Source organism: Halichoerus grypus, chromosome 2, assembly GCF_964656455.1.
Source record: "Halichoerus grypus chromosome 2, mHalGry1.hap1.1, whole genome shotgun sequence".
Classification (NCBI taxonomy): Eukaryota; Metazoa; Chordata; class Mammalia; order Carnivora; family Phocidae; genus Halichoerus; species Halichoerus grypus.
Window position 1 is genome coordinate 27,525,955 of NC_135713.1, and position 279,651 is coordinate 27,805,605.

General features: G+C 39.0%; 2 protein-coding genes and 2 long non-coding RNA genes across 7 annotated transcripts; 2 read left to right on the forward strand and 2 right to left on the reverse strand.

Moving 5' to 3' along the window:
- Window positions 1-25,694: 25,694 nt before the first annotated feature.
- LOC118545274 (uncharacterized) lies at window positions 25,695-75,251 on the reverse strand. The gene is made up of 3 exons (XR_004922022.2): window positions 75,165-75,251; window positions 30,732-30,804; window positions 25,695-25,798 (listed from the first exon to the last, which is right to left on the reverse strand). It is a non-coding gene; the product is annotated as an uncharacterized LOC118545274 (long non-coding RNA).
- On the forward strand, window positions 74,988-239,969 carry SPEF2 (sperm flagellar 2). Of its 2 annotated transcripts, XM_078066629.1 has the most exons (37): window positions 74,988-75,244; window positions 85,829-85,931; window positions 91,994-92,246; window positions 98,081-98,221; window positions 99,691-99,755; window positions 104,517-104,703; window positions 107,765-107,953; window positions 114,287-114,474; window positions 117,475-117,643; window positions 136,532-136,751; window positions 138,241-138,395; window positions 140,076-140,151; window positions 141,501-141,562; window positions 144,757-144,860; window positions 146,195-146,451; window positions 153,137-153,245; window positions 154,306-154,463; window positions 157,433-157,501; window positions 163,439-163,597; window positions 167,403-167,477; window positions 172,080-172,228; window positions 176,710-176,837; window positions 176,921-177,059; window positions 181,010-181,147; window positions 185,787-185,938; window positions 190,380-190,560; window positions 197,592-197,739; window positions 199,600-199,728; window positions 200,817-200,955; window positions 203,785-204,014; window positions 216,117-216,223; window positions 216,929-217,111; window positions 223,178-223,270; window positions 226,726-226,905; window positions 233,173-233,409; window positions 233,607-233,729; window positions 239,393-239,969. In XM_078066629.1, the coding sequence occupies exons 1-37, from the start codon at window positions 75,187-75,189 to the stop codon at window positions 239,480-239,482; spliced, it is 5,343 nt and encodes a 1,780-aa protein (XP_077922755.1). In that variant the 5' UTR covers window positions 74,988-75,186; the 3' UTR covers window positions 239,483-239,969. The 2 variants fall into 2 exon arrangements, with proteins under 2 accessions (XP_077922755.1, XP_077922756.1); XM_078066630.1 differs by lacking the exon at window positions 157,433-157,501 and having other exon boundaries at window positions 239,393-239,968.
- On the reverse strand, window positions 203,928-238,491 carry LOC118545273 (uncharacterized). Of its 2 annotated transcripts, XR_004922021.2 has the most exons (5): window positions 238,290-238,491; window positions 221,839-221,976; window positions 219,228-219,305; window positions 216,192-216,342; window positions 203,928-204,008 (listed from the first exon to the last, which is right to left on the reverse strand). It is a non-coding gene; the product is annotated as an uncharacterized LOC118545273 (long non-coding RNA). The 2 variants fall into 2 exon arrangements; XR_013445522.1 differs by lacking the exon at window positions 219,228-219,305.
- Window positions 209,010-214,107, forward strand: LOC118545271 (zinc finger protein 862-like). 2 transcript variants are annotated; one of them, XM_078066631.1, is made up of 4 exons: window positions 209,010-212,564; window positions 213,024-213,232; window positions 213,324-213,450; window positions 213,537-214,107. In XM_078066631.1, the coding sequence occupies exons 2-4, from the start codon at window positions 213,190-213,192 to the stop codon at window positions 213,886-213,888; spliced, it is 522 nt and encodes a 173-aa protein (XP_077922757.1). In that variant the 5' UTR covers window positions 209,010-212,564; window positions 213,024-213,189; the 3' UTR covers window positions 213,889-214,107. The 2 variants fall into 2 exon arrangements, with proteins under 2 accessions (XP_077922757.1, XP_035963315.1); XM_036107422.2 differs by lacking the exons at window positions 213,324-213,450; window positions 213,537-214,107 and having other exon boundaries at window positions 213,024-213,180.
- Window positions 239,970-279,651: the final 39,682 nt, after the last annotated feature.

Genomic DNA, 279,651 nt, shown 5'->3' on the forward strand with positions numbered 1-279,651 from the left:
TCAGAAAGTTTTCACATAGGAAGATAGACTTGCATTGTATGGTAGAATATAGATGGACAAAATTGAACAATGGTGAATGTTAAGACAAATAAAATGAAGTTGGAAAAGCTGGAAAATCATAAGCAGTAAACTTTAGGGGTTGGCCTCACAGGGCAGGGGCCAAGCAACCAAAAAAGAGGAAGTCAATTAAGTTTGGATGGAGGAAATCAGTAGAGCCCCAGCAGCAAATGGTTACTATTGCACCATCGCAAAGGAAATGAGGGCAAGCTGGAGAAAATTTCTGTAAATTGTATTTACAATATATACTTATTGCATATTCTGCAAAGCCATGTTAAAAATTAACTATAGCAAGGGAAAAAAGGTCTAGGAATACATAGCTAAGGGCAGAAATGGAACTTCTGGAAAATAACCATAAAAATAAGTATATTCAGTTGACTAGGTTTTAAATATGACTGCTATAGCTTTTATGGATTTTAGAATATTTTAATCAGTGTGTGTGTGTGTGTGTGTGTGTGTGTGTGTGATGTGTGTGATGTGTGAATATATTCTGTGGTCTGGGGTTAAAAAATAAACTTTGCAGTCAACTCTGAAATGAGGTGAAGCACATGCCAAAAGGTAAACTGGGGTTACAAAGAAGATATAAAAACATGACTGTGGAAATGGTGATATAGAAATGTTACATTTGAAGGAAAAAATTGTTAGTAAGTGAAAATAAATTCATTTTTGTGTACCTGAGACTGAAATAAATTTTCATTGAATCTTCAAATATTAATTCAGATAGTCACTTACATTTTTTTCAGTTAAACTTAAAAAAGAAGCAGAATGTAGGCAACATGATTCCAACCCCAAGAAGGAAAATAAAACTTCATGGACAGCCTGTGTTTGGAAAGTCTCAGGAGCTTCTGAGGCTCATAAACAAGAATAAAACCCTAATAATTAATGTGTGAATTTCATATGGAGCAAGAAATCTTCACAATTCTAAAAGGCTGTAAATTTAACATTCAAGGACCCTGAGCTGAGCACAGTGTTCAACCACATAATGAAATGTTAATGAACACCAACTGCACATTTGTTTAAAACAGATAATAAATTATTAATGAAAGCTAAATATCTCCAGAAAGAAAGGAAAGACTAACTGATGGGAACTAGTCTGCTACATAAATGGTAGTAACCATTTAGAATAGTTTATTATTCAAGTGATTTTTAAATAGTCCCAAATGCAAATGCATTTTAAATAGTCTGTTCTATGGATTTGAGCAAAATAGAAAAGCAGAATAAAGAGGAAGTAAGCTCAAACACTAGATGTTAAACATTAGGATTGATAAACAATGCCCTTTGCAGATGGGTTCAGAACATAGTACAAAGTTTTCCCAAGCCTACATGCTTCTCTCCTCCATATATATGAGGGAAAAATTCATAGTATTTATGTAGATCAAAGATGTTCAAATCAACATCAGAAATTCTCAGAATATGTCAGAAAGATATACAAGGAGCAAGTAACTGACTTTGCTGGAGAGAGGAACTATGGGGCTGGGACAGAGAGGCAGGGGGAAGATTGTTCTCAATATTTGAAATGCCCACACTTGTGCCACACTTTGTCCAAGCTGCTTATCCATGTGAGCTGAGGCCTCACCGGCCTCCCTCTTTTCCTGATTCTGAGAGCAGTTTCAGTCTGAAGAACACTGCATTAGATGTATATTGATGCATAAGAAATTACTTCCAAACTTAGAGGCTTAAACCCACAAACATGTGTTACCTCACTGTTTCTGAGGGCTGGCTGGTTCTGACTCACAGACTCAGGAGGTTACAGTCAAGATGCTGGCTAAGCTGCAGTCTTCGGAAGACTTGACTGGTCGTGGAATCATTTTACAAATTCACCCTCGTGGCTATTGGCTTTAGGCCTCAGAGCCTTGCCTCAGGTCCTTGTCAGTCTTACTTATGGGCTTCTCCATAGGGCAGCTCACAACATGACATCTGACTCCACTTCTAGGGAATTATCTAAGAGGTGGAGAGAGTGAGTGACTAAGATGGAAGCAACCTTACCTTTTATAACCTAATCTCAGAGGTGATGTATCATCACCCTGTCATATAGTGCTGGTAACACAGATTGACCCTGGTATGATGTGGAGGGGACAATACAAGGGTGTGAATACTAGGAGGAGCGATCGTTCGGGGCCATCTGGGAGGCTGCCTACTGCAAACATCATTTGACACTCTTCTGTATTAATCTTCTCTCCCATTTGCAGTCTTAGTTCCTTGACAGCAGGACTCAAGTTACATGATTTATTTTTTTCCCTAAATGATTTAGAAGTTATGGGAAACTTCATTCTCTCTTGATTTCTTTCACATCCATATAACCTTACTTTAGGGGGAAAGCAAAGTCTGATCCCATGTGTATTAGGCTGAAATAGGACACAATGAGGGGACATGGAAGGGTAATCCAAGGCATAATACAGATAAAAAAAATTATTTTAAATACTATCACAGTTTGACAAGATTAGATTTTTGCTTTTTATTTTTCAAGTTTTTTTCTCATATCTTGAGGAAATCTCCTTTCATGGCCTCCTATATCTGGATGATTTTCAAGAGCTATCTTTAGACATCTTGATATTAATTATTTACTAAAGATCAAAGCATAAGGCTTCTGGGGGCGCAGAATGCTGTCCTAGCAACTGAAAACTTTATCTTGCAAGAACAGCATAATCAGATCTTTTTGGTTATAACCAAACACCACTGTTGACAATGTTTGCAGCTATTTTAAGGCATAAAAGTGAGTTGACAATGAATAATTTGTAAAATGTGCAACTATCAAAATAGTGATAATTTTTTTTTCATCTAGTGAAGTCTCTTGGCCTTTTCAGTGTCCTGTGGCAATTATCTTCATTGACTTCTCCAACTCCTTCCTTGTACCATTATGGAAATTTATTTCAAGAATAAGTCCAACTTTTCCCATCTGTAGAATGACATGGGAGTAAGGAGCAACCACACTTTAGTTGCATTGGAAAGAATTTGTTTTCAATTCTCTAACAACAGCAAAAGTCAAAAATTCTGTTTAAAAGAAGAGAAGGAAGAATATTTAAGCAAAATAAGTTACTTTGGATGTTAAATTTATGACAGAGAATGACAGACTCTATATCTCATGCCTTAAATCAACTAAAACTAACAGGACGCTGATGGAATGAACACAACCCAAGGTCCTGTTTTCAGTTGTAAGTATCCATTATTGAAGGAGCTTATCCACTCATTATTAAATGTCCCCATATTTTTAAATCACTTTTACCTTTTTCAAAGCACTTTAAAATTAATTGTCATTTCACCCACTCAACAATCCAGGAAATTGGCACTTAGAGCTAATTGTTCTATCCTTTATGGTTCCCATGACCCAGAAGACTTTCAGGTTACCTTTTCTGTTTAGGTCATTGGTTTATGTCAATTAATGGGACTCAAGAGCTACTCTTCTCTGTTCCTCCTGTCTGCATTGACTTGAAACCTTTTCCACTTGATTCTTATTCATGCCTCTTCTCTGAATAATTTTAAGTCCTCACTACAGTTTTTTTCTGTAATTATTCCTTCTCAGATCATTTTTGCAACTTGAGATGAACTGAAGCCAATCCTTTTGTGTTATTGGTGAGAAATATATGACCCCCTCAGAGAAATTAAGTTAACTGCCACCATAGATACCAGGGTCCAAAACTTTGCACCTGTTATATAGCTTCCTACTATTAAATAATTATCCAACCTGACTTTATATTTATCCAATAAACCTTTATTCATTTTCTCAGAGCCACTAAGCTCTCTCATAGAAGATTATGGAAACACCAAAATTAATTACCTTGTCAAGAAATAATAATTTTATATATTATTGAGTGACCACTCTACACTGAAGAGTACATTACATGCATTATCTCATTTAACTCCTACAAAAAACATTGTGAGATGAGTAATTTTGTTATCTCATCTTTCAGATGAAGAAACTGAGGCACAGAACTAAATCTCTTGCCAAACTTGCACAGCTACTAAGAAGTATGTTTGGGATCTGAGCCTTCCACCCATGTATCCTCCACCACTATGCCGCATTGTAAGGACAAAGCATGAACTAGCCTTTACCTTCCACCAAAAGGATTAAATTAATCCAAAGTGGATTAATATACAGTCCCTAGGGTGGGATGTGGTGCAGGGATGTTTATAGTATGACACAGTCGTCTACATTATTTGGGTGATGGAGATTGTGGAGGAAAGAGTCTTTCATGGGTCAGAAGCAAAATCCTCTTCTCCCACAAAAAAAGAAGAGAGGGCTGTCAGGATGGAGAGAAGGTGGCTGTATCTGAGCTGGGAGAATGACCTTCCTGTAAAGTTGTTAATGAAGACACCTGCCTCAGGGAGTGAGCATTCCCCCCATCTCCACCCTGAATATCACCTTGGTTTTCTTATGAATGCCTGTGAGTTTTTAAGGTATGTACATACACAGTAAGAATGGGAGGGTTTTTTTGTGGGGGGACTTATTTATATGTATAATTTGCAACAAATGTATGCAACAAATTTGCAACATGCCATCACTTCTGCATTATGAATATAAATATTTCTGTACATATGTGTTTTTTATTTCATATAAACTATCCTTTTCCTATAATCTTATGCTGACTCCAAAGGGAAGATGTTTATATAAGCTCATGAGAGTAAAGACTTTACCTGTATCATTGACCACTGTATTGACAACTCAAAAAGTGTCAGGCACACAGCATGGGCTCTCTCTCTTTGTATATTAAGAATGACTTAATAATTGACTTCTACGGAGGTGGTCGGCTATGATTTTGCCTGTCGTGAACAGAAGCTATTTTGGGGCCAGCACACTTAAAACAGTGACCACGGAAGTTGGTCTGAGGGTTGTGGGTTATTGTTAAGCTGTTTAAAACAGTGACCACGGAGATCTGATTGGAAAGGTACCTCTAACAATAGTTTCTTAGATTGATAAAGTGTTTTGTGCATTCTAGAAGACAGTATCAGCCTTGTGTTTCAGTTGGTTTGAGAACAATCCTATAAAAATAGTATTATTATACTTGTTGGACAGATAAAGAAACTAAAGCACAGAGGGTTTGAATGATTTGCTTAAACCCATAGAGCTAATAAATTGCAGAAAATGGATTAAAAGTCAGGGCTTCTAACCTCTACTCTTTTAACAATATGCTATGGCATGTAATGAAATAATGGAATTTTGACCATCACGAAAACAAGAACAAGGAATTTGTGGGTCTTTTTTTTTTTTTTAAAGATTTTATTTATTTATTTGACAGAGAGAGAGAGACAGCGAGAGCAGGAACACAAGCAGGGGGAGTGGGAGAGGGAGAAGCAGGCTTCCCGCCGAGCAGGGAGCCCGATGTGGGACTCGATCCCAGGACCCTGGGATCATGACCTGAGTCGAAGGCAGACGCTTAACGACTGAGCCACCCAGGCGCCCAGGAATTTGTGGGTCTTTATAGTTATGTTGTCAGTGGGTTAGAACCAAAAGAATAAAGCACTATAATGCATTTGCGATTCAAAATTAAGACAGAGGAATAAGAGATATAAAGCAATACTAAACAAAAGAATATGTTTGCTAATTCAAATCCTGGTGATGAATGATGGCTGATAAGTTAACTAGCACAATATAGTGAGAACTCCCAGGATGTAACACATTAAAAAAACCCATAAAACTAACATACTAATGAAACTTCAGCATTAGGTTCTTCTGAAAATAATTAAAATGACTCAAGTGTGAAGATATCAGCCAAAATGTGCGGGGAAGTTATAGAAAAGGAAGAAACAAAACAAATGGACTCTTGAGCGGAGATAAATAGAAGATTTAAATATTGGCTTTTAAAAATGAGTACCCCAGAGAATTCCCCTGTTCTCCCCAAAGGAAGCTTCCCTGTCATTTTAAGTGAATTCTTATCAATAGCTACTTTTGAAAATGGGTTCTTCTGACTGTAACTTCCTGAGAAAGGGGAAGCCATGCATTGACTTGGACCATCAAACATCCACGGAGCCCCAGTGATGTGAAGGTGCTGGAGGCACAAATTTCACTCTTTGTTAGCTTTCCAACCTGGATGAGAAATGTTTTCAATTTAAACATGAAAGGGTTTTTCAGGGGAAACCATCCATAGCATTGTATTATCTTATCCTTTTGTATTTGCCCATCTTGTATTCATTCACTTGTTAATTCAACAAATATTTATTAAGTGCTTACCAGGTGGCAAGAATTAATGAACACAGCAGACATACCCATGTTTTCATTATGTGGGTGGAGACAGAGGTGCCTGGGTGGCTCAGTCGGTCAAGCAGCTGCCTTTGGTTGGGGTCATGATCTTGGGGTCCTGGGATCGAGTCCCACCTCGGGCTCTCTGTTCGGCGGGGAGTCTGCTTCTCCCTCTCCTTCTGTGCACTCTCTCTCTCTCTCACACTTTCTCTCAAATAAATAAATAAATAAATAAAATATTTTTAAAAAGTGGGGGGAGACAGACAAATCTATACAGTGTAATTTGGGAATATGTTCCATAGGCCACCTTTTCGTATATATTTCATTGTTACCATCTTTATCATAATCATTGCTGTCTGATTTCCTTTTGTGCCTCTCAAACATCAACCTTCTCTCCAGACTTCCCACCACTATCAGATCTGCAAGATCCTTTTTTCTCACTCTTGTATTTGGCTCAATCTTTAAAATATAGTAAGAAGTTTGTTGCGTATGTCACTCAACTTAGATTCCCAAGGCTAGTATTGGTCTGAAATTTAACTGGTGAGGAACCTAAACTGCAACTCTACAATGGCAATGGACTCCATTTCTCTTAAGGTGAATCTACACTCTTGATTTGGTGATGCATTCATTGTATGGAATTCTAAATTCTATATAAGATCCAGAACTGGGTATTTTATTTTTCTAAGTGGGGTAAAATTCTAGAAGAAAAAGCTGAGCTGAACAGGATCACTTCTAGGAAGTAAGATTCTGGGTGGGAATGGAAGTAGGTCATTGCTTTTAATAAGAGAATTATGAAACTTACACCTATTTTCTCTTGCTTTAAAAATAAAATAACTTTTAAATTTATTATAGAATAATACAGACAAGCAAAAGAAAGATTTACATGATACAATGGATAACTGCTTATCTCCCACTCCACTTCATTGCTTACATAATTCACATTCCCTTCCCTTCCTTTCCCGTAATTCAGTTATCCCACGTTGCCTGACTTCAAAAGTACTGACTAGCAAAATATATGAATATATAGTCAATCCTCATTATTCACAGATTTCATCATATTTGGGAATTTGCCCACCAGCTAAAATTTATTTGTGGTCCCCAAGTTAATATTACCAGTGCTTTTGTAGTCATTCATAGGTATGCAGAGAACAGGATAAATTTTGAGTCATTAGACCCCCTATGTTCCTATCTCAGGTTGAGCAGGGAAACTGTGTTTTTCATTTCAGCTCTTAAACTATAAAGAAGAATCCTTTTAGTGTTCTGTTTAGTGCTATGCTTTTTGCGTTTTTGTGCTTTTTCTTTGTGGTTTCGCTGTTTACAACAAATTCCAAACATAGGCCTGAAATGCTGTCTAGTGTTCATAAGTGCAAGAAGGCTGTGATGTGACTTACAGAGAAAACACCCATTAGATATGCTTCATTCGGGTGTGAGTTATAGTGCTGTTGGCCATGAGTTCAATGTTAATGAGTCAATAACATATAATAAATAAGGTGTCTTTAAATGGAAACATACATAAAACAAGGTTATGTATTGACCAGTTGACAAAAATGTGGCCAGAGCCTCACAAGAACCTAACCCTGAATTCTCCCTAGGAGCAATGGTTCAGAATTTGTTAATTTAGTGTTTGTGGTACCTTAGAGAACATAAGTATTGTAAATAATGAAAATTGACTGTATATACATACATGTATTACATGTATATACACACAGCTGTGTATATGTTTGTATATCCATACTTATATTTGTATATGCATGTATCTCTATATACATATTTGGGATATATGTATATATCTCAAAAGAGTATATGGTACCACTGTGCAAAAGCTTAACCTTTTTTTTTAAAAAAGTTTAACTTTTATAAAAATGGCACCATTTCTTTTGAAAGTTATTCTTTTCATTCAAAATTATATTTATGTAATTCATCCATATTCATCTGTGGAGCTCTGGTTCTTTCATTTTCACACTAACCATTTAATGGATATTTGTACTATATGCCAGGTATTGTTCTAGGTACTAGGGATATCACAGTGAACACATAGAGACAAAAATCCCTTCCCTTACAGGTAGAGACAGACATGATTATCATTTAGATTAGTAAATATTAATTTTTAGTATATAATTATTTCATAAAATTATAAAATATTGTTATAAGTATAGAATACTGTTCTAGGTGCTAGAAATGCAACATTAAATGGTGTGTGTGTGTATGGATGATTGCACAGCATTTATCTTTTTTTTATTGTTGGGTATTTAAGTCATTTCTGTTTTTTTGTTTTTTTTGCTATTACAAACAATGCTGCAGTGAAAATCTTAGTACATTTTTCCTGCACTGCTTGAGCCATTGAACTCCTGTTCCTGCACAGGCTTCAAACATGCTCACTTCTGTCCTATTAAAAAATACAACTTTCTTTCCATTCAGTAGCCCAGTCTAGTCATCGGCTCCCCTTGTCATACACAGGCAGCTTCTCGAGTAGACTACAACTGCTGTTTACATTTTCTCATCTTCCATCCACTCTTCAGTCCACTTGTTAGGTTTGCACAATGGACACTGTACTGCAACAGCTATTCTCAACGGCTTATTTGCCAATACAGAGACATCTCTTTTGACCTCATAATATTTGATCACTTTAAGCTGTTTCATATTATTAGCCTTCCTTTTTGCCTTTTTCCTTGACTTGACTCTATCCTAATTCTCTTCCTACCTAGTTATTCTATCCCAGCCTCCTTTGCTGGCTTATCTCCCCGCATGCAGCCTTTCATTGGAGATGACTACTGGGTGGCTCGAACAGGTGGTACAAGTGATCTCAGTTTCTCGCCCTTCCCTCTACCTGGCACACTTTCCTTCAGAGCCTGGATGCAGGATCAGAACTCCTCAGAGTGCAGTGATCTGGGGGCTATTACCAATTGGTATAAGGTGCCCCAAATAGTGTTCTTCCCCAGAACTTTGTCCTTTTTTTTTTTTTTTGAGGGGAGGAGGAGCAGAGGAACAGGGAGAGACAGACTCTTAAGCAAGCTCCATGTCCAGCACGGAACCCAATGTGGGGTTTGATCTCACAACCTTGAGATCATGACCTGAGCTGAAATCAATAGTTGGGCGCTTAACTGACTGAGCCACCCAGGTTCCCCTGTCCTTTTCCAATCTTCTTTCTCATATTATTCACTCACCTCATTCAAGTACTTTTCATCCGGCTTTTATGTTCGGGGATGAGATCTCTGCTAGATATACATTCAGGAATCATTGAGATATATATATATATATACATATATATATATATGTATATATATATATAAATGGTCATAGAAATAGATGAGATCATTGAGAGAAAGAAAGGGTAGAAAGGAGACAAAATGTTATTCTACTGGGGACTCCACTACAAATGCAGGTCCAGGTGAACGGTATTCATATTATCTTTGAAATTCAGATTATAAAGTTGGCACAGGAAAAGGTGAAGTCATTCGTAATTCACTCAACAAACACTTTCTCAATATTTGAAAGGTATTTGCATGAACCTATATTTACAAAGATAATAGATCAATGATAGGAAAATGCAATCATCTGGACATCTGAGAAAAACATCACATGTGCTATATTGGACACCTGTGGCTCTGCCTTTTTGGCAACGCAGAAAAAATACTCCCCCCCATCCTCGTTGTTAGGATTGAAGCCAAGTTCATACATTGTGATCCTCTCTTTCCTGATTACCACTGGGCGATGGGCACTTGACCTAAGCTGAGCCATTGGGTCATGAGTTCTTTACCCAAATTTGCCTAGTGAATAAATTCTTGGTCTGTGCCCACCTTTTGTCAGTGGAGTATGAGAAGAAAAACCTGAACTCATTGGTAAGAATCTACTGATGATGATATGTAAGAGTCTAGTAATACTCCATTTATTTCAGCACTGTGAAAAATATCAAAATATTTGACTTACCCAAATATACCTTAAAATCCATCTGTGTTTATTTGGTCATCTCTAATGTGTCTGGAACCTCCAATGACCATTCTATTGTTAGGTTCATGAAGTCACCTCCAGGTCCGGAACAACTCCTTTTGCATTTATTTCCTTTCCCAAAATCTTACCCTAGAAACACAGTCTGCTTTTCCCACCTTCTGTAATGCTGACCTGAGTCATTCTATTTCTTGGGATTCTGACTTCAACTCTATTCTGGAATATTGCGTACAGGCAGACATACTTTCTCTAGTTTCTAATTTTCTTTTTTGCCTTGGAAAAAGGTACAGCATAACCAGGCACAATTAAACCCATTAAGACAACATTTTGTAGGATTACTGTTTATGTTTTTTTACACAAGCATAAAAAGCAGGTCACATAATCTATAATGATACCTGGAGGGGTGCTTCAACTCAAGACATTTTAAAGGCAACAAAATAGAACTCTGTAGGTTTTCTATCTTTATGGTAAGCTTATGCTGAATAATTATGTTTAACATACATTCAAAATAGTAGTCATTTGATATTAATTTACAATCAGCTCATAGGCATTTGTATTTTTTGCAACTCAAGGCATTTGTATTATTTGCAACTCAAGAGCTCTCTTAACATGAAGAGAATTATATTTTTTAGATTGAGTTCTCTATAAATGTTCTCACAACTACCTTGTGCTCTAATCTAAGAGGACAACAAATTGGTGAAGACACTTAAGAAATTAGTGTCTGTGATTTTTCTGGTCTGAGTTTCACTGATCTTCTTTGGATTCTACACTATTCTCTGCTCCCACCAAACTGCAACGGCATGTTCTTCCTTACTCAGAGCCTTTGCAATGACCTAAAAAACGTTCCTAGGCTTTGCTTATGCACTTCTTTAAAATTATTCTCCTTTGCGTAAGAAGAGTACCTTTGGAGTCCATCCTGAGTGCTTTGGAAAGAAACCATAAAGGGGGCTATTTCCAATGAAAGCATCATTAGACATTCTCTTGGAGCAGAAGCTCAGGGCTGTAATGGTCAGAATTTTTGAAGCTATTGTAGTATAGACTAGACAAGTACACAGGTCTTTTGTCTTTTACGAATTTTCTTACTAGTCATTGTGGAGAAACAGCTAAAAGACATCAAAAGCAAATTCTCATACTATAGGAAGTTACAGAATTTCATGCATTTTACAAAATTTTTGTAGCTATGGTTTATTAGTTTTACTCCGTGCATGTTATAGCTAGAACTGCCCTTTAACTTCTGCTGCCTGTTTTATTCCCGAAGGCAGATCTCATAAAATATCAATCCTTCTTTCTGACTTTCATTATATGGAAGTACACATCTAATTAAAGAAGAACAATGGGTATAAACCAGTTCACATGCAGTTGTTTCAAGGAGTTTTTTGCACTTCTGAGTACTTCTGTAGGGTGTCTGGGTTTTAGTTGACAACACCGGGAATAGTTCAGGGCAGAGTTTCTCACAGGCTTTCACCCAAGTACCTTAAAAGATGTGAGAATTAACAAATACCCAGTAAATCTATAGAAATAGCCCAGAAGACCTCCCCACCATACACAGACATTTGTATATTCATTCACCAATTCAAGAGCTCTCTTTACATGAAGAGAATTATAGTTCTGGATTGAGTTGTCTATAAATGTTCTGCAAACTAGCTTGTGCTCTAACCTAAGAGGACAAGTTGCAATACATAAAGAACCTGGGCCTTATGTTAGATTGTCTTGGATTCAATTTGTGGCTCTTTAACTTGTTACATGTGTGGCCTTGGACAAGAAAAGTGAATCTCTGAGTTTCATGGAGTTTTAATAATATCTTATTCCATTGGGCTTCTGTGAGGATTACATCAGCAAAATGAAAGTTATTATACCTAATATAAAGCATGGTGTATTTTAAGAACTCAGTAATTATTAGGTTCTTTTCCTTTCATTTTTCTCAGAACTTGAGAAACCAGAGGTAAGAACAGCACAAAAGAACAGATGACTCTGCTAACTCAATAGGTGCCAAGAAGCAAAAGTGCCCAATGAATCATTTTATTTAGTAAACCCACTTACTGAAAAGATATTCAGAATTCAATTTATGGAGCAAGACTTTCTGAATACCCAATTTATGCTCTTCTCCATTCACTGTCAAGCGAGATTGGTATCACCCACCACTATTGAACAATCAGAGGGAATTTGGTTCAGAGCTTTTAGACAAGCCTCTACCTATTTCCCTGAAGCCATGTTTGGAATGGAAGTCCAAAAAATAAATTATTTTTACTTTCAAAAGTCAGAAATATATATAAGGTTCAGCATACTTCAGAGCCTCCCATGGAGATGCTGATGCAATAGGTCTAGAGTTAGGTCCTGAGATCTGTGTTCTTAATTCACCCAGGTGAGTCTCATTCAGATAATCCTTTGATCATATTTTAATAAACATCAATCTTACAGTATCTGCTGACCAGGTTAGGAGCAATATGACTGATGGCATCTTGATCATGACTTTCATTGAAAGATTATTACCTGGTATGCTGCCCATGAACCTTTGCCATGAATTAGGAAAGTTTTCCTTTTAGGGTTAAACACATTCCCCAAATTGTGGTCAGCTCCTTTATATGTCTTCTTGTCTAGACTTAGTAAAGCAGATTTTTATCCCTAATAGGAATGGGCCTCATTCAATCAACTGAAGATCTGGATAGAACAAAAAGGGTGAGTAAGAGGGAACCTCTCCTGCCTCAGTGCTTGAGGTGGGATATTGGTCTTTTCTGGCCTTCAGACTCAGGCTGAAGCATTGGCTCCTCTTGAATCTCAAGCTTGCTGATTTTCAGACTATAACATATCATCAGCTCTCCTGGTTCTCAGGCTTCAGACTCTGACTGGCACTACATATCAGCTCTCCTGGATCTCCAGCTTAACAATGGCAGATCATAGGACTTCTCAGCCTCCATGATTGTGTGAGCCAATTCCTTCTAATAATCTCTCTCTCTCTCTCTTCCCTCATATCTCTCTCTCTGTATGTATGTGTTGTGTATGTATGTGCGTGTCTGTCTCAGAAGTGGGATGACATACTCCAAATGCTAAAAGAAAAAACTGTAAACCAAAAATACTATATTCAGCAAATGATGGAGAAGTAAGGCCTTTCCAAATCTGCCTTACAAGAATTGCTAAAAGGAGTCCTTCAAGTTGAAAGAGAAATTAAAAAATAATAATAATAAAAATAAGTTTTTTGAAAAGATAAACAAAATCAACAAAAGTTTAGCTAAGTAAAAAAGAAAGATTCAAATAAATAAAATCAGAAATGAAAGAGGAAACATTACAAATGACACCACAGAAATACACAGGACCATAAGAGACTACTAGGAACAATTATATGCTAACAAACTGGATAAGCTAGAAGGAATGGATAAATTCCTAGAAACATACAATTTACCAAGATTGAATCGTGAAGAAATATGAAGGGACCTATAACAAGTAAGGAGATTGAATCAGTGACCAAAAATTTAGTGTATAGAGAGAAAAGAAAAGCCCAAGACCAAATGGCTTCACTGAAGAATTCTACCAAACATTTAAAGAAGAATTAACACAAATCCTTCTAAAACTCTTCCAAAAATTTAAGATGAGGGAATACTTCCAAACTCATTACCAGCATTACCCTGATACCAAAATCAGGCAAACAAAGATACTGTAAGAAAACTATAGAACAATATCCTTGATGAATATTAATACAAAAGTCCTCAACAAAATACTAGCAAACAGAATTCAACAACACATTGAAAACATTCTACATCAAGACCAAGTGGAATTTATTATTGGACTGCAAGTTTAATGTACCACACCGCATTAACAGAATGAATGCAAAAACAAAAACAAAACAAAACAAAACAAAAACCATATGACCCTCTTAATCGATGCAGAAAAAACGTTCAACCAAATTCAACACGTTTTCATGTGAAAAACACTCAATAAGCTAGGAATAGAAGGAAATTATGTCCACATAATAAAATCCATATGTGAAAACCCCACAGCTAACATCATACTCAAGTTGAAAAGCTAAAAACTTTCTTTGTAAGACAAGTCAAGTGCTCTTGCCACTTCTATTCAACATAGTCTGGAAGTACTAGCCAGAGCAATTAGGCAAGAAAAAACAACAAAAATCATTCAAATTGGAAGGAAAGAAGTAAAATTTTCTCTGTTCACAAATACTATGATCTTATATGTAGAAAGCCCTAAAGATTTCATACACAAAAAATCTGTTAAAACTAAGAACCAGATTCAGCCAAGTCGCAGAATACAAAATCAACACACCAAAATCAGCTTGGTTTCTGTACACTAATAATGAACAATCCAAAAAGGAAATTAAAACAATCCCATTTACAATAGCATCAAAAGGAACACAGTAATTAGGAATAAACTTAACCAAGAAGGAGAAAGACTTGTACACTGAAAACTACAAAACATCACTGAAAGAAGTTAAAGATGGGATGCCTGAGTGGCTCAGTCAATTAAGTATCTGCCTTCAGCTCAGGTCATGATCCTGGAATCCTGGGTCAAGCCCCACATCAGGCTCCTTGCTCGGCGGGGAGCCTGCTTCTCCCTCTGCCTCTGCCTGCTGCTCCCCCTGCTTGTGCTCTCTCTCTCTCTATTGGACTAATAAATAAACAAAATCTTATTAAAAAAAGTTAAAGACATAAATAAATTGAAAGATGTCCTGTGTTCATGGTTTGGAAGACTTAATATTGTTAAACTGATTATACTAGCCAAAGCAATCTATAAGTTCATGCAATTCCTACCAAAACATCAATGGTATTTTTTTTCAGAACTAGGAAAAACACCCTAAAATTAATACAGAATCTCCAAAGAACAAAAATAGTCAAAACAATGAAAAACAAAGCTGAAGAACTTAAACTTCTTGGTTTCAAAACATATTGAAAAGGTATAGTAATTAAAACAGTATGGTACTGGCATAGAGAGAGACATATAAACTGAACAGAATAGAGAGCCTAGAAACAAACCCTCATGTATATGGTAGAATGATCTTTGACAAGGATTCCAAGACTATACATTGGGGAAAGAATAGTCTCTTCAACAAATGGTGTTGAGAAACTGGATATCCACATGCAAACAAATGAAGCTCAGCCTTTACCTTACACCATATACAAAAAGCAACTCAAAAGAGATTAAAGATCTAAACATAAGACCTGAAACTATAAAACTCCTAGTAGAAAACACAGATGAAAATCTTCATGACATTGGATTTGGCAATGCTTTCTTGGATATGAAACCAAAGGCACAGGAAACAAAAGCAAAAATAGACAAATGGGACTACATCAAACTTAAAGGGTTCTACACAGCAAAGGAAACAACAGAAGGAAACGTAACCTATGGAATAGGAGAAGATATTTGTGAACCATATATCTGATAAAGGGCTAATATTCATAATATATTTAAAAAATTCACACAACTCAACAACAAAACTCTGAATAATCCGATTTAAAAATGGGCAGAGGAACTGATTAGACATATCTTCAAAGAAGATATACAAGTGTCCAAGCATATGAATAGATGTTCCACATCATTAGTTATCAGAAAAATACAAATCAAAAAATGAGACACATGCAACACTTGCTATGATAGCCATCATCAACAAAACGAAACAAACCCCAGAAAATGATAGGTATTGGTGAAGATGTGGAGACATTCTAACCCTTGTGTACTGTTGGTGGAAATCTGAAATGGTATAGCCACTATGAAAAACTGTGTGGAAATTCCTCAAACAACTAAATTACCATATGAAATAGTAATCCAACTTCTGTGTATTTATCCAAAATAATTGAAAACAAGATCTCAAAGAGATACTTGCACACTGATTTTTTAAAAGATTTATTTATTTTATTTTAGAGAGAGAGCGAGTGCATGAGTGTGGGGAGGGGCAGAGGCAGAGGGAGACAATCTTCAAGCAGACTCCTCGCTGAGCGTGGAGCCAGACAGGGGGCTCAATCCCATGACCCATGAGATCATGACCTGAGCCAAAACCAAGAGCCAGATGCTTAACTGACTGAGCCACCCAGGCGCCCCTGCACACTGATGTATACTGCAGCATTATTCATAATAAACAAGAGACTGAAGTAACCTAAATGTCCACCAATAGATGAATGGAATGAACAAAAATTCTTGTATGTATTTTGAATGTTTTTGGCACATACATGTATGTTCATATACTTTATACAGTCTCTCTCTCTCTCTCTCAATATCTAGATTTATATACTGATCTATTTAAGTGTATATCTTCTCTCCTGTTTCATTTATCTATCATCTATCTATCCATCATCTATCATCTATCTTAAAAAAATCTTAATGGAATAAATTTATAAAGTGGCTTTGTTGAAACCACTCCCACTCCCTAAATAATCTTCTATCAACAGACTGGACATTTGAATGCAGCAACTCTTTCTGCTTCTCTAGAGAAGCAAATGTTTGTTTTACAAGAATCTGTTAACAGACTAATATTATTGTTAGTAAGAGTGAATCACTTTGGCATCAATAATTTAGCCATTTATGCTTTCAGCATTGCTTGTAGAAATGGACTTGACCTTTGTCTGAGGGCTGCTGAATCAGACCTTTTAATGACTTCTCATTTATCCACTCCCAGTGCAGTTCCATATCATGCAGTAACTTCATTATCTTAAGAAATGGAATCAGCACTCTTACATACAGAGCATTTGAATAAAGGGAATGAAGAGAGCAGCTGAAGCCCTATCCTGGTGGAACATCTGGAAGGCATGGAGATCTTTAATATGCAAACATTTAACCTCCACCAGCCTCCCTGTGGGACCTGACCAGAGGCACCTTTGGATGATAGGTGATCTGTGTACTTGTGAAAACTACCTACCTGTCCTAATTTGTTTCTCATATATTTATTTATTTGAAAGTTTCTAATAAAATTGCTGTCTTAAAATGGAATAAAAATGGAAGTATCTTAGACTTACAAAGCCAACAAAGGAAACCGATAAATTGAGCTGTCTTGAGTGTGGAGAAGTGAGCTTAGATAATCCATTTGGATGTCATGAAAAAGAAGGCAAAATGAGAAAAATAAAAATCAGAACTTTGGTTGTATCCATGTGGCTCTCTTTAAAATATTTTTAAAAATCAGTAGTATTTAAATGTATTTAAATGTTGATTGTACACATTAAAGCACTCAATGTTGGGCTCTCCTGGTATCCCAGGGTACTCTCCTCAGCTTTGAGCTACAGAGGTGATTAGGAATGAAAATCTAAAGTCAATTTGCTTTAACCAGATAAGAATGTCAGTTTTTCACTTTGCTCACAATATATTAAGATCATAATTACTTTTAACATTTTCTTACTTGTATTTAAAGTAAGTATCATACTTACCCTTTTTGTACCTTTTCTCCCATAATTCTTTCACTCTTAATTTTGAAAAGAAAACTGAGAAAAGCCTTTTTTCCTAAATACTATTTATTTGTTAAAGAGCAGTGAATGAAGTTCTTCAATTACTATAAAGCAAGCAGTTTTAGGATGTGAAGGTGGACTGATGTCCAGATAAACGTTATTAAACTTCAGTCAAAGAAAGAATATAAAACAATGGATTCCAATGAACTTTAATCACTGTTTGAAGCCTAGCTTTGGGTAAGTCAATGTACTGATGGTGAGAAATGACAATGTCACTGATGGATGAAGTACCTAGAAATATGCAAAATCATTATCTATTTCCTTTACTTAGAAAGTAATGTAAGCAGAATTATTCCTGGGCAAGGGCAGATTAGGGGAACTAACCTTTACTGGACATCTGCTTTCTGCCAGATATACTACACCTGCCATGTCATTTGATTCTCAAAAGAAATCTTTAAGGTAGGTATATTACACCTTCCCTATACATATAAGGAAACAAACTCTAAAACTCGTGAAAAGCTTTTGTAGATGAGAAGAATTAAGTAAGGGGAGGAACAGAGTTTTATTACTACAGAATTAATTATCTTTATAGAATGCTGTCATTTAAAAATCAGAGAAGGGGCGCCTGTCTGGCTCAGTCAATAGAGCATGCGACTCTTGATCTCAGGGTTGTGAATTCAAGCCCCATGTTGGGTGTAGGAATTACTTAAGTAAACAAATCTTTAAAACAAATCAGAGAGGAGTGCCTGGGTGGCTCAGTTGATTAAGTGTCTGCCTTCGGCTCAGGTCATGATCCTGGGATTGAGCCCTGCATCAGGATCCTCGCTTAGCAGGGAGTTTGCTTCTCCCTCTGCCCCTCCCCCTGCTCATACTCTCAATCTCTCTCTTTCTCTCTCCCTCTCTCAAATAAATAAATAAAATCTTTTAAGAAATCAGAGAAAATATGGGAGTTAAAAAGTATTTGTGAGCACTGTGTATAAACATTTATAATGTATGCTTTGGTCAAGTTTTTTTTTTTTTTTTTAATTTAAATTCAAGTTAGTTAATGTGTAGTGTAGCATTGGTTTCAGAAGTAGATTTAGTGATTCATCACTTACATATAATCCCCAGTGCTCATCCCAACAAGTGCCCTCCTTGATGCCCATTACCCATTTAGCCCATCCCTCCACCCACCTCCCCTCCAGCAACCCTCATTTTGTTCTCTATATTTAAGAGTCTCTTATGGTTTGTCTCCATTTTTCCTTCCCTTCCCTTATGTTCATCTGTTTTGTTCCTTAAATCCACATGAGTGAAATCTTACTATATTTATCTTTCTCTAACTGACTTACTTTACTTAGCATAATACACTCTAGTTCCATCCACATTGTTGCAGATGGCAAGATTTCATTTTTTTTGATCACCTAGTAATATTCTGTTGTATATATATACCACATCTTCTTTACCCATTCATCAGCCAATGGACATTTGGGCTCTTTCCATAATTTGGCTACTGTTGATAGTATTGCTATAAACTCTGGGGTGCATGTGCCCCTTCGAATCACCATTTTTGTATCCTTTAGATAAATATCTGGTAGTATAATTACTGGGTCATAAGGTAGTTCTATTTTTTTTTAAAGATTTTATTTATTTATTTGACAGAGAAAGACAAAGCAAGAGAAGGAACACAAGCAGGGGGAGTGGGAGTGGGAGTGGGAGAGGGAGAAGCAGGCTTCCCACCAAGCAGGGAACCTGATATGGGGCTCAATCCCAGGACCCTGGGATCATGACCTGAGCCGAAGGCAGACGCTTAACAACTGAGCCACCCAGGTGCCCCTCTATTTTTAACTTTTTAAGGAACCTCTGTACTGTTTTCCAGAGTGGCTCAGTTTGCATTCCTACCAACAATGAAAAATTGTTCCTCTTTCTCCTCATCCTCACCAACATCTATTGTTTCATGAGTTGTTAATTTTAGCCATTCTGGCAGGTGTGAGGTGGTATCTCATTACGTTTTTGATTTGTAGTTCCCTAATGCCGAGTGATGTTGAGCATCTTTTCATGTGTCTGTTAGCCATCTGCATGTCTTCTTTGGAAAAGTGTCTATTCATGTCTTCTGCGCATTTCTCAACTGGATTATTTATTTTTTGGATGGTTTAGTCAAATTTTATTGAAATACTAGAATTCTTGACTATTAGATTTTCACTTTCAAACCTTCAAATTTGTGGCTTTTGAAATTGCAGCAAGAGGTTTTTAAAGAACTGCACAGAACTAAAATGAAGTCTTCTGACTGAACTTCAGGAGAAGCATTTGGTGTGAACTACAAACTGGACAGATTGGTTTTCAGGCGTAGCAGGATGAACTAAAGACTGAGGGTTTAATGACTTGGAAGGGGTTTGTTGTAACTGAGGGAGAAGGAAAGTTTGCCTGAAGTAAACATACGGAGTTGGGGAGGCAGAGATAAAAGTAACCTAGAGATCTAGACCCAGCCTCTCAGAAGTTGTCAACATCAACACTGGGGTAGAGATGGCGCAGCTGTCGTCAAGGGAGTATGAATACCCACCCACCTTCCCACCTGCCATACAGTGCTGTTGACCATCTTCTTAAGTTTCCTACCAATGCCCAGTGCCCTTCCCCACATGGGGAAATCTTGGGGTGGCCAGGTACAGATGCAGGAGCATGCTCAGTGGTAAAGCAGGAACCCATGCCTTCTCTGAGTTGGGCACACATTTTCTGGTCCATGACAGTCATCCAGAGAATTCCTGCAGCCACACATGAAAAGCAGGGAGATGAGAATCATAACACATCCCATAGCTCAATCTCCCAATACCCCAAAACATAGAATGGTAGAAGGGTGAGGACACAGAAGAGTTCTTGTTTTTCTCGACCACTCTACCTACATGCGTAGGGAAATACAATGTGTACCCTGGTAGGGTTGGACCAGAGCTTTTCATCCTTCTCCTCAGAAAGGAGGATGGCTTTGCTTACCCCTTCCTTTCTCAGGGAAAGGAAGAAGGCTGTCACACAGATTTTACATTTCAGATGTGTCACCTTTGTTAATGTGTTTATAAATCACAGGGGAGGATGTAGTCCTCCCACCACCTGGAATTTCAAGTAGAACAAAAGAAGCAGCTGAATGTGGAAAGTACAAAATCAATTTTCAAGGTAAAGTGAATAGATGTGTAGCTAATTTTTTAAATAGTTCTTTAGGGAGATTTTTTTTTCTCCCTACAAAATAATATATACTCATTGCAAAATATTCAGACAATACAAAATATAAAGGGTAAAAAGTAAGAATCCCTTTTGCTAGTGTTCCCAAATGCCACCCCTCTCACCAGAGGAAGCCACTATGAGTAATTGATTGTTTATTTCTAAATTTTCTTCTAAGAAATTATACCCACAGATATCTATATACATGCCTTTAGATACTATTCTTAAGTAAGCTTTTTAATGAAAGTATAATACACACTTATAAAGGTAGACATATCATAATTTTATAGCATAATGAATTGCTACAAACTGAACATCCCAATATAACCACCATCCAAATCAAGAAATAAAACATCAGCAGCACCTTAGAGGTCCCCCAAATGTCTCTTCTCAATAATTTTTGTACATAAGTGCAATCATTAGATACACATTTTTTGCTGTTTACTTTTTCCAATTAACAATAATTTTTATGCCAAGAACATACACACTTATTATACCACTGTATAATATTCCTTTGTATGGGCTTAACATAAGTTATTTAACATTACCCTATTAATAGACATTTAGTTTATTTAAATGACCTTGTATAAAATTTTAAGCTCAGAGTTTTTAATTATTTTATTGAAATAAAAACCATTCTTTCTGATCTTTATTTAAAAAAAAAAGCTAACTAACAATTTTTCAAACACAAGATTGCAAAAATCCAAGCATTGAAAAGGGCCTTCCAGGGGGCATCCAAATCTTCTTCTAAGTAATCTTTTCAAATATTATTTAATGACAGTGCAAGAAAATTATTTTAGTTCCTTGTCCCCTGATCTCTCCCAGGGACAGGTGTGACTGCAGGGCACGGGGAAGACGTTATAGTTTGAATCCTAGAGCCAGCACTTTCTGGGAAAAGACTGATTTGTAGCATTTGCCAATACTCTCACCATGACTAATTTCAAGTGACTAACTTGACCTCACTAAACGTAGTGTTGGGAAAAGAGGCAAACATTTAGCTCTTATGAGCTGCTGCAAGGGGGCTCCAACACACCACTACCTGTGGTCTGAGGTAAGATAGTACCTACATCACTGCATGAAAAGGAGTCAAAAGAACCATGAATGAATTGTAGTTAAAAAAAAAAAAAAAAAGTAGTATGAAAATCTGAAATAACAGCCAAAAGTAAAGAGAAGTAAAGAACTGTCTTGGGTATTGCTTTGAACAGTATTGGAGTGTTCAAGAAAGGCCTTTTTGCTTTAATCAGTCACATAATGCATGGCATATAAGTAGTTGAGCTGTCCACCCAACACATAAATATTAACATTCTATCATTTAACAATCGTTAGTTAACAATCATTAGTAAATATTAACATTCTATCAACATAACAATCATTAGTTAATGTCCACCCAACATGTAAATATTAACATTCTATCAACACAACAATCATTAGTTAATTAGTTAATATGTATATGGTGGAATTTTCCTTCTTGCCTGCAATAGTCAGTGGGGAGAAAAAACATCTCACAAAAGAACCAACAGAAATCGAGACAAGGCAACTAGATAAAGCATCGCTCAAAAGTAACTGCATTTAGTCAAGACAATTTATTTTGTGCCTATCACATACCATGGGCTTTTCTTGGTATTCAGGGAAACTGGTAAACAGAAAAGATAAAGTTAATAGAGGAGAGCTTTAAAAACAAAACAAGGTTGGGTAGGGGAGGAACACCCATTATGCATCCTAACACTGAAAAGCAAATTCTAGAGACAGTGAGGAATGGTGGGTGGAGAGATCCGATGGCCTTTCGAAGACATAAAATCCAGAGCCATAAAAGACTGATAAATTTGATCACCTAGATAAGATTTTGAAATTACAAAAATATATTGTCGACTAACTAAATAAACTGACAAACCCAGATATCTCACACTGTAAGGGTCAGTCCCCTCTGGGACCCTCTCGCTAACCACATTAGTTTTCTATTACTTGCCTGCAGGAACGCGCTAGGGCTGCCACAACGGAATACCACAACTGAATCGGGGGCTTAACAACAGAAATGTCTTTTCTCACAGTTCTTGAGGCTAGAAGTCCAAGATCAAGGTGTCTGTTGAGGCCTCTCTCCTTGGTTTGCAGATGGCTATTTTCTCTCTTGTCCTCACAAGACCTTTACTCAACGGCAGGGGTGGGATGAGGATCTGGTGTCTCTTCTTCTTCTTATAAAGATTAGGATCCCCCTCTTATGAACACAAATTAACCTTAGTTACTTCCTTAAAGACCCTATTTCCAAACACAGTCACCTTGGGGGTTAGGCCTTCAACATAGGACTTTTGGGGAATACAATTCAGTCCATAACATTGAAGGAGCAAATTAAACAAATTTAGCAGCTTCAAACAGCACAAATGTATTATCTCACAGTTCTGTAGGTCAGAGGTTTGGGTTGGTTTCTCCTCTATGGGTCTCATGAAGATGATATCATGGTGTTGTCCTGCTGGGTTCTTATGGAAAGGTCTAGGGAATGTCTGCTTCCCGGCTCATTGTCAGTAGAATCTAGTTCCTTGAAGTTGCAATTCCCTGTCTCCTTGCTGGCTGTTATTTGGGAGCCACTCTTAGCACCTAGAAATCTCTCTCAGGCCCTTGCATATGGGCCCCTCCATCTTAGAACCAGCAACAGTGTGTCAAATCCTGCTTGCACTTGAAATCTCTGACTTTTTGTTCCGTGTTTTTTAAGAGCTCGTGTGATTAGACTGAGCCCATCTATAATCCAGGATAATCATCCCATTTAAGTTCTGTTACCTTAATCACATCTGTATATTCCCTTTTGCCAATGTAACGTCTCCACAGCTTCAAAGAATATCTTTAGGGACCCATTATCCAATTTGCCACACTCACATCTATATTAGAGCTTTAAATCTCTCCAAGAGAGATTTATGGAAATGACATTAAACAATAAGGGTGATAGGAGATCTTGATTTGTTCCTGGTTTATGAGAATAGCTTTAGCATTTCATCATTCAGCATGGTGGTGACTTTCAACCTGAGATTTGTGTGTGTGTGTCTGACTGCCTGACTTTCCTGTTAATACAGGTATATCAAAAAGTATCTTTTATCTTTATTTTCTAATTTTTAAACATCAACAATGGATGTTCAACATTCTCCAGTGTCTGTTTGGCATCTACTATAATGCTTGTGTGTTTTTCCCCTTTGACCTATTAATATGGTACATGAATATTATTATTGAAATTAATAGTTTTTCTATTACTGAATGATCCTTACATTCTGAAATTGTTTTAATATGTGCCTATAATCATATCATGTGAGATTTTTTGTATACTTTTTAAAATATAATTTTCTATTTTGTCTTCTTTGTTTTTGCATCAGCGTTATTGTGATCTCATAATAAGGAATGGGGTGATTCCTTTCTCTCTATGCTCTGGAACTATTTAAATATTATGCCAATCATTGCTTCTTTACAAGTTTAAAAGAACTCGTCTGAAAACCACTTGGACCTAACACATTTAGAGACAAAGTCTCTTTAATAACTTTCTTATTTTTTTCCTCTTTTTGGATCAGTGCTTTATTTAAAAAAAAATTAGTCCTGCACCACAGTTTATTTCTCACATCAGATACCTATGCACATACTTTGAATGACCATATATACAAATATTTAAGGTTTTGAATGTGACCAACAGAATTTTTTTTTGCATATATGTTCTCTAGGTTGGGTTGACAATAACCCTACTCACAGAGGGACAAATATATCTAAACTGTTTTATTATTTTTGGCTTTATTTATTTATTTATTTAAGATTGGGTTTTTTTTTATTATGTTATGTTAGTCACCATACAGTACATCATTGGTTTTTGATGTAGTGTTCCATGATTCATTGTATCTAAACTGTTTTAATAACATTCATAGTAGAGAAACTCATCTCTCAGAAGTATGCTCAAGGGAGTGGCAATGAGAAGTTAAAGAAATGGCATCAAGTTCTCAATATTCATTTATTACTTTTTCTCAAAGTGAAGCTGTATTTTCAAAAACCATCTTCAATTTTCATCTGTATTCAGTTTCAACCGCTTATCCTTAAAGATTATAAATTTGCAGTATCTTCTGATAAAAAAAGTGGATTCAAAACTAGTAAATTTCCTAGAATGGATCTTTTGAAAGAAAATAAAATTCAAAGCATCTTATCAAATCTGGAAAGTTTTCAGTGGTTGCTTTTTGCAAGTGTGCAATATTGAGATGATCACTTACTTCATGGTTAATTATAGTTAAATGATGAAAAAGTTCAGAATGATCTGTAGAAACCAGTTTTTGAAGCTTTTTACTTTCTTTTTTGCTCTTTTAACTGTCATTGCAAAACATGTTGCATCCTTTTCCTGCATAAAAGTATTACAGTTATTAAAATACAGAAGATATTAGGGAAAAGTAAGTCTGGATGTCCATTTTGCATCACTAAAATGTGGGGACCAAAAGCAAAAAGAGATTTTTCTATAGCTCAAGTATTCTCAGTAGAATTTTTCCCCTTGAGAACCCACCCTTGTATGTCGCCATGCAATGACACTTATTTATGATCAACTCATATGGTAAATAGAATAAAGAGAATATTCTCAAAACTAATGCATTAGCCTTTATGTAATTCACAATTTTTACAGCATCAGTAAGCACACTATTTAAGTCAGCTGATATTTTTCATAGCAGACTTTGTCAGGGAAGGAGGCAATATGTTGATTTACAAGACAGCACAGCTTCTTAATCTGGGTAACTCCTTGAGAATGTTGTCCTCTGCATCATCAGAGCATATTCTTGCAGAAAACTTAATTCCAAACCACATTTGTTGACAAAAAAAATAGATTTGATTAAAAATTAAAATGATTGCAAAAGGTAACAAAGTATATACAAAATAAATACTTATATTTTCTCATTATTTATACACATTTGGTTTGCCGTTGACACCTTAAAATATCACAAGTTGTAATGGACATTACCTTTTTGTGTTTTAGTACACTTCCTTTTTCTGTTACACATTATAATCAATCAACAGTGTTCCAAATGGCTTCCTTGGTTTGACTGGAGCATCATCACATCTTCTGCAAAAAAAAAAAAAAAAGTGTCTTCTTTCCAATATTTATACTTCTTATTTCTTTTTCCTTTGTAATTATATTTTGTAGTACATCCAGAATTATATTAAACTAGTTTTTCAGTTTCAGCACTATTGGCATTTTGGGTTGGATAGTTTTTACTGTGGAGGGAGGAGTGGACTCTCATGTGCATTGCAAAATATTTAGCACATCTCCGGCCTCAAGCTCCTAGATGCCTGTGGAGACATGATGTGTCTCAAAAGGTGAGTTAGGAGTATGTAAGTAAGAGAGCAAAGAGAATAGCAGTAGCAATTAGGAACCTGGATATTGAAGGGTGGGATTGAAGGGTGGAGGAGTGTAATCGATTACTGAGGCCCTCTCAGATGCTTTCTAATTTGTAATTTGTGAATATTTATTTGCATAGAAATCAGTTATACAGTATAATTTCATCTATGAAAAATACAGAGATAGAACGTGTCTAGGAAAAATATTCAAAATTATCAGGGTTGCTATTTCTGAGTGGAGGATTCACTGGAATTTTTTTCAACTTTAAAAATGTATATTTTTATGGGGTGCCTTGGTGGCTCAGTCAGTTAAGCTTCTGACTCTTGGTTTCTGCTGAGGTCATAATCTCAGGGTGCAGAGTCTGCTTGAGATTCTCTCTCCCTCTCCCTCTGCCCCTCTCACTTGTGCTCTCTTTCTCTCAAATAAATAAATAAATCTTTAAATAAAATAAAATAAATTTTGCCATCTTCTGGATTCATTTTTTAAAAATCAATAATATGTATTTTTATAATAAAATAATACCATTTAAAATATTAATTTACAAAGCTTGATAGATGCTGACTAATCATAATTATGTTAAAATCCAGATCTTTAAAAAGTCTAGTAAAATATTAAAGCCATTTGTTTATGAATTGTAGAAATGTCTTATTCATACTTTCCAATTTTCTTGCAATAAATATGTGTTACTCTTTTGTTGGAAGCAATTTTGATTTTTTCAAAAGATTTTTTATTTATTTTTATTTATTTGCTAGAGAGAGCACGCATGAGAGAGAGAGAGAGAACATGCATGAGAGTGCAAGCAGGGGGAGCTGCAAACAGAGGGAGAAGCAGGCTCCCTGCTGAGCAAGAAGCCCGATGTGGGGCTCGATCCCAGCACCCCAGGATCATGACCTAAGCCAAAGGCAGATGCTTAGCTGACTGAGCCCCCCAGGCGTCCCACAATTTTGATTTTTTTAAAGGAAATATTTTGCAGATAGATTTTGACCAAAAGCTCTGAAGCATGATTATAGGAATAAGTTGCTAAACATAGTAAACATCTCCGCAAGTATTGTTAAGCAAAAAAACCCTGAAAATGTCCTAACTTGTTTTGTAATCCACTTTATCTCCTAGGAAATAAAGACAGCAAATGGGTAATTTTCTATTACGAAAGCAGGAAGAGCTACATAATTTTCAGAACTCCATGCAAAATGAAAATGTAGGCCTTTTGTTCAAAACTTATTAAGAATTTCAAGATGGTGACAGCAGAGCACTCGAAAAATGTGGGACCTTTCTGAGCACAGGACTCGGTGTAACGACACATAAAGCAGGGCCTGCCAGTAGGAATAATTTCTTCACTTACCAAAGGAGAAATGGCAGGCCTGGGAGAAAACATTCATTTCATAGTTCATGGTAGCCAATGAAAGGTATGCCCTCGATTTTAGAAAGATGGGCATAAAAAAAGAATCAGAGAAAAAGTAGGCATGACTTCATGACATGAATCTATGAAACCATAGAACCTCAATTTCAGAGAGTTGGGAAGTTCTTGACAATTTAATTCTGATGTCATAATTGCAGGTGAGAAAATGAGGAGCGGGTATATGAAAAAGAAAACATGCTGATTCTTCAAGATGGGGTCAAATTTCAAACACTTGTGTACAAGATAAAAACAGGGGCAAATAACCAAAGGAGAATGTCGAGGGTTCTATAGTCCTACAGAAAAACCTCAGGGTGGCCAAAATTCAGAATGATCTGAATCTTGGGTGGGAGAGTTTACATACACACAAAAAGTGGGTCCTTATACCTTATATTATGAGCAGAAGGAAAGGCTAGCAGTTGAAAGTTAGTGAATATAGGCTGAATGTGAAAACTTCTGGATAATAAAATAACAGGGATAATTTTGCAACTGATTAATTAGCCAAACTATGAGAGTCCTGAGTAGCAGCTGGGAGTTAACCTGAGGGAAATTTTTTGGTACATTTTCCAAGATTGTGCCCTGTTCTCAATGTATCAGTGACGTACATGGAGAGACTAATGAATTAGGTGAAACTTGCTAGAAGCTGAGAGATGGCTAATATTTTTGGTGACAGAAAAATTATCTTCAATAATCTTGATAAATAGAATCATAAGTCAAATTTACTAAGAGGAAGAAAAGTAAGTATAAAGTATTGAAGCTCTATTAAAAAATCAGCTGCAAAAATACGCAATGAGAGAGACATGACTTACCAATAAAAGACTTCAGGGTTTAGAAAAGTCCAAAATTGATGTGATTAGGTTAATCATAGAGGGATACTATTTAATAACAAGTGAGTTAACAGTGCTCTGGTTAGATCACACCTGAAGTATTGGGTACAATTCCAAGGGCCACGATTTAAGATGGGAACATTTGTAAAATGCAACCACAAAGAAGAGGTTGAAAATGTGAGCATAACTAAATCATAGTGAATATGTGGAGCAAGAGGAACTCTCACATCCTACCAGGGGTTGATGATGTAAACTGGGGTAACCTCTTTAGAAGGCATTTTGATCTTATCTAGTAAAACTAAGGACATGCATAGCCTACGACATAGCATTGCAGCTCCTTGGTATACACCCTAGAGAAACACATACTGTTCTGTACCAGGATACATGATCCGGAAGGTTCACAGCACCACTGTGCATAATACGACCCTACTGGGGAGATTTCCAATGTGCCTCAGCATTAGCATGACTTTAAGCCCGGTGATGGGTATTAAGGAGGGCACGTACTGAATGGAGCACTGGGTGTTATATGCAAACAATGAATCATGGATCACTACATCAAAAACTAATGATGTAATGTATGGTGATTAACATAACATAATAAAAAAAAAGAAGAAAAGTGCCCTATTCTTTCACTGGCACACAATATGAAAAAAAAAAAAAAACAAATTACAGTTACACACAACAGTAGCATCAATTTTGTAAATAGCATGTGGAGCAAAGGAATCAAGGCACAAATGGATCTGTATACTGTATAAATCCATTATACAAAGCTCAAAAAAAAAAAACCAGACAAAAGTAAGCTGTAATGTTTAATATATATAAAATTCACAAATTTAAAAAGATGAGGGCTTCAAAATCCTAAGAAGAAGTTTTTAAAAATCTCATGGTTTAGGGGCACCTGGGTGACTCATTCGGTTAAGGAGCCAACTCTTGATTTCGGCTCCGGTCACGATCTCAGGGTCCTGGGAGGGAGCTCCATGTCGGGCTCCACGCTCAGCAAGGAGTCTGCTTGAGGATTCTTTCTCTCCCTCTCCCTCTGCCCCTATCCCTGCACTCTCGCTCTCACTCTCTCTTCCTCTCTAAAATAAATAAATATGTAAATCTTTTAAAAAATCTCATGGTATAAAAATTAGGAAGGGGAAGACTCATAGGAAGGCTGATAAATATCTTCAGATATTTTAAAGGTATTATGCTATACTGGAAATTTTGGTTTTATTTATTTCATATTACTTTTGTTCTGGGTTCTGAGACTCTTTTTCCTAGAAATCAATCCTTTCAATTCAATTTCCTCTCCTCACTTCATTTATATGGTTGATGGTGCCCATTTTAAATGTGGTGTGACTGTCCCCCCTCTCCCCACACATAGCCACAGAGGATTAGCCAAAGAATACCTGATTCAAATTAGGTCATAGGAGTCCATTCCCTAGAAAGGTACAGTTACAACCCAATAAGGCAACAAGAGCTTACTGACTGAAGTTACAGGGTAAACTGATTCTATAGAAGCCATGTATTATTACAGAGTCACTTTCTCCTAAGGAACATACTGCCGTGTGCCTGCAGGGGTTTAAGGATGGCCTGAATGATTCAAGAAGCGATGTAAATAGCAGACAGAATATAAGAACAGACCAAACATTTCAATTAAAAAAAAAAACCTGCAAAGTTTCTTAAACACATAATATAGATGCATGATCTCTTTTCCCCATACCCTCTCTCTTAACAAGTTGAAATGCCCCTATTTAAGTAGCTTTTCCTTAAATTTAAAACATTTCATTCTTCTCTTCAAACCTCTAACCAACACAGCTAGTATAAAATTCATTTTACTCCCATTTAGGTTTAAGAATGGTTATAATCATTATGTTGTCTTTTATTCTCTTTAACCTCTCCATATTTCACACCTTGACTTTAACTGGGGTGAGCATGTTTATCATTTTGTGCCTTCTATCTTCAAACTTCCAACTCCTATTTTTTTTTGCTATTGTACCTTTTGTTCCCTTAATAATGAAAAAATAATATGTAAACAGAACATACATGCTGACTTTAAATGCCAGGATTATATTTTCTAAGATGAGGAACCAACACAGTAGAGCTAACATTGAATAAACAACACTAATTATTACTGACAGATTTGCTTCGGTGGATGGGCACAGAAATTCCTCAAGTCAAAACTCTCATTAATCCATTGAAAAAAATGTGTGCTGAAATTTAGATTGTTCCTGTAATGATAAAAATTATCCCTATGTTGAATAGCATTATTCAAAAAGAGAGAGAAATAATAAGAGATGGGATAAATGTACATTATGTATCATCCATTATTTGAAATAATCAAGTAGTTAATTCAACTGTAGGATGGAAATGCAGTGGTCTTTTATAACATAGGACTTTTTGGTATATGTTTAAGGTGAGAGAGATACTTTCCCCCAATTTGATTTTTATTTACCTGTTATCTGAACATATCCACTGGAGTATTTCAGTTTGGGGTAATAATTTTCATTCTTCTTTTTTTCTCCAGCCTTTATTGTCAATAGAAAAAAAACACTGTCAAAATAAAACTGATACCCATAATGATTACATTTTTTTCTATTCTTCACAAATGAATTAAATAATCACACATTTAAAAATTCCTCCATTTAAAATATTCCAAAATATTCTAGGACCCCTGGGTGGCTCAGTTGGTTAAGCATCTACCTTCGGCTCAGGTCATGATCCCGGAGTCCTGAGATTGAGCCCCATGTCGGGCTCCCTGCTCAGCAAGGAGTCTGCTTCTCCCTCTCCCTCTGCCCACCGCCCCCCTGCCACCAACTCATGCTCTCTCACTCTCTCTCCCAAATAAATTAATAAAATCTTAAAAAAAATATTTCAAAACGTTCTGGAATTACTATTTAATATTTGAATTAGGGAATGCTAAAGTGGAAATAGAGGAAGAGAAAGATTTGTATAATTTTGGCATTGAAAGTCCATGCAGTTCAATGTATTGGGGTGTTTGTGGTAGGCAGCCTCTAAGAAGCCACCTAATAATCCCTACCTTATAATATTCATGTGTTATCCACTCCTCTTGAGTATGGGGTAGATGTATCAACTCACTTCTAATGAACAGAATATGGCAAAGTCATGTGATACAATTTCTTTTCTTTTTTTTTTAAAGATTTTATTTATTTATTTGAGACAGAGAGAGTGAGAGAGAGAGCACAAGAGGGGGTAGAGTCAGAGGGAGAAACAGACTCCCTGCTGAGCAGGGACCCCGATGCGGGACTCGATCCTGGGACTCTGGGATCATGACCTGAGCTGAAGACAGTCACTTAACCAACTGAGACACCCAGGCACTCGATGTGATATCATTTCTAAGACAAGATTAGAAAAAGGCTGTGAGCTTCCATCTTGAGCATGTTCTCTCTTGCTCTCTCTTGGATTTTTCATCTGGTAAAACCCAGCTGCCATCTTGTGAGACAGCCCTGTGGAGAGGCCCTTAAAGCATAGGACTGAGCCTGCCAACAACACATGGGTAAGCTTAGAAGTGGATCCCATCTTAGTCAAGCCTTCAGAAGAGAGCATAGCCCTAGCTGATGGTTTGACTGCACCTCTGTGAAGGCACACTGCTAACCTACATGCCTAGATTTCTGATCCATAAAAACTGTGAGATGATAAATGTTATGAACTGCTTACTTTGGCAGTAATTTGTGATGTAACAACAGGTAGCTAATACAGTTTTACCAACAGTGAGATTTGGGGAAAGGGTATATTTGATAATATTCTATGCATAATTTTACCTAGAAAATTAAAGCAAAGGGGTTGAAGTAGATAGAAAAATGTCCCCACCAAGATGTCCATGTTCTAATTCATGGAACCTGTGAATAGGTTTTTTTACTTGGCCAAAGGGATTCTGCAAGTGTAATTAAATTAAGATTCTCAACATGGGGAGATATCCTGGATTATCCAAGTGGGCCCAATGTAATTGTGAGGGTCATTAGGAAGTGGAGGTAAGGGAATCAGAGTCAGAAAAGGAGATGTGACATTGGAAAGAAAGGTTGGAGTGACATGCTTTAAAGATGAAGAGTCAGGAATCAAGAAATGCAGGTGGCCTCTAGAAACTGGAAAAGGTGCCAGAATGGATTCTTCCCTAGAGCCTCCAAAAGGAAATGGTATGTACAGTTTTCCCTCTTGAAATATAGGTAACCCAGGATAAAAATGTTTTTAACATCTCTCACTGTGTGCCCTTAGATTCGGGTCACCAGACACTTTTAACCAGATGACTGGGATAGGGTTGTTTTCTCTTCCTTGAAGGTTTTGCTTTTTAAAAGATAGAGAGAATTGTGTTTTTCCTCCACCCTTTTCCTTTCTAGGTACATTTAAATGCAAATAAATGCAAATTTAAATATGGTCTCCAGGTATAAAACCTCCTGCATTAGGTTAAAGACAGGAAGAACATCCAGTAACTATGCATAGTGTTTCATCTATTTCAATTGTTCAGTGTATCAAATAATCATTTATGGAAAAAGAAAGAGAATAGGACAAAATTTTGGGGGAAAAAGTGGTTATCTGCCAAAACTTGGTAGTCGGACTGCAACTTGTCTTGGCATCTTGGCCTCCAGATACAAATCTGAGAATGGATTTTGATCAGCACAAAAGCTGAAAGAAACCACAGAAGAAAAGTCCATACCCTTGGTCTAATGGAGGAGAAAAAGAAAAACAAAAAGCTTTCTAAAGACTGAGAAGCAAAGCACATTTGTGGAAAATCACGAATTAATAATCTGAGAAGAACATTTTTAGAAGATGCTGGCACTTTAATCAAATAGAAGTTGAGATGACTTCTTTAAACCAGAAATAGACAGACATATGAAAAAAACCTACCAAAATAAAAAGGAACAGTTCAAGACGAAGAAAGAGAAGAATAGGGAGTGAAAATTTTTCAAAAAACTAGACACGTCATAAAGGAATTAAAACCCACATGATAGGGAATGAAAAACATGATGTGAAAAGCTGGAATCGACAGCTAGGATGTTCTCCTGAAATGCAAAGAAAGTAAGGAGGACAGATGTGGAATGGAGAGAAAGAAAATCTCAGAAAAAGAAAATGACTAATTCATAAGGAAGAACAAAAACTCTGAAACAATGATCAGAAACTTTCCCAGAGCTAAACATATCTACAGATGCATTTTTAATTTATCCATCCTACAGGCAGAATGCATGAAAAGAAATCTACATCAAAATACATCTAACAAGACTTTTATTTGCAAAGATTAGAAAAATAGTCTGCAGAACCTCTAGACGAAAACATGTAGTTATGATTATATCGAAAACTACACATATCTTGTCTATGTCTGTATCTGTATCTACATCTATATCCATAACCTGTAAGTAGCCAAAATTCAGGTTAAGTCAAGCTTTTTCTTCTGCAGAACCATATGCAAGAAAATTCTAAGGCAATTAGGGAAACGTGACCAAACATGTTGTCCCAGGCCCAACTGAATATCAATTATAAGGGCAATTAGAACCCACGCTCACATTTGGAAGGGCTCATAAAGTATGTCACCCATGTATTCACCATTCTTTAATGACTAGGAGACATTCATCCAATAATCAACAAATAAAATGAGGAGCACCTGGGTGGCTCAGTCCGTTAAGCGTCTGCTTTCGGCTCAGGTCATGATCCTGGAGTCCTGCGATCGAGACCCGCATCAGGCTCCCTGCTCAGCGGGGAGTCTGCTTCTCCCTCTCCCTCTGCCACTCCCTGTGCTTGTGCTCTCTGTCTCTCTCTCTCAAATAAATAAATAAAGTCTTAAAAAAAAAAGAAAAAGAAATAAAATTAAGTTCATGAAGAATGCCTTTAGAGGAAAGGCAAAGAACATGAAAACTAATGTTTAAAACATATTTGAATTATTTTAACGTGGATGCACAGCTCAATGGAAATTACAAAAGTTATTAATGAAGAAGACAGTAATTGCTCCATAAGTAATATGTTCCAAAGACATGAGTATGCACTTGTGCAGATCTATAGCTAAAAGAATGTTAAAGATCTATATATTACATTAAAAAATAAAACTACCTTTATAAATCCACCAACAGAAAAATAATTAAATCCAATGATCCATATGGCATTATGACGAAATATAGTAAAGATCTTAGGGCAGCATGCTAGAAGACTATCCAATAATATGGGGAAATGGACGTAATATATTATAGTGAAAAAATGCAAGATATAAAACAGTATGTATAAAAGAACCAGTTTTTGTGAAAATAATGCATATGTGTGCATGGAAGGATACTGGAAATTTTCATACTAAATCATTAGCAGTGATTTTCTCTGGGTAATTCTCCTCTTTTAAGATTTATGCATTTTCTAAACTTTCTGCCATGAAATATAGATCACTTTTGAACAAACATCATGCACATTCTCTGCTTCAGCAGTAAAACAGAAGATACAGACCTTTCTTTGTTTCATCAGTTGAAACTTCACCCCAGTCACTGTCAGAAAGAGCAGTACAATATCCAATATCTAAAACCCAAACCATTCTTTTGAGGCAGGCAGACATTCTCTAGCATTTAGGTGGACAGTGTTAAATAGCTAAGGTCACTAAGTCATTCAGCCATCCTGGATACATTCTCTGGTTAATGCAGACCATCGTGCATATTGTGTTAACAGACCATTTAGAATCCAACCTGCTCCAGGCGTCAAATTAAAATTCTTTTAAGATTCAATTTGGTCATTGTTAAGACCTAACCTCAAAATCCTCTGGGCTAGGCTGTTTTGTATTCTGTATAGACATGACTAATTGATCGGAGTTGGCATTCAAGGCATTACCTATTTGCCCTCCTAGGGTCATCACACAGAAGCAGCATTCATTTATTCATTCAATCACTTGGGTATCAGCTGGTTAGTCCGTCCATCAAAAGCTATTTATTAAGTGCCAGACATTGCTGTACCCATTATATCAAAGCACAGTAATAAATGAGACACCCAAGAGACCCACTCTCGTGGAGCTTACATCCTATTGTGGAAAGATGATCAGTAAATAAGTAAACAACTAAGTAAGCAATATCACTTTAGTTAGTGATGAGTGTTCTGAGAAAATTAAACAGAAAAATCTGATAAAGTGAGACCAGGTAATTTACTTTAGACAGGATGATTAGATAAGCTCTCTGAGGAAGTGACATTTCTACCAAGACTGGAATGGCATGTGAGAGTAAGCCATGAGACCAACTGAGAGAAGGGCTTTTTATAGAGGGAACAATAACACAAACCTCCTGGGACAGAAACTCACTGTGTCTAAGGAGAAGAAAGACATCCAGGTGGCTGGTACAGATGAATGAGGATGTACCAGTCACAGTCTAATGAGGAAAGTAATAAACACTTAATGCATTTAAAATAGAGGAAATTAATGTGTAGAACTGGTTGCATGGGTGGTAGGAGAGCTAAGAATCCAGATGGGATGGTGAGGCAACCTGAAGATTAGAAATGGCAAGAAGCCTTTAGCAGCTGCAAGCTGTGAGCACTAAGGGAGTCTGCAGGGGTACCAGGGCCCAGGAAGTACCATGCCGCAGAAGTTGGACTTCCTGACAAGGGCAGGAGCCATGGAGGAGACAGGTCAGAGAAATCAGGGGTGAATATTCCAACACCCCCTTTCCTTCTCTCCCCCCAGTGCCATCCACTGGCAAGATTCAGGTAGAAGCCAGCCAAGGCAAGAGCAGAGCAGGGAATGTGGAAAGAGGGGGTCTGCAGGCAAACAGAATGAACAGGTGCAGGGTGGGGATGAGTGGGGTTGAGGGGAAGTCAGATCAGGTTGAGGGAGGGTTGGGATCATGGTCTAAGTGTGAAGGGAAGCCTTGGAAGATTTCTAGTCCCAGGAGAGAGTGGTGTACAATTCTAAACGTGGGAAGTTTGCTCTTGCCTACAAGCCTTCTGGGTCACATCTCTCTGCGGGGGTTGGTGTACCAGTTGGTTTAATTCCCATCCCAAATGCTGTAGTAATTTATCATAGCAAGAGGCCAACTTCCCAACTACATACTCTTTATCTAAAGTACTCAGAGAAAATACTTGCAGTTCCAGGACTGGTTAGGGACTTCAGTGGCTGGCAGTGTATCATAGTTACAAGAAACAAAGAGAAAATCTGGCCTCAAATCCTAGTTCTGTCATCTACCGACTATTACCGTGGGCAAGTCACTTAACCTCTCTGTGCCTCTGCTCCCCAATCTGCAAAATGAGGCTAATAATACTACCCTACTTGATGGGATAGTTGTAAGGATTAAGCGCATAACCTAGGCCACTGCTTAACCCCGAGAAAATACTTATGTGTGTTTGCTTAACCCCAGCCTTTGTGAAGTGTCCGTTCAAAGTGAGGCCATCAGCATTTGTGACAAATCTTAAGGGATATGCTAAAAATTCAAGTTCTTAAGTCCCCCAAGTCAATGCTTCTTGAAGTGTGGTCCCAAACCAGCAGAAGCAACAGCATCTGGGAACTTGTTAGAAATGTGTATTAATGGGCCCCACCCCAGACCTACTGAATTTGGAGGTGGGGCCTGGCAAGCTGGTTTTACAAGCCTCCCAGGAGATTCTAATGCACAATTGCTGCCCTAGGTGGTAACTTCTCATTAAGCTGGGTAGCCCGAAAGAAACATATCTGAACTGCTCTGATTTAATTTATCATACAAAGGCCTCCAGTGAACTACAGTTCAAAATAGGGAATAAGAAACTATTTATTGAAATGTGTTTCTGCATCCTTTAAAAAATTTCTATTACGCTATTCATACCCCATGTGAAAGTGATTTTTTAAATGAAAAATGAAATATGAAAGGATATATTTCTTATGGCAATATTCAATGTCTTCTAAAAAAAAATCACTGTGTGTGTGTGTGTGTGTGTGTGTGTGTGTGTGTGTGTTGAAGCACTAAATTCCTCCTATGTCAGTGATAGTGTAGGATTGGTTTCCCTTTCATTTTTGTACTGGGGCTTTTTATCCCACACCATTCCCACCCCCTCGAAAGATCAAGGAGTCTGCCTCGAGTCCCAGGTTGTTGGCAAAGCTGTTGCTCTCATGGGACTAGTTTCCAGCAACACAGGCAGGGGACCTTCTGCTGCATGTACCATAGAAGACATGCAGGCAGCCCAAATCAGAAGGTGGACATGGTTCCTTTGTATAAGAGCAGAGGGAAGTCCCCAGGTTTCACGTGGCTGCATCAGGCAGGACCTTCTCTCTGAGACCCGTGACCTCCTCTGTGTTCGTGATGCCCATCCCCCAAAGGCCCTTGTGCAGCCGCCCAGAGATGCGACCCGATTCTCTTCTCTTTCTGATCATTTCCATGGCAAAATTTCAAAAAAAGAAGCATTTCCAAGATTAATATCTCAAGAAATCTTCTCACTACATTCAGAAAACAAAAAACAAAAAAAAAAAAGGAAAAAAGAAAGTTAATCTGCAAACTCATGTTGATCACTCTTGTGTCTCAGTGGTCAAGACTTAGTTTTGAATCACAGTGGTTTCATTTCAAGTAGGTCTTCTGGTGGGAACTATTCATTCTCCCTTCTGTTAAAGATTCTCATTCTTAGATTGTTTTCCTTTAGCATATATGTGTCTGTTCTTGTAAACCAGCCCAAATTCCTTTGGGAAGCAGACATAGTATAAATAATGTATGCCATAACAAAAATCTGGTCTCATGGCATTGTGTCCTGAGGCAAAACTTTGCCAAGTTGCAAATAAACCTGGGCTCTAAAATGCCATTTCTTTTTTTTTTATAAGATTTTTTTTTTTTATTTGAGAGAGAGAGCGAGCATGTGTTTGAGGGAGAGGGGGCAGAAGCAGAGGGAGAATGAGGGAGAGAATCCTCAAGCAGACTCCCCACTGAGCCTGGAACCTGATGAGGGGCTTGATCGCACAACCCTGAGATCAGGACCTGAGCCGAAATCAAGAGTCGGTTGCTCGACTGACTGAGCCACACAGATGCCCTTAAAAGGCCATTTCTTTAAATATAAATGATTTTATTCATTTAATAGAAGTGGTAAAAGTTGAAATCAGATTTCAAGGGATTGACCCAGACCAACCACTTTTCAGTTGCATGACTTGACTTTTTGGAAGCTCAGTACTCAGTTTCCTCTTCAGTAAAATGGGAAGAGTAATATATCCTTCTGATAAAGTAGTTGTGACTTTAGATATATTATATGTAAAGTGCTTGCCATAGTGTCTGGAACTTAACAGATGTTCAATTTAACAGATGATGTCAACTGTTGCTAGTATCGTTACTAATCTTATCATTGTTAGTTACTAGCAACTCTGCTCTAAAAAAGAATTGAGAGCTTCAAAAATATATGGAACCCATAAAATATCATGCATAGAAGGAAGTAAAAAAGATTAAGAACATGGGTGGTTATGATACTCTAGACGGATTCATCCTTTGTTATTTTTTCTGTGTCTCTAACAATCTATCTTTGTCACTGGAATCAATTCTCAAATAATTTTAAAGCTCTTGAGTTTTTAGGGAGCTTACTTTTTGCTTCCTTATTTCCACTAACAGTCTAAATCAAGATTTTTCCAACTATCTAGAAATAAATAGGCATTATTACACACACTCTAAAATACATAGATGTGCTCACACACACACACACACACACACACACACACACACAAGGTATAAATATTACCACATCCAGGCACTAGAAGTCACAAGGTGCAGAATCAAAGTGCCTTTCACTCTTCTAGGGAGAAGGTTCTTATACAACCTGCCCGTTGATTTACGTAAATGACCAGAAAACATCATATAAATCAAGTTACTAGAGAGATTTTAAGAAATCCAGATTCCTGAGCCTTATAGCAAAGCTGCTGAATCAAACTCTCCCAACATGGAAAATTTTTGTTACAAGGTTTTTTTCACAATCTGGCCTCCTCTGTTAGGACGAATAATAACGTTGACTCTAATAAAAAGACATGCTGATGGTTACAACAGGAGGTTTTTCAATAATTCAGTTACAGGGAAGCAACAAGAAGAATCCCATTAGAAGGTGGTGTCAGGGAAGTGATTGTGGTTGACAAGGAAATTAACAAGGAAATTGAGAAGAGCTGCTAAAGGTAAGACTGGAATGGGAGTGGGATTGCTGATTCTTACATCAGCACGGGGCAAATAAAGCTTCCCACAGAGATCCTGTTCTGCAAAACACTGCCATTCACACATAATTTCAGGGGAAAAAACCAGACTTCATGTTGAATGCAACCCCTTTGTATGTAAAGTTGATAAGGAGAGATATTTAGCTGATTTGGTCATTCTGAGTAACTGTTGTGTGCTTCTGGTGAATTCTTCCCCTAAAACTGACTTCCTATATATACACCAAACTTCACCCACACTCTTCTCCAAAAACAAATTTACAGTTGATTTGAAATAGATTTGAACCCCTGTCTTTCTCTCAAAATTTTCTTCAACTCTAAATGAAAAATAAAAGAATGGGTAAGAAATCGATTTCACCAGCATGAAATCACCATACCATACACTTCTGCCTGCTGATGAGAACATGCTCCATCCTGGGTAGCTTCACAAATTGATGCCTTAAAGAAGTGACAGAATTCTACAGGATCTTTCTCTACAGTGATAGTATTTCTTATTATCTTAAAAAATGTAATGACTGTGGGCACTAAAAGGGGCTGCTTAGACTAACAATCATATCATTTTTTTCCATTTTAATCTAAAATTATGGCTTCTCCTTTAGTCATCCTTTAAGCAATTAAAGTCTACTGGTTTAAAAGCATTTCTGCGATTTGCTTTTGTACTTTTTCTTGGAAATTGATTCTGTATTTGTGTTGCTGTGAGGCAAACGATTGAGGCTGAAGTCCCCATGTGTTCATATTCAGTATCTCTGTCCGTGGCACCTCTTACTTCTGGTTTATTGATCCTATTATTTTATAAAGGTTATTCTGATGTCTTTTCTTCAGACTAAAATTACTCAGCTGGTCTCTACCTTTTTTTTCTGTAATTCAAGAGGAAGTAATTTTAAATATAAAAGAACATAACTGGTGATAATATTGGAAATTTCACAGAGCTCTTCCACCGCTGTTCTTACTAATTTTATCAATAGGTGATATTGAAAGCTTGCTAATTGCAAATCACTTGCTAAATATTTTAAGTGCATTATTTCACTTATTCCTCCCTGAAACCCTTCCATGGAGGTGGTAATATTGGCCCCATCTTACTGATGAGGACAGTGAGGTACAGATCTATGAAATCACCTGCTCAAAGTCACATAGGTAATATCTAGAGAGCGGGGACTTGAACCCAAGTCTGATGATTCTAGACCTAACTTTATGTAATACCACGCAATACTACCTTGAGTATTTACCATCATTGTGTAATATTTTTAGTTTTGCAAACTGTAAATATGTAATAGCTGGAATTATGTCCCCCAAGCACCTACTCCCTGGGACCTGTAAATGTGACCTGATTTGGAGAAAGGGTCTTTGCAGATGTAGTTAAGTAAAGGATTTTGAGATCAGATCAGCCAAAGGGCCTTAAATGCAGTTACGTGTATTCTTGTAAGACGGAGGCAGCAGGGAAACAGACAGAAGAGGAGAAAGGATGGTGAACACAGAGGCAGATAATGGAGTGATGTGGCCACAAGCCAAGGAATGCCAGCAGTCATAGCAAACTAATAAATATTCAAGGAACCATGTGTTACTTCACTGATAATTACAGTCTACTGTGAACAGAAGAAAGGAGGTGTCTTGGTGATATCCTTATCTTTTCAATTGACTTATTTTTTCAAGTTGACTCCCTGTTTTCATAGTTCTGTTCATTATTTTGAAACAAAATGAAGGCATACACATTGAAGAGTAAAAATAAAGGACTCTAGAAAGCAGATCGGAGGAAGAATATTAAAGCTTAAGTGTTTCTGTTATTCATTCACAGCTATGTTTCTCTTGTTTTAACTCCTGTCTAAAGCACATCTGATCAGCATATGTCTGGAGCTTGTTCTGTTGGATGTACTTAGAGTTGCTGTTCCTTTCCTGGCCACGCCCTGGTGCTTCGGGCTGGCCCTGTGCTTGAGAAGCAGTCCAGCTTTATTGTTCCCCAGGAACTCCCTCCAGCTGTGATGATTTCCCACAGAGTGTCATCCTAGCAGCCTCTAAAAATGTCCTGCTAAGAAATGCATTCCCCAAAGGTTAGCTTCCCGCTCTTCTGAATTCTTGCTCCTTCCTTCCCCTTTCCTGGGGGAGAGCCTAGGATAAGACAAGAAGCAGGGTATCCCAATGTTACTGATCCTCTCTTTTTCCTCTTGCAGCCTTCCAACCTCACCATCAACTTTTATGCTTCCTTATGTGAGAACAATTCTGCATCCATTAGTTATTTTTATCTAATTTCAGATTCAGATTACTTTATGAAATAACTTGTATTTATAAAAATCTTGATTTTTTCCCCAAGTGTTTGTTGTCTATTTCTTCTTAAATACCCCACAGATACCATAAACTCTGGATCTCCCAATTTGAACTTATCAACTCTGCTTGTCCCTTCCATCTCCTGTTGGCCTTTGGTCCATCAGTGGCTACAGCAGTCACCAGGCTAGACACCTTGGGATGTTATTTATTTCCTCCTTTTCACTTAACCCCACTTTCATCAATGACCATGTTTTGCTGATTTCATTTCCTAACTGTTCCTTAAATCTCTCTCTCCTTCTTTACTCTTTATGCTATGTTCCCATTTATTCTCCCATTGGTTCAAATCCTCACTGGACAAGTCCTCATTCTGGTCACCTCCCCTTAAATCTATTCTTCTATCTGCAACAGAAGATTTATTTATTAAAATTTAATATAATATTTAATTAAATTTATTTATTTGGACTTCTGACCTCTAGAAGTATACAGTGACCGGGAGCGGTGGGCTTAAACAAGGACTGCTATAAGGGTTATGGAGAAATAGGACTGTTATAAACCTTAACAACAGGAAAATGGTAGAACAGAGCAAAGTTTTGATCTAGAGCAAGGAGAAGGGTCAAGGAAGAGGTGCAGACACACACCTTGCCACATATTATATCTGGGGAATCAGAAACCATCTGAAGTTAATGAATCCATTAAAGAGCAATAAATTTATTTTTTAAGTCCCAACATAAGAAAATAAAGACATAAGAAATACACATAACTGATAAACATTAGACAGATGAGCAGGAAAGTAGAGGTAATATCAATGAGCTAAATTTCTCATGTTGAATGGCAAGACGTCAATAGATACTATAAAGAAATAGAAATATAATAAGCATAATCCTTTGTGTTATGGAGAAAAAATGAGAAGAATCGAAATAGTCAACTTATCTGAGGAGATGGCTATGGGTGGGGGACAGGGAGAAGACATATTTTGATTTATATCTGTCTGCCCTTTGAATGTTTTATTTCCAAGTACACCTATTACAATAGTAATATGTGAAACATCACCTCTTTATATGTATTAAGCCAGAATATTTTGATGACAAGGAACAGAAGATAAGCCTAGGTGGCTTCTGCAATTTATCTCATATAAAAGGAAGTCCAGAGTATGTTGAGTCTGCTAAAGGTCTGTCCCATTTCCATGTGGTGAATTGGACCTGCCCTCTCCTATGTGTGGGTATCCTCAGACACACAGCAGGTTTGCCTATCATATCAGTAGGGAATGTTGCTGATGTCTTGCTCAGATCCCCTTCACACTTGTCCCCAAGCTGCTGTGAGAATTGCATTTGGCCAAATAGAAGGCACCCTGTCTAGGAGGTAATGCCCCTTCATTCCAGGGCAGGGTAAGAGAGAGTGGCAACCAGCAGCTAATGACTGACTCACAAGGGAGAACAAAAGGTCAACCCTTTGCCTCAAGGTAGAACCAACTTCAGGTGCAATTTTTGTTCCAGGTTTTCCTGTAGGACAATGCTGAAGCCATTCACCCACTGAGAACACATTCTTGCTTAGCTTTTCTTCTACACCTTTTTCTGCTTCTCTCATTACCACTCTCCAGAGAGCTCGCTCTCAGTAAATATCTTTCATAAAGGTCCACATCGAATTCTTTATCAATTCTTTAGGGAACTCAGCCTAAGATAAAATGTCTGGAGCTCATCCCAGAATCCCCCCCATCTTCCCCCAGCTTCCTCTCCTGCCTCATTTGTTTCACATACCCATGACTAGACCGACCACTGGTGAAGGAAATACTACCTTAGACTATGTATCTGAGATGGAATGATTTGGGGGAATCAATCATTCAAACCATTACAGATATGAGTGGATGTAATCAGCTTTGTAGGAGGATTTAATTTTCCCCATGGTTTACTTGGCATGGGGCACTGGTAGGTGAATTTCTGTGTCCTACCACCCTGAATCTGAAATTGCAGGGAACTGTGATGAGGACACATTAGCTTATTTAACTGAATAAGCTCTTGATAATTTTAGAGAAACAGTTTTCCAGCTCGTCTAATTCTCAGGCAACTCCAAAGTCCTAAGTCTCTAAAGCAATTTTTAAAAATTTTAATGAAAGAACACTACTTCTTTGGGAGATGACTCTACAAAAGAATAATGCCACATTTCATGATTTCCACTGCACAGTGACACATAGTTAAGTTGACAGAGAAAGCTTCGTTTCTTTGCAAAGCACAAATATACTAGGAAATTCTGTGAGATTTAACAACCAGTCTTGTCCTGAAACCATAAGGTCAAGACAAAACATAAAAATCAAAGAAACTCAAACTATTATAAACAAAACTCATGTGAAATGAATTTTTCCAGACATCTAGGACATCATCAGGAACACTAAAACTTAGCAGCTTCTTCAATTTGTGGAAAAGTTAGAAAATTGGAGCAAATGAAGTGACAACATGGGGTAGTTTCTTTCCTAATGTTCTTTCATCTACCTCTCCCCATAGTCCAAGCTCTACCCTTGGCATATAGCACCACAATTTCTGGCTCTCTTCTCATTGTAGAAAAATACACATAGTGAAATGGAAAAGAAATGAGTTGACCTGAAGACTTAGCGTTTATTATGTGAAACAACAAAATATGTAGCCTTTACTTTTTTGCTTTCGATTTTCCAGCTCTTAAAATGGAGTGTTTTGTTTTACTACTTCCTCAGGAGAAAACATGAAGATGAATGTAAGCATGTGAAAAGTAAAACAAACTTCTTACAAGGAGAGAGAAATTAAATCAAAAGACTATCTAGTGTTCCATTATTTTAGAAAGTGAGAAAGTAACTCTGTATAAAATTTAGGGCGCATGAAGGTGATGGTGATGAGTAGAGATACTTTCTAACATAGGAGGTCTACACAGTGAGGCAAAAAAGCATATTGTCTCGCAGGAGTCTAAAAATTTGAGACTCTTTGTTGCTTTACTACTTGCTCACTGTGTGACCTTGGGCAAATCACTTAACTTGTCTAGTTTGAACTTTCCTACTCTGAAATATTAGGAGATAATAACAACTCTGTCAGTTATGACAATGGTAAAATTTACTAAGCCCATGCAATATGACCAGCACCATGTGAAATACTTATACATACTCCTATTCTTTTCCCAAAATCTCTGATATAGGTGTTCAAATTCCAATTTTATAGAATCGGTCCATCTGGTAAGAGGCTTTGGTATCAAGTTTCACAGGAAAACTAATCCAACTGACTTATACAATAAGAATTGATTATTTCCCATAATAAGAAGTCTCAAGCTCTGTTAATGCACTAACTCAAGGATATCTCCACGGGCTCTTCCTTCTTCTGTTCTTGCCATGTGGACTTTGGTTGTTCTAGCTTGACCCTTTCTGCCCACGAGAGGGTTTAGTGCATTTCCAAAAATCACACCCTTCTACAGTGGTGGGCACTGGCAGGAGTAGCTGTTTCAAGGGCAAGGAAAATGTCCTCATCATTCTGGGCTGAACTCCTTTATTTCTTTTTGGCTAGAAATGGGGTAACATGTGCATCTCCAAAACAATCTCCAGCAGAGCCATGCAATTACCAGGATCTCTTTAGACCAAGCCAGAAGCTCAGCTGCTCCTAAAGAACATAGCTTGAAAACAGTTGAACAAAAATAGGAGTAGGGACATGGTTATGTGTGAACATTCCAATTCATGGGAAAACAGGGCTAAATACACAAGTGCTTTGCCCAAATTCAGAGCTAGTGAAGGCAAAGCCAGGACAAAACACGTGGTTTTTGAAATCTTTCCTTGTACACTGTTGTGTCTTGTCGGCAGATAAGAAATTCTACAGAAAGCCTAAATCATTTGCAAGGTACATCCTGGAAGTCTTTCCACACCAGCAATGTAGATGAAGTGAATTGTGTTTGTCCCATCTTCTGAGGCTCTTGGCCTTCTCCCACCCCAACCCCCAGCTTGGCCCTGGAAAGAATGGGCAGCATTATTGTCCATACTTCCCTTCCCCTCAGCCTTTTTGTGGTTGGGGGTACAGCAAACTTCAATGAGCATGATGTTACCACCTCTAATTTGTGACAGGAAACCAGGAGATGTTTAAATCACCTTCACAGCACGCTTTATGTGAATCAAGGCACAGCTGAACAACTTTAGGAACCTAAGAGACAGCCAGCCACGTCCACAAATGTGAATGATGCAATTATTGAAAACAAGTCCTCCCTGGCTTCAGATTAAGATATTCATTCTTTGAACATGCTAAAGGGAAGATCAAGTCATGGATATACTGAAGAATAGAGAGGTTTGATGAGTAAGCATTGAAAAACAAAAGCCCAAAAAAGACTATTTACAAGGAATTGTTTACAAGTTGACAAGATCAAATGGACAGTTTCATCCTATAAACAGAAGTGGGCCTGTGGACCTGAGAAGATGGGGCAAATATATTGTTTCCCCAAAAGTGGAAGAGAATGTGTTATTCTGATTCTGTAGACAGTCTAAGTTATCAACTACTTTCCCATTTAATGTTTCACATGACACTATTACTTCATCAAATGTCAATGAAGTCCGAGTTGGATATCTCCATAGACAATATAAAATATAATGTTTAGAGATTATTATTTATATTAAGAATATCAGGGAACAAAACAGATTTTGAAAATTGAATCATTTTATTATTCTCTTATATTACCTCTTGCATTTTTCTTCATTTTTGTTTTATGGGCCATTATATTCAAAAACAAGTGAGTTAGCATCTGAACTTAAGGCAAGTGTAAATGGAAAGTTCTTTGCATGTTCAATATACCTGTCACCTATATATTTGAGTTCACTCTTTGTGACTCTGTCTCTGACTCACTGATATGAAGGCAGTGTCTTAATTGAGTAAATCCCTTTTCCCATTTTCAAAAGTGTTACAATTTCCTGGTCATTAGTAATTTGGGAGCATTGCTTTAAGTTATGCTTCTGAGAGTCTCTGCCCCTTCTACCTAGTTCATATCCCTACAGGGAAATAAATACCTTTGCTCTTCACCCTTCTCCTACAGGATATGTCTTTTTTATCATAGATGATTGATCATATAAACATGGCTGGTATCCCTAATGGGATATGATGTTCAATTATTACCTGATTTGTTCTGTTTTCACTTGTCCTTTCATAATTTTGACTCTTGCAACTGAGAATTATTTAATGTTCAGTTTTGTCACTTTTGCTAATCTGTTACTTTTCCCTTAATTAACTTGCATACTAGTATATAAGATCGCGGTAGGATGGGAGACAAAGAGGATTTAGCCTCTTATGACTTTGACAGATGTCTTTGATTTGTTTCAAAATTCTTTCCCCTGTTTTATATATTATAAAACACAGAGCCAGCTTCTTGGCCATCCCTTGTCTGTGTCGCTCTTCATCAAAATAAGAAGTAAAATGCTTATCATTCTAAAATGTTTGTTTAAGAAACATTGTAGTATTTTAAGTAGACCCTTTGTGATAGGTCCAGTGTCAGGATATTGAAAAGATGGCTAAATTTGTCTTTGGTTCTATGTCGCTAGCTCTGACCTACAAATAGGACTACACTGGTCTCAAATTCCACTCAGGGAAATACGATGGAATGCAAAACTTCTTCCCTGATAGTTTAATAATAATCTTATGGTAAAGAATAGCTAGAATATTTTGCAATTAGTGTGCATTTATTTTATTTACTTGTTCATCCATTATACATCTGTTTATTTATTTATCAATTCGGCATCTGCAAAGAATTTGAAGTTGTTTGGGGGAGGAAATCGGAGGGGGAGACGAACCATGAGAGACTATGGACTCTCAGAAACAAACTGAGGGTTCTAGAGGGGAAGAGGGTGGGGGGATGGGTTAGCCTGGTGATGGGTATTAAAGAGGGCACCTACTGCATGGAGCACTGGGTGTTATACGCAAACAATGAATCATGGAACACTACATCAAAAACTAATGATGTAATATATGGTGATTAACATAACATAATAAAAAAAAAGAATAAATATTCATAAAAAAATTAAAAATAAAACCAGAAAGACCAGACTCCATACAGGGGTAAGAGACTTCAGGTTTAGTTAGATGTTGAAGAAATCACATGGCCACTGGGTGAAACTGAATTATTATTAGATGGAATCAACAAACCTAGATCCAAATATTTACATTTTGGTCCATATTTTAATAACAGATGATCCTGTTTTTCCATCTCACTGAGAAAATGGAAGCCATCAGAGAGAATTTCCCTGTCTTCCCACATGGTTGATTATATCTGAACCCATAATCTCTGTTTTCCTTCCTATTGCCATGGGCATTTAGCCCCTGCTCTCCTCTGAGGGTGGCCACTCCACCTGTGCACAAGCTTCCATGCGCTCCTTTTGTCTAGTGGAAGGGCTTTGCCCCTGCAATTATCATCTGTTCCCTGTATCTTCTATTATTTGTCCCTTACTATTGGATAATCTTATTACCTACAAATACTCTATAATAGTTCCTATTAAACACTCATGCACACACACACACACACACACACGCACACACACACACACACACTGACCCCATATTTCCCTTCATTCTATTGTCATATTGCTTGTTGCCTGTATAACAAAAGTATTGAGAGTGCCATCTAGAATCTCTATTGGGATTTGAAAAGACTAGTAAACTAGTAAACTTCCTGCTCCAGTTGAGATCCAGTTAAGAAAAAAACAGAGGACTTAGGGAAATTGAGATTGCTGACCAAAAGGATATGGGAGAACATAGCTTAGGTCTTGTGGCCCACAAGTTGGCTAATATTCTCTACCTAATTGGACAGGCTGACATTCCCTCATTGGCACAACAAGTAGGCAAATACACTCCCCCCCAACCCCCCACAGAGACAGGCCCTATTTACCTCAAGAGAGAGGAGCAAAATGTGTGCTCTGCAGGTAGAAAGATCCAGAGAGGGAGGGAGGAAATGCACTACATTTTCTCAATTCTCTCTCCCCAATTCAGCATTGTTATCAGTTCCTTCTCCTTTCCTGGTGAAAAGTGATGAGGTGGAGAGGGGCCAAGAATGTGATTCTAGTGGAGGTCTGCTCATGGAGACATGAAGCAGGAAAAGAAGGCCATTTCCCCCTACTGCCTGCACTTCTTTCCTACCTCCCTTGAACCTCAAAGACTCAGCTGCACTAGCCCTTGGCCTGTCCATTCCACAGCCCTACTATAGGGTTCCCTCACCTACACCACTCCAACTATGCTGACTCTTAATTCTGAGTTATTTTCCATATCCTGCCTTACCTCCTTCTCTCTGCCCCACAGAAGGACTTTCTGGATCTGTTTTCTGCCTCGCAGGAACAAGGGGAACCAAGCTCGGGGTTACCTTAGGTCCTCCCCATGCTAAATGCTACCCATTTATTGCTTTACTGCAGTGGCCCCACATTGGCACAGAACTTCCACTGGACCTGGGTTTGACAAACTGGCATTCACTGGTGACCTCGACAAGAGAAGCATCCGTGGACAAGCATGGCAAAAACCTGACTGGATTAGATTCAAGACTGATGGGAGGAAGTGGACAAGTGAAAACGTTAGCAGACTGAGGGACTGTGTGGAACATCATATCCCCTTAGCAACACCAGCCATTAATATTATGTGGTCGGGATAATTAACCATCTATGAAAAAAATACTCATTTCCTTAAATGTGTACTTTTAAAAACTTTCTTGTTACCATTAAATCGATATTTTAATCAAAGAAACTCCCTCTGAAGCTTAAGTTGTCCCAGACGTGAACTCCTCTAACAAAGCGGATTTTCACAGCTGTGCTATCTAGATTTTCTTACCTTCATTTATCAGGTGAAGAGAAGGATCAATATACCAGTTCTGGCTTCACCAGTTTAGGAGGAAGAAAACTGGGAAAGCTTCTCTTTCCCCATCTTCTTCTTGTTACTCTGCCATATCTTGCGGGAGGTATGGGGGATAACATGACTGGAGTTGCTTATACAGTTGGGCCAAGTTTCCCAGGTGGCCTGGCCACTGCAAATGAACATATGGTGGTAGCTTGTGGCCTTTGGGTTCCAGCTTCTGTGTGCTTAATGAACGTGAGTTGGCATGAACCCAAATCTTACTCTCATTCCTGTTCTACTGTCTTGCATATATGCAGTAAGATTGATAAATTAACGTAAGGGCCTAGTCACCATGCTTCCTCTTTCCTTTTTTTAAACATCATTCAGGTCCTGGGGAGATTGCATTACTCTAGGATTGGCAGCACATTTAGGGGTCCTGTGGGAAAAAAAGAGGGCTGCTTGGGTCTGAAGCCCAAGTTGCACCTTATGGGGGGATTCTTATATTCTGGTAGCAGGCTGTAGTCCAGCTAAGAATAAAACGAGGATCTGATTTCCCTTTTGTCCTTGTCCCACTGAGTATATAATATCACAGGATCCTCATTGGAGAAAACAAGGCAACAGACCACACAATAGAAATCAGCTCTTCTGGATCATGTGAGCATCATAACATTTTGAAATCCCTTCACCTCTCAGCCCTAAAAAGGACGCATATCCAGTCCCAGTAGCTGGGATTCCTGTGCCCTATTTGAATATGCCAAAACATGGCTTGGGTGGGTACCCAAAGAAGAAACAGTTTTAGATTGTAAACCTCTACTATATCTTGTATTTAGAGAGTAGAGGACCCAAATAAAGCCAACTTGCAGGGGTAGGAAAGATACATATGAACTCTGGTTAAAGATGGCATAAAGTGATTGAGGTCCTTTCTTCTGATAAGTTATGGTTTAAGTCGAGAACTCCAAAAGTAGCCAACAATGTTTTTGCTCTCTCATTCATCAGGTTTTGCTTGCTTCTTAGATACTGCTCTTAGACCGTACCTAGCTTTTTCATGGGCTCAAGTGCCCAGAGGTATTGTCTTCATGTTACAAATCCAGTCCTAGCAACAACGCTCTCTAAATTTATTTTTTGTTATCATGCCACTTAACTGGGTTATTAAGCTTTGAAAAACAAAATGAAATTAGGCGAAGGACATTTTAGTAATCCGAGATCGTCAAGTTATTGATGATCAGACAAAGCTATGGTAAATGTTAGTGCTGAAGAAATAGTCATTGCTATGGGATTTAGAGGGCAAAGGATAGGAAAACACAGTCTCTGTGTTCAGGGATTGTGGGTGTTTCTTGGCGTTTTATCTATTGCTGTAGAAGAACTAAAAAGTTAGCATCTTAAAGCACCCATTTTATTTTGTGGTCAGGAATTTTGTGGTCAGGAATTCCGGAAGCATTCAGGTGGCGATGCTCACCTGTGGCCTCCTACGTTGTGGCAGTCAGACGTTGTCTGGGGCCCCCGAGCATCTGAAGACTTAGCAGCAGTGGATGTCAGAGTGACGCTCACAGGGCTGTCTGCAGAGGCGGTCACCCAAGCATTTGCACTTGGCCTGGGCTCCTTGCAGCATGGCTGCGGGGTCCCGAGAGGAGTGTCCAATGTGAAACATCTGAATAGGCTGCGTTCCAAGATGCAAGGCAAGGGCTGCCTCCTGACCTTCCGATCTAGCCCTGGACATCACACTGTGTCACTTTCCCTGCATTCTGTCCCTTACGAGGCCACCCCTGGTGCAAAGAGAGGGCCATTAGACCCAACCTCTTGAAAGGAGGAATGTCAAAGAACTTAGGGCCATCTCTATTGACTAAAAGTTGGCTGACTAGCTACCTAAATTTCAGCCTCTTAGAATGCTCAGGAGAATCTCTCTGAGGAAAGATATAACAATAAGCGGAAATATTTGTTTTAGAGACTTTCACCTATCTATTCCTCACAGGTTAAATGAGGAGAATGATTATTTCACCCGGGCTCATAGGAAAAACAATAATCCTTTTTTTCCCCCTGTTACTCTGTTTACAGGTGTACACATTGTGAAATTCTTGCAAGGATTGAAGAGATGGTCTTATTAACAGTGGTTTTTCAGAAGAAAATTTTCCATCTGCTCTTTTAAACCAGGGATATTATTTTCTACCAGATGTATTGAGTGTAAGTGTCATGTTATTTTTCTGAATTGTTCTAAGACAAATATTCATTTTTTAAAGTGCAATTTTGAAAGAACCCACTTTCATCGAAAATAATCTGTCAGTAGAAAATGTCATTCATAAAACTCTGACGCAGTAACTGTTTATATAAAGGAGTCTATGTTTTTGTTTGATATGACCTGTGGACAAAAAGAAGGAATCTTACCGCTCGAACAATATGTCTAGTTGGGACAGGACACTTACGCAATTGTTTGTTTATGATTTTTTTTTTCTCCCTTTGAATTTTCCAGGAAAACTTTATTTTGATTTGTTTGGTTTGAAATCATGCAGTGGCATTTGCCCCCAAAGGAAAAAAAAAATTCACTTCAAGCTGGGCAGAAGAGTGCTATATATAACAGCTGTTTTCACCTTCAAGGTGGTGTTTAAATAAAGTTCAACAAATCAAAACCAACAAAAGGGGAAGGTAATTGAAAGTGTTTATTGTCATCACTTCTGGCCCAGTGCCTCCCAAACATTAACGTGTATAGAAATTAAACGGAGAAATGAATCTGTGGTTTCTAGATCAAGTAAGTCTTGAAAGGGGCTGGAGATTTTTGCATGTGCAAAACTCCCAGAAGATGTCAATGTCCGCATTTTGAGCAGCAAAGGAGTTCACTAACTTAGCAATGATTAGAACAGGTGGGACACGTTGGGAAAGAGAGCTAGCCCTAACTGCCTATCTATGCAGCTGGGCTTCCAAGAGCAACACATTTAACACATCTTAAAATTGGTGATTTTTAAAACTTTGGCCAATCTTTATCAATGGTGAAATATATGAAAATACATATGGAAACAGTGTCATGTTTTGTTTTATTATGAGTTTTAATGAAAAATTATGGGAAATATAAAGCCTTCACTCATAGTTACAGTTAAGTGCATGACAAAAAATATTCAACACATTAGGATAGCTGAGGAAGGACTTCAATTTTTCCAGAGAATAAAAACAAAGCTGATTCTGATAAATGGTTCTGACTGATACTGCAAAAATCGCTTAAAATGCTAATGTTCATTATAGTGGATTTTGCCAAATTTCTGGACCAATGATTATAGTTTTAGAGACATAAAGATTTTATATGCTTTTTCTTTAAAGTATATATTTTACAATATGAAATATAAAATAAAGCATATTGAGAAAAACAAACCAAACAAACAATCTAAAAGTACCCAGGAATCTACCGTTAATATTTTGGTATTTTTCCATAATTTTTTTTAAATCAACGTCTAGTTTTTAAAAATTCAAAAATGTTTTTTTACTTATGTTAGTTGATTTTTTACTTAAAATCTCATTACCATTCCATAGTAAATATTTTACTACAACATTTTTAGGTGATTATAATGCTTCTTTATGCAAGTATTTCATAATTTATTCAATAAATTTATTTTTTTAAGTTACTTCTATTTTTTATTATTTTGTAACACCATAATAAACATCCAAAAATGCTTATTTTTGTACATGTTTTCCATTTTTTAAATTTTTTTAAATTTTTATCTTATTATGTTATGTTAGTCACCATACAATACATCATTAGTTTTTGATGTAGTGATCCACAATTCATTGTTTTCGTATAACACCCAGTGCTCCATGCAGTATGTGTCCTCCTTAATAGCCATCACCAGACTAACCCTTCCCCCCATCCCCCTCCCCTCTAAAACCCTCAGTTTGTTTCTCGGAGTCCATAGTCTCTCATGGTTCGTATCCCCTTCCAATTTCCTCCCCTTCATTTTTCCCTTCCTTCTCCTAATGTCCTTCATGCTATTCCTTATGTTCCACAAATAAGTGAAACCATATGATAATTGACTTTCTCTGCTTGACTTATTTTACCTCGCATAATCTCTTCCAGTCCCATCCATGTTGATGTAAAAGTTGGGTTTTCATCCTTTCTGATGGCTAAGTAATATTCCATTGTATTTATGGACCCCATCATCTTTATCCATTCATCTGTTGAAGGGCATCTCGGCTCTTTCTACAGTTTGGCTATTGTGGACATTACTGCTATGAACGTTGGGGTGCATATGGTCCTTCTTTTCACTACATCTGTGTCTTTGGGGTAAATACCAAGTAGTGCAATTGCTGGGTCATAGGATAGCTCTATTTTTAATTTTTTGAGACGCCTCCATGCTGTTTTCCAAAGTGGCTGTACCAACTTGCATTCCCACCAACAGTGTAGGAGGGTTCCCCTTTCTCCACACTCTCTCCAACATGTGTTGTTTCTTGCCTTGTCAATTTTGCCATTCTAACTGGTGTAAGGTGGTATCTCAATGTGGTTTTGATTTGAATGTCCCTGATGGCTAATGATGATGAACATTTTTTCATGTGTCTGTTAGCCATTTGTATGTCTTCTTTGGAGAAGTGTCTGTTCATGTCTTCTGCCCATTTTTTGACTTGATTATTTGTTTTTTGGGTGTTGAGTTTGAGAAGTTCTTTATAGATCTTGGATACCAGCCCTTTATCTGTAGTGTCATTTTCAAATATCTTCTCCCATTCTGTGGATTGCCTCTTTGTTTTGTTGACTGTTTCCTTTGTTGTGCAGAAGCTTTTTATCTTGATGAAGTCCCAAAAGTTCATTTTTGCTTTTGTTTCACTAGCCTTTGGAGATGAATCTTGAAAGAAGTTGCTGTGGGTGATGTGAAAGAGGTTACTGCCTATGTTCTCCTCTAGGATTTTGATGGATTCCTGTCTCACATTGAGGTCTTTCATCTATTTTGAGTTTTATCTTTGGTATGGTGTTAGAGAATGGTTGAGTTTCATTCTTCTGTATAGAACTGTCCAATTTTCTCAGCACCATTTATTGAAGAGACTGTCTTTTTTCCATTGCATATTTTTTCCTGCTTTGTCGAAGATTAGTTGACCATAGAGTTGAGGGTCCATATCTGGGCTCTCTATTCTGTTCCATTGGTCTGTATGTCTGTTTTTGTGCCAGTACCATGCTGTCTTGGTGATCACTGCTTTGTAATATAGCTTGAAATCAGGCAACATGATGCCCCCAGCTTTGTTTTTCTTTTTCAACATTTCCTTGGTGATTCAGGGTCTTTTCTGATTCCATACAAATTTTAGGATTGTTTGTTCCAGCACTTTGAAAAATGTCATTGGAATTTTGATTGGGATGGCATTGAAGGTATAGATTGCTCTGGGTAGCATAGACATTTTAACAATGTTTAGTCTTCCTATCTATGAGCATGGAATGTTTTTCCATCTTTTTGTGTTTTCTTCAATTTCTTTCATGAATGTTCTGTAGTTCCTAGAGTATAGATCCTTTACCTCTTTGGTTAGGTTTATTCCGAGGTATCTTATGGTTTTTGGTGCTATTGTAAGTGGAATCATTTCTCTAATTTCTCTTTCTACAGTTGCATTGTTAGTGTATAAGAAAGCAACTGATTTCTGTGCATTGATTTTATATCCTGCCACATTACTGAATTACTGTATGAGTTCTAGTAATTTGGGGGTGGAGTCTTTTGGATTTTTCACATAAAGTATCATGTCATCTGCAAAGAGAGAGAGTTTGATTTCTTCTTTGCCAATTTGAATACCTTTTTTTTTCTTTTTGTTGTCTGATTGCTGTTGCTAGGACTTCTAGTACTATGTTGAACGATAGTGGCGAGAGTGGGCATCCTTGTCATGTTCCTGATCTTAAGGGAAATGTTCTCAGCTTTTCCCCATTGAGGATGATATTCGCTGTGGGATTTTCATAGATGGATTTTATGAACTTGAGGAATGTTCCCTCTATCCCTATACTCTGAAGAGTTTTAATCAGGAAAGGATGCTGTATTTTGTCAAATGCTTTTTCTGCATCAGTTGAGAGGACCATATGGTTCTTCTCTCTCCTCTTATTAATCTATTCTATCACATTGATTGATTTGCGAATGTTGAACCACTCTTGCATGCCGGGGATAAATCCCACTTAGTCATGGTGGATGGTCCTTTTGATGTATTGTTGGATCCTATTACCTAGGATTTTATTGATGATTTTGGAATCCATATTCATCAGGGATATTGGTCTGAAATTCTCCTTTTTGATGGGGTCTTTGCCTGGTTTGGGGATTAAGGTAATGCTGGCCTCATACAATGAGTCTGGAAGCTTTCCTTCTGTTTTTATTTTTGAAACAGCTTCAGGAGAATAGGTATTATTTCTTCTTTGAATGTTTGGTAGAATTCCCCAGGGAATCCATCAGGCCCAGGACTCTTGCTTTTTGGGAGGTTTTTGATCACTGCTTCAATCTCATTACTGGTTATTGGCCTATTCAGGTTGTCTGTTTCTTCCTGTTTCAGTCTTGGGAGTTTATAGGTTTCCAGGAAGGCCTCCATTTCATCCAGATTGCTCAGTTTATTGGCATATAGTTGTTGATAATAATTTCTAATAATTGTTTCTATTTCCTTGGTGTTAGTCATGATCTCTCCCCTTTCATTCATAATTTTATTAATTTGGGTCCTTTCTCTTTTCTTTTGGATAAGTCTGGCCAGTGGTTTATCGATCTTATTAATTCTTTCAAAGAACCAACTTCTAGTTTCGTTGATCAGATCTACTGTGTTTCTGGTTTCTAATTCATTGATCTCTGCTCTAATCTTAATTATTTCTCTTCTAATGAATGGCTTAGGCATCATTTGTTGTTTTTTCTCTAGTTTTTTAAGGTGTAAAATTAGTTGGTGAATTCAGGATTTTTCTGTTTTTTTGAGTGAGGCTTGGATGGCTATGTATTTCCCCCTTAGGACTGCCTTTGCAGTATCCCATAGGTTTTGGACCGATGTGTTTTTGTTCTCATTGGTTTCCATGAATTGTTTAAGTTCTTCTTTGATTTCCTGGTTGACCCAAACATTCTTGAGCAGAGTGGTCTTTAGCTTCCAAGTGTTTGAATTTCTGCCAAATTTTTTCTTGTGATTGAGTTCCAGTTTTAAAGTATTGTGGTCTGAGAATATGCAGGGAATAATCTCAATCTTTTGGTATCAGTTGAGACCTGATTTGTGACCCAGCGTGTGGTCTATTCTGGAGAAAATTCCATGTGCGCTCGAGAAGAATGTGTATTTTGTTGTTTTAGGGTGGAATGTTCTGTATATATCTATGGGGTCCATCTGGTCCAGTGTGTCATTCAAAGCTCTTGTTTCTTTGTTGATTTTCTGCTTAGATGATCTGTCCATTGCTGAGAGTGGAGTATTGAGGTCTCCTACAATTAACGTATTGTTATCAATATAACTCTTTATTTTGGTTAACAGTTGGCTTATGTAGATGGCTGCTCCCATGTTGGGGGCGTAGATGTTTACAATTGTTAGATCTTCTTGTTGGATAGACCTTTTAAGAATGATATAGTGTCCTCCTGTGTCTTTAACTACAGTCTTTAGTTTAAAATCTAATTTGTCTGATATAAGAATTGCTACCCCAGCTTTCTTTTGAGCTCCGTTGGCATGGAAGATGGATCTCCATACCTTCACTTTCAGTCTGGATGTATCTTTAGGTTCAAAATGAGTCTTTTGTAGACAGCATATGGATGGGTCCTGTCTTTTTATCCAATCTGCAACCCTGTACCGTTTTATGGGACCATTTAGGCCATTTATGTTGAGAGTGATTATCGAAAGATATGGATTTATTGTCATCATGTTGCCTGTGAAGACCTTGTTTTTATAGATTGTCCCTGTAAATTTCTGTTGTAGATCACTCTTGGGGTCTTTCTCCTTTTATAGAACCCCCCATAATATTTCTTGCGGGGCTGGCTTAATGGTCACATATTCTTTCAGTTTCTGCCAGTCTTGGAAGCTCTGCATCTCTCCATCCATTCTAAATGACAGCCTTGCCGGATAAAGTATTCTTGGCTGCATGTTCTTCTCATTTAGTACCCTGAATATGTCTTGCCAGGCCTTTCTGGCTTGCCAGGTCTCTGTGGATAGGTCTGACATTATTCTGATGTTCCTCCCTCTGTACATAAGGAATCTCTTCCCCCCAACTGCCCTCAGGATGGTTTCCTTGGTTCTAAGATTTGCGAGTTTTACTATTACATGCTGGGGCATTGGCCTGTTTTCCTTGATCTTGGGAGGGGTCCTCTTTGCCTCTAGGACTCGAATGTTTGTTTCATTCCCCAGATTAGGGAAGTTCTCAGCTACGATTTGCTCAAATATATCTTCTAGTCCTCTCTCTCTCCACCTCCTCAAGGATCCCAATAATTCTGACATTGAAATGTTTCAAGGTGTCACTTATTTCTCTGATTCTATTTTCGTGGATTCTGAGTTGTTTTTCCCTGGCCTCCTCTTTTCCCTTCTTGTCTATTAATTGGTCTTCTAAATCACCAATTCGTTCTTCTGCCTCACTTACTGTAGCTGTTAGATTATCTAGATTGGATTGGATCTCACTGATAGCATTTTTAAATTCTGCCAATTCAGCTTTCATTTCTGCCCTTAGAGACTCTGTGTTGCCATTAATCGATTTCTCCATTCTAGCTATTGTCTTCACAATTGCTATGCTGAATTCCATCTCCAACATCTTGGTTATATCTGAATCCATTTGTAAATCTGTGGCGTAAGTCATAGTCCCTGAGTCTTTCCTATTTTGGGCGTTCCTCCTCCTAGTCATTCTGTTGAGGGGTGGTTGAAGGAATGTATAGAGTCCAAATTATTGACCACAACCCAAGCAAGATGCACCTGTTTTCTAGGGACCTTAGGGTTGCTGGCCTCTTTTTCTCCCAGCCTGTCTTCTGGGGGAGGGGCCTGCAATGCTGTTATTCAGGCAACCCTGTTTGGGCAGAGTTGCCCTGCCCCCTGTGGTGGGGGATGGGCTCAGTGAAAACTGATTTTTGGGGGGTTTTGTTCTCTGGCTGCTTTCCATGGTGGCTTTCCGCATCTCTTCTAAGAGTCAGAGCAGAAGAGACCGTTTCCAACCCTCTGCCTCAGAGCAGAGAGATTGCAGTCTGTTCTTCAGTGAGCTCTCCAGGCCACACTATCTCCATTTCTGTCTGTGCTGCTATGAACTGCAGCGTCCTGGGTTGTGCGCCCCTCAGCAGCGCTCCCAGTCCTTGCCTCCAGGTCAGGCATGTCTCTGCCCTTTGTGCTTCTGAAACCACCAGCTGCCCCTAGTTCGTAGGTGCAACCTCGCTGCTCCGGGTATCCACCTGGGGGGCTGCCCTAAAGTCCTTTCCCCACCACTACTGGTCTGCACGTCGGTGCCCCGTCCCCAGCACGGGAGGCTATTGCTCACCGGCGGTGTAGAATCCCCACGGCCAGGCTCCCTTCCGCTGCCATTTATCCTTGGATATCTGCCCGCAGAATCATGGCTCCCTGCTTCATACCTTGAAACCAACTGCCTGCAATATTCTGTTTGTAGAGATCCAGATCTATCTTCTTACATCTCAGACTGATTTCGTGGGTATTCAGGGTTGTCTGGTAGGTTTCCAGCTCAATTCTGGGGACCGGTTTGAATAGGGTCCCCTACTCCTCTGTCGTCTTTTCCCCCTTCACCATTTTTTCTTATGAAAACCTTTTGTTTACTAGTTCAAATGGTGAGTATGTTTCTAATGTCCGTGCATACATTAATGTCAATGAGGAATTGTCTTTCCAAAATGAACAAAACTTGACTCCCTCCAGCTCACTCACTACCTTAATCTCTGCTAGTTTACCATTTGATAAACTGGCAAAGTTACTTGGAAAAATCCACTCTCATGCACAGTGAATGGGAGAGTAAATCAGAGCAATATTCCCAGAAAACAATTTTTAGCTGAGTAGAATGAGCCTCAAGAATGTCTGTACCCTTTGACCTATTTCTGAGAATTTATCCTAAAGCAACAACTCAAAATATGAATAATTGTACATGAGAGTTTATCCATTTATATTTTTAATAGCAAGATCTTGTAAACATACTAATTGTCTAAAAATTTAAAGAAAGTATGTAAATTATGGCAGATGTATTAAAATTATTGAGCAAGGACTAAAACTATGTTTACAGAGAGTATAAGACAGGCAAACAGAAATGCTGGGTGGAAGAAAATATACCCAGATCATTGAAGAGTGGCAGCCTGTGAGGTGAAATTTGCATTGCACAACTCAAGGAATCGCTGTTTCCATGTCGACTACAAGCTAACTATCTTCCCCCCAGAGTTGTGCAATAACACTGGTGAGATTATTGAATTTTTCATTCTCCTTCACTAAAAGGCATATGTTCCCTTCTGGCTGGCTAAGGTGAGGGGATACCCCAAAAGGAAATTTCACGAGGAAGACACAAGAAAACTAATAGCCAAACAAGAGATGTGTACTGAATACCCAAAATTGAAGAGTTGACCAGAGGCATTCTGCCAGATTCTGGGAAACAAAATCTGGAATTAGAGAAACAGAGCAATGCTGTGGGATGGCTTCCCTGTTTATTAATACTAAAACAAATTAATACTGTAAAATAAAGAAACAAGTTTGATATTTCAGACCACTGTGATGAGCGAGTGAAATCTTAACCTCTATTTAAGATCACATTTCACCTGATAGTGGAAAAACTAGTTTGATCAATTCAGGGTAAGTGGATTTTGTCTCAGTTGTGTCTGGCATGAATTTAGTGAAATCAGGTCTGCTTTGATCCCTCCGCCCCTCTTCTCCCTGGGATACCCCTAAGCTCCAGGCCCTGCATTGTCCTACCATCCCTGGGGAGAGGTTTCTGGTGCCAGACTTTTGGCATCCATCCCTGCCCACTTCCTCCACTGGGTCTCAATGCACATGCAGGCCTAGCTGCAGCCCTCACTGTTTTCCAGGCTGAGTAAAGTTTGGCTTTGTCAGCCAGTGCCTAAAACAGTACCTGCCATACCATAGGCCCCCTGTAAATACTTGTTAAATAAATGAATTAACACCACTTAAGCAAGGAAGTAGGTGGAAAGGTAGTTAGGGGATAGGAAGGAATGGGAAAGAGGTTCAGGTACTCCCTCAGACTTTACCTTCTAAAAGAATAATTAATCACATATATTGGCTCACTATGTGAGCCAATGGGATCACCAGGCTGTTCGATCTTGCCTGTTTGAAATGGGCTGATTGCCATGGAAAGTGAAAGACTTACTATGTTCTCAGAGATCTCCTTTTTCAAAGCGTCCTTTACAAAAAAATTAACTTTCTCCTCAGGTTTATGTATGCATTAGTAAGCTCTCTATAAACATTTTCCTTTGAAAGAATCAAGGAGCATGTCTATAACCTTTATAATCCTGTTTCATTCCACAGGCTGCCTGAAAATTTATATATATGAAATACTTCACAAGCTCTCCACCTGAGATGTCACATGAAAAGTACGAGTAATCACTTCCAGTTAATCTCTCAACAAAAGCTAATATGTTTATTTAACTTTTACCCATTGTTCTTGAAGAAGAACAGGAGAAAGCAAAGCCACTCGCTAGCTTGGCACCAGTGTTCCCTTATATAATACCACAGAGAAGAGATTTGTTGGAATTTTCTCTTACTTTGCTTCCAGAAGAAGAGCACCCATTATAATCATTATCTGTACATTTCTAGCATGACTAGCAAGCTAATCATTCCCCAAAAGTTTACTCCTGCAATTCTGAAGTTATATAACAAGTTTAAAGAGGGTGACTTGATCTTGGATTTGGATGGAAAAGCCAAGAGAGCACTTTGCATTCAGAGAATCATTTCTCCTCCTTCAACTGTCTAAAGCTTCACAGAAACAAAGGAATTTCCACTGCAACTCTGAAGTTTAGCTATTGTAACATATTTAATTATAGATTAAATTGTTTCCAACTTTAAAATATTAAACCTATTCTTTACTTCAGAATACACAACAGTTAAAAGTCCTTGTTATTTAAAATGAATTATACAACCATATGTGCCATAATGTGGATTATACATTTAATATACCCAAGGCCTTATTTTTGAACAAGATTAGTAAATAAATAATACATTTAATTAACATTTAACTATTATAAAGTACTTAACAAGGGTGCTTTCAAAAGCATTTGGATTACTTAATGGTATTAGAACAGATTAATAGAAATGCCAGAGTAAGTGAAATTTCCTTTTTTGCAAATCTAATTAAGTTAAAAATGTGGTATGACCCTTTTTTTTTTTAATTCTCTGCCTTCCTTGAGTCTCAAATTTCAATTTCAAATACTTTTTTAAGTGCATTAGGATAGCATTTGGAAATGATCCAGCAATGTAAAGTGGCTACATGTTTGTGTGTGTGATTTGAATGTACTGCCATCAAGTGGTGGTGGTAATTTTTTAGAGCCAGGGGAGTAGATGCTTGGGTTCGGAGGGTTGTGTCTCCATACCTGAGGAAGTCAGATTTTATGGATAAAGCCTCCATCAAACCTTTAAGACGTTCAGTCTCTGTGAAACATTTCTCCTGAGAGCTTATCTTGACCAACCCCTTCCCCTCTCAGCTTAAAGTCTCTTCTTCTCATCGAGCTTTGATGACTTGATGTAGGGTCTGTCTGTGGATTCAGTCTAATCCCAAAGCCTGGTGTCTGATTTTCCTACCCCACTGTAGACACAAGAAAGAATGGCAGTGAAAAAGGCAAATAATGTTTTCATGTTACTAGGAAAATAATTTGGACGGTACAGACCCCCTGGAAGGGTCTCTGACAGGATTTTGGGGACCACTGGTTTAGAGAGAGCAGATAAAGGGAGGAACAGTGGTTCCTCTGGTCCTGTTCCTAGCTATCAGTCATCTTTTTTGCAATGCGCCAGAAGGGAAATATCAAGAGTAAGCTAAGAAAGACTTCCCTGTACTGTGGGAAAAAATGCACCATGACCTTTTTCTCCCAACTTTGAAAAAGAAAGGATTTTCTATTTCATTTCTACTTGTAAGTGAAATGAAAGTGCCTGCCTTACTTTTCTTTCAGACCAGAATCTCCTTGAGTAAATGAACATGATATTGATTTAACAAGCTAGGAACTCTTAGCAGCAGCTTGCAACCTCTGTAACATGCCTTAGAAGAGAGTTACAAAATTTCCTGAGAAAAATTATTCTCAAGAGAGAAAAGGGTTTTGGTTTTTGTGTTGGGAATTTAATCACGACCTAACTGTGACCACCCTAAAAGGAAATAATAGTAGCAAGAGGGTCAACTTTGCTATAAATTTCGTACTACTAATACTAATCCTACTACTACTAATCATAATAGTTATGCACAATTTAGATGTAACTCACTGTTTCATCTCTTCTAGAATCCCACCCAGGCACTAGTGGTCCATATGGTAACAGCAGTCTACAAGTTGAATTTTATATAAGGCAAATTTTTGCCTCCACTAGGGTCCTGTAAAAGTAGAATCCCAGAGACACGGAACTGGGCATAACTTTTCATCCAAACTTCTCATTTTGCATATTAAGTAACCAAGGTCCGGGGGGGTGACGTGACTCACCACAGGTAACACAATATCTAGTCTTTCAAAGAAAAAAAAAGGACTAGAAAACAAATTTCCAGACCCTTAGTAGATGAATGTTTTTATTACCTCCCTGCACTTAATTAACTATAATAATAGCTCACAGTTACAGAGCCCTTCCTCGATGCCATGCACTCTTCTAATTTGGTCTGCTCCATTTTGAAAAATAATTAATTTCTATTCTAACACACTATTTTCTTTTTTGTTTGTTAAAACTCTGCTGCTTATTTCTAATTTCTTGAGAAAGAACTTAGCTCACTGATTTTCAAATTTCTTATTTGCTGACATGTTCATTTTCTGATATATATTTTTTTAGTTACATCCCACAAATTATTATATATAGTACTTTAATTGTTGCTTAGTTCCAAATATTTCATAATTTTTGCTGTGATTTTGTCTCCAATGCATTGATTATATAGAAGTACAACATGTGTGTGTGTGTGTGTGTGTGTGTGTGTGTGTGTGCGCGCGCGCGCATGCGCACATACTCACCTCTGGTTAATTTTCACATGTTTTGTGGGGAAAGGGCTTGTTTGTTTTGTTTTTGTTTTTGTTTGTTTGTTTCTCAGCTAAAGTCCATATTTTACATGAGAGTTTACTTTTGGTGCTGTACATTCTATGGGTTTGAATAAACATGTAATAATATATATCCTCCATTATGGAGTCACACAGAGCATTTTCACTGCCCCTCAATCTGTGTTTCACCTTCCTTCCCCACTAATGCCTGGCAACCACTGATCTTTTTACTGTCTCTATAGTTTTGCCTTTTCTAGAATGTCATATATTTAGATCACATCGTATTTAGCCTTTTCAGATTGGCTTTTTCCACTTAGCAATATTCATTTAAGTTTTCTCCATATCTTTTCATGGCTTGACAGCTCATTTCTTTTTAGTACTAAAATAATATTACATTGTTTGGATGTACCACAGTTTATTTATCCATTTACCTACTGAATGACATCTTGGTTGCTTCCAAGGTTTGGTAATAATGAATAAAGTTGCAATAAACATTTGTATACAGGTTTTTGTTTGGACATAATATCTCAGCTCCTTTGGGTAAATAACAAGGAGCATGATGGTTGGATCATATGGTAAAAGTATATTTAGTTTTGTAAGAAACCACCAAACTATCTTCCAAAGTGACACTATCATTTTGCATTCTTCCTAGCAATGAATGATAGTTTCTGTAGCTTCACATCTTTGCTAGTGTTTAGTGTTGTCTGTGTTTTGGATTTTGGATGTGTAATGGTACCTCATTGTTTTAAATTAAAATTCCCTAATGACATATTAATATGGACTGAATGTGTATGACCTACTAACTAGCCCCTACATACCATTAGTTTCCCATATATATGTCTTCTTACAATTTGTCACTCTTGGAAACTCAAAGTCCCTTTTTTTTGTTTTGTCACTTCCCTATATATTTATCCTCCTCTGTCAGAATGATTTAAAAGCCTCCAAGCTGGGGCACCTGGATGGCTCAGTCGGTTAAGTGGCCGACTCTTGATTTTGGCTCAGGTCATGATCTCAGGGTCCTGGGATGGAGCCCTGCATGGGCTCCATGCTTAGCAAGGAATCTCCTTGAGGATTCTCTCTCTCTCTTCCCCCGCTTATGATTGTGAGCTCTCTCTCTCTCAAACAAATAAATAAATCTTCAAAAAAAAAAAAAGGACTCCACACCTAGCAGTTTCTTTGCGGGATTTCTCTTCTCTTTGTAAAGCTCCTCTGTGCCATGTAAAACAACATCAAATAAATTTGTATGATTTTTCTCTTGTTAATCTGTCCATTGTCAGTTTATTTCTCAGAACCACTGGGAGAACCCAAGAAGATAGAGGAGAATTTTCCTTTTCCACATGGTTTCCCTCAAAAACATTGCATTTTAATATTGGGCAACAGCACAACTGCCAAGGTGCTGAAACACCAATTCTCCATTACTTTCTAATTTCTTCTATTATCAAGCAAGACATTGTCCGCCCTGACCCTGCTCACCTGCGCTAAGTGAGGAGGTGTTACAGTTTCCATCTTTTCTGCCCTTTCTTGAGATTTGTGTTGCTGTTGGTATGATGACCAGCCCTCTGCTTATCTCTGATACCTTCCTCATAACAATCTTCATGAGACCAAAACATTGTCAAGTGGAATCTTGAATTCAATAAAAACTAACGAATTCACAAAGGGATAGAGTTGAAAAAGAGCTTTGAAGTCATCCAGACCAACACAGTCCACATACAGAAAAGGGAATTGAGGTATAGTAAGGTGAGGTCGGCAGTAATAAGGATGGTAACATTTTTAGGAACAGTCGCTAGGTGAGCAAATATGAACTCTGGGATTAGATACCAAGTCTATTTTTATGCAGTTACTGAATTCCTTATTTTTTTTTAATATTCATTAATGCAACCATCTGCATGATCACATTTAACCTGTATCTCTTCAGAATCTGCTTTCCTAGGAAGTCTGTGTCAATCTAGCTTTCAATGCCTCAGCTCTTGGTCCAGATTGTACTGAAATCTTCAACATATTTGGAAAGCCTGTTATTTCTGCTCTCTTATTCCCCTTGAGCTCAAAAGAATTTTCATTTTTCTATTTTTCTATAGTGTTTCTATCTTTTGTACACCCATTACCAAATGACCCTCAGCCATAAATCTACGTACTTACTAGTCATATCAAATCATAATTTTTGGAAACAATAAAGTAAAGAGAAATTCAGGCACTTGGCATTTTCTATTGATGATGATTATTGACCGATATTTTAACCAAAAGAAATCACCTGTATTAAATTTCCATCTATGGTCTTTTCCCCCACTCGCTATTTCTATAATATGAGTAAGGCATCTAAGAAAAACACCAAGGCAACATCACATTGTAATTAGGCGATGTTTTAAAAAACAGTTTTTTTTCTCCACCTGGTTCTTGGCTATTACCTCTTTAGCCATATTTGTCACTCTTGTATTTGTGGCTATCATGGAGAATGAGGTATATAATATCACTTATTATTAAGGTTTTTTGCCCATTCCCTTTCAAAAAGTTCTTTGGCTTCCTTCCCACTCCATACTCCATGGATTCATTCGTGATAGTTCAAAATAAGTATCAATTCTACAAGTCCTGATAATTTTTATTCAGAATTTCTTTGATTTTTCCCTTATGTAATGCCGCTTATCCCCAGATGTCATCCTAAAGGTCATGCTTAACTTCATGTAAATTTTGGAAGAAATAAAAGTTTATCCATCCTCTCCCACCTTCCCTTCATCAGTCCGCCTTCCATTTCCAGAATAGTTATTCCTTTTGTTCTGTTCAGATCATCTACAAGTTCCTGCATCCCATTCCTGCTGATCTCTTTCAAGATATAACAGATGATTATGCTGTAGAATAAGATGCAAGATGTGATCCCTTAAGTCTCCAATGGCCTTTCTGTTAATAGAGGGCTCCTGCCTTCCAAAAAACTTCATGTTAATAAAGAACTTACAATTTCCAAAAGAAGATTCAAAGAATAGCAGCTTTTGGAGTTAAATGATACACACTGGGTTCTTAACATAAGCTTCTTATGTAATGGTGACCTATTCTGTTTATAAACAACAGTGCTTCCAAATGCTCATGCATTTTCAACCTGTAATAGAAGTAAGGCCAAAGATTTCCTCTTCCTTTTTTGTGCAATTTTTATACACACACATGTAAATGCATATATATGTATATATCTCTATATATGTATATATATATACGTGCATATCAAAGAATGTGGTATATAAATTTGTATATAAATAAAGTACATAGGTATATAAATATAGGCCTTTCTTTGTATATTCCTTTCTGATACAGAATATTTCTATTATTTGACTGACAAATTATTTAAATTCCCATCCAATAGACTTGTCCTCATGAAACTTCTCTCAGAATAAAAATTCCATTTTGACTGATAAAGGTACTTTCCTTTAAAAAAAAAAAAAAAATGGGGCGCCTGGGTGGCTCAGTTGGTTAAGCGACTGCCTTCGGCTCAGGTCATGATCCTGGAGTCCCCGGATCGAGTCTCGCATCGGGCTCCCTGCTCAGCAGGGAGTCTGCTTCTCCCTCTGACCCTCCCCCCTCTCATGTGCTCTCTCTCGCTCTCTCTCTCTCAAATAAATAAATAAAATCTTAAAAAAAAAAAAAAGGTACTTTCAATGTAATAGAGCTTAATATAATTATTGGTCATCATTTCATCACTATTTTAGTATACCTTACAATCATTAATTTCCTGGTAGTTGTTAAACTTGCCTTGTCTTTGGAAATGACCTAAGTATCTTTAGTAAGGATTATTTGATGAGCTTAGCAGGAATTTCATATAAAAAGAGATCCACCTAGTAGATACATGAAATTAGTAATATTTGAACATTGAGTTCCACTTTCCAAAAACATATTAGGCATAAGAAATCAAATTTCTTAATAAGTATAGGTGCATTTCTATTATATTTCATCACAGGTTGCCTTGTCACATTTGAGTGGTTTAGAATAAATAAAACTTTGAAGACCTAGTATCAGTGAGGTGAAATACAGTAGGTAATAACTAAGTAAAGACAAACCATAAGAGACTCTTAATCATAGGAAACAAGCTGAGGGTTGTTTGAAGGGAGGTGGGTGGGCGGATGGGGTAACTGGGTGATGGACATTAAGGAGGGCATGTGATGTAATGAGCACTGGGTATTATATAAGACTGATGAATCATAGGCCTGTCCCTCTGAAACCAATAATACATTATATGTTAATTAATTGAATTTAAATTACAAAATGTTTAAAAGTTCAAAAAAAAAGAAAAAAAAAAGAAATTGACATTGACTTCATGCTTATTGAAGTGTCTCTGGATCTCTTTTTGGTAGAGTTTGATCCAGTCTTCTCAAACTTCTTTTTTTTAAAGATTTATTTATTTGAGAGAGAGAGAGTGAGAGAGAGAGAGCACAAGAGGGAGGAGGGGCAGAGGGAGAGGAAGAAGCAGACTCCTCATTGGGCAAGGAGCCAGATGTAGGGCTCAATCCCAGGACCCTGAGATCAAGACCTGAGCCAAATGCAGACACTTAACCGACTGAGCCACCCATGTGCCCCAGTCTTCTCAAACTTTTAAAGAATCTGATAATTTAATCACATGCTCAGATCAGGTATATAAGAATGTGGTATGGAAATTGCTAGTAGTCAGAACAAATATAAGCCTTACTTTGGATTTGACTTCCTGATAAAATTGAAAATAGCATGATTTAAAGCATCCAGGATCCAGGTTATTACCTTGAGAATTCAGCCATCTCCTAGGGGTCATGTAATCTGAAGTAAATTTTTTTTTCTTCTAGGGAATTTGACTTATTAAAGACAATTCTCTCCTATACTGTGGAACTCTAAGATGAAAACTGTGCATGTGGATTCCATAGATTCTATAGAAGAAGACCTTCAAATTCTATTAAAGTTTGTAATCTCCATCGAGGCCTTAAAACTATTTTCCCCCAAATATGACTCTATATTCTTTCAGAGGCATAAAAAGATAGATGATACCCTAAAAAATGGCTTAGGCTGAAAATAGGACATCCATAGATACTTTACCCTCAACACACACACACACACACACACACACACACCTTCAGCTTTCTGACATTCCAGTGTGGAAGGGTTGCAAATACCATGCAAACGGGATTCATAATCAAGTGGGCCTGCCTAGGTGTCAGGTTCTGGGACAGAGCTTGGCAAAATAGGTCCAATCTATAAGGACATTCACAGGTCTATTTAGATACTGTGGGCTTTTCATAAACCCTCTTCTTCAGCTTAAACTACTGTTCTTCATTCTTAAATTTTATGCTTCCTATTTCTTTCAGTGTAAAGTGTTCTTTCTTATGTGAAATGATCTCCAGAGAAGATGCAGTATTTGTTTTTATGTTCTTACTTGGAAAAAAAAAAAGAAAATTGGCAACCTTACACTAGCTATCAAATTTCTTTTGGAAAATTACCAGCTGGTAGAATGTGAAAGTCTGGAAATCAGTACCCGGAATGAAGTGCACACACTCCCTTCATTCTTGCTGAATGAAAGGGAATTATCAGTCTGGTTTTACAAGCCACTCCATAGACAATTTTATGTTATTGCTCTGGCCATTCAGAGAGGCTCGTTCTCTACTTTATCTACAAAAATAAGCAAACAAACAAGCAAACAAGAGGGAATGTACCTATAGTATAATTTTATCTTATTTCATGGAGTACTGAAATGGCTAACATGCTACTAAGATACCATATTTCTTTGTCTAATCCCATGTTCCCTATAAAATTAGTGATTTTCCTTGATATAAAAATATCATATAATTATATAAACTTCTTTAGTAATCTTGGAAAATGGTTATAAAATACAATTTTTATGTAATATATTTGAAAATGTACCAATAAAAAACTTACAATGTGAACAGATAAGTTCAAAAATCAATAAGAGCTTAGCTGAATAGAACCTAATGCATCATGATGACAATACAGATTCACGGTAGGAAGAAAAATAAAAAGTAACTTTCTCCATAGGATTTTTGAAGTAACCAAAGAGCCAATTTAATCTCCCACAGTATCTCTAGCTCTTAGCGGTACCACTGCGTAGTTAAATAATCAGGCTTCAGTGCCTGCTTCCTTTTAAAGTGGGCAGTGCATGTATATTTTAGGTATTGTTTTATAAATACCAATTATGCTAATTTGGTTGGCACAGTGTTTTTTAAGTTTTCTATATCCTTAATGAATATCTTATCGACTTTATCAGTTGAGATAAAGTTACTGTGAGGTGTTAAAATCTCCAATTAAAATTTATGTACTATGAATTTTAATTTTGTATCATTGTAATGTTTCTTAGTTCTGCCAGGTTCTGTTGTTAAGCATATGAAAAATAAATTTAAGATACTAAAGTAGGACTTGGCTTCTCTGAAAACATCAGGATGGGAAAATAAGAAATTAAAGCAAAGAATTCTGATAAAGGAAATTTGGCTTATCTGTCTCAGAGAACATATGACTCACTTTTTCTCATATGGTACCAAGTTCTTTGTTTTATTTTGTTTTGTTTTTAACTTGATTTTGTTTCAAATCTGATTGCTCTCTAAGATCAGAAATTGAAATGTTTGCCTGAGAAAGATGCAATCCATACATAACACAAATCATGTGGGCCTGGAATACAAGACACCATAAATGAAGAAGTCAGATCTGCTTCAACAGAAAAGACTTCAAATATTTTGCAGTAGAACCAAACTTTTACGGTTGTATTGTTATTTGCCATAAATAACAAGAGCTGAAAAAGCCTAAATCAACACTCATTTGGAAATGTGTTGAGGAAGACATTGGAAGTTCGCAAAATTGAGTTTCTGGCCAAGCTGTGGGTGGCTGGTAAGAGTCAGGAGTCTTGAACAAGAGTTAAAAGGAAACTAGCAATTTCGAGCTTTCAGAAGGGAGAAGAGGGTGGAAAGATGGAGGGAGTAAGAGGTTTGGGGAAGGTGGTGACTGATGCCCTGGACCCTGAAGGACAGGTAGGATTGGCGGAGACAGGAAGCAGCACCCCCCTTATTTTTTTATTTTTTATTTTTTATTTTTTGCAAAGGAAGGATGTAGAGGTAGGAAAGTTGGGACCTGGTAAAGAAATGTGAGCAAGTTGAGCAAAGGGAATTTGTGGCTTACAGTTAAGGTTGGATTGAGGCTAGACTGTAAAGGACCTTCCATGGGCTCTTCATCCTCTAGGATAGTGGCTCCAAAAATGTTTCCCAAAAGAACCCCACATACTTACCCTTCTTATCAATGCTCTCTGATGTTTTCTTTTTTGTTTTTTAAGATTTATTTATTGGTACACACTGTTCTGGTGAAATTCATGGATGTATGTAAGCCAAGGAATAGAAGAGGACTTCGGGAAAATGGACTAGACTGTTTGCACAGGGTGACTAGAGGGGAAGAGACAGGAAAATGTAGCTTGAGTAGTTGTTGTGGACACTGGGAAAAACATTTGTTGAATTAATGAATGTAAAGAGAGTAGGGCCATTGCAAAACATGCTGAGAGGGAATTAGAGAATGATCTAAGAGTGATGAGAGGGGAAATGAAGAAATGCATGCAAGATGTACATGGAGGACCAAATAAGATTTTTTTAAAAATCCATCAGTGTATATGTATTTATGTATAGACATTGAACTAGTCATACATAAAATCAAAGAAGCTATATGAAATAATTGCCTCAAAAATTGTTTGAAGTGTTATAAGCAAATCTAAGCTACTCAAAACTAAGCTCACCGGTAATGCAATGGAAAAATTCATACTGCCTCAGGAGAAAAGGAAAGAAACATTTGTTTAGCATCTACTAAGAGTCAGGTATGCAATTTCTTGTTTGGTCCTCACAACCCTGTCAAACAAATATTGATGTGCTTATCCTACAAATAAGGAAACTGAGGCTCAGAGAAGTTTGTTTTTTTCCAAAGCTGAAGAGCTAGTCAGAGCAAAAGCGGACATCTGGACCCAGGTGTTCTGATTCTAAAGCTTGGGTCAATTATGAAAAATGTTACAATTATTTTCTAAAAGAATAAGGTGTATTCCATTTCAGTACACAGCACAACTTTTCAAACCAACTTGCGGGCTCAAAAGAACTCTTAATAATCTGCCCTTGACTATTTACAGAGCGGAAATAAAGAATTATAATTAAATGACAGGTAATGCCTTAAAAATAATTTTTTATTTAGTTTTAAAATTGCTGTAGTAGTTACAATTGGATGCAGGAGCCAAATACTCTAAAAACTTTAATTAAAAAACAATAGGGAAGCCATTTCAGGAACAGATGGGAAACTATTCATGTCTTTAATTATTCCCTCCCCCAACTGATTCCACGTGGGGAACAAACAAGTTATTTATCATATTAACACAAAATACCAACATGGGAGGTGCTAGAAATTTTACCCAGAGCTTGGATTTCAATAGAAAAGAAACAGATTAAATGTTAAACTTGGACTAATAACTAAAGTAGCAATTTCAAGAAAAAAATGAATAAGTAAAAGGCAAACATTTAAGTAACAGCTCAAATTTTCACTAATATTTTAATGTCAGATCATTTTCAAGTTTGATGCCTTAGGAACTGAGGAAAATATCATGCCCTTTTTGTGAAATGAAGAACTTCGCCTTTTATTTTGTAAAGTGTCTATCTTCATGTAACTAACTCCTGTATATAAACTTGTTTTCCTAAATTGGAAAGTTTGTGGCAGTTTGTGGGCATTTGGAAGATTGTGGGCAGTTTGTGTTGTTTGTTCTGGGTTCCAAAGACAAACACTACCAATAACTCTTGGAAACAAACAAACAACTGAACAGTTCCTATGGACAGGCACAGAGATACTTTGCTTTGATGTGGGGGTAAACCCCTATCTGTAGGTGGTGCACGAGCTCAGGCATTCTCTTCTGGTGCCCCTGTGGAGTTTGATGAACACTCAAAAGCAATTTTCTCAGCAATCCAGAAGACATGGTTTTCTATCCTTTGGGTCCCACAGACTGAAATTAAAGCTTGGAACCTGTTATTAAATGTAGCACTAGTCATCAATTTAAATGGGGTGCCTGGGTGGCTCAGTTGGTTAAGTGTCTGACTCTTGATTTTGGCTCTGGTCATGATCTCAGGGTCGTGAGCTGGAGCCCTGCGTCATGCTCCATGTTGGGCCTGGAGCTTGCATAAGATTCTCTCCCTTCCTCTACCCCTAGCGATACCCTCCCCCTTGCGTGCTCTCTCTCTCTCTCTTAAATAAATGAATATACTACCAGGATGACAAAAAACACAAGTGCCTCAGCAGTGATTTCTAGGCACATATGCACCGTTAGAAATCTTTATTTTATTTTATTATGTTATGTTAGTCACCATACAATACATCATTGGTTTTTGATGTGGTGATCCACGATTCATTGTTTTCGTATAACACCCAGTGCTCCATGTAGTACGTGCCCTCCTTAATGCCCATCACCGGGCTAACCAATCCCCCCACCCCCTCCCCTCTATAACCCTTGGTTTGTTTCTCAGAGTCCATAGTCTCTCATGGTTCATCTCCCCCTCTGATTTCCCCCCCTTCATTTTTCCCTTCCTTCTCCTAATGTCCTCCATGCTATTCCTTATGTTCCACAAATAAGTGAAACCATATGATAACTGACTTTCTCTGCCTGACTTATTTCACTTAGCATAATCTCCTCCAGTCTCATCCATGTTAATGTAAAAGTTGGATATTCACCCTTTCTGGTGGCCGAGTAATATTCCATCGTATATATGGACAACATCCTCTTTATCCGTTCGTCTGTTGAAGGGCATCTCGGCTCTTTCCACAGTTTGGCTATTGCGGACATTGCTAGAAATCTTTTCAGAGATGACATGTTTCCAACAGATAAAGCCTTATTAGATATATTCCCCTTGCTATAGAGACTTTTACAATCATTTGATCTTCCAAATTTGGACAACTCTGAGGTGAGACATATCAAGTGTATCAGGCCCCAGTTCTGTTGGTAATAAATCTCCCTCAGAATTTCCATTGTTCCATCGCAGTCATGTCTGCTGCATTGGGTGTGAGGAAGTTCATGGGATGGGAGATTTAAAAGTTAAGTGAAATGGTATTAAACTTTTAGCCAATCAGGACACATGGATCAATTTCAGATTAATCTTAAGAGATGTTTATTCTAGTAGGTTATCACTGTTATTGTGCATACAGTTTAAAAGAATCATAATTTGGGGTGCCTGGGTGGCTCAGTTGTTAAGCATCTGCCTTGGCTCAGGTCATGATCCCAGGGTTCTGGGATCGAGCCCAGCATCGGGCTCCCTGCTCGGTGGGGAGCCCGCTTCTCCCTCTCCCACTCCCCCTGCTTGTGTTCCCTCTCTCACTGTGTCTCTGTCAAATAAATAAATAAAATCTTAAAAAAAAAAAAGAATCATAATTTGATGTATCCAGGCCTTTGAGGGGAAATTCTTTGTGACATACATAAATACACTACTATATATTATTTATCATACATATAAGATTAAGTATACATAATACAAATGCATATAATTTTTTCTATAACTCCATCTAAACTTTAGAAATTGTTAAAGGAAAATTTTTCTGACCCTTGTTAAAGACAGTAAGGAAGACTTTATTCAAGGGACCATTGCAAGTAGGTTTTACAACAGGGGCGTGAGTCGGGGCTCCATTCTGAACACAACAAAGAAAAGTGGGGATTTGTAGCCAAGGAGCAGGGCTGGGGTCAGTGGATGGAAAATTTCTAAGAGGAAACATCAGGGCCAAGGGGATTCTGGCTAAACTGACTTGAAGGATTCTTGCTGAAGGCAGGCCAGGGGGAGCAGATATCAAAGGTGAGGGATGCAGAATTTGATCAATAGGGAAGGGGGGGTTCCTTAAACAAACACCGCAGAGCAGGATTCTTGCTAAAATTGAATAAGGGGGCTAAGGACAGAGCTCAAGATTTGAGCCTCCAGAAGATTCAAACAAGCCTGACTCGGGTTCGCTCAAGGTAAGAGTGTTTGTCAAAATACATTTAAAAATAATCATCTGGAAGGAAAAATTGATTAGAAAATCACCTCATTAAATCTTCACCTCTCAAAACACCGCAGAGATAGGAATTACCCTAATTGTTAGTGCTGCCACCACTAAGAACAAAAATTATTGAATGCTTCTGGGTGTCAGGCCCTATACCAGGTCTGGAACTAAAACATACTTAAGACACAATCTGTTCTTGCCAGGTTAGCCACGCAATACAGCAATTAGAACAGGCAATTTGTAAATCAATTACAAAACGGCTGCCATTAAAGAAGATTTTCTGTAGATTTCCTTAAAGGACAAACAGGAAGAAAAAGAATCGCCCTTCAGTCAAGACTCCTGCTTTCTTTTTCTGCTCGTCCGAGAAGCCCCCGCTCGGGCCGTGGCCTCCCGGCCTCCCGGCCTCGCTCCCTCGGCCCACCCACCACTGCTCGCCCACCTCTCAGCCCCTCTTCCCGGTCCCCGCCGCCACCACCACCGCGGAGGCCCCGGCGCCTGCGCACATCGCCGGCTCACCCGCCGGCAGGGGGCAGGCCACGGTTTTCTGTCTTCCGCGCCTGGACTCTGGCAGCCCTCTTGCCCCAGCCTTCCCCCCAGGCTCCGGCCCGGATACGCTTCCTTAGCAACGGGTTGCCTTTGGCAACAGGAGGACGCGGGGCCCTTGGCTGGGTTTCCCGCGCCTTCCTGCACCTGCTTACCGTAGAAGGCGCAGGCCGAACCATGTCGGAGATTCTGTGCCAGTGGCTCAACCAGGAGGTGAAGGTGTCCCAGACCGTGAGTGAGTGACACAGCCCGGGGAGAGCGGCCTAGGGGCGAGCGGGGCGCAGAGCCCCGGAGCGCCGCGTGCGGATGGAAGGTGGCGGGGAAGGCGCGAGCTGTGCAGTCCAGGTGCCTGCGGGGCCCGGCAGCGCCCCAGGCCCGTCTGGTGGCCCCGGTCACCTCAGCTTCTCCCATCCCCATCCTGCCGCTCCCGAGTTACCCATCATCTCGGTGGGCCCAAGCCCGCAGTTTCTGATCTACGGTGCGGTTCTAAGCCATCAGAGGGTTTAGGGAGGTATCCTTCGTTCCTATGGAGAGAAGAATTTGCTGGACTCAATAATATGGCCCTGACATTATTCCCTTCACATCCTTAGAAGCATGGTAGGCTGGCAAGCCAATGAAATATGAAGCCTTAAAGCCAACTACTAGATGTGTGCCCCTGGACAAGTTACAATACCTTCTCTGAGTGTGTTTCCTCCAGTATAAAATAGATCCGATCACACTCTCCGTACCTACCGACCTAGCGGGAGAGGGGGTGTGTGTGAAACGAGTTAATGCAGCAGTTTTAGCTCAAAATTTACAAACATTAGCTATTTCCGACCACTCTTCACTCTTGGCTAAAGCTGACCTTATTCACTAATCTGATTTGATCGCAGCCGTCCAAAGTTTCTAACTCCCACAACCACAGAGGCAGTTGTACATGCTGGCAATTTCTATGGCAGCCGAGTAATTCCAGCAGAGCACTATCCTCCCGCTCAGCTTCTTTCTGTTGTTTCTTCAGCACTTCGTTTTCCAGCTGGTATGGTTTTTGCTCAAGGCAAGAGATTTTCAGCCCAAGTCATTTCAGTCTGTTTTCGCAGAAGCACCCTTGCATAACGCCCAGTTGGTACCAGAGAGGCAATAGTGCCTACCCGACCTTAGGTCAACCGTGGAATTTGCTAGACTAGTAGTGTTTCTGAAGCAGCAAGATATTCGTCGTCAGCATTAGGCTCCTTAATGTTGGAGCACCTCCAGTTGCATTTCTTGAGGCATAAACCCTAGACTTTTTCTTTCCCAAACCACACCGCACACACTCCCTGGGAACTGCAATATATTCTTCCACAAGATTCTATGATCATCCCATTTTGTCACTGTTTCTCACTTAAAATATGGTGCTGATCACAGCACAATGTTTAGCACTTTTTTTAATTCCCTTTTTACCAGAGGAGCCAAAGTGCAATATAATTCCCTTAAGTTACACTCTTCCAAAGAAAAGCAGTTATGGGTTGCTGAGTTTAATTTGGTTCATTTACTTGGTTATTAAAAAAAAAAACACATCCTTTGGTCAAGTCCCCAAGACTCTATTGCATATTGAAACACTTTTGAGAAAAGTAAATAAAATTAATAAGAAACATAACAACAGCAGTACGCCATTGTAATTGTATTAGTTGTAATTATAATTGTAATCAGTTTTTGGGATTTTGGTTTTGAGAGGAAGAGGAAGAATTACTTCTTTCTGTGAAGATTAAAAGACTGGAGACATTTTAAGTAAGAATTTTAACAACATAAGCTATGAATGGAAAATTCCCGATGCCTGCTTCCCTGAGGTTGTTAGCAGAGATGGCTGCGATACTCCGCATCCCATTCATTAGGAATACATACTTATTTCTTGATCCTAACTGCTAACCGGAGTCTAAAGAGACAGTCCCTGATGTAACCAGATTCCATATTGTAAAAGGCGTTTCAGATTATAGGAAACACACTCAAATGCGTTTGGAAACAAACAAGATAGAATTTGTGCACCTGAGGAAGCACACTGCCAGTTGTTGATTCTGGTCATTAGATAAGACATTTTATGGTGTACTGTGGAAAGCTCAGAACTGTTCAGAGGAACTATCAGGGAAGGACTATACGTGGCAACAACCTCTGGAGAAAGTAATATAGCAACTTTCTCTATAAGGGCCCTGTTAAGAGGAAGGATTTGGAAACCAGACTGCCTGGGTTGGAATCACTTATCCACCACTTACTCGCTGGTGACCTTGGGCAATTTATTTACCTAAATGTCATGATACTCAAAATAGGAGTAATAATAATAGCTCATCGAGTTGTGTCAAGATTAAATGAGATAATAAATGTAAAGCATTTAGAATGATGCTTGGGACATAATAAATGCTAAATCTCACTTTTCAGAAGCTATCATACTACAGTAAAATCACCAGTATGTCAGGATATTTGAACAAGGATGTTTATTGCTACATGGATTGTAGGGATAAAATTAAAAAATGGAAACCAATCTGAATATGCTTCAGTAGTAGCATACTTGGATAAATGGTGCTGTACTCATGCTATGGATTGTTATGCAATTATTAGAAAGAATGAGTTAGTGCTATAACTTTTGACCTACAGGATATTCACGTATTTCTGTCAAGTAAAAAATAAAAGTTATAGCTTATTGTGATGAGTATAATTCCATTTTTGTACCAACTAGGAAATACAGATACGCAGACACACACACACACACACACACACACACACACATCTATCTGTTTATATTAGCACAGAGAGATATGTGGAGAGACATATACATGAATCTTCATATTGTCTGTTTTTGTAAGCATAGAGAAAAGTGTGGGAGGATATAAACTAGTGTACTGATGTTGGTTACCCCGGGAAAGGAGAGGATTGCTGGCTTTTCTTTATACATCAGTGTTACTTGGCTTGTTGCTTGGACTGCCTTCATATTTTGAAAGCAAAATTCAACATAGCATTACCAATGGAAAATCAAAAAAGATCAAATTTCATATGACAAATTAGGAGAAAAAGATGTTTACCATCTTTTAACTGAAATTAGTAACATCTTTTAATAAAGTATTAGGGAGGATTACATAAGAATTATTTTCTTAAATGAATTTTATAAATGAAAAAATAAAAAATAATAAACAAAAATATTATTAGACACTTAGGCACTTATACCAGACCCTATGCTAAGCCCTTTACATAGGTTTTTGTTTGTTTGTTTTTGAATTCTAAAAGAAGGCCCTAAGAGGCATTGTCCCAGCTGTAAAGATGAGTAAAAGAAGCTAAGATGCTTGGTTATTTGTTCAGGGTCACAAATCTAGTGGATCCTATAGGTAGAATTTGAAGCTAGATCTTTGACTTGTGCTCTTACGCAGTATATTGTATATTGCAATTTACAGTGAGGGAATATATTTTTTTAAAACCTCAACTTTCTCAAGTGTATTCATTTGAGCTCCTTTTAATAAGGATTGCTGTTCAGTTTGAAGTTCTAAGAAGTACACAAATTCAACCACCCAGGCATGTTGTAACTTCACAAGGTGTAACCTAATTCCTAGATGGGTAAATGGCAAAGGTGGATTTATTAGTGTTGGTTTAGAAGCGGTTCAGTCCATATGTTGCTTGCTAGGACAAAGAAAACAATGAGAATGGCAAGTGAGTGCATTTACACTGTCTTGGTGAGGCTGGGTAATGGTTCAGTCATTGGCAAGGCAGCTAAAGCTGATTGATTTCTGCATTATTCTGAAAGGTAGAAGTCAGTTTGAATAAAGCATACTATACTGAATTTCCTGTTGCCTGGACTACCCTGAGTGTCAGCAGTAAAGAAAACAAATTCCAATGATCCTCAATTGAGAATCGTCTCCCTCCACTTAATGAGGTTTCTGGGAGTCACCAGAGACTTGATTAGTCTCAACATATGAAGATTCAAAGCTTTGTTACTAAAGCTGAGGATCTCCAGTGAGTTTAATTTAACTAGACCATTTCTCCTAGAGAATGGTGCTTAGATGTATATGGTAATAAAATGTCTTGGAATACAAAAAGTTGCTCAACACAAAATTACATCTGAAATTCAAGCAGTTGTTTTCAAGCAGTTGTTTCTATAATGAAAAAAAAAAGTAATGTAGAGTAATGTTACTAAAAGATTTGCTGTAAAATTCTTTAGGAGCTCTTAATTATTTTCAAGAATAAGCATTGCCTCTGTTTTACAAAACTCTTATGAATTCACTATATGAGGAAACTAGCAATGGAGTGTTGTAACTGAACATTCTCCAAAAATGAGTAGAAACATTTGAATTCTATGTATTGTACAGATCAGATCTTTTGTAAACATGGGTATATACAAGATAATCCATATTCTTTTGGATTCTGGGTGTGGTTATATTGAAAATTGTAAATACCTTATTATGCATATTTTAATTGTTTCAATAATCTTAAACATTGTTGTCAATAATAACAGAGGTGTAATAAAGAGAAAATTGGATTTGGGACAGTTAAGTTTCTCTATCAATTTTGTAGCATCTGAAATATAAATAATTGTCTTTAGGTCCCACTTTCATGCCACGAGAAGTAAGAATAATAGTTGTTCTAGTTCCAATTATGGAATGAATGAGTCATGGGGATGAAGGGTACAACATAGGGAAAATAGTCAATGGTATTTAACAGGGATGTGTGGTGACAGACGGTAGCTACACTTGGGGGTGAGTCCGGCATAAGGCATAAAGTTGTCAGATCATTATGTTGTGCGCCTGAAACTAATGTAACATTGTGTGTCAACTATACTTCAATTGAAAAATGGAAAAAAATTATCTATGTTTGGAAGGATATGAAATGAGATTGGAAATGGAAAACACCTACCACAGTGCCTAACATCTAAACTAGATCTAGATACTCAATGAATATTATTTCAACTTTTCTTCTGTCTCTTACTTTAGGATAATGCCTACTATCATGCCTGTCCTATAATAGGTATTTAGTAACTAATTGTTTATTACATGAGAGTGTGCCAGTGAGGCAAAGTAAAGTATTATTTTAGGCTGAACTTTATGGATTTGTTCCTCTTGAGAAGGTCACCCTGAGTACTTTGATCCCCATCTTTGTGATTTCAGAAGCTCTGTTTTATTACTTTAAGCAATTTTTTAGGAATTGTTTCATACTAACTGAGATTACATTTTGATTTTATAAATCAGGATACCCATTTATCCTGAGGAAAAAAATAGCAAAATAACTTATACTGGCAATTGTACTTGATGCATCATTTTGATGGGCTGATACACTCAGAAGAAGATCAAATTTATGTCAGATTTCTCATTGATAATCAGAAATTAGATGTTACCAAAAGAACCTTCAAATCAACTAATATTGGATGTGTTTTACTTCTCTGCTTTAGAGAGATTTTTATCTATGTAGCTGTGATAGGTTCATAGTTCATAGTTCATAGCTTAAAGCTCACAATAGGTAAATTGTGAGCTTTAAGAAACAATCTATGCTTCATTCTTGCATAGATTATTTCTTAAAGCTCACAATTTACCTATTCAAATTTTTCACACATCAGGTAGCTAATAATCTCGGGATATATTAATTAACCTTATTCAGAATAGAGATTTGCTAACATAATAATAATAATAAAAAGAAATAATTTATGCTCCTTGTTAATTTTGTTTTACAAGTGGGTTTCCATAGGTGGCTAATTTTATCCTTTTATATTAAATCTTAGTAGTTTTTTAGAGAGTCATATTTTCTATTTGTACCAAATTTTAGGGACATTCTTTATTTGGGCCCTCTTGTGCACTAATTATACTTTGTTGATTAGGTCTTATGTCCAGACCTTTCAAAAGCATCAAATTTTATTTTGAGAAACACAACAGAGATGTTAAAGTATCCTACTGAATATTTATTTATATATAATATTTCATAATGTATTATGGTGACCTGTTATTGGCCTGTGACCTTACCATATCCTAGACTCATAACTTTAGATAGGGAAAAGAATCTTAGACATCATTTAATTCTTGTTTGGCATATGAGGTAATTAAATCAGATGTGTTCAGCGATTTGTTTAGGGTTTTACAGCTAGGTGGTGGCAAGTTACCAATAGATTCTGGGCCTGCTCACTTTTACTTCATTCCTCATTTAACCTGGTGTCATTAAACCACACACATTTTCCTCCCTCAGAGTCCTTAGGAAATATATTGTTTCTCATAATACAACAGATTTTGGTATTTCCTGGCCAGCTCAGCAGCATTTTCCTTGATGAAAATTTGGCTTCCATTGCCTAAAAATTGAGACACCAAATCTGATACCTGAAGGCTGTTGTGTAAATCAATGTCAAAATTTTTAAAATATCAAGTCCCAAGAAAAGAATGCCACCCAATGTTTTAACCATCAAAGAAAATTAGAATGATATAGAGTTTTTGTTTCACATAGTACATCTTGAGAATTATGCTAATGTCTTCAAAGCCGAGGATTGATCATCCTGTTGTTATACTGGAGGAAAATAAATTGTCAATGTCCTCCAGCCAGAGACCACAGGACACACACCCATCTTTGAACAAAGTTGGGTTTATTGACTTGTGGCCAACAAGAGAAAACACATACCATGGGGAGCTGTCAGTCATTCAGTAAGTGGGTGTTAGAAAGGACTTAAAGCACCTTGGCTTGTGTTAGGTGTTTTTTGAGGAGGGTTCAAGGAAGCAGTGCTTTGCTCTGAATTGGACCATGCAAAGAAGCATAGGCAACTCTACGACTGGGTATTTCAGTAAGTCTTATCTAGGAAGTGGAGAGAATAGAGCAAGACAAAGCCATGATTAGTAAAAGAGCAGCAAACACTCATACTGGCTACAATAAGGGCATTTCTGAGTTTTGGACAATACTGTTTTGGTCTGAATACAGACATGATTACAAAGGAACTTTGTTTTTGTCTTGATCTATCAGGGTCACAGAGTGGCCTTGTCTGGTGTTGGTATGCTATGAAATTGATTATGTTCAGCATGAGAATGCCAAGGCCTAGCTGTGAATGCCGGGCCAACTCCTAGGAACACCAAGGCCTGATGGGGCCAGGTCAGTGCCAAGCTATCAGCAGCTGCTTTTCTCTCTCTCAAATGGAAGTAAATTTGTTTGGTTTTTCAAATGTGGTAGATAATGCAGACTAGATCTTTGCTTTTCTAGTAAAGGAAGAGTGAAGACCACTAAGCATAGAATGTATAGGTCTATAGACCCTTATTTACAATTCCATAATTCAAGTATCTCTTTATTCATTTGGTGGCAAAACTTAACCAGAAATGCTGTCATGCTGTTTAGTCATTATTTCTCCCATTGAAATGTTTTGCTGTAGGAATCAACTATGTTTGATTACACGTACTTCTGATGGGAGTGATATACCTGGTCTGGACCTAAGGGGGGTGGAACTTGTACTTGACTTTAAAGACAATGTCAAATATTTGCCCTCTGAGTATTGAATTACTTTTTAAATAAGGATGTTTGTACTGTAGTCATTGAGCTTAGAGATTGTGTAATTAATATGACATGTTATCTTAAATTGGGAAGCACTGATAATAACAATAAAAATTTGTCACTGAGCACTTAACTATATGCCAGGAATTATGCTAAGCATTTACATGCAATATCTCCTTTAATTCTCAAACCAACTCTTACGAGGTAGAACACATCACTCTCCCTCTTTTCAAGACAAGAAACTGAGACTTTTATAATTGCCCAAAATCCAGCAGCTTGTAAATGAACAAGGAGTCAAACCCAGAGAATCTTTCTCCAGAGACTTTGATTTCCTTCTTACCATAATTTTGGAATACAGAAGGCTCATCTCCTTTATGTGCTTTCTCCAACTGGCTCAGGGTCATTTTGGTGGGAAGCACACGGGCCATTTCATTTGTTGTATCCTTCCTCATACAGACCTTCCAGAAAGGCCCACATCAAAGATTTCAGCAAAAGAAAACCATTGTGATAGGGATCAGGCGTGCAGTGTGGAAAATCGGAGGCAGGGTTGAGTTGTTGCTGAATGACCTGGTCCCAGATGTAAATGACTTTAGAGCTCAGGATGAAGAATATCACTGGGCTCCCATGGTTTATTTATTTCTCAGATTATTCATTGATCTTGTCCTAGAGTCAACCTGCTTCTTCTTTCCCACAGGAAATTCCAGTTGTTAGTGCAAATGAACTTATAGAGGTGGCCATCGTGGAATTAGTCATGGTAGCCAGGAACATTTACTGGGAAGAAAAAATATAACAAAAATAAACTGTCCTTTGCTTTTTTCTTTTTTTCCTTGTTGTTTCTTTCCCACACCCCTCCCCCTTTCTCTTTTTCTTTCTCTCTCTCTAGCTTCCTCTCTGTCTTCTCGTACTTTTTAATCTGTATATTCCTAGCTAATATATGTTCTATTCGTCATCTTCTTTCCTGTCTAATTTCTTTCAGGTAGTCATCTTTTCCTCTTCTTTTATTTTTTTCTACATGTTTTCCCATTTGCTCTTATGGGAGAACTCACTGTTCTGTTTTCTGCTTATGCAGCACACAGTAATTCTGAAGTGTCCTATGCATACAAAGCTGCAGACAGACAGATGTTTTTGTACTTGTTTATTGGTAGTAAACTATTTGACAATGAAATAAGAAGTGTTTACTGTTCTTTATTCTTTATATCCACAAATGCCTCTATTTTACTCATATCAGAATTGCTTTATTAATAGGTCATGCATTTCAAAGGCAGTGGATTATGATTTTATTTTTCTGTGACCCTTGTCTAGCAAACAGTTTACTAAAGGCCATTTGCCTACTACATTGAGGGTGACAGAACAGGATACAGATATTCCCCGGTTCTTCATGGGCTAGACTTCAGGCATTCAGTCTACGGAAGAGCGGACATAGTGCAAAATCCAGAGGGAGGAAGAGAAGGAATGAAAACTACCTGAAGGTGATGGAGCAACAGCTTCTGAATGCAAAGCAAGAGTCTTTAGACTATAAATAGATACCCATAGTCTGACAATGGCTGTATTTCCAATGGCTCCTCAGAAAGCTGAGAGGAAAATAAGGGTGGACTAGGGAAGAGAGAAAGGGGGAAATAAACAACCCAGAAAGAAGGAAGCAATGACGGAAGAGGTGCAGGATGCAGTGAGAGCATCCCAGATGGCACAGTAAGGACAGTGATGGCAGCCAAGACCAGGTGACAGCATTGGTGGCCAACAGTGTCAGGTCTTTGAGGCAAGGAGGAAGCAGCAATGACTCAGGAGGAGGAGATAGCACACCTCTGCCCTTTGGACATGGAAGGAGCCATTTGGATTTCATTTGCTTCAAATACTACTACTGTCTGATGCCAGAAGACACAGTCAGTAGATTCTGATGCCGGATGATTCTGGAGTTCACCCTAAGTAGATAGAATCAATGGGCATAGTTGACATCATTTTTAACTACTTTATTATATATTGATTCAACCTGAGAATTGGGGTATTATTAAGAGTATAAAATATTTTGAGAACAAATATTAGGAGAGCTTTGGGCAAAATTGTGGGCTGGTGTCGGATATGCAAGACTTTTGTTCTTATGAGAACGTGTAGTATGCTGAGTAAGGCCTCTGGGCAGTGGCCTTGTAGAGCGACTCACGTCACCACCCCCGGAACCACACACCAAGTTCCATTTCTACAAATCAGGAAGAGATGTTATTTCTTCATAATCAATTAGCCACTTTATTACTGGTCAAAGAGATAAAAGAGAACAATCTGGTATAAATGAGCTTGCCATACCTCAGTGATATTTAGTGCTTGGACTGCTGTTGCCTAAAGGACCCTGAGAGAAACAAGTTGAAGGTTTTGGGAGGATTTTGAAATCATTTGAGAAATGATAGCATAATTTATTTTGTGTATCAACTTTGCATATCATCCTTGAATAACATGTAACCTGATATTCTTCACTTTATAAGAAAAATAGAAGTGACCCACCACTAAGGACATTTTTTAAAAAGCAAATTTTATTAACACATTTTTTTCTGCACTGTCATTATGTGCTTCCTCTGTGGCAGGCGTGGTACCAAGCAATTCTCATACATTACCTCTAATCTTGAAAATAGCTCTTCAGTAGAGGTAGAGATACGGTTATCTCGTAGAGATGAGGAGACAGGAACTGAGGGAGGTTAGCAGCTGGCCAGAGGTTGCACAACCAGTAAGGGGCAGAGTCAAGATTCCAATGCAGATGTCCCTGGCTCCAAACTCTGTTTTCCTCTGGGCTGTCTCTGTCATTGTGCGGGACAACAGCTAGATCAGAGTAACCTCTGGAATTAAGGGAAAGCCTGATTATGCTCAGTAGGTTTTTTTTGTTTGTTTGTTTGTTTGTTTTTGAGAAGGTGCAGATAGATGGTTTTTGTAAAATTTCCACTGTAAAAAGGTTAAAATAAAGTCTTAAAGTTTACTAAAGTTAGATTGCACCTCGCTTGGCTAGAATATGCTATCATCATCCATACATTGTATTGATAACTAAGGTATTAGAGTGTAATTTTGTAAAATAAATTGAAGGCTTGACTTCAGATCTAAGGTTGTTTAGATAAATTTTATTGGTTGTATTTTGTTTAATTTGGTCAAAAGTTGTGTTTCTTTCAAAATTTCTTGTATCTTCACGTATCGATTTATATTTATTTAAGGATATTTATAAGATCATCTATTAAACTTCAGTCTTTTTATTTGATTATTAAAGGATGTTTCTAGAAGTATTTTCATGGCATTTTGAGTTCAAGTTATGGTATGGAGTTTTACTCTATGCATATAAAATGAAAATAATTGTGCTCTATATGGAACATTATAATTTACTTCTTTATTTTTATGTTTCAAAATTCAGGTCCCAAGTCATTTGCAAAGTCATTTTCCAGTGGTTATCTAATTGGAGAAATTCTGCACAAGTTTGAACTTCAGGGCGATTTTTCAGAATTTTCAGAAAGCAGGTTAGTGAGATAAATTCTTTCCTAAAAAGGGTCAATTTGTTTGGCATTTGGATGGCTTTAGTTCCCAAAGTTAAAGGATAGTGAGCTACAACTTTGTTAATTGGTTCTTCTTTATTTTAAGAGAAATGAACTAACTTATCGTATCCTGGCCAAAAAACAAACAAACAAACAAAAAAACCCTGTAATATTTTTTGTTTATAGCAGCTATGTTGAGATCTAATTCACAGACCATGATTTACCAGTTTAAAGCATACAATTCAGTGGTTTTAAACATATTTACATATTTAGTATATTCACAACCATCACCACTAACCATCTGGCTCCTGGTACCCACTTATCTATTTTCTGTCTCTATGGATTTGCCTATTTTACACATTTCATATCAGTGGGATCGTACAATATGTGTATTTTGTGATTAGCTCCTTCCACTTAGGATAATGTTTTCAAGACTTATCCATATTATAGCATGTATCAGTACTTCTTAATTCCTATTTATTTGCTGAATAATTTCAATTGGATATATCACATTTCATTTATCAATTCATTAATTGGTGGATACGAGTTATTGGTTATTATGAACAGCACTGCTATGAACATTGTGTTTTTACATGGAAATGTTTACATTCATCTCGGGTGTATACCTAGGAGTTAAATTGTTGGGTTACATGATCTATGTTTACAATTTTGAGGAACACCCAAATTGCTTTCCAAAGTGCCCGTTATCATTTACATTCACGCTAGTAATGTAAGGTTTCATTTTTCCACATCCTCATCAATACTTGTTACGGCCTTTTTGATTATAGTTGTCTAGTCAGCATGAGGCAGTATCTCTTGTGATTTTGATTTGCATGTCCCGAATGAGTAACGATGGTAAGCATCTTTTCGTGTGCTTATTAGTCATTTGTATAGCTTCACTGGGGAAATGTTATGCAATCCTTGCCTATTTTCTTTTAAATTTTATTTTTTAAAGCAGTTTCAGATTGACAGAAAAATTGAGAAGAAAGCACAGAGATTCCCTATTAACCCCCTGCCCTGACACACTCATAACCTCCTCCAGTATCCACTCCCCAACCAGAGTGGTGCATTTGTTACAGCTGATGAACCTATAATGATACATGTTTACTCAAAGTAAATAGTTTACATTAGGGTTCATTCTTGGGGCTGTACATTCTATGGGTTTGGACAAATGTAGAATGACTTGTATCTACCATTATAGTATCATACATAGTATTTTCACTGTCCTAAATCCTCTATGCTCCATCAGTCATCCTCCCTTACCTCAACCCTGGCAACCACTGATTTTTTTTTTTTTTTTTTTTACTATCTTCATAGTTTTGCCTCTTCTAGAATGTCATATAGTTGGAACTTCTGGCTTCTTTCACTTAGAAATATGCATTTAAATTTCCTCCATGTCTTCTCATGGCTTGGTAGCTCATTTCTTTTTAGCACTGAAAAGTATTTCATTGTCTGGATGTACCACAGTTTATTTATCCATTCACGTGCTGAAGGACATCTTGGTTGCTTCCAAGTTCTGGCAATCATAAATAAAGCTGCTGTAAACATCCATGTGCAGGTTTTGTATGGACATAAAATTTCAGGTCCTTTGGGTAAATAACAGGAGGCACAATTGTTGGATCATATGGTAAAAGCATATTTAGTTTTGTAGGGAAACCACCAAACTGTCTTCCAAAGTGGCTATACCATTTTGCATTCCTCCCAGCAATGAATGAGAGTTCTTGTTGCTTCACGTCCTTGCCAGCTTTTAGTGTTGTCAGTGTTTTGGATTTTGGCCATTCTAATAGGAGTATAGTGGTATCTCGTTGTTTTAAACTACAGTTCTTGAAAGTTGCGGAGTATGTTTGTGTGTGGATTCCTTGTGCTCCAAGCATTGTCCCTGGCCTATAGCTGACACACAGTTATGTTTCTTTATTGAATAAATGAATGATGTCAGAAAGTATATCTGTTTAGAAAACTTAAAGCACCATTCTGACCAGATGATGTATGTAGTATTTCAGGTATACTAAGTTAACTTTTGTCAGCAGGGCCATAGAGACCCTTTGTGTTAAATGGAAAAAGGGACCTCATCTGGATGGACACAGCTGTGAAGACACAGGGCTCAGTAAACAGAGAGGCCTTTGTGCTAAGGAGAGGAACCCCTTTTTGTATGAAACGGCCTCTCATCAGGGATAAGGCGTGGCAAGCTGAGCACAAGGCAGCTTCACACTCTTGCCCCACCTTTGCACAGGGGTGTGCCCTGACTAACATCATGTGCAACAGCCCTGCTTTTCACCCAGTGCAAAGAACTAACTTTCTATCCCACTGAGAGTCACTGCATTCCTTAATGTGAGAAGTGGGACCTACTTGTTCTGACAACCAAATTCCATTCATCTTGAATTCTTGGAACAACACACTATTTTTCCAGGGGCACATGGTCTTTTAAAGAAGGATCAGTAAATCCACGGATATCACCTTTGTAGTAGTGTACTTTGTGGGGAAAAGGATCCTTCTCTGTGAAAGCTGTTTTTTAGGCAGATGTCTAATGCTAGGGCTCATGATTTGGGGATTTTGTCTAATAGTTTTAGTTTTTTTAGTCTAAAATATAAACGTTGCTTGTAACTGAAGTTATTTGCCTTAGAGAATAATAGGATAAAAGAATAAAAAGTAAAGGAGCATGGATATTCCTGGGGGGACAGCTTCTACTTACCTTGTAAGATGTGTTCCCTCAGCAGGTGGCAAGGAGGAGAGAAGATAGGTAATCTCTGGGCAAATAAAAACTACAAGTATCAGATACTTAAAATAATTTAAGTACTCCTAAGAATGGGAGCGCCTGGGTGACTCAGTCAGTTAAGTGTCCAACTCTTGATTTTGGCTCAGGTTTTGATCTCGTGATCATGGGATACAGCCCCACACTGTGCTCGGTGGGGAGTCTGCTTGGGATTCTCCCTCTCCCTTTGCCCCTCCCCCCTGCGCACTCGCACGCGCTCTCTCTCTCTTTCTCAGATAAATAAATAAATCTTAAAAAAATAAAATAATCCTAAGAATGTTTTATGTCTTAGAAAAATCACAAGAAAATATGATTTTTCCTCTAAATCCTAGAATAGTAATAAACAAAAACTAAAAACTAATGAGCTAAGATTTGTGGCAACCAAAATGTGAGACACAATGAATACAATGCTAAAAATCATCATGAACAAACATGTCACATCAGTTACCATGAACTTATTAATTTGTTTTTTATGTTATATACTACAAATAGCATTGCTTGCCCGTGAGAAAAATAATACAGTGGATGGGATTTGCCTCAAATGAGATTTTTTGTTCTTGATTATTTTCCTTCCACCTTTTATGAAAGGGAAAACCTTTCCACGCTCAAATTACCAGTGGCATGTTTTTGGCCAGTCAACAAAGAAAGAAAGAAAAAAAAAAAGACAACCCCCTTCCTCTCCCCTTGCCCACTCACTACCCTCTGTGCAACATACACGCAAAATCTGGGAATTTGCTATAAGAAAAATGAGTCATCAAATGCTAAAAAACAAACACTGCACATAAAGAAGGAGAAGACTTTTCCCAGAATGTATTCCTTATTCCCTCAGAGGTTATCATTTACATCCCGTACTCTGTCTCCAGAGCAAAGATGTCCTCATGGTTTCTCCAGATACGAAAACAACTGTTGATTATCATGCTATACTGATGGGGCACCTGCTATGACAAGAGTGGACTTCCACCAATTTACACACCAGTTATATTCTTACAATTTTGATAGCTTAGAAATCTGGAATATATATTAAAAACCTGCAGAGAGAAGTACTGTTATACCTGGTACTTCAGCCAGTTCATAACAGCCATTTTAAAGCCTAATGTGTGGCTGATCCCTCATACTAACAGGCTCACACTGCATTCTTGGGGCTGTGTAAAAACGAGTAAGAGGAGAGGAAGTGTTCTCCATTTTTATTGGGTGCAGGGCTAGGTTCTGATAACATCTGGAAACGGATAGTGTTTGCTTTTGGATTTTCCCTCCAGCATTTTGATGCCCCTCATCTCTGTAGCCCAAGGTTATGACCCAGGCCAAAGCTCTGACAAGCGGCTCTCTGGCCGTCTGTCCAAATATGTGTGGTGGGCAAGACATGGGACTTTGAGGATAGGGAAGGCGTGAAAGAATACCTGTGATGGAAGAGCAAGACGGGGTGTCAGGTGCCTGTCCAGGGAAGGCAAGCACAAGTCATGGATCTCACTGGCCTTTCAGAGCTGTACTTTTTAAACATGGTCTGCTTTATCCCCCGCATTTTAGGCAGATGTGTGTTATGTCAAACTGCAAGGTCCCTTGTGGGGGAACAAACTGCAAACCTGGACATAAGAAAACCTAAAAAAATGTTTACTCTTGTTGTGAGATTTCCTGTAGCATTTATTATTTCTTCTCATTCCCCTCTGAGACCTGCTTCTTTTTTTAATTAATTTAAAATATTTTATTCAGAGTTTACTGATGTAGTTTGATATGCCAGGTACACTTTACCAAATATTTCTGTTAAAACAATAACAGTAAACAGAGGAAATAGGAAGTAAATTAGACCACATACCTGGAAGAGGAATTCAAGTTGTTGCATCACTATTTTTGTTGACAGCCTTCCCATGATATTGACTCCTCATTCATATTTAGAAATCCTTCATATAGTCCCACAGGCCCACCTCCTTTTGCACCATGGGTTTTAGTTTGTGGTGAATGGGCACTTTTAGGCTAGATTTTAGGAGGTTCACAAACATCTGAAAATGACCTACATATTTTGTGTCTCTGCCCGGGTGTGTGTTTTCTTTCCTGTGGACCAGGTTCCATGGCTCTCATCAGATTTTCAGTGGTATCTGTGGTAACAAAACAAAAAACAAAAACAGCAGCCTCTTGAGAAACAGTATACTAGCAACAGTATATAAAGTTTAAGTGTGAAACAATCTCTATAAACGTCTAAAAACTTAACTGAGGTCATGAAGATCATCGTATCTTCCCCAAATAATTTTACAGTCCAAAATGAAGTTACCAGATGAATAACCCTATTATCAGAAATTCTGCCCAATATGGGCCAAACCCCTCTTTTCTAAAGTATGTTTTTTTTGGGGGGGGTGAGGTGTAGTGGGACTTTCACTTATATTCGAGTATATTCAGTATATTTTTTCTGTGAAAGAATGTCACTGAATGTTAGGAAGTTAAAGTAAGGAGGAAATAGGCCAGTGGTTAAAATTGATATTTGCTTCTAGTTGGAACACGGAAAGGCACAAAAATTGAAAATGCATCCAACATTTTCCTTCTGTCACTGGATTCATAAACTTATTAACAGCCCTAGATCATTTGAGACCTGTATTCCAACACTTACCTCAGTTTACCACTTCTTGTTTACTCATCTGTTTTTCTTGCTGTGAACCCCGCAAGGGCAGGGACTGCATCCTATTCATCTTTGTAAGACTTTAATAAACTTATTAAAATTTCATAGGTGACTCAAAAATAACTTAAAATTAGAAAGTCTTTACTGATTCTTAAAGTAGTAATATCAACCTTAAACTGAAGATTACAGAATTCGTGTGATTGCCTAGCTAATATTATTTAATTAAATATTTCTGACGGTGCCTGAGAGGATCGTTGTTAAAGTTGTCAGTGCAACATTTAGGGCTATTTTCAGACTCCAGTAATAATGTCATTTAAAGAAATGGAAATTTAAATTACAGTTTTGCCTTCTGAGTAAAATATTTTTCAAAACCGTAGTTGTTTTTCCGTTTAGAAGAAGGCACTTAGTTATCTGTTTTTGTATTGACCTCTTATAAAAATTCTAGCATGTATTTAAGCAGAAAAATGTATAAAATGAGTTTTAGTTTCACCATTCAAGAGAAATAAATGGGTGGAGTCCAGGATAGTAGAAAATCTCAATGTATTAACATGCCTGAGTGGTTTTAGAGAGGAATGGTATATTGAAAAGAACATGGAATAATTCATAATAGTAAATCATGATAATGCCTCTGCTTTGTTGTTTGTTTTTAATTCAGTGGCAGTGTCTAATTATGGAAACTATTTTAATGCCTAGAGTTTCAAATGCCAAACTTAATAATTTTTCTCGCCTGGAGCCAACACTTCACCTTCTGGGTGTGCAGTTTGATCAGAATGTGGCCCACAACATCATCACGGAAAAGCCTGGGGCGGCAACAAAACTTTTGTATCAGTTGTACATTGTTCTTCAGAAAAAGAAGAAAAGTGGACTGACTGGAGCGGAAATACAATCCATGCAACCCCCGGCAAACATCAGACAGCAAAGCATGAAAAGTGAGGCTTTTCGAGACGTAAGTACACAAAGAGACAGAAGCATATCGCAGTGTTAAGACCCGGGAAAGAAAAATGACAGTGACTTTGCCTTCTCAAAGAAGCCCCATTGGGTAGCTATGGCATCCCTTATGGATGTTCTTGGCCATACTTAGATTTTGTTTTGTATTAATATTTTCAATTCATTTACCCATTTTTGATGTCTCCCTCCATCCTATCCACATTACCAATAGTTTCTCAAATTCTGTTTGTTCCTAATCTGCAGTGTTTTTATGCCTTGCTCCTCTCTTCCCATTTCTGGCCCTGGCCCTGTCCTGTCTGCTGAGATCCCTGCATGAACTACTGCAGCAACCTCCCAACATGTCTCTCGGGCTTCCGGCTTCCTGCCAGAGCTCAATCGACTGCTGGATGAATCTTTCCTAAATTCCACTTGCATGGGGTTCTTTTGCTCAGAAACCTTCCATTTTGCATATATCCTCTCTCCAACCTGGACTGACATTCAAGATCTTTCACTAAACGGGCTCAATCTGTCTTTCTGTGTTTCTTCATAGTCCTCAGGATAAAGTCTGTTTTTTCTTTCTTTTTTTTTTTTTAAGATTTTATTTATTTATTTGTCAGGGAGAGAGCACAAACAGAGGGAGATGCAGGACTCGATTCCAGGACCCTGGGGATCATGACCTGAGCTGAAGGCAGACACTTAACCAACTGAGCCACCCAGGTGCCCGAGTGTTTTTTCTACACTGATCCTCAGCCTGTCCTTGAATAGCTCTTGTATATTTCCGCTCTTCCCTCCCTTTCACCCAAGCTCACACTTTTCATCTCTCCTCTTCCCACAAACTTTTCTCCATCCGCTGCTGTGCAACCTTCCCAGCACACATGGATTCTTCCTGTGGAACTCCTAGGGCACAGGTAGTTCTCGCTCTCTGGTGATAGCCTCCTGCTGCTCAGAGTGGCTAACTCTCATGATTTATCTGTCATGTGGCCTCACAAGATTTTTAGTCCCTCCAGTTCAAGGAATATGCCTGGTACAATGCTTTGAACGTTGCAAATACTCATCAAGTGTGTTTTGACTGATTGATACAACTTTTTAGTTGACAGTTCTCTCCAGTTCCTGTTGTTATTTCGTTATGGCAAATGAAGTGCATTAACTTTTCCAGGCCTCTAGGATAAAGGGGAGTGCTGCACTGATCCAATGCATTAAATAGAAATGGAAATAATTAAATGTTTAAATTGAACTTCTGAAGACACAATGACATAATAGATGTGAGGGCTATCTCCACTTTCAGATTTGTCTATTCTTAGTGGATGTCCTTACGAGCCTGGTGGCAGAAGGAGCTCAGCACCCACAGAGAGCTGGAAATCAGATTAGGCTTACAGCCAAAGAACTCGGTCTTGCCTTCTGCCTCCTTCACTTGCAAAGCTGAGTAACTTTGGGCCAATCCCTGGAACACTCTCAGCCTCCATTTTCCCAGATGCTGAAACAAGATTGATTATCTCTACCTGCCCCAGGGTTAGGCTTTTTTTTTTTTTTAATATATAGTTTTAAGGAAACAATATACGAGAAAATTCTTTGTAAAGTGTAGAACAGTCAACAGGAGCAAGTGCGGTAAAGAGCTGTGTAGTTGGGGCCAACAAGAAACCGTTGTGTTTAATGTTGGCCACGGTGACCTTCCAGAGTCAATCATTCATTTGTTGAACAAATATTTATTGGGCTCCTATTGTATGTCAGGCATTTGCACAACAATCAACACAAGAAAAGTCCCCACCCCCTTAGAGCTTCCATACTCGGGAGAGAAAAATATTTCAGTGGAGTAGTGTGGAACGTGGTGAGGTGAAGAGTAAATTGAGATGAGGCAGCCAGGAGCATAGACTGTTCATTCAAGGAATGTGGAGGTAAGAACAGTGGCTGCAAGAGAGAAGTTCATGAGAAATGTGCAGTTATTTGTTTCCTTTATGGACACAGAGACTGGGACAACTGGCTGGTTGAGAAAAAGAACCAGTGGCAGGAGATGACTGGTGTGAGAGCCAAGTGGAACAAGGTCCTCTGGAGAAGAAAGGAGGATGCAGCTGATGGTCCAGGTGGAGGAGGAGGTATCTTAGGAAAGAACTAGGCATGCCTTTTTCTTTGATACCAGATGGAGGAAAATGCAGGTGTCTTACATAATAATAGTTATGACTCAAATTTATTGGTTGTACGTAGTGAGGTGCAAAGCCCTGTTCCAGGTAGTGTATATATATTATCTCCTTTGATCTTCACAATAGCCTTATAAGATACCTATCTTTTATTATTCCCATTTTACAGATAATGAAACTGAGGTGCAGAAGAGTTATGTAACTTGCTCAACTTAATGCAGCTAATAGGTGGTAAAGTTGCAACAAACCTAGGCAGAGTGACTCTGGAGCCACACACTTAACCGTAGGCTACATCATATCTCAGTGGGTATTTCCTGGGTTGGGGGAGGATAATAATTAAGCCGAAGATATAGATACGTGTTGAAGTAGAGGAGTAGGATGTTCAAGGACCTTACATCTTTTGTTGCCTCTGTGAAGATGGAGGCCAGGCCATTTTTAATGATGAGAAGAGCAGGAAGGTGAGTAAGGGCTCAAAGTCATCTGAAAGGTCCTTAAATGATCTTCTGAGTAAGTGCCTGTATCTGCTGAGGTGGTTTTAGAAGACAAGAACCAAAAATGGTTTGAGCAACAGTTCCATTTGCACAAAAAATTTAGTAAGTCTTTCAGCTTTTAAGGAGATTACTTTTAGATATAAAAGTTTTAGTTAAATCCATTAGCCATGTTGCTCTGTGCCCCATTTTATAATCATCTTTGAAGTTCATTTTCTTATACTGTTAGACTCTCATTTCCAGTGGCCTGGAAGTTTTAATGTTTCTTCACTTTTTACTAGGATGTAGCTTAAGTTATAGAAGGAATCTGGCTCTTATATTATCTCTTATATGTTGGATTGGTTTTATAAAATTATTTTTGTGAAAATGTACTTCTCTAAGAATTCAAATACCATTCATTAAAAATTAAACCCAGAAAAAAAATAAAAATTAAACTCAGGGCAAAAAAATGTAAAAGTATATACGAAACTATTTTATAAGAAAGGATTCAAATCATGTTTTTATTGTTTTCATGTAAATTAAAGATATGAGTGACTAGTATGGGGCTTGAATTTATTTTAACCATCAACAACAGTAATTCATAGAAATTTTATTTTGAAGACAAATTTTATGTGTGCTTTTAATGACAATATACATTTTATTTTCTAATAATGAAATATTTTGAACTGCTTTCTCCATTTAGAGACTTAGAAACCTGATACCACTGATTTCAAACTGATTTCAATCTGATGCGGGTTATACACAGGTTTCAAGAAAAATATAAACACATGAAAGAAGATCTTGTCCGCATGCATTTTGAGAAACTTGAAAAATTTCAAAAACTCAAGGAAGAACAAAGATGTTTTAATATTGAAAAGGTTTTATAGTACGATTTTTCCAGAAACTCATTAGTGCATAGTGTATACAGTTTGCGATTTATGCCTATAGTACACATTACATAAGCATTAATGTAGCGCAAGTTGCATGTTCCTTTGCTCAGGCTCCAACCTGCTCTCACCTTTCTCTCCCTCACTCTCCCTCCATTCCCACTCCTGCCGTCAGCTCTCCTTGTGACCAAGAACAAGAACTGCCATTCTCTGGAGTGGCAGGACAACTTGATTTCTTTTTAAGTTGTCCAGTAGAAATTAATGCTTCAGAGGCATCAGCGATGGGGGGTTGCTACTAACCACTCCAGTGAAGGCTTAGGACAGTTGTCCCCACTAAGGGGTGTACAGTGGGCATTCCCCCTCTGTATTCCTTCTTTTGCAATCCCTTGGTTTTCCTGTCCTGCCTCATTTTTCTCATCCTGGCAATGTGGGGTGATATCCTGCTTGCTTCCTTTTCCAAACCCCTTAAACATCTCTTGCCTTCTTTCTGGCCCTTCTTGCTTTGACTAACTCCCCACTGCTTCTTAAATTTCTCTGAAAATCTTTAATGATCTCCTATGCCTTTAAGTACGTGAGAACGTGATGGTGTGTGGAATCATTAAAGATTTTCAAGAGAATTTCAGGTGACTACATATATGGAATGTGTAAACTCAGGCAAAAGAATTATAGTTCTTCTCCTTGCACTATAAATCACTTTTTAAATTCATATATTTAGAATTATAAGAAATGAACATATCCTGAATGTAGTCAGCCCCCTGTGCAGAGGGAGAGAAAGATGAGAGACAAACTCTGGAATGATCTCATTACTTGCCAGAGAGTAGATAAAGCACCGGGCTTCCCCTTGCATTGCATGGTAAGGAGACAAGGCACTCTTAAAGTAGTGTTTAAGTCAAGACCAAATGCTGGGACTCTAATTTTGAAGGAACCAGCCTGTCTGACTTTGATGTCCTAAGTGTAATGCAGAAAGTGTCCGAAGAAAGTTGGGAAAAAGGAAATATGAAACCATTAAATCTGAAATAAATTATGTTAAAAATGATAAGAAACAGGGGCGCCTGGGTGGCTTGGTTGGTTAAACATCCGACTCTTAATTTCAGCCCAGGTCATGATCTCAGGGTGGTGAGATCAAGCCCCATGGCGGGTTCCATGCTGGGTGTGCAACCTGCTTAAGATTCTCTCCCTCTCTCTCTGCTCCTCTTCCCCCCCCCCCACCCCCAACCCCCTGCTTGTGCTCTCTCTCTCTCACTTAAAAAAAATGGTAGGGAGCAAATAAGACAAAAGGGAGAGCCTGTGTCTTCCTGGTTTTCTTAAGAAGAAAAGATCAACATATTGCAACTACAAAAAAATTCATATTTTAGAAAGTAAAATGAAGAAAAAAATTAAGTTATTTATAATTTTTTACTTTTTAGTGGTTAATTAAAGTTTCTTTGGATATAGGAAAAAATGATCTTATTAGTTCTAATATAATATTTTAGTAGTAAAATCATGATTAGTTTTACATGTTACTTCTTAAATCATCTATTCTTTAAAATATTTTGTCCGATTTTCACTATTTTTTCTTTCACTTCTGCTTATGTTCTACTTAAAATAATTACTCCCAGGTAGAGAAGAGATGATCTAATAATGGTATCACATAATTCAGTATTTAATTCAATATTTGAAGCAGTCTCTGAGCTCATTGTTTAAGTGTGACTAAATTTGGGGGAAGTTTGTCATGTCTCCTGGGTTCCCCAGAAGTCCTCCTAGAAACCATCTCCTAAATGGAATTTTCTCTTCAGACCATCTTTAGAGACAGCATTTTCTCTTTACATTATGGGGTAGGTCAGAAGGTAGAATTGGGAGAGAATTATATTCTTCTTTGTATCTGAGGCGCCTTTATTATTCTTTTAGTGTCATCACCTAAAATGAAGATACACACATCTGATAGGCATAATTTGAGGATTCCAAAATTGTGGGTTTTTTTTTTTTTAAGATTTATTTATTTGTTTATTTGGCAGAGAGAGAGAGTGAGAGAGAGAGCACAAGCAGGGGGGAGTGGCAGGCAGAGGGAGAGGGAGAAGCAGGCTCCCCGCTGAGCAGAGAGCCCCACGTGGGGCTCGATCCCAGGACCCTGGGATCATGACCTGAGCTGCAGGCAGATGCTTAACCGAGTGAGCCACCCAGGTGCCCCCCAAAATTGTGTTTTAATATCATACTTTTCAAAATGAGTCATATTGATACCTGCTTCCTAACATTACACAGTTGTGACACCTAGTCCATTGGTAAATTGCTGAGTTCTAAAAAATGTATATATGTGTACCTGTGAGTGTGTAACATGGCCTGTTATTCTGATGAGTGGAATAACTAAACTAACGTCTATGGGACATTCAGCAACGCTTGAGCAGAAGACGACAAAATGAAATAATGGCCAAAATCCAAGCAGCTATCATACAGATTCCTAAACCTGCATCAAATCGTACTTTGGGAGCACTTGAGGCCCAAAAAATGATGGAAAAGAAAAAAGAGGCAGAGGTAAGTGATAATCCTTTAATTTGGTGTTATGTTAATCTTAATGAAAGAATGATCTTTCTCTAAAACATATAGAGAGAATGCCCCCAACTTCTTAGTTCCTTTTCAGATTATTGGTGGCATTGTTCCTTCTCATTCAAAACCCCTCCACTGTGTGCATATCTAATCCATATCATACTGTTATTTGTTCAGAATGAGAGAATGTAGCTGTAGGTCAGGGATAAGAAACTCCTATTAAATGACAGTACCAGTCTGGACTCCTGTGTTGAGAAGGATTCTGTGGTCACCACAAAAATATTCTAGAATGGTGCTGCCGTGATGGGTCATAATCACCATGGGTACAGAGGTGTCAGTCAAGGTACACATACCATATATATGCCATTCCTACTGTATGTTTTACTCAATTCCTTCTCACCATGCTGCTCTGTTTTCCTAGGAGTACCACAAATGTTAAGTGGTTTGCTTGCTATCAGTGTATTTAAATTTAAGATACCTACACTAGTGATATTTTATTACACCATACCAGCTGTCAGTCATTCCAGCAGGATACCATCTGCTTATGTTTCATAGGGGTGCAATACTACATTTTGAGACTAATTCCTGCAGTCTACATTGCATATTGCTATAGTGATTATTAATGGTATTCTCTCCTGGGACCTAAGGAAAAGAGTAATAGCTACCGTTTATTGAGCATCTGCTATATGTCAGCTGTATTATTTCCCCCAATTTCTAAATAAGGAAACTGAGACCCAGAAAGCCGCCATGTTTCACTCTGGTCCACAGGATAGTAAAGTAGAGATTGACAGGTCTCTCTGATATCTAAATCCAATACATTTTATGTTAATCCACATTTCTTTATTTTTTAGTATTTAAAAAATATCCTGTACTTGGATCCTAAAGAATATTACCCATAGAGGTTTTTTCAGATCCAAATTTTGGAGACGTATTTAATTCTTATATTTCTCTGAGGTGATTAAAGTTTATTAATAAGGATTTGCAGTAGACAGAGGATGAGCTAAACTAATCTTCAGAGAGCAAATTAATAGCATAAATAAGGTTGCACAAGAAATATTTAAAACATGCAAGACAACAGTTTTTGAAGAAGTATTTATATCCCGAAAAAATGCTTATTCTTCTTTAAAAGAATTGCAAATAAAAATCCATGGCCTGAGACTCTTTGAATATCTTCATTCTCATTAAATGTCCTTTGTTAAATACTGTCAGAGCTAGAATTGTGAATGGAATGATTCAGGTAAGGCAGCTTCACACTCTTTTAGGTATATTTAACCTAGTCTCAAAGTAATGAATCAGAATTATAAAAATATTCTAGAATGCAGCTTTTCATATCTTGCCTCCTAATTAGCCTGAATTAGTAGTGCATAACACCTTGGAAACTTGTAAAGTGAATATGGTAAATGAAGATTTTCAATGGCTTTTAGAGGTGGAAAACTGATAATGAATTTTCTTTAAAGGATATGGCTAATGAGATTAAGAAGTTTGAAGCCTTAATAAAAAAGGATCTCCAGGCCAAAGAAAGGTGAGATGTGAATTACTTCAAAAATCACAGAACTACATTCTATTCTACCTGTAACTTTTAAATACTTAGAAATAGTTTATGGGGAATAGCTGCTCCAAAGATCTTTTTACTTTGTAGAAGCTTCATTAAGAGAGTATATGAAAGAAGGTAAAAGAGCTAAAATTCAGATTAATTGTTCATGAACAACTTTTGTAAAAATCAGGAGGGAAAGTGGCTATTATGAGATGGGAAGTTACTTTATTTTTCTATGCTATGTTTGCTGTCCTAAGTTCACACACTTTTTAAGCATTTATGAAAATTGCTTCAAGTTACCACTAATTTAAATTTGTCATAAAGCCTTTATTAGATGCTCGTTGGTTTCTTTCATGTTGTGTGCTCAGCATTTAACATAGGGAGCAGCAATAAAAAGTTGTCGAATGAGTTTAACTGTCACTGAAATGGTCAGTTCGGTGAGTTTATTTCAAAAAGTGCCTGGTTAATGGGCTTCATTTGCCTAAAGATAAAGATACTCTCCCCTTTTCTTTCCTATTAGGGGTCACTGACTCACAGGAGATAATTGAGTAAGGTCTGCATAGGTGGGAGAAACTTGAGTTCTTCCACATTTTTAAATGGGAACTTTCCAAATTCTACTCACTTACGTTTTATGGAATATGAACTAAATCTCTGTTAAAGAAGAAAAACGGACACAAACTATATAAATCAGTTCCATATTAATATTTCTGAGGGAAAGAAACAGTCAAATGAGGAGAAATAAGAAAAAGAAGGAGAGGTGGTGAGGAAATCAGGCGTGGAAGGAAAATAAAGCAAAATGAAGAATACATACATTACATTTTCTTCTACCCTCTGCAAAAACTTTTGATGCCCTACTCTGATTCCCACTGCCATTTATCGTGCTGCCCCAGACTAAAGAAAACACAATCCAAGCCTACCCACCCAGTAGCCACCACCCAAACCCCACCACACCCGCCCCGGACTGGCCCATGAAACCACTGGATTTCTTCCAGCTCTTTCACTCATCTCACCTGCCACGCACTCTGGAGTGTTAAGCAGATGGTATCCACCAGAGCAACCATCTTAAAATACTGAAATACTTTCGTTACTTGTAGGTGAATGGTATTCCCTGTAGCCCTTTCCTGGGACCCCTCAATTTCCACACAATTTAGCAACCAGAATTAACACCAAACATAGCAGTGGCCTCTAATTGCTGCACCAGCACCCATTTTGATTAAATATTTAACAGTTGTTAAATATTTAAAGATCATCCTGTACAATACAGCTGCAAACATGCACTCTGCTTACCGTTATTGCCTTTGCCAACCCATCTTGAACCTAGGTCTCTCTATCAATTAGCTTTAGAAACCCCAAACAAGAGCAGGTTAAAGTTGACCTCTCTCTCATGTAATAGAAATGAGAATGTAAGCAGCTCAGGGCATGTGTTGGAGCTCCAAAGTCATCAAGGACCGAGGGTTTCCTTTAGCTCCACTGTCCTGTTGTGTGGTTTTTGTCCTCAAATTCACATTCACAATACAAGATGGCTCCTGGGGCTCTGGCCATTTGGCCCATGTTCTAGATATAAGGAAGGAAGATAGGCAAAAAGTAGTTATCTGAAATAGCTGAAATAGCTCCTTTTAAGAACCTTCCCTGAAGTCCCAGGTAACATTTGTGCTTACGTTTTATTGGCCAGAGTTCAGTCACATGGCCACACTTAGCAGAATGGGAGGCTGGGAAATGTAGTCTTTAGCTGGATACTTTGTTTTCCTGAATAAACCTGGGGCTCTGTTTTGACGAAAAAGGGAAGGAAATGGTGGTGTCTATCACAGGTTCTTTCTCTGCAGAAGCCTCCACTTGGTCTTACCAGAGACTTAGCACTGGGGGGCCATGAAATAGAGACATCCTCATTTCGATTCTCAGAACAGCAGGATAGGGCCTGGGGCAGCCAGACTCCCTGGACCAGTCACCGGTGACTGTGAAGCTTCATCTGGGACTCCAAATCCCTCTCAGTATGCTGCACAAAAGGCATTTTCTCTGGTGGTCCCAAATAAAGGATGTTGGGAAGCACAGGTCTGGAGCAAACTTCTAAGGAAAACAAAAGTTATGGTACAGTATGGCCTTTGTTAAGTCCCTTTATTAATCACTGCATTAGTGCATTCTGAATTTTTAGCTTAGAATCAAGCATCTTCTGGGCTCTTTCAAAAACTTCACACTATTTGATTCCAGAAAGCACTAAAATCTCGTAAGTTGACCACAAGGAGCAATTTCTGCAGCTGCCGCTTTCACAGCCTGCTCCAGAAACGGTTCCTCAGGGACGTCACCTCCAAGTCCCAACTTCTTTCTTTTGTGGAAGAATGAAACATTGTCTCGGGGAGAGCAATGCAGGTGCTCCCATGGCTGCTTTCCCCCCATGTGTACACTGTCTTTATTTTCTAACACAAATAATAAATGCTATCTGCTACTTTTTTTTTTTAGCTGAGGTTGTTCCCTGCTCTAATGTGACACTCGAATCCATAGATTTACTTTAGACTCTTCCTAGCCATTGCTCTTTATACACAAATTTGGCCAAGCTTCCAATTACTAGTAATTCATACATACCCAATTACTAACTCTGTGGAGGCCTGACAAGCAGATATAGAGAAAACATAATTATTGCCCTCAAGAAACCCACATCTAGGAAAACGAATATTTATTCAGGTAAATATCGTGTAGCTTTCTTGAGCCCTTAATTGGAATGAGACAGCAGATGGATGGGTGGGGGACAGAATGATTGATAAAGGAGAAGCAACATGTTAAGTATATTAAGCCACGTACAATCCAAAGCAAATTCTTTTAAACAACACAGTTGAGGGACGCCTGGGTGGCTCAGTTGGTTAAGTGCTTGCCTTCAGCTCAGGTCATGATCCCAGGGTCCTGGGATCGAGTGCTGCATCGGGCTCCCTGCTCAGCAGGGAGCCTGCTTCTCCCTCTGCTGCTGCCTGCCTCTCCCCCCTGCTTGTGCTCGCTCTCTTTCTGACAAATAAATAAATAAGATCTTTAAAAAATGTTTGAGTAAAAACATAATACAAATTTTAAAGGATGATCTAAGAAGTTATGCCACCTAATTTTCATAAGTACTTAATTGTACTAATAAATAGGGTTAAATTCTGTATTTTAGCTTACTGAGGCTTTGGTAGCTACACAATTTCTGCTCAAAGACTCTTTAATGACAGAATACAACTGAAGGTTGAGCCCTGGTTGATAAAATAAACAGAATTTCAGGGTGTGATTTTTTTTTTTTAAGAATTACTCTGTATCGTACTTCTTAGCATATCATTTGAAGTTGAGCAGACATCAGCTACATGTCAGGAGTATGAGGCACCAGGACAGAGAGGAGTATAATAGGATACTTTTCTTATGAGCTCAGAGTTCATCTGGGAGTAGCAAATGCACAAAAAATGAACTATAACACAATATGATCTATATTATAGACATGCAATTGTTACTTCATTAAACATGAATTAACTGTGCTTTATAAGAATACTTCGCTCTGTATAGGAATTGGTGACAATTTAGTTCCTACATACCATATTAATGTGTTCTTGGCTTTTGAATAAGATAGTAAGTTGTATTTTAAACTGAATACATTAATAACTTACAACATGAAAAAAATATTTATAATATTAAAACATTTATTGGCAGGTAACAAGATACATCTTGTACCATTGTACTATTGTATTCTGTTTATTTTGTAAGGAGGTATGCAGATGAGAATTGATTATTTGATCCTTATATACATAAAAATGTATCTTTTACTTCTAAAGATAACTTTTTTTTAAAAAGATTTTATTTATTTATTTGACAGAGAGAGACACAGCAAGAGAGGGAACACAAGCAGGGGGAGTGGGAGAGGGAGAAGCAGGCTTCCTGCCGAGCAGGAGCCCAATGCGGGGCTCGATCCCAGGACCCTGGGATCATGACCTGAGCCGAAGGCAGACAGACGCTTGACGACTGAGCCACCCAGGTGCCCCCTAAAGATAACTTTTGAATGAACCTATAAATTCTTGTACTGAGCCACCATTGTCCCACTAAATTGAGTGTATTTGCTTTCTGTTGGTAACACCACCAGGCTCTTCCTGATCCTTTAATTTTGGACATGAGGTAGGACAGGCACCGAACTAGGTCTTCTTGGGTTTCCAGGACTTGGGCAAGAGGCTAGGTCAGTCTTGTGTTTGCCGGTGTGGCATGACGAGCAAGTCATTTTTCAGCTGCCACCCTTCCAGTACGAGCTGGGCCACTGGTCTAAGCATTCAGAAGGTTACTGGGAGTTCATAACGCAGCTTGCATTTGCATGGGGGAGAGGAGGGTTGTAATGGATGGAAGTACTCTCAGTGTCCTGACGTTAGGACTAGAGGTATGCCTTCCCTGACACTTTGGTTATCACTAATGTGTTTACTCTTGACTCAAAACACGGGAGGCAAGAGGCCTAGAGACAGCAGGCAGAAGAGGGAGAGAAATCCAGATCATGAGAAGTGAAAGAACAAGTAGGCAATAGGCTTAGAAAGAAGGCTAAGCTAATGACCTCCCAAAGTAGAGTCTAGAAATGCGACAAATGGAATCTAATGATAAGCTATGGATGTCACAACGAAGTTCTAATATTTGCTTTAATGCTTGTATTAATAAATTAACAGGGCATTCAAGGGAGCCTTTTCCCGAGGTCTTCATAGATACAAGTAGTGGCATGTGATTGCATTGTTTTTTTAAAATCTAAATAAAAACTATTATCCTTAGTGCCTCCAAGACTTCTTTAGATACAGCCGGCCAGACAACTACTGATTTGTTAAACACTTATTCGGATGATGACTATATTAAAAAAATCCAAAAGCGCCTTGAGGAGGATGCTTTTGCACGAGAGCAAAGGGAGAAAAGACGGCGGAGACTGTTAATGGACCAGTTAATAGCCCATGAAGCACAAGAGGTAAAATATTTAGATATTGCTTGAATAATTTAGTGCTGGACAGTTTGCAAAATTTAGTCTTTTATACATACATATATGTATCTTCCTTATTTATTATCTGTTACTCTTAATCAATATCAACAACACATCCGCATCATCACAGCAAATAGACTCAGAAAAATAAATCTACATAAAACATTTACTAAATAATCTAAAATCTGATGATGGTTATACAACATTGTGAATGTACTTAATACCATTGAATTGTACCCTTAAAAATGGTTGAGATGGTAAATTTTACGTCATGTATATTTTCCCACAATTAAAAAAAAAAAATACTGACCATAAAGGACATACTTTGGATATTAACCAAATGTACATTTGCAAATATTTTCTCCCATTCTATAGGTTGCCCCTTCACTCTGTTGATGGTCTCCTTTACTGTGTAGAAGCTTATTAGTCAGATGCAATCTTACTTGTGTATGTTTGCTTTTGTTGCCTGTGCGGTGGGGGTCATATTAAAAAGAAAAAATCATTGCTTAGACCAATGTCAAGAAGTTTTTTCCCCCTGTACTTTCTTCTAGTAGTTTTATAGTTTTGGGTCTTATGTGTAAGTCTTTAATACATTTTGAGTTGATTTTTGTATACAGTGTGAGTTAAGGGTACATTTTCATTCTTCTGCATGTGGACATCTAATTTTTCCAGCACCACTTGTTGAAGAGATCGTCCTCTCCCCATTAGGTAGCCTTAGCACTCTTGTTGAAGATCAGTCGACTGTACAAGCATGGATTTATTTCTGGGCTCTCTTTTCTATTCCATTGGTCTATATGTCTGTTTTTATGCCATTACCCTACTGTTTTGAATACTGTGACTTTGTAGTATATTTTGAAATTAAGAATGCCTACAGTTCTGTTCCTCTTGCTCAAGATTGCTTTAGCTATTCGGAGTTTTTTGTTGTTCCATATGAATTTTAGTATTTTTTTTTTATTTCTGTGAAAAATGCTATTGGAAATTTGATAGTGATTTTATTAAATCTGTGGATTACTTTAGATATTATGGACATTTTAGCATTATTAATTCTTCTAATCCATGAACATGGGATATCTTTCCATCTATTTGTGTATTCTTCAATTCCTTTCATCAATGTTTTATAGTTTTAGTTCACAGATCTTTTACCTCCTTAGTTGAATTTATTCCTAAATATTTTATTATTTTTGATGCTATTATGCAATTATGCTGGATTGTTTTCTCAATTTTTTTTCAGATTATTCATTGCATATAGGAACACATTTTTATATATGTGATTTTTTGTATATTGATTTTGTATCCTGCAACTTTACTGAAATTGTTTTTCAGTTCGAACAGATTTTTTATGTTGCTGTTGTTGAAGTCTTTAGAGTTTTCTGTATATAAATCATATCATATGCAAACAGAGACTATTTTACTTCATCCTTTCTAGTCTGGATGCCTTTTATTCTTTTTCTTGTTAATGGTGCTATGCTAAAAAGAAACGGTGAGAATAAGCATCTTGGTCTTATTCCAGATCTTAAAGGAATGCTGGCAAGCTGATAGGTTTTAGCATCATACCATTGATTATGATGTTATCTCTGGGCTTGTCATACATGGCCTTCATTATATTGAGTTACATTCCTTCCCTACCTAATTTGTTAAGAGTTTTGATCTTGAAAGGATACTGAATTTTTTCAGATGCTTTTTCCGCATCTATTGACATTATCAAAAAGGTTAATGAAAACAACATGGAGAAGTTGTTAGTCCTCTCAATTTGTTTATTGGTTTACTCTAGTGGTTCTCAGTGTGATTCCTGGACCAGCAGCATCAGAATCACCTGGAAATTTTCAATAATGTAAATAATTGGACCTCACCTCAGACCTACTGAATCAAACTCAAATCACAGCTCTGGGGTGAGGCCTGTGCTTATATATGTTACTAAAAAATTCATACTTATTTTCTGTTGAGAAATTTTATTTAATCTACATTTTTATATAATTCCCAGGTTCAAGTTTTGGAATTTACTATAGAGTGTTGTTATTATTATTTGCCTCCAGATTCTGGAAATATATAGGATATTTCCCCCATAATCTCATAGTGGCAGAGATCATTTGAAACAATATCATTAATAATGCTAGATTTTCTTCCTAAATAGTTGGATTGTTGAGTGTTAAATGGACAACTCCAATGTTTAAGCATTCTTTTATGTCTTCCCCCTTGAGAACTTTAATTACCTCCTCCTTCCACATGATGTCTCTGTTTAGACAGAATGAGAGCTTGAAGGGGCTTTGAAGATCATCTTCCACCTAAACCCCTCATTTCACCTGTCAAGCAGTCGGCCCTGAAAATCCAAGTTACTTGTCCAAGGCCATACGGCCAGTTAATGGTAAGACTGGAGCTGCAGTGGCTTTTGATTCCCAATTTAATGCTTTTTTCCACTGCTCACATACTGACTCCCCTTCTACTCTCTTAAAATAGACAAGAGAGCCAGGAGAATGCATCTAGTTTCTCTTTCAGATTACAACCAATCAGATTTTCTGAGACAAACAGTAGGTCATGACCCCTTAGACTCTGCTCCAGTCTTCCCATTCCATCAGATTGCAGCTTTTTCTCACACAGGTAGTGAGATATCCAAACTGGCAACTAACTAGATCTGCGTCTTCAGCCAAAGTCTGCATTTGTTTTTGTAATTACAACCAGTACTTATTTCAGGAATTTCAAATTTCTGAAAACATGCTTTTAAATTGAGAATCAGATCCTTTGTTTACAAAACCTTGAAAACAGTCACCTAATTTATTTTTCATTGGATTTTAAACAAAGTAATAATTCATTTAAAATCATTGTGACTTGCAAGATCATAGTGCTTCCAGATACCAAAATGATACAACCTTTGTTGGAAATCTTCATTTTTATAACTTGATTTTTGCCATGTTCAAATTTAAATCAAATGACAGAAGTAGATGCCGAGGAATACTCTGCCTTGTGCACATTATTTATACATAGGCTTCTTAACCCAATGGGAAATTTGGACATGGCCTTGACAAATAATTGGCTCCTCCAATGGTGTTTTCAGGAGGCGTATCGGGAGGAGCAGTTGATTAATCGGCTGATGCGGCAGTCCCAGCAGGAGCGCAGGATCGCTGTGCAGCTGATGCATGTTCGGCATGAAAAGGAAGTTTTATGGCAGAACAGAATTTTCCGAGAAAAACAATATGAAGAAAGACGACTTAAAGATTTCCAGGATGCTCTTGATCGAGAAGCGGTAAACAATAGCTCCCTTAAAAATCTAAGGTTACTTTTGATCCTTTCTACCAAGTCAAGGTAAACAAAACTGCATTTAGTTGCCCGTCACTTAAAAAGAGTTAATTTTTATATGATCTCTCTCTTACCTTCCCATTTTTATTTTTGTGTAACTACACTGGCAGCGCATAGAGCTTCTACATATTACACTCTCCCCCTCTAGTCTTGATTCCACCAATATTTGATGTTCACCACCCATCTTTATGTCTATGTCTCTCTGGTAATTTTGGTTGCCTGAAACTCATTCTCCAGTAGATTCCTCAAGAAGGGCTCAGGGAACAATATTCCACGTATGTTGTATCGGAGATTGTGTATTGTATACTGATAACAGTATAGATTTAACTTTTATACCTGATTGTCAGTTTTGCTGTATATAGAATCCCTAGTTCACATTTTCTTTCCTTGAATATCTTAAATACATTATTCCATTTTCTTTAGGTAAAAGTGCTATTGTCAAAACGATTAATGATAATCTAATTTTCAGTTCCTTGTGTGATTACTCCATTTTTCTAGATGTATACAGAGCTTTAATTTCCTTTAAAATCTGCTAAGTATACTAGGATGGTATTGGTGTTGGTTATTTTAGGTGAACATTCTCAGGCAGTGAGAGCACTTTTAAGCTTCCTCCTTTTTATAAGATACCATTAGTCTTTAATAAATGATTCCTTGCTTTCTGATAAAACAGGATTTTATCAGGCCCATAGTGTATTATTCCTTCCTCCAGACCCAAATAGGCCACTTATCCAGTGTACGATCTTGTTGATCGTATTTGAGAATGGTACACAGACACCAAGATCCGGATGAGAGGTATGCTCTCGGCTACTGTGGTATCATTGTGTCTAGGTCCTTTTATGGCTCTGAAAGTCAAAATATCTAATCTTTCGATTATTTAATACATTAATATTTTTCCTTATCTTTATGTATATATGAATTCTAATCATCAAAATAGATCTATTTTATCAATGGATTATGTAGATTACTTCTTGCCTATTTCCTACTGAAGATAGAGTTCAAATTTATTCAATCTGTTGGTCCAGATTTGATTGAAGAAATACAAAACTCATGTGAGTGGCATTTTATATAGCCTGTCTTTAGTGCCATAAAATAGTCACAAAGCTAAGCTGAATAAAAGAGAAAACCACGTAGAAAATAGGAAGGGAATGCTTTATTTATCAGATTTGTGGTTTACACTGTGATATTCCATGAAAATAAATACAGCTTTTGCCAAAAATATGCAGTTTTTAGAAATATCATTTGAAAGTCAGGAAAATGGTGCTTTTGCCTTTTGTAGAATAGACATAGCTGAAATGTTAGGGGTAGGGGTGAAGAACTATACCTCCATGGCTCCATGAATTTGAGCTGTAGGATCCCTGATCTCAAGTGTTCTCTTTAAGAGCTGAATTATCTGGATAATTGTTTCATCCCTCTTTTTTGACAAGAGTGAACTTGAATGGGTTGAATAGCATTTGCTTACATTAGAAATGATGTGTTTAGCTAACCTTTTAAGTGCCTGTTGAAAAATATGTTTGCTTCAAGCCCAGTTAATGAAGTACAGAATAGTAAAGCATTTATAGCAGGACTGGGCTCACTGTGATGAGAAGCATTACCTGCTTTTTTCTTTAACTAGGCCTGAACCGACTTCAGAGGACTGGAATATTCAGGCCTGCTAGAGCCTCAGAGACAGAACTGTGAGGTTCTGTAGCATCTGAAAAAATTATATCCCATCCTCTCACAATGAGTGCCTTTCCTTAAAGCTGAGGTATCTGCTTCCCTGGCCCCCCTCTCTGTGAGGTGGCTTGATTTCACGCGTTATCTCCGCAAACACTGAATTTATTACCTCCTACATCAGCAGTGGCTGGTGTGTGAGTAGGAGCCAAAGAAATAAATACTGAATTGAAGTTGCCAAAGGAACACTGTTACCTTTTCTTCCTAGTCTCATGCACTAAATAAACAAATCAGATTTTGTTCCCCACAGCAGATAATTCTACTGCTTCACTTTTGTGAAGAAGAGAGTTTTTTAAATTGTTTTTATTACTTTTTACTGTTTTTTAGTTTTTGTTATCATTTGTGGTGGGAGAAGGAGGAGAATTCTAGAAGTACTTTTAAACCTATTACAAATTTAAAAAGTCTGTTAATGGGGTGCCTGGGTGGCTCAGTTGGTTAAGCATCTGACTCTCGATTTCGGCTCAGGTCATGATCTCAGGGTCCTGGGATAAAGCCCTGCATCGGGCTCCACACTCAGTGGGGAGTCTGCTTGGGATTCTCTCCCTCTTCCTCTGCCCCAACCCCTGCTCTCACGCTCTATCTCTCAAATAAATAAATAAATATTCAAAAAAATTAAAAAATAAAAAGTCTGTTAATGATACAGGCTATTAATAATATCTCATATTATTAATATTAATTATTAATCTGCTATTACATGGTCCCTTTCTGTTGAGTTCTGCTGTGGAAGCACTCCTGGTTTTCTTCCTACTTCATTGGCTGCCCCTTCTTGGCTTTCCTTTGTAGGCTCATTCTCCTCTAATACCAAAACATTTAATGTCAGGGTTCCTTAAAGCTTAATTCTAGGCCTCTTTCTTTGCTCCTCTATGTTATTTCCTTAGACAATCTCTTAATGCACAACCATGGTATGTAATTGCTGCAATAGACAGACGACTCATGCATATCTTGTCCTTTGCAGTAGAGACCCATATGTTCAACTGCTTTCCTGACATCTCTACTCCTACATCTCAGTGATACCTCAAATTCACCATGTTAAAGCCAAATTTATGACCCTTCTTACTAAACTGGTCTTTTTCAAATTTCCGTATTTCCATAAATGGTGACACTATTTATTCGGTTATGCAAGTGCAAAACTTCAGGATCCACTTGAACCCTACTTCACCCTTTCTTCCATATCCAAAACATCACTAAGTCCTGTCAATTTCATGTACTAAACATCTCTTCAATTTGTCCATTTTTCCCCATGTCTACACCACCAGCCCAGTCTCTACTACTACTCTACTACCACTACTACAGTGGTCTCCTTCGTCCATTTTGAGTGGCTATGAATTAGCAACCACAGTTGGGGTATGCAAGAACATAACATTCTTTATATTCTTTAAATCAGCCTAAGCTCGAACTCCAGCAATCCACCTCTGCCCACAGAGAGGCACAGATGCACGGCGCCCCAGGCCACAGACCAAGTCATCAGGGAAACCCTGCAGTCATCAGGCCCAGGCCCAGCCTGTTGCCTTTGAGACCTCAGTTACCCCAGCCCACACAGTGCCTCCAGTGGCACATGTCTTCGCAGAGGCTGTTCCAACTTTTGCTGGTCCCTCACATGCTCCCTTCTGAGGCTCTGCTGCTCCCCAGGAAGTGCCAGGGAGTGGGCGCACATCTCTTCCTCTTTCTCTTTGCTCTCAAAATCTCCCCTCCTCTCCTCTCCCTCAGAGTGACCTAGATTAATTTGCCTTTGGATAGAGTCCTTTAAAGTGAGGAGGGATTTCCAACAGTTTCTACTTTTCTGTCCTGAAGAAGCTCCCTGAAGCAGGAGTTAAAAAAGACCTGTTAGAAATGAAGGAAGGGGAAATTAGAGATAACTTATACAAATTACCTGCCCTATTATCATCTCCTCCAAATCATCCTCCATTGTGCAGCCAGAGGAATCTTCTTGACTCTCAGATTTGACCATTGCCCTCATACTCAAAAACCCACTCATGGCTTCTCTTCAACGAGATCCCTGCTCATACCTTGCTCCCCTCTGTCTCCCAGACTCTGGCCATCCTGTTCTGCTCTCAGATCTTTGAACAAGTCATTTCTTCTGCTAATCCCCTTCTTCCCTCATGCCTTTCCCCAATTAATCCTCATCTTTCAGAACTCTCTGCACAGGTCACTTCTTATCTAGGTCAAGCCTCCTGTGATGGGCCATACACCATCGTCCTTCCTTGTGACATCTATCATACTGTGCAGGTATACATTTATTGTATGGCTTTTTCACTGCCTCTCCCACTGAATGTAAGCTCTATGAGGAAAGGGATCATGTTTGCTTCTGCTCACTACTGTTTCCCCAGGGCTTAGGCCAATGTCTGGTACATTTCAAGAAAGGCTGGGGAGCGGGGGTAGGAATGGTGCAGAAAGGGAGAGAGAGAAGGGAGAGAGAAAAAGAGAGAGAGAGAGAAAGAACTTTGTGTTGTCCATCATCAGTTTTTGTCTGTTTTGGTTTTGTATTTAGATTAAATCTGCTTATCTCATCCTTTAAGGTAATTGGGCATCTATTCTATATTAAGTGTTTCTGATTTCAAATTTCTAATCTGCCTATTATTAGTAGTAGTACTTAATTATAATAATATTTAACATTTTTTGAGCATTTATTGTGAGTCCAGCATTGAGCTATGTTTGTCACATGCACATATAATTCTCGCAACAGCCTTTGGAAGTTAACACTATCCTTGTCTACATTTTACACATAAGGGAAACAAGACTTAGAAAGCTCACCTTCACACAGCCTGTGAGTGGTGTAGGCAGGAGCACAGCCAGCTCTAGCCGACTCCAGAGTCTGGGCTCATAACCACCGAGATTGACTACCTCCCACAGACTTCCTTTTTCCTTTTCCTTCTTTCTTTTTTTAGGGCTTCAACCCAGTTTGCTGTAATGCGACAGGAAATTGTGGGTTTAGCACAGGGAGGCGGGGTGGGGTAAAGGTAGAAGACTAGTAGCTGTAAAGAAGGAAGAAAGGCACAGAGGGTGGGAGGGAGGGAGACAGCACCGAGGTGAAAGCTGCTGCCTTCCTGTGGGATCATTCCGCGGGTCCCTGTAAGGCTTGGGTCCCTTCCCGCCCGAAACATTTCCACATGCTTTACAGGCACTCTGCAGTCAAGCAACTTCACACCCCATTTTACTGTCACTCCACAAATTCTCATCTGGCTACTCCTGCTCTTTTAGACTCCTCTTCCTCTGACCTCTTCACAGGTGATGAAGCACGCCATAAAGCTTTGCACTGAAATGGTATGCTTTCCCCAGGAAGACTGGGCCCACAGAACAATACAGCAATAACAAATTGTGGTGTGATTCCGGAACTTGCCAAATGTACAGGACTGACCTCAGGGGTCACCCAGCCCAACCTCTTTCCCAATAAAAAGAAAACAAACAAAATAAAACAACAATAACAAAAACAAATGAACCTTCCATTTGGTTCAGTGGACAAAAGCAGTCCATTGTCAGGCATTTAGTCATCTGTGAGTAGTATCATAAGAAATATTTGCCCTGATTGGATGGCTCGGTGAGTTGTTCTGTGTATGCCAAGTCTTTTTAATACCCCACTTCACCCTGAGGACATGGAGGCTAAGGGAGGCTCGGGCTAGGAGCCTAGGACTTGACTTCCGCATACAGGCTGGGGCTTGACTGACGGCAGCTCCTCCAAGGCCCAAGTTCACCTCCATTTTATACTCATCGGGTTAAGTTACAGGAGGCAAGTCTGGTTTCTGGAGCATGTTAGCACAGGATAGAATTTCTCAAGGAGCTGGGATAGCTATTTGAAAAGCAGCATTTAGTCATGCTGAGTTTAACCATTGCACTTTGTGTGAAGAAAGAGTTTCTCTAAACAAAATAATAGTGCAAACCAAGCAGAGGGTCATGACAAACTGTAAGTATTTCATTACTTTCTGCAGAAATAAATGTTCTCTCTGAGTGAATTTTACCAATTTATTAAGGCTATAACAGCAGAATGTTTTTTTTGTTGTTGTCGTCTAAATACATTTAACATTTGTTGGCACATGTGTGATATTCTCAAGCCAATAATATCAGGGATCTTCCAAAATATTTTCTAAGTATCAGTCAGTATCCCAGAACTCTCATGAAAAGACGGGAGGCACTGGCCGGGCGGAGCAGATATGTCAGGTTAAGGCTCCTAAGCTGGGTTCGAAAGGGCCAGCAGTGCTGGGGTCTGGCACAAACTTGCCTGTTTCTCTGTGATCCCTGACTCTGACTGTTTGCAAACCATGAACTCAAGGCTTCTTTTTAAACACTTAAGATCCAATTTATCATTAATCTACATTGGGCTTTCCACAGTTAGACCACTGTTCTCTGTATTATATTTTGCTGATAAGATAAGCTAAAGGTGGAATATTTCCACTATCGTCTTTGCCATCATACTCAGTAGTCAATAAGGAGAAAGGCTCTTTCGTGATTAAGTTTTTCTTGGTGTAAAAGGATGTTTCATTCTACTTAGAAATTTTTTTGCCTATTGAAATGATATTATTTTCATGTGAATCTTCGCACAATTACATTGACTTAAAAACGTCTTTGCCTTTCTTAGGCTTTGGCCAGACAAGCCAAGATTGATTTTGAAGAACAAGCCATCAGAGAGAAGGAAATTCATGAACAGATTGCTGTGGAAAGAGCTCAAGCTCGTTACGAAAAGCATTACACTATATGTGCAGAAATTTTGGATCAAATACTTGATTTGTCCACTAAGGTGGCAGACTACCGAATGTTGACAAATAAGTAAGTGTTGTTTTTTATAATCGTTACAGTAGAGACATCACAGAAAGTGAGAAAGGATAAGATTGTAATGTAGACACTCGGTTGATAAGAGAGACAAAAATTTTTCTTGAAAAAATGCTAAGAAGTGGGGTCCAGGATACCTGGATTACTGACTTAATTCACCCACTGATCAGCCTTATTTAAGGTGTATTTATATGTCTTTTAACATTTAAACTTTATGTCTAAATTAAAATTTACAAAGATAACTATGATAATTTATTTGAAACACTTGGAACTTCCTAAAAGACTAGAATTATTTGAAGATTACTGGTCATTAAATCTGTTTATTTTCGTTGCACCTTGTTTCTAAAAGGAATTAATGCATTTATAAGGAAATATTCAACAATACGAAATATATTAATAATATGCCAGAATAAGAACAAAGGAAAATCCAAATTAAAGTAGAAAGTTAAGAACAAGGGATAAACCGGAACACGGTTATATTAGCAGCAGGAGATTTGCCACTTGCTGCAACTGAGCTGCAAATTTTATCTGAGCTTCCTGGTGGTCAAAGTATAAAGGGAAATACAGCCTGTCATGTGTTTTCCATTTTCTGTTCTGGTTCTTTACAAAATACAGAACTTTTCTTGGCACTCAGTTTACAACAATAGTTCACTCATGTGGTACCCTCACCTAAGGTACACTGAGTAGTGCTGTGGATCTAGTGGAGAATGTCCTCAGCAACATCCTTTAAGCAAATGTATCATCTGGCTTCATAGACTTATTTCTTGTGATATTCTTTGCTGAGAGCTAAAGGGGAATGACATCACAGTAGATCTCAGTGAAAGTGATTCCATAAGGACAAAGATAAGGTGACCCATTTAAATGTGTACACATCTCAAAATTACCTAGACTGAGATCTTCTTGAGAACCCACTGCTTCTCACAGTGGCTGCACCAGTTTACATTCCTGCCAACAGTACACACGGGTTCCCTTTTCTCCACATCCTTACTTTTTATTTCTTCTCTTTTTGATACCAGCCATTCTGACAGGTGTGAGGTGATATCTCATTGTGGTTTTGATTTGCATTTTCCTGATGATTAGTGATGTTGAGCATCTTTTCATGTACCTGTTGGCCATCTTTATGTCTACTTTGGAAAAATGTCCATTCAGATCCTCTGCCCATTTTAAAAATTGGATTGTGTGCTTTTTTTTTTGCTATTGAGTTGTATGAGTTCTTTATATTTTGGATATTATCAGGTATGTGATTTGCAAATGTTTTCCCCCATTCAGTAGATTGCCTTTTCTTTTTGTTGCTTGTTTCCTTTGCCTTGCAGAATCTTTTAAGTTGGATAAAGTCACACTTGCTTATTTTTGCTTTTGTTGCTTTTGCTTTTGGTATCAAATCCAAAAAATCATTGTCAAGACCAATATCAGAGAGCTTACTGCCTATGTTTTCTTTTAGGAGTTTTATGGTTTCAGGTCTTACATTAGAGTCTTTAATCCATTTTTTGTGTATTGTATAAGTGTCTTTTAATTGCAATTGAACACAACAGTGACACATATATTATATTAGTCTAGACTGCTAAGAGTCAAGATAAACTCATGTTACTTCATTGAACAAGATATTATCAGTATATATTTTTTTCTAAAGCGCAGGTATATTTTTGGTATCAGCCTACTCAGAAGAACTGACTTTTTAGATTGCTTCTTAAAATTATTAATATTCAGATAATAGGATATTAACTAAGTAATTGTAAGATTAAGTTTTGGACAATTTATAAGTTATTAATCACTTCACCATAGAAACCAATGATATTTCAATAATTCTGATGTTATAATATTTCTATGCCTGAGTTTATCAATTTCTAAACTTCCATATCTCTACAAAGTAACCCTTAGCAACTATAAATATTTTATTAATGGAAAACATAAGGTGATTATATTTGAAATTGTACATTTAATTGAAATACTACTTTTCTTATTGTGGCAAAACATACATAACATAAAATTTACCCTTCTAATCATTTTAGATATACACTTCAGTGGCATAAGTACATTTACATTATTATGCAACTGCACCATCCATCTCCAGAACTTTTTTATTATTCCAAACTGAAGCACTGTACACATTTAATAACTCTCCAGCCCCTGATAAACCTCTGTTCTACTTTTGATCTCTGTGAGTTTGTCTATTCTGGGTATCTAATATAAATGAAGTTGTATATGATTTGTTCTTTTAGTGTCTGGCTTATTTCATTTAACCTAATGTCTTCAAGTTTCATCCATGTGGCATGTATCAGAATGAAATAAATGAAAAACTACTTGTTTTGTTGTAATTTCAAGCTCTAGTCCAACTATTTCTAGAGAAATGCATCAGAATCATGTCAGACTCTTTCCTTCTTTGCATTTTGTTCTTCTTGAAGCTATTTTCCCATCAGCCTGTCCTGATTACCTCTTAATCATTCATCAGATTTAAGTAGAAATAGTTACTGAAAAGTAATTTTAAAGGTTATCAAATAGACAATGACAATAAAACCACCATACATTTGATTTTTCTATTACAAATTATTTGCAAATGTGGAAACCAGCTGCCATCCTAAAAGGGCTTTGGAAAATACTCAGTCTGTTCATTTTGCACAGGAAGACACTGATACTAGAGCATTTAAAGGATTTCCTAAGATTGCACAGCCATTTAATGGCATAGCTGGGAATTGTTTTAGAAGAACCTAAGTTTTAGGATAGTGCTCATTATTTTCAGATATATTGTTCTGTTAGTGCACAGTCAATATGAAAGTTTGAGGAACCAGTGGCTTGAAGTAACGTTGATTCATTCAAACCTACTAAGTTTGAAACGTTCTACTAGCCATTAGTAATATACAGTAATAGTAAGTGGAATTCCTAGCCTCAAACAGCAGACCATGGGGAATGAATATGATAATACAAAGACTAAGGTTTAAGGTGTATATTTGACTAACCATTGATTCATCTCTACCTTTTTTTAAATCTTTTTTGCTATAGTATGATTCCATATAAGTTGATGCATGACTGGAAGGAGCTGTTTTTTAATGGAAAGCCCATATATGAGCAAGCCTCCATTAAGCATCTACCAGCTAAGCCCTCTGCAGAACAACTTACAGAACTGGATAAGAGGGACTTGCTCGATAGCAATGATTATGAAGAATATAAGGTACTTACTAGTAGGGAATAATGAGAGAGAATGCAACATAATACATGGTGTTTCTTTAACATTAATTTTATGACATGTTATTTTCATCCCTATTAATAAAAATGGACTTTTTATATTTGGCTTTTCCCTTGGTTTAATTTGTATTTATATACTGAGTTTTAAATGCCTAGCCTATTCATAATCTGTTATCTGTTACTCCCAGTAATAGTAGGAGAGTGGTCTGAAAAAAATAAAACATAATACATCGTTAGGGCTGATAGATTTTAGAATTTTTAAAATATTTTAATTTATTCATTAGCATTTTCTTTGTATGAGCTGTCTACCTTTGCTACAAAAACCCTTGCATAAATATATTTCTTTAGTAATTTATTTAAATAGTATGTAGTTTTTAGAGGCATATGGAAGAGTAGAAGGTCTGAGTTTTAGGAGTAGCATAGATTCAAGCAAAACATTATTGAGAGATTTGAAAAAGTGAGGGGTGACACTTGTGCTTAAAGAGCTGCTTAAAAGCCTTTGGGGTCAGGCAGACCAAGGTGAGACCTTAGGCAGCCTGGGAGAGACTCAGTTTCCCAAGTTATGAAATGGGGATAAAAACATACCTACTTTATTTTGTTGTTATGAAACTTATTTAAGGTAATACATGTTAAATACTTAGTCAAGTGCACTGCATGTTGGATACAAATAGTACATATTAATTTCTTTCCTCACCGCCCTGCTCTCCCCACTGAATTTCATCTCACCTTTAGGAAGAAAGATGTAAAATTAATAGCTATCAGATGGCAGTTCTAGGTAAATACGCATCAGTGGAATGAAGAATGAGGCCCATGATTTTATCACTGAATGACATTTAGAAGGGTAGTAAGTGCAACATGAAAAATTGAGAAGGAAGAATGATTTGACCTAATCATTTGCTGAGATTTAGCAAATACACAGTAAATGTTTGTCAAAGGGATGCATGAATAAAATGAATGAATGACAATGAACAGGGCAAAGTGTGAAATAGCACTAATATGTAAATATTGAAAAAAGATAGATTTATGGGGGCAGCTGGGTGGCTCAGTTGGTTAAGTATCCGACTTTTGATCTCAGCTCAGGTCTTGATTTGGGGTGGTGGGCTCAAGCCCCACCCTGGGCTCCATGCTGGATGTGGAGCCTACTTAAAATAAAAAAATTTTAAAAATTTTTAAAAAGATAAATTTATGATAAAATGATAAAGAAAAAAAGTGAGCTTATGAGAAATTGAATGTACATCATTGTAATTGGATGAATCTATATTTGTATCATTAAGAGAATTTTTATTTAAGAATTGACTAGAACTTTACAGGATATCCATGCATATTTATGTTGTATGGTTGTGGAATATAGTAGATCTAGTGTGTCAACCTAAAATATCATGCTACATAATAAATGCTCTGACAATAGTAAAATATGTGAAGGTATTTTTTTCTGTTGTAAATTAAAAATCATTTTATTTGACAGGTTTTACTAATGTATAGAATATTTATTTCTAAACATTTTCTTTAACAGCTCTATCTACTCTATTCTTATTGCTTTCATAAATCAGGAGACCTGGTAGTCTGCAGCTTAGCAAAGATTTGCCTTTCTAACTTTTTTCTTGTTTGGGAAATCATTACCACAGGAGCATGCTTGTCTTACCACATCCTGAAGCAGCTGGTATGTTTCTTTTGCAGGAAATTATAAACTTTTGTTAGGAGTATGTGACTGTCTAGCAATACAGTTTATTTTGTTTATAGCCTTTGCTGTTTTCCTAGAAATGAAAATTACCCTAGGATTTCTGATATATGTTTATATGCTCTGTTCCTTTTGACTGCATGATGGAAAATACACAGGTATTAGGATATTACTGTAAACTATCCTATTATCATTCCGTTATTAGACCTTTTGTCTCTTTAGAAACTTGTTATATGTTCCTGCATATAAGTAAAAAATAAATGCTTCAACTTGTAAACTATATTATCTGGCGTAAATAGCCTTTCATAGGAGGAAGAGGGGCAACAATTGGCGGCTTAGCTAAAGGAAACCATTGTCCACATTTATCACTGCTAAATTTACTCAGGATTTTTAATCCTTCAAGTAAATGCATAACTTAGAAATTAGTCTCCGAAGGGTTTACATTCTTAGCATACTCTATTGTTGCACCCAGACCCAGCATCCTGAAAGAACGGATACATCCGGGCTTCGAGCCTACACTTTAAAGCTCTGTCAGCGTAAGCTATGATGCTTAAAATTTTTAAATATTACACCTAGAAATAGGCATAAAAACAAATTTTTGCTCACGTACACATCTTATAGAGGCTAAAATTTGACCCTTATCGCTTAACATCATTTCCTAAATCATCACTCTATAAACTGGGTACACATGAGAGAGGTCTAGTTTAAGAATGGTCTGGCCAAGAACATCATTTATCTCTCCCAAGAGGAAGCAGGAACAGCCTCATGGAGCAGCCAGGACATCCACTGTTATAGGATAACCATGAGCTATTCAGCCGAGAGTGGGGAGGAGACTGAAGACCCAGTGGACATGGGCAGCAGCCTAAGCCAGGAGCCCAAATGCTTGAGAGCATCAGCCGTTCCAGAACATCCCCACCCAACAGCTAGTGGTTCTCGACTGTGCAGTGGACTCCTCCTAGTAAATCCCAAACCTCCCCAGATGCAGGTCCCTGTCATGATTCTTACTGGCAAATTACCCAGAATTCCATAGCATTTGATTTTTAGAGCAGCTGCTTATTAGCAGTTACCTACTGAATGAGTTTGGGAGTTACTAAAATTTGGTCTTCATAAACTAAAATTTGGTAATTCCTTCTTGAAGACACAGATTTTTCTAACTCTCCACCACAAAGCACTTGGCAATTTGTGGAGATCTGCTGCGCATGCCCACAAACAAGTTGTAGTTGGAATTACCATTTTGGAGGAAGGATCATCAATGTTGTTGCAAGCTGGTCATGGTTTTTAACTGCTGTGATTTTTGTTTTTAATGAAAACTTGCTGTTTAAATTCACAATCAGTTGAGGTTACTTGGTTGTTGGGTTAACCCTACAGTGTGTGTTGTAATGCACATTTTTATCAATAACACTTTTGGCTTATGATTTTCCACTAACTGGACTTTGAAGATGCGCTTGTATATGTTATGGTTTAACACCAATACTTCTGTCACTGCAGCAGATGTATACATACCCATCCCCAAATTTGTTTATACAATGGCTTATTACCAGGTCTTTTTCCCCTGGAGAATAGGAATGTGAGACTAAATGGGCCATGGATTGTTTCTTTCCTACATAAGTCTCATCTGATTTGCTTGACCCAAAGATTCCAGATTCTATCTTGTTCTTACTCTTTAACTCCAGGCTTTAGTATTGATCCAATGGCTTTCTAGACTCAGCTTCTGACAGTAGATCTCCAGCTTAGCTCTTGCCTTGTTCCCTGGTTTCCCAGTGAATGACCCAGTCTTCGCAGTGTATTATTAATCAGTTCCCTTATGAATAGAATACTAACTTGAAGCCTGTATCACTCAAGTGATATGGGTAACTGACTCAAGTACACTGATTAATTTTAGTAGATAGTGTGAATAGGTCATTATTATTTTTGTTTACTTAAAAGATATGTGTTGTATTAGCTCAGGCTGCAATAAGAAAATACTATAGACTGGGTGGCTTAAACAACAGGAATTCATTTCTCGCAGTTCCAGAAAGTCCAAGTTCAGGATGCCAGCTGATTCAGTTCTTTGGTGAGGACTCTCTTCCTGACTTGCTGATGGCTACCTCACTGTGTCCTTACATGAACAGAGAGAGAGAACTCTGGTCTGCCTTCTTCTTAACAGGACCCTAATCCCATCACGGGGGCCCCAATCTCATCAACTCTTCTAAACCTAATTACTTCCCCAAAGCTCTGCCTCCAAATACCATCACGGTGGGGTTAAGGCCTCAACATATGAATTTTGGAGGCACACAATTCATTTCATAACATACATGTTTATTCAGGACACATAAAATGTCTCAAAGTACAAACTTGCCAGTCAAGTATAGGAACCCTTGATTTCAAATGAAATTGTTTTATTGCTTTTTATCCCCTGCTGAGAAAGAAGTCTTAACACCTTGTCTTTTGACTATGGAGATATGTTTATATCTTTTGTTTCTAGACCTGCAGGAATGTAGCCTTTTAAATAGAGTAAGCAGTTGCTTTCACATTCTTGGTTGAGATGTTCTCTCAAGATCTGTATGGGCTCTGTGCAGGGGCCCAGATCAAAGGTCTCAGAACAAGTTGAAAAGATGAACTGGCCCTGCTGAGTGAGCTTGGCAGCTCTTCTGAGTCATCTGACCTCCAGTCAGGTCTGAGTATTATCAGCTTCCTGACCATACCTTCTGGCCAAACAGCCTGGCCTTCAGATTCCAGAGAAGTCAGGGAAATATAACAAGAACACACGAAGTTGTTAATCTCAAGAAACTTGAATGGACCCAAGAAAGTCTGAATTTTGGTGTGGGGCAGATGTATTGGGTTGAGAACCAGAAACCCTCCCACCTGGAAGACCCTCCCACCCCACCCCTCCTACCCAGTGCCCAGGGCCTGTCAGTTATATTCTTTGGTACACTGGACTTACCATAGTCTTTCACATATTGAGCAGTCACTTCTAAGCTTTTTTTGGGTGGTCTATACCTCTGTAAGTAACCTTAGCAGTGAAGCAAAGAAAATAGAATGCACTAGTCATTACTATGAGAAGAGGGTATTCTGTGTGGAAAAATTCTACATGAATTTTTGAGTGACAAGATAGATAGACCAAATCATAGTGTCTACACACTTTGTGATAGAGAAATTCCAGCCAAGTCTGTCTAACTGTCCCTGGCTGGGCAATGGCAGCAGATAGGTGAATTCAGATGTAGAAGCTTCTGGAAAATTTACCTGAGTAGCAAGACCACAGAAATTATTATAGAAGTGATCTTGAGAGAGACTACCACCTCCCTGATGAAGACAACATGGCTTGAGCAACTAAGGAATGAAATTTACTATTTTTTATGAGGACAGCCACCACCACCAGAATTGTTTGGCAGCCCTGGCATAGGGAGGGCTCTGATATAAAGTACAGTATGATGCTATCCCAAGGGCATTTGGGGTCAGGAGAAATGCAAGCCTTAGAGTCTGAATTTGTTCTAACTCCAGGCAATTGTGCTTTGAAAAACATTGGGCTAGACACAGCTGCTGTAATTCCCAGTGTGCCATGTTTAATGCCTTAGAAGGGCCTTGGTGACTTTCCAGAGCAGAGAATGGAGCCAGGAGTAGGAACCTGCCATTTTGGGGTAAATCAGCTACTCTCCCATTGATCCTCTCAGTGAGTCACTGTGAATGTGTCTGAAATCAGAATGCTAAGTAAGTAGAAGCCCCTGCCCTATTGTTTGCATCCAGTTTGTCATTGAATTTCAACAGCACTGAAATATAAGTTTTTAAGACAGAGGAGCTCTCAGAATGACTTAGTCTCAGTTACCCCTACTAATCAAACCTACAAGACAAAGTATCAGCCCCATGATTCTGGCTGCCGAATACACAAGTAATCAGTTGCTCAAAAGTTTTAGGAAAAGAAGCCTGCCACTGGTTGCAAGTGCTGAGCATTCTGAACCTCCGGATTTGTTACCAGCCAGAGTGATTGGATTGCAGAATGAGGTGCCAGGCTCCCCCAAGTGTAGGCCTGTAAGCTTTGACAGTGAGCAGCACCACATGCTAGGTAATTGACCATGATCAACTTGAATTCCCCTTTAAAAATAAGTACAAGGTAGATGGACTCTGTTGCCCTAGGTCTTCTTTTGTGCAAAGCTAGAATTAAACACATCTGTTTTCATAGTAATAGATCATAGTAATAGATCAGTAATAGACCAACTTGAATTCCCCTTTAAAAATAAGTACAAGGTAGATGGACTCTGTTGCCCTAGGTCTTCTTTTGTGCAAAGCTAGAATTAAACACATCTGTTTTCATAGTAATAGATCAGATTGGGGAAGCCTACTGCTGGGACAGAAATGATCAGATTTCTGAGTAAAAGCCATTATTTGATTAGTACCAGTTCTTCAGATTTGCTGATGAATTGGAGTTAACCATGAGATTGATTGATAGACAGGCATTGATGACTCAGTTCTGCTCTGGCCAGAACAGTCTTCAGCTCAGCATGGCAGGGGAAGTAGAGTTAACCTCTTCCTTCCCCTCATTACCATGAGCCACACTTGTACTTCCTAATGGTAGATAATGGCGTGGCCCTGTCTGAGCACTCTAGCACAGAAGGGTGTGGAGGCATACCTTCTCTGGAGGTGCATGTCCCTGGCCAATGTCAGCGTGAGGTGTGCATCCCCACTTCCCTGACTTCTCTGGAATCTGAAGGCCAGGCTGTTTGGCCAGAAGGTATGGTCAGGAAGCTGATAAATACAGACCTGACTGGAGGTCAGATGACTCAGAAGAGCTGCCAAGCTCACTCAGCAGGGCCAGTTCATCTTTTCAACTTGTTCTGAGACCTTTGATCTGGGCCCCTGCACAGAGCCCATTCCATAACAGCTCCTGGACGAGAAGTCAGAATTCAGTTGCACATCAGCCTGCTGCTATGTCTTCTCTTCCTCCTTGTCAAAAGCAGTATAAGGCACTATCAATCCTTTCCATTGGAACCTGGCTATCAAAGGAGTACCATACAGTGGTCAAGAAACCCTCTAGGGCTGCCAGGTTACATGAGCCAAACTCTCCATCAGACAAGACATCCAACTACCCCTTCTGTTTCTCCTGAGAATTCTGGCTGATTGTCAGGAATTTTTAAATCTAAATTACAGATTTTGGCAATTCCTCCAGATTCCCTCAGGATTTTGGTGTGGTTGGAGGATAGAAAGCTTAGGAAGGGGAGAAAAAGAACACAGCCTCTGAAAGCTACCAAGTTTTGCCCTAGTTCTTCCCTGTGGAGTATGGCTTTTTTCTGAGTGCCAGATTTCCCAAGCACTGTACCTGGAATATGGCCACTTGACTTTCCATGTTGTCACAGTTGTAAATGTGCTTCTATAATATTGGATTCTCTCTGGTAGGAGACAGGACAGATCCAGACTCGAGGTCAGCCAGGAGAGCTGGGGCCAGGGGTTGAATTCTTGGAGCTAGAACCAAGATGGTCAGGATAATTTACCTGAATTAGCTGAAAACAGGAAGAGGCAGAGGTGGGCTTAAGCCCAGGCCTTTGAATACTCCAATGATCAAAGCTGAGATTGGGTGAGAACCAGACTATAAAATGAAAACAAAGGCGGCAGGCTGGAAGTGAGGCAGAACTGGAACAGAACAGGACTCACATTAAGGGCCTGGAAACAAAGTAAGGAAGCCCTAGGCAGTTGCCACAAGTAGAGCTGGAATGCCTGCAGCTTATTTTTTATTGTCTGCCAGTCTGGGGTACACAGTTGGGTCAACCTAGTTTAGCAGACCCAAGATAAATGGCCAGTTAGGAATATGAAATTACCCAGGTCACAAACAGCTTGCCATAGAGTGGCTCTTACTACCCATTCACACAGGCTGCTCTTATCTACTCCAGGACCCTGAGAAATCTCTGGCGGAGCTTCTTACAAAATCCCAAAGTTATAAGTTATTTAAATTTACTGCATTTTCACTGGGATGCTGTGTGCTGCCAAAAAAAAAAAAAGGATACCTTGATTTAATGGAGAAGCTCCCTCAAAATCATACTGCCAGCCATAACTTCTAGAAACGCTTGCAGGATTAGCTCATTTCATACATGATGTGTGGGTTCTTGTTAACTTCTTTGAGGATGACGTTTTCTGATCTTGTTCCTAGACTTTGGGTTGGGATGTGTCTAAGTCCTCTTTGTCCTCAATCAAAATTACTAAAATGTAATATCCATGTATTCACTCATTTATTCAGTTCACATATAGCCTATACCACTGATTGCTTGATTGATTCATTAATTCAGTCAATAAATATTGACTATCTACTATGTGCCAGCACTGTTCTAAGTACTGGGGATATGAAGTTGATTAAGATAGAGATCCTTACCTCCTGGTGCTCACAGTTTAGTGGAGATGAGAAAAAAAAAATTCCAGAGCATGATGTTAAGTGTGGATAAGCACGGGAGGTTATGGGAACCCTGGAAGGGGTGATTTTCAGCTGAGTTGTAAAGTATGAGCAAAATCGTATTTCAGGTATCACAGACTGCATCACTTCCTCACTTCTTGCAGAGTGGTGTGCAAGAGAAAGTCTGCCATAGGAGATGAAAGGTTAAGGCAGCTCGAATATCGGTATGATGGAGTTGTGGTGCATCAGCTGTACTCTGAAAGGAGCATAGCCTCCTTTTGTGGAGTTACACCTGTGGTGTTTCTCAAAGACAGTTTATTAGAAGCTTCCATCTTAAGTCCTTTGGCTACACTGTACCAAGACAATCTGTCCAATGTTGGTTTTATTATATAGGTTAAAAGATTGCATTTCAGAAAAACCCAAGCAGGTGTCAAAAACACTTTAAGTGTTGTGTTCCCTAAGAAGCTCTCTTTTTTTTAAATTTTATTTTATTATGTTGTGTTAATCACCATACATTACATCATTAGTTTTTGACGTAGTGTTCCATGATTCATTGTTTGCGTATAACACCCAGTGCTCCATTCAATACATGCCCTCTTTAATACCCATCACCAGGCTAACCCTTTCCCCCACCTCCCTCCCCTCTAGAACCCTCAGTTTGTTTCTCAGAGTCCATAGTCTCTCATGGTTTATCTCCCACTCTGGTTTCTCCCCCCTTAATTTTTCCCTTCTTATTATCTTCTTTTTTTTTTTTTTTAACATATAATGTATTACTTGTTTCAGAGGTACAGGTCTGTGATTCATCAATCTTACACAATTCACAGCGTTCACCATAGCACATACCCTCCCCATTGTCTATCATCCAGCCCCCCATCCATCCCACCCCCCACCACTCCAGCAACCCTCAGTTTGTTTCCTGAGATTAAGAATTCCTCATATCAGTGACATCATATGATACATGTCTTTCTCTGACTGACTTATTTCGCTCAGCATAATACCCTCCAATTCCATCCACGTCATTGCAAATGGCAAGATTTTGTTTTATTTTGATGGCTGCATAATATTCCATTGTATATATATATACCACATCTTCTTTATCCATTCATCTGTTGATGGACATCTTGGCTCTTTCCATAGTTTGGCTATTGGAGACATTGCTGCTATAAACATTGAGGTGCATGTACCCCTTCGGATCACTACATTTGTATCTTTGGGGTAAATACCCAGTAGTGCAATTGCTGGGTCATAGGGCAGCTCTATTTTCAACTTTTTGAGGAACCTCCATACTGTTTTCCAGAGTGGCTGCACCAGCTTGCATTCCCACCAACAGTGTAGGAGGGTTCCCCTTTCTCCACATCCTCGCCAACATCTGTCATTTCCTGACTTGTTAATTTTAGCCATTCTGACTGGTGTGAGGTGGTATCTCATTGAGGTTTTGATTTGGATTTCCCTGATGCCTAGCAATGTTGAGCACTTTTTCATGTGTCTGTTGGCCATTTGGATGTCTTCTTTGGAAAAATGTCTGTTCGTGTCTTCTGCCCATTTCTTGATTGGATTATTTGTTCTTTGGGTGTTGAGTTTGATAAACTCATCAATTTGATAAACAAATCTTTATAGATTTTGGATACTAACCCTTTATCTGATATGTTAACTGCAAATATCTTCTCCCATTCTGTAGGTTGTCTTTTGGTTTTGTTGACTGTTTCCTTTGCTGTGCAAAAGCTTTTTATCTTGATGAAGTCCCAATAGTTCATTTTTGCCCTCGCTTCCCTTGCCTTTGGCGATGTTTCTAGGAAGAAGTTGCTGCGGCTGAGGTAGAAGAGGTTGCTGCCTGTGTTCTCCTCTAGGATTTTGATGGACTCCTGTCTCACATTTAGGTCTTTCGTCTATTTTGAGTCTATTTTTGTGTGTGGTGTAAGGAAATGGTCCAGTTTCATTCTTCTACATGTGGCTGTCCAATTTTCCTGACACCATTTGTTGAAGAGACTGTCTTTTTTCCATTGAACATTCTTTCCTGCTTTGTCAAAGATTAGTTGACCATAGAGTTGAGGGTCCATTTCTGGGCTCTCTATTCTGTTCCATTGATCTATGTGTCTGTTTTTGTGCCAGTACCATACTGTCTTGATGATGACAGCTTTGTAATAGAGCTGGAAGTCCAGAATTGTGATGCCATCAGCTTTGCTTTTCTTTTTCAACATTCCTCTGGCTATTCGGGGTCTTTTCTGGTTCCATACAAATTTTAGGATTATTTGTTCCATTTCTTTGAAAAAAGTTTATGGTATTTTGATAGGGATTGCATTAAATGTGTAGATTGCTCTAAGTAGCATTGACATCTTCACAGTATTTGTTCTCCAATCCATGAGCATGGAACGTTTTTCCATTTCTTTGTGTCTTCCTCAATTTCTTTCATGAGTATTTTATAGTTTTCTGAGTACAGATTCTTAGCCTCTTTGGTTAGATTTATTCCTAGGTATTTTATGGTTTTGGGTGCAATTGTAAATGGGATCGACTCCTTAATTTCTCTTTCTTCTGTCTTGTTGTTGGTGTATATAAATGCAACTGATTTCTGTGCATTGATTTTATACCCTGCCACTTTACTGAATTCCTGTACGAGTTCTAGCAGTTTTGGGGTGGAGTCTTTTGGGTTTTCCACATAAAGTATCATATCATATGCAAAGAGTGAGTTTGACTTCTTCTTTGCCAGTTTGGACGCCTTTTGTTTCTTTTTGTTGTCTGATTGCTGTGGCTAGGACTTCTAATACTATGTTGAATAGCAGTGGTGATAGTGGACATCCCTGCCGTATTCCTGACCTTAGGGGGAAAGCTCTCAGTTTTTCCCCATTGAGAATGATATTCACTGTGGGTTTTTCATAGATGGCTTTTATGATATTGAGGTATGTACCCTCTATCTCTACACTCTGAAGAGTTTTAATCAAGAAAGAATGCTGTACTTTGTCAAATGCTAAGAAGCTCTATCTCTTAAGAGAAAAGGCATTTGTCTTGTTTTGTTTGTTTGTTTGTTTTTGTTTTTTTGAAGGCATCTGTAATTGAATTGTAAGACATGTAGAGTCTACCAAACTGGGAATATATGGGGCACTTCAGGCCATGCCGATGTTGGTTAAGTTCTAACAATCTATGAGATCAAACACTGGATTGTGTGTGCTTTCAGACTAGTACCACCATTCTACAAAAGCCACATTTGGATGTCACTACTAAATATCACTGGCATAATACAATGTTTGCTTGTTAGCTGGATGTTGTGTTAGATAGAGGCACTCATATTTTATGGACTGATGAATATCTCCCAAGACCCAGATTCTGGTTATCCAAGTTGATCAAAGTAAACCATGCCTGCTCTTCTTTAAAAGAGTAGATGAGGAAGCTCTCTTCCTCACTTGGATCCTTGAAAGTGGCAAGAAATGAGAATGAAGTACATCTGCTTGAGTCCAAGGGTAATCATGTACACAGAGTAAACAATTTGTTGAGAAAACTATGCAGCTCCACCAGCAGCAGCATCGAACCCCTTGGACAGTGTGACAATCAGGGAGGGAATCTAATGAACTGAACACATGATCTCACACTTGCCCCTGAAGTGTGCACATCAGCCTACATTCAAGCATACTGTTCCCAAGCAGATGCTGTCTGTAAATGCTCATGTTGCTTTTAGCCATGGTTAATAACAGGGGGATGAAGGGTAATGACACATTAAAGCTTGGGAAACAAAAAGGATATGACAGACTAGAAGTAACCAGAATCAGAAGTCTAGGTAACCATGAGGTGCCTACAACATGATATAGAGAACCATGTGAGTGGTGATCCAGGCTGGTTATCAGTGTGTTAGATCCATGTAATTTGTGAAGATAGGAAGAATAGGTGGATCCTATGATCCCAGGAATTCAGAATTCAGTTTCCAAAAAGGTCAGTGTAAATCAATTAATGAAAACGGTGCTGGTAAATAGGTTTGACTTTCAACCAAGGGCAGAGGCTGTTTACACTGTTGTAATTTCATGGTCCCTGTGTGTCGGTAGACAAGAATTCACAGGGAGAGGTGGACCCCTAGGTGTTGGTGGATCTTGAGTCTTGTATCTTCTCAAGTATGCATACTGATGGTATTTATGCAGAGACAATATTAATATTAAGATAAAGACATATTAATAATTATTATATATAGGGGTGCCTGGGTGGCTTAGTCAGTTAAGCGGCTGCCTTCGGCACGGGTCATGATCCTGGGGTCCTGGGATCGAGCCCTGCGTCCGGCTCCCTGCTCGGCAGAGAGCCTGCTTCTCCCTCTCCCTCTGCCTACCACTCTGCCTGCTTGTGCTCTCTCTATATAAAAAAAAAAATAATTATTATTATTATTATTATATATATATATGACAGTTTCCATTAATCAAGTGCTAGTATCATGGAGCACATCTACACAGATAAAGTATCTCATTAAAGCAATAGTTTGAACCAGGTGATACTTACGTAGTATTGCCTATGCTAAGGCATCAGAGTCTTGAAACTAATAGTCAGATATCTATTTATAACAATACCTGAAGGAGTAAAAATGATACATTTTATTACATGACTTTTCTCTAATAAAATTTTATTATAAAATTAACATAATTATATATAACAAACCATGTAAAATAGGGATCTGATAAAAAAAATCTAGTTCCTCTTCACTAATGAATTTCTTTAGCTTATTGTAGTTAAGCTAGCAACCTTCATTCTGGTCTGAATTTCCCTTTTTCCAGTTCTTCTGACCTCCTTTTCACTCATCATGTTCTTATTCCAACCTGAGATGATTACTTTGACTTACCCTATCGTGGTCTTCACTAGAAACTTTATCAACTGTATTTTTAAGATGATTCTGCAAAATGTGTTCAACCAAATCCTTGATCCCCTTATCTCCACAGGTTAACCTAACCTAAACATTCAAAGAAAATGTTCTCTGCATGGCCAACATTCTATCCCATTGTGTTTGGCCACATTCTACCACTAATTCAGTGATGGAACAGGGCTTTATTCTGATCCCTTTGAGAAGAAGCGTGCCTCTCAGATTGGGGTGCAAGCTGAATGTGGTTTCTCCTGTTGGCAACCCTCCTGTGTGACACTATTATGTGCCTCCAACAGTAGCCTGAGAACCGCTTAGTTAAGCATTTAAAGTGCACAGTCACATAGGCTACTCACACAAGCCTTTCATTCAATCTTTGCAGCAGCCCTGTGAGATAGATATTATGAGGGAATTGACAAGAGTACAAAACAAGTAAGTAGCAGAACTATTATGGGAATCCAGGTCATCTGATTTCAGTCCCAGAATGGTTCCTTTAGAACAGACTAAATGACTACACTGCACAAAATCATTAGAACATTGGAAACTTTCCACTTAAAATTGGCCTTGGACTTAAAGCCTTTTTAATTATTTTTTTGTTATTTTTTTTGGTGTCTTTCTTTCTTTTTTTTTTTTTTTTATTATGGTCACTTAACCAGCATATAGTACATCATAAGTTTTTGATGCAGTGTTAAAACTTTTATTTTATTTTTTTTTTATTTTTTATTTTTTTAAAGATTTTATTTATTTATTTGAGAGAGAGAATGAGAGAAAGCACATGAGAGGGGGGGAGGGTCAGAGGGAGAAGCAGACTCCCTGCCGAGCAGGGAGCCCAATGCGGGACTCGATCCAGGGACTCCAGGATCATGACCTGAGCCGAAGGCAGTCGCTTAACCAACTGAGCCACCCAGGCGCCCAAAACTTTTTTTTAAAATAACATAATTTCTCTGGTTTGTTTTTTAATTTGATTCATTTCTGATTGGCCACATTACATAAATCACTTGTCTAATTTAGAAGTATAAACGATTCCAATGAATGAAAGCAGAAGCAAGCAATAAATTCCAATTCAATCAATGATTATGGAAAGCAATTTAGTATTTAGCTAATTTTGAACAATGCCTATAATTATTATGCACAGAATTGTTAGAAAAACCAAAGACATTAAAGTAAAACAAAATAAATTTTACAAAGAAAAGATAGTTTGAATAGAAGTAATAATCAGATACAATTATATTTATTTAGTAATAAATTCCACCAATTTTAAAGGAAAACCTATTATGAATACTTTGGGGGATTTTTGTTTATTTGTTTCAAAAAGCATTTGTTTACCTCAGGATGTTGTCATATCAGAAATACTGTCACCAAACCAGGCAACTCTTCTATAGCACTTATCAAATCTGTCAGTTTATATTCTGAGCAAACATTTTTTTGTCAGATAATTGATAGATATTGAAAGAATACTGAGAAAAAGAAATGCAACAACATAGGCATGTATTTATTAATATATGACAGAGCATATATAAAAACATGTATACATTTATATATGACCTAGCATATATGAATATTTATGCTGTGTCACATAGAATATATATTAATATAAGTATACAAATATGAAGATTTATATCCTGATGTGTAGTCAGAAGAGACATTACTTTCCTTCTCAAAAAATTTAAAAAAGAAAAGGAGGTAAGGCAATTCAGATTAGCAGAAGTTGAAAAATTGGCCCGTGTTTTGTGAAGAAATACAATGACCTTTGTCTTTTGTTTTTGTTCTGTCTTTGGTTTTCATGAGAGCCTGTGTTGTTGAGGAAACTCATTTACTCCCCCAGTGGATATTGCTCATGTTTTTCTGTCCCAATTATTTGGACTAAGAAGACTAAGTTAAGGTGGTTGGGGGCAAGTTGACTGGGGGCAAGTGATAAAATTAAAAAAAAGTGCTAATAAAATGGATCATAAGAATTGGGGAAGACTTAAACATGATTTTTAAAAAAGCTGATATATCTTGAATTCATAATGTTCTGGACCACTGAAACAACATATCAGAGTGTTTTGAAGTTTGAATAGTTAGATAAATAGGTTGCATGTACTAATTCCAAATAATCTTTTTTTTTTATTTAAATTCAATTGGCCAACATTTAGTACATCATTAATTTCAGATGTAGAGTTCAGTATAATTTAAATAATCTTAAAATAGATCATAAATGACATATATTTCTAGTCTTTGTAGATTGTGGATGGAATATTTATATAATAAAATTGTTCCCTACTTATGTTACTAAATTTTTTTATATGCACCAAAGATAAATTTTTAAGATCTTTAAGTGACTTCAGAAAAATACTATCTTACTTGTTTCCAGCGGTTTGTATATAAATTAAACCCTAATCTTATCTGTTTTTGTGTCTTTAATTGTTTTTATTATTTTTCATTATTATTACAGTGATGTTATAGCAACTTTGAACACTTTAGAAAATACAATAAAGCAATGTGTTAATTTACTCTCCCACCAGTATTGAATGAGAAGTATGACTAATTTTTTTGTGTTAGGCAAAATATGATGCATCATTGTTTTATTTGGATATCTTTATTTCTGTGAATTTGAACATTGCTTCAAAAACTCATTGACCATTTTATTCTATTTTGGGTGCTGACTGTTCATATTCTTTGTGCCTTTTTTTTCTGTTGGGATATTTTTCTTTATCTGATTACTTAGAGCTGTTTATAAACTAAGACTCTTAACCCTTTGTCAAACATATATATGTTCACAGACACTTTCCTTTTGTTCTTTATTTTTAAGTTGTGTGTAGGTATGTTTATGTGGGGGGGGATGTATAGAACATTTTATTTTTATGTAATTAAATTTATCAGCCTTTTCTTTTATGGTTTTCATGCTTAAAAAGACCATCCTGGAACATATAAATATTCATCCAGATTTTGGTGCCTTCATGATTTCTTGGTTCCAGAATCTATTTTCATGAAAACTATAAGGATATCCAAGTTAATTTTTTTCAAATATGTGGCCATAAGTTATTCCAGTACCAGTTATGAAATAATAATCTTCTCTGCAACTGTGAAATATAAACCTTATTATGTACTAAATTCCTACTATACTTAGATCTGTTTATAGAATTTATATTTTTGTGCATTGACTAAACTTCTTTCTTTCTGAAACTCATTTTTTCATTACTGTATCTTTTTTTAAGTTAAATTCCATTAGCCAACACATAGTACATCATTAGTTTCAGATGTAGAGTTCAGTAATTCATCAGTTGCATATAACACCCAGTGCTCATCACATCACGTGCCCTCCTTAATGCCTGTCACCCAGTGACCCCACCCACCTCCCCTCTCACAACCCTCAGTTTGCTTCCTGTAGTTGTAATCTCTCATGGTTTGCTCCCTTTCTGATTTCTTCCCATTCAATTTTCCCTCCCTTCCCCTGTGATCCTCTGCGCTATTTCTTATATTCCACATATTAGTGAAACCATGTGATAATTGTCTTTCTCTGACTGACTTATTTCACTTAGCATAATACACTCTAGTTCCATCCATGTCGTTGCAAATGACAAGATTTCATTTTTTGATGGCTGAGTAATATTCCATTATATATATTCCATATATATATTGTATATGACTGATATGTCATTTTCAAATATCTCCTCCTCTACTCTATGGTCAAATAATCTTCAACAAAGCAGGAAAGAATATCCAATGAAAAAAAGACAGTCCCCTCATCAAATGGTGTTGGGAAAATTGGACAGCCACATGTAGAAGAATGAAATTGGACCACTTTCTTACACCATACACAAAAATAAACTCAAAATGGATGAAAGACCTAAATGTGAGACAGAAATCCATCAAAATCCTGGAGGAGAACATAGACAGCAACCTCTTTGACCTCAGGCTCAGCAACTTCTTGCTAGACAAGTTTCTACAGGCAAAGGAAACAAAAGCAAAAATGAACTATTGGGACTTCATCAAGACAAAAAGCTTTTGCACAGCAAAGGAAACAATTGACAAAACCAAAAGACAACCTACAAAATGGGAGAAGATATTTGCAGTTGACATATCAGATAAAGGGCTAGTATCCAAAATCTATAAAGAACTTACCAAATTCAACACCCAAAAACCAAATTATCCAGTCAAGAAATGGGCAGAAGACATAAACAGACATTTCTCCAAAGAAGACATACAAATGGCCAACAGACACATGAAAAAATGCTCCACATCACTTGACATCAGGGAAATACAAATCAAAACCACAATGAGATACCACCTCACACCAGTCAGAATGGCTAAAATTAACAAGTCAGGAAACAACAAATGTTGGCAAGGATACAGAGAAAGGGGAACCCTCTTACACATTGGTGGGAATGCAAGCTGGTGCAGCCACTCTGGAAAACAGTATGGAGGTTCCTCAAGAAGTTAAAAATAGAACTACTCTACAACCCAGGAATTGCACTACTAGCTATTTACCCAAAGGATACAAATATAGTGATCCAAAGGGGCACCTGCACCCTAATGTTTATAGCAGCAGTGTCCACAATAGCCAAACTATGGAAAGAGCCCAGATGTTCATCAACAGATGAATGGATAAAGAAGATGTGGTACATATATACAATGGAATATTACTCAGCCATCAAAACATGAATCTTGCCATTTGCAACAACATGGATGGAACTAGAGGGTATTATGCTAAGTGAAATAAGTCAATCAGAGAAAGACAATTATCATATGATTTCACTCATATTTGGAAATTAAGAAACAAAACAGAGGATCATACGGGAAGGGAGGGAAAAAAATAAGATGGGTCAGAGAAGGAGACAAACCATGAGAGACTCTTAACTATAGGAAAGAAACTGAGGGTTGTAGGAGGGGTGGTGGGTGAGGGGGTAACTGGGTGATGGCATTAAGGAGGGCATGTGGGATGTGATGAGCACTGGGTGTTATATGGAACAGACGAATTACTGAACTCTACCTCTGAAACTAATGATGCACTATATGTTAATTAACTGAATTTAAATATAATAAAATTAAAGAAATTTTTTTTAAGTATCCTTAAAATCTCTTGTTTCTTTCATAGTATGTTACAAAATTGATACTTGCTATTCTTCACCTTTATTCAGAACTAGTAGCAATTTCTGTATTGTGATTAGTCTGGACAAGTTCTAGAAATATTATCAATAAAAAGTAACTTGATAGTTTTGCTCTCTAAACATTTCCATTTTTATGAGTTCCTTCCTCATTTATTTATTTAAAATTATTTTTTCCTATTTTAATGCTTAGTTTGTTTTCTTTTTTATTTTAGATCAGGCATTTTATGGGACTATGAACTTTCCTCTGAGTACAGTTGGATCCCATCCCATATTTTTAATCTATTGTTTTAATGTTCTTTTTGTACATTTATATTTTTAACTTCTTCTTTAATCCAAGAATTACTTTACAAGAATGCTTATAATTTTTAAGTATTTATATTTCTCATATCTTTTTAAAATTGAGTTCTAGATTATTACAGAGAATGTGGTCTGTAATTTGTTTGTAAACCTGTAATTATTTGATCATTTCAGCAAGAAACCTGAAAAAACTGGGAGTCAAATGTAATAGATTTAGAGGGCATCATATCAGGCATGAATGTTCTCTTTTATCTTTCTTACATTAAAATATCTTAAAATAAGCTTAGTGTTTACATAAGATAGCAGATAAACTATTATTCTCTTTTATCTGTTTACTGAGGGTAGCTTCAATTTAAGTGTCTTTATGCTCAACCTGAGTTACAATTTGTCTCAACTCAGTATGCCTACTTTCATAAACTGTTAAGGATTTTTACTTTTCCATAAGAAGCTCATTTTTCTGCTCTCTAATATGAACATATTATTTATGTTATTACTCATTTATGTAACATAATTATTTAAAGTATTACTTTTGTTTGCTATAATTTGAGTTTATTTTCAATATTAAAAATTTTTATATGCCTAAATTCCCACTTTTAAGAATATTCTGTTTTGTTTGTTTCATTGTTATTTTGCAGAACATGGTTGGAGAGTGGGCCTTACCAGAAGAAATGGTAGAAAATTTACCACCCTCCAACAATAGCATATTGGGTCACGTGATTCACAGATTAGTTGAAAAATCTCATCCTCCTCAAGTCAAGTCAACAGTATCAGAATTACCTTCATTTGCTATTAAAGGGTGCTTACTGGGGAAAACATTTAGTGGAAAAACCACTGCTCTAAAGGCTCTACAAAAAGGTAGAATTTCTTCTTTTTTTCCACTTATTGGATTCTATTTACATTGACTGTAGCTGCAAATGACTATGTCTGTAGACAACATACATAAGAATCTACTGATATATTGGGAAACTCTGTCATCAAAAATTTTATACTACAGTGATCATATAATTACTTGTCCAAGGCAGACACTTTTAGGATTTAAGAGTCATAAACTGGCACTGTCCCAAGCAAACCTGGATATATGAATATGCTATATAATGGTGTGCATAGTCTTGAGAAATAACAAGTTATAAACTTTCCTCATAGATTTTATTTACCTACCAATGAAGGGGGAAATTAATAATTTATAACAAATACAAAAGAAATCCACTTAAAATTATGAATGTATTAATTCTTCATATCCATTGAGTTCTGTCTTTTTTATGAACCTTTGGCTTTTTCTTTTGAAGCTCATTCAGTTAGAAGCCCAGGTTTCCATCTGTTTAATTAGTTTTTATTCAGTTATACTTATTTTTTACTGTTTTCACTGGAAAACACAATTTGCAGAGACTAGTCCATTTTAAACTATTCCAAGACAGACAAGGGTAGATCATTATTGAGATGTTAAAAGGACCTCCTTGAAAAGCAGCTTGACAAAGGCACAATGAGATACCACTCCACACCCACTAGGATGGGTGTAAATAAAAAAAAGGAAAATAACAAGTGTTGGTGAGGAAGTGTTGGTTGGAACCCTCATACATATGTTGCTGGTGGGAATGTAAAATGGTGTCACCACTATGGAAAGCAGTTTGGTGGTTCAAACAAAGATGGCCCCAACAATTCCATTAGGGGATATATACCCTCAAAGGAGTGAAAACAGGTGTTCAAAAGAAATCTTGTGCAGGAATATTCATAGCAGCACTATTAATAGTAGCCAAAATGTGGGGACAAAATCTAAATGCCTGTCATCTGATGAATGGATAATAAAAATGGTATTAATCTATATAATGAAATATTACTCAGCCATAAAAAAGGAGTGAGGTACTGATATGAGCTGCAACACGGATGAACCTTGAAAACACAATGCTGAATGAAAGAAATGAGACATGAAAGGCCACATATTGTATGATTCCATTTATATGAAATGTCCAGAATAGGCAAATCCATAGAAACAGAAGACAACTTAGTGGTTGTAGGGACAGGGATAGAGAGATAAGGAGTGAATGCTTAATGGGTACAGGGTTTTCTCTTTTGGTGATGAAAATTTTTTGGAACAAGATAGTGCTGATGGTTGGACAACATGAATGACGTAAATACCACTGTGGTGTATCATTTACAATGGTTAAAATGGTTAGATTTATGTTATGTGAATTTTATCACAATAAAAAAAAAAAATAAGTGGCTTGATCCAAAAGACAGTTGTAGGAGGCCCTAGAGACAGTGTTATTGGATGAAGCCAGCACAGAAGGATAATTATGTCAATTTCCTAAATGAAAAGATATTAATAAAATTGTCTTTTGCACTTTAGACTTTCCTATTCAGATACTTTCTATTGACACTCTTGTCCAAGAAGCTATCAAAGCATTTCATGACAATGAAAAAATCAGTGAGGCTCTACCAATTGAGAAAGAAGCTGAAGAAAAGACTCCACCAGTTCTGCAAGAGAAGATCAAAGAAATCCAGGCAAGTGTGACTTTAGTTTTCTTTTCTGCTCCTCATAGTCTAGAGATTTGAAGCTGGATAGAATCTAAGAGATCTTCTAGACCAGAGGTTAGCAACGTTTTCTGTAAAGGCCCAGAGAGAAAATATTTTAGATTTTGTGGACCAAGAGGCAAAATCAAGGTTACTATGTGTGTATTTATAATAACGAGAAAGAAAATTCCTCCCTGCCGTCCCCTAGTTTGCCTGGTGGGTCATCCAGGGTGGTTGGCCCACTTAGTGCCCAGTTACCATCAGCTGGAGACAGTCTCCTAAAGAAAGAGCCACAGGCTGGTAGGACTGGTAAGGGGGTGAAGGGGCTGAATTGCAAGGGATTGGAGGAGGGTGGGGTATGAGTGTTGGAGGGGGGACTTCACCAAGTCATTAGCTCCTGGAGTGATATTTCATCACTGAGACCCTGGCAGTGGCCAATGGCAGAGTATCCATTGCATAGTTAAAGCCCAGTGCCGGCTTTGGGCAGTGGCTGAGGCAGATGCTGGAGCAGAGCAGAGAAGGGGCAGAGGGGGATGCCAAGCTTGGTCCCCTGGCTCACAGTGCTATTCCGCAGAGGGATGCCCAGGGACCATATAAAAAAACAGTTGGATGGCTGAATGTGATCTGCGAGGAGAGGGGTGGTGGAGAAGGGAGAGGTCTTCCTTGTGGTTTACCTGTGTCACATTCCCATCAATATTGCATCTTGCTACATTATTGCATGAAGATCCTAAGGCAGAAAATATGAAAATGTGGCCCCACCTTGAGAATCATAATGCGGTCCAGCACCCTCATTTTAAAACGGAGACAGTAGAGGTCCTAAGTATGAATTGGTTTGCTCGGGGTCAGAAGGCTTGTTGATGAGTGTTTTGAGTGGAAACCCAGATTCTAAATCCAGCATTCTTTCTCCTGCTTTATGTTGTCTCTGCAATTGAATAAATTAGCAGAGAATCTAATCCAGATCATTTGCATGGGCTGCAAGATAAATACCACTTAACTACAAATTATGAAAATAACTGGGAGAAGGGGCGCCTGGGTGGCTCAGTCGCTCAGTTGGTTAAGCATCTTCCTTCGGCTCAGGTCATGATCCCAGGGTCCTGGGATCGAGCCCCACATGGGGCTCCCTGTTCAGTGGAGAGTCTGCTTCTCCCTCTCCCTCTGCTGTTCCCCCTACTTGTGTGGGCTCTCTCTTTCTCTCTCTCTGCTTGTCCAATAAGTAAATAAAATCTTAAAAAAAAAGAATAACTGGGAGAAGTGTGGACTGCCTCTTATTCTGTATTTCAATCAATTGGATGATAGATCATGTACATGTTTTTTCTTTATTCCCTTATGGCTATGACTGACACCTCCAGGATTGTTCTTTCTAAAATGGTTTTCCATAAAATCTACCTCTTTCTCAGGTTTCACTGTATTTTAAAAATAGCAGTTGCTGTATTTTACGTAGAATTAAAGGTCATTTGAAAGACAGAGTACACCATAAGTTACTATTTCTGTAAGAATAGTCATCAAATTTTACTTGTTTTCAGAAATCATTCAGTTCTTCTTAATACAAATGTTATTGATAAGATAGTGTAAACCTTACTTGTAGAAATAAAATGTTAAATATTATTGAAATATAACAATGTTACAATTCCTGTATGTGTGTGTATGTGTGTGTGTGTTTTCTCCCCAAAGGATCTGCGGAATGTATCTTCACCTTATCCAGCTTCAGAGGAAGCATTGCCAGAAACAGATGATAAAACTATACTTAGTAAGTGAGATGTCAAAACAAATCACCCATTATTTACATTACATTAGATAGGCGGACAGATAAATAGTTAGTGCAGGTGTATGTGAGCACAAACTTGCTTTCAGGGAAAGAAGGGGGAGTTTTACATAGTTGGCTACCTGGCCATTTAACAGAGAGAGCAAGATAAACACAGAAGTCCCTAACCTTTGTCTACAGCTAGGGATAAGAGATGAATATTAAGAAGGAATCTTTCTATACTCCTTCAAGTAGTTGCTCAGTTTTGTTGTGCTTATGGTAACAGTCAGGAGAAATCCTCCCTCTTCCTGGCTTTGCAGGGAGATGGTATTTTGTTGTTTCTTCTTGCCTGTGCAGATGTGGGTGAGTGGTACTGTTGGGGCTCCCCGCGTGCTGCTGTGCTGTTCACTGTGTTGAGGGAGGCTGCAGGGTCTGGTCTCTTGCACCCACCTGAAGAGTGGTTCCCTAGATAAAGTTAAGTTTATTCCCAGCCTTGAGCAAGGCACATAAATAGAACCAAATCCTCCAAACCTAATGAAAAGTTATCTCACTTGGGATCTGGGTTCTAGTCTTTCAGATGCTTTTTAGAAACAGTGAAGGAAAACAATGTTAAATCTTAAATGTCTTTTCTAGCTATGCTAGTGAAGGCTTGCCGTATTTAATAGTTTCCTCATATTCTAGCATAAAGTTCAGATCCCCCCGTGCCAACGTCATTATCACCATCACCCCTGAACAGTGTGGTGAGTGTGCAGGTCTCCTAGAGCAGCTGAGTTTTCCATCTTTTAAAAGGGCATAATCTGTCCCTTATTTTAGTTATGTGTTTCATACAAGATAATTTTAATTGACTTCTAAACTATTTTAAGTATTGTATGACATATTTTATTACAGAAGTCCAGTTAATTATAAATGGACTTTGAAAACTTGCTTTTTTCTGGAGATTTTAACTAACAACCCTTCTGATTTCTAGAATTTTCTACTTTTACACATGTTTATTACCTATAACTTGATAATTTAGGAAAATAAAAATTAATGAATTAACATTTCAACAAATTTTCTTGAGAAACTTGGCTAGTTTTCTGAAAAGAAAACCTAAACTATATTTAAGTACTTCTAATGATACTATTATCGGTGAGCCATAATGGAATGAAGGAAGTAGAAAACGCCAAGCCACATAATGGCTGGATTTTAATGTGGTGGAAGAAAGGTGAAGCCGTGCTGTGGTGATCCTTCCTCTGAGCATCTCAGGCATGGCTGGACCCAATAACCCATCTGTCCAAAGCCATAGGTGATCAAATATTAATATGGTTTTAGTGGTAAATACTGGAGTTTGTTCTTACCACTTTTTCTGTTAATAGGTACCGATACAAATAAAACTATAAACGTTGAAGAAGTGAAATCAAGTGATAGTTTCTCTGAAGTAAGTACTATAACCTAATTTTGGCTACTAGTATGTTGAAATAGGTCATGATTCATAGTTTCTTGATATGTCTTCAAATGGAATGAAATAGCAATGTGCCTCTCTTTGTTTTAAAGTAAATGTGATGTTGGGGCACCTGGGTGGCTCAGTCGGTTAAATGTCCAAGTCTTGATCTCAGGGTCATGAGTTCAAGCCCCACGTTGGGCTCCACGCTGGGCTTGGAGCCTACTTAAAGTAAATATGATGGTAAAATATTAGCTAAATCTAAATTACTTAATTTTCTTTAAATTCTTTATCTCTAAAGTGGTGGAAATTGCTATTCAGTTTTGCCAGGTAAGAAGGTATATACATGCTTTTTTAAAATTTTAGTCTTATGTCAAGTTTATATTTATGTATTTTTCTTTACCACTTAATTTATTACTTTTATTTCCTTTCCTAATCTCTTTACCTTTAAATAATTTTTTTTCCAGAATTTCTCCTTAGACTTAGTGGTGACTCTACAGAATTTTGTAGTAACCCCTGAAAGAAATATTTATATTTCACTGACTATTACTTCTAATGGAAGCTAACATTTCTTCATATAGTATTGCTTTTCTGTATATGGAGATATCTTTTTGTCATCAAATAGAATGTCCAGATTAATCAAGTGAGATTTTATTTGCTTTATTTTTATTACATTTAATTACTTTTATTATGCATTTTGCCTTGGGAAAAATTTTATTTTTTTTTTAATTTTTATTTTTTATGAGGGACAGGGGCAGAGGGAGAAGGAGAAGGAGAATTTTTTTTTCTACTAACATCTTTTTTTAAAATTTTTTATTTAAATTCAATTTAATTAACATATACTGTATTATTAGTTTCAGAGGTAGAATTTAGTGATTCATCAGGTGCATACAGCACCCAGTGCTTATTACTTCAAGTGCCCTCATTTAAAAAAAAAAAAAAAAAAAAGATTTTATTTATTTATTTGTCAGAGAGAGAGAGAGAGAGAGCACATAAGGAGAGGGAGTGGCAGGCAGAGGGAGAAGCAGGCTCCCCGCTGAGCAGGGAGCCTGATGCAGGACTCGATCCCAGGACCCTGGGATCATGACCTGAGCCTAAGGCAGATGCTTAACCAACCGAGCCACCCAGGTGTCCCATCAAGTGCTCTCCTTAATGCCCATTATCCAGTTACCCCATCCCCCCACCCAATCCCCTCCAGCAACCCTCAGTTTGTTTCCTATAGTTAAGAGTCTTTTATGGTTTGCCTCCCTCTCTGTTCTCATCTTATTTTATTTTTCCTTCCTTTCCCCTATGTTGATCTGTTTTGTTTCTTTAATTTCACATATGAGTGAAATCATGTGGTATTTGTCTTTCTCTTGCTGACTTATTTCGCTTAGCATAATACCCTCTATATACCACATCTTCTTTATCCATTCATCTGTTGATGGACATCTGGGTTCTTTCCATATCTTGGCTATTGTGGACATTGCTGCTCTTAACATTGGAGTGCATGTACCCCTTTGAATCACTATGTTTGTATCCTTTGGATAAATACCTAGTAGTGTAATTGCTGGGTCATAGGGTAGTTCTATTTTTAACTTTTTGAGGAACCTCCGTACTGTTTTCCTAGTGGCTGCACCAGTTTGCATTCCCACCAACAGTGTAAGAGCATTCCTGTTGGGAGAGAAGGAATCTTAAGCAGGCTCCATGCCCAGCAGAGACCTGAACTCGGGGCTTAATCTTACGACCCTGAGATCATGACCTGAGCTGAAATCAAGAGTCGGACGCTTAACTGACTGAGCCACGCAGGTGCCCTTAGAAAATAATTTTAGATTTCAAATATTTTAGATTTCAAAACTACTTAAAGACAGAAAATATTTTGGAAGGATATATACCAAACTATAAATATGATAGCCAATGGGGAGGGAAATGGGCTTAGAGATGGTGATAAAGGGGAATTTATAATTTTTACTCCATGTATTTGAAATATAAATTAACAGAAAGACTAAGTGTATTTTTATATTTGTCTTTATTGAGTTACAAATCCTCCAAATTCCATATTCACTTCAAGGGCACACTTTTTTTGTGTGTGTGTGCACTGTTGTAATTATTTGGAATATATCAGTGAATAGAAATGACAAGATTGCTGGACCTTAAGGAATTTACACTCTAATATAGAGAGACAGATAACAAACCATAAACACAGTAAATGAATTATATGACCCATTAGATGGTAATGAACCAGGAGGAAAGAAAATGTAGAGTGGAGTAAGGGGTAAGAAGCACAGGCTAAGGCCAAGGAGGTGGGGAAAGAGGGAAGGTTACTGTATTAAATGGAGTAGGCCTCCTTGAGAAAGAGGTTTAACCAGATTGAAAGAAGATTGAGAGAACCTGCCAAGTACATCTGGGGCATCATTTCAGGCAGTAAGAATAGCTGGATGGCAGCCATGAGGCAGGAAGATGCCTGGCCAGCAAGGTGGGATAATAGTAAGGCATGAGGTTAGAGAGATGAGCAGGAAGGGAGAAAGATCAGGTCAGTCCTATAGGCATGATTAGGACATTTAAAGTAAACAAGGAAACATTACAGGGTTTCGAGTAGAGATCTAATATCATTTAACTTACAAAATACTCACTGGTGGCTGATTTAAGAATAAGCTCTAGGGAATTTCCTGTTGATAGAGCAGCTTTCTTGGACTAGTCCTTCTTCAGATAACATAAATGCTGGACAAGATAAAAAAGCGAATTATTTGAAGGCCAAAAGCAGACCGTAAAAAACAAAGCAGCAGACAGACAAGCAGCACCAACCAGCAGAAATTGTATGAAATTGGATCATTGAATGAAGGGAACTTACCTGGGCAAGAGCCATGCTCGTACAGGTTATCCCAGAGACACATCATGTCTGCGCAGCATGAGAGTGACTAGAACTCAATCAGAAATCTTCAACAGCTTCGATTGAAAGTATTAGGAAATGAAGGTTGGGGATGTCAGAGCAGCTGAAAATTGAGAGGAAGATCTTGGAAAGGAGAGAGCCACAACAGAGGAGCCTCAAAATCTGCATACACATTTCCCCTAAATGCTTGGCTGCCTCCAGAATTGCGCCAGATGATCAGTGTCTTCACCAGAGAACATGCCCATTTAATTTTTTCCCCCCAAGTATCAGATTCTGACTTTTAAATTAGCTGCACTCTACCATTCATTGTTTATTTTCACAGCTGACTGTGCGTGCTCGGCTTGGTGCAAAATCAGAAAAGTTGCTGAAGAAAGGAAAGAGCATTTCTGACATGTTGCTAGTTAACATCTTGGTAAATGCTATTAAGTATGTATTTTTTAATCTACTAATACATTCTTTATCAGATAGAAGTATATAAAGAATTATATAGAAATGTTTTTTTAACATCTAATAAATACTACTTGTCTACATAAGAAAACATACAGCAAGATGAAGATATGTTTTGTGATATACATTCGTATATTTCACTTCCCCCACTTTACCAGCCTTGACTTCACTCATGCAGATGTGAATACAGGTCAGGTTCTATTCCCTGCGGGGAATTCAGGGAAAAGTTAGATTCTTGGAAAAGCCAAGGGACACGTTATAGAGCAGAGAGACCCTAACTGTGTGGTCACAGGCCAGTGCCCTTCCTTGTTTTATGTTTCAGGAGGAGGAATCCAAAGGCTGGTCAGTGCTGGATAGGAAGGCAATGAGAAAGGAGAGGTTACACAGGCGAGAAGGAGATTCTGTTGTTTAATATGAGTTCTAACAGAAAGAAATGAAGTCATAACTTTTAATCCAAAAATCAGAATCTCAATTTTACACAATTAGGGATTTAGAAGAGCCGAGTTGAAGTTTCTTCCCTTTTCATATTGTTTTTCAATTTAAAGACCTCAAATAATAATTTTGGAGCTCTTATTCTCTATGGAGGATGCTGCCCTGAAAGCAAAACCCCAAGAAATGCTTCTAATGCTCCAGCAACTTATAATCTATTTGAGATAAGGAAGACTCATTTGAATTTTTCTCATTCAAGAAATACAATAATTATTAATTTTATAGCGAAGTGAATGAGAGCCAGAGGAGTTCAGATTAGGCAGTTATGGCTCCAGGCTGGATTGGGGGGAATAAGAGGAACTCTCCAGGTTGGCAATGTGAGTATCTACTGTGTGCTAAGCTCGGTGCTGGGTTTTTAAAATGAATCATTTCAGTTTATCCTTATAACCGCCCTGTGAGGTATGTTATCCCACGATGTGTAGATGAGAAATGGTTCAAAGGAGGAACTGCCTATGAACACAGGCTAGAAAATGCAACACATACTCACCTAACAGTGAGGAGATCAGTTTGTTTGAAGTAAATAGTTCGAGACTGGGAAAGACAAGACATTATAGGGAAGTAAGTTGTGGCCAGTTAGTTTTAAATACCATGTTATGGCCTCTGGAATAGATTTGGAGGGCAGCAGGGACCTACAGAAAGATTTTAAGCAAAGGAGTGATTGTGGTACATTAATAGGCCTAATTTTAGCTGTAGAGTAATAACATTTGTGTGGAAGGAGCTTACTGTGGAGTTAAAGGAAAGGTAAAGGCAAGATTCATTGTATTGTTACTTCCAAAGGACTTGTATCTATCAAAATGTTCATGGTGTGTCCATTTTCAACTTAGTGAGATACCTGTGGATCAAGGATGGGTCTTGGATGGTTTTCCAATGACGTTAAACCAAGCAAAGCTTTTGGAGGAAGCTCTCACAGGCTGCAGCAGAGAGGTTCTAGAACTGGAGGAAAAGAGAGCACAAATATCCACGTTGGCTATTGATCCTACAACCTCCAAAGAAGTGCCTCCTCTGCCTTCTGCATTTGATTTTGTCATGTTATTAGATATTTCAGATAATTCCTCGCTGGATCGCATGAATGACACAATGAGTAAGCTGGACACTTTTCCCTTTGTTTTGATATTCTTTTTTATAATTCAAAGCTCTTTGTTCATTCCTTCTTTGACTGAATCCGTGAATACTCCCATTTACAATTAGAAGTGGTAATAAGGAATCCATTTCAGATTTCTGAAGAATTATCTAGCAGAGCACATTTGCCTCTTGCTTTAACTGTTGGTGTTCAGCACTGCAGAGAACTAGCAGAGAATTCTATGCTGACTGCATGCATCTCACTGAACCCTTCCCTCAACTTGGCAGCTCCCCTGGCACAGGGGCACCCTTTTTGAGATTTGCATGCATGGAGGAGCTTCTTGGGGCTGTCTAGTACATTGTGGTGGGTCACCATAATGAAGGTCATAAATCACATCTCTTCTGCAAGCAAGGATCTGGTAACATCCTTCCCTGAGATTGTGTGTGAAGTCAGAGGAACAAGTATCAGTTGACTGAAGTCCTCACGTGGTGGAGTTGAATAGTCCTTCCAACACTCATGGTTTATTTAATTACTTTTTGCCATTGAAACGAAAGTATTACTTTATTCCTCAAATTAAATACTTATGAGAAAAGCACACTTTCTTGAACCTTGTCTTTCCAAGTTATGAGGTATTTGACCTTGGAAAAGATACTTTGTTATTCTAAACCTGAGTTTCACAATCTATAATTGTATTGTTATAGGTATTAAAGTAGAACTTTCTTTACTCATAACACTTCTGACAGCAAATGTGTGTGTTTCCTACCCCACCCAATTCTCCAGTTCTTGGGAGAGACCAACTGGGTGTTCTACAATTTAATTCAGTTCTGGCACTAACTACCGGGAGTTAAGGCAGACTCCATAGGTTAAGGGCTCAGCCCCACAAGACTGCCCCCAACTTTAGATGCCAGTTTCAAGTAGTAGATTCCTACATTACCCACATTTCTGTCTGACTTGGCTACAAATTGGGGGTTTCCATGACCCTTCCTCAGGTTTGAATTTTCTATAATGTCTCATAGAACTCATAGAAAGAACACTTACTATTACTGGTTTATTATAAAGGATATCCTAAAGGATTCAAATGAACAGCCAGATGAAGAAAAATACAGTGCTAGGTCTGGAAGAGTCTCAAGCTTAGGAGCTTTGGTCCCCGTAGAGTTTGGGTTACACTACCCTCCTGGCATATGGCTGTGTTCACCATCCCAGAAGTTCTCTAAAGCCCTTGGTTTAGAGCTTTTATGGAGGTTCTAAAAAGCATGATTGATTAAATCATTGGCCACTGGTGATTAACTCAGCCCTCAGCCCCTCACCCCTCCCAAGAAGTCTGGGGTCAAGGCTGAAAGTTCCAGCCATCTAATCACATGGTTGGTTCCTCTGGCAACCAGGTCTCATCTTCCAAGAATCATCCCACTAGCATTAACTCAGATAAGGTGAAAGGGGCTTATTATGAATAAGAAAAAATGCTCCTCACACCTATCACTCAGGAAATTATAAGCTCTTTGTCAGGAGCCAGAGAAAAAGACCAAGTATGTATTTCTTATTATATCACAATATCACAGATATTAAATGAGATTAATGTAAAACACTTAGGATAGAATCTGGCACAGGATAGCAAATACATCAGGAAGAATTATGGAAGACTTTGAAATGAACAAGAGATTATTAGATATCCTTTCAGTAGAATGTTGAGTATAGTCTTTTTGACACTTTGGACTATCTGCATCTATAGAAGTCTGTGCCTTTCATTGGCTTTGACCTTTACTATAACAGTAAATTGTAAGAAACTAATGGCAATTCAAATGATTCTTGTGCATAGACAAGCAGATGAATTTTTACTCAATCAATATATATTAATTTCTAAACTTTTGAAGAGATTTCAAGTATTAGATTGCTCTATACAGAATGACCAGTTTTTCACCTATTAACATCTAGTCTAGCATTCCTGACTGTAGATATGACTGTTACTCAGGTTCTCATTTGAACTGTTTATAACATTTCACTAGTCCCTCATTAACTGGAGAGTTAAATAATGCCATTTTGCCTTTGTTTGAGAGTTTTGATTTTACCTTTTTAAAAAATCAGTCTTTAACAAATGGTAATCCTTATCATTCTTTTATTACTGCTATTGTTACTAATACAATGAATTCAGAGCTAGGAGAGACCTAGGGAATCATCTATTTCAGTGCTTTTATTTATAGATGGGAATTCAAAGCATGAACACCTGACTTGTCCAAAGTCACACTCATCCTTATTTTGAGTTTGTGTAATTTTGAGGTCTACTGTTTACTTAAATGAAATGACAAAACCATTAGATACTACTTTAGCTGGTGAGCCCAGTAGTGTAAACTGGATGCTGTCTACCAGATCTTAAAAGAGAGAACTTACTTCTAGCCATACAAGGGAGTAGGAGCCATGCTGACTGCAGTGATGATTCTGCTTCTCTAGCCAACTTGCCCATTCTGTTCAGGACATAGCTGAGAATTGGCTGAGAACACTGCCAACCCATGGCCCACTGGTGATAGAACCGGACCCCGAACTCAAGATCAATCTGACTTGAAAATGGATATGTCAAGTTGTTACAAAGGGCACACAGAGACCTGTGGAGAAGAGGGTTCCTGGAAGCTGATTATAACCCTACAAGGGCCTCAGAAGGTTTGCCTACCCACTCTGGGCTCCGGAGGAAGCTTACTGTTGTATGTTTCAGAAACAGGAGGAAATCAATTGGCAACAATTTTTCAAGAAGTCCAGCTCAATCTTTCTTAGAATATTAGGTTGAATGGCCTTTGAAATATCATTTTGCCAATTTACTCTCCTCATGTTAAGCAAGACCCCATTTAAACTATTTTAGATAAGACTCTACCCTTCTATAATATTTTGTTCGTTCATATATTCATTTGTTATTTATAGCATGCTTGCAGTGTGCCAGACATTGTGCTATGCACTGCATATAGAGCAATAAAGAAGAAATGGATTCTCTCTTCAAAGAATTTAGTGGAAATTGTAGCTAAGGAACCGAGAGGTTGCAGTATAGAATTGTGTGTCCAACATGGCAGCCACCAGCCACACATGCTTTTTAAACTAATTAAAATTAATAAACTAAAAATTCAGCTCCTCGGTCACACAGGCCACATTTTATGTTCACATGTGGCTAGTAGCTACCATATCATACAGCCCTGGTGTAGAATGTTGCCATCATCTCAGAAAGTTCTATTGGATAGCACTGGTCTAGAGTGAAGGGAGCTAAAATGGTGCCACTAGTAAACATTTATCTAAGATTTATAAGTTGCCAGGAACTGATAATACACAAATGAAAGGCAAATCCCTATCTACAAGTTGTAGTGTAAGAAGCAAAAGTAAGCTGATTATTATAATATAGTTAGTTGTGTGCTATTATTATAATACAGTTAGGTGTGCCCAGCATGGGAAGAGGTTAACCAGGCCAAGAAGGAAGAGAGGTAGAGAGAAACACATCACAAACCTTGGCAGGTGAGCATGGTCCATCTAGAGAATATCAAGGACCTAGTAGGGCTGAGAGGCAGCAAGGTATGGAGGAGGGGCAGAAATGAGCCTGGAGAGTAGGCATGGGCCAGCTGGAGTCTTGCCCCAAGCTAAGGTGTTTGAACATCTTCCTGAAGCCATATGAAATCACTGAATGATATTAAAGCTGAGATTTAATGCAATTAGATATGCATTTTATAATGGTCATTCTGGCTCAGGATGGAGGATGCATTGGAAGGGGAGTGAGGTTGGAAGCAATAAAACCAATGAGAAAACTATTATCCTCTAAAAAACAACAGAAGCATTATGACAGCTGGGAGAGGCAAGGTGAGAATGGTCAGCTTCAAGTGGTATTTACAGGGCAAATCACAGAACTCAGTGATCAGTGAGGATGGGAGATGGAGCACAGGGAGAAAAGGATGAATGCAAGTTTCTGACCTACACAGTTTTTGAATGATGATACCATTTACTTAGAGAATATGGAAAGAAACACGCAGAGATCCTGTAGGGAAATGTCGAATTTGAAGTGCCTGTGGACTTTTAAGCTAAGATGTTGAGAGAACAGTTCTCTAAATGGGGATAGATGTCAGGAAGGAAGCATGTCCTAAAGTTAAGGATTTGAAGGTGAGAGGTATCGCCTAGGAATAAAAATGTGCTTTAAAAAAATATCCAGGATGACCCTCAGAAAACATCAGAATTTATTGGGGAGAGCAAAGGAAGAAGTGTTTAGAAGCAGCAGCTAGAGAGAGGAAGAAAGCCAGGGAAAGCAGTGTCTCATAAGCCAAGAAAGGACAGATTTTCAAAATCGAGTTGTACTATTCCCATCCCAGACCAGTAGGGGCTGGGGTCCTGAGGCCCAGGTTGGGGTGTGAGAGCCCAGTCTCTAGGGTCAGGTGCAGCAAGCTGCCTGCAATGCTTGAGTCTGTGGAGAAGCCTGAAGAACAGCATCACAAGGAAGCAGCTTACAGCCAAAGCCCAGTGGGCTCAAAGGCTGAACATCGGGCCAGCCAAGGCTGGGCAGAGAGAAAGGCGCCAGACTCAAACCCAATAGGCAAGAGACCAGGGAGACCTAAGGAGAGGGAACAGGCAGTGTAGGAGCATAAGGCTGTGTCAGAATGGGAGACTAGATGGCTGCCTGGGTTTTTAGCCAGTGCTGCAGTTCATCCGCCAGCCTGAGAGGGAGCAGCAGTGTTCATAGTGTGGAGAGAGGCATAGAGAGGCTTTGAGTGCAGGCTCTCTAAGGGTAGCTTCTGTGACTAACAGTAACTGAGAAGAAACGGGAGAGGCTTCCAAGGCTGATAATGTTTGTTCATTGATCTGGGCACTGTCTTCAGTTTATGAGGTCATTGAGCTAAATATTCATGTATGCATTCTTTTCGGTGGGTATAGTTCAACAAACAGTTCAAGCATTAAAAAGAAGTCCAGAACCTGGAGTCAGATTACTGGAATCAAATCCCTGCTTTGTCATTTATGACCTGTGCAATTTGGGGCCCATTACAGAATCATAATCTTGCTTTTCAAGTTATGTTGTGAAAATAAGATAATATGTGTAAAAGTATTTAAGAATTGTGTGCTAAATTTTACCTTTAAATACAACAGAGAAATCAAGTAAGATAAGGATGTCCATTGGCCTTGATGTTTTTGGTGAATGGAATGAGAGCTATTTCAATGGAGTAGGGGGCCATGAAGGATGGTCTGGGGTGGACTGAGGCATGAATGGGAGCTTGAGTGAAGAAAACTCTCAAGAAGCTTATCTCAGATTCTTTATCATCTATCTATCTATCTGTCTATCTATGTATCTATCATCCATCTATCTACTCAGCTGATTTTTGAGCCAAGGAATTAGTGAGGTTACAAGTCATGAAATTGTGTTTTCCTTCAAGGATGCCTACCTGTTCAAGTGTAGACTTGGAAAGAGAGACAAGTATCAGCTAAGGCTCGTGTAGCTCAAGGACACAAATCGAAGTTGTTAGATGAGGGAGAGAAGCTGGAGTGTTCAACCATGCAACTCAGGTTTGCTAGAAAATAAAAAGTCAAGATAATGCAAGTAAATTTGGGAGAAAGGGTGTAGGGACTGGATGATGTTGGAAAGATTCATCAGCTATATGGGAGTACTAGAAAGACAAATAGTAGGAGTGTAGGTCTTTAAGACTTCAGAGATGGAGCCATTCAAGATGATCACAAAATCCAGGATGTGGACATGGTCTTGGAAAGAGAATGTCACAAGTGGAGAGAAGGGGAAGGGAGACCAGTGCCAGGGTGGAGTTGGGGAAGAGAGGCATGCTGATAGATGTGCTGAAGTCTTTGACAAAGTGAGAGAGTGACCATGAGGTGGTGCAGGATAGCACCTCCTGAGAAGAGTTCCCACGTCTTCTTCCACCACCCATCACGGACACCAGTAATCTTTGGGTATTATAAATAACCTAAAAGCATTATTCTGTATTCTAAATCACTTCATCTTTTTCTATCCTAAATGTAAATGGAGAAAACTGATTGCTCTATCCAGTGAGAGTTCTCCATTTTCCTGAACAAGATTAGGTCACCCTTCAGTGTTCTCTTGCATTGACTGAATTCCTTTTAATCTAGTTCAAGGGTCTCTTCCCTCTTTATGATTTTCTATTTATTCTAAGTTCATGAGTTTTCTGGACTTTGTACCATTCAATCCTGAATAGGACTCAGTCAGAGCTGTTGAGGATGTTTTTGTTTTTGTTTTTGGTCTCTTGTGGTCAGTTCCTTTATGTCTACCCTATAAAGAAAGATCACAGTCTAGAAAGAAAGGTAATTTACTTTATTGAATTGTAACATACTGTCAAAAATAATTTTTACATATGTTTGACTTTATGGCCACCCTGTTGTTTCATTCTTAATCTTTATACCATAGTGTTGATTTTCTCATTATTTCCTAGTTTGTTATTCATGATGACCCATCACTCTTCATTCTCACCTTTTCAGAGTCAGTCCTGAGATCCTACACATTGAAACTACAGCTCCTCTTTAATGTTGTATCATATGTCATTTTCCTCAGTTTCCAAGGAAAATTTGAGTCTGATCCCAAAACTATACTCTTTCAACATGTTGTTAAATATTTTAATGAATATTGGATCAATGGCAGGATCATATCATTTTGGCTGTCTTGCATCAGTAAATTTTAGCAGTGCTACTGAAACTTTGGTTTAGCAAATTATCTAATTAAGTAATTTTCTTATCATAGCTGAAGCATTTTCAAGTGAAACTCCTCATGAAGACATGACTCAACATGTAGCTGCTGAAAACCAAGATATGGATGCGGACCAGAATTTAAGAGATCAGATTCAGCATAGGTTAGTCTAAAACTCACTGTCCTGCTTCTTATTTCTTGCCCTTTGAACAGACTGACCATCAGTCACTTTGGAATCATCAGATCTAGAAAAAAAAGATGTATTTTCTAGCATTCAGCCTTTTACAAGTAAAACAAAACTAAATAGTTTTGATGGTGGGTGAAATATTAATGTGCTAGCTTTCATATTCAGAGCGCAAGTCATCCTAGAATGGGAAGAGAAGAATTAAATCAGGCAACACTTCCCTTTATGGTTCATTACATGGACTCCTAATTTAGCCCTCATTCAGCAAATGCCAGTGAAGATCATGATATTTCAAAGAGCTAGGCATCAGACCAGAGTATAATTTAAAACGACTTCCATTTTCCTAAAATGATGTTATACAAAAAAAAATCCCCAAAAAACAAAAAACACCCTTCTCTTGGTTGTGCGCAGTTTGCTCATTGGAACAGAAAACTTAGAGTTAGACAATTTTATGAAACCTGGAGAAGTCTAAAAATAGGAGGTGAGCCAGAGAAAAGTAATTGTCTACATTAATTAGCTAATTAGCTACATTAAGTTTATCCATTCTCAAGGAAGACAAGAAAGTTTCAGGAATCGTTCCAAGATTATTTTTGAGTCAAGCAAGTAAGTCTGAGCTATCTACGTTTACTCAAAGATTTCTTTAACTTCTGTCTCTAAGAGAAAAACAGATGACCTCAGGCTGTAGCTCAGGCTGTAGCTACCTTGAGAAGTGTGCTCAGAGTTAATTCTACTGTGAGTGCAGCCGATCTTCCTGTAGATTTTCACTGAGTGAACCAAACTTACACTGAAGGTTTCCTGAAATGGTGGCCTTTTCAAATCTTCTTTTACTCTCATATATCTCAAAAAAATATGGCTTGATGGTTAAATAATTTCTTCTTCAAAGTAATTAATATTCCATTGCCTGTATATTTTTTAGAGTTGCTTTTTCAGTTTTAACTGTATTGGCAGCTTATTTTTTCCTTATGTGTGCCAGGTAAATCATGATTAATGTTACTCAAATATTTTAATTGGTATATGTTATCATACAATATTTTTGCAGGATTATAGGCTTCTTGGACAACTGGTCTTTATTGGAGCAGTGGTTTACAGAGCCAGAAAATATTTTGATAAAAATCAATGCTGAAGTAGATAAACAGTCTTTATGTCATAAAGTAAAAGAAATGTTTATGACAGAAATAATGAAAAAAGAGAATAAAGGTAATTACATTTCTTTATAATTTTGAACTTATGTAACTGAAATGGGTGGTTTTAATGAGCTTAGGGAAAAATGAAAACACAATGACAAAGTTCTCTGTTTTATTTGGGTTATACTATCTACAAGTACTTCTCTAGCTCTCTGCTGCAGATGTTTCTAAATAAGAGATTTTTCTGTTTGTTTTAATTTAATCAAAATAAGTCATCTCACTGAAAGTACTGTTTTCATGTGGAAAAAAAAAAAATAGCAGTTAAAATTAACCTCAGGAGTTAACCCTCCTTTTAGGATGGAAACCCTAGACAGTTTATTTTCCCCAAATCTTGATGTGATGTGAATTTACTGATTATAACTACTTATTTTATAAGCCTTCTTCTGGAATACATCTATCATTAAACCATCCTGACCTCCTTCCTCCTTCATTCGACCAATAATAATTGCCCACTAGCTTTTCATAGTATTATTGAAATTTATTATTGAAAGGGATCTTAGGCTAATACACTGCCAAAGCCAGAATTCAATGGAGAATTTTACCTTTGCAAAATGATTTGAAAAATAAATCTTTCTCTTTTGTTTACCAGTCACTCCTAATTGTATTGACAACAGCATCTTCTTGGTATAATAAAAAAGGTCAAAGTTAATAATACCACAAGGATTCTAAAACTGCCTTGATAGCATGCTGTCTCCTGTCACTACATTCATGACCTAACCACCATAATGTATCAATTAGCTGACCCCAAGCTAGCACATAGGTATAAGCCATAAATACTGTGAGGATCCAGGAGCACACGCTTAGGAAGACAAACACCCACATCCAAATGTCTCCTCCCAATAACCACCCACGTGAAGCTCTCAGACAAAACAAATACCAATCCATATATTATTTAAGTGGCTTAATATGTTATTCGACAGTCAGAAATTAGGTTAGAGGCTGGAGGAAACCACCCACAGCGATCTTAGAGTCTTGGTTGGGAGGCAGAAACACCAATTCTAAGCTGTAGCTTCAAACATCTACAGGTTAGAATCAGTTTGTTTTTGCCAGCTATCAGACTCACTTCAACATTTTCCTGAAGATTTTACATTCCAATCACTAAATACATCAACAGCTCAACTGCCACTTAGTTAAGATTTACATTCCTGTCGGTTAATCACTTGAACAGATATTTTATCATTAAAACCATAAACATTGACCTAGCCCAATGCTCTGAATTAAACCTCCTGATTAAGTTAAGAAAATAAATAAATAAAAGGCTGTGGTCCTTCTGTGTATATTCTGAGGGGAAGAAGTGACCATTATATACTTCTAAGTAGGAAAAAGCTATTTATATTTACATATAAAATAGTCCCGGTTTCGTTTTTAAAAGTATGTACTTTTACTAAATATACTAAATACCCTACTACATATATATGCACAGGAAAGAATCTGGCAGTCTCTACAGTACTGGACGGTGGAGGAAGAGGGGGACAGAAGCTTAACAGGCAATTTCCGCTTATTTGTCTAAATTGTTGGACTTTTACAAACAATAATTCTGTATTACTTTTATAATCAGAAAAAAAAAACCCTTACTTTCCACTATGAAAAAACATCTAATAGAATAAGCCTCCTTGCTGGCTGAATTGAAAAGAATCTAAGGGCAGAGGGACTATGTATAAAAAAAAATAGCCACACAAGGGTGAGGGTATTCATGGCCCGTGGTACAGTCAGCAGTTGCTGCCATGTCCAACGAGGAGGGCTGGTGAGGCCGGGGAGGCCGGGCAGGGCCAGACAGGAAGGGTGAACCTGAATGGTGAGAGGCAAAGGGCCATACCAGCAAGAAGAGCCTACAAAAGCAAGAACCAGCCATGTCTGCCTCTCCAGGCCCCCAGGCTGACGGGCTCCTCTACCCTGCTCAGCCCTCTATTTAAAACTTAAAAAGCTGCCCCCCAGCACTCCTGATCCTCTTTACTCTCTTCTGTTTATTTTCTCCATAGCACTTACCACCACCCACCCCTTCTATAAAGTAACTTACTCATCATGTTTATGGTTTGCCAACCACTGCTAAAATGCAGGCTTCAGAGGGCAGCGATTTTTCTCTTTTGTTTTACTGACCTATCTCTGACAACCAGAACTGGGCCTACTGTCGTTTTTTACTACTTATTAGCAGTAGTGGTGGGAGTTTTACCTCATTGTTAGGACCCTTCCTTTCTTCTGAGGCACAATTCAAATCCAATAAATAGTTTCTGCTTGAGATAAAGAATTGTCAAGAAGACTTGAGTACTATGCACTAATCTATGTACTTTGCATGCATTTACTCCCAGAAGTCTGGAAGGCTTTCCCCTTCTGTCTCATTCCCACCCCCAAGGCTTCAGTCACTTTGTTCTTCACCTTCTCTTCATGAGTTCTTTACCTTGGTTTTCCACTGTTAATTTTGAAGTAATCCTTTATTTTCCTATTCCACTACATTAACTACATTTAGATTGTTACTTTTACATTTGGCACCCCTTGTCAACAAGCCTTTCTACCTGCTACACATGATAGGGAAAATCTGTGTCCTAAGATGGCCGACTGAGCCAGTGAGAGAGTCCCAGTCCTTGCCCCAGGGCTCTTCCGGGTTCTTATCCCTGCTCTGCTTCCCGCACACACCAATCCAGGTTCTTCTCCCTGCCCCACTTCGTGCATGTGCCAAAAGTGCCAAGTATATGGAAGCAGAAGTGTATAAATTGCCCCCTTTGTTTGTGCTCGGGGCTCAGACCTTTGGAGACCACTCTCCTCTGAGCCCGCTGGCGTTAAATAAACCTCCTACCCTCCAAGATCTCCGAGTGCTGCTTGGTTCTTCTGTCAGGCAATCCAGTCCAGGTTCTGTAATATTTGGTTCCCTGACCAAGAAACCCAACCACGCTGGCCCATTGTTGCCACCGGTTTGGGGCAACGGCGGGGCGGTGATGGAACGAGGGATCGTAACGGAGAAGGTGCTCCCTGCCTAATTTTCGGCAGTCTCCCACCCTGGTCACCTCGGGCCGGCCCTGCTCCGCTGTTCCCGCCAGACTCGAGGAGATTTGGCAGGTGAGGACCTGGTCCTGATGTCAGATTCTGGTAAGGCCTGGGGCCCCAGGACCCAGACAGGCCCACCCCCATTGGGGTGGAAGGGGAGCCTGATCACCTCCCAGAGACCTCTTATCTCACAGGTAGGGATTCCCAGGGAGGGAATGTAATAACTTCTAGAGTGTGAATGTGTGAGTGAATGTGCAGTCTGACCTGGCTTGCTCAAGCTGACTGATTCTGTGACTCCACGGGCGGGCACCCTTAAGGTCCCCAGAAGCCTATGGAGTCTGAGTGGGCCCATCTGCGATTCCGTGGTGAATGGCACACAGTCTGTGGTGGCATCAGGATAGTTTCTGATCATAAATCACAACACTGAGACCGCTACGGCTAAGCCTCATCTAAGCTCCTTCGAGACACGGCCAAACAGGCACCTGATTGGTCTCCTCACCTCAGGAGGCACCCCCCCCCTTTGTCTGTTTCTGCGCCACTGCACACGGGGACATCACCACGGGGTCAGGGCAGAGTAAACCTACGGTTCTAGAGACCATGATCAAAAATTTCAAGTAGGGGTTTTCGGGAGACTATGGAGTCAGGATGAACCCTGGCAAGTTGAGAACCCTATGGAGCATGCACCAGCAGGAGTCATCAACCCTGCTGCCTGGGCTAGTATGGATGCACCCAAAGAGCACCCAGCATGGGACTTCACCACAATCGAGGGACAGGCCCACATCTGCCGGTACCAGGAGGCCCTCCTCCAGGGAATCCGGGTAGGAGCTAAGAAACCATGAATATGACTAAGGTATCCTCGGTCACTCAACAACCAGGGGAGTCCCTCGGGGACTACTATGAAAGACTATGTGAAGCCTACAGGATATACACTCCATTTGACCCCGAGATGCAGGAAAGCCAACAGATGGTAAACACCTCCTTCGTGGCTCAGGCCGCCCCAGACATCAGAAAAAACATCAGAAACTAGAGGGTTTTGCCAGGATGAACATCACCCAACTAATAGAGTTTGCCAATAAGGTCTACATGAATAGGGAGGTTGCAGCCTAACGGGAAGCCAACAAAAAAGATGAAAAAGAAAGTCAGCCTCCTCACTGCCGCCCTGAAAGAAAAGGACAACACAAAGATGGGGAGACCCCAACCACCGAAAGGGGGGAAGCCCAGAACCCCCTTGGCAAGGGATCAATGTGCCTACTGTAAAGAGAAAGGGCATTGGAGAAATGAATGTCCCAACCAGGGAAAGGCTCAAAAGCCCAGCTGCTACAATTCCCTGTGTGGGAATTGACACAGATTGATGGGGACTGGGCTTTTTCCTCCTTGGCCCCCATGATTCCATGGTCAGAATGAAGGTGGGGGGCCAACCGGTGACTTTTATGGTTGATATTGGGGCCGAGCACTCTGTTGTCACCTCCCCAGTGGCCCCTTTCAGCAAAAGGACTGCGACCATCCTTAGGGCCACCGGGACGCAGGCGATACAACAGCCCTTTTGCCAGGCTCGCCAGTGTGAACTTGGGGGCCACAAGGTCCGACATGAATTCCCTTATCTGCCTGATCACCCCATCCCTCTCCTGGGCTGAGACATGCTCTCCAAGCTTAGGGCTCAGATAACCTTTGAGCCCACTGGACACACTTGCCTCCTATTGAATCCAAGGCAAGAAGAGATGGGGTCTCTAATACTAGCAATTACCATGCCAAGGGAAGAAGAATGGAGGCTATTCTGTGCTCAGGCCCAACTGAGCAGCCCGTTGGAGTTTAGACTCGCCTTCCCTTCAGTATGGGCTAAAAACAACCTACCTGGACTAGCCCGGAATCGGGCCCCTATCATTGTTGAACTGATCCCAGGAGCCCAACCTCAAAGGCAAAGGCAATACCCCCTTCCACAGAAGCTAAGATCAGCATCCAAGAATATCTGACCAAACTCAAAGAAGCAGGTATTCTAGTCGAGTGCCAATCAGCCTGGAATACCCCACTCCTGCCAGTCAAGAAGCCAGGAGGGGTATACCACCAGTTCAAAACCTACGGGCCATCAACAAGGTGACCATCTCTCTGCACCCAGTGGTCCCGAATCCATACACCATCCTCAGCCAAATCCCAGGGTCGGCCAGATGGTTCACTTGCCTAGATTTGACGGATACCTTCTTCTGCCTCCGCTTAGCTCCCCAGAGCCAGCCACTATTTGCCTTTGAATGGTCTGAACCTGATATAGGGTGCTAGATGCAACTGTCTTAGACGCGCCTCCTGCAGGGGTTTAAAAACTCACCAACCCTCTTTGGGGAAGTGCTGGCCGTGGGCCTCGCCAGCTTCCCAAGAGAGGCCACGTGATGCATCCTCCTCCAGTATGTGGATGACCTCCTCCTTGCCAGTGACACACAAAAAGACTGCACAAAAGGCACAAAGGCCCTCCTACAGCTCCTGTCAGACTTGGGATACCGAGCCTCATGGAAGAAGGCACAAATCTGCCTACAACAGGTCCAATACCTTGGTTTCCTCCTCACCCAAGGGAAAAGAGAACTAGGGCTGGAGAGAAAAAGGGTCATCATCTTCCTGCCACAGCCCCAGACAAAAAGGGGCCTACGAGAATTCCTGGGGGCTGCAGGATTCTGCCGCATCTGGATCCCTGAGTTCTCAGCAATAGCAAGACCTCTTTATGATCTCTTAGGGGGACCAGATCGAGAACCCCCTGCCTGGACTGAGGAGGCAGAAGCCGCTTTCACAGAGATAAAGACCACCCTGGGGCAGGCTCTAGCCCTGGGCTTACCAGATGTAGAAAAACCCTTCAATCTCTTTGTACATGAAAAGGAAAAAATAGCACTCAGGGTACTCACCCAGACTGTTGGGCCCTGGCAATGGCCAGTTGCTTACCTGTCAAAGAAGCTGGACCCCATGGCAGCGGGATGGCCGCCATGCCTCAGGGCGCTGGCAGCCACAGTCCTACTCATCAGGAGGCAGACTAACTTACCCTGGGGCAAGAACTTAATGTCAAGGTCGCTCATGCAGTTGTGTCCCTCATGATGGCACAGGGACACCACTTCCTTTCCAACTCTCGGCTAGCACAATACCAAGGGCTCCTCTGTGAAAACCCACGGGTCACCCTTGAAACAGTAAGGACATTAAATCCAGCAACCTTTATCCCCATGGAAGAGGGGGTACCAGACCATGACTGCTCTGAGGTGACTGATGAAGTCTACGTGAGCCATCCAGATCTGTGGGATCAAGCCATAAAGAATCCAGAGCTCACGCTGTTCAGCGATGGCAGCAGTTACCTACAGGAGGGTGCCCAGAAAGCGGGTTATGCAGTAACCACAACCACTGAAGTCCTAGAAGGTAAGGCATTACCAGCTGGATGGTCAGCTCAACGGGCTGAATTATATGCCTTAGAGCACTCACCCTCGGTGAAGGCAAGCAAGTCAGTATCTATACTGACTCTCGGTACGCCTTTGCTACTCTACATATACATGGAGCCATCTACAAGGAAAGGGGCCTCCTAACCGAAGCAGGAAATGCTATCAAGAACAAGGAGGAGATACTGAGACTCCTCGAAGCCGCCTGGCTTCCAAAGGAAGTAGCAATCCTGCACTGTAAGGGACACCAGAAAGGAGATGACCCCATAGCACGGGGAAGTCGTCTGGCAGATGAGGCAGCCAAGGCCACAGCCAGTGAGGACATAGACAGAGCCCCTTCCCTCATCATGGCCCTAACACCCCTGGAAGAAGTCCCTCTGCGCAATTACACTAAAAAGGGAAAGGAATGGCCATGGCTGAGGGGGCCAACCTGATTGAAAATGGATGGTGGATGATGCCAGACAGGTGCATCTTTGTTCCAACAGCAACTTGAGGGCATCTAGTCAAGGAACACCACCGACTCACTCATCTGGGAAAAACTGCATTACAGCCTTCTCAAGAAGCACTACTACATCAGTGAGCTGCCAGCACTGTGCCGAGCAACGAGTGAATGGTGCATAACATGTGCTAAAAATAATGCTCGGTCTGCACCACGGCCCCCACCAGGTGTCCAGAGGATGGGAGCAACCCCCTTCGAAGATCTAGAGGTAGACTTCACAGATGTGCAGCCGAGCAGGGGGTTCAGATATCTCCTAGTAATAGTATGCACATACTCTGGGTGGGTCGAAGCCTTTCTGACCAGGATGGAGCAAAGCCGGGAAGTAGCTAAAGTCCTCTTATGGGAGATCGTTCGGCCTGCCATTAACAATCCATAGTGACAATGGACCCGCATTTGTGGCAGACATTGTACAGGTCTTGACCAAATCTCTCAACATCATCTGGAGACTCTACACTGCTTACCGGCCCCAAAGTTCAGGGAAGGTAGAGCGAATGAATCGCACCCTCAAGAGAACCTTAGCAAAGTTTTGTCAGGAGACTAACCTCCCATGGCCGGATCTGCTACCCCTAGTTCTCCTGCATGCTCGCTGCAAGCCCCAGACATCAGGTTTCTCCCCATTCGAATTAATATATGGATGGCCTCCCCCGTGCTTGGGAAGCCTTCCAGGAAATTTACATCAGGTTGGAGATAAAGGGATAAAGGAGCAGCTTCAGGCCCTGGGGGCCACCCTAAATAAATTACAAAAGTACACCATTGAGAGGGCCCCAATCTCCTTAGGGTCTCAGGTATACTCCTTCCAGACAGGGGTCTCAGTTTGTGTCAAAGATTGGAAGAAAGACCCCCTCAAACCGCAGTGGACAGGGCCCCACACTGTTGTTCTAACCACCCCTACTGCCCTCAAGGTCTCAGGTGTCACCCCATGGGTCCACCACTCAAGAGTGAAGAAAGCTCATCATTCGGATGAGGAGCCGCGCCAGTGGAGAGTCCAGTCAGACTTCACGAACCCACTCCAGCTTCACCTTTGACGAGACCCCACCATGGTCCCTGGCTCTCATCGGCGTGATTTCCCTCATCTTGGGAGTCAGACTGTATACTGCTGCCCCTTCTGACTGGACTTTCCCCCAGAGGCTTCTACCTAAGGTCATAAATCCCACTTTTACTGGCCCTCTGCTGTCTACTCCTGAGTGCATTTCACCATGATTTTCCTGGCCCCAGTCTGTCCTGGTCTTCTGCTACCTGGTGTGCTATTAAGTTTATGATTAAGTCCGTGTTTGCCCCAAGCCTTGCAGTCAACCCTCAGAGTCAAACAGAATGATGCCCTCTAAACTAGGTGTTTAATGGGACATCAAAGGGGGGAATGATAAGGAAAATCTATGTCCTAAGATGGCCGACCGAGCCAGTGAGAGAGTCCCAGTCCCTGCCCCGGGGCTCTTCCGGGTTCTTCTCCCTGCCCTGCTTCGCGCACGTGCCAAAAGTGCCAAGTATGTGGAAGTAGAAGTGTATAAATTGCCCCCTTTGTTTGTGCTCGGGGCTCAGACCTTTGGAGACCACTCTCCTCTGAGCCCACTGGCGTTAAATAAGCCTCCTGTCCTCCAGTATCTCCGAGTGCTGCTTGGTTCTTCCATCGGGCGATCCAGTCCAGGTTCCGTAACACACACACGCACACACATCATCATCATCATCATCATTATCCACAAAGTAAACAACATAAGAGACTCTTAATCTCAGGAAACAAACTGAGGGTTGTTGGAGTGGAGGGGGGTGGGAGGGATGGGGTGATGGGGGGATGGACATTGGGAGGGTATGTGCTATGGGGAGCACTGTGAATTGTGTAAGACAGATGAATCACAGAGCATACCCCTGAAACAAATAATACATTATAGGTTAATTAAAAAAAAGAAAAGAAAAAGAAAACAACGTTTCTAACCAGGCAGAGAAGGCTTCAAATCCTAGCTTTAAGGACTGGATGATTTAAGGGAGAGCCTTAAAACGTGAATTTAAACTTAAATCAGTATGGGCAATTTTATATTAATTTAGGCTTATCTTGGTTCAAGTAAAATAGCGGGTGTCTAGAGTCTCTAATAAAGGTCCATTCTTCTTATCTTTTCGAAGTTAAAAAGAAGTTAGAAGAAAAGGAAGCTGAGAAAAAAGAAGAAGTCCCCCTGGCTGAGCCTCCGCCTCCTCCTCCCCCTCCCCTTCCTTCTCTTGAGCCAGAAAAGGAGAAGGAAACCCATCCAAAAACTCCTCCAGCAAAAGGGAAACCACCATCAGGTGATTGACAGAATAATTTATAATCCTGTTTTCCAGTTTCTTATCTTCGCTTAGAAAAGAATTATGAATCGCAGTACCAATGCCCTTATTTAGATTCAGACTTGGAGCAACTTCAATGGTATGGTTAGGTGCTCAGACAGAAGTGGGAAAGTCCTCAGTAGCTAAGAGCGTGGAGGGAAAGTGGAGTCCTCCTACCCAGTTCTTCTGGTTAGAATAAGGCCACAGGTGAGAATAGGAAGGGCACAGAGAATAACCGGAAGGAACTTAGAGCAGATCAAAAGGACGGACGTCTGTTTGCTGAACTGTAGACTGATGTTTTTTTGTAGAGTGAGAACATCTTCAGAAAATGAGAGTTAGTATAGCCAGTTGTTCATAAGAATAAGGGAACAAATCAACAGCATTCCTCAGGGTCTAGAATTCATATGTAACTTCATCATCTGTGGGAGTATATGTGATAATAAAAGGATAGAAATGAGCACCTGGCTTCTCAGGAAATGTATGTTTGTAATTTATAATATATACGGATAAAGAGTTTGTGTAGGGAGTATTTTTTTAGCTTAAGTTCTTTCTACATCTTTAACCACGAAGGGCCATTAACTTAAGTGGTAGACAATAAATATAATGACCAAAGTGAAGTGCTCAACCGTTGCAGTGCACGATATTGGTAGAATGTTAGTATCAGTTTGGTGCTGTGTATAGGAAACAAATGTGGCTCTCGGGTCTAGTTTTAGCTTTGTAAGTAGCTGGCTGTGCATTACAGAAGTCGACCCAGGAATCTTTGATCTTGTGTCAGCATTGTATTTTTAAACTCCAGAATCTTTGTGCTTCGTGGACATTTGAGAAGGATGTGAATTTTTTAATTGAATTTATTTATATTAAGCAAATAAATTTAAAGACTTAAGTAACATATATTATGTTCTATTAAAGACCACTTGTATTCCAATAAAATGGGGTTTGGCTGAAGGCAAAACACGCAAATTCTAAAGAAATGTTTTTTTTATCATATGAACAATAAAGCACAAAGCCATAAATTAAATATATATGCCCTTTTCCCACTACCTCATTAGGAATTAAAAAAAAATTCAGAGGTCCAGGGGCGCCTGGGTGGCTCAGTTGGTTAAGCGACTGCCTTCGGCTCAGGTCATGATCCTGGAGTCCCTGGATCGAGTCCCGCATCGGGCTCCCTGCTTGGCAGGGAGTCTGCTTCTCCCTCTGACCCTCCTCCCTCTCATGCTCTCTGTCTCTCATTCTCTCTCTCTCAAATAAATAAATAAAATCTTTAAAAAAAAAAAATTCAGAGGTCTGGAGGAAAAATAGAAATCTGTTTAGAACTGGGGAGAACAGTTTTCACAGGGGCTCGAGTAGCCTAGACTTATCCAATATAGTCCTTTAACCTCTGACCATGGCTGTCCTACCACGACCTCCCCCTTGGTCCGCTCGAAATCTGGGTGACCTGTGTACCTGAGCCATTCCCCGAAACCAATCTCTGGTGTTTCTGGTTATAACACAGTTCAGTCTTTAAGTTTCTGAAGTTTGCTTGCGATTTTAAAATTGTATTCTTGAATACTGTGCATGGGAGGAATAATAAAGCTATTGTTGCTTAAAAGAGTGCTTGCATCTGTCTCTTTTTTTCACCAAGGACAGGCCTACTGCCTGATCTTTAAAAACTTATCCAAGTGTTAATCTCCAGAGGCCTAATTACTGCCTTCCAACAGCAATGCCTTAATGGAAAGAGATCTCTGTGCTCGTGGGCATCGAGGAGGCAGTAGAGCGAGGCAGTGAAACGGGCAGCTGCCTTTACAGCTCAGGGAAGCTTAGTGAAGCAATTTTAGAGGGGAAAGTTCCTGGCAGGTTTGTTTATTTTTATATAAATAATTAACAATTTTTTTCAAATGAAACATTTTCAGAAATGAAAACCTGAGGCTTCTGAACATGTCCATCTCAAACACCCAACTACAATCTTTAGAAGTTGAGATGAAAAGAGGAATTACTGGGGCACCTGGGTAGCTCAGTCGGTTAAGCGTCTGCCTTCGGCTCAGGTCATGATCCCAGGGTCCTGGGATCGAGCCCCGCGTCAGGCTCCCTGCTCCGCGGGAAGCTTGCTTCTCCCTCTCCCACTCCCCCTGCTTGTGTTCCCTCTCTCGCTGTGTCTCTCTCTCTCAAATAAATAAATAAAATCTTAAAAAAAAAAAAAAGAAAAGAAAAGAGGAATTATTTACCAAAAATTAAAAAAAAAAAATCAGGGTAGAAACAGTAAAGAAGGAGGCATAGGGCACTGAGTACAAACAGTCATTTTGTCCCCATATGGTTCTGCATTGTATATAGTTCTACATTTTATATCTGCTTCAAATGTACTTGGGATTAAATCTGAAGGAGTTCACAGTTAACATTCTATTAAAGGGTCTATTATCAAATCCACTACCAAACTTCAGAATTCAATTTAAAACTTGAGCTGTCAGTGTGACAGAATATAATAGTACTATATCCATGCTGCTATTTAAAAATATTTTTTGAGATTTCAGAATCTATTTTAGAACTGATTTTAAAAAAACAGGTAGAGTAGATGTTGCCCCAGCCGAAATTAGACTTGCCCACAATGCTTTATAAATTCAGTGTCCTTTATAAATTCAGATATCTCTATCTGTAACTTCTATTCTCTGTTGCCTTGTTTAGAGCTAGTTTAGAGCTAAATAGTTGGTTACCCAAAGTATTGTTATTAAAGGAAGTAGGAGCTTATCTAAACTTTATTGTTATTATTACTAAGCTTATTTCTAAAAAAAGCAACTAGTTCAAATGTTTGGTTTTTGTTTATTTGTTTGTTTGTTTACTTATTTTTGAGTCTGGCAGTCGGCTATTTGGATACTGAAAAGTCTTTTTATAGAGGCTGACCAAGTTTAAGGTTAATCCTTTTCTATGTCTTCTTTCTATGAAGTCTTGGTTGTTGGACCTGAGAAGTTTAAATATGGCATGTGCTATACATTTACACATTCTTATAATTATCACTTCTAAATATAAATAGTAGGTCAGACAGGGTCTCTCCATCATAGGCATTTAAATTGTCCCATATGTCCATCCTTCCAATGAAGAATAAACTGTAGCCCAGGGCAAAGGGTAAATAGTGATTGAACTTGTTTGGTGAATAATGTGGAATATAGGGAATTTTTTCAAGGAACTAATTTATTATTTGGGATGCCTTATTGACCTTTAGATGATCAGTTTCCTGTTTTCCCCCTTCCAGCATAGTTTTGAACTAGAGTTCAAGGAATCCAAGATAACCATATCCAAACCATCCTTTACATTGCAAGTTATAGTCAATGCAAAACGGAAATGTAGAAATTACAAGGCGTGAGGTCAGGAAAAGCTCAAGGATGCATCATCTCAAAACAATGTGGTTATTCAGCTCTTCCTCAAGGTGTTTTGGCATCATTCTTATTACAGATTTAGTTGTCTTATTGTATAAGGATCATTTAGTTGAAATAAATAAAAATAGAGCCATATGCTTCAAATGAACTTGTAACTAACTTTTAAAACTCTGCAGGTTATGTTGCATTGAAGAGTTTACAATCAAGTCCACTACCAAATATTGATACTAAACTTCTCAGTGTGACAAATCAAATAGCACTATCAGGGCTGTCATTCAAGAAGTTTTAATCCAGTCTGTCTTCAGCTTAATTTTAGCTCAAGTGAAGACGTCACAAATATAACTGTTTATCTGTGAGAAATAGCGTTGGATTGTGTATGAGTAATATAGCCCAGAATATTAAAGAAAATCATCAATAATGTTTATGTCTTGAATTTTGTTTAGAGTCCTTGCATGGTAAGCAAGAATCTCTTCAGGAAGGAAAAGGGAAGAAAGGTGACACTTCACTCAAAAGAAAAGGTACCGCAGATAAAGATAGATATGGTTCAATGTAATTCTGCATTTCCTAACTGCCTCAGGGAAGAGAGCCAGATTTGTTAGTTGTACACACTGAATACTTCTCTTAGGCCTTGTAAACCATAAGCCCTTGCCAAAGAATATAACCTCAGTCGTTCTGTAGCCTGGATTTTAGCAAAGGTCCTGCTGAGAAAAGTGATGTTTGTGGGGAATAATTTAGAGATATCTAGTATACAGAATATCCATTCATCGTAGAAATTATAGGTGTTATCCTTGGGCTAAGCTATGCCATCAGAAAGCTATGCACTGAACCATATTTTCTTGAGCTCTCATCAAATTGCCTTCACTGATAACGCACTTCGGTATAAAGTCCTCAACTCCCTTCACAGTATAACATAGCAGTGCAGGTGAAACTCTCATTATACCAATAATACCCTCATATTTTATTTTTTGAGGGGATAGTATGCCCACTACATCATTTAATGGCCCGTATATGAAATCCTAGGTGAGAAATTTCATTCAGAATCAAGGGACAGGAAACTCTTTCTTCCTCTGAGTGGTTAGGTAATTAGCACATCTAAATGATGATACTTCCTTTTCTATTTTGGCTGACCAGAAGTTCAGAACCAAACTAGTGCCCGTATCCATGCAAGGGTACCTAGATCTCAGTATCTGCTTTCTAATACCTCTCCCAGTTTTGACCTTCCACTTTAAGTTGTACTTGTCCTCACCCTAATTTCATGTAATTTTTTTCTATTTTAACTGTTTCTGTGAAATAAAGGGGGTAAAATTTTTAAGTAATTGATAGTTGACAGAAGAAAATCCTAGACTCGTAACAGCATCTTAGTTAGATTTATGTTGAAGCTGCTATAACAACCAATTCAAGATTGAAATGCAGTTATAAATATATACAGTTGGCTTTTTCAGGGTATATTCAAATGGGGTTGTCATGAGTGTGTACGTTTTCTTAACTTCTCATTACAAATTGCCAAATGCAGTTGCAAGCCAAGAGTGTGCAAGTTCACATAATGATGGGCTGAAAGGATCTTTATTTTGCCATTTAAAAATACATAACCATGATCCCAAAGAGAATTTCATCCTTCTCTAATTATGTAACATGATATATAACTAGAGCCACCTGATGAGTTAACACTGAGATATAAATTTTAGCCAAAATGTTAAGGGCTATAATTTATGCTCAGCTCTACCGATTTACTAATAGGAGAATAGTTTTTGCATTTACAGTATTTATTCCTTGCTTTCTCATTGTGATCAATAAAAGCAAATGAAGGATCATCATAGAATCTTCAAAAATACAAATTAAAAAAAACAAATTAAATATACTATGCATATTAGTTACCAAATCAAGTTAAATATAATAATGCACATGCTTTAAGAGCATCCTTATTTAAAAGTATACACACCCCAAACAAATCATAAGCAAATACAAGTTCAACCAGTAAAATATATACATTGGAGTCATGCAGTTAGCTCAATTTAAGTAACTAAGAACTTTCAAGCATTTTTTGCTTTTATTTTACTGGATTTCTGTTGTGTTAAATAATATTTGAAATAGGTGAATTTGCAATCATGATTTAGAAGTCTTTCTGTTACATAGAAATGCTGTTTTTCGGCATGTGTCATAGGTTTCCTCATTAAAAGGAAGTTATGATTTTAATTCTTAGTATTTAAAATTAACATCACTGGAGGTGAACACAACTGATTGATTATCCATTTATCTCATAGGTCAGTTGATACCATTATAATGAGATCATCTCTTCTGGTTTAAGGAGCTATCTCCTTTTTTCTTTCTTCAAACTTACCTTTATTTCCTGCTGTTGACATCTTTGACTCAGTCCTCTTCTTCTCTGCATAACAGATCAGTCTCTACCCTTCTTCTCCCAAATCTTGTGACTGAAATGCCTTTTGCCAAGTGTATTTTGGTGTTCTTAAATCATTTCTTATTCTCTTCAACCCATTTGCCATTGTCCCACGTTATTGATTCATAAAACACAGCTTTTCAACCCCATGACCTTACCTACCACTTGTTAATTAGGGGCTGAATGAAGAAAGTTTTCCCTAATCAATTAATTGCAGAAAATACTGAGTTAGGCCAAGTTAAAAAGTTTTTAATGCAGGATTTTAAAAAATATATCAATATGCATCTCTAAGGAAGTGGGAAATACAATATCTAATATCCCAAAATATTTTGGCTGCAGAATTCTCTCTTGGAAGAGTATCTACTGGGGCTAGAGTTTTATGGAACAAACATCAGGGAATGATGTTGTCTTTAGTTCCACTGGCCTGCCCATGTGTTGGCATTGGCATCGTTCCAGTGCTTGCTTTCCGACTTGACTTATAGTAATAGGTGCTACCAGGCCACTTAGCAGTAAATGAAATGTCAGTGTTATAAACATCAGTGACATTTAACTGGAAGGGCATGGAAAAAGATAAAAGGCTAATGAAATTGAAATACCTGGCTGCATCCACCAGAACAGTGGCTCTTTAAGTGTGGTCACCTGGGAACTTACTAACAACACAAATACTTGGCCCCACTCCAGACCTACCAAATCTAAAACTCCTGGAGGGGCCCAGCAATTTGTGTTTTAATAAGCCCTCTAGGGAATTCTGATGAGCATTAAAATTGGGGAACTATTAAACTGGAGCCCAAGGATTAATCCTGTACTGTAGCCATTGGAATATCAGAAACATTCAATTATTTATAACATATTTTTTATATGTCCCATCCCCCAAAATATTTCATTTGGATTGCAATTTAGGAAAAACATACATATGAACTGTTTCTATTTCAACATTGAACGGCTACACTGGGGACTAAACAATCCAGCTTTCAAGTGAAAGCCGGTCTCTCATTAGAAACTGAAGCTTCCATGTGGTCGGGTGAGTGGTACTGAGAAAGAAACGCCCCCCTGTTACATTTAAGATGCTGGCAGATTATGTTCAAATCCCTATGGCATAGATACATTTTTATTCATTCAAATTTTGTTTTTCCCCTTAGCATTTTCATTGTTAAAAAATAGATATAAGTTAAATGGAATCAAAGCACGATGGTCCAAAAAGACTACCTGGCTCTTAGTTTTCACTGAATGATCATGTTATTTAAGAAAAGAAGAAAGAAGAAACTCATTTCAGTCTCACATTTACAATTGCAAAGTTCTTCCTCTTAGGAATTCTTCTTAGAGAAATTCATCTTAAAGTGCCCATAGTGTTATCATTTTTATTTCACCAGATTCAGGTCAAATAACGGGAAATCACCCTATTGAAATATATATCAAATAATGAACATTGTTGGTTATTGCCTGAACAAAGATTTTCTTAAATTTTGCCTAAATGTAAAAAGAGCTGGATATAACTTTAGACCTATAGATAATGGATACCATTTTTAAATGTATAAGTAGAGGTCACCTAAACTCTCCATAAGACATAATTGACAATTTCCCCTCTACTTATAATCTATATAATTTAACTAGCATAAAAGTGTAAGATATATTTACTTTTCTAAATAGCATTATCATTAAATAATACTCATTAAGGAAATATAGCTTGGGAAATAAAGTATTCCCAAATCTATAAGTGTCTATAAACTGCATCTAAAATCTCAGTAATTATTCTGAAGGTAAGTGCAATTTAAACGGAATGATTTTCTAAACCGTAATAACCTTGATCCTTTAAGGAAATATTAGGCTTTCTGAGTTCCGCTACTTTGATGAATCACAGGATCTTTCAGACCATAAGAGTGCCATGCCACCCAACTGGTCTAGATTCCTTTCTTCATGCTCTCGGGGGGAGTGAAGCATATGCCCTTTCTGGATTCTTAACTGAACATTAGCATTCTTTCTCTTCCTCCTCTTTCTCCTTCTCTACCTCCTCTTCCTCCCTCCTCTCTCTTCCTCTTCTCTCCCCTTCTCTCTTTCTTACGCCTTAATTCAGCCAGGCTTATGGCACAGAAGGTACCTTCATCCATACTCCCTGAGTGTAGCAAGAAATACAGTTTCCCACTCAGAAACCCTGTGTCTCATTCAGGGAATGTTGGAATATTCAGGAGCTACAATACTCTGTCTCCTTCCCCACATCCTTCACTGACTCCGGCTGACTTACAGTAACCTCCTTCCTCCCTACTCCTCCCCTGAGCTTCAAAACAAAAACAAAAACAAACAAACAAACAAAACCGATCAAGAGCACTGCTCATAGTAGACTTACTCTTTCTCATTCAGGATGGAGAATTTAATTTGCTAGTATTTGCAATAGTAAATGAAATGCACTTTTCAGTGTAAACTTTGTTCATTATGGAAGCAAGGACAGAGACAAAAATAAAATACCAAGTTGCTTTTGATAGCCAACTGGACAAAAAACCTGAGTGGCTTACAAAACAAAACAAAACAAAACCCCCAAACCTGTTCCTGATATTATTGGTTAATTTGGAGGCTGTAGAGAATGGGGTGTTTGATTTTTTTGATTTGCTAAGACTCCCAAAACTGCTTAATGAGTTGCCTGAAGTCCACAATAATCCTAGATTTATTCATCCACCAGAATCTGGTTCCATTCATCTACTTGTAGTGGAATGATTTATTATGCATATTTAAGGTTCTCCTAAAGGAAAATCACCAGGAGGGAAAGCACCAGTAAAGAAATCACCTGCCGATTCTACAGATGCGTCACCTGTTCCCATAGTGCCACCACCACCTAAGCCAGGAGCCGAAGAATGGGTCTACGTGAATGAACCAATTCCTGAGGTATGGCAGTTTAGATTGAAGCTAGTAGAAGCTAGCCTTTCTCTTGTTTATAGTAAGATTCACACCATTATTTGCACCATCCAGGCCTTTTATAGCTGGTGATATGTATGCTCATCAGAAAGCCAAGGTGAGGGCACGCATGGTGATGAGCACTGGGTGTTATACTCAACTAATGAATCGTTGAACACTACATCAAAAATTAATGATGGACTATATGTTGGTTAACTGAAAATAATAATAAAAAAAGCCGAGGTGAATTTTTGACGCTATTCATTGAATCACATTGTATCCTCTCTCTACTCCTTCGAGTTTCTGAGTCATGCTGTGAACCACTATTAAGTGCTGAAAGCAGAAGAACAAATGGGTTCTGTGAGGACCAATTTTCTCCCCAAGGACAAGCAGAGATGCAGTTTCCTGGAAGAATGACTTCCTCAGAACACATATCCAGCAAATTATAGCCCTCCATCCATATTCTCATGTCTGCATTGTAATGCTTTCAAATGAAGTTTAACTTCTGACTTTTTACAAATAGAAGAAACTTTTTGAAGCTAACTAAACTAATAAAAGAACAGGTCACTGTCTGGCCTGAGAACTTTAAATAGGTATGCCAGAATAAGGTGAACTCTGGGAACTCCCTTCAGTTCTTTGTTCTCTGACAACTGCAAAGCCCAGTCTCCACGTAGGCAAAGCTGGTTGCTTCAATAGATAAATCATCTTAAGAAAATCACCAAGAATGGTCTTTCCTTTCGCACTTTTTTCAAAGACAAATTGCTCTATAAAAGATGCAGCCCCTTTTTTTTTTCACCGCAATCCTCAGTGAATTCTTACTCTTATGAACTCTGAGCACTGACTGCTCGGGCCAGGCATTTGAGACCCAATCATGAATTTCAGTGGTTGTGCTGTTGCTATTATTATTGATCTTTCCTAGGGAAATGTCTTATATCCCCAATTAGATTATAACCTCTTTAAAGAGGGTAAGAACATGTGGGATAATCGACTATATTCAATACAGAATCAAACACAACGTAGATTCTTGATGAAGCTCTAATGATTTAATTAATTTACATTGATAAGGAAGCTAGAACAGAAAATATTTGAAAATGACAACATTAAATGATATAATTGTAGATGAGTGTAATATCACTCAGCCAAACAGAAGCTACTTATTGAAATAAATACATTAAAAAAACTTGTCATAGAATCGGGATATAGAAATGGTTGTTGGGAAGTAGATAAAACTAAAATGATATTATTTGGTAGGGTTGGGGAGTAAGAGACAAAAATATTGAAATCTAATCCTTAAATCCAAACCTTGAAGCTCATGAGAGAAATAAATATATAGAGGACAAGAAGGAAATAGAGGGCAGAAGTGAAAAAATAAACATTAACCCTGAGATTTGGCACCAGCTCCCATGTAGATCTTCTAGCAGTCAGGATTCTGGCAGAAAACAGATGATAATTTAAGGAGAGTTGAATAAAGGATCAAAAATAAGGGAACATATAAGGATTTGATTATTACCCCCAAACAAGGGGTAACTGGGAGCCATATGGCCTGTAGGCCTGAAAGGGTGGGGAAAAGGAGCAGATGCTTGGAAGCCAAGAGGACCTCTGTGTGGAGAGGGCCATCTGGCAGGAGCGGAGGCCTTCAGCAGAGGGATGTAGCCACCCACAGTGACACAGCAGAGGGGAGTGGGGAAATACAGGACCAGACCTCATGTTCTTCTTGCTCTCCCATCTCTTGCCCAGAAGATGGAGGGCAAGGTTGTTTCCTGAAGTAGTTCACATAAGTTAGCCTTCCAGGGCACTGAGCAGCCTGAAGAATGAAGGATAGGAACTTGGTCTGTAGGAACAATGGGAAGATAAGCAGCACAGACCTCTACCTCTAACAACCTAAGTGAAACCATGTGGAGAACACATTTTGCTACAACTAGAAGTAGTCTAGAGCCTAGAAACAAAGCAGCCACATGATCCTCTCTAGTCCTTTTCCCACCCTAAGGTTCTCAGCCTTTGGCAGGTAAGCTGTAGAGCTTACCTGTCAAAGAAGAAAGACAGATGCCCAGTTAAATTTGAATTTTAGGTTATCAATGAATTTAAGTGGGCCTCCTATACTTTATCTGGTAACCCCAGTTCCAGGCCATCCAAGGACCCCATATCTACCTCCCTCAGTAGGCATGTGGACAGAGAAAGAGAGGAAGGGGGAGAGGAGAAGAAGGGGAGAAGAGAAGGTAGATTGAGAGAGAGAGAGAGGTTGAAGAGATTGAGAGAGATTGCTTTCAGATCTGGCTCTTCCAGGTGGAGGCAGCAGCCAAGTTCCAGAAGAACCTTGGTCCTACCCCTTTTGTCAGCCAGAAGGAGGGGTGCAGAGAGAACTGAGAAGGCAGTCAGAGTGAGAGATCTTTGCTTTTCAGCTTCTGAAGTTTTGGAGCATATTTGCTTTGGCTACTGATTTCCTATTATACTCAGTCTTACCCAATGAAAAGAAGACTATTTAATTGGAAAGTATAGATCTGAACATCTAGTCATATCACATAAGTTCAAGTGCTCAGACCCAGAAAAAATTATATCCTAGAGACTGGAAGAACCTATAGATTTGAAATTATCGACAACTCATAGAAATCACAGAGGATATGGGAGATTCCAGAAGACCAGATATAGGAAAATACCTAAATGTTTAATAAAATGCTGATGGGATTTAGTAACATACAGACCAATACTCCAAACATTAAACCCTGACACAATTTGAGAGAAAATATTAAAAGTCTGACTTCTGAGCATGTATAAACTACAAAAATGATCACCCAGAGCCCACACAGTTTCACTAAGTCCTGCTGAACTGGCCCATTCCTTTTCCTTGACAGCAAGGTTGACTAGATGGATCAGGGAAGTACCATAAACTTTGTATATCTTGAGTTCAAAATAGTATTTGACAACTTCTCATGAAGTTCTTATAAACAAATGAGATCTGTGAGCAGGGTGTTAATTCAATTAGGTCTATTCCTAGGTGGTAACTCTCTATGCACAAAGTGTGAATTAATGGATTAAAGTCATCCAGGAGGGAGGTGGAGTAATGGGGCTTATTTAAAATGGTCTTTAGCACCATTCTGGGTATCATGAAAAAGTAGAAACCAGAGGCAGGAACTAGGGGGAAAAAAGGTGTTAAAATAATGTCAGAGGAGCATTAAAGGAACCGTAGTCGTTTAAACTAGATAAATGAATACTTCAAATGTGTCTGGACATTAAATTATAGACTTTTAGAACTAGATGAAGCCAGCCAGTCTCCTAAAAATTTAACTGATGATAAAATTGGGTTCAGGTGAGTCTACGTAGTAAAATTTATTGAAGGCCTGTTACGTGCAAATGCTGTACTAGATGCTGAGCCTAACAAAACAAGTTTCATCCTGAATCCCAGCCTACCTCTCCCCATTGTCTTCCAATATCTGAGAGGCTGTCACAGGGAAGACTGTTAGGAATGTAGTCTGCCCTTCTCCAAAGGGCACAGCTAGGGCTGGGAAGTGGGAACTACAGGAAGGCAAATTGCTGCTCAACACAAGGGAGACTTTTACAGTAACATAGTTGTGTGGCACTGGAGGGCCTACCCTGAAAGGTATCAGTGAGGTCCACGGAGGGATCATTTATCGCTAGTATTTAGCATTTCTGAATTGGAAAGGAGATTAGCCAAATAACCTCTCAGGTCCCCATGTGTAATTCCCTGAGTAAATAAATGCACAGCCAATAAGGGAATATTTAGTACAGAGAATTTATATTGAATATAATATGTATCTTCAATTTTATTTCATTTTGATTATTTCTTAGTTTTGGTTATTTATTTGTATCATCAAAGATAACCTAAAGAAACTTTCTAATTTTCATGGTACACACAGCAAAGATAAAACCACTTGGGCAAATTCAGAGAAATGACTCATCACCACCCTGACATGAACACTAGATATTGTCCATGATAGGCAGTTTTCCAACTTAGGCAAAATATGACATCTATTTATTCATTCAATAAATATTTCTTGAACACCTATTATGTCCCAGACGCTGTGGTGATTATAGGAAAAATGGTAGAGTGGTGACTAAAACAACCATTGTTCTCATTGTTCTTTATGAGACTGATATTCTAGAGGTGAATATGGACAAATGAACAAGCAGTTGCCATTAATGTCATCCCTACTATTCTAGGAGAAAGTACAGGGGCTGAGATAGAACTCTGGAATGTCAGGAGGTGACCTTCAAGACTTTTTGGATCAGGGAAGAATTTCTGGAAGAAATTTATCTGAACTGAGACATGAAGAAGTATTTGGAATAGAAATTAGTTGGGGGAGAAAAGAAAAGGAGGGGCAAGAAGTTTCACAGAGAATGCATTAGATAGTTCCATCTGCATCTTGTTCTTCTTGCTTAGTATTGCTCTTTTGACTCAATTAGTCAGAAGAATTGTCACTTTGAAATTATTAATTTTATGCTTTACCATTTAACAGGAAATACCTTCCTTTTTAGTACCTTACTGGGAACTAATAGAAAATTCCTATATAAACTCCATCAAAACAGTACTCAGGCACCTGAGAGAAGAACAGCATTCTGTGATTTCTTACTTATATGAAGTTAGGTAAGTAATGTTTCCAAAGTCAGAATTCTGTAGTCTATAGGCATGTCACGTGAGCTCCATCTCATTCTCTTACTGCCTTACAGAACAAATTTCCAGCATTTTTTGCGGCGTCCAGATCACAAACAAGATTTTGTATCTCAATGGCAGGCTGATTTCAATGCTCTTCCTGATGACCTGTGGGATGATGAGGAAACAAAGTCTGAACTACACCAAAGAGTAAATGTAAGGAAATCTGTGACCTGCTGCACCAGGGTCTCCACACAAGAATATTGTACTGCAGAACCCTAACTCATTCCCTTTTTCTTCCATGAGGTGTGAGGGTGAGGAGGGAAATGGTTTGAACACTTAACCTGCCAACTTTCAAGAGCAATGGCTCCTCCAAACTTCAGTTGAGACTCATGTTCTCAAAATGATAACATGGTGGACAACACTTCCAGAAAGAGGAGCCAAGTCCAGCAAAGCAAGAACATTCTTGGCATCTGTTTTGTAGACCCCTAACCCCTTTGTTCGGCATTGTAACTATCTCCATGCCTGGCATTAAGCACATACCTACCTTGAGTGCGGTCATATGGTTGGATGATGTCAGGGAGAAGGGGAATGAGGGAACTTCATGGAAAACCTAAAGGGCTGCCAATATTGAATCGATCCTTTGAGGGAAGGTACCAAATCTTATACATCTTTGTATCTCCAGCAGGCACAGTGCCTGGCCCTTAATAGGCAGATTTTCATAAATTTGTAAGTGGAATATATGACCCTGATGTTTTAGAAAAGGACTTCTGAAGTCCAGGAAGCCTGATTTCAATTAGGAAGTTAAAAACATTAAACTTTTTAAAAATATCAGTTCAATCAATAAAGTAGAGAAGCTTCTAATAAAAATAGTCAAGGAAAGACAAAAAACTTTAGGTAGAAACTTGGATAGATCCCATTGTTTTTGACTTTAGTATTTTCATTATAATTAATTACCAAATAGTGTCTAATTGCCTTATTGATATTGTCACTGACCACATAATTATTTTTTAAAATGTTTTGTTTCATTTCCCAGTGACAAATTTTGTTATTGCTTTAAATTTTGTCCCTTGCTTCTAATTTTGTTGCATTGTGATCTGAGAATTAGGTATTTAGAGTTTTGACTTATTTAAGTAATTTCAATAATATTTTAAATTTATCTAAATTTTTAGGTTGCCTTAAACATGGAAAATTTTTGTTGATATTCCATGGGTGCTAGAAAATAGCATATAGTCTCTATTTAGAAGGTTCAATAAGTTTTGGCCAAATCAACCTTGTTAATGTCATTAGAATGCTTTTTAGCAGTGGATTCTCAGCAAGAGTATATTGTAGGGAAACTTAAGTAGTTTTCAAAAATAAACCTGCCTTTGCTTCCAGCCCTATGTCCAAACTCAGGTTCAGGATGGGCCCCATATATCACTTTCATTTTTTAAAGTGTCATAGAAACAATTACCCTTTTGTTACATTTTTATATCTACATAATCTTGCAAAAACTATTGAAACAATTACCCTTTTGTTACATTTTTATACTTACATAATCTTGCAAAAACTAATGGAAGTAAGTTAAAAATCCCTATGATGGTTACATTTCTATCCCCATTTGCCTTGCTTTATAGATTTTAATAGATTTAGTAGATTGCTTTACAGACTTAATGTAGCAGCAGTAAAGCTAACCTGAACATGTACGTGCTGGCACTGTCTTCCTGCATCCTCAAGACAGCCCTCTGAGGTGGGAACTAGTAATATTCCCATTTTATGGATGACAAAATATGGTGAAGTAAGTGTCAGAGCTGGGATCTGACCCCACGCCACCACGCTCCCCGGCCCATGCCCTAAACCATTCATTAAGCTGCTTTTCTGAAGCAGCGTTATTTGACATGTGAAGAAACGTGTCAAGCTATTTCTTCATGGTCTCCTATACTCTTTAGAGTATAAAATAACCATCTTTGCACCAAAGTACTTCTTTTGTGTTGAATTCTACTGTATCTGATATTAATACTGTGAACCTTGCTTTATTTCTTACTTGTATTTGTCTTGTATAAGTTTTGACTTTTGACCTTTTTGTGTCATTTTGTTTTATGTGAGACTCTAGTAAGCACCATATAAATTGAATTTGGGCTTTTGACCCAACAGAAAACCTTTAAAACTTTTGTGAAAGTGTTCATTTTTAAAGATTTTTGTCTGCACAACCTTCACAATTAATAGCCAGGAGTTTTTCTTCAATACAACCCACTCTTCAATACAACCCACTCAGGAATATATAATAATTCCCTAATTCTTGCCAAATGAAATGTGACAAGCAGCCATGCCTCTGGGTAAGCCCAGACCCTCTCTATGCTTGGTCAATGTCCTTGTTCTTCTCTTATTTCATTCCACTTCTGAGAAGTTAATGGAGAGGTTCTGCTATTGCATTGTCCCCACTCTGCCATCAGAAATCTGAACCACAGAGATGCTAGTACTTGCCAAGGCCTCACAGTGAGGCAGAAACAAAAAGAAAACTCTTCTAGCTCTCAAAAATGTACAAATGCTTGGTAAGCACAAACCAGTATGCATTGAATATCTGCTAGAGCATTTGTGGAAAGACCATGCAGATATCAAGGTCAGCTCTATAATAATGGTGTTTTGTGCTGATACTTAGCATAGGACTGTAAAAATGGCTGTGATATTTTCATTTTTATGTGCAGTTCCCTGAAGGTAACAAATCAAAATGCTAAGAGTCCCATTAATACAATATCACAGAAAAAGAACCCACTATGGGCACTAGAATGAAACTGCTTGCATTAAGATTCCTGGCTCCACCACATTGAAACCACAGCCAAGTGACTTAACCTCTCTGGGCATCATTTTTCTCACCAGAATTTACCTCCTGGTTATTGTGGGGATTAGCGAGGTAATCCATGTAAAGCACTTAGCACAACGCCCAACACATAATAATGTTCAATAAATTATTATTGTGAAACCTGTCACATTTTAATTGACTGTATGCATTTCATTAATGGGATATTTTATTAAACAGATATTTTATTGCATGGATAACACGATATTCTTATAAGATTATAATAGTTTTTATTAACCAAGGAATTACTGTATGCTAAATACTATGCTAAGTGCTTTATATACATAAGCTAATATATTCTATATGGCACATCCAAAAGGTAAGTTACGGATAAAGTAACTGAGACCTGAAATAGTGGTGTAGATTACTCAAGAGCACAGGCTCATATCCTGGATCCAGGACCTACTTATTGTGTGCCTTCAGGAAGATAACCTTTCTGTGACTTCTCTGCAAAATGAACATTATAATATATTACCTCAGGTTGTTGCGAGGCATTAAATGAGTTGATAATAGAAGTACAGTGACTTACGTTCTGATACACTGATGCATGTAGAAAGACCTCAGTACATGGTAGCTATTGTTAGTTTTGTTATATAAATGGCAGAGCTGGGATTTTAAAAGATTTTTCTTACTGCTAGCTCTTTAGTACAAAGCTAATTTTTGGACAATCTTATTAAGCTCAGACAGCACTTCTTGGTGAATGACATGTTCCACTCATGATTAATGAACAAGCCTATGCCCTTGGATTAAATTCCGCTGCATATTTCTTCCACCAACAATACGCCGTTTCCCCATAAATTCGCTGAAAGGACTTATTTATTTATTTATTTATTTATTTATTTATTTATTCATTTAGAGAGCAGATAGGGATGGGCAGAGAGAGAGTAAGCAGGCTCCACACCCCAGTGCAGAGCCCAATGAGGGGTTTGATCTCACAACCTGAGATCATGACCTAAGCTGAAATCAAGAGTCCGATGCTTAACTGACTGAGCCACCCAGGCACCCCAGGAGTTTTTCAACTAAACAAATTTTCTGAGAAAGGATTGGAATACTACATAAAACATAGCCATCCATAAATAAAGTGAACTGCAGTGGATTTGTGCTAGATGTGGGCATATGATTTGGTGAGCTGGTCTTATAAAGTAAGGGCCTGGCATAGAGTAGAAGCAAAATAAATATTTATTGAATGAAGGAATAAAATGCATGAGTGCATTAGGTCTAATTTTCTTTGGAGACATTTTTAAGACAGGCAAAGGATTCTAGTTTTATTACACTGAGGTAATTTGAGCCGCGATTATAAAGCGTAACAGTGATGTTTCTTTCTGCTCAGGATTTACGAGACCGCCTGTGGGACATCTGTGATGCTCGGAAGGAAGAAGCAGAGCAGGAGCGTCAGGATATCATTAACGAGAGCTGGTTGCAGGACTCAATCGGAATAACGATGAACCATTTCTTCTCATTAATGCAGGTAAGAGAAGCCCATCAACAACACAGGCTCTTGCCTCCACAGCTATGTCCCGTCCCTCCCTTTACAACTCATTTGGGAGGATGAGGGGCCTCTTCAGGCTCATTTTACTCACAGCACTCTGCCTGGCCTGAGCTGCAACTTGCTGAGGAATTTAGCTGAACTAAATAATTTTAGCCCAGGCCAAAGAAACACTAGAACTGGTAGCATTCCGGGGCGCCTGGGTGGCTCAGTCGCTTAAGCGTCCAATCTTGACCTCAACTCAGATCTTGATCTCAGGGTTGTGAGTTCAAACCCCACGAAGCTGGGCATAGAGCCTACTTAAAAAAAGCAAAAACAAAAATAATAACAGAAACCGGCAGCATCCCAAGCAACCACCAACCAGCTTTGTTTCCAGGTGGCTTAGAACTGGAGAGGGACAAGAGAGATGCCGTCTTATACTGGTTGTTACCTCATCATCCTCTCGCAATGGACACCCAAAGTGGCCAGCAAAAGCCCAGGAAAGCAGCTCTGCCATAAAGCATGGGCTAGGTCAACGTCAGCAGGCATATGATTCCAGAAAAAGGCTTATGTCAGGATTGAAAAAAAAAAAAAAACCATTCACCAGAACAACCTCATTAACTTATATTTGCAGCCTGTGAAATAAAAATTGCACTAGACGAGATCAGAAGATAGCGATTGCTCTTATTCCAAGACTATTGTCAACAGTAGGAAAAAGAGCACAGGCCAGGTCTGGATATCCAGCATGGCCAAGGAAAAGAGCTAGAGTTTGAGAGCTGGGGTGTAGTGGGCACCAGAAGCCATCTGTGCTTGCTGATTGGCTTTGCCTGAAGGAAAAATAAACATTCTCCTATCTTCACCTAGTTTTAACACTGGGAGCAAGGTACCCTCAAGGAGCAAGTTAGGCTCCTCCCCTCCCAGAGGAACTGGCAGCTAGGGGTATGATCGTCCTTGATGTTTACTTTTCAAAGGGATGGTGCCCAGATACTTGGGAAAGAGAGTTTTGAGTTCTAAAACTGGCAAGAAGCTTTTAAAAAGATTTACATCTCAGGGGTGCCTGGTGGTTCAGTCAGTTAAGCGTCTGCCTTTGGCTCAGGTTGTGATCTCAGGGTCCTGGGATTGAGCCCCATGTTGTCGGGCTCCCTGCTCAGGGGGACTATGTTTCTCCTTCTCCGTCTGCCCTGCCCATGTTCTCTCTCTCAAAATAAAATCTTCAGGAAAAAAAAGATTTACATATAAATGGACAGAGCAAAGATTTACAATGACAAATTTTGTAAAGTAAATTAGAAAAGGGCAGTCAGGCACCTAGAGTTAGGAAGAAGAGTATCTAAAGTTTAGCCAAGCTGAGGGGAACGGTAAGCTTGTGTTAGCCAAGCTGTGTCTACATGAGTATTTTTTCCTGAGAGCATAGCAGTGAGGGTAGAGAATAGAAAAGGGTACATTTCTAGTCCTCAACTGATTGATTTACATGAGGAGATAATGTGGGAGCACAGGATATTTAGCTGACAATCTGAGTTAGCGCACGGTAGATGTTCAATAAAGGCTCACTCAACCAACGACCATGAATGCTGATACTTCCAACCTTCAGAGGGACAAGCCCGTGGTACAGGGGCAGGTTGGACCAGTGGAGGCCTGAAAAGTCAGCAGAAAGCTGAGACCCAAGAGCAGCCTCACTGACTACCAGCTCTGGGATCCAGGTGTGGGTTGTACAAAGGATTAAAGTGAGCCAGCCAAGCAGCCTAAGCCACACTGGGTAGCATTCCTGGGGCACTGGTTTGGGCAAGGAGAGATTGACTGTTGGAACAGGTGTGTCAGAAGCTTCTGGCAGAAATAACTGAAATCCAGTAGTGAAGGCAAAGGGAATAGAGAATTTTTGTGAATCATTTCTCATTAGTCCGAGCAGTACATGCCTCTTTGGGGAATGGTAGAACTCTCACATTCTAGATGGAAGGCTCTCGTCCTAAGAAGTGAATCCACATCTAAAATCAACAAGGAGGAAAGAAGAGAAAGGACAGGGCAGCAAATAAGAGCTGCTCTTTGTTAATTCCTTACTCCTTCCTCTGTATGTGCCAGGCACTGCTCGAAGGACTTTCATGTATCTTACATTAGAACCTTCACAACAACCCTGTGCTGTGACTTCTGTTATAATCCTTCAGCATTGTTCACATAGTTGAAGGCCCGCCACGTGAAACAGCAAAGAACCTCATTCTGCACTGATCGATAGGACGTTACAAAAACTGAAGATGGAAATTACAGGAAGTGGATTTCAGTTCAATAAATGCAGAAAGAACCCAATGATTAGAACCATCCAACAAATAACAGACTTTTGAAGCAACTGAGCTGCTTATAAGCAGAACGTTTGCACATGTTTATGGAATGGAGGGCTAGGGGAAAGAATCTTTATGAAAGTCTTCAAGGCCTGCAATACTGGGTCACAGACAACTAGATAAGCATTTCCCAAAGTGGGATCCATGGGACACTAGTTTTACACAGTGGTCCGCAGAAAAGGACTCAGTGATCAAGTGAAATTGGGAAGTACTGCATGCTCTGTGCTTCCCTTTCCCTGGGAGATTGACAAACATATTGACATATTAGGACATCAAGATGCCCTGCCATTAAGAAACCTTTTTGATATGTTAATCCAGCATTTCTGAAACTATTTGACATTGCAAAGTTTTTGGTTTTTTTACCCCCAACAGGGTACTCATTAACAGCTCACAGGACAAGTTTTCTACCCAATAAATTTTAGAAAATACTATGCTTGATGATTTTCTAACATTCCCTTCAAAACTAGGATTCTGTCTCTAAGCATGACAAGTGAAAACACTCTGTCTCTAAGCATGACAAGTGAAAACTCACAATGTGAGATTTGTCCATGTAGGAATATCTTAAAACTTAATTTGGTTGCTCTGCAAGAAAAGAAAAATGTTTAGTTTTCCTAATCATTTCAAAATGCTAGTTTGAAAAGTTACTTAAATGTATATTTATGTTTAAAATCCAAATATTTAAAACATGTTTTATAATTTAAAACAATATATGAATGGTCATTTTATTTTATACTATAGATTCCATTTAACCAAGTGAACTTTTTCCTGTTTCAGTCATTTGCCTAGAAAAGTTTAACAATGTACAAGACAACTTTTCAGGAGCAATGTGGTTTACCCTTTTTTGTATCAAAAACAAACTTATTGAAACTGTTTTTGTCTTCTGTTGTCAACTACAATGCAAAAGCATTTATTTATTCTAGACTGTGAATATGGTAGTACAAGACTATTTCTGGATGTTTTATGAAATAAATAGTAACATTACTTGCCCGATAAATATTGGGATCCCTTCATAAATATCCTTGGGTTAGGGTCAGCGAAGGGCTTTGAACACTAGGTCAGGTTTGTTCTTTTTGGAAAAAAATGCTTTCTATAATTAACTATATATCATGGAATACTTCTGCAGAAGAGCTTCAGTCTCTAAGCCCTCAGGCACTGGTTTAAGTAGCCCCACTCGCCAAAGCGAAGTCTGGAAGTCATGTTTACACCACCAGAGAGGAGCATGGATGTGCCCACTGATCTGACGCCTAATGGGAGAATGGGTTGGCAGACTCATGGTGCATTTGGCACTCACGATGCACGCATGTCCTCATTCCTGCAAAGGGGGTAGCCTGGCTGGCAGGGAGTCCCTTGTGAATGACTGATGCTCCACTTATTGCCAGTTCCTCTGTGTCCTCCATTTCCCCCAAGGCACTACTGGCAATGCCAACAGACGGGGTTTGCTGTGAGCATGGAGGAGTGATCTCCCTAGTACGCATTACTGAGCAAGAGTGGAAACTGTGAAAAGAGAGCTGACCATTGCCTTTGCCTTACCTTGTCATTTCTCCACAACTAGGTTAAATAGTCCTAGAGGACCAAAACCTAGTCTTACTTTGTACTTCAGTTTTTTTGTATTTGTATCTGTACCCATATTTGTATTTCGTATTTGTATATATCATATTTTTGGCATCTCCCAAATCGATTAACTTGTTACCTCTGGTAGAAGATATTCACATGTTTGTTAATGTATTAGTTGATTGGATACAGGACACAGGAATTCTTAATGTAACAATAATGAATAATATGTACTACTTTGGACATCATACTTACTGTAATCTTTTATCACAAGGTCAAGAGGCATAGAAACTCCACCTTCTTGAGTGGAATCATACTCCATGAGTACAGAAAACACAAAGTCACCAGTTATCTTTCATTGTTATATATGCCTTTAGATATATATATAAGATATATGCCTTTGGATATATGCCTATAGCCAATTCTTTCTCTTTTTTTTTAAGATTTTATTTATTTATTTGACAGAGAGAGACACAGCGAGAGAGGGAACACAAGCAGGGGTGGTGGGAGAGGGAGAAGCAGGCTTCCGCGGAGCAGGGAGCCCAATGCGGGGGTCAATCCCAGGACCCTGGGATCATGACCTGATCCGAAGGCAGACACTTAACGACTGGGCCACCCAGGTGCCCCTAGCCAATTTTTCTTAATTTCCAGAAAATTGATTTCAACTGAAATACTTTAAAATAGTGCTTACAGAACTTATGGGGGAAATTGTAAAGATCAGCTTGTTCTTTCTTGGGTATTAACATTCTTATTTGCTATTAAAGGCAGAACTGAACCGTTTCCAAGATACAAAGAGACTCCTTCAAGATTATTACAGGGGAATGGAAGGCAAAATCCCAATCGATGACATTAAGAGATTTACTCGAGTCCCATTGGTCCAACTGGATAGTAGAGACATTTTGGAAAGCCAGCTTAGGTAAGGAAGGTTATCATGTTGCACTATAATTGGTTTGAGCATAAAACTTTATGATTTTAAGTTGAATACCTAATAAAAACCAAACTCCTGTATCTGCAAATCCAAAATCCAAAAAAAGCTCCAAAAAGTGAAAACTTTTCTACGTTCAACTTAAGATGATTGATATGCATTATTATCCAAATGATGATGACTATTTACACACTTTGCTGCAGAGGTATAGTGTGTTTTATTATGAAGAGCTTCCAACAGACTCTGCTGGGGATATTAGGGAATATATAGAGTATATAAATTGTGAATTCTGAAAAACTTTTGGCTCAAGAGTTTTCAGCAAGGAATCATGAATCTCTACCACTTTTATGAAAGGTCCCAAGCACTTTGTGTGTGTGTGTGTGTGTGTGTGTGTGTGTGTGTGTGTGTGACATGTAAATGAAAATGGAAGGGGTTGTGAGTCTTCTTTTACAGGTAAGGAAATTGAAAAACAGTAAAGGTTCAGTCATATGTGATTATGACTTCATGAGGTAAAAGACTTGTCAATAGTCTAACATCAAATTCCCACCAGAGCAAGAAAATAAAGAATTAGATTTTCAACCAAACATTTCTGTGCAATACAAAAGTTTGCAAATAATTGCATTTATAGACTCAGTGGTGGGGACAGGGAAAGGGCAAGATCCCAAACCCAGAGAAGCTATGAACAGATAGAAAAATGTCTTTAAGAAATAGGGAGTGGGTGGGGTGCCTGGGTGGCTCAGTAAGTTAAGTGTCTGCCTTCGGCTCAGGTTATGGTCCCAGGGTCCTGGAATCTAGCCCCACATTGGGCTCCCTGCTCCGCGGGAAGCCTGCTTCTCCCTCTCCCACTCCCCCTGCTTGTGTTCCCTCTCTCGCTGTGTCTCTCTCTGTCAAATAAATAAATAAAATCTTAAAAAAAAAAAAAGAAATAGGGAGTGGGAGTGGTGGTGATTCCTGTGATGTGGGTGGGTCCCAACTCTAAAACATTAAGAGAGCAAAAAGTAAGAATAAAGTGACAAAAAGAAAGCTCAAAATCCTTGAAATTAAATGAATTAATTAAAAATAAATTAATAAAACAGCATTAAGAATTAAAGTAATATTTTCTCATGACCAGTAAGGAGGTCATGAGAAAACAAGAATCTACAAATGTGAAGAGGGGAAAAAGAAAGAAGCTAGCTTTAAAAAAATAATATACAAGCTGAACATTAAGTTTAAATCTCCAAAGATATGAGATATGTATTGGAGATTGAAAGCAGTATATGTACTTTATTGGACAAGTGTGCTCAAGTCAATGCAGACAGCACAAATGGCACGAACTAAATGTGGTATCGTGAATATGTTTTGGAGACAGATCTGGTTTCAATCCTGGGTGTTATTTACTAGTTGTATGTGAGTAAATTAGAACAATTTATTTTGGGAGGAAAATCACCCCAACTCTCTTAAGCCTTGGTTTTCTTATCTATAAAGTAGGGTGGTTGTGAAGATTACAGAAAATGAAATCCTCAAAGCACTGAGTACCATGTCTGGGGATCAGAAGACTTGAGATCAAGTCTCAATAACTCTCAATAAGTGGTGACTAGATTACACAACCTTTAATGCATATTATGACAATAACCTACATGCAGCATTTTCTATTCTTATATATTTTAATTTTTTTTAATTTAAATTCAATTAATTAACATATAATGTGTTATTGGCTTCAGAGGTAGACATCAGTGATTCATCAGTCTTATATAACACCCAATGGTCATTACATCACGTGCCCTTCTTAATGTCCATCACCCAATTACCCCATCCCTCCACCCCCCCTCCCCTCCAGCAACCCTCAGTTTGTTTCCTATGATTAAGAGTCTCTTATGGGGGCGCCTGGGTGGCTCAGTCGATAAGCGTCTGCCTTCGGCTCGGGTCATGATCACAGGGTCCTGGAATCGAGCCCCACATCGGGCTCCCTGCTCTGCGGGAAGCCTGCTTCTCCCTCTCCCACTCCCCCTGCTTGTGTTCCCTCTCTCGCTGTGTCTCTCTCTGTCAAATAAATAAATAAAAAATCTAAAAAAAAAAAAAAAAAAGAGTCTCTTATGGTTTGTCTCCCTCTCTGGGTTCATCTTGTTTTATTTTTTCCTCTCTTCCCCTATGATCCTCTGTTTCTTAAATTCCACAGTATTTTAATTGTGAGTATTGCATGTTCTTGCTTTGCTTTATCCTCCCTATACCAAAAAGGATTTGAGATGACTTGAACACAATAGGATATATATGAGATCCGAGGCCCACTTTTTCTCTCTCTAGATTTCCTCTATGTAGTCTCACCGTGTCCCCATAATGCCCATGTGTAAGCAAGAAAACACAAGAAGGAAAGTACCGTCTTCTTGATACAAATACAAGAGAAATAATTAACTCAGCAAGCTACTGAAAAAGAACTTTGAAATTGAAAACAATAAAAAATTCCAAAGGCAATATGAACCGTCAGAGCCATTAAAAGAGGCCAAATTTCAATGTCTACAGTAGCAGTGCATTCTGTTCTTAGCACAAAATAGCAAGTCAGGCATATTGGGGAAGCTATTAAAGTTGGTTAGCAGAATGAAACAGGGAAAAGAACAGCCAGTTCTTATTGTCTGCAAAACAACTGGGTACCAATCTCAACCTCAAATCACTGCTATGAGTATCTACCGAAACTCTCAATCAATGTATCAACCAACCAACTAATCAGCTACAGTCTCTTTAAAATATATAAGGGAAACAAGCATCCTGTTAAGCATTTCCACATAGCTGTCTACTTTATTCCTGTAAAAACAACAACAACGGCAGCAGCATAATAGTAACTAATAATTGGTTGATAATTGGCAATTACTAAGAATTAGTAATAATAGTAAAAGTAGCAGTTGCATATTTGTATTATTTGAGGAAAGGAGCTTCAGAAAGTCAAGTGACATGCCCCAATGCATACCTATTGATAGTGGCAGAGGTAGCTAGACCAGAATTTTTTCCAGGTAAATGAAGTCTAACCCCAAATTTTATTTCTAAATGATATGCCACCACTCCTCTCCTCCAAAGCAAGGTGTTGGGAATGCATGTTGTACTGTATTAAGCATTTAGAGATGATCACACAACCTTTACCTTGTTAGACGCATGAATCTCAGTGTCTCAGGGACTGACATTTAGCATTACTTGATTATTAAAATGTAAGTTGTCCTTGTGGGTAGATGTGTATGAAGAACCTCAGCACATTGTCTTTATAGGCACAGTGCATTGTCAGAATGCCAAGTCCTGGAAGAATCAGAGCCAAATTCAAGAAACCATGTCCAGTGCTTCAAAACAAGACCAAGCTAACTGTTTGCTGGAGTTCACAATCAGCTTTCTGGGTCACCAATCTGTTCCCCAGCAGCTTGAGTCTGCCAGACCAAATGCTTGATCCTACTACGGCTTCTGACTCTCCTCAAGTTTCAGCAAAGGAATCCTTGGAGCTTCTCTCTCCCCATTCCATGCCCAGCTGAGGACCCTTTGCCCTTTGGATCACTAAAGTGGATCCAAGTCATAATAAACATTCTGCCCTGGGGCTCTCTTCCCGCTTCTCATAGCATTTGAGATTTGAGAGTCCTTCAGGGATAGAATGTTCCCAGGGGCAGCTCTAAAATTTCTACATAAGGGCAACAATATGGCTGAAAGAAGGGAGAGTGAGAGCTTACCTCTGTGTTCCCACACTTTACAAAGCAAAGAGAAAGCTTCATCATCCGTACTCTAAACTGGGGAGGGCTGTTGGATTTCTCCCCCACCCACCACAGGATTCCCCCTTGCAGTCCTCACATTTGTCATATCTTGCTTTTTCACTGTCCACTTCGGGAAGCCAAATGATGCTAGTCATCTTAAAGGAGTGGTGCCCAGTTTTATTTGATTTGCTTTTTCATGACTGATTTGTTCCTTCTCAGAAGCTGATGCCCTGGATACATTTCAAAATTGCATTTCTTCAAGATTCCCATTGTTTCATTTCCCTCCTTGTAATCAACAAGAATTAAACCTAAAAATTATGTTTTGTTACTATTTGTCTCTAGTTTACTCTTGTTAATAAGACTGTAAAAATTTGAATACAGTCTTTTTTTTTTTAAGAGGGGGGTTGGGGGAGGGGCAGAGGGAGAGAGAGAATCTTAATCAAAGCAGGCTCTACTCCCAGCATGGAGCCCAACGTGGGGCTCAGTCTCATGACCTTGAGATCATGACCTGAGTCAAAATCAAGAATCAGTCACTTAACTGACTGAGCCACCCAGGTGCCCCCTGGATACCATCTTTTATAGTCTTTTCTTCATTTGAAGAGTTCTTCCAGGACAACTTTGAAAATTGAGGTTAAAGCAAGATAACAAAATTCCCAAACTAACATGTCATAAAAATATAATTCTGTTAAATGAAATACTTATATTTCCTTTTTATTTGTTTGTTTTTTTCAAAGAATTCCTCTAATTTCTCGAATATCCATATCCCCGGATTCAGTTATGTCCAAACCAAAAACAAAGGCCATACTGAAGGGCAAGATCGATTACTCACTGGAAACTGTTGAGGCAAACTTTGAGGCAGATGAGAAGTTGCTAATGGACACCTGGCAGCAGGCTTCTTTAGCAATATCTCACATGGTAAGCAGTGCTTGTTACTACATTTTCGCTAAGTACCAACATTGGTAATATGCTATGAGTAGAAAATTTACACAATGTTGTATAAATTTATACCTTCAGGAACTTTTTTATTTTGTTTTGTTTTCTGAACGAAATAAGAAATGAAACAATTCAGTCAGCAAGTAGATGAGCTTAAGAATGGAGTAAACCAGCATGTAGATTATTTTTTGTGCTGGGCCAAGGTTCCAAGTGCAGGGGCCAAAAGGTCCATCGGGAAAAGTCAATGACGTGGGTCAAGTATAATGCAATAAGGGAGGGATGGGGCTGTGGCCAAGTGGAAATCATACTCCTAAAGAGGTATGTGCTACATCACCCTGACCAAAGTTACCATTTAAGAATGAGGCCCAGTATGGCCAGATTTTACAATTTTCCAAGAAAAGCCAGAAATTCAGATTTATATGTGAAACCTACTGATTTTAGCATGTTAGAAATGAAATCAAATTCGTGAAACTTTACAAAGCCAAGAAAAACACACATCTGGCCTTGAAGGCCTCTAGTTTGCGTAAGTCACCTGTGGGGTAAGTACTCTCCTCTTTACCATGGAAAACGAGGATCCAGAAATGTTAAAAATTTTTACCAAGGTCACTTAGCAGGTTAAGTGTCAAAAAGGATATTTGAACCTAGGACTATATAAGTTCAAAGTTCATGTCCTTTTCAGCTTCACTGGGAAGCAAAGGGACGGTGATAGTCTCTGCCTGTAAGGGGCCTGCACCAAATCAAAAGGGAAGGGAAGAACACACAGATAACTCTGATGTAAGGAGAAACTCCCCCCTGTATAGAAGATGCACGCAGAGTTTAGCTTGGATGACCACTGTTCCCTCACCTTCCAGTCCTGTGTACCCAAGGTGGTTCTCTTTTCATTCTGTGCCAGCCCTTCTTTGAGTTTCCCCAAAATATCCCATCCAAAAGGAAGCAGTGCCCACCTTCCCAAAGACCTTATGGAAGAGGTGGAAGAGGAGCTTACCACAGGGTCTCAGAGCGAGGAGGTGACACTTCTGACTGGGTGTTTTCCAAATCTCTTCCCGGCCACTCTGCCTCCAGGGTTCTTTTCTCTGGTTCATCCCACAGCAACCTCAGTGTTCTGTTCTCCCTTTCTGTTCTCCCTCTCTTCCTGTTGCTCTTCCTTCTTTTGTTTCTCCCTCTCAAAAGTGACTGTAGATTTTTTTTTTTAAGATTTTATTTATTTATTTGAGAGAGAGAGAGAAAGCACGTACATAGGGAGAGTGAGAGGGAGAAGCAGACTCCCCGCTGAGTGGAGAGCCCAAGGCGGAGCTTGATCCCAGGACCCTGAGATCATGACCTGAGCTGAAGGCAGACGCTTAACTGACTGAGCCACCCAGGCGCCCCTCTCAAAAGTGTTTGTAGATGCCTTTCATTGTCTTGCTTCTACTATAAAAAATGTTAGTGTGGATTTTGACACATCTAAGAAAAGTGCATGAAGTATAACTGCAGGGCTCGATGAACACACCTAAAGTTACTGCCGAAACCAGCATACAGGAGAAATGGGAAAGGTCCGGAACCTACCAAGTCCTTGCCCCTTCCCAGTCCCAACCCCTGCATCCCTACAACACGGACCTTCCGCCTGCCTTTTGACTAACCATTGCCTTGATATTCATAAGTTTTATCACCCAAGTCTATAGCTCTAAACAGTATAGTTAACTTTGCTTGCTTTCGAACTTTAAATACATGGACTCACACCTTTTGTCTCTTTGTGTTTTCTTTTGCTCAACATTACATATGAGATTCATTATATGTTGTCGAGTGGAGCTGTAATCTGTCCCTTTTTGTTGTTGTATATTGTTTCATTATGTAAATCTATCACAGTTTATTGAACTAGTCTGCTACTAATACACATTTGGGCTTCCAGTTTGTGCCATTATGGATATCCTCGCTGTGAACATTCTTGTACTTGTCCACGTCTGCACTTATGCACACACAGCCATTGGATATATGGCTAAGAGTGGTGGCTATCTTCAATGTCAGTTGATGATACTATACATAATACTTCAGTTTGCATAAGTAATACCAGATTCTTCCCCCATTCACTGCAGTATCATCTTTGTCATAAAGTAGGTGACCACATATCATAAATTAAGTCTGTTGAATTGCTCTATTTTTCCATCTTTGTACCAAAACCGCATAATGTCATATCACTTATTTGTTATCTAGCTGAGCAAATCTTCCCATCTTGTCATCTGTCCAGAGCATTTTGGCTCTTGGCTCTTTGCCTTTCCATATAAATTTTCAAATCAGCTTGTCAAAATTTACAAAAGTGTTGGCCATAGACCTTTTTTTAGATGATATTTATCAGAATATGGAAGTTTCTTTTCATTTCTAGCTTACCATGAGGGTTTTTCATTAATATATTAACAAATGTTTTTCCGCATCTATTGAGATTGTCATATAATTTTTTTTCTGTTTTCTATCAATGTGAAATATCATATTGGTCCATTTTCTAATATTAAACTTACATCACATCCCTGAAATAAGTCCAACATTATAATTAAACATCATCCTTCTTACATATTGCTGGCTTTGTTTTGCTAATAATTTGCTTAGGCTTTTTGAATCTCTGTTCATGAGTGAGAAAATCCTAAAATTTGTTTTTCTCATACTGTCCTTGTCAACTTTTAACATCCATGTAATACTAGACTCATAAATCAAGTCAGGATATGTTTCTTCTCTTTCTATTCTTTAGAAGAGTTTGAGGAAGTTGGAATTATTTCCTCTTGAAATGTTTAGTAGCATTCACCAAGAAGCCATCTGGGCCTGGTGAACTAAACCTTTTCTTACTAGGAGGTAATCTTCTTTATCTATAATGTTTTTTTGGAAATGATACTTTTGAATATTGTTTACATGTTATATCTTTGTTCATCCTCTTATTTTTTATCCTTTCTATATCTTTTCTTGCTTGCTTTCTCCCCCCCTACTTACTTTTAGAAGTAGTGCATTCTATTACTGTTCTCTTAGTGGTTACCATAGGAATTACACCATAAATTGTTAACCTATCAAAGTCTAAATATTATTTAGTCAGTAATTCATGTGTTATTCCTAGAGTAACCACTAAGTGAATTAGTGTGTGTTACTTCCAAACTAATATAGGGAAAATGAATAAATTTAAAATATTAAGTCCAAAATAAGAAAAGAAAAGAGGACAGAACAAGATTTAGGACAAACAATATAAGTCGAAAGCACATAATAAGACAGTAGATGTATACCCCAAAAATACTGATAGCTACTTTATAAGGGCAAAATGATCCAGATGAAGAAAAGGGATTGATTTATTTTGTTAAAAAAGCATATGATGCCTATAAGAACACAGAAATGATCTTCTGTTATTGACCAGAGAGGAGAATATGGTAGTGTGATGACCTCCAGTAGCCACCGTGGAATCCTAAACCCTTGGCCCAGAGGCTCAGTGCTCCCCATCATGCTGGTACCAACTCATCAAACCTCATAAAGCAACTAGATATTGCTTCCTACATATCCCCTCGGCATTAACAATTTCCATGCCTCGGCTAATGTCATCTTTCTCTCCTAAAATACGTTCCTCCTTCCTTCTATTTGATTAAACTATATACTTTGTATAAGTCTTCAGAGCCAGTTCCTGCTTTGATTCCTGACTACTTAGTTACCTGTTTGAAGCCCTTGCCTTCTCTGATCATGTGCTCTTCCAATCCCTGCAGCAGTATTATCTCCCCAAGCATCCTAGGTGATTGTAATGTTTATCTCATTCTTTTCCTAAACATTTCACTGGATTCTAAGACTTTTTATACACCCTACACCTAGCATCCTAGCATCATGCCCACATCTAATATGATGCTAAGCCCTCAGCACAGTCTGACATGGGACTGCTGCCCGACCGATGACGCTGATGTTGCTACTGATGATGATGGCGACGACCGTGGTGATCACTGCAAGATTACAACTACCAAGCACCAGAGAGTGGGAAACCAGAGCTAGGAGTTTGGGGGGGGGGCGGGAAAAAGGGAATTATTATTGTTATTGAGCTACATAAAGTAATTTGCAAGTTTTACAAATCCCATTAGAATTGCCTAGGGGAGATGACATTGTAGAATATTACATTATTAGAAAGAGCAGCGTACAGCACAAAGAGCACTGGCTACCCCTCTTGGTTAAATTGTGTGATTTTATGGAAATGACTTAGCCTCTTCCAGTCTTCAATTCCTTATCTGTAACATGGGAGACATTCCACATACCTTTCCTCTAGTGAATGGTTGAAAGATCCAGTGAAATAATGTACCAAAGAAATTATAATAGATAATGTAATATATATAATATTATATATAGTTATATATAATATATAATATAATAGATAATGGAAATTGTAACTATAATAGATGATGACATTAAAAAAATCTATTCACAATTGTACTATTTTCCTTGTGGAATTTAAAAACCACATAGAGAGTCACCTGGGTGGCTCAGTCGGTTAAGCATCTGCCTTCGGCTCGGGTCATGATCCCAGGATCCTGGGATCCAGCCCCATATCAGGCTCCCTGCTCAGTGGGGAGCCTGCTTCTCCCTCTCCCCCTTGCTTGTTCTCTCTCTCTCTCTCAAATAAATAAATAAAATCTTTAAAAAATAAAATAAAATAAAATAAAAACCACATAGGAAGCAAGGGAGAAAAGTTAAGTACTAATCTAATTAGTATTCCTAGTAATTATATTTGAGTCTTGCTTTTATGTCTCTAATAGACTTTTATGACCTTGATGTCACATGACCTTAAGGGAATTTTAAGTTTCCAGTGAGACAGACATGCTTGGGCAAACCATTGCAGGGAAAACAGTGCAAGCGGGGATTAGAGCAACTGAAAGGAGAGTGCTTTAACATGGGCTTTTTTCTACACAGCAGTCTCACCAACAGCTACCCGTTTAGTGTGTGATGTTAATTTTTAGAAAAACTTTCCTCTAATTAGCAGGTATGGAATGATTTCAAAGAAACAAGTCATAGTTAACGCCCACAATGTCAAGACATTATTTCTAGAGTTTCTTCAGGCTTACAGGTAGATTGCTCAATGTATTGCGAATAATGTTAATTTTTGAAAGAGACCCAGAGGTCTCTGAGGGAAGTGGACCAAAAATATGCAGATGATGATAATTATCATCATCACCACCACCACCACCACTACCACCACCACCACCACTACCACAAAGTTGTTTATAAAGGAGAAAAATCCAATTTTAAAGGAAATTGCTAACTTACGGTGCTTTGCAAAAACAGATTCAAAAATGAATTGCTTGCAATTTAGGCGGGGGGGGGGGGATGTTAACAAGTCTGTTTTCAGCTTTACCAAGAATTTTAAAGTACAGTAGATATCATGAAATCCATTTTTATGGCTTAAGGGCATCTGATAAAAACCACATACATACGCTCACACAAAACTGGCTTGTTCTCTGAAACCTTTTCTGTATTTCTCCAAAGTTCCACTGATCTTAAAGAAGCTGTGGGTATGTTCCGTGGAATATGATTATTTTAAAAGAAATTCCATCTATTAATAATCATTTCCTGGGCGTCCCCTATGAGCATAGCAGGTGCTAAAAGCCGCTTGAAGCCCATTTGGAGGGTGGAACACTAAACATTCATAGAATAGTCGGGGACAGTTACATGCTGAGCCCCGGGGTATGAAGTTTGCAGGAATTTGGGGAGAGCAGGAATTGGCTGGTGTATCCCACCAAGACTAAGCATCTTTGAGGGGAGAGCTTGTGCCTTATTCATCTTTCTATTCACCTCCATCCAACTTCCTCTTTCTCCTCCGAGCCCCTCACCCAGTCCTCCCCAGAAATAACGTCAGGCTTGGACACAGTAAGCACTTCAATAAATGAATTCTCATGACCCCCATTTCTTTACCAGTTGCTTTATTGAGATTTTAAGGGATTCGACCAGATGTTGCTCCTCCCTCCTCGGGGTGTGCAGGTTTTCTTTCTCCCTTTTGGGAGTCTTTTCTAAGCTCTCATTTCTTGGGGCTACACCCCTAAGTGCTCTTCGCCTTTCCTGGGACAGTTGGACTTATTTTGGAAGGTCTGGCCTTTGAAACTGCAGGCATGGCCCCAGTGGCATGAGAACTCAAGACAAGGTTTCCCTGCTGCCTGAAGCACAGAGTCCTGGAGGAGGGATGGAGGGGTCCCAACCACACCCCACCCTCCCGATTCCTCAGCTATGATGGGGTGGCCCCGCAATTCATCTCTCACACCAGGACATTCCATTTGTGCGAGTGAAAGGAGGGGGTTGATGAGATGGCGGGAAGTTGCAAGTCCCCTGAGTAGAGGAAGCTGACAAGATGAGCTTAGTCCGTGGGACAGGTCATCCTCATGGGATGATGTCTAGTGTTAGAGGAGAATGGAAGCCCAAAATCCAAGTGTCCATGAGCCCAAATAATACAGGGCATGCATTCCCAAAACTTGGTTGGGTGACATGAGAAATTCTTACCCATTTTATGTATAAAACACAGTTATAGGTAAAATACATAGATACACTTTTGCAGTATTAAAATTTCATGGAGCAGACTATTAGAAAAACTGTCTTTAAAACTCTGTATAGGGGATGTCAATAATAATAATGACGATGATGATGATAATAAAAGGTGAGAAACATTGGTATAGGGGAATGCCCTGGAAGAATAGTGGGTGTTAAATCCATAGAGTCTGAGATTTAAAAGAAAGCTTTTAAAAAGCATCCTCATGGAGCTGCTGCAGTGTGGAGGTGGCAACGAGCAAATGTAAGGCTGCATTGCATGCAGGGCTGGAGAAAGTGAGCAACCTACATACAGAAGGGGAAGCCACTTCTTGAGGCCCGGGCCAGGTTTCCAAGTCAGTAAAACATTGAAGTGTGTTTTCTGTAAAGACTGAGTACATGGAGTGGTTGTTTACAGGAGAATGAGGCTTCAGTTGATCTGGGTGATGACTAAATCCACATAGCTATCATATTTCATAAGTGTCGCATTCATCAAAATCTTGCTCGTATCCAACCAGGTTGCTGCTGAAATTCATCAGAGGCTCATGGAAGAAGAGAAGGAAAACCTGCCAGCAGACACAAAAGAGAAATCTCCTCAGATGGGTACAAATAAAAAAGTCATAAAGGAACCACCCAAGAAGAAAAAGGCAGACAAAAAGGCAAAAGGTATTCATGGTTTTGGTATCCAAAACTGTGGATGCTTCAACTCTCCTTGGTAGAGAACACAAACGTCTAAGCAGGCACGTTAAAGCTACTGTTGGTTTGGTTTTGTTCCAAGACCCAGGCTCCGGTGGCGTTAGCTGACTAATCATACTGGGTACCAGTCTCACCTAACTTGTTTATCCAAACGTATCCAAGGTAGAATAAACCTCAACAACAGTTTGGAACATGCTAGAAGAACTCCCAATAGCACTATGTAATCTGAAAATTGTGCACATAGGGGCCGCAGTAACTGAGAGGAGGTTGGGTGAAAAGGAATTATAAGTATGTAAGTTTCAGGTTGAATTCAGGTTTCTGGTTTAATTCAAGCAAGTTCCTCTCTCCTGGAGGCCTCCTGCCTAATCTCTGCCTCAGAGACATGAGGGGAAAGCAAGGGCGAGAGAAGACTCAGGCTGGGAGAGACCTCCTGTCAGCCTTGGGGATAAACTCTGGCATAAACATTATCCCCCCCCCTTTGAATGTCTCCACTTGTACATATTTAAGGTGAGTTCAGGCAAGAGAGGAAGAGACAGAAGTCACCTCACTAGTCAGTTGCTCACGACACGTTTGTTAGGCACCTGCTAGAAGGACACCATGATGGGTGCGAGGTACACAATGATGAACTTCAAGAACCAGAACAAAAACACAGTCCCTACCCTGATGGGAACTCTAGTCTAGCAGCAGAGACTGACGTTTGACCCATCCTTGTTCTTTAGTGGGGGAGGTGCAGGCAACCTTGAGAGCGAGGTCACCTCAGTCCTTCTGAGAGGTAAGGAAACACCTCCCAGCTGGAGTACATTTAAGCAGCCCTGAGCAGGAGTAAGAGGGGAAGCTAAGGATGTGGGCAAGTGGGTGGTGATGGGTGGCACTCGAATCAAAGAGAAGAATAGCACCACAAGAAAAAACACACCACTTAGTCCATCTCAGATGGTAAAAATGAAAGAAATAAGCAGCATTTGAAGGACATACTTCAACCTACTTTTAATGGATAAATGGTTGAGTCCATTCCCTTAATTTTAGAGATGATAAAACAGAAATCCAACGAGATTAAGCTCCCTTTCACCTGTAATTCATACATCCACCTACTATTGCAATTACATTTTATTACAGTTTCTTTATTTACAATTATGTCTTCTTCACATGACTTGAACGCTTGCGGTCAGACCTTCAAGACAGCTTTACTGCACTAAGTAGAATTATGTGAACAGAGCCTGCAGTTAGAATCACACTGCCATTTCTCAAGGGTAGATTGTCAGAAAAATGCTGACAAATTCTTATTTTCTAATTCTCTTATGTAATCATTGAAGTACGTGCAGTTAAGTACTACTGAAAAGATTAAGTAGATTGCAGATTCTTGACCATGAGCCACATTTCAGCCATATCTCCTGGATGTTGGTCCCCTGCTCTTTTCTTCATGAGGATCTGGGATACACTTGGCTAACACTAGTACCTCTGATGGAACAGTTCTTCTGCAGCCGGCTAATGGCATCCGTGGTGTGTTGCGGTTTGCTAATTCCCATCCCCAAACTCTGCATTGCACCTTCCTTGGAGTCTATAACCATGTCTGCCCTCACTGCACACCTCATTTTCCCATGATGCTACACAAAAGGGGCATTTTTGTATGTGTATAGCCTAGATAACACATGGAGAATTCTCAAGGAAAGATCCATATTTCCCACTCACAGTCAGGACTCAGGTTGGTCCTTTCCAAATCGCAAGAGTTTTGCTATAGACCCGCATGTTTCGCTTGGTCCTCATTTTGTCCAAGGAGCTGTGTGTCCCCTTGCATGCCCGCTCGCTCCTCCCCGAGTTCCACTGTGCTTCCAGGCAAATCACCGCCAATGGCAGAGGCCGCGCCTGTGACAGGGACAGCAGAGGAGATTGCCCAAATGGAAAAGAGAAAAGAACTGATGCTCAGAATCAAGGAAGAACACCTTGCTGCCCTGCAATTTGAAGGTAGCATTCGGGAAGAACCAAGATGATTCTTTTCAGTGGAAAACAGTCCAGTAGGCAAACAGCCTGTGACTGGCTCAAGTTGTGTCTAGGAGAACACAAAGCAAAATGATTGAAAAGTACAGCATTTAGTTGGTTGTTTTCATAGGACCACATGAGGGCTAGATTCAGCTGTTCTATAACTGTCTGCTGGGATCTCAAAAAGAGACAAAGAAAATTTGGGAAGGGGTTAGGAGAACACCAGCAATAATTAACAATCTCAGAGAATAGACACAGAAAGAATATGTTAGAGTCTGTGTGATTTTTACAAGTTGAAAGAAGGCTTAAGGCCATGTACGTAGGTGGTTTTATATGTTAAGAATAATTTAGGCCTCTCATTAGGAAAATAAATCCTAACTGAGGTTAACAGGCCCTGAAAGTGAGTTCTTGGGAACAGAGACCATAGAAGAGGCAGTCATGGATCGATAATGCTCAAGAGCCTCCTTTTCTATAGGTAGCAATGATTTTATAAGATATATTCTCCTGGCCCTTCCACTTGTCTTATAATGCAACTCAAAATGGACTTTGAAAAAAAATTGGGAAAATGAACAAATTAGGCCAGTGGCAGTGGAATAAGCAAAGAAGAAACATGGAAAAACTATTTCAGAAGTAAAATCCACAGACCTTAGTGTGTGCCATGGGCAGCAATAGGCCTTGGGATACAGAGGATTTACCCTAGTTTTACCAGTGCTAAGAAAATACAATGGCGTTGCCATCCCGAGATTCTAAAGTAGGGAGATCATCAAGAAACTTTGTACCTTCCCCTTTTTATTTATTTGTGTTTTCCCACTCCAATTTATCAAATAATATATTACTATAAAGTGCAATAAATGTAAAGCTCAGTTTATAATACTTTTGGCTTACATAAATTGCCAAATGACCCTACCATGCATTACACTTTTTTTCTCAGTAACGTAGATCAGGTATTACCTATACTCGAAAATTAAATGTCCACCTACATCTTCACAAACTGAAGCATGATTGGTTTAAAATTGAATTCAGTAGGTTAGAAAATGCATGTATATATAATCCTTCATTTTCTTCTTAAATAGAGATAGCCACACAGTTCCGGCTTGAGCTGATAAAGACAAAAGCATTGGCTTTTCTTGAAGATTTATTAACAAAGGCAGTCGATGTATATAAACTCTTGGAAAAGTGGCTTGGTGAGAGGTACTTGAATGAAATGGCCAGGTAATGTACTGCATGGCTTTTCCAAAATGTATTTTTTAATTCCTGGTGGCCAAAATTGGCAGATTTTTAGGCATTTACAAATAGAAATTTTGAACTTTTAGGGAATCACAAATGCATTTGTATGGATTCTTCTCAAACAATAAGTCATGTATCAAACTGTCCTGTTGCAATGTCCAGTTTTGCATATCATTTCTGAGTTTGGTTTTTACCCTGCTCAATGAGGACCTTAGTTTACAAGGTATGATTATAGGTAATTTTTAAATATTTTTCAGAAGATAATGTTTCATATCTTTCTAACGCCAGACTTCTTTTTAGTCAGGGCTGATTAATGAGAGACTGAGAAGTCAGTCACTGCAATGTTTTACCAGTGAGGCTGATTCCCTTGTAAGGGTAATACCGGGTTCTACTTTGCTCTTGGGTTCCAAAGGTTTTTCAGACTTCTCATCTCTAGTGAGGGGCAGAAAGTCTCATTCTCTTAATTCTCCCCTAAAAAGCAGCTCAGCAAAGCAGAAATAGCCTTCAAGTGAGAGTCAGGAGCCATGATGTTCCAAGAGATGGGGATTCCCTCATTGTCCACAAATGAGCAGCCTGCCTAATCACTTGGGGGCCCCCATGGGCTTCATCTAAAAAAGGAAACAAGGCAACCAGGCTACTTCAGAGGATTCTACTAGATCTAGATTCTGTGAACACTACAGTTTGGAATAAACATTTACTGAAAATTTAGAAGTTGCTATCTACATAGAATACAAATGGCGAGTGTTCTCAGAAACAACTGCTATCGGAAAGATAGTTGTTATGGTTTGTTTTCTATAATCCTTGTCTCATAATGAAAGTTCTGTTGTAAAATCTTCAGCCTAGTTTTTTTAATACCTGTTGTGCTATATAATAACACACACACACACACACACACACACACACACACCCCTCAGCCTGGTAACCTTCCTGCAGTAAGGCTTAACATAATTTTACTACTGGATAGCCAAGTCTGTTACTCATTACCATCACAGAGCAGTGATGTTCAGTTCTGTTCTCGGCCTGCCCCTTACAAATGAAAACGTATCTTCTTAATTCATAGAATTCACAGCTCCCATCCATGTGGCCATCAAGGGTAAATGCTTCTTATTTTTATCAAATGTACCTCAATTTCTCAGATTTATATTATGTGTATATATCTGACCCCTGAATAACTTTAACAAGAAGTTAAAACTAGGACTGTTCAGCTATGCTTTCTGTTTTAGTTATTGTAAAAGCTCTCTGGTGATAAAAGGAAAATATAGAGAGAGCTATCAGATCCCTTGGAACTTCAAATCTTGCTTTTCATTCCCCTGGCATTTTTTTAATCTCTTTCATTCCTGAGAAGGGTAGGCCTGGTAACCTCCACTAGGTGGAGCACACCCATTTTGAGATCCTGGTTATGGCTCAGTCTTGGTCTGCAGTGGGAGGCCGTCCTCACTCAAGGCCGCAAACTTACTTGCTCTCCAGGGCCTTCTCCTCTGCACCCAGCGCACACACACCAGGAGGCGTAAACTAATTAGATAATACACGCTTTGTGGGCACTCACCAGTACAGCATGCTGGAGTTGAATTCTAGGGTTGTCTTTTCAAAGAAAGCAACTAATCCTATTTTTAAAATTTTTCAGTATATATTTTATATTATGTTGCTGGGTTACATAAAAGCAGATTAAAAATGGATTTTTCCATCATGTACAATTTTTATTGCAAACTGTAAACACAATCCTTCCTGTAATACAGTAATATTGCATTTATTTGTGTATAAAACTTCTCTGGCTTTTGAAGTGGCCTTTAATTAGGGCCATAACTATAATCCCCAGTATAGGTTAAATCCATGCCCTGTGTGATTTCACATTAATAATCAAAAGGTATGGTGTTATGTGTTACTGGCTCCACGCAAAGATAAGGAAATTCAGGGAGCTTAAATAAGTTCCCAAGGACCCGTGGCTATGGAGTGTTCTGGAATGAGAGCTCAGCTTCCAGTGTTCTTTCCACTGCACCTATTACTGCTTATACTACATGATTTAACTAGGAATTATTATTTGTAAAAATAGAAAGCAATTTCAATGGGTTTATATTATTAGAGTCCATTCTGACAATTGTGTCTTAAATAACATCAAACTCCTTGATCTAAATTTAGAGAAAAGCCACTCTTCTAGAAATCCATAATCATATTTGATCAACTTAACAATTTTTCCTGATTCCAAATAAATGTGTCATTCTAACAGTTGTATTTTACAGATTTTTCTGCCATATAACTTTCTTCCGGTGCATACTTAGAATGAAATGTATCTCTCGACACAATCTTTTTTTTTTAATTTAATTTAATTTTATTATGTTATGTTAGTCACCATACAGTACATCATTAGGTTTTGATGTAGTGTTCCATGATTCATTGTTTTCACATAACACCCAGTGCTCCATGCAATACGTGCCCTCCTTAATACCCATCACCGGGCTAACCCATCCCCCCACCCCCCTCCCCTCTAAAACCCTGTTTGTTTCTCAGTCATCTTACTTACACAGTAAAATATGTTCTACTATTAATAAAACCATCTTTGAAGTCCCTTTTTGTTCAGCTTCATATAAATATGTGACCATGAGCTCTATAATGAGCATATATCTTATTTCCAATCTACACTTATTTAATTATACTCTGCCTTTTCACAAAGTGGGTTTGAAGAGAATTGGAAATTGTAAACATGCAGATTGAATTGTCTACCTTAGCTGTACAATGTATAGACTCTGTGTAGTAAGCAAACACTGTTAACCCAGGAGTATTTAGTGGGGATAACCTTATTCGTTTTTCCATTTTCAGTGTGGAAAAATTAACCGAGGTGGCTCGCTATCACATTGAAACATCTACAAAAATTCAGAATGAACTTTATTTAAGCCAAGAAGATTTCTTCATTAATGGCGATATGAAAGTCTTTCCAGACCCCCCTCCCCCAGTGCGCCCCCCACCTGTAGAAAAGGAAGAAAATGGCACCCTGACCATTGAACAGCTTGATAGTCTTCGAGATCAGTTCTTAGATACCGCACCTAAAGGTAAGAAAAATAATCATGGTGAAAAAGCACAAAAAAGGTTAAGACTAATCAGGGTAGCAGTCACTTACTCACGAGTAAAATCAGCCCCCTGGGACTGCGGGTCACCAAAATGAGCCCTCACTCTATTCCAGTTTATCACACTTTTGCTTCATACAACATAGATCTGAATGAAACAAACAGGAGGAAAACAGTGACTAATCCTTCGGCAGTGTGGTGATCCTCGTTCCTGGTAACTCTCCTCTTCGGCCCGTCCCTGCCCCTGGCCAGAAAGTTGGTAAACTTGAGTCTGACTCTGTCTGGCATTTGAGAGAGACAGCCTCCACACACACGTCCAGTCTAAGGTTTGGATTGAGATGATGAGTTTGTGTTTCTGTCTCCCCCACTAGTCTGTGGAGGGAGACCAGGGAGTAGAGAATTTCCCTTCAATGCTTCACAGACTAAGAATAGAACCAGAGAAGCTGTCAACAAAATATTTGCTTAACTGATGAATGTGTTCACATGTATGTGTACATCGTATTTTATGCACATGAATTCTTTACTTCCTTCACATGTTATCATTATGGCTCTGTAGCATGTGCACAGGCTTTTTTTTTTTTTTTAATTCAGTCTCTTTCTACTTCCAGATATTCTTCAATGAATTCCATCAATTGATAGCACAAGTAATTCAGACAGGTCATGTAGGACTATCATCTCATCTCCATTTTATTGGTCTGGACTCTTTGTCACAGAGCAGTTTTTACTATGGTCATAGGTCATCCAGGCCTCTTCAGATTCAAGGCTTTTGCCCCTTCTCACTGAATTAAGTCACCTCTCATAATCAGGTTTATTTTATCTTCCAACATCCATGTATTGGAAAATCATTACTTTCCCCTAGAGAATAGCCAACTGACTTTAGTCTAGCACTAACACAATTCCACTTTCATAGTGATTATATTCATTTGTTTTTTAAAAGTCAAATATTTCTCAAAACCCCCATCAAATCTCATTAGTCAAAAGGGCATTCTTTTACTCTGAGTCTGAACTCCTCTTTGCTAAGCCCAGCGGATGAAACAGGTGTAACCATGGGCCCCTGGGTGACCCCCTACCTGGCACATGTCAGCTCATCTAATTAGCATGAGTGGTCTCCATCTCCAGTACATGACAACTATAGATGGACACCAACTCTGGTTGGCAGTATTTGGGCAGGAAGGAAACGCGGCCATCAGCAGGTACAAAAAAATGGCAGTTTTATAAAGCCTGCCTGTGAAATCCCTTCCATCTGACAGTCAGGCAAATTCTAATTCCATTCTCTGCCCCACTGTGTGGGTTTCACAAGACCCTCTTATTACATATTTCCTTCTCGAGAGTTGCTTTTGCTCTTCGTTTTATCCACACTATTTTTTACATATAAAACAAAAAGATACATGAATAAAGATCCTGGATATGAAATATGCTTTGATTTAATTCTACACTAGGGTGATGGGAAGGAAATCATCCAATTAGCAGGTCAAAATTAAAAGCATTTGGGGGCATTTGAGTAGGTGGAAGTGGATTTTGAAAATTATCAAGCACTCCTAATCCCTTTGAAAAGGGACCTTTGTATTCATGATGATAACCATAATACGTTCTCGGATCCAAACCAAAGCCTGCATTTCAACTAAAAGTTTAAAAACAACAAATAGCAGCTGTAAGTTGGTATGCATATGTCTTAGAAGATTAACTCTAGAAACCCTTGGGACTAAAATATGTCAACTGATACATTTATCTGTTTTCTGAATATGGTAGAATGAATGCAACAGCTCTCAAAGTATGGTAGAAAGAGGAAGGAAAGGGGGGAAAGGGGAAGGAGGGAGGGGGAAGGAGGGAGATAATTATATATTTTTTTAAAAAGTAGATGTGAAAGGAAAACCACTTGCCTGGTGGACTTAGAGCGTAATTTGAAAAGGCAAGCAAGGAAGAAGAAAATATAAACTTCTATTTAGGTTCTTTCTGGACCAGAGTATGAACTTTCTAAAAGTGCTCAGGAATGCAGAGCAAAAGAGGATCAGTGAGCAGTGAGGTCAGTCAGGGAGTTTGGTGGGATAGTATCTCAGAGGAAGTATTTGGAAGAAGAGAGATTTGATGGCAGGGATACAGGGGATATTTCAAGTTGGAGAACAGCCACTGGCCACGGTGCAGATAAGAGACATGGGTGTGGACGTTCAGGGAAAGATCAGGAGACAGCTTTGATTCTCCTTCCCCAACTGCACGAACTGCAGGCAAACACATGGGGAGGCCTTCTCTGTCTGAGGAACCACCACCATCCACCCAAGCTGGAGAATTAACTCAGATTTAAGAATAACCATGGTAATTACTGCACAATTTATAAGGCTATACAAAACTGTGAGATTTGGCGGTCTTAATGGTTCAAAATGACTTCTGGTCTATGAGCAACCAGTTTAAATTCTTTATTATTAGCTCAAATATGCTATTTGAATACACACACACACATGTGCACGCACACACACACACACACACATATATATATGTTGCTTTTTAAGTACATGTAAAACCTTAGCACAGTATCAGGTAGTCTATCAATAAAAGTAATGTTCATTGTTATTATTCTTGCCAATGTTATAAAAGGAAGGCAAAATAATGATCATTCCATTTTCTGCATCCCAGAGTCACAGTTCCATGATGACTTCTTTGAAGTCAGGCTGCAAATGTTGACATTGCGTCTCCCTGAGGAAGTCCAGAAATTACCACTCACCCTTTCTCCCTGACTCCCTTAGCCCCCCAAAGATCCTCTGACTTTAGTCTTTCTTCCTCAGCTCCATGATTGTTGTTCCCTGCCTTAAATGATACACAGCCATCCATCTTTCAAGTGAAGTCTTTTGTCATATTCTTTCCAAGAATTGGAAAATAATCTTTTATGGTACCTTCCACTGTATTTATCTTAGAACTGTAGAATTTTAAAAGACAACCTTAGTTGAAGTGATCAGTTTTGAAAGTATGGAGCAACTGGCTGAAAGTGGCACTTTCTAAATGTGTGATCCTACAGAACTTCTTCCTTGAACTTGAAAATTGCTGCTATTTTTAAGCCAAGAAATATGAGCATTACGGTAAACTATTTCATATATGCCAGTGTAACCTATGGTATCTAAGATGCAATTTTCATGCTTGCTAAAATATGGTAAAATATGATAAACAGATGGATTTTTCTCTAGGAAAGAAGCATATATGTTTGCACATAGTCATATGACTAGGCCCACAGGAAGATGTTTTTAGCAAATTTATAAGGAATGATAATATCATGAAGTTCTTTGGTAACTTTTAATTATGCTACATAAATAAAATTATTGAGTGAAATGGATAATCTTCAAGTAAACCTAGTGACTTTAAATACTTGTGAGTAACTAGTATCAGGATATAAACAGATAAAACTAAAGCTTAAGGAGTTTTCTGCTGAATATTAGCTACCCCGCTTTAAAAATAAAAGTCTACATTAAAATAGTTCTTACTAAAGATAATGGAAAATTGAAAATGCATTATATACCATAATGCTTATACTCAACACTCCTGGTCAAAACCTGCCACTTGTAATGATTCTAAATCTCCTTTGGTAAAGGTAGTCATGAGAAATAAAATACCGTTTGTTGATATGATCATTGCAAATATGCCAGAAAAGAAAAATGACCTTATGCATGGTGATCATACAAGATCATGCGAAATGCAATGAAACAATTTATCATGCTAGTATTTTTCTTGCCACCCAGCAAAGATCCATACTTGAGAATCTTAGGAGCAGCCAGTAAATCGGCAAGACATTCTTTCATTGACTGTCCCAGGAATCATTCCCATGACAGTACTCCCAGCACAGAGGGAGATTTAGAGAACATCTTCTGAATTATAACAATAGCCAATATTGGCATGGTGTCTGGCTCCATGTGTCAGGCCCCATGCTAGCATTTCCATGTTGATTCACTTCTTACTCATGGCTGGCTGAGTAAGAAGACCCAGCCATGGGTAAGAAGGAATCAGACAGCTCTTTTCAAATCCACCTTTCATCAAATGATTGTAGTATGATCTTGGGAAAGTTATTTAGCCTCTCTCTGTCTCAATTTTCTCATCTGGACAATGCGGTATTTCAATGGAGTTGCTATGAGTATTAAAGTAATTAATTTATGTGAAGTGTTTAGGAAGTGTCTGGCAAATAGAATGTGCAATCTAAGTGTAATATAAGCCATTGTCATTTAATTATATAACTGTAGTAATATCATGTTATATAATATGTAACATTATACAATAGTAATACAAACTATTCCAATTATTACCAAAAATGTTAGCTCGGTATGCTGAAGGTCACATACCACAACAGGCATCTACAGCATTACCCTGGAACATTTCCGGAAAAAAAAAAAATTATACCACCTGATAGGATTAAACCATAAGGTATGTGGCTCCTCAAGGAACCAAAAACAGTCCAAACAAAAACACTTATTTTGTGTAGCGCATTAAGCTCTTGGTAGGAACATCTTGTCTCTAAACATCAAGTGCCAAGCACATCAGGAAGACAGTCTTTTTCCAATGGAAGCAATTTGGAGTCTGTTGAAACTAGAACACTTTAGCAATGTTCCTCAGTCCCCACTTAAACCAAAAGAACCCCTTTTCTTTGTAAACCCATCAGTGTTCCATGTAATGCCTGTAGAGATTTGGTTCATGGCTATTTTGGCTTCAGCTGAGAGGCTATCCAGAGAGAACAGAGTCCAGCAAATTCTGCATCCTCACTCCTTCTTCAAGAGAGGCAGCATTTAGTTGTTCAAGGCTATGAAATTGTTCTAAAAACTCACAAGAGGCCCCTCCTCTGAACCTCTTTTAGAGACCCTTAGGTTCACTGATTGGTCTCAGAGACAGAAGGCACAAACAGAACTCTTGTCTGTGGTGACTAAGCTAGATCATTCGGCTACATGGTTTTTGCAAGAATTCAAAGGAGGAAGTAGTTATTGCTGCCTATGTGGGTCAGCATAGGGGTTAACCCAGAGGCGAGTTTTCAATGGAACCTTCCAGGAAGAAAAGCAGGGGAAAGCAGACAAAGGGGAAAATAGAGTACATGTGGAGATTTTGAAGTTGCATGATATATTTATTCAAGGAACAGCAAACAGACCAGCTGGGGCAGGAGGCACGAGATGAGGACCACAAAGACCTTGCGGTCAGATGGTGAAGTCTCAAAGTGGCTTGCAAAGGACACGCAGGAAAGGATTATCAAAGGCCTTTAGAGCCAAATGATGTGATGTGTGGATTACAGGGAGGAAGAGACTGAGAGCTCAGCAGATGCTGCTCTGTATCTCTGGAGAGTCTCGGCCAACTGAGAGACAGGATTAAGGGCACAGGGGTGGGGGGAAACCATTGGAAAGTTCTGTGGATCTTTCTAAGCTAGTGTCTCTGAGAAAATTGTAGAAATATGATACTATATATTTGCAGGGAGGTAAGCGCCCTGTTGTAATCTGAAACCTGCTTAAATTAGTCTGACTTTATACGAATCAAAAACATAGAAATATTTCTTAGAAAAGGTACGCTAGAGAAGGATTGATGTTTTTAACAGGAATATGTCTCCAGGTGGCAAAATCTAGGGATTACTGTAAAAAGGAGTAAGGCCCCAGTATGTCCTGTGGTTCTCTCAGTGGGTGAACTCCTTCCGCTACATAGATTCAGATCACGGAAATGCAGTAGTAAATCTAGAAGCCTTTGGACCTGTTAAAACTGTGGGCAGAGTTTCAGCTGCTTCTTCAGGAGGAAACACATTCTCATGAAGCAAGAGAATTTATATTAAGCAAATGAAAGTACGTGCTCAGAATTCAAGATAACACCTTCTGGAAAATCTGTTCATAAAGCTAAAAACATAAAAGCTAGCTAAATCAGTAGTGAGAGTTAAAGTCCTTCCCTTCCGTAACAAGAGACTTCTTTTCTCATATATTCATTCCTGTGCTCACCAGCACTGATGTGTGGCAAGCAGTCACGGGCCTGGTGCCAAAGGCCTAGTGTGGGAGACCGACGACCCCACGTGTAGGGCCCAAAATGAAGGCAGGAGGTATCAGTCACAAGGAGGTTCACTTTAAGCAAAAACAGTAATATTTAGGACTTGGGAGAAAAAAAACAAAACAGCGCTCCGTTTTAACAGTAACAACGGCAAAAAAAAAAAAAACTGATTAAAAGGCAAAATAGAAGTTAGATGCAAATCGGGTAAGAAAGGCAGCAGCAGATTGACTAATGTCAAAGGTTTCCAAGTAAAAGATGTTAAGAGATATGAGATCATGAAAATCAGTTGGGAATGTTGATTTTCTTAGACATCTGCCAAGTGCTTAGCACTGCTCACCTAGGCCTTATGGAACACAAAGGAAGTAAGTGTGGTTCTGTCAGAAGAGTTTAAAATCTGGCTGTCAGTCAGCCTAGGACAGGAAAGCAGTGAAACAGAATGAAACGCCAGCTTGTATGTCGACATGAGTTAATTTAGTATAATATCACACAAACACATATTCCACTTTTTCATTAAACTATAAAATAGGACAATATAATCTAATGATCAGTAGGGTCACAGAAGTCGAAGGAGGGAAATAAATATGTGGTCCAGGCTGCCTGCCTTCAGAGAGAAACTGTATTTTAGGACGTTGCTTTGTGTAATTAAAATTTTTCTGTCCTTCTGTCCAGATGAATATATATATATTCCACACTCCGACAAGTAGGTTTCAGAAATTAGATCTTTGGGGAAGAGAAAAAGATGAGGCATGAGGCACAGCTCCTTGAAACCACGTAGGATGGATCTCAAAGCCTCAAGCCCTTTCTGTAAATGAACAGGTTGGCTCTGGTACTGCCACACCTGTGGCGGGAAGGAAGAGATGGCCAAGGCGAACCTTCTAGACTGTGCTGCTGTGCGTGTCCTGTTACTCTTCCTTCTCACCACAGGAAGCAAATGTCAGCAAAAAGCAATGTCCCTCTTATGCATAAGAACCAGATTCTAGAGTGAAGAAGAACATAGCACCCTTTGCCCTTATGAGAAACCTGTAATAGTGAAGTAGGTAAGCATGGGGGCTGTGGAGTCAGACCACCTGCTAGTGATCCCCAACTCCACCACTTCTGAGCACTGTGACATCCAACAAACTAACCTCTCTGTGTCCTAGGTGTTTTTATCCATAAAATGACAGGTAATTGGTCCATTTTCTCAACTATAAAATAGGGATGATGGATTATGAGGATTCAATGGTATAAGCCACTTAAAACACTAACCAGAATGGCTGACGTACTACTTGTAAGCACTCACTGTAATTTTTTCCAGAAATAATGAGCATGTGTTAGGGGCAGAGAGTAGACAAAACTGAGGGTAGATGTTGGTGATTACTGAAAATAACAATGTGGAGTTATTTTAAAGGCAGGGATCTTCCAGATGATCTGAACCAAATCACTGAAAAGCAGAAAAGGCCACAGAAGCTTGACCATTACCTTCCAAGGAGGAACAATCAATTTTTGAAAATCTGGCTAAAAAAATACCCTTGGCTTATATATGATGAGATACTAAATCTTATGTTCTGTGGCCTGTGTCGTAAGCACGGAGTGAAGTCAAGGGGAAATCAAGTGAGTTTTTTTTACGGCACTGACAACTTTAGGACAGAATTTCTCAACGTATATCATCTTAGTGAGGCTCATGCCAAGGCTTCATTAAAGGAAGCAATGAGTGGTTCTCCAGTGAACTGCACCACCACAGAGCTCATGGTGACAATCATGAGCAAAATCACCCTTGGGAGAATAGAGAACTTATTCAGATCATGCCATGCTATTGCCAAGACAGGACGTCCCCTCAAAGACTTTATCTGGATGTGCAAGTTGGATGATATGAAGGGGATTGACATTGGTCCAGTATTCAGAACTAACAAATCAGCAAGAACCTTTACGTATTTTATCCCTGAAGTGGAATGGAGGAATCTAAGAGAGAAACTAGAACAAAGTAAATTTTTCTCTGTCCTCAGTGATGGAATCACAGACAGTTCAACCGAGGAAGCTGAACTTGTCTATGTGCAGTTTGCACGTGCAGGAAAAGTGCATTGCCAAATTGTTGGGGTACAGACAGTAGACAAGAAGGATCCTTTGGCAATAAGAAATGCCATTGAGAAAACTCTAGAAAGAAATCTTCAACTTAAGCTATCGAACCAAGACTGGGCAAAGAAACTGGTTGGTTTTGGAAGTGATGGTGTCCCGGGCTCAGAGGGAGAAAACAATGGGGTGGCTCTGCTTTTAAGAGAAATCCAGCCATGTGCGCTGACTGTGTACTGCTTTGCACATCATCTTGAACTATCTTACAAGGCAGTGTTCCAGAGCATTCCCCTGTACAACGATGTCAGAAACCTTCTTCTCAGCATTTACCACTTCTACCACAGTTCCCCTCTTCTCAGGAGTTCTCTGATGACTGCTTTCAAAAGCCTTCACCTTCGGCCTGTGATGCCTTCGCAAGTAGGGGGCAGGAGGTGGCTTCAGGAATTACAGGCAGCCCTCCAGAACTTTCTCAAGGGATATCCTGCAATAGTCCAGCAATTGCTTTCGGTAAGTAATTTTGACATACCATACTGTTTTAGTTTTCCAGAGTGGCAGAGAATATCTTTATGGAGCAATTTGAAATACTAATTTTAAGAACGATGAACTGCTATTTTATTCCCGATCTATGTTACAGGCAGATGAAGACAGAAGTGACACCAGTCATCAGAAAGCCAAGGAACTCCTAGTGTTCCTTCTCCAAGCAGACATTGTTAAATTCATCCATTTCTTAGTGGATGTCATTAATGTACTTAGCATTCTTTCCCATGTCAATCAGAACAGAAATTCTTCCATTGCTGACATATTTGCCACGTTAGAGTCAACACTGGAAATGCTCAGAATATATCAAACAAAGTGAGGAATTGGGGAATGTCAAATGTCAAACTTAGACAGTATGACTGGGGACATTATTTGCCAGGTGCCTTTTCATTTAATTGTTTACTTGGGGGATTTTTTTTTCCTCCCCAGACCAGGACCAAAAGAACATTGGGTGGATTCTGTCACTCACTTTCATGGTAACTGCCTGGGAGGAGAGGGAGACATTTCTGATGTAAGAAACACAGTCTTAACACATCTTATCAAGAGGCTGCAAGGCTGCTTCAGAGATGCCAGCCAGGATGTGGTGAAGGCTACCATGATTGGGAGCTTTAAACTGTGGCCCGCAAAGATAAACCCAGGTACCCTATACGCACTACCTCCAAACCTACTGTTCTTTGATCCTCTGTAGGTTTCTTTCATATCTTGACTTTTTCTCTTGTGTATCGATAGCAGAATTTGGAGAAAAAGAGGTATCTATACTGATTGCCCATTATGAACCAGTACTGGAAGCTGCCAATGTGGAGATCGAGGAAGTAGACACTGAATGGAGCAGGTTGAAATTAGAGATATATGCTAGGTAAGCATAGTTGGTATTTATAAATATTTGAATGAAACTTGGGAGTCTCAATCTTTTACATTTTTCATTCTCCTCCCACCCCTTAGATTTCAGAACATCCGCAAATTGACCTGGGATTTTGTGAATTCTGTTTACTTACACAAGTATCCAAATATCCTGACATTAGTGGACCTAGTGCTGACCCTCCCTGCAAGTTCCGCAGAGGCAGAACGTGGCTTTAGTCAGATGAAACGCGCCAAGTCACAAATGCATGCCAAGATCAAGGCTGAAAGTATGATGGACCTCCTGATAATCCAGTTGAATTCTCCAGATATTAATAATTTTGACCCTCGGAAAGCTATCCATTTATGGAATACAAGAACACTGTCTTCCACTGGTGACACGAGACCTAATTCTGCTTGTTCATCAAACTCAGAAAGCCCTTATGAAAGTGAATAGTAATATGACAAATGTTGACTTTGTCATTGATCAAAACAAAAACAAAATCTTTTTAATCTGAAATTTAGAAGTAAAATAGTAACCAGTCTTCACATCAAACACAGAAGGCATTTGGCATTTTTCAGACAAAGCAAAAATACCCTGTACTTTTCTTTAAAAAAAAAAAAGAAGAAGAAGATTTATTTATTTATTTATTTGAGAGAGAGAGTGCATGCACATGAGGGAGCAAGCCGGGGGGCGGGGTGGGGGGAAGGAGGAGAAGGAGAGAGTATCCTGACACAGACTCCCCACTGAATGTGGAATCCAATGCGGGGCTCGATCCCAGGACCCTGAGATCATGACCTGAGCTGAAATCAAGAGTCGACTTGAGCCACCGACTGAGCCACCCAGGCACCCCTTCCTGTACCTAAGTCTACTTCTACATCCACACATTCTTTCACATTCTTTAGATGGAGGTGATACTTCTAAGCAATGGTGTTATTTTGATGTCATCTCTTGCAGAGTTACTGCTAAAGGTGACTAGACTATGTTTATGGTCTGAGTTCCCTTGGGCCTGGCATACAATTAACATCTTTCCTGGATAATTGTAAATGACATCTGCATTAAATAACTACCTTAGGGCCAAACTGAAAAAGAGGTATTTTGGGGGGGGATCCATGAATAAGACTTCTAAGTTTCTCTGTTTATGTTATCATATTTCATGTGAAGGTCATATTGCCATATGCCTTGGCCATGTAGGTGACCAGGTCAAATATTAAAAAGTTTTCACATTTCACATTAAGGTCACCAGATAAACAATTGCTATGTAAGCTGGAAGTATTGTCTTACAACACTTTGCTTGCACCATAGCTATTAAAGACAGTGGAAACATATTGCATCTCTACCAGAATTTTTAAATACTTTGAGTTTCTTCATGGATTCATAAAATAGATTTTATTTATGGCTTCATCTTGAGGAACATGAGTGATTATTTCTAACTTATCTAAAATCCAACGTGGTTTTTACTGAAAATAAAGCTCATCTTACTGAACATTCCACTCCTTGGGAAAATGTTTCTCATCTCTATAAAATTGGATACTCAGCTTTGATCAAAAAGGATAGAGAATTTATTTCTGAATGACCTGTTGGATGGTCAGGCATATCAAAGGAAGAAAGATTCTGCACTTGCCACCCAAAAAATTAACTTCCAGATCTCAAAATTGTGTATTTGGTTTGAACCACTGACATTTTAAAAGGATTTGTGCATTTTCTTAAAGGTTATAAGAAATGTTAAGGTTCACATTGGACTTTTATAAATGCCAAAAATTCAGATGTAAAAAGAAAAATTTGAGATGCTACATCTGTTTCTATTTCTACTCTTTTTATTTCTAAACAAGGAAGATAGCTCTATACTCTGGACCTGAAAGACCCAAATACATGTAGGAGTCTCTCCTGACTCTAGAAGGTACTTCTGTCAGAGGGGTTAGACAAACATTTTTTAAGCAGATTCATTTATTTTGTTTTCCTATTTCTTTCTTTAATGCATGCGCATGCAATTTGAAATGAGAGACAGACAAAACAGACTTCTCTTTTGGACAGGGTAAAAATGGATTAATGTATAAAAGCAAAGCACTTAAAAGGTTAGTGATCTTTTATGAAATACTTTGGAATATTGAGCCAATTGGATAATTAAATTATCACTTCCAGTCCAGTAACTTAACAATTCAAGTCTCCCTGCATTTACAAAAACAAAACAAAAAAATAATCTCTTCTGAGCCAAGTACAAAATGAGGATAAATGTGTTACCTTGATAACAGTGGTGATTTGTGTGCATTTGAAACACTTTTATCCCATACTCACCAAAATATTTTACTCTTGTCCTCTACTGCATATAGGAAAACTTACAGTTTTTTGTTTTTTTTTTTTAATTCTACTAATTCTACTCTGAGCAAAAAGTCAAAGGAAGGTTCCAAATTAAAGTATAAATTTTCAGTATTTTGCCCAATCTGAAATGATTTATTACCCGGCCAAAAAAGACATTTTAACTTAGCTGAGACACAATAATGAGAGTGCCTCAGGAAACTTATTATTCTTATGTTTTCAAATGTCTTCTGTTCTCTAAAGGTTACAGTTTTAAATAATATGAATAAAGTGATTATACAAATATCCATTTTTGTTCTCTTTTAGCAAAAGAAACAAAGTCCCTGTCACATAACATAATTGGAAAAATATTTTTCATTTTACCGTAGGCATAATAGGACATAAAGCATTTACTGACATCCTGCTGGATCTGGTAACCCTAAATCTTGGAACAAACAACTTACCTAGTAGTTGGATGCACCTCACTCAACCCGAAGTAAGCTTCAATTTTGTTTGGGTGTCAAAACTCTGAGAATTCTTCTTATTTGATTAAGTCAATAGTTTTAAATCATCAGTACTTGCCATGTCTGACATTCAGGGGGCAATCAATAAAACCTGAATGAAGAACAAATGAATTTGAATGTAAGATACCCTTTGTGTGTGTCCAGCATTGAAAGAATGAATGATGATGATGACAGTCAATGAAAATTATAGAGCCCAGGAGGCTCAGCCTGTGAGTTTGTATCTGTTACTTCTGGAGGGAGTGATCCTGACTAGTAACAGTAGATGATTCTGGCAGTTCTTGCTTTTCAATGTAATCTGTTCCTTAAGAATGTACCAGAAAACCAAATGGTTATAGTATATCCCTACAGGCTGCAGAGCCCTTGCACAGCCATTTCTAGAATCTTTATCCTCACTCTGTTGAAAAGGTAAAGTGACCAGAGTCACATGTGTAAATTTGTTGTGTAACAGTAAACAAAAAACCCAAATGTGAAGGAAGCAAAAAGTGAAACAGTGTCTAGGTTCTGTCTGATGTGGATTGGTTGGTAGAACCAGAGGGAACAAACCTGAGAACTGAGTCTCTTCACCAATATAAACTCATCCTTCCTTCATCTGAATGTCTCATGAAGAAACATGAACTGAGAGAGTTTCAAGGTAGAGTCATACGAACATTCCAATGGCATTTCCTGTTTTCTTCTAGTTGCAGGAGTTAACATCTTTATTAATAGTAAACTTGGAGTTTGTGGACTGGCGGAAATTCCTGTTAGTAATCTCGATGCCTTGGATCATACCCATGGAGGAAGAGCTCCTCGAGACCCTGCAGAGGTTCAAGGCCGTGGATGAAGAGCAGCTGGGCACCATCACTTTCGAGCAGTATATGCAGGTTGCTACCAGGGCCTGGTGGCACTAACACTACTGGAGTACTTTTGACCTAAGAAATGTATTATTCACTGGTCTTGGGCCAGCATTCTGCCCCTCAGGTGTCCATGTCTGGGCACCCAGAGGCAGTGCAGACACTGTCCAAGTCCCAGGTGGAAGTCTAGCTTCCCTAGGGAAAGGGTCTGGAGAAAGAGCTGCTAGGAGAACTAAGAGCTCTGAAAGAAGTCACAACAACTTCATTGTCCTCCTAGCTCCTACACAGTGGTCCTTAACCTTGGCTATAAACTAGAATCACTTGCAGAGCTTTTAATACGTCTAATGCCCAATACCCAATACTCTGGGAGTAGTAACAACAGTACTACCCAGGGAAATGAACACAGGGAAAGGGGAAGGGCTTTTTCTCCATTTGGTCATGAGCATGGTGAATGATGAGATAGTTTGTGACAAGTTAAGTTTGAAATGTCTGTGAGAAATGCAGACCGAAGCGTCCAATCTCATGCAGCAGATGCAGAACAGATTGCAAGTCACCATCATGTAGGCAGTGATTAAATTTATGAATGGACGAGATACCCAAAGGAAGTGTGGAAAGTGATGAATAACTCAATAACATGATACCTGGCCGTTGGCCTGGGCAGGTAGGCCATATAACACGTGACTTTTTCCAGAGCAATTTTGGTAGAGTACAGAATCCAGATTGCAGAGGATTGATTATGTGAATAGGTCTCTAGGAAGTGAAGATAAAAGTCAATTCACTTTTTAGAAGTTTGAGTAAAGAAGGAGAATGAAACCCCATAACTAAGAGGGCCTGAATTACTTATTTTGTGTCTACTAATTGAAATCGTCTTATTGCTCATCTTTTCACATTGCTGGTAGACACAAAAGATGAAAGTGATTATAAGGTTCTAATTTTGAAATAGGGTAATACTCTTTAGGTGCCTGTATCTTGTGTATATTTCAATATTGAAAGAGCACATCCCTTCCTGCTTCTCTTTTTGTCCTTAATTAATGGATGGCATGTGTATAGACAGCCCCCGGCGTTCCCATGCTTGTGCTGTTGAGCCAGAGGAAATAATACTTGAATATGAGGAGGTTCCTTCAAGGCTGGTCAAGACAGGTGCTTTGGCTGATTGGGCTTTGATAAATTTGCTTCCCAAGTAGAGCAATTTATAGATACTACCACTGACCTCGACTTAAAACTTGTGAAAATGATTTTGTCTAAAAATAAAAACAGCAGAGCAAAATTTACTCTATTTTCATCATGGGCTTAAGTTTTTAATAACTGAGCACTTGTGAAATTACCAACCTTTGCTACAGTACGTGCCAATTACCACAGGATAGCAATTTAAACATCCTTTTGTACAAACATGAGACGAACAAAGGATGTTGGCAATTTTTACCAAAATGCTGAGCCAAAACCAGAAAGCTCCTTTACCAAAAGTATAAATTTCTTAGAGAAAGTTGGTCGCTGCATTTAAAAGAAAGAAGTACTTATTTGAACACCTCCTGTGTTTGGGGAGCAGTCCATTTCCCAGCTCAGCACTCTCCCCCACCCACCCAATTCCCAGTCCAAGGAGCCCCAGGATAAGAAGGCCATTTGGAAAGGCCCACTTGGTCATCCCACATGCCTTTCAGAGATTTCCAACACTTGCTAGCTCTCTCACACACACACACCAAAAACAAAACCAAAACCAAAAAAAAAAAAAAGAAGTTATATGGCAAATGTCAAAACCACTTCTAGAGCAAAATTTCATGAGATTTGTAAAAATGCTACATTAGAACAGTAAGATAGAATAACATGCATCGCTGAAATGGAGTTCTCTGGCAGAGGAGGGCTCTCTACACTGCTTTTTATTTTTGTTTGTCTTTTTCTTTTCTTTTGACTAATTGCAAGTTCACCACAACAGCCACTTAGGAGTGTGCTGATTTCCCCAACTTCTAAAATGGAATGAGATAGCTGGTAAAGTCGGCCGGGCTGTGTACCTGGGCTGAGCTCTATGAACACAAAAGCCTGTTTGCCCTCTGCCCCCAGCCCTCCTGCAGCTGTCACATGCTTGCCTGTATGGTGTGAGGAGGCTGAGCCACTTCAGGTAGGATTCTGTGACAATGAACTCGCAGCTCACCTTCTGTCCGTGAGAATGCATGTGATTACAGGCTTAATGAGTCAGATGTTCTGGGATCCAAACAACACAGTGCTCATTCTTTAAGGAAAAGTAAAAAACAAAACAAAACAAAACAAAACAAAACAAAACAAAAAAACTTCAGCCATGATGTGGGAAACAAAGGCAGAAGAAAAATGATTAAATTTCCTCACTACCTACAGCCCACTGACTAGTCCTTGAAACAGGCAGAGGGACAGTCTTCTGGGGACACAACTGCCTTAATATTGATACTTAGCCCAAGCCCCAGGACCCTGTAAGTTTACTTTAACATATAAAAATTCCTTTGGAAACTTCCTTTATCTCTACTCCGCAAGATACACGTTGGCAATCATCCCCCAAGTATATGACACAGCCATATACATCTGAAGGGTCTCATGACTGAGTTTTTACTAAACAGTAATAATTGACCTTTCCTAACAATAGCTAGACCCCTCAGGATCCTGAAAACCTTGTTTCCAAAACACCTGGGAGGCTTACACTATCCTTAACCTCCTCCCAACTTGAAAGTATATGAATGGCCACTCCTCGTGACCCCAGAACAGCTCTTTCTGCCCACAGGTCCTGTCCCCGAGCTTTAATAAAACCACCTTTTTGCACCAAAGACGTCTCAAGAATTCTTTCTTGGCCTTTAGCCTTGAACCCTAATGTCTTTCCTGTGTCAGGCCATGTTTTAGCAAGAGAGCACAAGGGACATTTCCATCTTTTAAGGAGAAGTCACCTAATAATCCAGTGACTCATGATATGGTTGACAGAACCTTGCTTTATCAATTTAAACCCTACTATCCAGGCTCACATTTAACATTTCACATTGCTACAATTTTCACGGATGACTTCTTAAAAATCAGAACTTGTTTTCCAGTCAGGTTATTTTTTTTCCTTTCTAATGTGCCCTTCTTTTGTGAGAAACACACAATGTTCTCATTTATGCAATATCTTATATTTTTAGTAAACTAATATGAATGAATCCTTGGGTTTAAGGATCAGGGAAAATTCCTGTGCATCGAAACAATTAAACATGGAATTGAGAGTTGGTTGAAAAATGGTAGGAGGAATTGGGATCCAATCTCTATTTCTTTTTTCCCTTCTATCTTCTTTTACCATTTCCTCTTTGTCCCCAGTTTCCAGCAATTTGATTATTGTGTTCCTTGGTGTGGTTTTCTTCATGTTCTGCTTGGTTCACTGAGCTCTCAAATCTCCATGGGTTTTGTAGTTGTTGTCAAATTGGAAATTTTTCAGGATTTTTTTTTTTCCTAAATATTTTTTCTGCACACCCACCCCATCTCAAAATCCAATCACGTGCTTATTGTCCCACGGATCACTGATGCTTGGTTCATTTTTTTTCCAGTCTTTTTTCTCTGTGCTTTACTTTGTATTCATTTCTATTCCTACGTCTTCAAGTTCACTGATCATTTCCTCTGCAGAGCTGAATCTATTATTAATACCATGCAGTGTTATTTTTCATTTCAGATATTAAATTTTTTGTCTCTAGTAGTTCAAGTTGGTTCTTTTTTATATCTTTCATTTCTCCCTTCATTATGTGCTTGTTTTTTCTCTATCTCCTTTAACAAATGAAATATATTTAGAATAGCTGAAGGAACATCCTTCTCTGTTCATTCTATCATCTGTGTCATTTTTGTGTTTGTTGTTATTGATTGGTGTTTATTCTGACTATGGGTCATATGTTATGGCTTTTTTTGCATACCTAGTAACTTTATATTGGGTGCCAGATGTTGTGTATCTTATATTGTTGGGTGCCCAATTTTATACACCTTTAAATATTGTTGGGCCTGCAGTGGTGTTACTTGGAATCACTTCTATCATTTAGAGGTTACAATAAGATTTATAAGGGTGGGTCCAGAGTGGCCATTAGGTGAGGGTTAATCTGGTCCCACTGCTAAAGCAATTATTTCTGGGGGCTCTCTCTAGTGCCTGTGTTTGAGGAGATCCTTCCACTCTGCTTGGTGGTAATATAGACTCTTCCTCTCAGCTCCATGTGAGGCTCAGTAATTGTTCAGCTTACTCCTTTCCTATGGTTCTTTCTCCAGCTTCTGGTATCTTCCACAAACACACATCCACAGATTGGCAAGTTAAGACTTATAGAGATCCCTCTGTGAATCCTTAGAGCTTGTTCTCCCACTCAGTGCATTGCTAGTATTCTGCCCTGAAAATTCTAGCCATCTTGGCCTGCCTCAACAACAAAATCTGTCTTCTCAACTCAGAAAGACAACCAGGCTCTATTTGGATGCCTCTCCTGGTGCTGCAGCCTGGGAGCTCCCTCCAGCCTAGAACACTAGTAGGACTCCTTGGTTGCTTCCCTTAGTTCAAGAATTACTATCCTGTGTTGCCTATCGTCTAATGTCTGGAAAATCAACTTCCAGATATGTTGTTCATTTTTCTTGTTGTTTAAGTAATTCTGAACTTTGGTGTTCCACCATATCCCTTACCTATGTTCCTCATCAGTCTATTCTCCCATTGAGTGGTACTTACCCTCCCCAGATTAGCTATTGGGCAAGGGTCTCCTCCTGGTCAATGCAAAAGCATATTCAAAGCCCAAGCCCATGCTGGAACTTACGCTTCTTCTGCGTCTTCTCTCACAGGGTGCACATGGCCAGCGTCTCCTTTGTCCCAAATGAAAAGAAACCTTTGGGGGCTTCATCCCCTTACAAGTTATCCAGTGCCATTCCAGCCTTCTCTCAAAGCACAGGTGATCCTTGGAAGGAAAGAAAGCATACAGCATAGACCAGAGTCAGGTTAGACAAGCTAGTGGCTCTTGGCAATAGAGTGATGAGAGTAGGTGTCACTCTGGAAGATGGTAAGAGAGCTAGACTTGGGAACAAAATGCATATGTATATGAAGTGCTTACCATGTACAAAAATTAAGGTTGGAATGACATATTCTTTAAACCCAGGGAATTTATACCTGATGTTCAACAGCAGACATGAATGGCAACACCTAAAGGAATGGACTAAATGTCCATTGTGTGGTATAAACAAGTCAAATTGGAGTTCAGAGGCAAGATCAAGGAGGGCATCTATAAGGATGTGTGATCAGAACAGAGCCTAGAGAGATGTGCAGGTTTACATGGATGGACAGGAAGTCGAACCTGGTAGGAGGGATGATGTGAACAGAAGAGCAAGAGTAGGAAATGGTTCCAAGCAGAGAATATGACAGATTAAAGTTTTGAGGAAATTGATACAGTTGCATGGTACAGGCTGAAAAAAATAAGGAGACTGGAAACAAAAATGACTCAGAGCTTACTAGGATGGCCTATGACAGAAGTAAAGAGGCTCTACCCCAAGGTAGCAGGAGTAGGGATGGAAAGAAGGAAGAGAAGGGAGAGACATTGTGAAATAGGAATCAGAGGATCTGATAATTGGTATCACATATGGGCTGAGAAAGAGGGATGTCATTACAAAGTAGGCCATTGAGTCAGTCATTCACTCAATGAAGATTCTTCCAACAATGTGCTCCAGCACCACACTAGGCTCTGAGAATAGATAGCCACACAAAGGGGACATGTGGAATGTGAGCTAGTGTTATGAGTAAAGACCCCTCCAGAAGGTTGCCATGCAGGCAAAATCTAGGGCAGTGACCTCCAAACTTCATCACATGTCTAACAGATAAAATATAGCTAGCATCCCCAATATGTGGATTTTCATTTATAAATTATACATGTGTACTACTGTACTAATACATTATTTATATTATCAAATTTTTAAGAATAAAGATTATATAAGAATGATATCAAAATATGTGTAAATGGAAGTTCTAGGATTTTCTCCTGCATCCCCCTGGTTTTTGAACCCTATTTTGGAGACCACTGCTCTAGACAGTTGAACAAGATGGATTCAATCCCTATGGCTTTGAGAGGAATGATACTTGAATAATTTTCATTTTTATTTTTTGTATAGGCTGGTCTGTGGTTTACAAAAGATGAAGATATAAAAATTCCAGACAATCCTCTTGAACCCTTGCCATTCAATAGGCAAGAGCATCTTATAGAGGTAATTACTGAGATCCTTTAAAAAATTTACTACTATGACACCGATAAGTTTCTTTGTCTTTTCTTCCACTTGTGTAATTTGTTTTGGATTTTACCCCCGGCCCCCAGTTCCTTTACTGTATCCCCAGAATGTAGACTTTAATGTTCATAAGGTGGCAGCACAGAAAAGTTCTGGGGGAGGAGACAGGGACCAAAATCTTAGACAGAGTCCCACTGTTAACTCAGTGTGATCTTGAACATATTTCATAACCCTTCAGGTCTCACTTTCCTCATATGTCAAAGTAAGCTGCTGCTCAGCACATTTGTCTCTGAGGGTCCTTCCAATTCTAAAAGCTTAGGGTAAGAACTGTCATTTTACCAACACAGTAATCCCCCCCCCCACCGCCTTGGGATACATCTCAAGACCCCAAATGTATGCCTGGAATTGTGGGTAGTACCAAACCCTATATATACTGTGTTTATGAGTCAAACTTATAAATTAGGCACAGTAAGAGACTAGCAGTAATAGCTAACAATCAAATAAAACAACTGTAACAATGTTCTGTAATGAAAGTTTTGTGACTATGGTCTCTCTCTCTCTCTCAAAATTTGTTATTGTGCTATACTCACCCTCTTCTTGGGATGACGTGAGATGATAAAATGCTTGTGAGGTGATGAAGAGAAGTGAATGACATAGGAGTTGTGATGTAGTGTTAGGCTACTAGTGACCCTCTGATGATTCATCAGGAGGAGGATCATGTTTCCGGACTGAGGTGGACCACAGTGGACCGTGGGTAACTGAAACCACAGAAAGCAAAACCACAGATAATGGGGACTACTATATATGTTTTTGTCCATTTCTCTTTGATTTTGATTAACTTGAACAACATACCAAGGGTTGCATAAGTATTGCCCATGACCCATCAGATTATTATTATTATCAATACTATTATTGCCAATAATGGTATTATTAGCCTCTATCCCTGAGCCCACAATAGAAAGCAGGACCTTAATAAATGTAAAGCACTCTGGCTTCAGTGTAAATGTTTAAAATATAAAAATATACGTAATACAACCAAATTCAGTAGGATATGAGAGAAGTTGAGTGGTGGATTTAGACAGCTCAGCAAACTAGGTGTATCAATAGTCCAATTTTCCAGCCAGCCATTAGTTTAAAACTGCAGTACAAAATTGAACATGACTCCAGTTATAGCCTTAAAGTGAGCAGTTCCCTTCAATTGGATGCATAGTATCAGAGCACCTCTCCCATGATAGCAGAAGAGCATATAAAAGAAAGGGGTCAAGGAGTCAACAGAGTCCAAGACCTGAGACTGGCAGGTGTGGGGGCAATTTTTTGTCTTTGTTGTGGTGGGAGTTTTCAATGTAAAACTGGAGGACTGAGACCAACCCTGTAAAGCCTTTGGAAGGCCATTCTCCATATGATGTGAACAGCAGTAAACAGGTTCTCTGACGACTGCTAAGCAGTGAAGCAGGAAAGGGCCTTTGGGTGCCAAGGGAGGGAGTGGCTCCCACCTACTGGTGCCCAGACTGCTGGAAAATGCCTTGGAGGAACAGAACAAAGTTGGCAGCAGAGGCAGGACGATGAAGCCTGAGAAAGAAGTGGGACAAAGAATGGCTGACGTGTGTGTGTGTGTGTGTATACGTAGGTGCGCATGAGTGTGCACCCATGAGTGTCTGTCCAGAGGACAGAAAGGAGTGGTGTTTTCCACCCCTCAGTGCCTCATAGACTGGATGTTCAGGATTACATAAGTCTCAGTGCTGTTAAACTGGGATTCAAAGCACAGATTCCAATGCTTGCAAGCTTCAAGGTCTTGATGAAGTTACCTAACCTCTCTGTGCCTTGGTTTATTTTACTGCCTCTCTGGCAGGGTTGTTGTGCAGAGTGAGTGATTGGCACATAGTGAGCCCTATGTAAGTGTTAGCTAAACAGAAGCTAGTCATGCTAACTATAGTTGGCTGAAGGATAGCCAACGGAAGGACAACCAGGTTAATGGTTAACATGCTAAAGAAAGGTGTACAAAGAAGAAAGATAAAACAAAAAAAATAAATTTACCCTTTTGGCTATAATTAGAATAAGAAAGACCAAATGGGGGGGGAGGTTGGAGAATGCCCCATGGAGAGGGAATTCTGAGGGTTAGGAGCCCTGGGCTCTGTCGCCAGTTCTGTCATGACTCACTGTAGGACTCTGTACCCTCTTAAGAAGAGGGCTTGAACTACAGTCTCAGATCCCACCCAATTTCTCTGCTTTGTCACTTGTGCTCTCTGTGACCCAAGGCCCACCTCTGAGCCACATTGGCAGGGACTCCTGGAGACAGGCCATTAGCACTATCCATGGGCTTGAATGACCCCAGAGTCCCAGGCACTGGATGGAAGGCCCTGTTGCATCCAAGAAAGGAACCCTGAGACGGGTCTGTGTTGCAATCACAGTGTTGTCCCCTGACAGTGATGGTGTACTTCATGATGACTGACAAGGTTCCACAGGTCATGTCCTGGCTTCCCAGCTTCCCACACACTCAGTGCCAAGAGCAGCTATTCCAGTATTTTAAAATCCTTAAAGATTTCCCAAGAAAAGGCGATTTAATTTTGCCATAATCAAATTCACAGATGTTGTCTTAATCTCTCCACAGCTTCTATTCATGTGAAATCCTTCTATTACTTTGGGCTGGTAATATTTGTTGAAGCCAGGTTTGAAATACTAGGTGTTTGTTAACAGATCCCAAATGCCTATTTCCATCGCAAACCTCCCTTGCAAACCTCCTACATGCAACTGCCCATTTGACATCTCCACTAGAATATTCTAGTAGATATTTTGAACTCTCCATGTCCAAACCTGGTACCTGAAGTCCCATCCCCACCACCACCATTCCCATCTTCACCCAAAGCCCTGATATCCAGTGGTGAGCGCACTCTTTCCGCCAGTGTGAATCCACAGTGGAAAAAGTCACTTACTGTCAATAGATTAAGTGAGGAGTTCAGAGCAGTGTTGGCAAGTTGAAAGATTTTAAGGGCTAGACCCCCAGTGGCTTTAGGTGTCACTTCCCCCTCTTTCCACTCACCGCAGGGAGCTCTATTGGAAGCATTACATTTAGGAGTCAGAGCCCAGTTTGTCAGAGTGGTGATAAGGATAGACAGAGAGGTCCTTGTTCTGTGGCTCCCTTTTCCTGCTTAAAGTGTAATCCCCACCACCTTTATTGGCATATTCTTTCCTAAATATGTTGATACCATTGATTAGCATATAATTTTCTTTAACATTAGGATTTTGAACCTTACTCTTCTGTTTTTTAACTTAGCATATTCTCTGGTTAATACTATTCATTACCTATTATGTTTACTGATTCAATCCTCAGAAAGCGACCTTATTCCAAAGCTCCTGGAAAGATCCTTCATTGTCTGTCCATCTACTGCCTACCCATTTTAAGTCTTTTATCTTGGATTGAAATTCTTTTTGTGTGACAGTTTTTCTTTAGGCTATTTGCTGACCATGAGAAGGATCCACCTCAACTTGACTACACACAGATGCTGCTTTATTTTGCTTGTCATCCAGATGCTGTGGAAGGTGTCTATAGGGCCCTCAGTGTGGTCATCGGGACTCATGTCTTCCAGCCAATCGAAACTCTTCCTGTTATTGCAGAAAAGGTAATTGTGTTCCAGAAATGGACTAGCTTTGGGGTCCGGAGTGGGATGCCAGAAGATCCTAAACTTCTGACAACAGAGACTCTGTTTCATCTCTGTATTTTTCTGGGTACCTAACACAGCACTTTACACATAGGAGGTCTTCAATAAACCTTTACTCAATTGGATTAAGAACTAGAGACCCACTATCCAAAACAAAAAAACAAAAAAAACCTTTGTAGTAAAAATCAAAATTGGCTCAAAGTTTCTTGGTGGAATCCAAGTTTGTTCTGTAAAGGATAGCCTTTATTTTACATGAAGTGCTGATCCTTACAAATGAAAAAGAAGTGGGCATCAATCCAATCTATCTGTCATCCTATATGGAAATTCTATGTGAAACAAGTTCAGGTCTCAGATATCCCACATATATGTGACACTTGATAGTGTTTCAGGCCAAAGCCCAGCCACCTGAAATCCACAGGTACCTTGTATCTCCTGCATCCAAGGACGAAGAAGCTTAATAGCTAATAAAAAACCTCACATTCCCTTTTAGATTTCTAAAGGATTGGCATTCCCTAGCTTTTTTGGGATGGAAAAGCCTCAGAACAGGAGGCTAACTAATGCATTTATTAGGTGCCCATTTGCATGACTTGTAGTATTCCCCTGACATTTTGGGGACAGAGCTATGGTCCTTGTAATGGAGGACCTCGTAATGTCCTTCTTTTATGGACAGAGGAGAGGTACTGCCCAGTCCCAACTCTGCAGATGTCATAGCCACACTTGTTTGCCTCTCATACATGTCTGTCAAAACAAAGTATGCTGCGTTCCCTTAAAAAAAAAGTGGAGGAAGTTTCTGTGACAGCTTTCACATATGTGAAGAAATAGACCCTCTTAGATGTAACCCTGAATTTTGGCCCTGAGCAAATGGACAAGAGATGTCCTTCCCCTCCGCTCAGGGCCAGAGTGAGGCCAGACAGGTGCCCAGTAAGCTGAGCACTCAGGGCTGTTTGACCCGATGTGCTGTAGATGTTACTTCAACACTTAACACAGTGGCAGAAAGGACAGTAAGAAATATTTGTTTCACTCAAGAATTCTGTCTTCTTAGACAGTGGAAAGTCAGTTTCAGCTTTCCCAAGTAAATAAGGAGTTAGATTCCAACCACCTATTGTGGGCCTGCGTTTGCCACTTCCCCAGGGATGTTCCTGTCTCCCCGTATAGGTTGGGCCTCCCTGAGCTAACTCTGGCATGGATCATGGCCTGCCAGGAGGTCTCAGTCAAATATCTGTCTTCCAGGAGAGCTTCCCTGACCTCAGATGACGTCAGGCACCTCCTGTCATATGTTCCCAGAACATTCTGTGCTTCTTTCACGGTACTCGTCACAGTAACTACTTCTTCAGATCAGCTTCTTTTCTAGACTTTAAGCACCCTAGGGCAGGGAGGGGCCGTCTGTCTTATTCTGAACCGGCCACAACCCTGAACCCGAATTACTGGCACAGAGGTCAGCAAAAATTTCATTGAGTGAGTCAGTTAATTAATTAATTAGCTTTGTAAATCAGGCTCTCTGCATAGCCCTGTGATCCACAAGGGATACAGAAGAGCCAAATTTTCTCCCCCGAAGGGACTGTGTGTAATTGCCCCCATCTGTGCAGAAAAGAATGGAAGAACAATGTCCCAAATGTGGAAGGAACACAGTATAAAGGACAGATTAACACAGGGTCTTGCTGATCAAAAACAGTTTTTATACCTTCTTCTTTCCCACTTCCCTATCTCTGTTTTTGCTATCGCTTCCACCTGAAATACCCTTCCTCTCATCCTGAAGGATCCAAGGCCTTCCCATTAGCCAAGGCCTTTTTCAACTACCAGATGATTCATGAAACCTCCCCTGATACTCAAGAGCAACACTGAGCATCCTCCACTGGGCCCCCTTATATTCAGATTCTCCCTGACAGGGCTGAGTACCACTGCATGCATACATGCATTTATTCAACACATATTTATCCAGCTTTTCTGTGTACTGGAAACCACCCTTGACCTGGGGATAAAGTAAGTAACATAAAGACTACATCATATGCTAATAAATGCTACAGGAAAAAAAGAATCTAGGGAAAAATACAGGAGTTGGGGCAGGTTGCAATGCTGGGAAGAGCAGCAAGGTAATTGCAATTCTAAGTAAAGACAGCAGTAGATGCCAAAGCCCTAATTCCAAAGACCAGTCATTGCAGTTGGTGAGGAGTGAGCTGGAGGAGAGTAGTAAGAACAAAAAGTGACGGGGAGAGGGCCCTAAGGGCCACTGTAGGGACCTTGGCTTTGACTCTGCCAAGAGATGAGATGAGAAGTTATTGGAACACGGCCATCTGATTTAAAATGTATGGAGATCTCTCTGGCTGCAGTGTTGAGAGCAGACTGTAGGGGGATGAAGGAGGGAAGTATGAAGAACTAGTAATTCAGGCAGCAGTTTGTCTGTTGAATATTACTGCTAAGTTATTTCTACTTTGAGTTGGGGACAGCATGTTAGCTGCCACATAGCAAGTGTTCAATCAGTGTTTGTAAACATGGCATAAAAGAAGGGAGGAAGAGAGAGAGGAGAGGAATGGAATCCTGTTTCCAAGGTAGAGAGGAGGTGAGCAGACATTCCCAGGAGAGGCAATAATGGATCCAGGAGGCTGCAATGAGCTGGAAAGTCCAGGAAAAAGGAAGCATGTGCTAGAATTGTTGCTATAGCAACAGACAGCTGCCTGGGTGAGTAGCAGCCAGGCTAGCTAGCACAGGAAGGCTGCATCCCCTGTCCCGAAACCACTCATTCACAGAAGTTAGTGCCCCACGGGGAAAGCAAGCCCCTGGAGAGCTTCTCTCCAGAGCTCTTCTAAAGTCCAAGGACACTGCACAGGACCCTCCCCACAACCACTGTACCACACAGATGGAACCATCCTGAGGGGCAGGGGCGGCAAAGAGCCTGCCTATGACACACCACCCACAGAAGCCTGTTCCTGGCCCAGGGAGAACCCTAGGAGCTTGAGCTTTTGAAATACAGGATCCGCCCACTTCCCTCATTCTTGCTCACCCCTTGTTCTTACTATCCTGCCTCAAAATTATGCTACTCTGTTACTGTGCCCTTTCCAGCTCTGTTCTAGTTTCCTGGGCAACCTCTTCCCAGGAAGCCAGACTGAGCCTGCTCAGAAATAACACCTCCAACGGATCCACATTCACTCCCAAGACATTAAATCAGATCTCTGTTTTGCTTTCCGCATAAACAACTGGCATCTCCCCAATAGTTTATTCTTCCTTACTCCACTCTGTGACTCATGCTGTTATATTCAATGTGTCACAGACGTTCTGTTCAAATCCATGGCTCCTTGAGTAATTTAAAAGAAGCTCAAGAGCGAAGCATTCATGAGTATGCACTAGTCCTAGTGAAGCTCTAAATAAGTTGACATTTGGGAAAATGGTTCATTCTGGCCTGCGGGGTTATGGTGTAGGAATTCAGTAAATTGTAAGCTTGAAACTCCCACATTTTGAAGATCTTGTTAAAGCATTTAACAGATGTTAAAGCAGAGCATTTGAGATGCTGGGGTTTGAAACATATAAATTTTCATTCCATCTTACTCTTTTGATGCTTTGCCCATATCGGTCCCAAGGTCTGACCTTTTGTTCTGCCTCTGAGATGTGGGAATGAACTGATTGAATGATAGAAATGCATGGCCAGGCACCATTCTGGGGACATGTTTGTTGGGAGATCTCGAGCCTCTGAGAGGTAACTGAGTGTGACATCGTGTTTGCTAGCACCACAGTCTTCCTGCCGCTCAGATGCTAACGTGACTCACACAGAGTTTTGATGCCACTAGTAATTGCTCATTCAGAAGCACTGGCTTTTCTTCAAACTGGCATCGCTGGTTTTGTTCATACACCCACATTCAAAATTGTGATCTTTCAGAGATGTCTGTTGGAGAGAGCCTCTTCTCTTGTACCCTCCACAATCTCACTAGGATGCTGATCTGGCTCCTTTGGTTCCCATCCCAGCTTCCTCTCTCTCCCTGCCCTCTCACTGAACCACTAAGTCTATTCTCTCTCAACCGTATGGAGAGCAAAAATAGCAAAAGCATCCTCTGACATTAATAAGGATTCTTCATTAAAATTTCAAATGTTTAAATTGTTGCGTTTTGGTAATAATTCATTTGTCCCAGGATGATTATATTGGGCCTCTGAAAAGTTAGTCCCTCTCTAATTATGGAAATAGTGGAGAGAGACAATGCTCTTTCCCTGTTTAATTTAGGTATCACCTGCTCATCTAATCTGACTAGTCATTTGCTCACCCACAGGTTCTGTCTTTATCATGTCCACGCAGCATTTATACTGCAGTCTCAATAGAAATCCATTCATCCTACACCACTCAGCAAGATGTTTTCATCTTGACTGTGTTCATTTCATTATACTAAATGTTCTATTGCCCTGGAAAACTATTGATAGGTAGCCAGTGTGATGATCCTCAAGCTTCCTAGGTGGACACGAAAAGGCCAGTTTTACATTTCTGCAATGTAACATTTCAATCGTTTAAAATAAAGAAGAAGTTGAATAGATAGATAGATGATAAATAGATAGGTAGATAGATAATAAATAGATGATAGATATATTGATGATAGATGATAGATAGAGAGATAGATGATAGATAGATAGATAGATGATAGATAGAGAATAGATAGATATATTTATACTTAATTCCAAATTCTTCACCTGATAAAGCATTCTCTTTCTCTCTCTCTCTTAGATTAGATTAAATTCCCAATTTACCCAAGGACATAGAAACCCAACCCACACAGAGCTAAAGCAAATGCAACCTGTCTTCATTACACTGCTCACAGCCCCTACAAATCTCCTAAAGGGACTGACAACTATCAGAGGCTTAATTTGCTGCTGTATCATAATCCTTTTTATACCTGGGACTCTATTTGGAAAGAATTTGCATGATTAATTAACTTGCATGTAATACTTCTACTGAAGTGAATATTTATAGACATTGGATCCATCCTTTTATTTGAAGCCTAAATTTAATATTTTTCCTTTCTTGGGATAAAGGAGAATCAATATTCAGGTGTTTTCTGACATCTGACCCATCAACATTCTAAAAATGCCCATTTTTCTATGGCAAATCATCAAATATCAATTATCTCATCATGAAACACACACACACACAGACACTTTTATTACAGTAAATACAAGAAATACAAATATATAGAGTATTTGGAAAGTACAAAACTAAGTGAAAAAGAAATCACCTGTTCCACTACCCGGAGGTAACCATTGTTTTCTCTTTACTGTGTCTTTCTTTTCACTAATAAGCATAGATATATAAGAAAATGAGGATCCTAGTGTATTTATTATTTTCTTTTGTTTTCTTTTTGCACTTATTCTGTGAGTGTTTTCTCGTGTCACTAGGTATTCTTCTAAACCGTACTTTCCGTGGTAGTATAGTATTCCATCACAGAAATATACTATAATTTATGTCATCACTCCCCATTTTTGGAATTGCAGATTTTCTGTGTTTGTTGTAAGTAACGCTGAACAAACATCCACATACAAAAGTCTTTGTGCACACTGATACTTTTTTACAGTCAATTCCTAGATCTGTAGTTACAGCCAACAGGCAGGACTATTTTTCAGGCTTTTGATAAATACGAAATTACACCAGAAACAATGTACTCTTTCCCATACTCACAGGGCCAGGGCCTGACTTCATGGTTCTTGGACACGTTTCAAGGAGCGGCCATAGCAATCCCACCTCACTTTCCACATTCAATTTGTTTTCTACCTTGCCTTCCAATGTTTAGTTGGATTTAACCTCCAGTATAAAAACAAACGTTTCGGAAGCTCTTAGAATCTATCAAGCTTAAGTAATTAACTTGCCATACCCTCTCAACTATAGTCAATTTCCAAAGCAAATCCTTTAAAAATTGACGTTCATGTACAGAAGCCTGACACCAGTTACGCTAATTCACTCCAGTATCCATTTATGGAGGAATCCGAGGTGCCCGGCATGCAGTAAACCGAAGCATGTGTGGTGAGTAAGACATGCCCCACACAAGGCATCTGTAATCTCCAGGCAGAATTGGTCTAGATTTTTGATGTGATCTCCAGTGCAGCCAGCACATTCTCCTCTATGCTTTGTTTGGCTAGGTTGTGGGAGGCACCATCATTTCCTTGCATGAAGAGTATGTGGCAACATTGGCGTGTTCTAAATGTCTCCATTACTGGAAAGATTTCAGTCCGACTTCATATTCTCTTCATTTAATCATGCAGATCTCCTCCTTGACTGACATGAGTCCAGTTGAGGAATATCCTGAACTCGAGGGAAACTTTGTGAGTGAGGAAAGGGAACTAAGAGAAGACGGGGAGGGAAAGGAAGAAATCCCTGAGAATGCGAACACTGAAAAGATTTCCATGGAAAAACTACTCAAAGTGTTCCAAGGAGGAAAAGAAGTACAAGATGCTAACAGATTTGCCAGCCACGTACAGATAGAGAATGCTTACTCAGAGGTTGGTTAGATTCTTTCATAAAAGGGGCAACTTGTACATAAAAAAAGTCACCCTCAAGTTTTAACATAGTTTCATGGAAGTGCTTTCTAATGTATCATGGTATAGAAATTATGGCAAATTCCTTTATTAAGTAAAATAAGTTTTTAACATCTGCAGGACTGTAAAGTTAATTAACTTCATTTTTTTCTTCTTTAAAGAACTTCGTAAAAGTATTTCAAGACCTAGGTGCCAAGAATCTGGAGCCAGTTGAAGTTGCTGTTCTTCTGAAGCATCCTTTTATTCAAGATCTGATTTCAAATTATTCAGACTATAAAATCCCTGTGAGTATTACCCAAAGGTGTCCTAATTCAGTTGAGCTTAGGATCAGGACATGGTGGGACATCGCCAGTGTGGACTACAGAGACGGGGGAGAAGCTGGAGTTGGCGAAACCAGGGTCAGGAGAAGCTAAGCTGGTAACAGCATCAGCCCAGACAGGCCAGCCCATGACACCCAGAGGGTATCAAGGTCAGGGACAGTAGAGGTAGCTGGCAGTACTGTGGATGATACTGTCAGCATTATGGAACTGCCTCATTAGGCATGGGGCTACTTTGGACCTAAGACAGAAGGTTAAATCGATGAGATTAAAGCTGGGTGAGTGGCCATGTTAGTGTTCCGGATCATCCCAGCTGCCTAATGACTGGCCTATGACTGAAGGGTATGGAGAATAGAATCCCCCTTTGCCAAAGAGAACTAAGGAGACCATGATCCCAACCAAGTGCCAACGTAGTCATTGCATTCTAATCATGGTCCACATGGTCTGTGTTGTGCATATGGCGACAGTGCGCATGAAAGCCTGGGTGCCAGTTCCGTCAGGGAAGTACTATGCAAGATGGAGAAACTGAGGACAAAACCCAGCAGACTGGACCAACTCAGAAGGAGGGAAGGAAGAAAAGAAGAGCCGTACTCCAGAGCTCACAGTAACCCAGCCATTCTGTACCACATATGCTGAATGTGCATCCACCATGGGGGTGCCTGGTCTCCAACAGCAAGGGCTAAAGACCCCCGTTCACAGTGGGGCAAGCGTACAACCTCCTCACATACCAGTTCAGCCGTATGAACCCTCCTTATTTGGCTCCTGCTAGGTGTTTATTGGACTATACAGGGTTTGCTCAGTTTCAGATAAAAGCACTTTCACTTTGACAAAATGAAGCTGATCTAAGATGCATTACTCCTGACTTCTCAGTGATAAACCTCTATGCCCAGAAATGAGACTATTCCAACTTGAATATCTACAGACCTAAATTGGTTTATTCTAAATTGCTGATCTTTTTACATAGAAATTGTATTACGTATGTTGGTAATCATTGAAATTGATTCTAACAAGCTAGCAGACTCTCATCCAGTAGTGAAGTGTGATTAGAGCCTTTTAGAACACAGGCTCAGGAATCAGAAAGTCATGGGACTGAATCTCAGGTACACTACTTACTAGATACCTGACTTTAACTTTCTGTTCATCCCAGCTTTCTCATCTGTTAAATGGGAATAACAGCCATTCCTATTCAAAGGATTGTGGTGAGGATGAAATGAGACTGTGCATAGGAAGCACACAGCATGGTTCCTGACACTCAGCAAATACTTCAGAAATGATGGCTGTTAACAATCGCTCTTCACGACTGAGCACTTATTACTGAGGCTAGTAATGTAAGTTTCCAGGAGAGACAAAATGAGTACGAAACTCAGTTTCTGTTCTCAAACAAATTCCACTTCTGTTTGCAAGAGAATTTTTACATGCAAGAATTACCAGAGAATGATATAAGGTACGCCACCCAAGCAAAACATTATAGGAACTCAAGACATAGGACACTTTTTTTGTTCCAGAAGCTGGATCTTCAAAGATGACCAGGATTGTTGAAAGTGGAGGGACAGGAGAGGACGTGTACACGGATTTGCTGTTGGGATGGACAGAGGACAGCATCACAGGGAAAAGGAGAGACTTGTGCCAAAGGCATGAGCACAGGACTGTGTGGGAGGAAGGCGAGGCCAGGAGGGCTTCTGAGTAGGGGCGTGATGTGACATTGTCTTCATCCCAAAGTGTTTCTTTGTCTCCTCACCATATCGTATCATTATGTCTCTACCTTTAATAGGGCTCTTAAAAAAAGAGTTGTGCCTCTTTATAGAAATAGGCCAAAATAGTTGGAAACATGGTTAGCATTCCACAAACATTTACTGTTTGCATCCAAACTGGTACATTACATGTCCCTTTCCGGTTTCTTATAGCACATATTTTCATTAAATATGAAATTAGGAGGAGGAGGGCATAGGTCAGTGTGACCCTAGAGTTAGTGGGGACAGAGAACACCAGAACTAGACAAAGGGGTGGATGGGGGGGCAAGGGAGGATGGGGGAGAGTCGCCAATTGTGGGGATCTAGCCCCCCTTTGGCTTTCCTCTGGGCTAGCGTCATTCTGTATAAGGTAGGTTCCAGAGCTGTATGTTAGAATTTATCTTATATTAATTACCAAGAACCAGTAGGAACATAAAATGATGCCACAATTTTTTCCTCCCCTAATGGGAGGAAAACCCCGTACAAAGTCAGGCGATTTGGGAACGTCTTTACTCTGGCCAGACTAAATATGATTAACTTGCAGAGAAGATTCTCTTCAGCATTTTCCTGAGAAAAGAAAACAGCCAATGGATGACTGCCTCCGAAAGGCAGCCCCTTGAAAAAACCTAGGGAAAGCTGGAGTCCATGGGGCTCTTTTTCATTTATGCATTGCCCTCATTTTGGAAGGAATTTGATCAACTTGCCATACACCTCACTGCTGACACTTTGGACAGTGCAGTCCCTCTGCGCAGGACTGTCTCCAGCATGGCAGGATTCTGGGCCGCCGCCCACTCTACCCCAGGAGCACCTGCACAGACAGACTACCAACACCATCTCTGCACATCCCCCAAATCTCCCTGGGGTGCAGCGTCCCTCTCTGGCTGGATCCAGCCAGCGCGCGGTGTCTGACTGCCAGGGAGTCAGCCTCCCGGGACCAGCAGAAAGAGAGTTAGCCTGTCTGTCACCAGTCGGTCTGTCCATTCACTCCTTTGCTGCCAGAGCGCTTCGGCAGAGTCGGCTGGTTCAGCGCCTCCCTCCTCGCCATCACCTCTCCTCCTGGGCCCTCCCCCTCAAATCCATGAGAGGACGGAGCACTACGTAAGTGGGACTCATTCGTATGACTGGGAATCTGAGAGTTGAGACTGTAACCTAAAAACCTAAGCCCTGATATTCTAAAATGAAAGAGCTTCCCTTTCCAGTAAGTTCTACTCTCATTTTCACAAAGCAAAAAAAAAAAAAAAAGAAGAAAAGAAAAAAGAAAGAAAAGAAAGATAAAAATGAAGGAAAGGAAAAAAAAAATCTCTGAAGATTCAGTTTCTGTCAAAGCCATCCTGTCACCATTTCTGCTCCAGATATCCATGTGCAAGTAAATAGATCACATTTTAAAATGAACTTTAACCACAGTGATGTTATTTGAAGATCTTTCAAGATAAGTAGAGCAAAAGCTAGAATGTGGTTTTTCAGGTTAAAATGTTGTTTGCTGATATAAACAGTGGGAAGTGAAGGTTGTTTGCCTGATAGCTTGTGTTTACAAGGTTTGTGTTTGGAAGCAGCAACATTTTAAAATATATATTTGAAATATCTGAGTATTTGTAATTATTTTGGTATGTTTTATTTTTGCTCCTATTGGGAGGCGGCCTGGCTGTGTGGTTGAGAGAGTGGGCCCAGGAGCCACACTGACTGGGTTCACACCTACAAACTGTGTGACCTTGGGCAAGTGACCTCATGGTGCCTTGGTTTCCCCATCTGTAAAATAGGGTTACCATACCCTCATAGGGCTCTTGTATGGATTAGATGACTTAGTACATATAAAGTGCTTAGCTCAGTGCTTGGCAGGTAGAAAGCACCCAATAATAAATGTTAGACATTATGGATTATTATTACTCTTACTGTTACTGGTTTGCTGGTAGTTGCAGTGCCCAGGAAATATTTCTGAGCCATGTGAAATTATATGTGGATAAATAAATAAGCTAGGGCATTTCATCTCCTGAATTCAGTGTCTGCTCTTTGAAAAGAAAGACAAAGGCTTTCATTGTCGCAGTGCCATGATGACAAAGAGTCCAAACTGGTGTCCCAGAAATCCCCATGTGGCCATTACCTATGGGGAAAATCCAGATTTTGTGTTGGATTTTATAGTCATTCAATCAAAGTCATTTATTTAATTTCTACTTTCATAGATCTTATACAAAGAGGTCATTTCAAGTAATGTTCCTAAATTATTAAGAAAATGCTTTGGTTAAATAAATGTAACAAGATCAATGAGGACACTGTAACTGGGTTGTTAGTGAGCAAAATCAATTAATTTCCCATGAACAATATATTTAAAATGTAAGTGAACACAAGATTTCCCATACCAACCTAATAAGTGTAGTCTCTTCTAATGAACACATGCTGACTAAATGTAGATTATTTTTAGCAAACCTGTAAATCCAGCATATATCCTTGAAATTAAGGTTTCCATTCAATAGGAGATAATAATAAATCTTTTAGTGTTAAAATCCAAATACCACAGGAGAATTTCTTATAAGTACATGAGTTGGGACCCAATTAATTATGTGAGGACAAAATATGATTTATTAAGGATGACTTGAAGGAACTCTCATCCCACTGTAACTTCAGGGTATCTGACTTTAAAATATTCTCCAACCTTCTCCTTTATCTCCCTAACAAAATATGATGGCTGCTTCGGCACTTTGTGTTTCCAAAGCACCCAGGTCAAACATTTCCAGACTCTCTTGGCTTTTCTCCAATAACTGCTACTGAAAATTATGGCCTCTGACTTCAACAGCAAACTTACCCAGGGCTGGCTTATACATCTGGAGCTTATGATTTTGTCCGTGCTGGGGAGTGTCAGGTGATCCCAGGTCAGCTCACTCCTTCATCCCCAAGTGAGCATTCAGTAGTCAGCATTAGTTACCTTAAGTACACTATTCAAAGGAGACGTGTTATTAACAACTGTGGTGGATAGGACCAGAAAGGTCAATGGTGAGCAGCTGTTCTTTTTCACATAGTTCACTCAAGTTTGACCTCTGGCTGCAGGAAATCTGTATTTTCAAAGAACAAGGTCTCACAAGAAAATGATTCACTATGATTCCTGGTAGTGACTGATAATAAGCAGTGTGTGTCACTCGGCAGGGGTCAGCTCAGATAGTGAACTAACTCATGTCTTCTTGCGTAAAATGACCTCAGTCAAATTGAAACCTTTGGAACTCAGCTTTGAAGAAAAGAAACTTACATTCTTAAAACATTTCCCTAAATGTGTGGGGGAAAAAAAAGAAACTGCATATATATAATTCTACAGTTTCCATGTGTGTTTGTACCCCTTCTATATTTTGATGCTGTTTTAAATTTATGTTTTCAATGTCTGTGATGTAAAATGTAAGATGCTGGTATTTTAAATGGATGAAAAACAAATCTTCTATTCCTAATATTAAAAAATAAAATAAAAACATGGAGAAATGAGACAATCTCCCCTCCAAATAATCGGCTGGTCTAAAATTCTACAAATCTGTAGACATGATTGATTTGGCATTAGAATTTTTCTTTAATACAAAATAAATACAGTTGCTCATTCATTAATAGGGAAGTAACACTTTGGCTTGTTCATTATGTGCCAAACTATGTGTAATTGCTTTTTACAAATGTTCTTTAATCTAATAAAACAATTCCATTCATTATTAGATTAGAAAACAAAGGCTCCAAGATCTTTGATATCTTCCCAAGGGTACAGCCAGTAAGTTGCAGGGTGACATTTAAACTAAATAGAGCACCATTTTCTTAAAGAAAAAATAAAAACAATTTACTGTTCCATCACTCCCATATTATGATCATTAATTCTAAATCACTAATTCTAAATCACTTATTAATATTTGTTATTTCTCTTTACATCTCTTCCTTTAGGATATTAAAATAATTCTCCAAAGGAGTGAGCATGTACAAGGAAGTGATGGAGAGAGATCTCCTTCGAGACTTACAGAAGAAAAGAAATGAAGACAAGAGTGTGATTTTTATAATTTGACAATGAATCTTGCAAACATCAATGTAAACAAGGTGTTGGTCATATATGTTGTCATTGTAGGTATAGAAATGACCCCTACCAGGTTATGAGGAGCAATGAAAAGGGGGCCTTCCTTAACTCAGAGAATATTCTATAATAAACCTTAATTACAGAGCAAAAATCCAAAGTAAGAAGGAATGCATTTTGAAGTGATTCTGAAAATAGACAGCATCAGACAATATGTTCAAAAATAAACACACACATAAGTCATGAAAAGTCCCTCTGAGAAGTAAGGAAACATTAAGCAAACATGGTGAAAATCCCCCGAAGCTCCACATCAGGGAAGTACTGATATGTACATTTTGTCGTTCTTGCTCCACATGCAGTAGAATTCCAAGGTCCATCCCACTAGCCAAAGAGAAGGATGCATCATCAACTGCTGGTACAGCCACCTCCAATCATCTATTCCTAACCCTTTCCTAATATAATACAATGTTTCCCAAATAGATGGATATATTTGCACAATTATATCTGTTTACTTATATAAATTAGTGACTTAAATTCAGTGATACTTATCTCAAGAAAATGTTTTCTTTTTAAGTGAGTGATAGATGTATTCTCAGTGGTGAGCCTTCTGTGAAATCTCTGCTTGGTCTCCATCCCCTCCCTGGCTGCTCCTTCTGAGGCTCCCTGGCAGCTGGATCCTCCTCTCTTTTCCTCAACCTCCAAATGTTGGAGGGCCTCAGAACTCAGCCTCCTCCCTCTACAGTCAATCCCTGGATGACTCGTCATTTCCATTACTTTGTGGGTATTATAGAGGCTAACGCTGAAATTTCTAGTCCCATCATTCCCTGGAATCCAAACTTCGCTCATACTACCCATTTGATTACCATATTGATGTCTCATAGTCATCGCAAACTCAACCTGTCCAAGCCAACAGGGGGAACCTTTCATAATACAAGTGAGGTCATGTCACCCCTCTGCTCCAACCCTCTATCGGCATCCCATCTCATGCAGCATCCAGCCCAAGTTCTCGCCTTAAACTTATCCCTTGCTACCTTTCTGATCTCATCTCCTGCTGTTTTGCCTCTTGCCCACTCTACTTACATTACAAATCCACCTTGTTGAACCTAGAACATACCTGCACACTTCTGTCTCAGGTCCTTTGCAGGTACTTTTTTCTCTGCCTAGAATGATTTTCTCCCAAATATCTGCCTGACTTGTCCCCTCACTTTGTTTAGGTGCCTGTTTATATGACACTTTGTCAGGAAGGCCTTCCCTGAACACATAACAAAATAGAAATAACCCACAGCCCAACACAACATAATTTTTTTCCATTGTACTTATCAACATCTGACAAACTACATGTTTACTCATTTGTTTGCCTGTCGCTCCACTAGGCTGTAAGTTCCATGAAGTCAGAGATTCTCGTGTATTTTCTTTATTACTCTGCTCCAGAACCTAAGACTAAAATCATTGCCAGCTTTACATTTTATTGATACATTTGTGCAAAATATGTGGAAATATCACACTTTGATCACTAAAACAAGAAGCAATCCAAAGACAATTTTTATTGTTAGAGTTATATTCTCTTTCTGGAGAGTGACACATTTCCTTAATTTGCATCTTGTGGGCTCCATTACCATAACTCTTATCTTCAAAATGATGGAAGATGGTGACCCAGAAGCACAGAGATGGAGAAGAAACTCTGCCAGAGATTTCAAAATTCAACTTAGCTGGTTTGCATGCAATTCTAGTTATTACCAGATAATTCTAGTTATTCTAGAGAAGGGAGGAGGGAAATATCTGAAAATCGAGTTCAAATAAATAAAATATCATGATGAGGACACAGGCAATAAACTAATCCACATTTCATCAAGGACTGAACAAGACAAGGCAACATTACTTTGCAATAGAAAAAAATTAAAAGCAGAGCTAACAGTATCCCTCGCTCTCATAATGTTCTTGTACAACATTGTTAAATAAGGACATTGCAGAATCTCCCTCCTGAGGCCCATTGACTCATCTAAGCCGTAGGAGAGCAACCACCACATGAAAGGTCTCCCTGGTGGGTATTTGCTACCATGTCACAATCTCTTAATCATCAACAAGACTAAGCAGATGTTGTGACTGGGCGTTACCCAGAGCTATAAAAGGAGCTCTCCCACACAGGTCCTGGGGCAGGCAACGTGTGGAACTTCACACTGAAACTAGAGGCTGCATGGGATTCTCCCAGACAAAAGAAGAATGTGCTAGAACTCATCTACCTGAGGGCCTTTCAAGTCTTATAATTCTAGGAAATGCCCAACCATCTTCAAATCATTCTGATGCTGTTTTGCACTAAATATTACTATGTCCTCCAGCTGCTGCCTTTGTGAGATGGAAGTCTCTTATCTTGGTGGCTCTCTTTTGGATATCACTGTGGCCTTTACAGGATTGTTCATAATATCCTTGGGAACAAAGTCAACAAATATGGACTGAGTGCAAGGACAAGTGAGTTCAGACCCAGTGGAGGGACACAAAAGATTCATCACACAAATTATTCATTATCTCCCTTCCTCAATGGACTGTTAGCTACAGATCTATTTTACTGATCTCTGTGATACAAAACATCCACAAAAACATTCAAAAAGGGATATAGGATCCAGGCGAACTATAATTATGGTTGACACAGTGTTGAAAGAGATTTGAATTAAATTATGTTTAATAAGAGAAAGAGGACCCAATAACAAGGTTAAGGGACTAATAATAGGTGACTATAGTTAATAATAGCTGCTAGTTTTGAGGGTTTACTATGAGGCAGGCACTCCACCGAGAGCTTTACAAGCATTGTCTCACAACTCTGTGAGGTAGGTACTCTTAGGATTGCCATTTACATAGAATGAAAAGGACATTCAGAGAGATGATTAACTTGCCCCAAGTCACACAGCTGGTAAATAATAGACAGACTAGGAACTCGATATTAACACCAAAAGCCACCCTCTTGCCTGGTTTGCTCAACTTATGTACAAATAACCAATCGCACAAGCACAGGATGGAGGAAGTATGGCTTAGCTGTGTTTAAAAATAAAAACAAAGGGTTTTGTTCAAAGCAATTTGACTAATTAGCTGTGTGATGTGGCCCCTAAAGAATCCAATGCCCTCAGAGCATTAGTGGCTGTAAGGGAGATGCTGATTTTCCTCTGATCTGCGGTGGTCAGACCTCAGCTGCAATTCTGTGTGCAGTTCATGGTAACACGCTTTAATATATGCAGAGTCTATATATGCAGAGGAACTGATTTTTTTTATTCAGAAGTGAGGAAATTCAAACCCCTCAGCCTTAGGCCTGAGTAGAGAGGCTTCTAACTTAAGGGACAGAGAAGTACTCTCTGCGGTCCCCAGGGATAAACCAACACTCGCGGTGAATGTTGCAGCATGATAGATTTCAGCAGCTGCTAGCTCCCTGTTGCTAGAAGAACTCTGACAGAGGCAGAGTACCATGTGGCAGAAGAGTTGGGTGCCATGACAGGAGTGCAGAACTTTACCCCTTGTCTTACTCCTACTGCATTTCTGTCTCTATTGAATCAGCTTCTCGGCTTTGCTACCTCAACTTCCATCTATCTCCTCAAAGGGGCTTTTCTGCTTGGTCTTCATTATGTATGGATCACACCTTTCTTTAAAGCACTTTGACTATGCTTATCCCACTGTATGAGCAGCCCCTATTTCCTTGCACTAGAAGCCCTACCCATAGAGCCCAATACCATACAGCAGCCACTTAGCTGTTACCCTGTCTGAGTCAGCTGAAGACTCCCTAAGGGAGGATTACAATGGAAGCAGATGAGATACAGATTTTGGATGGGGCATTTGGCAGGATGCCCCATCCATCTCTGAGGTTCTTTGAGAAGAGCTCCTCCTTCTTACTTCTGATTCTCCATTAATGGCAACACCTGCTGTTCTCCTGGTCTTTGACACTCAGAACCTGGGCCGAGTCCTTGCGTCCTGGTTGTCTCTCCCCCTTCACACCAGAGTCTTATTGCTCCATATAAATATCTCTTACATCTGTCCTCCCCTTTCAGTTCCCACAGTCCCCAGCCTGTTTCAAAAGCCCTCAAAATCTTTCTTCTAGGCTCTTGAATAGCTCTCAATTGTTCCCCTACTTTCTGTATCTTCTACATCTTCCCTTTTTCTACCCAAATCCAGCCTCTGCACTACTTCCAAAATAATCTTCCTGAAACTCTGCTTAAGCATGTCACACTTTTGCTTTAAAAAAGTTCCCTCTACCCCTTGCTATCAAACAAATTCCACATCTCTTAGAATATTATTTATAATCTCTTTCTATATTCATCATCTTTTTCTCGCACTCACCTTCATACAGCTTCATTCAACATAGCCTCCGATACTTACTAGATAATAAATATGGAATGAAGTAATGAAGAGGGATGTCTCCTTTTACCAGAAATTCTAAAAGGTGAGAACATCTTTTAGAGTAAAGATGTTCCTGTAATCTTTTTCACCCCTTACGCTAGATCTGTTGAGAGAATTGATTTCATCTTCTGAGGATTATTTGTGTGTGTGTGTGTGTGTGTGTGTGTGAGTGTATGGAGGTGGTAAGAAGATCACTTTCCTCCTCCCCAAATGGCTCCCTGCAGTTCTGGAGAAGACAGGCTGAGTGACATCAGGGTACATCCCCTGGAGGCTGACTGACTCATGGAAGCTAAGGAGAACAAAGAATTCTATTGTAATCAGCTCCTTTGAGGATCTGTAGACTAATCTAACCCTGAACAGGTCGGCCCAGCAGACCCCACCGTCTGGGTGCCGTCTAAGCCCCTCCACCACACCTTACCCACCTTATCTAAACAAAGGGCCCTAACTGTGCCCCAATACCTTTGCAACTTAGTCTGTCTCCTCTCTTATTTTACTGGCATATTTGACTTAATAATGAATTTATGTTGCCTGTTGGAGTGGCTCCTTCAGCCTGCAATAGTTCTCATGTTCTCTGACACAGACTCAGGAGGGCATCCTCTGTTACTAGAGGCGTCACCAAAGATTCTGTTGATCTAGGGGTAAACAAATCGATGAGCACATTCACTCTCAGATTCTTAGCATAAGAACGGAGTGAAATTTTGTTTTTAAGCCTGTGTCAAAACAAATCTGGAAAGAGATGTCACTAGAGTCTCGTGGTTGCAGTTTAAAGCCCCCAAAGGGCCACCTTGGGCTCGAAGCAGTGCCTTGAGCGCTTGAGCTCCAAGCAAATGCTGTTGTGTCTTTGCTCACTTCACGTTAACCACAAGGAGACAGCGACACTGAGCACTGTCTGAAACAGCCTCACCTTGCTGTGCCCCCACAAACCAGGCTGAAACCACAACATCCTTCTCGCACGCGGCAGACCTCACTATGCGCTCGAAGGCTGAGGGCTTACTCCTCTCCCACTAGTTTCACTGTTTTAGCCCATCTCATGGTATAGTCCCTGTAAATCAAGGAGAGCCTTCGCCACCAGGCTCCTTGCAAGAGTGTCTATAGGAAGAGTGCATTGGAAGACATCACTTAGCTTTCTCACGCTACAGGAGACTATAGACAGTTACAATTTTTTTCCTGAATTTAGCTGCCCTTCACAAAGTTTACCCATCCTGCCAGTAGGATTGTTTGGAAAGTTCTTGTATGATGCTAAGGTGTCAATTGTAAAACTATGCTGCTGTTACTTCTTGCAGAGAGCAATTTCCTCCAAGCTGATAACCATGTTTCTAAACATGGCATTTTCCTCAGGTAGCAAGCAGGTAGTAAGAAATACTTCTTGGGTATTTGACCTGTGCCAGCCACTATTCTAAGCACTTTCTAAGAATTAACTCATTTAATTCTCATCTAGAGACAACTCATAATGTAGGTATGTTGTTATTCTCATTGCTGAGGTGTGGAAGGTTAAGGAGCTCACCTAACCCACATGGCTGCTAAGGGGCCAGGATTCCTACCAGGGAGGGAAGGGATTTGCCTCCAGAGTCTTTACCCTTAACCCTCCAACTGTGGGTCAGGTAGAGGCATCATAAGGTAGAGCCATGTGTTTAAGTCCCCAGGAGCTCCCCTCAGCTAAGGATTGGTCTCTTGAACCCTCTGCCCCTGGAGCATTGCCTCCCTACTGACAGAATTTTGCCATCAGCAATCTTGGCTTATGAAAGATGACTCCACTGACCTACATACCTGACTTTTTGTGGCATCCTGACTTGCCTTGCCTGTGTTGCTAATTTCACTGTCCTTCCTCCCCTTTATTCAGATTTTCATAAATCTGATCACAACATCTCTCTATTTGACGCTTGACCTAACGCATGTGGTCCACTCACTATCTAGCCCCCCTCTGCTCAGTGGGAAGGGACTAAACCCTTTCTCTTGACAAATACTTTAGACAGAGGACAGTGAGACAGATGAGCCTCCAGAACATTCTTCCCCTGCTAAGCCCTCTCCTACAGAGGCATCATGATAAATCAAGTTTCTTCTGTCAGTCATAGCTTAATTTAATGGACAAATGAAGGAGCGTGTGCTCTAACTGAACTTCTACAGTTTCCTTGACTGCGTGATTCTGGGACAATCTGACATGAGAACACAGGCTGCAAACACAATGTTAGATGGACTTGACAGACATTTGAAAAATGTGGTAGCAGGTCAGGTTTCTTAAAAACATGGCTTCTCGGTCTATCTTTAATTTTCACACTTTTAAAAAGGCACAGGGTAGATTTCACTTTTAATTCTACTATAAAAAAACAGAACACATATGCGGTGACAAACCCAATTAACTTTCATTGTCAATGGCAGTGAAGCCACAGGGCATGCACGGTGAGGACTGTCACACACTAACTGGCTGCTACCAAGTGTTACCCAGCAGGACTGTAAGAAGCCTGAAACTCAGATCTGTGTGCAAAATCCCTTCAATTGGAAATATTGACAACTCATTCGGGTATTTGAAAACATTGGGTGAGCCAGCTCTGCATAAACCAAATGATTATATTTGTGGGCCTTATATGTGGCCCAATGCCTATCCTCTTTCCATTGTCAGGTTTCCCAAAGTGGGTCATTCCAAGCAAGTCACAGGGTGGTTGTGGCAGCAAGAGTAGAGGCCACCAAACCCAATGCTTCACAGTTTAAACCATGGGTACAGAGCCACAACTAGCTCATACAGCACCCTTGTGTGACTCCCCACGAGACACCCTCTGGGAGACATCCCTGCCTTCAGACTCACACAGTACATGGCAGAGCACAGCAGATCGGGGAATAGAGTTCAGCCGCCATTCTCCTCTCAACTGGTTGCATTTTTGCAGTGCACAAACTGCCCAGTCATCTACAGCAGACTTGGTGTGGCTTCATTCAGCATACTTGGACACTCAAACCATGTGAATGAAAAAAAAATTGAAGAAGGAAGGCAATCTGTGGCCAAAGTTCTCCAGCTGTCATGCAACTCCTGGGCTTCCAAGCATTTGAGCACCCGACCAGGAGGCCAGGGGTGCATAGCTCAGCCAAGACCAGGGCACAACCCCCTCTACAACCTGTTGTCTTATTGCTTGCATCTCCCACCCATGCTAGACATGGATGGGTAGAAGAGAGATATTACACACATATATGGGATGAGGCTAAGCCTTGAAGAAGCCTGGAAGTGGTAGCCTAGGACATGTCTAAGAATAAGCACATGAACATAGCGCACACATGTTCCTTTGCATTAGGTGGTTGTCTAGCAATGCAACTTCTATCTAACTCTCAATTTTACCTGCAAGGCTAAGTTGAAATGGAAAAGTCAGCACAACTTCCTGTAGTCATCCTTCCCCCTGTGACTATGACTAAGGCAAGGCCACTGAAGTTGTGACTACTAGCAGCTCACATATCAGTTGTGATCAAACTATTGTTCTGGAAACCATAGCTGGTGGATCTATTTCCAAATTGGCTATGGACTCACTTTATAAGGTTCTCCCTTCTCACAGAAATTCCCAGAGACAGAAGAACATGGTAAGAAGATGTACTTCCCATGCCCAACCTGTCCCCTTTTATTGCTACCATCACATTTCCCTTACTCTTTGGGGAAATAATACTTACGAAAATAAATATATCTCTTGAAAACCTTGTTACTGATTCTAAGGGTGCTCTGGGTGAAGGCACTCCCCTTGTTCTCCTCCCATCCTCTGGTTCCCCATCTCTGTCCCCACACCCACCCACCAGCACCAAACAACCTCACAGCTGAGCTGCACATGGGCAGCAGTTCTGGAGCATCATGGGACTTGTGAAAGGAGAGCAATCTCCTCCCCTTCAACTTTCCTGTGAGGCAATGTGTGTTGCTGTTTCCTGCACAAGATACAACACATCTCCATTCCCACACTTGAGACAGCAAATGTTAAAAGAGCTGTTTCACTAAAACCCTGACACGGAGCCTCTAAAAGAGAATGACACTAAACGAAGACAAAGTTTCTTCCTCCTGCCCAGAATGCCATGCGGCATCAATCCCCTCCCCCACTCTCCACACACACCCTAGGACTCCAGTGTCCCGGATGCAGCTGGAGACAGATGTCCCATAGAAGAAAGATACTCTGCAGAGGAAAAAAATTCCTGGCAGGAGTGGTGATGCCCAGAGGAAAGAGGCAAAGCAGTTGAAAAGTAAGAAATGGCAGATTCTTTGCTGGGCAGCCTCATATGTTTGTGAGCACATGTGAGAACCATCTCAATCTTCCCAAAGACTTCCCCAAATACTTGGGCAACATTTTTCAGGAGGCTGATCCTGAGAGAGTGGGTAGGTTCCGGGGCCAGAGAAGTTTAAATTGTTGTTCTTAATATAAAGTCATTTAGACCCATCAGGTAGTGACCCCTGGAGAAACCAGATTTAAAAGATTTCTGTATTTTAACCTTCAGAGCCTGTGTAGAACTTCCATATATTTTAAATTTTTCCTGTGTGAAATGTTTTCTGAGAGTCAGTTGTATATACAATGGATCACTGGGGTAGAAGGAGATTCTTGTCCCAGGAAGATTTCCAGGAACCATCAGGTGGTGGGGATGTCCCATGCCCAACCTTAAGAAGTGGAGCTGCCTACCCATCTTCAAACTCTCCCCTCTTGGTGGCAGCAGATCCAGTGTAGACCCTGAAACTTATTTTCCACACCTGCTTGTCAGCTCTCTGATTCACAAGAAACCTGAAAACTCTAGTATCTCAAGAAGTTGAATCAGTTGTAACATTTTTAATGCAGTGTTCTGGTATAGGGAAATCAGATATTATTGCAAACTTAACACTGGGATGATGATCACAGTTCTAACTGTGGGGATTTGCAGGAAAAGCGTGAAGGTCCTTTAAGACAGTGACTCACTCTCCCTGCTCTGTCAAATGCTCCCTTGGCAGATAAACCCCCAGTGACATCATTACATTCTCATATCCTCAAAAAGCAAGCCATGTGGCTTGGAGAATTTTCCTTTCCCACCACACTTCTTAAACCAGAGTACTCTGGTTTAACTAGCATAACAAAGTCAGCTGTAGTGTGTGCAGAGTGCCCATGGAGCCCACAGAGCTGCCATCTCCCTAGAGATTTGAGGGTGGAAAGTAATTGTTATATTTGCAAGAAGTTGCTCTTAAAATTTGTCCAAATAGATAATACATGCACATAGAGAAGTTCAAGGGTTACACAAATATATGCTGAAAAGCAAGTTTCCATCCCAGTCCTATCTGCCAGTCCCACAGGGCTACCCCCAGGGTCAACTACTATTACTAATTTCTTAATTATCCTTCCAGAGAAGATATTTGTAAATATACCCCCTTCCAATTTAACACAGATTGCAAATGATTTGAAACTGTGATTTTCAGGTAGTAAAGTATGTATGAATCATCTGGGGATATTATTAAGATGTGGATTCTGATTCAATAAATCTTGAGTAGGACTAAGATGCTACATTTCTAACAAACTCCCAGGTGATGATGCCAAGGTTGTTGGTCCATCATGGGTCACACACTGAATAGCAAGTATTTAGAACCTTGTATTTACTCGAATGTGAGGTAAAAATGTGACTTAAAACATGGTTTTTGGAAAGCAATCTTACAACACTTACTAAAATTAAAAATATTTGAAGACTCCAAACCAGCAATCACATCCTAGCCCAGAAGAAAACATTATTTATCATTATATACATGTATCTATACATTTATCATTATATATATGAGATCATTATATCATTAAATATATATATATACACATATATATATATATTCGTTCATTTATTGCCATGGAAATACATGGGGAAAAAGCCCCTTATAGGGAATTATTGAGTTAACTGTGGTATATCCATATCATGAAACATTGTGCAGTCATTTAAAAAAAAAAAGGACAGAGAGAAAGAGTTCAGAAGGTAACTAGTTGATTTAAAGAAATTTCCACAAGGAATGTTGAGTGAGTAAAGCCAGACTCAGTGAAGTATGTATTGAATGATACTATTTTTGCAAAATAAAAGACAAAAACTAAAGGCGTATGTATGTGTTTGCTTTTACATGTATGTAATATACATATATATAATGTATTCACATATGTGTGTGTAGTATGTATATACATTGATGTGTGTATGTTATATATGATTCTAAGAGCAGATAAAAAATATGAGAAGACACACACTAAGTTATCAACCTGGATTTAGGGGGTAGGAGGTGATTGTGGGTGAAAGGGATAAATGAAAAAGAAAATGAGAGGAAAATAGTATTAAAATAGCATGTATAAATTATGATGTATGGACCTATGTATGGCATCAAGAACAAACTATACATACATTTGAAGATAAAATGTGAGACTTCAGTGTTCTCAGAATATGGTCCCCCTCTAAACTTCCTTAAAAAGACTTTAGTGTGAATATTTGAAAGTCCTCGCTTAGCTCTTTGGTGCCTACATGGTACCTCCTCATTTGGTTGCTTTCAGCAGAAAAAAAGAAAAAAATGACAGTGAAGATTGATGTGTCAATAATGGCCAGGGAAGGCATAATTTGGGATTCCCAAAATCAATTGCTCATAAGGGTAGCCACCATAACTGTGATTAAATCTCCTTGAGGTCTTCATTGAGAGTTATCACCAATTTCTCTTCACATAGCTCAGAAATTGCCACCTATCTGTAAGAGCATTCTCTTCAAGGCTTGTTTTCCCCCAAAGAAATAAACACCAAATTAGCAATATCTAGCCCACATCATGGTGCAGAATGTGGGGCAGATTACCAAAGTATGTGAGACGCACATAATTTGAAGTCTTTTTATCCACAGAGTAAAGAAACATTATTTTTTCCTCCCCGCTGCTTACCCACATCTGAGCACAATCAGACAGACACCTAAAATACATGTACGGCAAATCAGCTAAAAAAAAAATATGGCCACACTTGCATTTTGTTTTGAAGATTTTCAGATAATATCTGAAAGATTGTTTCCAAGCCACGGTTCTGGTTTTATGGTCCAGGGCAATGCTTTAACCATTTCAGAAATAGATCAGAATATAGGTTTTTAACTCTTTCCCCTTGTAAAATACAGAATGGATTTTAATTTGACTTCAATGGCAAAGCTATTAGACCTACACAAATATGTAATCTAACATGTTCAGTTACTATCACCCAAACGGTTTATTTTTATGGTAAATTGAAAAGTACCGAGACATCTAGTCATACAGACATCCAAAACATCTGCTATCTGCTTCCTTCCTTTCTAAGAAGTTTCCTTCCTGAAGTAAAGTCTTGGAATAGGACATGGAATAGGACAAAGACAGTCTTACTTGTCTCATCTTTCTTGTTCACCTAAAAAGTGCTGTTTACTTAAGGTTTGTTAAGATGAGTCTGCAAAGTTGGTGTTCTAAGGGCTTCATATGTCAACGAGGTGTAAACATTTAGCCTTCCTTGGCAAATAACTCTGTGTCCTTCTCACCTCCATCTGTGGGAATGACGTTCCATCCACCCAGGAGACAAGGAGTCCCCAAGACTGTATGAATAAAATGGTGGAGGCCATCGCCAAAGCAATTAGGAGAACCAGAGCCTCTGGTCCTCTATAATTTCCCATTCCAGCCAAATACTGAACTGCCACTGGGCAGTAAGTGTCCTGGTCCCCCTCCCTGACAAGGCATTAGCCTCTATGGGTTAAGAAGGCACCATGGAGACAGTCCCACTTGGTCTCCTCCCCAACACCTTAAGAATATGAAAGTCAATTGGAAATTCAGGGCTCTATATCTGTTACTGGTTCCCGGAAATGTAGCCAATAAGTACTGCAGAAGGATACAGGGTGATCCATGGACTGGGAGGGACACCTCCTGGTGACACATAAGACTTGGCACACAAGACATTTAGGGTTAAGATGGTGGAGGAGTAGGGTGACCCTAAGCTTGCTTCCTCCCTCAAACACAGCTAGATAAACATCAAATCATTATGAACACCCAAGAAATCAATCATAAGTCTTAGAGAACAAAGCTGCATGTCTACAAACAGAAAAAAAAAAAAAATGACCTGTGGAAGGTAGGAACTGTGGAGAGTTGATTTGTGGGAGATAGGAGCCATGGGCACTGTGGAGGGGAGGGAGCCCTGATCACAGAGAGTGTAGGGAGAGAGACAGAGAGAAAGAGTGGGGGGGGAGTGAAAATACGTGCAGGGGACTTCACAAGAAAACTATTCCCCAAAACCATTGAGTGGGAAAAAAGAGAGGGTTTCAATACCACCACTTTTTTATAAACAGCAGAGCACAGAGTCTGAAGTTTCAGAGGTCAGCGCTATAGCCAGGGTTGCACCTGATGGAGCTCTGATGAGGAAGCAAGGTGGAGCCTCATGAAGAGGCAACACAGTCTAAGGATCCACTGGGTTGCTCGGGGAGAAGCAGCTCCCCTGTTGGGAGAGCATTTGATAGAGGAGAGTTGGCCTTTCCATGGACAAAAGACTCTGTGGGTGACCTTGAGCTGCCCCATTCACTAGCATAGGAACAAAGACTCCCAATGAGGGCAGCAAACCCTGGTGCTGGCTGTGGGTTGCAATTCCCATAAACTCTGAACCACTGCACAGTTGCACAACTATTTTCTGGGACAAGCCAAAATGGCCACAGCACTGCAAGACCCTCCCCCAGAGGATCAGCACAGGTCCATGCCATGGGGGTCTCTGAAGTGTGGGGTATCAAAACCCAGCCATGCCTGAGATAAAACACAGGAGTTCTGTGCCACCTGGCAGGTGGCCAGTTCATATAAGGACAGGGTGAAGGAAGGGATTTGGAACCTGGGGACACAGGAGTTATTGTTTGCACATCTGTGAAGGCTTCTTGAAGAGTGGAGGGCATGAACTTCCCATTCTGGAGACAAGAAAGCAGGGCAAGCCATTTTCACTACCAGCACTGATCCACCTCAGTGAGGTAACCTGTGCCACCAAGTGGGGAATGGAGCCGCTACACCAAGCCACACCCTCTGCGTCCTGTAGACGCATCTCCACTAGGGCAAGTCCACCTGGGAATCAGAGCAGCAGGCCCCTCTCCTAGAATACCAGCACAAACCCCTTGTATACACTAAATCTACTCATCATGGAGTGCTACAAATCTTCAGCTCTAAGGGAAACAGGATCTAGCTTCCTTTGGGTTTTTTTGTTTGGTTGGTTTTTTGTTGTTTTTGTTTATGTTTTTGTATACAAAAAGAGCAATTTTTAAATTTTATTATTTTATTTTTTTAAATTTTTATCCTTCTCTTTCTTTTTTTCTATCAAGCTTCTCTTAACAAGCAGACCAAAACACATCAAGGATCTAGCTTCCTTTATTCATTTATTTTTTCTTTAATTTTTTAATTTTAATTTTACTTTGCTTTATTTATTTATTTGATCTCCAAAATGACAAGACAGAGGAATTCACCCCAAAAGAAAGAACAGGAAGAAATGAAGGCCAATATCAATACAGATATAAGTAAGATGTCTGAACTAGAATTTAAAACATCAATTATAAGGATACCGCCTGGGCTTGGAGAAAACTGCAAACAAGATATAAAGAATCCCTTACTGCAGAAATGAAAGAGCTAAAATATAGTCAAGTCAAAATTAAAAATGCTACAAATGATGCATATCTGAATGGATTTCATAACAACAAGGATGGATGTATCAGAGGAATGAATCAGTGATATAGAAGATAAAATTATGGCAAATAATGAAGCTGAAAAGAAGAGGGAAACAAAGGTAATGCATCATGAAGGTAGACTTAGTGAACTTAGGAACTCAGTGACTCATTAAAATAGAATAACATTCATATCATAGGAGTCCCAGAAGATGAAGACAGAGAAAAAGTTGTAGAAGGTTTACTAAAACAAATTATAGCTGAAAACTTCCCTAATCTGGGGAATGACACAGATATCAAAATCCAGGAAGCACAGAGAACTCGCATTAAATTCAACAAAGCCAGCCATCGCCAAGGCATACCATAGTCAAATTCACAAAATCCACAGACAAGGAAAGAATCCTGAAAGCAGCAAGAGAAAAAAAGGCCTTAACCTACAAAGGAAGACATACCAGGTTTGCAGCAGTTTGGTCCACAGAAACTTGGCAGGCCAGAAGAGCGCAGTAGGATATATTCAACATGCTGTATGGGAAAAATATGCAGCCAAGAATACTTTATCCAACAAGATTGTTTTTCAGAATAGAAGGAGAGATAAAGAGTTTCCCCAAACAAAAACTAAAGGATTTTGTGACCACTAAGCCAGCCCTGCAAGAAATATTAAGGGGTCTCTTTGAGTGGTAAAGAAAGACCAAAAGCAACAAAGACTATAAAGGAACAGAAAACATCACCAGAAACACCAACTTTACAGGTAACACAATGGCACTGAATTCATATCCTTCAATAATCACTCTGAATGTAAATGGACTAAATGCTCCAATCAAAAGATATAGGGTATCTGAATGTATTAAAAAAAAAAAACAACCAAGATCCATCTATATGCTGCCTACAAGAGACTCATTTTAGACCTAAAGAGACCTCCAGATTGAAAGTGATGGGATGGAGGAGCACCTGGGTGGCTCAGTTGGTTAAGTATCTGACTTTGGCTCAGGTCATGATCTCCAGGTCCTGGGATCCAGCCCTGCATCAGGCTCCCTGCTCAGTGGGGAGTCTGCTTCTCCTTCACCCCCCTTATTCTCTCCCTCTGCCCGTCCCCCCACTCATACTCTCTCTCTCTCAAATAAATAGATCTTTAGAAAAAAAAAGAAAGAAAGAAAGTGAGGGGATAGACATAAAAATGGACATCAAAAGAAAGCCAGAATAACCATACTTATATCAGACAAACCAGATTTTAAAACAAAGACTGTAACAAGAGATGAAGAAGGGCATTATATCATAACTAAGGGGTCTATCCATCAAGAAGATCTAGCAATCATAAATATTTATGCCCCCAACTTGGGAGCACCCAAATATATAAATCATTTAATAACAAACATAAAGAAACTCATGATAATAATATAATAATAGTGAGGGACTTTAACAACCCACTTATAGCAATGCACAGATCATCTAAGCAGAATCAACATGGAAACAATGGCTTTGAATGACACACTGGACTGGATGGATTTAACAGATATATTCAGAACATTCCATCCTAAAGCAGCAGGATACACATTCTCTTTGAGTGCACATGGAACATTCTCTAGAATAGATTATATACTGGGTCACAAATCAGCCCTCAACAAGTACAAAAAGATTGAGATCATACCATGCATATTTTCAGATGCCAACACTATGAAACTTAAAGTCAACCACAAGAAAAAAATTGGAAAGACCACAAATACATGGAGGTTAAGGACATCTTACTAAAAAGAATGAATGGTTTAACCAGGAAATTAAAGAAGAAATAAAAAGTACAGAGAAGCAAATACAAATGAAAACATAAGAGTCTAAAATCTTTGGGATGCAGCAAAGGCAAGGGGAAGTACATTACAATACAAGCCTACCTCAAGAAGCAAGAAAAGTCTCAAATACACAACCTAACCTTACATCTAAAGGATGTAGAAAAGGAATAGCAAATAAAGCCTAAAGCCAACAGAAGGGGGAAAATAACAAATATTAGAGCAGAAATAAACATAGAAACAACAACAACAAAAAGAGTAGAACAGATCAACAAAACTAAGAGCTGGTTCTTTGGAAGAATTAATAAAATTGATAACCTCCTAGCCAGACTTATCAAAAAGAAAGAGAGAGAGACCCAAATAGATAAAATCACAAATGAAAAGGGAGAGATCACAACCAACACCACATAAATACAAAAATTATAAGGGACTATTACAAAAAGTTATATGCCAACGGACTGGGCAATCTGGAAGAAACAAACAAATTCCTAGAAACTTACAAACTACCTAAGTTGAAACAGTAAGAAATGGAAAATTTGAACAGACCCGTAACAAGCAAAGAAATTAAAACAGTAATCAAAAATCACTCCAAAAAACAAACAAAACAAAACATTCTAGGGCCAGATGGTTTCCAGGGGAATTCTACCAGACATTTAAAGAAGGGTTAATACCTAATTCTTCTCAAACTGTTCCAAAAAATAGAAATGGAAGGAAAATTTACAAACTCATTCAAAGAGGCCAGCATTACCTTGATTCTAAAGCCAGACGAAGACCCCACTTAAAAGGAGAAAAACAGGCCAATATCCTTAGTGAACATGGATGCAAAAATTCTCAACAAGATATTAGCAAATCAGATTCAACAGTACATTAAAAGGATTATTCACCGTGATCAAGTGGGATTTATTCCTGGGCTGCAGGGCTGGTTCAATATTTGCAAATCAATCAGTGTAATACACCACATTAATAAAGTAAAGGATAAGAACCATATGATCCTCTCAATAGATGCAAAAAAAGCATTTGAAAAAATACAGCATCCATTCTTGATAAAAACTCAACAAAGTAGGAATAGATGGAACATACCTCAACATCATAAAGGCCATATATGAAAGATCCACAGTTAATATCATTCTCAAGGGGAAAAACTGAAAGCCTTTCCTCTATGGTCAGGAAAAAAACAAGGATGTACATTCTCACCATTACCATTTAACATAGTACTGGAAATCATAGCCTCAACAATCAGACAACAAAAAGAAATAAAAGGCATACAACTTGGAAAGGAAGAAATCAAGCTTTCACTATTTGCAGATGACATGATACTCTATGTAGAAAACCCAAAGACCCCAAAAATTGCTAGAACCAATACATGAACTCAGCAAAGTCGCAGGATATAAAATCAATGTACAGAAATCTGTTGCATTTCTATACACCAATAATGAAATAGCAGAAAAAGAAATCTAGGACTCGATCCCATTTGCAATTGCACCAAAAGCCGTAAGATATCTAGGAATAAACCTAACCAAAGAGGTAAAAGATCTATACTCAGAAAACTATCGAACACTTACAAAAGAAATTGAAGAGGACACAAAGAAATGGAAAAGCATCCATGCTCATGGATTGGAAAAACCAACATTATGAAAATGTCTATACTACCCAAAGCAATCTATACATTTAATGCAATCCCTATCAAAATACCACCAGCATTTTTCGCAGAGCTAGAACAAACAATCCTAAAATTTTTATGGAACGACAAAAGACCCCAAAGAGCCAAAGCAATCCTGAAAAAAAAAACAAAACTGGAGGCATCATAATTCCAGATTTTAAGCTATATTACAAAGCTGTAGTCATCAAGACAGTATGGTACTGGTGCAAAAACCAACACACAGTTCAATGGAAAGAATAGAAAACCCAGAAATGGACCCACAACTATTTGGTCAACTGATCTTTGACAAAGCTGAAAAGAATATCCAATGGAAAAAAAGACGTCTCTCCAACAAATGAATTTGTTGTCGGGAAGACTGGACGCCAACATGCAGAAGAATGAAACTGGACCACTTTTTTATACCATACACAAAAATAAATTCCAAATGGATGAAGGACCTAAATGTGAGAAAGGAGGCCATCAAAATCCTATAGAACACAGTCAGAAACCTCTTTGACCTCGGCGGTAGCAACTTCTTACTAGACACATCACCAGAGGCAAGGGAAACAAAAGCAAAAATGAACTATTGGGACTTTATCAAGATAAAAACTTCTGCACAGTGAAGGAAACAACCAATAAAACTAAAAGGCAGCTTATGGAATGGGAGAAGATATTTGCAAATGACATATCTGATAAAGAGTTAGTATCCAAAATCTATAAAGAACTTATCAAACTCAACACCCAAAAAACAAAAAATCCAGTTAAGAAATGAGCAGAAGACATGAATAGACACTTTTCTAAAGAAGACATCCAGATGGCTAACAGACAAATGAAAAGGTGCTCAACATCACTCATCATCAGGGAAATACAAATCAAAACCATGATGAGATACCACCTCACACCTGTCAGAATGCCTAAATCAACAACAGAAGAAACAAGTTTTGGAGAGGATATGGAGAAAGTGGAAGATTCTTGCACTGTTGGTAGGAATGCAAACTGGTGCAGCCACTCTGGAGAATAGTATGGAGGTTCCTCAAAAAAGTTAAAAACAGAACTACCCTACAACCCAGCAATTGCACTACTAAGTATTTACCCAAAGGATCCAAAAATACAGATTCAAAGGGGTACATGCATCCAGATATTTATAACAGCATTATCAACAACAGCCAAACTATGGAAAGAGCCCAAATTTCCATCAACTGATGAATGGATAAAGAAGAGGTGGTATATTTACACAATAGAATATTACTCAGCCATCAAGAAGAATGAAATACTTGCCATTTGCAATGACATGGATGGAGCTAGAGTGTATTATGCTAAGTGAAATAAGTCAGTCAGAGCAAGACAAATACCAGCTGACTTCATTCATATATGGAATTTAAGAAACAAAACAGATGAACATATGGGAGGGAGAAAAGAAAAGAGAGAGAGGGAAACAAACCATAAGAGACTCTTAAAGATAGAGAACAAACTGAGGGTTGATGGAGGGAGGTGGATGGGGGATGGGCTAGATGGGTGATGCACATTAAGGAGGGCACTTGTGTTGATCACTGGGTGTTGTATGTAAGTGATGAATCACTGAATTATACTCCTGAAACCAAGATTGCACTGTATGTTAACTAACAAGAATTTAAATAAAAATTTGAAGAAGAAAAAAAAAAGATTTGGAAGACTTGGTACACAAATCATGTGTTTTGCAACTTGTGAGTGCCCCCAACTCAGCTTCATGGCATGATAAATACTCACTTGTATGATTTAATAAGGAATCTTTTCTGAATTAAGGACAAGAATAAGCAATATAACATTCTTCAAGCAGTATAATTCTATTGTTTACAATATCAAAGACATGTGTTTACAGTGACTAGGATGACAAAAGTGCTTCCTGATCAAAGGACATTTTTCATAAGATGGACTTTTTTTCCCATGAGCTAACACCTTTAAAATTGGAAGGAACCTTACAACTAATGTCACCTAGATTTGGTGAATTGCAGTAAATAAAAACATCAAATTCACATATCAATATTGTTGGTTCTAAAGGAATTGTAAGTACTCTTCAAGTAAGTTGTGCTCATAATAATACCCTCTCAGCTTTTTTGTGTTTTTTTAACCATGTGTTGCCCTAAGGAGTGTTTTATTTATTGATAGCACCTAATTAAACATCCCTCTGGGTTACCTAATTTGCTAGACTTCTAAAGTATTTGATGCCACAGTAATGATATTTTGCTTTAAAGGCAATTTTAACAGATAGTTATTGTCCATCTGTTTCTATCCTGGCCTGAAGCCTTGACTGGCTAGTCTCGTAATTCTACCCAATTCCACTGACTGGATTGCAACTCATATTTCATTGTTTTGGAAAGAGGGCTATGGAACCCCAATTTTTTTCTTCCTTGTTTTCAAATGATACATAGATGTGTATTGTTAGAGCTGAACTCCTTACACAAGTAGAATTGTGCTTATCAGGACACTGACCTGACCTACTTTGATGAAAATGTGTTGCACAATTGTAAATCACTTACTGACACTGGTTGACCTATTTTCAATTATATAAGACTTCTTTGAAACACTTATTGAGAGGGAACATGAATTAAAATCATTATGGAATTGCCTCTTCAATCAGAGCAGAGCAAATTACAGAAAATACTACTAGAAAATCCTATTCTACTCTGCTGTTCAGATAGCAACATCTTTTTCTGTGTTCTTTTTAATGCTTGAGTGTTCTTAATTCATTAAGAATCATCCTTAAGAACCAAATTGCTCTTTTAGTCAATTCTTACCTTCTTTTAAGTGACCAGTTTAATTCATCTTACTAGAATAATGACTCATATCTGAATAAAATTTTTTAAATCTCTGAAATAAAAAGCTGTTTGCAGGACATGATCAAATTATCTGGCAAGTTTTTCTTTTTCTTTTTTTGAGTATCAGGTAAGACATTACCTGGATATCACATTTTTGATACTGAATACTGCTGCACATAAAATATTCTTTACTGAGGACACGTGGAAATACAACTCAAAATGGCACTAGATGAGCTTTTGGTGGGTCTAGTGTTTATAAGTTCCAGAATTATCCAGAAGAGAAAACATCCATCCATTCATTTTTATTATATAATTACCAAAGTGCTAATTACATGTATTTTGGGTGTTCCCTTATTGGGGAAAATGTTTTTAACACCTATAAACCACAAGCAGAGTGTCAGGTTAAACAAAGCCCTTTGTTCCCACAATTTGTTCAAGAACAAGTTGTATGTGTAAGCAAAATTTGATATCAACACGGTTCTGGCCTAAAATGCTGACTGAGACCATAAGTTGGCTAACAGCTTAAAAGGTAACAGGTTGATAGATATAAAAGGATTTAAGATGAACTGGGCTTTAGAAACCAAGCAGAAGAGGGGTGTGGGGGATCCTTTTACCTTCAATTCAAAATAGGCTCAAGATTTTTATTGTGTTTCTATTGTCTGGAAAAAAAATCAAATCCTACTCGTTTGAACTGTCTCATGGCACACAACTACTACTAAGTGACTAAATCAAAATCAACTTCTGATGCATCACAAAAATAAAAGCCAGTGTGTCAAGATAGAACTATTGCCTAAACTATGTAAACAGAAAAACCTAATCTCTCTAAAATTTCCTACCCGAACGCCTTTTTTTGTTGTTCAACAAGCATGTTGGTAAATCACTGGGAAACATCAAGATGCTTGCCTGCAATTGTTAAGCTATTGCTTAACATAATAACTCACTACAAGATAACAAGGACAGGAATAGCTGTAGCCAACCAGAATGAGGCCAATTGTTATCTGCAAGAAAAAGAGGAAAAGGACCAAAGAGAAAGGAAGGTGGGCAAAAACATGTTTAAGACTACAGCTTGCTTTTGTGGCACCTGGATGGCTCAGTCGGGTAAGCGGCCAACTCTTGATTTTGCTCAGGTCATGATCTCAGAGTTGTGGGATCGAGCCCCGCCTCCAGCCCCGTGTGGGGCTCTGTGCTCAGTGAGGAGCCTGCTTGAGATTTTCCCTCTTCCTCTCCCTCTGCCCCTCCCCCCCACACTCTCTCTCTCTCTCTCTCTCAAATAAATAAATCTTTTTTAAAAAAGACTACAGCTGCTTTCATTGAGAATCGATCTTAAATAAACAGGAGCAGAAAAATATGGAGAGACACTGTAGAACCATTTTAGATAGCTAAAGGGCTGGAAGGTGGTGCAGGAATAAAAACATGGAGGATTTGAGACTTGCATATATTTTAGTGATGTTCTCCATGTATGTGAAGGCTTTTCTGAAAACCCACGAGTAGCAATTCTTGATGTCTACTGACCTCAGCAAAAGAAAATGAGCCTAGGGTCACCTGGGTGACTCAGTTGGTTAAGTGCCCAACTCCTGGTTTCAGTTCAGGTCCTGATCTCATGGCTAGTGAGATCGAGCTCTGTGTCAGTCTCCATGCTCAGCAGAAATCTGCTTGGATATTCTCTCCCTCTGCCCCTTCTCAATCTCTCTCTTTCAATTAATTAATTTAAAAAAGAAAATGAGCCTAAACCACTACATAAATTAACTTAATTTTCAAGCTTTCCTTATTCAGCAAACTTAGAGAGGTACAGATCACATCAGAGAGAAGTTATAGGATGGTGGAGAGAACCTGGCTGTGCAAGCCACTCCTCTGAGTTTCAGGTTTCTAATTTTAAAAATGCATATAACAATGTTTTTGCAAAGATACAAGCCTTAAGGCATTTAGCAGGAACCTGGCATATAACAGATATTCAGCAAATGGTGGCTATTACTGCTGTCTGGGTCCTCAGATCTGCTTTTTCTGTTGTCTTCTGCACCAAAAGTTGATTCTGCTGCTTGGCTTCCTCTGTTTGATTCCATGCAAACCTGGACTCATTCTATTAAATCCCTAGAGTCAGGTGATTTAAAATAAAAGCAGGCAAATTAATCTTTGGAGGTCAGTCACACAATGCACTGAGACTTTCCCCTTGCAGCCTCGTTATATTGCTGCATAGATGCAGCCCTTGAGCGTTATCTCCCAAGTTAACCCGCTCCTAGGAGGATGGGGAGGAGATATGAAGCCAGGGAAGAAGAAACAAAGTTTCCCACTCCCTAGAATGATTTTAAAAACTCACCTTACTGTTGGAAGGAGGTTGTAAAGTAAGCAGTCTTCACTACAGTCCGCATTTATTTTAACGGTTTATGGTAGACAAATATGCCCTACATTTATCTTTCCTTCTTACTTCAAGTGAGTTTTTATATGCCCCTCACTTGGCAAAAATAATAATAATGATAATAAATGTTTTTCATGGTCAGTTTTCTTGTACATAGATATAGGTCGTGTTTCTCTCCCCCGCCCCTTTTGTGTTCCCATCGATTTGGGTTCGTTGCGGCATAGCACTTTTTTTTCCTTTTTGATCAACAAAATGATAATTCATCACCGTGTTTCACATTTCCAAATGAACTGAAAAGTGGGATCCAAAAGTATATTTTGCAGTATTTAAAGTTATTGTTATTTGGAAATTTTTAATTTCATCACTTGGAAAATGAAATTTTAAAGTTTAGTCAAGATAATGAAAAAGGATGTTAGAAGTATATACTAAATGCTAACCACCAACTCCAGACAAAGACTTCATCAACATGAATCGTCTCATTTCTTCAAAACTTAGTCATAAGGCATCACTTTCAGTCTTTCTCTGATTAACCCTGAGAAAAGAAACCACCCCTTTCCCTCAACTTTCTAGGTAGATGTTTTATAATTACAAGAAATGTTTGTTTATGAAGCAATTGAGGGAATGAATGATGCAAAGTAAGAATCCTTTATGAATGCCAGAAGGTAATTAGGAATTGATACAATCATAATTGGGGGTGGGGGGAGGAGAGAAGGAATTATGAGTACTTTTATCAAAATAAAAGTCTGAAAGTTCTGAATGGTGAGTGAAAAAAGCCCAGGTAGGAGAGAAAAATACAGCTCATAGTAGGAAAGCTACCAGTGAAAAGCAGTCCACTGAAGAGCTGCATTGCAGCGAGGGAAGGGCAAGTCTGAATAGGCTTGAAATTAGCATTATCTCCAAAAAGAGCCAAGTGAGTAAATTCATATTCATGGGGCTCACTGCCCTTCATCATTGTTGTCATCATCATCATCACCACTACCATCATCGCTAATACATGGTGAACATCTTGTTTTATCTCATTTGATTATGACAACAACATTATTTAATAAGGAACTCAGACTTTGAGATGTTGAATAACCTCTCCACAGTCACACTGCTATTTTAAGAATACAGATTTTTTTGATTCCAAACCCATTGTATTAACTGCTATACCAATCTGCCCCAAAGAATACAATTTAAAGATGATATACCTTGAAGGAGCCAAACTCTGAACATCTAACCACCATTCATTCAGCCACACATTAATCTTGTCCAATCTCTCAGACCCAAAAAGAACACCTCGTGTCCTATTAGTCAAATATGCTTTCCACCACACTTGTAGCTACTATGAAATAAAATGCAGTTTCAAAGAAAGAGATTTCTGTGCTCTGTACATATCTGTGAGCTTATCACATAATGTGAAATATGAGATTTTTCAATCAGTCTCATTGGAATCCCACTAACAGCATATAATTCTTTAAATCACATCATCTGAACTATGATTCATCTTTTCCTGTATTTGTGCTATCATTCTAGCTAATCATACTATAATACTAAAATATGACTCTTCTGTTAGTAATACTTTCCCTAATCAGATATGGGGCTTAAGGGATAGTCTCACAAAGTATTGACCTCCCCTCTTCTCTTCTCTCCATGATTTTCTTAAAAATATATACCTTGATAAATTAGACATTTGAAGAGATCAACAAAATTTACAAAAACCTTTAACTAGACTAAGAAAGAAAAAGATTCAAACTGCTAAATTCAGGAATGAAAGAGGAGACATCACTATATATCCTACAATAATAAAAAGGAATACTGTAAACAACTGTATGACAACAAATTGGATAAATTCCAAGGAAGACACAAACTACCAAAACTGACTCAAGAAGAAGTAGAAAATCTGAATAACCCTAAGCAAATAAAGAGATTGAATTAGTAATTTTAAAACTTCCCATAATGAAAAGGCCTATGTGGCTTCACTGATAAATCCTATCAAACATTTAGAGAAGATCCAATGCTAATCCTTCACAAATTCTTCCAAAATATAAAAGAGCTTGGGAGACTTCCCAATTTATTCTAAGATGCCAGTATTACCCTACACCAAAACCAAACAAAGACATCACAAGAAAAAACTACAGACTAATGTACTGTAGGAATATAGATGCAAAAATCCTCAACTAGCAAAATTGAATCCAGTAACATAACAAGGTCATGACCAAGGAATAGAAGATTGGCTTAACATCTGAAAATTAATACAAGTCATGTACCCTACTGGTAAAATAAAAGACAAAACACACATAATCACCTCAATAGATGCAAAAAGCATTTGACAAAATACAATGCCTTTTCATGATTAAAATACTGGACAAAGTAGGAAGGAAATTCTTTAACCTGATGAGAGACAACTAACAAAAACCCATAGCTGATATCATGTTCAGTGATGAATGGCTGAATGCTTTCCCCCTACAGTCAGAAACAATACAAGAGTGTCCACTCTCACCAGTTCTATTTAGCACTGTATTGGAAACTCTAACCAGGGGAATTAGTTAACTAAAAGAATTAAATGTGTTACAGATCAGAAAGAAAGAAGGAAAACTTCCCCTCTTCAAAAATGACATGATTTGTATATAGAAATCAATCCATAAGGAAAAAAAAAAACTATTAGAATAAATGAGTTGAGAAAGATTATAGGATATACGATCCATATTCTAGAAGCAACTGTATTATTATACCAGAGCAAATAATATGAAAAGGAAATTAAGAAGACAAGACCATTTACAGGAGCATCAAAGGGATTAAAATACCTAGGAATGAATGTAACAAAAAAGAATGTGAGATATGAAAACTGAAATCCACAAAACATTGTTGAAGAAATTCGTGAAAACCTTAGAAATGGAAAAATACCCTGTATTAATGAATTGGAAGACTTAATATTGTTCATATATCAATACCCCCAAAACCCTTTTTCAGATTTCATGTAACCCTATCAAATTCCAGCTGCCTTATATGCAGAAATTGGCAACCTGATCCTAAAATTCACAGAAATCCAAGGCACCCAAAATATCCTAAAATAGGCACCCAAATAGCCTAAAGAACACCGAAAATAGCCTAAAAGAACAAAGTTGGAGGACTCATACTTCCTGATTTCAAAACTTAACCTGGGTGGCTCAATCAGTTAAGCGGCTGACTCTTGATTTCAGCTCGGGTCATGATCTCGGGGTCCTGGGATTGACACTGCGTCAGGCTCTGTGCTCAGGAGGGAGTCTGCTTGGGATTCTCTCTCTCTTTCTCCCTCTCCCCTTTCCCCCTCCTGCTCTCTCTCTCTCTCTATCTCTCTCTCTCAAATAAATAAATAAATCTTTAAAAAAAAACTGAACTAAACTACAAAGCTATAGTAATAAAGGCAGTGCAGTACTGTACCACCATGTACCATAGTACCATCTCTATTCTACTCTCCAGTGCCCTAGAGGTTCAGGGAAACCTGTGGGATGGCCATCTCCCAGCATGCTGGTGAGAAGTGAAGCACAGGTCCCTTCTACTCTTGCATCCCCCAAACCTATCTTAGGACGTTCTCCCTCAACTTGGATTTATATCCTAGTGCAGCGAGGTGTTAGAATGCTGGGCTCCACATCATGAGTGCTCACCAGCACTCAACTCTCTCTTTTCTACTCTGACTCTTGTTTTCCCTCCCCTTCCTCAGTTGGAAGCTCTTTATCTAGTTATGAGAGAAAGAGAGGGAGAGGGGGGCATGTGTAGGAGTGGGTGTATGTATTGGACTGGCTTCGGATGAGGTAGGGAGAACAGGTCTTGCCCGAAAAACAATTGTTCTAAATTTCCCCTACCTTTTAGAGTGTGACTTTGAAACTGAAAGCCAGAAATTTGAAGTCTCTTTTTCCTAGTATCACAATTTTCACTTGGGGCAATAGAGACCTCCTGGGGGAGGGTTTTTGGATAAAAGCTAATGACTTGGGAGACACATGGTTTAACATTGTACATCATCTGCCACTTTTTTACCCTCTTGATGAAAGCAGATGGTGGAGAAAGTTTGCCTGCACTAAATACCTATGTGACAGGCACTGAAGCATGTACTTCAACCAGAGAGTGACCCTCAGAATTAAATATGATTCCCCCATTTTGCTGATGAGAGGCACTTGCTGAAGTAGAATTGCAGCCCAGGTGTGATTCCAAATCCATGCCCTATTCCCTTGAATCTAGAGATTTCTAATTTTTAAGCAGTAGACCTCATTTATTTTCCAAACAAAATCCTACACAGAAAACTACATTACAAAACAGATTTTAAGCAGAAGGAAGCTTACTATTCTCCTGGTTCAGAGTATGCTCTCATTGGTTCCTTCAGCTCCTCCCTCAAGTACAGTCTGTCCATGGTGGGAATAAGAAGAGAGAGGGATTTTCTTTTCCCTATTTCTAGCCCCTTCTGAATGGCCATTCTCCTCCAGGACTTAGCAATTATATGACACTTTGCTGGGGGGAAAGCCAGATCTTGTTTGAGCATTGTCCTCATTGGGAAATTGGTTGGGAAATTGATGACTGTGGTGTAGTGAAGTCCTCACCATTTCCGGTGGGAAGGATGGCTGGCAAAGCTCTGAATTATGGCATTGTGTAGGGTCCCCCAGAGTGGAGAGAAGGGGCTCTGACTCACCTTGCAGAGATCCCAGGTATTGGCATATGGTTTGTCACTGTGGGCTCCATTCCTTCCCACCTGAGCTCTCCCGGATGTTCCCTATCAGCCTGGGAATATGCCCTCTTTCCCCCACCCCATCTCTCCATTCTCCTCTCCCTCAATGTGGATACCTATTTATGCCACTCTTCTCTTTTACTACCTCTGTGGCTCAGACTTTTGAATTCAAAAGCCAAGAAAAGACTCCCTTCTTAAATGTTTTCAACTGGCACCTTTCTTCCCTGAGTGAAGAGTTCAGAATGTCTGTCTCTTGTATGAGGAGTGGGCGGTGGGAAGAGCCAAAAAGGGAAGGAAAGCCCATGGGTAGGAGCAGGGGGGGAGCAGTGGTTAATATTTCCAAAACATCACCATGCTGGAGCTAGACCCACAGCACACTGGCTCAGCTTCCTCCTCTTTCTTCCTACATCCTCTTGTGGCCCTTAAGGCCTTTATGAAAGACATGGTAAAAATCTGGGCACAAAACACTGCCCAGAACGACCAAGAATTACTTAAAATAGGACTTTGCCTTTCTGAAAGACCTTGTAAAGTAACCAGTGCAGGCAAAATTCAGCTTCTCATAATAAACTGGAAAAAATTGAGTCCTTTCAGTGAAAACACAAGTACAAGATGTACACTGGTACAAAGTCTAAAGTTCCCTGCCTGCCCCTGCCACCTTTATTATTCTGCATTTACCCAAAATAAATCCCCTCCTTTTTGCTTCTAGTAGTGGAAGAGAGTTTAGCTAAGAAAGCACACAGCTCTGTCTGAAGTTAGGGAATAGACTATGCTGTTTGTAGAGAAGAAGAGAGTTGCTTTGGAAAGTGCACATGCAGTGCCTAGACAGAAGAAAATGGTGGAGCTTCCCCAGGAGTAAGGCCAAACCCCTTCCAGTCAATGGGGGTAGAATAAGAAAGGACAGCCTTATCTGCTCCAGAGTAGGGAAGGTAGAAGCCAGCACAAATATTCAATATTGTACTGTCAGACATTCCTCCCCTCCGCTGCCAAGACTGATGTGAGAGAAATAGCCAGGAAACTCAAATCAAGAGTCTCAGACACAGCTGCCTGGGTCTCTAATGGTCCATGGTCCCCCTGAGGACAGCTTAGCTACTTTGTCATGGCATTCCCCACCTCCGCCCCCAGTCAATGTATTGGATTTTAAAATTTTGTGTCACTGTCCCTTCTGAGGTTCTAATAAAAGAAAAAACCTTTGATCCCCATATACTGCTTAGAGTTTCAAGAGATGCTTGGAGTACCCAAATTTGGAACCCTAGCTTTAGAGTTTTAATTTTCTTTAAAGCTCTTTGGGAACAGAGACCTGAGATCAGAGAAAATGGGCCTGGTGTGAATATTAAAAGTCTTACTTCCCCAGTGGGCGAAGCAAGCTCTGTTCTGCCCGGATCTAGGTTCACTCACCTGATAAGTCATTTTGCATTCTTTAATCCTGAGATCAAATGCCTGCTCTCTCCCCCTCAGGTGGAAGTGGTTACTACTGCCTGTGTTCTTCATGATATGTACTTTTGCATAACTACTCAGTATACAACCCTTGCAGAGGCTACTTGCTCTCTCCAACATTCATTCTTCCCTTCTCCCTTTTACTACTAGATTCTCCAGTTTTAGCTGTAAACATAGTTCCTGCTTTTTAGACTACAGTTTCCTTTCTCACTTGCAGCTAAAGTGGCCATAGTGACTATTTTCTAGCCAATAAGACACGAATAGAAGTGATATATGCAATTTTCAGATCATGTTCTTAAAAAGGACACTGATTCCTCTTCACTGTCTTGTTGAATCTGCTTCCCAAAGGCTGGAATAAGATCATGGTGCTGGTCAGCTGACCTTAAATACACAGAGAAGAGCAATATCCTAGGAAATGAAAGAGTAGGCTGGGTCCCTAATTGAATGAACCCATGGAGCTGCCTCACTGCCGTGGATCACCTTCTATGAGAGAGCAGTAAGTCTGCATCTTTGTTAGAGACACTATGTTTCCAAGTCCCCTTGTTTCAGCAGAATAGCCCAACTAGCACATACAAAAACAAACAAAAGTCCTATAAAAAATTCCAAAGTCTCCTGAGACTGATAAATAAAAGCATAAAAGTTTGCACATCCATAAGCAAAAGTAGGCAGTACTTACCTATTTTCTTGGAAAGTATCTGAAAGTGACGGTTGTAGCTTAAAAAATTTAGTGCAGTCTCGGGGGCGGAGCAAGATGGCGGAGGAGTAGGAGACCTGGATTTTGTCTGGTCTCAGGAATTCAGCTGGATGGGGATCAAACCATTCTGAACACCTACAAACTCAACAGGAGATCGAAGAAAGGAATAGCAACAACTCTCTGAACAGAAAAGCGACCACTTTCTGGAAGGTAGGACGGGCGGAGAAGTGAATCCGAGGCGATATTCGGGAGGATAGACGGCGGGGGAGGGGCCTCCGTCGGCCGCTTCTGGCAAGTGATAGAACCGGGGAGCACAAAATCGGAACTTTTAGAAGTCGGCTCCGCTGAGGGACGTCACTCTGGTGGCTAAGTGGGGGGTGGAACCCTTGCGGGACAGTGTGGTCTCAGGACCCTCGGGGTCACAGAAAGACCGGGGGTGCCTGAGTGCGGCAGAGCTCCCAGGTATCGGAGCAGGGAAGCCGGCTGCAGAGACGGAGCCCAGGCGCGGGCTCTCAGCTCGGGGTTGCCATAAACCGTGATCCGCGGCGCAGTTGGGCCACTGCTCCTCCAGCAGGGACCCAACAAGCGGCAGATCCGGGGAGACTCCCCTTCCTCCCCCGGGAGGAGAGGTGCGGGAGCGCACCACAGGGATCTGCTGGGTTTGGAGACTCCACCCGGGGTCGGGTGCCGGAGATAGAAACGCTCGGTCACAGGCGGGGTGAGCACGGAGTGCGGCCGGAGACCAGGGAGACGGAAGTGATTGACTGCTTTTCTCTGGGGGCACACTGAGGAGTGGAGCCCCGAGTTCTTGGCTCCTCCGGGCAGAGATTGGGAGGCTGCCATTTTCACTCTCGTCCTCCAAAGCTGTACCTAAAGCTTGCAGGGAACAAAAGCTCCAGAGAGCAAACCCGAGCAGATTACTTAGCCCGGACTGGGCAAGGGCAGGGCAATTCCGCCTCCGGCAAAGACATTTGGGAACCACGGCAACAGGCCCCTCCCCCAGAAGATCAGCGAGAACAGCCAGCCAAGACCAAGTTTACCGATCAGTGAGAATGGCAGAACTCCAGCCCTAGGGGAATAATGCACATAGAATCCATGGCTTTTTTACCATGATTCTTTAGTCCTTCAAAGTTAATTTTTTTTTTTGAATTTTTCTTTTTCCCTTTTTCAACCAACATCTTATCAATCCTTTTTTTAAAAAACATTTTTATTTTTCATCTTTAGAGTCCTATTCTATCCCTTCATAGTAGTTACCCTTATTTTTGGCATATATATATAAGTTGTTCTCTCTTTAAAATTTTGAGATAGTTTCTTCTAACAGATCAAAATATACCCTAAATCTCTAGTGTATGGTTTTGTTCTACTCTCCTGCCTGATCACATTCTCTCCCTTTTTTTTCTTTTTTTTTAAATACTCTTCTTTCTTTTTTCAAACAACTTCTTATCAAGTCCTTTTATAAAATTTTTTATAATTTTCATCTTTACAGTCATATTCCATCCCTTCATCATATCAACCCTTATTTTTGTACATATATAAGTTTTTCTTTCTTTAAAATTTTGGGAGGCACTTTCTTCTAACAGACCAAAATACACCCAAAATCTAGTGTGTGGCACTGATCTATGCATCAGCCTGATCATATTTGATCATATTCTGTTTTTTTGTTTTGTTCTGTTTTTGTTTGTTTTTATCTTTTCTTTTTCTTTTTTTTTTCCTTTTCCTTTTTCTTTCTTTCCCTTTCTTTTCCCCCAGGTTCAGTTCTTTTCTGATCTGTTTAGAGTATATTTTCTGGGGACGTTGTTACCCTGTTAGCATTTTGTTCTCTCATTCATCTATTCTCTTCTGGACAAAATGACAAAACAGAAAAAATCACCTCAACAAAAAGAACAAGAGGTAGTACCAACTGCCAGGGACCTACTCAATATGGACATTAGTATGATGTCCGATCTAGAGTTCAGAATCATCACTTTAAAGTTACTAGCTGGGCTTGAAAAAAGCATGGGAGTTATTAGAGAAATCCTTTCTGGAGAAATAAAAGAACTAAAATCTAACCAAGTTGAAATCAAAAAGGCTATTAATGAGGTGCAATAAAAAATGGGGGTGATAACTGCTAGGATAAATGAGGCAGAAGAGAGAATCAGTGATATGAAAGACCAAATGATGGAAAATAAAGAAGCTGAGAAAAAGAGAGATAAACAACTACTGGATCACGAGGGCAGAATTCAAAAGATAAGCGATACCATAAGATGAAACAACATTAAAATAATTGGGATCCCAGAAGAAGAAGAAAGAGAGAGAGGGGCTGAAGGTATATTGGAGCAAATTATAGCAGAGAACTTCCCTAATTTGGGGAAGGAAACAGGCATCAAAATCCAGGAAGCACAGAGAACCCCTCTCAAAATCAATAAAAATAGGTCAACACCCCAACATCTAATAGTAAAACTTACGAGTCTCAGAGACAAAGAGAAAATCCTGAAAGCAGCTCGGGAGAAGAGATATGTAACCTACAATGGTAGAAACATTAGATTGGCAACAGACCTATCCAAAGAGACCTGGCAGGCCAGAAAGGACTGGCATGATATATTCAGAGCACTAAACGAGAAAAATATGCAGCCAAGAATACTATATCCAGCTTGGCTGTCATTGAAAATAGAAGAAGAGATAAAAAGCTTCCAGGACAAACAAAAACTAAAGGAATTTGCAAGCACGAAACCAGCCCCACAAGAAATATTGAAAGGGGTCCTCTAAGCAAAGAGAGAGCCTAAAAGCAACATAGACCAGAAAGGAACACAGACAATATACAGTAACAGTCACCTTACAGGCAATACAATGGCACTAAATTCATATCTTTCAATAGTTACCCTAAATGTAAATGGGCTAAATGCCCCAATCAAAAAACACAGGCTATCAGATTGGATTAAAAAACAAGACCCATCGATATGCTGTCTACAAAAGACTCATTTTAGACCCAAAGACACCCCCAGATTGAAAGTGAGGGGGTGGAAAACCATTTACCATGCTAATGGACGCAAAAGAAAGCTGGGGTGGCAATCCTTATACCAGACAAATTAGATTTTAAACCAAAGACTGTAATAAGAGATGAGGAAGGACACTATATCCTACTTAAAGGGTCTATCCAATGAGAAGATCTAACAATTGTAAATATCTATGCCCCTAACATGGGAGCAGCCAATTATATAAAGCAATTAATAACAAAAACAAAGAAACACATTGACAACAATACAATAATAGTGGGGGACTTTAACATCCCCCTCACTGAAATGGACAGATCATCTAAGCAAAAAATCAACAAGGAAATAAAGACTTTAAATGACACACTGGACCAAATGGACTTCACAGACATATTCAGAACATTCCATCCCAAAGCAACAGAATACACATTTTTCTCTAGTGCCCATGGAACATTCTCCAGAATCGATCACATCCTAGGTCATAAATCAGGTCTCAATGAGTACCAAAAGATTGGGATCATTCCCTGCCTATTTTCAGACCACAGTGCTTTGAAACTAGAACTCAATCACAAGAGGAAAGTCAGAAAGAACTCAAATACATGGAGGCTAAAGAGCATCATACTATAGAATGAATGGATCAACCAGGAAATTAAAGAAGAATTTTAAAAATTCATGGAAACCAATGAAAATGAAAACACAACTGTTCAAAATCTTTGGGATGCAGCAAAGGCAGTCCTACGAGGAAAGTATATAGCAATACAAGCCTTTCTCAAGAAACAAGAAAGGTCTCAAGTATACAACCTAACCCTACACCTAAAGGAGCTGGAGAAAGAACAGCAAATAAAGCCTAAACCCAGCAGGAGAAGAGAAATAATAAAGATCAGAGCAGAAATCAATGAAATAGAAACTAAAAGAACAGTAGAACAGATCAACAAAACTAGGAGCTGGTTCTTTGAAAGAATTAACAAGATTGATAAACCCCTGGCCAGACTTACCAAAAAGAAAAGAGAAATGACCCAAATCAACAAAATCATGAATGAAAGAGGAGAGATCACAACCAACACCAAAGAAATACAAACAATTATAAGAACATATTATGAGCAATTCTATGCCAGCAAATTAGATAACCTGGAAGAAATGGATGCATTCCTAGAGATGTATCAACTACCAAAACTGAACCAGGAAGAAATAGAAAACCTGAACAGACCTATAACCACTAAGGAAATTGAAGCAGTCATCACAAATCTCCCAACAAACAAAAGCCCAGGGCCAGATGGCTTCTCAGGGGAATTCTACCAAACATTTAAAGAAGAATTAATACCTATTCTGAAACTGTTCCAAAAAATAGAAATGGAAGGAAAACTTCCAAACTCGTTTTACGAGGCCACCATTACCTTGATCCCAAAACCTGACAAAGACCCCATCAAAAAGGAGAATTACAGACCAATATCCTTGATGAACATGGATGCAAAAATTCTCACCAAAATACTAGCCAATAGGACCCAACAGTACATAAAAAGGATTATTCACCACGACCAAGTGGGATTTATCCCTGGGCTGCAAGGTTGGTTCAACATTCGCAAATCAATCAACGTGATACAATACATTGACAAAAGAAAGAACAAGAATCATATGATCCTCTCAATAGATGCAGAAAAAGCATTTGACAAAGTACAGCATCCTTTCTTGATCAAAACTCTTCAGAGTATAGTGATAGCGGGTACATACCTCAATATCATAAAAGCCATCTATGAAAAACCTACAGTGAATATCATTCTCAATGGGGAAAAACTGAGAGCTTTCCCCCTAAGGTCAGGAACACGGCAGGGATGTCCACTGTCACCACTGCTATTCAACATAGTACTAGAAGTCCTAGCCACAGCAATCAGATAACAAAAAGAAATAAAAGGCATTCACATCAGCAAAGAAGAAGTCAAACTCTCACTCTTTGCAGATGATATGATAATTTATGTGGAAAACCCAAAAGATTCCACCCCAAAACTGCTAGAAGTCATACAGGAATTCAGTAAAGTGGCAGGATATAAAATCAATGCACAGAAATCAGTGGCATTCCTATACACCAACAACAAGACAGAAGAAAGAGAAATTAAGGAGTCAATCCCATTTACAATTGCACCCAAAACCATCAGATACCTAGGAATAAATCTAACCAAAGAGGCAAAGGATCTGTACTCAGAAAACTATAAAATACTCATGAAAGAAATTGAGGAAGACACAAAGAAATGGAAAAATGTTCCATGCTCATGGATTGGAAGAACAAATATTGTGAAGATGTCAATGCTACCTAGAGCAATCTACACATTCAATGCAATCCCTATCAAAATACCATCCACTTTTTTCAAAGAAATGGAACAAATAATCCTAAAATTTGTACGGAACCAGAAAAGACCCCGAATAGCCAGAGGAATGTTGAAAAAGAAAAGCAAAGCTGGCGGCATCACAATTCCGGACTTCCAGCTCTATTACAAAGCTGTCATCATCAAGACAGTATGGTACTGGCACAAAAACAGGCACATAGATCAATGGAACAGAATAGAGAGTCCAGAAATGGACCCTCAACTTTATGGTCAACTAACCTTTGACAAAGCAGGAAAGAATGTCCAATGGAAAAAAGACAGTCTCTTCAACAAATGGTGTCAGGAAAATTGGACAGCCACATGCAGAAGAATGAAACTGGACCATTTCCTTACACCACACACAAAAATAGACTCAAAATGGTTAAAAGACCTAAATGTGAGACAGGAGTCCATCAAAATCCTAGAGGAGAACACAGGCAGCAACCTCTTCGACCTCAGCCACAGCAACTTCTTCCTAGAAACATCGCCAAAGGCAAGGGAAGCAAGGGCAAAAATGAACTATTGGGACTTCATCAAGATAAAAAGCTTTTGCACAGCAAAAGAAACAGTCAACAAAACCAAAAGACAACCGATAGAATGGGAGAAGATATTTGCAAATGACATATCAGATCAAGGGCTAGTATCCAAAATCTATAAAGAACTTATCAAACTCAACACCCAAAGAACAAAGAATCCAATCAAGAAATGGGCAGAAGACATGAACAGACATTTTTCCAAAGAAGACATCCAAATGGCCAACAGACACATGAAAAAGTGCTCAACATCGCTCGGCATCAGGGAAATCCAAATCAAAACCTCAATGAGATACCACCTCACACCAGTCAGAATGCGTGTTATGCACAAACAATGAATCATGGAACACTACATCTAAAACTAATGATGTAATGTATGGTGATTAACATAACAATAAAATTTAAAAAAATTTAGTGCAGTCTCATATAATCTTCCAACAGACAGACCCCTTGCTCCTTATTTTCCAGGAACATCTGCCAATTGTATGTGGCAATTCCATGAACAGTATCACTCAGGGTTACTTTTAATGTTGACTTTGCTTATGTTGATATTAGGTTAGGAAATTATCAGACACCAAGGCTGTTCTTGGGGACTTAATTTGCACAGGTGCTGGGTTCTAAGAGGGCAGCGAAGCATAAGAAGTAGAATTGAGGGCTCTTACCAATTTTCCCAGTTGTCTGGATTGGGATACCAGTGTGGCAGTCAGCACCACAGGCCCCTGGAAAGTGTTCTGCAGGCATTTAGGAGCTACCTTGCCAGGACATCTGCGCAGAGTCACAGGCCAGGGCCCAGGATGGTGTCACTTAATCCGGACTTTTCTCCAAAACCCTACAAGGCACTGACCCTAGAGCTGTGAGCAGGAGCCTTCTGTGAACTCTCTGTTGGGAAGGGCCTGAAGGGAGAGACAGACCCACCCGTTCCCCAGCTGCCCCCCAAAGTGCCGGGATCTGCTGCTATTGCCAGCTGACAGACCACTTTCCCCAAGGATCGATACTCCGGTTCACATTTTTATCAAAATTTGAGCATGTATTGACATCAAAATACTCTCTTTCTGGCAGAAATGTCTTCAGCAAAGAGTGAAAAACGGGCACTCAGAGACTCCATTTTTGTTGTATCCGAAGACAGAGACTAAAATCTTGTCAGGGCAAAATAGCTCTGACATTTCAAACTCTGCCCAGAAAGAACTCATTGCATGACATGACAGCAAGGTATGGGGCTGAAGACACAGGGTAAGGAGGAAAGGGAAATGAAAGAAGAGCCACAACAAGGAAAACGCTGTGCTCCTGGAAATGAAACTTCACGATGTTGGGACTCCCCCTTAGAGCCCTAGGGACTGACTCAGCACACACTGATAAAATGCTAAAGCAATTCATTTTGGACTAGAGCATGATTAGGGCTCCCTACAGTCATCCTCACCAACTTGACACCCTGGGGGGTTTTCCTCTTTTTTTTTTTTCATAGTTCTTGGGGGTCCCCAGTCACTCCACTGAGCTGGCCTGGATTTCCTTCTTCCAGCAGAAGGCAGGTGCCCAAGACTGTTTCCCATCTTATGGATAATATCTTACTGTTAATTAAAGAAGGTAAGTTACAATGGGAGGAGGGCACATTCAAAGATTTCATAGAACATGTTTTGGAACTCTCTGAGTATTTTTTAAACATCAGATTTTGCCCAGGATATTCCTATAGCAACATATACTGCTTATTATTACTGTTGTTGTAGCTGCTGTTTCATTTTATTGTCCTTCAATGTCCAATCACAAGGTGAGTAACTTTTAAATCTTTCTCATTTGGGACAAATTACTAAATGTTAACGGCTCTTTTATAAGCTTCATACAAAAGCTGACTCTGAGAAGTGCTTTTGCTCTTGAAACAGTTTGTTTCCCAAGGGTGCTGAAAGAGATAACACATTGGTGCCTGACCCACTAAATTTATAATTTCTGTCAAGGATGGAAATGAAATTTCTGGTCCTAAGAGATGAGTTCAGAGAGTAAGGATTAGTAATAAGATTCTCAGCCTGAATTTGCCCAGGAAAATCTTTGTCCTTACAGATTGGGACAAAGAGACAAAACCTGGGGCTTCCTGGAGTGGATTTTTACCAAGAAAACAAACAACAAACAGTCAAGTAAAGGGTGCACCACATTCTTCCACTCCACTATCCAGTAATCTCAAATCTGGCTAAAAGGTGAGTTTTCTGAGCTCTTCAGGACTCTACTTGCTATACACAAAGTTATAGACATTACTTATTACAGTAGGAAAATAAAAGAAAATCATTCTTGCTTTCTCTGTTTAATAAACAGTCTGAATGATCACACACACACACACATACACACACAAAGGAAGAAAGGAAAGTTGTGACCAGTTGACACTAGGAGTCTTACAAGGTCACTGTGTTCTGCTTGTATATGAGAAACAATAAAATACCTTTCCTTTTCTATGATTCACCACATCATAGGAACTCATGAGACTAAAGGAAGACAACATATAAGAGAGGGAAAAGAGAAGGTAGTGATGGAAGGAAATGATGGGAGAAGAGAAAGGGGGATGTGTGCAGCAATCAGGCTGCAGCGTCCCAGGATCTGCTTTGTCCTCAGTCCACTGCTGGGATCCTGACTTTGCAGGTGGAGACTCAGGTGTCCTGGGCATCTTTTCTGATCTGCTTTTCTTAGCTCTCCACTTCTCTTACAGAGTAATGACAAAGCAACATAGTGAAGGTCTCTCAACTGCGGGAGTAGGTGAAGCAACTTCTTCCTAAGTTTCCAAAGGCCTAGCAAGACCTGGGTGAAGAAAGTAGGGAAGGCACCATTGCTCCCCCAGAATCTCTAGAAGGACTAGTGAGGCTTCTCTTTCCTTTGAGCTCCCCACACTATATCTAGGTTTCTTTCTAGGTCCTTCGGCATCTCCTGCCCCACCCAAAAAGAGTAAGTACACCAGTGGAAATCCCCTGAGCAAACTAGCACATGCTGTACCAAAATATTGTGTCTTGGCTTTGTTCTTTTACATCTTCACAACTAAAGGAAAGAGATACAATCAAAATGATAGTCCACTAAAATGATAAACAAGAGAATTTAAAGAGACACAACCCAATTACTCACCCATGGAGTGACAATCTGAGCAATTCATGAGACCTGTGTTGGTGGATAGATATAATTCGTGATTCCTTCTCTAACACTTACTTAGTTTATGGGAATTTATAATTACATCTTTCTTGAAAGGATATTCAGCTCAATGCAAAAAACATATCAACTTTTATGAATCAGATTCATGCTTTTCTAACCAAGCTTTCAAGACAAGATTAGAAATGAGGGCACAAATTATTATCTGATGCACAAAATTGTCACTCTTTGAAATATGTTTCAAAATGCCAAAAGAAAACCTCGGCAGATGGAGGAGATAGATTATGTGCATGCAGTTGGCTTCTTGTTCTGAAATATCCCTTGAGCTTGCAGTCCAGAGTGTGATCTTATGAACAGGGTACCCCATCTCTGTCACTGGATCTGCCTCAACAGTCAAGACAGGCTTCCAGAGACTGTACAGGTGCCCCACTTCTTTTCTCATTTTATGAGATTGTCACAATCACTGTAATGATGACATAAGCAAACTCATGCAGCTTTCAAAGACCCTTTCTGTTTTACACGTTGGGGGTGCTGTTCATCTTTGCTAATTCAGCCATTTTTACAGCCCAATAGGCCAATATCTACCCAATGTCTGTGAATCAAACAGAAGTTCACTACTCACTGTCCACTCGGTATCTCAGTACTCATCACTTTATAATTTCAGTCTTGTGGCTTTTTTCTGAAAGAGAGCTGAGGGGTGTTCTATAGCTCCAATCCAGGTGATTAGCCAGCCAGTGGAAGACCTGAGCAGACCTCGGAGTTTCGGGAGTCATTGTCTGTTGATAACAGGATTGCTATCAACCTGCACCTTCATTTGAATACTAATAGCGGTTTAAAGAAAAAGATATAACAATTACCAGGAAGTTGGTTAGACTTAACAAATATGACTACTTTAACCCAGGGGCCATGTTGGGAGAAGTTTTGATTGGCAGATGAGTTTAGGGAGAGTCTGAATTATCTTCGTCATTGTCCCAAGCTTTTGCCCCATACGCACGTATAGGCAGGTACCAGTGTGGTTCGCAAACACTGTGTGTTCCTGAAATGTTGTGTGGCAATCACATTTTCACAAATATAATCCTATTAAAACCACACTGATGGGCGCCTGGGTGGCTCAGTTGGTTAAGCGACTGCCTTCAGCTCAGGTCATGATCCTGGAGTCCCAGGATCCACTCCCACATCAGGCTCCCTGCTCATCAGGGAGTCTGCTTCTCCCTCTCACCCTCCCCACTCTCATGCTCTCGCTCTCTCTCATTCTCTCTCTCTCACATAAGTAAATAAAATCTTTAAAAAAAAAAAATTTGGTGGTTGTTGTGTTAAAAAAAAAAAAAACCCACACTGAGAAAATAATTGTGTTATCCAAGAAACAAGGGATCCACAGCTTTTATTTTTTTCTGTGAAGGACCAGAGAGTGAAGATTTTACATTTTGTGTGCCGTACGGTTTCTGCCGCAGGTCCTCAGCTCCGCTGTTGTAACACAACAGTAACTGTGTTCCCATAAAACCTTATTTGCAAGAATAGGTGGTGGGCCAAATTTTGCCCTTTGGCCGTAGTTAGCCAACTCCTGAACTAAATAAATAATTCTTGAATGCCTACTTTGATGAGCAAGGTATAAGTCAGTATTGGGGATACACAGAAAACCAAACAAAATTGCTGTTCTTGTGAAACTCACTGGTGTGTATGTTCAGAGATTGGAGGTGAACTATTTAAAATAACCTGCAGTACATTACTTCATAAAGTGCAGAATCTTTCCTTAAAGAGACACGCACCCCAGACAATCAACTGATTAGCTTTCTAAGTTTAGTTTT

Excerpts from the sequence above, each read along its gene's own strand:
- LOC118545271 (XM_036107422.2), top strand. The coding sequence starts at position 211,380 with ATGTGGAGTTATTTTAAAGGCAGGGATCTTCCAGATGATCTGAACCAA. Across the intron at positions 212,565-213,023 it reads TAGTCCAGCAATTGCTTTCG|ACCAGGACCAAAAGAACATT; the intron begins GTAAGTAATTTT and ends TTTCCTCCCCAG.
- SPEF2 (XM_078066629.1), top strand. The coding sequence starts at position 75,187 with ATGTCGGAGATTCTGTGCCAGTGGCTCAACCAGGAGGTGAAGGTGTCC. Across the intron at positions 98,222-99,690 it reads AAAAGAAAAAAGAGGCAGAG|GATATGGCTAATGAGATTAA; the intron begins GTAAGTGATAAT and ends TTTTCTTTAAAG. Across the intron at positions 153,246-154,305 it reads AGAGATCAGATTCAGCATAG|GATTATAGGCTTCTTGGACA; the intron begins GTTAGTCTAAAA and ends ATATTTTTGCAG.